The 229,080-nt window shown below is 36.9% G+C and overlaps 12 protein-coding genes and 2 long non-coding RNA genes across 25 annotated transcripts; 7 read left to right on the top strand and 7 right to left on the bottom strand.

The window, feature by feature from the left end:
- The first annotated feature begins 766 nt into the window (after nucleotides 1-766).
- Nucleotides 767-22,549, top strand: mmp11a (matrix metallopeptidase 11a). Its single transcript, XM_058785418.1, has 15 exons — nucleotides 767-1,060; nucleotides 7,813-8,078; nucleotides 12,026-12,169; nucleotides 14,055-14,188; nucleotides 14,778-14,995; nucleotides 15,263-15,467; nucleotides 16,233-16,496; nucleotides 17,756-17,860; nucleotides 19,188-19,339; nucleotides 19,888-19,953; nucleotides 20,050-20,123; nucleotides 20,288-20,381; nucleotides 20,565-20,760; nucleotides 21,516-21,606; nucleotides 21,702-22,549. Exons 1-15 carry the CDS (start codon nucleotides 950-952, stop codon nucleotides 21,844-21,846), a joined length of 2,265 nt encoding a protein of 754 aa, XP_058641401.1. The 5' UTR covers nucleotides 767-949; the 3' UTR covers nucleotides 21,847-22,549.
- A 257-nt stretch (nucleotides 22,550-22,806) lies between these two features.
- smarcb1a (SWI/SNF related, matrix associated, actin dependent regulator of chromatin, subfamily b, member 1a) lies at nucleotides 22,807-27,359 on the bottom strand. Of its 2 annotated transcripts, none has more exons than XM_058783861.1 (9): nucleotides 27,143-27,359; nucleotides 26,740-26,851; nucleotides 26,496-26,604; nucleotides 25,807-25,944; nucleotides 24,626-24,753; nucleotides 24,347-24,513; nucleotides 23,970-24,160; nucleotides 23,377-23,508; nucleotides 22,807-23,174 (listed from the first exon to the last, which is right to left on the bottom strand). In XM_058783861.1, exons 1-9 carry the CDS (start codon nucleotides 27,224-27,226, stop codon nucleotides 23,135-23,137), a joined length of 1,101 nt encoding a protein of 366 aa, XP_058639844.1. In that variant the 5' UTR covers nucleotides 27,227-27,359; the 3' UTR covers nucleotides 22,807-23,134. The 2 variants fall into 2 exon arrangements, with proteins under 2 accessions (XP_058639844.1, XP_058639843.1); XM_058783860.1 differs by having other exon boundaries at nucleotides 22,808-23,174; nucleotides 26,496-26,625.
- si:dkey-31c13.1 (uncharacterized protein LOC100002197 homolog) lies at nucleotides 27,341-38,884 on the top strand. The gene is made up of 5 exons (XM_058783862.1): nucleotides 27,341-27,472; nucleotides 27,582-27,733; nucleotides 28,617-28,733; nucleotides 32,337-32,489; nucleotides 38,107-38,884. Exons 1-5 carry the CDS (start codon nucleotides 27,346-27,348, stop codon nucleotides 38,461-38,463), a joined length of 906 nt encoding a protein of 301 aa, XP_058639845.1. The 5' UTR covers nucleotides 27,341-27,345; the 3' UTR covers nucleotides 38,464-38,884.
- On the top strand, nucleotides 32,496-35,963 carry LOC131545232 (uncharacterized). The gene is made up of 4 exons (XR_009272367.1): nucleotides 32,496-33,148; nucleotides 33,409-33,561; nucleotides 33,730-33,819; nucleotides 34,754-35,963. It is a non-coding gene; the product is annotated as an uncharacterized LOC131545232 (long non-coding RNA).
- A 162-nt stretch (nucleotides 38,885-39,046) lies between the features above and the next one.
- Nucleotides 39,047-65,734, bottom strand: ralgds (ral guanine nucleotide dissociation stimulator). 3 transcript variants are annotated; one of them, XM_058783859.1, is made up of 17 exons: nucleotides 65,591-65,734; nucleotides 50,479-50,783; nucleotides 50,317-50,391; nucleotides 49,906-50,099; nucleotides 49,679-49,803; nucleotides 49,077-49,292; nucleotides 48,321-48,424; nucleotides 47,947-48,031; nucleotides 46,018-46,095; nucleotides 45,767-45,853; nucleotides 45,650-45,682; nucleotides 44,804-44,925; nucleotides 44,412-44,682; nucleotides 42,078-42,152; nucleotides 41,713-41,979; nucleotides 41,501-41,615; nucleotides 39,047-40,826 (listed from the first exon to the last, which is right to left on the bottom strand). In XM_058783859.1, the coding sequence occupies exons 1-17, from the start codon at nucleotides 65,732-65,734 to the stop codon at nucleotides 40,651-40,653; spliced, it is 2,472 nt and encodes an 823-aa protein (XP_058639842.1). In that variant the 3' UTR covers nucleotides 39,047-40,650. The 3 variants fall into 3 exon arrangements, with proteins under 3 accessions (XP_058639842.1, XP_058639839.1, XP_058639840.1); XM_058783856.1 differs by lacking the exon at nucleotides 65,591-65,734 and adding an exon at nucleotides 62,801-63,178; XM_058783857.1 differs by lacking the exon at nucleotides 65,591-65,734 and adding an exon at nucleotides 58,133-58,500.
- Nucleotides 65,735-70,504: 4,770 nt separating this feature from the next.
- On the top strand, nucleotides 70,505-75,225 carry ptgesl (prostaglandin E synthase 2-like). Its single transcript, XM_058784845.1, has 7 exons — nucleotides 70,505-71,410; nucleotides 71,514-71,708; nucleotides 71,797-71,852; nucleotides 73,030-73,182; nucleotides 73,289-73,489; nucleotides 73,576-73,693; nucleotides 74,247-75,225. The coding sequence occupies exons 1-7, from the start codon at nucleotides 71,117-71,119 to the stop codon at nucleotides 74,364-74,366; spliced, it is 1,137 nt and encodes a 378-aa protein (XP_058640828.1). The 5' UTR covers nucleotides 70,505-71,116; the 3' UTR covers nucleotides 74,367-75,225.
- Nucleotides 75,226-75,397: 172 nt separating this feature from the next.
- Nucleotides 75,398-84,578, top strand: odf2b (outer dense fiber of sperm tails 2b). 4 transcript variants are annotated; one of them, XM_058784500.1, is made up of 19 exons: nucleotides 75,400-75,578; nucleotides 75,817-75,944; nucleotides 76,041-76,139; nucleotides 76,253-76,423; nucleotides 76,510-76,697; nucleotides 76,783-76,912; nucleotides 76,995-77,126; nucleotides 77,259-77,333; nucleotides 77,958-78,029; nucleotides 78,209-78,325; nucleotides 78,405-78,590; nucleotides 78,835-78,944; nucleotides 81,327-81,462; nucleotides 81,573-81,683; nucleotides 81,768-82,031; nucleotides 82,126-82,244; nucleotides 83,098-83,260; nucleotides 83,345-83,470; nucleotides 84,407-84,578. In XM_058784500.1, exons 2-19 carry the CDS (start codon nucleotides 75,849-75,851, stop codon nucleotides 84,569-84,571), a joined length of 2,460 nt encoding a protein of 819 aa, XP_058640483.1. In that variant the 5' UTR covers nucleotides 75,400-75,578; nucleotides 75,817-75,848; the 3' UTR covers nucleotides 84,572-84,578. The 4 variants fall into 4 exon arrangements, with proteins under 4 accessions (XP_058640485.1, XP_058640483.1, XP_058640482.1 ...); XM_058784499.1 differs by having other exon boundaries at nucleotides 75,401-75,578; nucleotides 76,038-76,139; XM_058784501.1 differs by having other exon boundaries at nucleotides 75,402-75,578; nucleotides 76,038-76,139; nucleotides 82,126-82,226.
- A 17-nt stretch (nucleotides 84,579-84,595) lies between these two features.
- Nucleotides 84,596-104,027, bottom strand: snrnp200 (small nuclear ribonucleoprotein 200 (U5)). The gene is given in 46 exon segments (XM_058784498.1): nucleotides 84,596-84,959; nucleotides 85,069-85,161; nucleotides 85,747-85,828; nucleotides 85,956-86,116; nucleotides 86,211-86,387; nucleotides 87,473-87,616; nucleotides 87,721-87,842; nucleotides 88,106-88,270; nucleotides 88,466-88,655; nucleotides 88,747-88,855; nucleotides 88,953-89,061; nucleotides 89,392-89,543; nucleotides 89,641-89,819; nucleotides 89,930-90,121; nucleotides 90,229-90,456; nucleotides 90,565-90,725; nucleotides 90,814-90,984; nucleotides 91,149-91,338; nucleotides 91,539-91,693; nucleotides 91,799-91,917; nucleotides 92,013-92,119; nucleotides 92,241-92,324; nucleotides 92,416-92,496; nucleotides 92,591-92,743; nucleotides 92,955-93,152; nucleotides 93,566-93,754; nucleotides 93,843-93,974; nucleotides 94,068-94,178; nucleotides 94,769-94,918; nucleotides 95,028-95,151; nucleotides 95,272-95,465; nucleotides 95,548-95,718; nucleotides 95,870-96,025; nucleotides 96,202-96,339; nucleotides 98,836-99,009; nucleotides 99,100-99,177; nucleotides 99,282-99,418; nucleotides 99,532-99,631; nucleotides 99,718-99,870; nucleotides 100,223-100,318; nucleotides 100,406-100,461; nucleotides 100,544-100,736; nucleotides 102,949-103,120; nucleotides 103,220-103,317; nucleotides 103,319-103,384; nucleotides 103,693-104,027. Coding segments are annotated over 46 exon segments (6,405 nt in total). The 5' UTR covers nucleotides 103,738-104,027; the 3' UTR covers nucleotides 84,596-84,809.
- A 797-nt stretch (nucleotides 104,028-104,824) lies between these two features.
- slc20a1a (solute carrier family 20 member 1a) lies at nucleotides 104,825-112,802 on the bottom strand. The gene is made up of 11 exons (XM_058785884.1): nucleotides 112,634-112,802; nucleotides 110,661-111,303; nucleotides 110,148-110,288; nucleotides 109,661-109,746; nucleotides 109,423-109,519; nucleotides 108,207-108,326; nucleotides 107,531-107,746; nucleotides 106,920-107,415; nucleotides 105,980-106,165; nucleotides 105,539-105,623; nucleotides 104,825-105,456 (listed from the first exon to the last, which is right to left on the bottom strand). The coding sequence occupies exons 2-11, from the start codon at nucleotides 111,007-111,009 to the stop codon at nucleotides 105,292-105,294; spliced, it is 1,941 nt and encodes a 646-aa protein (XP_058641867.1). The 5' UTR covers nucleotides 111,010-111,303; nucleotides 112,634-112,802; the 3' UTR covers nucleotides 104,825-105,291.
- A 12,957-nt stretch (nucleotides 112,803-125,759) lies between these two features.
- Nucleotides 125,760-144,046, bottom strand: vgll4l (vestigial like 4 like). The gene is made up of 6 exons (XM_058785773.1): nucleotides 143,916-144,046; nucleotides 131,023-131,300; nucleotides 128,863-128,986; nucleotides 128,513-128,750; nucleotides 126,988-127,063; nucleotides 125,760-126,873 (listed from the first exon to the last, which is right to left on the bottom strand). Exons 2-6 carry the CDS (start codon nucleotides 131,087-131,089, stop codon nucleotides 126,566-126,568), a joined length of 813 nt encoding a protein of 270 aa, XP_058641756.1. The 5' UTR covers nucleotides 131,090-131,300; nucleotides 143,916-144,046; the 3' UTR covers nucleotides 125,760-126,565.
- Nucleotides 137,922-152,728, top strand: syn1 (synapsin I). Of its 2 annotated transcripts, none has more exons than XM_058785771.1 (14): nucleotides 137,922-138,219; nucleotides 138,317-138,856; nucleotides 139,997-140,054; nucleotides 140,826-140,917; nucleotides 141,180-141,336; nucleotides 142,188-142,277; nucleotides 143,430-143,492; nucleotides 143,671-143,813; nucleotides 143,938-144,012; nucleotides 144,890-144,992; nucleotides 145,086-145,223; nucleotides 146,303-146,375; nucleotides 147,659-148,259; nucleotides 149,942-152,728. In XM_058785771.1, exons 2-14 carry the CDS (start codon nucleotides 138,537-138,539, stop codon nucleotides 150,081-150,083), a joined length of 2,055 nt encoding a protein of 684 aa, XP_058641754.1. In that variant the 5' UTR covers nucleotides 137,922-138,219; nucleotides 138,317-138,536; the 3' UTR covers nucleotides 150,084-152,728. The 2 variants fall into 2 exon arrangements, with proteins under 2 accessions (XP_058641754.1, XP_058641755.1); XM_058785772.1 differs by having other exon boundaries at nucleotides 137,923-138,219; nucleotides 149,980-152,728.
- A 9,324-nt stretch (nucleotides 152,729-162,052) lies between these two features.
- On the bottom strand, nucleotides 162,053-164,841 carry LOC131545896 (beta-1,4-galactosyltransferase galt-1-like). The gene has a single exon (XM_058785114.1). It carries the CDS (start codon nucleotides 163,573-163,575, stop codon nucleotides 162,211-162,213), a length of 1,365 nt encoding a protein of 454 aa, XP_058641097.1. The 5' UTR covers nucleotides 163,576-164,841; the 3' UTR covers nucleotides 162,053-162,210.
- Nucleotides 164,842-174,905: 10,064 nt separating this feature from the next.
- unm_hu7912 (un-named hu7912) lies at nucleotides 174,906-186,971 on the top strand. 5 transcript variants are annotated; one of them, XM_058785110.1, is made up of 3 exons: nucleotides 174,906-175,233; nucleotides 178,722-178,884; nucleotides 182,253-186,971. In XM_058785110.1, exons 2-3 carry the CDS (start codon nucleotides 178,861-178,863, stop codon nucleotides 185,496-185,498), a joined length of 3,270 nt encoding a protein of 1,089 aa, XP_058641093.1. In that variant the 5' UTR covers nucleotides 174,906-175,233; nucleotides 178,722-178,860; the 3' UTR covers nucleotides 185,499-186,971. The 5 variants fall into 5 exon arrangements, with proteins under 5 accessions (XP_058641093.1, XP_058641092.1, XP_058641095.1 ...); XM_058785109.1 differs by having other exon boundaries at nucleotides 178,328-178,884; XM_058785111.1 differs by lacking the exon at nucleotides 174,906-175,233 and adding an exon at nucleotides 177,902-178,455.
- Nucleotides 177,777-207,596, bottom strand: LOC131545897 (uncharacterized). Its single transcript, XR_009272519.1, has 4 exons — nucleotides 207,156-207,596; nucleotides 206,864-207,028; nucleotides 178,846-178,894; nucleotides 177,777-177,911 (listed from the first exon to the last, which is right to left on the bottom strand). It is a non-coding gene; the product is annotated as an uncharacterized LOC131545897 (long non-coding RNA).
- Nucleotides 207,597-229,080: the final 21,484 nt, after the last annotated feature.

Here is a 229,080-nt window from a genome sequence, read left to right as displayed (position 1 = left end):
CTAACAATGTCTTGGAAAATACAGTTAATCTTATAAAATAAAGCATATAAATAACCCCAAATAGGAAATAAGTGAGTTATCGAATAAGCGTGTTCTATTCTGTATCCTAAACTCCTGAAACATTGGTGTGTCATATAGAACAGTCTCTGCAATTTATGAAAGAAATCAATTAAATATGTGGGAGTGTGAATTTTTATTAAAAAATGGAATTCCCTTTTGTAATCGTTAACATTTTCATAGGTAACTGTAATTTAATTACACATTTTTTTTCCTCATCTGATTACAGGTACAGGTGCATTTAATTGTAATTAAATTACGTAATGCCGTTACATGTAACAATGTAACAGCAACGTAACAATGAATGTCATGGTGCTGTGTAGGCTATTTGAATGGGCCTGGAACTGTTCAGCACTCTTGCTTGTTAGGCTATATTTATTAGGATTTTCTGAATATTTTTAACACTAACATTAAACAATGTAATTCATTTATAAATCTAAATTTAAATCTTAGTATGGGCTATAAATCAATCTACATTTATATATTCGGCCTTATCCAACATGCAAATTTCTGAATTAATAAGACCAGGTGGAAATTAAATTTGGAAGTTGTCCAAATCTCACAAAATTGGGTCGTTTTCTACACTCTAGACTAGGCTGTATTTTATAATGAGTGTCCCATAGAGCTCAGTTGATTCGCTCTTTACAGAAGCAAAAGAGTTAAAAGTCACGTGGAGAGACCGGGCAATATTGTCACTCCGGCCCATAAGAAGAAGAAAAAAAAAAAAAAAAACACGGTGTATTTGAGGAAAGAGAACAAAGAAATCATTGCATATAAAGAAGTGCATGCAGTCTCCGCAGCAGCAGTCGTCCACAGGCATCGCGCGAGCTTGCACCGCAACGTTCTCAGGCACTTCACTTCCAGCAGCGGAGCTCCAGGATACAGGAGGAGGATGCGAGTCTCCGGGCTTCTGTCAGGCGCTTTTGCTCTGCATGTGCTCCTGACCGCGAGATGCATGCCTTTGCATGAGGGACGAGGACTCATGAAGCACAAAGAGCCTCCGGTGAGTTTATTAATGCACACATTTGATGCATTGTTTGATTCTAGCTCTTGAAAACCGGTGGGCTGCTGTTTAGTAAGTGGTTATTTTACATTTAGCTGCTCTAAAGCTGTAACTTGCCACAAAAATGTAAAGTTTGAGTTTTACTTTAAAATGTTTAATAAAATGCCTTTTATTTTACTTTCATACTACATGGCAAATACAAATAGATCAGCATGAACAAAGAAAAATTTGTTGAGTTTTGTCTTGCTTCGATTATTGGCACCATACTCCGGGTCATCATCATCATCATTAATCAAAAATTGTAAAACAGCGTCTGAAGCTTCTACAATTACGAGCCAGAACCTGTCAGTTTCATAAGGGTTTGTTCACTTTTTATGATTCAAGTTTAATGATGCTTACCAGAGCAACTTTATCTCATTTAACTGTTTAACTGCCACTAAATGCTGTTGATAAATGTATTTTTTCAATACAAAATATACATACAGGCTTACTGTTTTCTTTATGGTTTTCTGTTTATTCCCTATATTTGAAGTGTTTGTTTGCTTATTAAAATGACCCAACCAACCTGTCATCACATTCTTAAAACTGAAGAATGTATTTTAGTGTTGTGTTTATGATGACTCAGGTGTAAAACTTATATATAATGTTGTCAGTTTGTTCTCTCGGCGATGACAAAAGAGCGAGGGATTGTGCAGGCATGGGCAAGTTTGTCTTTTCTGTGCCATCTGGAGGGACACACACTCCCTCACTCCCTCTCACACACAGATGCATACTGTAGAGAGAATTTAGGGAATGTGATAGTCTGCTTACAGAAACCGCACTGTCCTTTTCCTGTTACGATTATTTTGGCCCCTTGTTCCCAGGCACGTCCACTGCAAAAAGTGAATAGATTATAGTTTGTCAACCGTGACAATGCTTGTTTATTTTTATTATTTTCACATACCCGTCTCATTTTCACATTTGACCTGGTAACCGGGAGCGGAAAACATTGGCAAAGGAGGAGGCTCTAGGACACTCAGTTCATTCATACCATTGAGGTTAATATATGCAGCTTAATATTTACACCAAATGAGTCATGTCATTTTCAATTAACTTTAGTTAAGGTTGAATGCCTGAATATGGGAAGCATAAAAAATGCATAAAAGTTGTCAATACAATGGTTAAGCATTATTTTCTAGTTTATTGTATTAGTGGAGCCACAAGAAAACATCAAAATGATTGTGAAAAATTTTGAAAACAAAAAAAGATTATGGTCAATACACTCCTATGCTGTATAAGAGCAGTTTTATTGGATCTGTAGGTGCTTATGTAACATTGTTTAATTTTTTTTTGCAAAAATACAGTTGTCAGCTGTAATTTGGTTTATAATATTGAGTTTAATAAAAGTTCTTAAAAAAAATACAAGTAGGCTAAATATGATCAAATTCAGCGTGCTTAAGATACTGTGTATAACAGAAACAGAACAGATGCTTGTCTGTTTAGTAGGCTAATCATGAGATTGTCTCTTTGAAGCCATTGCACGTATCGTACCTTATCTTAAGACTTCACAAGAAATTGTATACTTTCGCCGTTTTTCCTTAGCTTATGTGTTCACATCATGCCCATAAATAAAGAAAAGGTTTGTCTGGTCTGGCTTATATGCTTTTATTCTCTTTTCTTTTTCTTTTCGATATATACTTACTTATATATAGAGACATATATTAGATGTCGTTAATGACTTTTGCTAGGTACACAGGTACACACAATAGCATAGCGGAAGCCAAACTCACATAATTACACTAAAAAAATGCTAGAGGTTTCATATTGTAGCTTTAAAATGGGAAGTTTCTGTATGACAATCTGAAGTATGAGTGAATTCACCTGCAACACAAACAGCGTTTCCATCACAAACAACATTGTGTTTTAGAGTCTAGCAGTTCAAGGTTATTGGGTCAGGTGATTCACTCACCTTAACTGGTTGGGAAATGCCCCTGCTAAGACTTTGACAGGGTCATTCAAGGAAAGCATGATCAGTTTCATGACTTCCTGGATGTGTCAGAGCAGGAATATATGTGTGTGGGAGAGGGAAAAAATGGGTTTATGTGAATAAGCCAAGTGCCAAAGTCCTTCAAGCATTGATCCAAACTTGAAACATTTACTATTGCTGGTAGACAGAGGACTTGAGCTGCTGGGGATAAAGTTTAACATGAGCACTGGTGCATACACTGTATCTGGGAGCTTATCACTGAAAGCTTATACATGAAAGTCTCCTTTAGTCCTGCACAGGACCACTCATCACTCCCAAGTCAGCTGCAGATTCTAGGGGATTTACCTGTGAATATTTGTTCAAATGGTAATCCTTTAAATCTTCATTTATCTTGTCATGAAGAGTTGTGATATGTTGGTGTAAGGATTAGCTTTTCTTTTTTCTCTCCCTGTCTGATGTCTGTAAACCAGATTGGACAGTGACCCAGATCTTTGATCCTGCACTCTACCCTTCCAATGTTTTTTTGCATTTTGTGACTATACTGTTAAAACAGTAGCTGCATCCGAATATGCATACTTCCTTACTATATAGTATATAAAAACAGAATGTGATAAAAGTACAGCGAGAATGTGATTTTGGATGCAGCCAGTGAGTATTTTGATGTTTTATGTATTGGCCTCATTCACATCCAGTGTAAGTGCTTCACTGTAACCCATATTTTAGCTTTTTTTTTTTTTTTTTTTTTTATAGAAAATTAGGGAAATGTAGAAATTAATTTTTATTGTAATCAACATTATGCCACAATTGCTGCCAATTGAGCATAACTCATACTGAGCTCAGAATATTCCTTGATGTAATAATAAAAATGTTTGGATAGCTTACATGTTTTGAAAAATCAACCTGCAAATTGGTTTGTTGGTTGTTACACATCTGTACTGGCGTATGGGATAGGTGAAAGTATTCTACAGAGTTAAGCCTTAAATCACTGTTTTGTTACTGAAAATGGCTTGCACTCTCAGTTGAGTTTGTTGAAAGCGAGGATAAAAATCCTAACAATTCATCCGTTATGCAACACGAGTACCTGACATTTTTTGCAACATAATGGTCCCGTATTCAACAATATCACTCTTTCTTGTCAATCTTGCCAAACAAAGGCGACTGTTTCTCAACAGTTCAGGTAGCCTGAACTCAGTGAATCTGATCTCTGCTGGTGTTTTTACTGTTGGACAGAGTTCTGGAGAACAGCACATAGGGGCAAACACAGCTCTCAGATGCACCATGCCAGGACCTCTTATCAGGATTTCCTCTGTGGAAGCTGAAAGCATGTGTTAACACGAGAGAGAGGCAGGGGGACGTGGGAGCTCTAGGCTGGGACAGGCAGTGTTGTATGAGATTGAGGCTCAAGTACAGACCCAACTGGCGAATTTAACCACACATGAAAGGAGACAGCAGCATTTAGAACTTGACTTTGTCTGGGGGGCTTATCTGAAATATAAATTATGTCAAACTACAGGCAAAACGCTGACGCAGAATATTTCCAGCATTAAAAAATGAATCAGAAAGCATTGTTGGCTAGCTTTCAAACTCACTGAGACCATTTTTTCTCTCCCTGTCTGATGTCTGTGAACCTATTAAGCACTGACCCAGAATTTTGATCCCACTCTAAAAAGGTATTTTCAGTAGCTTTAGGGTCAGACGGTTCATTTAAACAGCACTGATAAAAGTGGACAGCTACATTCTCACACTTATTTCAAAATTCACTCTGATCTTGCGTCCAGTATCAGCAGAAAAAACCCATAGCATTCCTTTCCACATCATGCCACTACCTCTAGGCTTTTTATCAGTGCATACTGCAGCCTTGATTTCCATTTTGTGTATTGCAATTTTGTTGCTTTAATCTCCTCAGACGTTTAATGAAATAAACTGCTTAAATTTTGGGGGGATTGAGTTTTGGCAGAACATCAAGACACCTTGGGCAATGCTTTCTCTATAGATTATTACACACACATGTGAGAAATAGCAACCTATTGTGTTGACTTCATTCCCCCCTGCATAGTATAGCAAAATGTGTCCTAACTTGCCCTCCATTTTTTAGAAGTGGGTCAAATATACGCTTTGAACTGGAGTTCTTGAAACTTGCATTGATGAACAATGCAGAAAGCACCTCATCTTTGTGTGTAATGTGTGTGTTATTCCAGGGTATGGCAGATCTCGCCCACTCATAGGTCAGGAGTCACGATGCAGTTGGATGTTATGATGATATAAACAACTCAGAAAAGAAATGTAATCAAGCAACTGGTTTGAATTTCATCAACATTTTATATCCAAATTGGTTAATGAGATTAGATTTAGTTGTACAGTGTAAGTGCTTATATTGACGTTTCATGAGCTGTACGAGGAGCATGATTTTAATTTCTGCATTAAAATAGTTTTCATGGCATAAAATAAAATATCAGGTTGACACAACTGTCCTGATATTGTAATGAAGAAAAACTAAATCTTAGTTGCAGTTTGGCAAAATCTTTTATTTTTAATTATAAATAATTTAATATTTTATTAATGTTTTAAGAACCTACTTTGACTGTGTCATTGCTTATTAATATTTAAAACACTAAATCAAAATAATGTGGTGCACCAACAAGCAGAAACATGATGTGGAGGAAAAAAACATGATGTTGCAAGAAATTATGCCTTCCAGGTCAATATGTCTCTTAAAGGGATAGTTCGCCCAAAAATGATTTCGTCATTAATTACTCACCCTCTTGTTGTTCCAAAATGTAAGCCCTTTGATCATCTTCGGAACACGAATTGAGATATTTTTGATGAAATCTGAGAACTTTCTGACCCTGCGCACAAATAGTATTTGCGTAGCTTCATAAAATTAAGGTTGAACCGCTGATGTCACATAGACTGTTTTAACAATGTCCTTGCTACCTTTCTGGGCTTTGAACGTGTCAGTTGCGTTGCTTTCTATGCAGGGTCAGAAAGCTCTCGGATTTCATCAAAAATATATTTTAATTTGTATATTAATATTAAATTAATTATTTATTTATTTATATTAATTTGTGTTTCAAAGATGAACAAAGGTCTTACGGGTTTGAAATGACATGAAGGTGAGTAATTAATGGCAGAATTTTAATTTTTGGGTGAACTATCCCTTTAAAATTTTAGATAATTTTGAGCAACTCCCCAAAAAACATAATAATTTGTAAATTAATTATTTATCATTTTGTAAAAAAAAAAAAAAAAAAACAGTTTTGAAAAAATAATTAAAACTTAATGCATTGATAATGATTAAGGTGTATTCACTGATATTCAAAATGTTATCAAAATGTTTTTTGCTTTACGGTATATATGAACATAATATACTGTAACTGTAAACATAAATTTTGTTGAAAAAGCTATAAATGTTTTGCAAAACCATATGACACCAACATAAATACAATGAGTACATTTCTAATAACTTGGTTTATGCGTTTTGAACTAAATGTTTTCTTTTGTTTATCTATATATATATATATATATATATATAATGAACTTGAACTGTCTAAGTGCACATGTTGGAAATCAGCAATGCATGCTGGTAGAAAGTCTCACTCAGAGACCAGGGCACATTCCACAGTTCCTGCTGGGCATTGTCTCCAATATAGCAGCTCTGCCTCACGCATGAGGAGTCACCGCTGTGCCGCCGTCCCTGGGAGAGAGACACGGGGTCACTGAGGGGAAAATGTTCAGCCTATTTGCTGTTTCTTTGCAAAAGTCCTAAACATTTTCTAATATGTTGTAAACCAGTCAAGAAAAAACAAACAAACAAGGGCACCTTGTCAGAACTATGTTTTTCCTCTTAGTCCAAAGGAAGACATTAAGATAACTTTCAAATATGCATATCACAATATAACAGCTCATTGTAAATTCTTCAAATATTAACATATTTAGCTTTTTGAACTAAATGTTGATTTCATGGAAATTAAGTATTTAGAATTTTTTCTGTAAGTGGGTAAAAGGTGAAACTGTACTGTAAATGAAAGATGAAACATTCTGAAGTTTAAAGCATCTATAAATGCTCATAATTCTGCCTGAAAGCGCCACAACGTTGCCCACAGCATTTTTCTCTGTCTTTAACGCCCATGTTAATGAACAGCCATTTCCTCCAAAGAATGTTTAGGGACACTAAGCAGTCCATCCGCAATCATATCCCACAGTAAGTAAACAGCATCAACTAGGGAAGAACATGATTTTGCTTTTTGTATCAGATTAGGGCAGTTTGGCTTGTTTGTTTTTATTTAATGTTCATTAACGTGCAAGATGTTTATTATCATAAACTGTGGCCTTTCCAAACGGATACAGTATGTTTTTTTAATCTAATGTCAGTTTATGATGTTTGAGACAAATAGACTTTCATTAAATAAATGTCATTAACAATTTCTGGCAATTTATTAATTTACTCTTTACCGTTCAAAATTTTTGGGGTCATTTAGGATTGTTTTTGAAAGCTGTCTCTCATGCTCACCAAGGCTGCATTTATTTGATTAAAAAAAATACAGTAAAAACAATAACATTTTGAAATATTATTACAATTTAAAACAACTGTTTTCTATTTTAAAGTATTTTAAAGTGTGATTTATTCCTGTGATGTCAAATCTGAATTTTCATCAGTCATAATGGTGTAGTTATGCTAACTTAGCATGAGTACTAGCTAACCAATATTAACATGAGTATTTCTTTAGCAAATTAGTGTCGATTGTTGCAATTCAGTTCATGCATGTCTTCCGTCTTTCCATTGCAGGGTTTGTCACAGATTCCTCATTCCCTCTCTGAAAAGTGGAGAGACAGGGTCCCCCATCCTCAGGACACATTCAAACCTCAAGCACTGTCAAAAGATGAGCCACAGCTCAGCACCCAACTCAGGAACAGCTCCGGGGGTGCAGGTCCACTGCGCTGTGGCGTCCCAGACTACCCCGACCAGAGAGAGGTGCATCTCAGCAGGCACCCCCGACAGAAACGCTTTGTGATTTTTGGAGGACGCTGGCCAAAAACTGACCTCACTTACAAGTAAGGTGTACTAGGAAAACAAGATCATTCATTTTAATTCTAAGTAATATATCCACCATTTTCCTAACGAGCCTACTGCATTTTAAATTATGGGAGGCACTTCCAGTTTGGAGAGGTTCCGTTCAAAAAGACTAAAAGAAATGATTTCAAATCATTAAATTGTGCTACAAATAATCTGTATTTGTCAGTCTGACTGAATGAGTTCAGACATTTCCCCCATATTCTATTTTTGTCACGTGTGTCTTGTTCCCCATGCCCATATTTGGTCCTTCCTGTTCCTGTCTTTATTAGTTCATTAGTCTCCGTCTGTGTTTGATTTTCTCCTCACCTGTTTCTGTTCTCCTTGATTAATTTCCAGTGTTCTTAAGCCTGGTGTTTCCCTGTGTCTGAGGTATTGTTTGTCTTTCCCCCGTGCTCCATGTTTCCCTGTGTTTGTGCTTCATTAAAAGAAGGTTTGATTGTGCTCCTCGACTCCTGCGTTCTCTTTGCTCCAGCGTAGATGTGACAGAATACCGGACCCAAAACAAAAAAGTGAGCGGCACTCTTTCTCCCCGTGTTTTTGTTTCGTTTTTGAAAATTTAGTTTTCCCTGTTTTTTCTCCCCGCGGCATGGAAACCGCCGCACAATTCGCCGCCCTAGCCTATCGAGATCTCCCCTTCTATGAGTACGCTGGGGAATTCTGCAAGCTCACGGCGACTGTAGATGACGCCACCCTCAATCTTCTGTTCTGGCTCGGGGCCAATTACCATCGCCCCGTGGACCTCCCAGACACCACTGGACTGAGTTGGAGAGAAGGGATCTTCTGGTGTCTGGGAAGCGTCTGGGCCCAAGCCAGAACCAGCCCGCCGTCCAGCCCGTCAGCCGCCGTACACTCAAGCCCGCCGCCGTCTGTGGTCCAGTCAAGCCCGCCATTCGCGGCCAACGCAAACCTGCCGTCCGCGGCTCTCCCAAGCCCGACGTCTGCGGGGAGATAAACACCGCCGTTCGTGGCCAAGGCAAGCCCACCGGCAGTCCCTATGGCAAGCCCGCCGGCGGTTCATGTGGCAAGCCTGCCAGTCGTGGCTCCCCCCAGGCCAGTGCCAGCCCCTCGTAAGCACTATGCTGTGCCTGCGCCTCCCGTCCAGCATAATATATTTCTAAAGGTGCCGTTGACTTGAAATTTTCACCAGATGTCGGTAACAACCCAAGTAATCCATACATACAAAGAAAACAAAACAAACAAGTTCAGAAATTACGTTATGTGTAATAAAATGGAATGACACAGGGAAAAAGTTTTGAAAACACGAAGAAAAGGCAGGTGCAAAAAGGCATGGAAAGCCAAGAAATCTATCAGTAATTAGAAAGCAATCCTGCCCCTAGTCAGTGGAAATTAATATTAGCTGGTTCAGTCCCAACACCTACAGTATCAGGATTATGAAGATGAAACAAGGTTGACATTTCAGCAAGACAATGATCTCAAACACAGCCAAGGAAACTCTCAATTGGTTTCAGAGAAAGAAAATAAAGCTGCTAGAATGGCCAGCCAATCACCCGACTTGAATCCAATAGAAAATAAGAACTAAAGATCAGAGTTCATAGAAGAGGCCCACAGAACCTTCAGGATTTGAAGACTCTGTGGAAGAATGGGCCAAAATCAATGGGAAAAATGCTGTTAAAGAACTTATTTGTTAACCAACTCAGTATAATAGCTGTGATTATAATAATCAATATACAGCGGGTAAAATACATATTGAACACGTCACAAAGTGCGTATGCTATTCTCTGTCATCAGTAACGTATTGTACGTTTATTTACGCTTTGATTTGAACGGAAACAGCGTATTCATGCGTTACTGATGACAGAGAAGAGCGTACACACTTTGCGTCCATCGGATGCTCTCCAAAATGGCGCTACGCTGACACAGAAAGACAGAGAGGAGAGGAATTGTTGAATAAATGTCATTATTTTTATTTTCTTTGTGCACAAAAAGTATTCTCGTCGCTTCATAAAATTCAGATTGAGCCATTGATGGCAGATGGACTATTTTGGCAATGTTTTTTATACTTTTCTGTGCCTTGACGGTGTAATTTACTTGGCAGTCAATGGGACAGTCACAAGCCTCCCGGTTTTCATCCAAAATATCTTAAATTGTGTTCCGAGGACAAACTAAGCTTTTGCGGGTTTGGAACGACATGGGGGTAAGTGATTAATGACAAAATTTTCATTTTGGTGTGGAGTATCCCTTTAATTGTTTTGTTTTATTTGTATGTATGGATTACTTAGGATGTTACCATTATCATTATATATAGATCAGTGGTTGTTACCGACATCTGGTGAAAATTTCAAGTCAACAGCACCTTTAGAAATATATTTACTGAGAAAATGGTGACGTGTTCAATACTTATTTTACCCGCTGTAGATTGATTATTATAATCACGGCTATTATACTGAGTTGGCTAACAAATAAGTTCTTTAACAGCATTTTTCATTTGCTGTCTTTTTTTTTTTTTACTTAAAAAAAGCTCAAGATCTTTTCATTGGCACAGAGCCTGTCTGTTTTCATCGTAACAAAAGGGTCATTTTTGTCCTTATTCAATATCTGAATAGGCGATAATGTTTGTGTGCTGATAGCACTTTCTATCTCTGTTCTGATCGTGCTTACAGCAGGCAGTTTATGTGGAGGAATGCAGGGGCTTTATAGTCAGACCTATGAGAGAGAAAAGGGCCATCTCTGAGAGAGAAGTAATCAGCCACATTTGTACAGGAATCTATTCACAGGCAGCACAGTGTGGATGCATCCGGTTGAAGATGCAGGATACACACTTTCTTTCTGTGGTCTTGTTGCTCTCGATTGTTCTTTGTTTAACATGATCTTGTCTGAATAGTACAAAGGCATGCATTGTAGATTAGAATGGGGAATTCTAAGATAAGCAAGATGCTTACGTTTTTTGCCAGAAAGTTTGTGTGCGTGTATATACAGTATGTATATACGTATACATATATATAAATCATGTACTTAACATTGTACTTTGTGTTATATTACCTTGGCTTTCATTTACAGAAAAGTGTACGCTGATGTGATGGTGTTTCTACACAACGACTGAGGGATTTACAGCAAATCTGACATCTTTCTCTCTTCTCAGCCTCATAATCAATCTCGCTATTTTCGTTTCTCTTTTGGAATTGAAACACTATTGTGTTTTCCCCAAAGCAATTAAAGCAAATGGGAAAGCAAAAAGTATATTTATTGTAGTTTCCATTCACCAAGTGTAGTCAACTATGACGAGTTCTGAGTTTGACTTCGGAGAACCTCGGAAATGTGAAAAGGATCCATTTCACAAGCATTAGAAATGGTATCAAAAATCTTAAGCTTTAGGGGCTGAATCAAGACACATTCCTTAACACAGACAGGTGTGTGGGCCCTCTGATAAAGCTTGGCTTCCTTTATTAAAATGTGCATTTCTAAATCATTTCTGATACAAGTAGAAACAGCTTAAGTTCCTCTTAACTTGAGCTATGTGGATTATTACTGCTGTTCAACATAAGTATTTGAAGAATGCTTAATTAAGTGCTCGCTTTTGTGCAAATGAATATAATAAAAGGTTAATCGTGCCCAAATTGTAAGTGAAGATCCCGAACAGTCTTATACTTGTCTGAGGTTACATGATCCCTGCGGGGTGAGTTCTGCTCCTGTCAGAGAACTGGGTCATGAAGCTACACACTTATAATACCACCGAAACCACAGTTTCGTTATGCTCATAAAACAACCATTCAGAGCACATTATGTGATCATGTGACTTGCGCACCAGACAGATGCCTATGGTGATGAATAATAAAGATGAATCACTGGTGGTCTCTGATGTGGGTTTGTCTCGGTTGGTGGTCTGTAACACAATGTGCGTATGCAAACGTGATCATGAGTGTTTTGTTGATAAACTTTGAGTATGACTGTGGCCATGTGTGTTCAGAATCCAGCGCTTCCCGTGGCAGATGAATGAGGATAAAGTGAGGCGGGTTTTACGGGAAGCTCTCAAGATTTGGCGTGACGTCACGCCCCTCACCTTTACTGAGGTCATCGACCAAGAGGCCGACATAGTCATTGACTTCGCAAGGTAACAAAAAAAATCATGTTTCAATATGCCTAGGTGTAGCAGAGTAAAGCAGTTTAAAAGTGCATTAATTTTTGCTTTTGGTCAACTGATATGACAGTAGTCTGGTGAATTTCGTAATGACGCCTGAGTGCCATGCAAAATCATATTCTCAGTAACAGTTGTTTCTGAAATACCCTCTTCACAGGTTTATTTGTCATCCTTGATTAATTTATCCTGCAAACAACTGTCCAATAATACAAGCTTTACAAGATAAAGTGAGTACTAGTATAGTATTCAGTATAGTATGATAGTATAGTACAGCACAGTATAGTAAAGTACAATGCAACATAGTAAATAATGGTACAATATAGTATAATACAGTAGAGTGCAATACAATATAGTATTATAATGTACAATATTTACTACGGTATGTTGGTAAGATTTTTTTTGTTTTTGAAAGAAGGCTCTTATGCTCACCAAGGCTGCTTTTATTTGAAATACAAATACAGTAATATTTGAAATATTATTAGTAACTGTTTTGTATTTGAATATTAACTTTATTTAAATGTTAATTGCTAACTATTTCACCGTCTAAATACCGTAAAGCTGATATAAAGCCACCCAGCTTTATATCAAGCTGATGTAAAGCTGCTTTGACACAATTTGCATTGTTAAAAGCACTATACAAATAATAGTGACTTGACTTGACTATTAAAATGTAATTTATTCCTGTAATGGCAAAGCTGAAATTTTATCAGTCATTATAACAGTCTTCAGTGTCACATGATCCTTCAGAAATCATTCTAATATGCTGATTTGGTGCTCAAGATACATTTGTGACCCTGGACCACAAAACCAGTCAGTCAGTTTTTTTAAATTGAGGGTAATACATAATCTGAAAGCTGAATAACTAAGCTTTCCATTGATGTATGGTTTGTTAGGATCGGACAATATTTGGCCGAGATGCAACTGTTTGAAAATCTGGAATCTGAGGGTGCAAAAAAGTTATCCAAATTAAGTCCTTAGCAATGCATATTACTGATCAAAAAAAAAGTTTTGATATATTTATGGTAGGAAATTTACAAAACGTCTTAATGGAACATGATCTTTACTTAATATCCTCATGATTTTTGGCATAAAAAAAATTCGATAATTTTGACCCATACAATGTATTGTTGGCTATTGCTACAAATATACCTGTGCTACTTATGACTTTTTTTTTTTTTTGGTCCAGGGTCACATTTCTTATATTATAAATGTTGAAAACAGTTGAGCTGCTTAATATTTTTGTGGAAACTCTGATACATTTTTTTTAGGATTCTTTGTGAATAGAAAGAACAGCATTTATTTGAAATAGAAACCTTTTGTAAAATTACAAATAGTATCAGTTTTGATCAGTGCATCCTTGTTTAATAAAAGTATTAATTTAAAAAAATCTTACAGACTCTAAACTTTTGAGTGGTAGTCCAGTACAGTAAAGTTCTATATAGCAGCCACCATGAGAGATGACCACCCTTATCTAGAAAAAAATAGATTGGAAATAGATATAAAAATTGTCTGTATCTCACATGAGTCTACGTAATTTAACACAGAAATATATTTATATTAATTTCATATTTTCATATTTATGTCTTTAGGTAAAAGACTAAAAAAAATCACAAGTTAATTTAAAACTTTAAAATATATCACATAGCAAATCATATCACATCACATCCAATAGTCTGTTTTCTGCTATATTAATACTGGCAGAAAATAATTAACACTGTATATTTAGCTCCAGTCATACATATAAATGGGGAATCTAGTGCTTTAACATAATTGTTTATTTTTATGCAATAGTCCTACTGTAATTCAAAGATCCCAGATAGCACACATACAGTATATATGTCTGTGTTTCCCATATTAGGTACTGGCATGGTGATAATTTGCCCTTCGATGGCCCTGGTGGGATCCTGGCTCATGCTTTTTTCCCAAGGACACACCGGGAGGGAGACATTCATTTTGATTATGATGAGTCCTGGACGGTGGGCAATGAACTTGGTAAGTTGTAAAGATACAACTTACTGCTTCACTGCCTGCCGCTCACTTGGAAAGCTGTAAATCTCTGGTACAGATATCATGCATTGCTGAGAACGAATCAGTGAATGTGTTATAAATTCTGTTTTCAAAAAATGATCTGGAAGATTTGGATACGGAATTTTTTTTTTTTTTTTCTCAATCTCAAACCCAGTTCACATCCATATAAGATTTAACAGATTAAACTGATTAGAGCGAATCATATCTGTTTTATCAAATAAATGCATGACATCATATAAAGTGTGTGTTATTTTGTACGGTTGCTTAATGCACCTTTTGAGTTCACGGTGAGATGTCATCAAAGACACGAGCAGAGGCAAGATGTCTGGTTTTCCGTCTTCTCATTCCACAGTGACAGCTACTCAGCTGCTGAATGAGAAAGTGTCCTGGCATTACGCTGACGCTTACATCATTACTACAGTAACCGATGTAGATGCACCAGATGTTGACCCCGTCTGAGCAAACAGATCAGAACAAACCAACTGACTGGCATTCCTTAAGATCAGACATAAAAGTCAACTCAAAAAGCCTAATTTTAAATGTCATCCTACAGGAACTGATCTTCTTCAGGTGGCAGCACATGAGTTCGGTCATGTCCTGGGTCTACAGCATTCTCTGGAGCCTGGAGCCATAATGTCCCCATTTTACAGCTTCTCTTATCCTCTCCAGCTCAGTGAGGATGACAAGAAAGGGATTCAATACCTCTACGGCCCCCGGTCGCAAGCCCCGCTCCAAATCCCTACAGAAACCAATGAGATTATCACCACTGCAGTGAGTCCCTGAACATTTAACACACAATGTTGATTACCACAAAAAAAAATAATAATAATATCTAAAACCAGAGGCAATTCATAATTATTTTTTTGTGGTAATCATTATTAATGTTACAATTATATTACAATTGTATTGTGTTATAGCTGTTATTGTATTAAACCCAAAATATTCCTAAAACATCACATATTTTAAATTAGTTTATCTATGTATTCCCTTCATTCTCACTCTTGTTATCCCATCTTCTCTCGCTGTCACTGTTTGTAGCCTGACGCTTGTTACACAGACTTCGATGCTGTGTCTGTAATCCGTGGGGAATTGTTCTTCTTCAAGGCCAGCTATGCCTGGCGCATCAGGGAGGGCCGTCTGCAGGCGGGATACCCTGCCCTGGCCTCTCGACACTGGAGGGGCATTCCAGAGAAAATAGGCGCTGCCTATGAAGACAAAAAGGGCAATATCTGGTTCTTTGAAGGTGGGTGAGTTCAGCACCGGTGGCTGACTGTGGTGATTTGTGGTTGCAGGACAGGATCAGACAGGCCTGGTTATATACATATCTATGGTGATGGGTGGTGCGGTACTTCCCCTTGACCCAAATCTAAAGCATCCTTCTTTGTGCCTCTAATGCAGGGCATGATTAAACATGAGCACGCAGAACACACGCTACTAACAACAGATAAATACATGTGTTATGTTGTGCTGTGCAGTACCTAAACTACTGTACACTTATATGTGGATATTGTAGCTATGATGGTACTTGTGAATTTTACAGAATGAAATGTATAATTTCAAGATTGAAAATTTGGGTTAAACTTTACCCTGTGCATTTAGAACAGAACAGCATCGGTTCAGTGAGTCAAAAATGTGGTATGTTGATTTAAATGTACTTTATCTTTTTACCACTAGAGGGAGCACATGCAGTGATAATCACTCAAGATAATTTTATAGACAAAAGGTGTTTGTGGATCCTTAAAAAGCATTACAACAGCTTAAATTCACTTTTCCATCATTTAAGGCCATAAATAGTCTAAACATTGTGATCTGTATACCAATTAGGATTATTTACTGTCTTTCAGTGCTCTTTATATTGATTTATATGCTAACTGCTGTTTAAAAAAATCCTTTTTCTATTTCATTTCTAATTTCTATTTCATGCTGACTTTGAACATGCATATAGACTAATACATATCAGAAATTAATACATGAATTAATGTACTTTTTCCTTTATGTCCTCTGTTAGGTTCCAATTACTGGGTGTTTGATGCAGAACACAAGATAAAAGGACCGGACCCGCTGCAGACTATAGGTCTTCCTGTCATGGACCTTCAGGCTGCGCTGCACTTAAAGGAGCACCACGGCCATCATACATACTTCTTCAAATCAGGAAACTACTGGCGTTTGGACTCTCAAGAGAACAGAGTGGACACGGCCTTCCCACGCAGCATCCAGCAGGACTGGTGGGGCATCCCTGATGAGATTGATGCTGCCTTCCAGGATGCGCACGGTACTTCCAGCTCAGCCTTTTTAATAGATATTAGTGAATGTTAACATTGAATGTGACTAACATTAAGAGACTTAAATTGTTTTCCATTATAAGGTTATTTTTTCAAACCTTATTAGATGCATCACCTTTCATCAACAAATTCAATCAGAAGAATAAGACAAATCAGTGGTTATGTATCAAATGAAATCAGTATCAACAAAATCCAAAATCCAGGGGTGGCACTAATATAAGAGACTTGTCTCCACCTACTGGCCGTTTTAGTTAATATTTAATATTTAAAGTAAACTTTCAATAAAATGTTATTTTAAATAATTAATCTTATTATAATTATTGGTGCAGATGCAATTGCAGTGTAAATGCATTTTTGAGCTGCATTAAGCATTCTGTGTAAATACATCTAAATGCTCCTTCAGATGCAAATATTGTGCCACCCCTGCAGTGCAATGATGGATTTTATTGATACTGATTTCATTTGATTCATAAACACCGGTTTGTGTCTTATTTTTCTTATTGAATTTATTGATGGAATATAAAAATTTGACATGAAAAAAATAACCTTATAAAGGAAAACAGTTGAAATCAATTTAATGTGGCAAATATCCATTTAATGGAAAAGTCACTGCTGTGAACTAACCACCACACAGAATATAAAGAATAAGAAAAGCTTTGCTAGTCGACAGGCCTAAACCAGCCACGATACCAGCACACAATACACTTGCCTTAATGATCATTATTGACAAAATCCCCCCCAAATATTATTTTTGTCAGTATGTACATCTCAGAACAGTGTGTTTTTGGAATGAAGATCTATTTCCGTCTGAAGCTGAACATGAACATGTCACTCTGACCCAGAAAACACCATTGTAGGCCTAAATAGCTGAGACTTTTTTTTAGTGGATAAACACAAAATGTGTTTATGGGTCAAAGTGACTGAAAAAGATTAGGTGGAGTAGGTCATGTTCACAAAGTCACTCAAGAATAGCATCCTAATAGCTTCCTTGAAAAAAGGCTATCATCTGATCTGTCACTGCTCTGCCAATTTTAATTGGTGAGTGTGACAGACCTCTGACAGAAGAGGGCGATATTTCAGCAGCAAATAGTCAGTGACATTTGTTTTGTGTCAAGTGTGAGTTGTTTTGTTACGCTCATTTTTCTTATTTAGAATGACTAAGTATGTAGTTGTGCAATATTCTGCAATATTAATACATTGGTTTATTAATGCAAATTCATTTTCTCTTGAACTGTTGTATACTTCACAGGCTTTGTCGTCTTCATCAGTCGCCGACAGTACTGGAAGTTTGACCCAGTTCAGCGTAAGGTTTTGGAAGGTTACCCACGCTACGTTGGTGCAGACTTCTTTGGATGTAGCATGCCATAAACCCTCAGGAAACTTTTCTGTCTCATACAACAACTTCTCACACTCTGGTCTAAAGCACACAGTGTAAATTTCCCTACTTTTTCATGACGAGGAACTGTACTATGTAACCTAAATTCTTGTTCCCCAGGCATTTCTCTCCCTTTCACCTCAAAAATGTCTGATTAATCTAATTTCTTCTCAGGAAATCTTGCACATCTGAGCTTTATGAACCACGAGCAGCTATGTCTGTATTTGTTGTATTATCAAGCAACCACTGTGTAAGGAGACACAAATACCCTGTTGTTAAGGTGCTAAACAAGGTGCTAAAACATTTGTCAGGGATCTTTGCACCAGTTGCAATGTCCGCAACTCTCGAAGTTTTTATGATTCGCTGCAAGTTGTGCTGTAACTGTGCAGTTTGTATTGATTAATAACACAAGAAAAACTTATTTAGAGATTAGGTCTCTCATTTAAAATGTTTTTTTTTTCTTTTTCTTTTGCATAGGGGAAGGATGTTTTTTAAGATTACACAAACTCTTGACACATGAGCATTTGTTTATGATATTGAGACTGTGTGAACAGACAAACTGGCACTCTTCAGTGCAGGACACTGACAATGTTTTAAATCTTTTTTGTTTTGTTTTGTTTTGAATATAGCTACTACAATAGATCAGCTTGGCATATTTTTTCTATATTTTCTCTAGTTTTTGTAGTTCTTATACTATTTTCTTTGGCTTTTCATATTTACTATGTAAATACTTTTTTTAAATGTGTGTTGTATTTTGGTACAATTAAAATATTCCCTAAATTCCTACATTTTCTGTGATCCACTCATTTATTCGTTCATTTGCAGTAAGCACTGCATTAAAGAGAAAGAAAGCTATGAGAGAAAAGTCATGGCCAACGGTTTTTATACTATCTAATAATTCTTCTAATATATTCTATCAGATAATAGAAGATTAAAGAATAGAAAACGAATTCAAAATTGAAAACACAATTTAAATATGTATCATTTATACTATTTATAAAACAAATTACATCAGTTACTTTTACGCCAATGTGACTTGCATGACGTCAGTGGAACCGTGCGATCTCATTGGTCCACGGAACAACAAGAGAATTTTGCTTATATCCACGTGGAGGTGCTGAAGCGACACACTCCGCCCCCATTAAAACTCTTATATCCAAACGCAAACATTATGAACCATTAAAAATAAACAGTCTGAAGCTAACACTGAACTTGGACATGGATCTACTGAGGCATAAAGCCCATCCACAGTGAACCGATCGATCGTTGGTCAGCGTCAATGTACTGAAATGTGTTGTGGGATAAGTGACCATACGGATACATAGTGAAAGTGTGCAGAAGAGTTTATTAATACGCCGGAGAAAAATCATGGCAAACAGCGTCACTCAAGAGTACATGCAGATCCCAGCCGTCACGCGAGCATATACTACTGCGTGCGTCCTGACAACCGCAGCTGTGGTGAGTAAACCGGGCTACAGACAGTATACCTGATACTGGACTTACATGGCAAGATAAATATAGAATCGTCCCATACTGAACACTGTAAGTCAATATGTCTTCACAATTGTTATTGTCTTCCCCACATTCGGCATTCAGTGTCAGAGTAAATGCTTAAAGAACCAACATAATTATGAGAAAATAATTTTTGTTTGCGTGTAAGGTATATTTCAAATTGTAGAATTGATTTTAGTATATAATGTAAATAAATATTTATATTTTGTTTATATTTTATATATTTATCTCTTTTTTTCTTTTTTTTGTGCTGTATCTTTTACTGCAGTGTGCCATACATTTTTAAAACTGCAAATATTATAACTTCTCAGTTAATGAGGTCATTAAATGTTTTACAAAATATTTGTATATGAAGGATTGCCACATTCAAATACCCAATAATCACACTTATGAAGAGTAATGAAACGCACAGGAACAGTCTAAAATAGGTTCAATTTTCATGGTCATCAGAAGACCTTCTTGTGACCTGCTTGATTTTTGTTTGTTTATTACAGCAATTGGAGTTTATCACACCGTTTCAACTCTATTTTAATCCTGATTTGATATTAAAGAAATACCAGGTTAGTACCCTATTATCATTGAAACGTTGTATTTATCACAACCATTCATTCTTTTATTTTGATAAACATTTATGTTTCCTCTCTTCCCCTTTGCAGGTATGGCGACTGATCACAAACTTCTTGTTTTTTGGACCTCTTGGATTCAGCTTCTTGTTCAATATGATTTTTCTGTATCCTTTTCTCACTGTTGGCCGTCTGTGAAATGTGTCTGAGGAAGTGTGCACACAAAAACACATTCACAGAGTTTCACAGTGTGTTTGCTTTGCATAACAGCCATTTGGCTCGTATGCAGCTGTGCTGTAGGTCATCTGAGTTTATGCCCTTGACTGAGCAGATATCGTTACTGTCGAATGCTGGAGGAAGGCTCTTTCCGCGGTCGAACGGCAGATTTTGTCTATATGTTCCTGTTCGGTGGTGTTCTTATGACTGTATCCTTCAGCATGCATCACATTAACAACAACCAAGAATGCATCTCTTCACCAAGCCATGTATCATAGTTTGAAGTGTCAATGTTTCATCCTTTCATGTTGTTTATTTATAGTGATAAATTCAGTTTTTAGTTCTATTTCAGTCTTTTGTCTTTTTAAATTCTTTGACTCTAATGTCTATAGCTCTTTGGTCTATTTGCCAACCTGTTCTTTTTAGGACAGGCTTTTACTATAATGCTGGTTTATGTCTGGAGTAGAAGGAACCCTTATGTCCGCATGAACTTCTTTGGCCTGCTCAACTTCCAGGCCCCATTCCTTCCCTGGGTGCTCATGGGATTCTCACTGTTACTGGGCAACTCCATTGTTATTGATCTCCTGGGTATGTTAACTTTTGTCCTGAAATGTTGTGAACTGACTTTTGATATGATTTTGCATAAACATTACATAACACAGTATTTGACAGATTGTGAAATGTTATTACAGTTTAAAATAACTATTCTCTGGTTTCACTTTATTTTGATGGTCCCTTTAACACATTCTACTGACTATAAGTAATGTTGCACCTACATTTCTACTAAATCTCATTAGAGTGTTAGTAGTGTATTAGTTGACTGGTAGGGTTAGGGTTTGATTAAGTTGACACGTTCTTGCAAAGTTACTTATAGTCAGTAGAATATCTGTTGGGAGACCAACACAATAAGGAGTTAGTAGATATTAAGCAGACAGTCTTCTAATACTCTTATGAGAGTTTGTTGACATGTAGTTGCAACATTACTTAGTGTCAACAGAATGTTCAAAAGGGACCATCAAAATAAAGTGTTACGTATTCTCTTTGGATATATTTTAAAATGTAATTTATTTCTGTGTCGCAAAGCTAAATTTTTAGCAACCATTGCTCCAGTCTTTTAGTGTCACATGATACTTAAATTATTTGAATATGTTGATTTGGTGATCAAGAGACATTTCTTATTATGATCAGAGTAGAAAAGTTCATCTGCTTAATATTTTTGTGGAAAGTATGATATATTTTTTCAGAATTTTTCAATGATTAAAAAAAAGTGTCCTTGCTGAATAAAATTTTTTTCTTAAAAAAAAAAAAAGTAATTAGTGTATGCACTGTATGTGTATGTATAGGGATCGGTGTAGGACACATCTATTACTTCCTAGAAGATGTATTTCCTAACCAGCCTGGAGGCAGAAAGCTTCTTGCCACTCCTGGAATTTTGTGAGTATGACTATAAATATTTGAAATATTTTTCTTTTTATCATTTGCCTTCAACACGGAAAACTAAATCAGAAATATTTATTAATGACTTGCAGTCGAGTTTTGTTCGACACACCTCAAGAAGATCCGAATTACACCCCTCTTCCGGAAGATCAGAGTGGGATATCCTGGAATGGACAAGGTGTAGAAGATGCCGACCAAGGTCAAAATGATGAGGATCTTCAAGGAGAAGAAAACTGAAGGTTTCAACACCACAAAGACAGCAATAAATCTTGTCATGCTTTTAAAGTCCTCCTTGTTTTAGTTGGGGAAGTTTATGTCTGCATGTCAAGTTCTGACTGTGTAATGGAAGATACTCCTTGATAAAGGAGTCCACTGTGGATCTAGGAAAGTTGGAGACTATGGCCACCTTAGTGCCTTTGTGTACAAAATAAATAGATCCAAATTTTGCATTCAGTGCCATGCACATCACAAACAGTTTTCCTTTGTTATTTTGTTCTGAAGGAACAATGCTTTTCTGTTTTACTTCACACCACATGGTTTGAAACAATTGCTCTTTTCTCAACAACTTCTATTTAATGAATATTACAAAGCAGTGGTGGCTGGCAGGATTGGAGTTGAAAGAGAAGCCATTCAATCTCTCATAATATAATCCATCATTTTAGAGGGGGTGTGAACTCCACAGGAGGGTATTTTCTTGGGTACAATACTGTGGCATATTTCTTTTCCCACAACACAGTCAGCGGCGAGGCAGGTGGACACATTCACAAATGTGCCGACTATCTGAAATGCCAAATTGAACTGCAGACTCCGCATTTTCAGGCCGTTGGCCTTTTGTTAGCACCATTGCAAAAAAACAAAAAGCTTTTATGTAGCGAAACTGAAAGATGGATTGTCTGGAAGAATTTGTGCTCCACAAAAAGATAAAATTTCCTAAAAACCACATGGGCGCTTGTGTTTTTCTTTAAATATGAATACAAATACATTTGTTTGTCTGAAGGCTGATGAATTAAGTTTTCTTTTCTATTGTATTTGCCACTGGATCGTTTGTTGTATATTTCTGCTTTGCAAATAAAGATATGGCTCATATTTTTATACCCCCATCTATAACACTCGAGTGACTAGTTTGCTAGTTCAGAACACAATATTTCACACTTGGCCCATTGGGACTGTGTTTTTGGAACAAAAAGCATTCTAACAGATTTTCTTAATCTTAATTTTATTTAAAAGCACATTATGTTTACAAAATGGCATCTATACACAAACACAAAACAAGACAAATAAAGATACCATAAAATATTCTCAACATTTCAAGACCGAGACTGTCTGTCTCCAAGATGACAGATACTGGGTACGGGGGCAGGTCACGACAGGCTTTGACTAGGCCAGACTGGAACAGATGCTGCTTTTTTGGATCTGGACTGGCCAGTGGAATGTCTCTATGTTTTTATGTCAGTAACGCTGGGTTGTAGCTCTATTGGTATTTGCCTCTTCAGATTTACATGGTTGTGGGAGGGAGCTGATATTTTCACCATGCTGGGGCCGTGTTTGCAAGTCGTCTCATTCGCCTGAAACAGAAAAAGTTTGATATGAGGATTGAAATAGTCACAACACCTCCAAAATCTCCAAATTAAAATCTGTACAAAGTATTAATATTATTGGTCTGAGAGAAGTAATAGTTTGTCATTGACATATGGCTTGTCTCTCTAGTTGGTACACATCTGCCATGGGGCAAAATGGTATCTTAAGTAAGGCAGTTAATTCTCTTACCTTGTGTTTCTGTCCTGGTCCCTGATCTTCTTCTCCATCTCAGCATCTGTCAGCGTCTCCAGTAGTGGACACCACTGGTCAGCATCACCTGTGTTCCGGATGGCAATCTCCACCGTGGGAAGAGGGTTCTCGCTACAAAGACAAATTGTTTATTTGAGCCAGATCTTTTCTAATAGTTTAAAAAAACTCAGCTAATTTTACATCTTCCTCCCAGAGGAAGGCCTTGACCTTTTTGATGAGTTTTGTAATGTTCCAGGCATCAGACACAGTCTGAAGAGATGTCCAGCTTAGAGAAAGTTCACATTTGTTTGCAAGTTCAAGTTGTGAACACTTTTCTATGATCTTTAGCATATAAATGGAAAAACATTTAAATGAGTCAAACTCTAAAAATTTATTTGTAACCATATGGAGACTATCAACACACAGCAATTGAATAATACTTCTTTAACTAATACTTCACTTTTTACCACATTTTATCTCTGAAAAAGCTTTAAAAGGATTTATATTCAGCCTGGACTGTGATAAAGTGTTCTTTAATAAAGGATTTGAGTGTGTGTGTGTGTGTGTGTGTGTGTGTGCACACAAGTCTGAACCTGAAGGCGTAGGTCCTCTGATGCCAGCTGAGCTGGCCGCGTATGCTGTATGCGATAGTGGTGACAAACTCTCCTCCCAAGCCCAGTTCAGAGCACAGCTTCAGAGCAAACTTCTCAGGAGAGTTCTCCTTCTCAGACATGTCCCATTCAAACTGGTCTACCAGAGATATGTTCCCAACATGGATGTTTAACTACAGAGATAAAAACAAGAGCAATCAAAAATCACGATAATCTATTTTTATTCAGTTGAAAAATAACAACAAAATAATGATACTACTATTTTCATGCATACCACCAGATGGTCAAATTAACTGAATAATAAGCTCTGATGTTTAAAGATAGGATTATTGAAATCAAGGACAGAATGACGCATGTACCTTGATGATGACTCTCTGGTCCATCTGCTCATCCAGTATGCTGTCTGTGGGGTAGGACTCTATCTGCTGTCTGATGGCCGAGGCAATGGCTGGAACAAAGGTCAGTGGGCTCAAATCCAGATCGTCACAAAGGATTTCAGCAAACATCTCCGGAGTCATTAGCTTCTCTATTGGGTCAAGCAAAATAATGAGAGCTCAGGCTATTGTGTAATGCGGAATAAAAAACATATAAAAATAACTTCAATGGATGCTGCTCAGGAAGTGTGTAGGGGAGTCTACCATTCATGTTCCATGTGAAAGCATCACGCAGCTTCTGCCCATCAATCTCCATGTCCAGTCGGATGGGCACCAGGATCTCAGGCTGAGTGGCGTTCTCATGGATGACCGCAGGGTCATGATCATCAAAGCTGTAATAGCACACATCCAGGGTGTTTAAAAACAAACAAAACAAAAAACAGTTAAATTATATACAGGGGTGGGACAAAACAATGTGATACATAACTTGTGTAGACTACAGTAAAAAAAAAATTGGATTTATCTTTTTTTATATCTTTTTGTTGTCTATATTCTGTAGGTTTAATATCAGTGTAGTATAAGTTCTTTTCAGCAGTGTTTAGTTCAAGTGCATAAGGGAAAATCATGCAAGCCCATTTAGCAGGAATGTCTTTAACCTTTATGTCCCAACTGTTTAACGTCTTAAAAACAATAGTCTTTACAATTATGACTGTGCACACAAAGCATGGCAAGACTTCAGCAGTGAAAAAGAATAGTGGACAAAAAATGAAAGTAAATGATAGGGACCGTCAAACACCAAGAAGAAGGATTGTGTACAAACAACACAGAACTATTGCAGTAAAAGTGACAGCAAACCTCAACATTCACCCTAAAGACCCTGTTTGAACATAAAACTGAACACAAAGAGCTTCAAAAAGTCAACATCCATGAAAGAGCTACAATTGCTACAACTTTAATCACAGACAAACCAATGCAAAAAATATGGTGTCATGATGATCATGAAACCTGGACTGTTGGAGCACCAAGATAAACATCTGCTCTTGCCAGACAACTCACTGCGTGCAGTTTTTGGAGAGAAAAGTGAGAAGCAGATTCCCTCCTCCAAAATCTCTCAAGCAAATGGCAGATGTTTTGATAGGCAACATTCAACTGGAGACTATTCAAAAGTTGTATGAATCTATTCAAAGAAAGTTGGAAGCTGTATTAAAGAAATATTGCCTATTTCCCAGCTCCAACACTGTATGCGTGTGTGTGTGTGCGCGTATGGGTGGACTGTCCCTTTAAGCAGACATTAAAACAAAATCATTACAGGAGTGAGTCTTTACATGTTTTCACATATGCTGTCAAAAACTGATGAATTTCACTCAATTTATGAACTGTGATGCTCAGCTCATCGTGAAATTGAAAGATTATTTAAAAAAAATAAAGAGAGAGAAAAATTTCACCAGAGCGGGAAGGTCCTTTTTTTGTCACGTCCCATTCGATTGCGGTTAATGGTGGTGGAGCAAGGCACAGCGTCCAAGTGATGGGAACTGTTGGGAAGAGTGGGCACCCACTGACTGTTTCTCTTGGCTTTCTGCTCCCTGTTAAAAAAAAAACTTGTGTTAAATAAGCAGATGTGCTGTCACGCAACAACTACAGCTGCACAAAAAATGACCTAATAATAAACAGAAGGTTATCATTAGTGTGGATGCTAATGTAGTTATGGTTATCGTTCTCGGTGTGAACGGGCCTTACGTCTACTAAGTAGTGCATCATAAATTCTTCACTAGTGTCATCACTCAAAAATATTCACACGTCTTCGTGTGGCATCTTGGCAAGTGAAAAACATATGTAGATGAATATTGATGTTTATGTATTGATAAACGTGTCCATAAAAATGATTAACTATGATTCTTTATTTTGAATTTATTTCTTGCAAAAACAGAGGAAAGGAGAACCCCAATGAAAGAAGTTTATTTTCCCTAAATGTATTATTTAAATGACCTATATAATGCAACAAGACTATAATATTAATCAATTATGAGAAATGTAATTGGCTGTCATTTTTATTATGAATAAGAATCCTTTTAAATGACCATGTTCAAACAAAGTGTGAGTGCATTTTCTTTATCAAAGGTGAGAAATGGTTTACCTGAGATAGGCTGGAGGTTCAGTGCTGATGGACACGGCCTTGTACTTCTCATCATGTCCTTCAAATATCTCCTCTACTTCTGAGGCCTTCAGCAGCGTCACACTGGTGGCTAAAGTGGTGTAACCGTGATCTAACACAAAACATTGCTTATACTATAAGATAGAAAGTGCCACTTCCAGCTTACTTTAACCCTTTTAGGTCCTTAGACCTCGTATCAAATGTTTACAGTGAATCCCACGCTTACCGTGAGATGATGCTACTATCTTCTTTCTCTCTTCTACTGTCGCTAGTCTTCTTGAGAGTGATGGGTAGCGCTTATATAAGGACCCTCTGAACATACGCAAGTAATTCCCCACCTAAAAACAGACATATAATGGAAAATGATATACGACTGACCAAATAATTAGCCGTAGTTCTGTCAGTGGCTGCACTCTTTATCTCTGGTAAACTCACACACCGCAGAGGACAGCTCTATACTTGATGTGTGAAACACCAGGACTGATTCTTTTCAGTGAATCATCAATCAGTTAGAGATCTTATCCCAAATGACAACAATCTTAGCTAGCTAGCTAATGTATTAGCACTCAATGCAAAACAATATGCGGCTTATACAAACATAAATCCTCGTAAAAAAGATTAGTGCACACCTCTGATCCAATCATGTAAAATTCTCCATCCTCCTCCAGTTGGAATTTAATAGGTTTCTGTCCGTATGTTTTGCTTAACGCCATGTTGAACGTGAGCGCGACCCGTTCCGTTGAACATGCGTATTAGAGAAGCGCCGGAAGTGGCTAGAAGGGATACCGCTACGGGCGGAAGTGACGCAAGTCTTGCAAAATCTCGCGGCGAAATGCCGAACGGTTGTTGTCAACGATTCCCCTCAAAGGGGTGTTTTGATCGTAAATTTAGGGGGTTCGAGGAGGACACAATGACAAAGTTCGTCGTTTGGACGAAAGACAAGGCTTTTGGTGTGGACGGTGAGTTTTTGTACGTTAGCTCTGAAATGACAAGATTTAAATCAGGTTTTATTTGGTGTATTTCCCAAAGCTGAGAAAACTTATTTACTTAGTTAACTTACGTTTACAGACCCCAAACCCATATCCAAAAAAATTAAGTGGAAACTCCAATATGTTCCTTTTGACGGGATACCCTTCATGGTGGTGGGGAGGAGGGTCTACTCCTGTCACCAAGGGGTGGACAAGCACAAACATGAAAAACTGACAAGACAACTACAACTGGTATGTCAATGAACAGTTACCCTGCCTGCACTTTGCCTCACACATATGTGATCCTGGACCACAAAACCAGTCATAAGGGTAATTTTTGAAATTGTGATTTATACATCTGAATAAATAAGCTTTCCATTGATGTATGGTTTGTTAGGATAGGACAATATTTGGCCGAGAAAATAGCCTTTAAAGTTGTCCAAATTAAGTCCTTAGCAATGCATATTACTAATCAAAAATTACGTTTTGATATATTTACGGTCAGGGATGGGCAGTATTTCAAATACATGTATTTGAAAAAAACAAAATACTATTTTGTTTTTAAATAACTTTTTGCGTTTAAATACATTTAATCTTAGTATTTTTGTATTTCCAAAATACAAAAGGTACTTTGCCAATCAAACTCTTTATTAGACTGCTGATTTCCTGCAGGGATGGGCAGTACTATTTTGTATTTAAATACCTTTGGAAAAAGTCAAATGTATTTTGTATTTAAATACATTTAATCTTAGTATTTTTGTATTTTGAAAATACAAGAATACTAAGCTTAAATATATTTAAAATACAAAATAGTATTAATAGTCAAATACATGTATTTGAAATACTGCCCATCCCTGTTTACTGTAGGTAATTTACAAAATCTCTTCATGGAACATGATCTTTACTTAATATCCTAATGATTTTTTGGCATAAAAGAAAAATCGATAATTTTGACCCATACAATGTATTGTTGGCTATTGGTACAAATATACCTGTGCTACTTAAGACTGGTTTTGTGGTCCAGGGTCACGTATCTCATATTATGTGGAGAGTCAGAAGTAGCTTATTGAAAGTAGCTTATAGCTCACCCTGATATATCAACACAGATGAACTGTATATTGTGTATTGTCTTTAGCTTGATGACCACTCAGACCATTGTTATGAAGAGAGGCGACGTCTTCAAGACTCGAAGAAACTGGACTGCCCAGCCAGAATATATGTGGTTCATCTAATCAGATTCCCTGATTACAAGGTGTATATATTTATATTTATTCAGTGACTGAGCTAAATATTTGACTATAAATGTTGATACTCTGTAACATAATTAAGGGAACCAACAACAAAATTTAAGTTTTAAAGCAAAATGTAACTTTATAGTGTGTGTCAGTAATGTCAGTATAGTATGTAATGCAGTGTGTGTGTTGCGTGTGTAATGAATATATCAGTATGTTATGTACGTGAAGAAAACAAAAGTCACAGACTGACGAAGAAAGAAAGCAATGTGTCAGTGTAAAGGGGAAATCAAAATAAGTTCAAGTTCAAGTTCAAGTTGAGCTTTATTGTCATTCTGCTACATGTGTGGACATATAGTGGAACGAAATGTCGTGTCTCGCAGGACCACGGTGCTACATACTAGTTAGACATGAGATACACATACAGCAATGCAAATATAGGAAATAAACAAAAAAACAAAAAACACAATAGGGCTATACAACAGTTTAACCATCTGACTATACATATACTATAACTACTATACCTAGTTGACTACACGTACACAAACTGAGACTGTACAAGAACTTTACATAAATACTGTACATGAAATAGTGCTAAAGAGATATTTGTACATGAAATTGTGCAAGAAATATATATTTTTTACATTAAATTGTTCAGAAGAGAGATTTTGTGGGAAGCAGCGCATAGTGCAAAAGAGTTAGTAGTGCAATGCTCCAGTAAACATATATTATCTTATTGAGTCTTTGTTGCAGGGAGTGTTTATAGAAAGTGTCTAGTGTGCATATAGTGGGACGAGTGCGTTACTACAGGTGGTTTGTATAGCCCACTCACCTGTGTGTAGCACACCCAGAATTGCACTTAGCAGAAATTTGTCAATAGTTATTTATAGTTGGGGGGCTGAGGTGTTCATGGTTTCAGAGCGGGGACAGGGAGATTGGAGTTAAGAGCTCTCACAGCCTGGGGAAAGAAGCTGTTGAGCAATCTGACAGAACGAGCTTTGATACTCCGGTACCTTTTTCCTGATGGCAGGAGCTGGAAGAGGTTGTGGGAGGGGTGGGTGGGGTCCTTCACGATGCTGGAGGCCTTGCTGGAGCATCGTGCAAGGAAAATGTCCAGGATGGAGGGAAGAGGGGCACCGATGATCTTTGCGGCAGTGTTCACTGTCCGTTGTAGGGTCTTGCGGTCAGCAGCACTGCAGTTCCCATACCAGACAGTGATGCAGCTGGTCAGCACACTCTCAATGGTGCCCCTGTAAAAGGTGGTGAGGATGGGTGGAGGGAGACTTGCCCTTTTCAGCTGATGGAGAAAGTAGAGGCGCTGTTGTCCCTTCTTGTTGAGTGACGTGACGTTGGTGGTCCAGGTGAGATCCTTTGTGATGTGCACCCCAGGAATTTAGTGCTACCGACTCTCCACGGTTGAGCCGTCGATGGTCAGTGGGGGGTGGTCAACAGAGTTTCTCCTGAAGTCCATCACAACCTCTTTTGTCTTACCCACATTGAGGGACAGGTTGTTAGCACCACACCATTCGGCCAGCTGTGCCACTTCCTCTCTGTAGTGCGTTTCATCGTTGTTGCTGATGAGGCCTACCACTGTTGTGTCATCAGCAAACTTGATGATGTGGTTGGAGCTGGACTTGGCAGTGCAGTCGGGTCAGCAGCGTGAAGAGCAGCGGGCTGAGCACACAGCCTTGTGGGGCCCCTGTGCTCAGTGTGGTAGTGCTCGAGGTGTTGCGGCCGATACGGACTGACTGAGGTCTTGCAGTTAAAAAGTCCAGGATCCAATTACAGAGGGAGGTGTTAATGCCCAGCAGGTTTAGTTTGTGGATGAGCTGTTGTGGGATTATTGTATTGAATGCTGAGCTGAAGTCGATGAACAGCATTCTTACATAGGAGTCTTTCTGTTCCAGGTGAGTAAGAGCTAGGTGGAGAGTGGTGGATATTGCATCGTCCGTGGAACGGTTTGAACGATATTCAAACTGGAGTGGGTCCAGCGTGCTTGGGAGACTGGACTTGATGTGATGCATGACTAACCTCTCAAAGCACTTCATCATGATTGGGGTCAGTGCTATGGGACGATAGTCATTCAGACAGGACACATGTGACTTCTTTGGTACTGGGATTATGGAGGTGGATTTGAGACACGTGGGGACGACTGCCTGGCTCAGCGAGATGTTGAAGATGTCTGTTAAGACATTCGTCAGCTGTGCAGCACAGTCTCTCAGTACACGTCCAGGTATGTTGTCAGGGCCCGCAGCCTTTCGTGGGTTAATCCTGGATAGGGTCTTCCTTACATCGGCTGGGGAGAGACAGAGTACCTGGTCGTTTGGAGATGTGGGTAGTTTCTGTGCAGGTGTGTCGTTCTGTATCTCAAATCGTGAGTAGAAGTGGTTGAGTGCCTCTGGTAGGGATGTGTCATCGTCACTGGCCTGTGGTGGGGCCTTGTAGTCAGTGATGGTCTGAATGGCTTGCCACAGGGTCCGAGTGTCTTTACTGTCGCTGAAGTTGTTGTTGATTTTTTTAGCATACTGATGTTTTGCCTTCTTGATGCCACGAGACAGATTGGCTCTTGCTGTTTGGAGGGCTGCTTTATCTCCTGATCTGAATGCTTCATCTCTGGTCTTTAGCAGCCCACGAACCTCTGCTGTCATCCATGGCTTCTGGTTGGCACGTGTGGTGATGGTCTTGGTGACTGTCACATCATCTATGCACTTTTTGATGTAAGCAGTCACAGTTTCAGTGTACTCCTGTAGGTCTGTGTGGTTGTTGTAGGTGGCCGCCTCTTTAAACATGTTCCAGTCTGTGTCCTGGAAGCAGTCCTGCAGTGCTGAGGTAGCATTTTCTGGCCATACCGTGATTTGCTTTTGAACCGGTTTGGTGAGTTTCAGAAGTGGTCTGTATGCTGGGATTAGCATAACAGAGATGTGGTCCGAGTACCCGAGGTGGGGGCGGGGTTCAGCTTTGTATGCATTTTTTGTATGCAGCGGAATCTCTGTCCGCTCGGTAGCAGGTTAGCCCGTGCAGCTGAATGGCGGAGTCCGGGATGTTGTTCTTTAGCCATGTTTCAGTGAAAACAAACACACAACAATCCCTTGCCTCATGCTGTGTAGACCGACTGAGTTGAATTAAGTCCAGTTTGTTTTCCAGAGAGCGAACGTTTGAGAGCATGAGTGTTGGAAGAGCCGGTCTTGAGGGGTTAGCCCTTAGCCTGGCTCGTATACCTCCGCGCTTACCGCGCTTCCGTCCTCTCTCACACCGCTTGCGACGCCGCCTTGTACGGGTAGCGTCAGTAGGCGAGGCCGCGGTCTCGAGGTCCGACTCCAGCAGTAAACAAAGGCCTCGTAGCTTCTCAGTAGCCGCCGGCGAGAGTTTGTGTTTGTATGTGTTGTCGATATCCAAAAGGCTTTGGCGATCATAGATGTATCCCGGAGTGATCTCCCGATGAATTAGCGGTAAATTGACATTGTTTGGAGACGAACAGACGACATTAAAAGACATAAAAGCACCGTCTTTGGGACCCGGAGAAGCCGCTGCGTCTGAGCGCGCCGCCATCTTGGATAAGAAAAAGTATCCAAGTATAGGTGCCTACAAGTAAGAAAATGAATTGGTATTATATGTTTTTTCAGATACCTGATGACATTCATAAACAGAGGAAGGAGAGCGCTGGGCGTCTGAGATGTGCCTTAACAAAAAACCCATCAGCAGTGACGCTTGAGGAGCAATATGTTGCCTGCTTCCCAAGGATCGAGGAGCACAAAAACCATCCTGTGGTAGGAGAGGTCAGCAATCATTTATTTTCAGGAGATCTGTTTACATGATGAATTACATTGTCAAAGAGTAGGGATGTAACGATTCACGATTTTGATTTCACGATTCAATTTTCTCACAATTTTTTTTAACAAAATGAGATTGAAGACTTTATACAGTAAATGAAAAGATGTAGTGTTTCCTGGGTTACCGCTGTAAACAAAGCAGAGCTGCCTAATGAACTCTACTTTAATATGCATTGTTCAGAGGCAAGATGAAAAGAAAATACCATGTAAACTTTTTTAAAGTTAGTCAGTTCCCCTCAGAGATACATTCATATAAACTCTCAGTCCAATTGACCGTTTGCAAAGAGCTTGATTGACAGGCGATCTGACCAATCAGAACACGGATATTGCTATCCGCCATCTTGCCCGACAAACAAAACACAACAGGCACAGTAAACTAACGTCGGTTGTTAACATGAAAAATGGTGAAAAGGTGCTCGTATGGGACTTGCAACGCAGACAACAGCAGGCTGGGCAATATACAGTTTCACCTGTTCCCTAAACCTCACAGAAATCCGGAGAAGTGTATGAAATGGATACGTTTGTGTGGACGACTTCACCAGCAACTGAGTGTGGACAAGCTGAGAAATCATTCCACAGGCAAACACATCTATGCGTGTTCAAAGGTAACACAATTATACATACTGCACCTTTTTAACTGTGTAGCACAATCCTTGTTTTATTTTGTACGTTTTACAAATTTTTTATAACCGGAGAAATGTATTGTTAAAAGCCTTGGATATCTAACATTAGCAAACCTAAAGCAGTTTTCCTGACATTTCTGCCATCTGGCCTGTACTGTGCTGTATGAATTTCCTTTTAAGATACTTAAGACGTAATTTAGGATGACTAACGTTAAGTCCATTCCTCTGTCATTAAACTACAGCACTTCGTTGACGGCCGGCCAACACCCGCTCACCCTGATCCTCTGCCAGCATTGACATATGACCGTAGTAACGTTACACCTGCGAAATGTCTGCCAAAGCATCTTTGGCAGACGACGAGTTGACAGCAAGCCAGACAATGCTGAAAACATCAGGTGTTTCTCTTATATAAAGAAAAAGCAAATAATAAAAACAAAGCAATATTTTTTGTTCTATACATGACATTACAAATTACAGTTACATTACTTAGCATATAACGTGCTAAGCATATTATTTTGTTAATATTGAATGTATATATCATATTTACACGTGTGATCTACAAGACGTTTCCGTGGATATTACAGGAGAGATGGCAACAGAATCATTAATGGAGGATACCACTACAGAGGAGAGCACTATGGTTACTGAAATGGGTATGTGTTTTGTTTTTTGTTACAGTGATCTCTCTAATTGCACAGGGCTGGTAGGAAATACTCAAAAAAGAACCAGTCTAGTTTAGTTTTCATTTTTCATTTCTGCATCAAAGTGAATGCATTCCAGATGGTAATCATTGTCACACTTAACAAAAAATAAAAATAAAAAATCACACCATGGCATCCCAGTTATCCCCATCTGTCCTATACCTTGGTAATAGTACTCATGATCACGTTTAAGACTGTAGCTGTCATTACTGTGCTTCTGGAGGTATTGACAACCTGTGTAGCTGTATTGGTCTGGGCACTTTACTTCTAAAAGTCCATAGCTTTTGTCGTAGCTGCACTGAAGGACTTTCCTGTCAGGAGATGTACCTAAGTGGGCGGCGCTGGGATTGATGACAAAGCCACACATGTAGACTTGGTTTCCTGTGACTTCTGTGTATTGGGCTGCAGCAACTGGCTCAAGTTCCAGGCCTCTCTTCATTGCTTTGGTTTGCAGTGTCTTCTTCCTCAGCATGCTGATGGCAAGCTGCTCGTAGTCTGCTTTCCTGGAGTATACTCTCTTGAAAGAGGATGCAGCAAGACGAGGAGAGCGGACACAGTGCCAGATGTTGTTGGTGCTCTCTTGTCTGGTTTCTTTCTCCAGTGCCTCCGATTCAGACTTTGAGACCATCATGGCATTGTAGAATTCCATCTGTTCTTTTGTTAGGACTGTAAAGAAAGTGCTTGGTTGTGGTGGCAAAGGGAAAACTGGAAAATCATCAGTAGTGTTTGATAGGGAGGATCTTGGCCAAGTGTTGTTCAATAATGGGAGCTACACACACGCAAGAAAAGAAAAAAAATATTGCAATGTTTGTAAGTTATTTACATTGTGTTTATGTCCTGTGTTAATAAAACACTAGCTTTAATCATTTCATTCTTATGTTTACAGAGTGCACAGATGACCAACTCCAGATAAAAGAAACACAAGAGGAACTGGAAAGACAATGATTTGCTAAGGGACAAAATACAAACTCATCAGGCTCGTTACCCACTAACACCAGAGACTATAAATAACAGCAGTGTCCCTAACTACTTCAAATACTGCACTGGGTTCACTTACGATGAATTTAATAATCTGTGCAGATTTTTCAGACTACCAGATAATGAAACAGTCCCGCTAAAACACATCCTCTTGAAATATGATCAATTGAACAGGCACATCCACCATATGCCTTTACGTCAACAATTTCTACTTGTACTTATGAAACTAAGACAAAACTTCAACCTGAAGAGCTAGCTTTCAAATTTCAAATTGATGTGCAAAGTGTTAATACTTTATTCGGTTATTGGATTGACTTCATGTATGGCATGCTAGGTAATCTGTCTGTTTGGCCACACAGGGACATCATCACAGAAAACATGCCTGCAGAGTTTCCAACAACTTTTGCAATTCTTGATTGCACAGAGATAAAGCTAGAGAAACCCAGCTCACTGTTAGACTTATTCTAACTACAAGTCTACTAACACACTTAAGTCTTTAATAGCCTGTGATCCTCGTGGCTCCATTATGTTTGCATCTACACTTTACACAGGATCAATTTCTGACCAGGAGCTATTTAGACAGTGCAAAATCAAAGATTTACTGAAAGGTCTGCTTCAGTGTGGCTATCTTAAGAGAGATGATGGGCTCATGGTGGATAAGGGATTTCTCATTGAGAAAGATGTGAAGGAGCTTGGCCTTAAACTAAACATTCCTCCGTTTACAAAGTCAAATCTTCAAATGCTAGTCCCAGATGTTCAGATAACAAAAAAAAATTGCCGAACACAGAGAGCATGTAGAAAGAGCAATAGCCAAAGTCAGAAAATTTAAGATAGTATCTGGTAGGATCCCTAATTCCACGTTAGGAAATATAAATCAGATATGGTTTCTGGTGTGTATGTTGTCTCATTTCCAGCGACACATCATTCCAAATTAAGGGACAGCAACGTGCTCCAGTTAATTTGTGGCCATGTTTTCTCTCTCCCTGTCACACAAGTTATTATAATGAATTTGCATTTTGTATCCAATTTGTAACCTTTCAATTGTTATATTGTGAATGTTTTATTTTGTAATAAACTGTGGCTGGCAGCAAATTATAATAAATAAATCTTAATCTGTATCAAGTTTTAATATGTATCACTGCTTTACCTGGTAGCTCAAACTACTTCCATGAGGGTACTTTTCCAGACCCACTGCTACATCTTTTGGTGGCCTGTTTGCTATTTAGCTCAATAGGTGTCCCTGTCAATCCTCTCAATAACTCAAAATCCTCATTTGTCACTTCAGACAAAATTCACGTCTGCTTGTCATAAAAATCCAGATTACTGGTACTCCAACGATACAGTAAATTACGTGGTTTATCATATTTGGTATTTCTATCCTTCTTTATAAAACATGACAGAAAAAACCTCACCTGCCAATGCTGTAGTGACAGAAGGTGGGATTCCGTTTCCAGTTTGTCTTCGCCTTCGCCACCACAACAGCTGTTACGGGTAGCGGTTTTATTTTTCTGCTTCTTGGCTTATGCCACTGTTGTGGCAGGCTTGTGGGGGACTGGGCTGAGATCCTGTTAATATTTTGGGCTTGTGGAACTAACCAGACATTAGGGGTGCATATATGTTTTTTAGCCTGGTTCTCATAAGAGAACCTGGAGATTTGGTTTGGTCCTCACACTGTGTGACCCATTAAATATAACTATAAAAATAAATTAAGAATAGCGATAATATTATTGCACTTTATTTATTTATTTTTAAATAAAATAAACAAAACAATAAAGTGTAATAATACTATTACATTTTTAAATAAAAAGGGAGTATTAGATACAATTAATTTATAGTAAACTTAAAAATAAAATGCTAATATTTACTTTTTTATATACATATGAATTTTCATCATTTTCAAAACTAAAATCAGCAAGCTTTTATTTTGGCGGGCAAGTAAGTATATGCGCTGCCGTGCCGATTGAAGAGTGTCAGTGTTCAGTTTGATTAGAAAGCTTACACAGTATTATAGTTTGTCTAAAACGGTGATTGTGCATTAACAGCTGTCAACCATGTTATGTTTATATAATATATAAATTATATGAATATACATACAGTCATGGCCAAAAATATCGGCACCCTTGGTAAATATGATCAAAGAAGGCTGTGAAAATTAATCTGCATTGTTAATCCTTTTGACCTTTTATTAAAAAAAAATCACAAAAATCTAACTGAAACTGCCTGGAAGAGGACGTGTGTCTGTATTGTCCTAATGCACGGTGAGGAGAGTTTGAGTGGCTAAAGACTCTCCAAGGACCACAGCTGGAGAAGTGCAGAAAATAGTTGAGTCTGGGGGTCAGATAACCTTTAAAAAATTGTCAAACCGCACCTACATCACCACATGTTGTTTGGGAGGGTTTCAAGAAAAATTCTCCTAGCTTATCCAAAAACAAACTCCAGCATATTCAGTTATCAGACACGACTGGAACTTCAAATGGGACTGGCTTCTATGGTCAGATGAAACTAAAAAAATGAGCTTTTTAGCAGCAAACACTCAAGATGGATAAAAAGTACCCCATGTGTACAATGAAATATACTATATGTCTGTAATATAATATACAATGTGTATTAGAGAAAAACATTTATTTCATAATGATATTTCCCCCCATTTTAAATTCTTATTATCCAATGAAAGGTTAGACTTTGTGAATTTTTTCTTAAATAAAAGATCAAAAGGATTAACAATGCAGATTAATTTTCACAGCCTTCTTTGTTCATAATTACCAAGGGTGCCGATATTTTTGGCCATGACTATATATGCATGTAAATACATGTGAATATTTAAAATATATATACATGCATGTGTGTGTGTTTATATATACATAATAATTATACACAGTACGCACACATATATTATGTAAACAAAAACTTTTATTTGACAGCACTATTTTATTTCATTTCGAGTCACATTCACATCCTAAATATATCCCTCGAATGCATATTGCAGACCTTTCTGTCTGCATCTGTCTGATATCAACATGTCATTTTTTCCAGAAGTTATTCATTATTTCCCCAGGGAGTGCACGAATTGACAGTGGTGTCGAAAGCTTGTCGGACGTAGCAACAGTAACTAAGGGTATCGCAATTTGTTTGGGATCTCAACCGATTTGAATTGTCACATATTTGAATAGATTTTCAACCGGCTCGCAGTTAAGCGTTACATCCCTATCAAAGAGTTACAACCATTCTCTAAAGGACATATGATATTATTGATCACTTTAGGTTCGTGAGCCAGTGGACACTAGCAGCACCCCTCCCAGTGACAGCATCATTCCTCACAAAGACACCAGCAAGACAAAGAAAAGGCGAAGGTGTGAGAGCTTACTGCGTGAAATTTCAGATCTCACTTACCATCTACAGGATGAGCCATTTCTGGAGTCCTTGACTGTTCGCCTGAATGACCTTTTGGAGGATGTGAGGCGTCATACCCCTCACGATGACGACACCCGTCCACTGTCTGACACACCTCCATCCAAAAAAATGAGATACCTTGAAACCCTCAGCATAATTCCCAAAAAACATCCATCTGGAAAGTTTGGCCATTGTGCTGAAGCAATGAAAGCAAGCTTCAAGCCTTAAACGCAGATGTAATGTAGTTTTTTTGCTTGTTGCATTGGGTTGCATAAATATTTGCATGACATTCTTTAGTGTTTGTTATTGTTCCTTGCATTGTTCCTATTAATGACCACAAAATAATCATTAAAAACATGTTTTTCTGATAATGGACGCTGATTGCCTGAGACCTTGTTCTCCTCAGTTCTCCTCCTAATTTTAAAGCTTTAATTCTACAATATCTAAAAACAGCTTTATGTTTGAAAAATAAGAAGGGTGTAAATTTGTTGTGATTTATCTTTATATATTGTTTGTTTATGCACATTTTGCTTATCCTAATGTTTACCCTGGCTGTATTTGTAATTTTAGTAAAATAAATAAGAATGAAAGAAATGGATTTATAAACCTTTACCACTTTAACAGTTAATTTAATTTAAATGAATTAATACCCATGTTATTTATAAATAATTACCTGTTTTAATATTTATTAGTGATGCCATATTTGGTTATCTGACATTTTCTATAGTTCTAAATTTCATAGGAAAAGTGTTTACAGCAACATTGTTTGCCATGTGGCTTGTGTAGGAGAAATCAAAAAAACACATAAGCGTCACATTCTGGGGTCTCAGCGCCCTCCACATTTATTTGTAAGTTCTTAAAAAATGTAGTGCTTGTCTGTACATACAAAGGTGCATTTATTAATCATCTTCACAACAATAAAATTATAAATAAAACAATTACAAACTTATAAATAAATAAAAATGGGGCAATGACACAAACTGGAATTAAACATTCAAACTTTGACATTAACATTCAGTTAGATTCAGACATACAAAAGGGGACGAAAACAAATACAAAATGAAGTCTGGATATGGCACATATGTTGAATGACAAGCTGAAGGCAGGAGAATTTCACTTCGTGGTTGTAGTTTCCTGACAGCATGTTTGTCAAGAAGACATTTTTAACAGTGAAATCACCATTGGCATATATTTTCTCCATGCATTTTGATCTTTTCAGAAATCATAAATTGCGCACAATCTATATTTTGTTCCAGTTCAGCTATATAGTTAGCGTAGCAGAAAACCACCAACACTTGGTGTATTTCTTTCATTGTGTTACAATACAAATTCCTCTATATCATTTATCTCAAATGAAAACGCATTCACCTCTGGCTGAGTAAACACATCTGAAATCTCTCCTGATAGGAACAGCATCCCCTCAAATTTTCTTCTCATCATATTAGATCACATGGTAAGAAAGCACTCAAGGATTTAATTCACAATGCAAAAAGGCTTAGCAGGGTGAAGCCACTCACAGTGTTTGGTACAAAAAAGCCTTTCTGTAGAGTTACAGCGTTATAATGTGAATCACAGAGAGAGGCCAGCTGCAAATAAAAGAGAACGGCTTTGGCATTGATATATTTCTAAGACTTAGATAGCAACATTTGCATTTTATATACAATAATAAGCACAAGTAATATTATTTACGGTTATTTAATAACCATAAATAACAGTGTAAATCCTGCAGCCCAGACCCGTCATCTCCTCATGCTCAAATGTGACTTTAACCAAGTCACTTAGCAATCAAAAGAGAATCTTTCAGTCTTTAGTGATCCAATTATTGCCTGAAAGGTTAGTTTCAGTTTGTAATCAGTTACAGGAAAACAGGCAAGTTAAACTGGCAGCAGCAAGTCAAAACAGCCACGTAAAAGAACAAAAAGCAACAGAAGAATATACAATTTACATGGTTTTACTGTACATGTAATACTGTAGCTATACCGTGAGACTGTGATAGCAAATTTTGCTATTGAGTCCGAAGGGAGAGTCTGTTTGAGGATGAGTCAATAGAAAATCCACTTTGAATTTGAAAAGGACCAAGGACTACTCTCACTACTCTCCTGCTTTCAGGACCTTTCTAAAGTGCTTGAAATGTCTTTGTTTAGTGTGCTCATGCGTGAACGACTGCATCTGGTAAATGCTTCTCACACACAGTGTGCCTCTAATGTGCAGTCTTAAGGCAAACCTTGTAAGGACCACAGTGGTCCTCCTGTGCCTGTCGCGTAGTCCGTAGGGACAGGAAACACAGGGAAACGAGCAGCTCGATAATGGAATAAATCCATTGGATAAAAGATCCAGGTAACACTGTCGGGGTTAATAAAGTGACTCTTGGTAATGTCCAACAGCTTCAGGCTTGCCGGACTCGGCAGGGTGCTTTCAGAAGAAGCCCTTGGGTATTTTGAACCCTTTCTGCTTCACGCGTGGTAGAGTCAGGCTCGGCGAGCTCTTCGAGCGGCAGGTTTTGGGGACGCCACGCTTTCGCAGCAAGAAGTCGTAGTTGGCAGATGAGTTCATGGCGTAGAAAACGTTTCCATTATCTGGGATTTTAAGTTCTGTGGAGGAAAAAAATTAAGATTAGAAATATCAACAAGCCCAACCTTGGAATCGAAAATACTGTAAAACTTAGAACTGGAGTTTTGCAGCTTTTAGTTCACGTGTGTTAGATTTCAGACTATTTAAATTGTAATTAAAATGATCTGATATATGTATACATTTGAAATAACAGCCAATATTTTTCCTGGAAATTGGACAAAAATGGATATCTAAAACTTTTTTTTATCTGATAAATACCACCAATAAATAAACAACAACAATAAATACTGATAAAGGCTATTTTAGTGATTTAAAAAAAAAAGCAAAAAAAAAAAAAGGTGGGGATGCACTGATAATACAATTTCGGCCAATAATTATTTTCATTTATGGCCGATAACTGATAAATATCGGATACTAAAATGTCAAACTAATTAGCCTAAACAAATTTGTAAAAAAGTCAATAACTTTAAATCCTACAAGTGAATTTACAGCATCACAACATTGTATAGTGTTATTAAATAATTGGTTGAACATTAAATAAAGAGAGTGTTATATGATGGTAATTTAAATTAAACAATAGTGGAAATAAACATTAAATATCCAAAAAAAATCTCCAGTGACTGATAATGTACCAATATATTCCTAAAAAGAACAAACTCTTTTCCAGCCCCAACTTCCTGTTTCAGGTTTTTACCTTTATGCTTGGAGACCCTCTGTAACAGCTCATAGTCTTCTGACTTGTCATTGTCCAGGTTGTGCTTGGCCATGGCTTTCCTAATGACACCCGGGGTTTTGTCCTGACTAGTGACCTGCAAAACAGAATCATCAAGATTAATTTTCCTACTACCTCACCATCTTTTCTTTATTATATATCTCTGTCTATCTCCCATAACATCTCTCACTCACCAGGATGCTCTTGTACATGTTGCCGTTTTCCGTGTCAAGGCTGACTCTGATGATGCAGCAGTCATTCACCTGCTGGTTGTACAGTGGCAGGGAGAGAGACGAGTAGTCAGAGACACCCGAGACCGACCGTTTGTGAAAATGGAAGGTCTGGCCTGTGGAGGTGGAGACTGAAGATGAAGAAGAGGAGGTGGAGCTGCTGCAGCCAGACTCCAAACCCAAGCCTGATCCAGGGGCCTCCAAAGATGAAGGAGTGGACAACTCCCAAAGCTGGAAAATACATAAATTAATGAATATGTTTAAAGCTCATAAAAGCAAGTATTATATTTCAATTTAAATGACAAACATGCTCAAGAAAATGCCAATACCTTGGAAGAGGAATCAGAAGCAAGCTCCCCTGTATCAGAGGTTGATGTAGAACGTTTCACAGTTGGTGTGGATGTCTGGAGAAAGATTCAGTAGTCAGGTTAATACCGAGTCACTATGTATATTAGGACATTTTTTATATATATATATATATATATATATATATATATATAAAGTCATGGCCAAAAATATCGGCACCCTTGGTAAATATGATCAAAGAAGGCTGTGAAAATTAATCTGCATTGTTAATCCTTTTGATCTTTTATTTAAAAAAAAAAATCACAAAAATCTAACCTTTCATTGGATAATAAGAATTTAAAATGGGGGGAAATATCATTATGAAATAAATGTTTTTCTCTAATACATATTGGCCGCAATTAACGGCACCCTTTTATTCAATACTATTTGAAACCTCCATTTGCCAGTTTAACAGCTCTAAATGTTCTCCTATAATGCCTGATGAGGTTAGAGAACACCTGACAAGAGATCAGAGACCATTACTTCATCCAGAATCACTCCAGACACTTTAGATTCCCAGCTCCATGTTCTTCTTCTCTTCAGTTCATCCCACTCATTTTCTACAGGGTTCAGGTCAGAGGACTGGAATGGCCAGCAGAAGCTTGGTTTTGTGAGTCAGGCACTTGTTGATTTTTTATCTGTTGGTATTTGATAGAATCCATGATGCCATGTGTCTAAACAAGATGTCCAGGACCTCCAGCAGAAATATAGGCCCACAACATCAAAAATACAGCAGTATATTTCATTGTACACATGGGGTACTTTTTATCCCTGTGTTCACCAAACCCATCTCGAGTGTTTGCTGCTAAAAAGCTCATTTTTTTAGTTTCATCTGACCATAGAAGCCAGTCCCATTTGAAGTTCCAGTCGTGTCTGATAACTGAATATGCTGGAGTTTGTTTTTGGATGAGCTCTGAGAATTTTTCTTGAAACTCTCCCAAACAACATGTGGTGATGTAGGTGCTGTTTGACAATTTTTTTTTTTAAGGTTTTCTGACCCCCAGACTCAACTATTTTCTGCAATTCACCAGCTGTCGTCCTTGGAGAGTCTTTAGCCACTCAAACTCTCCTTCTCACCGTGCATTAGGACGATATAGACACACGTCCTCTTCCAGGCAGTTTTGTAGCATTTTATGTTGATTGGAAATTCTTAATTATTGCCCTGATGGTGGAAATGGGAATGTTCACTGCTCTAGCTCTTTTCTTAAAGCCACTTCACTAATTTGTGAAGCTCAATTATCTTTTGCTGCACATCAGAAATATATTCTTTGGTTTTTCTCATTGTGATGGATGATTAAGGGAATTTGGCCTTTGTTTTCCCTCCTATTTATATTTCTGTGAAACAGGAAGCCATGGCTGGATAATTTCATGTTCCTAATCACCCTGGAGTGCTCAAAATTGTGAATATGAATGGGAATATACTTCAGAGATAGTTTACTCATAAGAATTTCTAGGGGTGCCAATAATTGTGTCCAACGTGTATTTGAGAAAAACATTTATTTCATAATGATATTTCCCCCCATTTTAAATTCTTATTATTCAATGAAAGGCTATTTTTTTTTTTTTTTTAATAAAAGATCAAAAGGATTAACAATGCAGATTAATTTTCACAGCCTTCTTTGATTACATTTACCAAGGGTGCCGATATTTTTGGCCATGACTATATATATATGGTTGTTAGAAAACTATTATATGTGACCCGGACCACAAAACCAGTCATAAGGGTTATTTATACCGAGATATAACTATTTGAAAATCTGGAATCTGAGGGTGCAAAAAAATCTAAAAATTTAGAAAATCACCTTTAAAGTTGTCCAAATGAAGTTCTTAGCAATGCATATTACTAATCAAAAATTAAGTTTTGATATTTTTACAGTAAGAAATGTACAAAATATCTTCACGGAACATGATCTTTACTTAATATCCTAATGATTTTTGGCATAAAAAAAAATCAATCATTTTGACCCACACAATGTATTTTTGGCTATTGCTACAAATATACCTGTGCTACTTATGACTGGTTTTGTGGTCCAGGTTCACATATTTTGTCTAAATAAATTAAAAATAATACACTGATAATACACTAAAGTGATACCAGTACTTTTAAATGCTGAATTTAGATGAGTTTACGCATAGTGAGCATTAGACGATATCTCATCATCAGTCGATATTTTCAAATTAATTTTTTTTTAATATTGACCAATAACAGGTATGGTACTGGTATATATTGTATCACTGCCAGCAATCGCAGAATTTTAAAACTAAACAATGTTTGCTAAGCATACTATTAGGTCTGTAAATAAACAACATGGCCTTACTCTTTGACTTCCTGTTTCTGGGGAGTTGAGCAGACTGAGACTTGTCTCCTCTGCGTCTGAGGCGCTGGATCCCGCTGAGGTGAGGCTGAGGGAATCTGCTCTGTCTTTGAAGCTGTCTTTGAACTGGCTTAAGCGCGGCTGCTCAAAGGACTTGGAGTGTGACGTCCCTGCGCTGCTGTAACCCGACTCCTCGCTCATGCGTTTGATGATGCCCCCGTTCTTTTTGCACACTAACTCAGATGGCGGCTCGATATCACAGGACATAGAGTAGCTGAAATAGAAAAGACACCGTAGATATTAAATTCATAAAATATCTTACATTATTATCTCCAGCATATCTCTCTCAAATCATTTATTTTCATATCCTCTGTATTTAATTTAGTCTTTCTCACCTCTCAGTCTCTGTAAGTCTCTCCACCCTCTTGAACCATTCAATGAAGCGCTGGTTTTTGGTGAAGTTGTAATAATTGCATGTCAGTTGCAGCAACTTGATCTGAGCAATCACTTCAAATTCCTAAACAAATAAACAAAAACAATGCACTTCATTTATTTACTTTTATTCATTTTGTTTACTTATGTATATTTTTTTTTTTTTAAATTTTATTAAGGCCAAGAATGATAATAAGTATATGTGACCCTGGACCACAAAACCAGTCATAAGGTTACATTTTTTTAAATTAAGATTTATACATCACCATTTCCACTGATGTATGGTTTGTTAGGATCGGACAATATTTGGCTGAGATATAACTATTTGAAAATCTGGAATCTGAGGGTGCAAAAAAATCTAAAAATTGAGAAAATCACCTTTAAAGTTGTCCAAATGAAGTTCTTAGCAATGCATTTTACTAATCAAAATTAAGTTTTGATATTTTTACAGTAAGAAATGTACAAAATATCTTCACGGAACATGATCTTTACTTAATATCCTAATGATTTTTGGCATAAAAGAAAAATCGATAATTTTGACCCATACAATGTATTGTTGGCTACTGCTACAAATATACCTGTGCTACTTATGACTGGTTTTGTGGTCCAGAGTCACATATTTGCACCCACACCAACAGGCAATAACATTCTGTTTATTACAAGTGAGCGCAGTTATGTCATGTGCTGCGTTAAATCTGTGAGATCATTAAACTCGGGTGGATTCTGATTGGCTGTCAATGTTTTATTGTTTATTAACTGGAATGTTTAAAAAAAAAAATACATTCCAATATTGTTTCTCTGTGACTCACCTTCCTTCTCTTCTCAAAGTTGATCAGCCCAACCTGTAAATATATACATATTTTGTGAGAACTAAAAGAACATTTCATAATTACTAAAAATATTACATAGCTCCACTGAACTCTCACCTCAAGATGGTCTTTCATAGCAGTATCCAACATGACTAGATCAGTCAGAAAAGTGCCAAGGTATGGAATAGTTCCTTGTACAACACCCTAAACAGCAGAAAGAAGAAGAAATACACTAAATAAACAAATAAATAAACATACAGTTTACAATTCCATTCAGGACAGTTTCTTGCGAACCTGCAGATGGAATATCTGACCCGTTTTGACCATAAGAGGGCACTGTTGTTCGATAAATATCAAGTTCAACATACCATGTCTCTTTGCTGCTGCTGTCTTCTCTGTGCTCCTTTGTGGTTAATCTCGACGATGGCAGATTTGGAGGTGCCCTCCTGTGGAGACATCAGTTTCAAATCATCATTTTGGCTTTCAAAAGGGAAAGCATTTACATTGATGCAGTATGAGCAGCGGTATAACCTGAAGGCAGATAAGCCTGTCAAAGTGGAATCTTAAGACAGCAGTCATGATATACCATGACGCAGAATGAACGTGGAGTTTGACTGTATGGTGTTTAGTGATAGAGCCAGCCAACACCCTGGGGAAGCCCTTCGGTATTTAAGGAGGGGCGTTTATCTGGTCATACATAAGGCCTATGACCTCATCTAAGGAATTCATAATGAACTGCAGCTAATGCTAGGTTCACGGCCCCAGCACACATTCCAAGGATGCTTTCCGATGTTCTGCTCTAGTTTGCTCTCTAATGTTGAATGTACGTAAAGGAAAGCTTTCGTCATGCTTTGTTTCCCTCTGTTTTCAAGGCAAGTTTCGGAAGTCACTTCTGCGGTGAAGATTTTTAGATAACATCAATACAATTGAGCCTATTTTTAATTCTCAAACTTTGTGAGTCACATTTGTGTGTCACGGAACCTCAGGTTGCCACAACATGGTCTATCTGAGTCAATTTCACTAAAACAAAATTGACTTAATTATAAGTGAAGTTGTGCAAGACTGATTTTCAGAGAATCTTCACTACTGTTCAAACGTTTAGGGTTTGTAAGATTTTGAAGTCTCTTGCTGACCAAGGTTGCATTTATCCGATCAAAAATACAGTAAAAACAGAAATATTGAGAATTGTTATTACAATTTAAAAGAATAATTTCTATTTTATTATATTTTAATTTATTCCTGTGATGGCAAAAACTGAATTTTCAGCAGTCAGTGTCACGTGATCCTTCAGAAATCGTTTTAATGTGCTGAAACATTTGTTATTATTTTCATTGCTAAAAATGCTTAATATTTTTTTGAAACCTTGATACTTTTTTCAGGATTTTTTGAGGGAAACATTTTGTTACATTCTGTATCTTTACTGAATAAAAGCATTACTTGTTCAGTTGCGTAAACAATGGTAATATGGTATAAAATAAAGTATACGGTGTATATATTCTCTGAAAACGAGTCTTATCTTACACAACATGTATGACTAACCGCAGAGCTGAGGACAAAATTACTGCGCAAAATTCACTCTGTTCAAAGTTGCATAATGCTTTTAACACTAATGGATTCTTTTCAAGACGTCTATCAAATGCAGAAGCATGCCAACTAGTGAAAAGTGCAACAAAGGCATTTGACTCTGTCCTCAACAAAACTCAGCAGGCCATAGAAAGCAAGACGTTGAGCCAGCAGGCTGCAGATACTATGCAACTGAATACGGCTTTTCTGTTTACCCTGTGGTTGCTATAGAAACATGGTTTTACAGGCGATGAAAAGACTGGTAAGTCACTAAGCTTTCCTGTGGATGACAGTCTGACATAACCACATCCTGTCTTCCCCCAACAACATACAGCGAACGTTGGTGGTTTATAGTGCACTTTTAGAAATTTGAAAAACGCTGGGTGTTTGAACATGTGACTTACAACGTGACTAGATTTTTGAAATAGAAACATTTCCTAGTTCAGTCGTCAAGATATCACTGAATGTGATACGATACGAACAATATGATTTTTTTACGTTCCATATACTATTAATAATTATAATGATGCAAAATAGTAAATAGTAGCCAGTACAAATAGTAAACAGATCAAAACAGTATTATATTGTAAGTGTGACTGTTTAGTTTATTGTTGTTATTATTCTGATCCATTCATTTCAGGGTGTAATTTCACCTAATTGGAACTTTTGGGAACATTTTGGGAACAATTGTGAGCAAAACACATGCAGACCCCTTCAACATCCATTTTACTCACCTTAATGAGAAGCTCTCTGCTGAGGGAATAATTATTGTCATCTGAGAAAATTTCAGACAGCTCCTGGAAAGTTCGATAGCTTTCCCTGTAAGCAGAAGAAAATTGTTCGATTCACAAACTGCTGCATCTACGTGAAATCCAAACACTGTAATTAACCAGCATTAAAACTTTTCCGCTCCCCTATCACCAAATGCCCCACTATAAAACAAGAGTTTCATAAAGACTGTTGAGTTTTAACTAAAGGTTTGTATGATTGAACATATAAGCAGGTAGCACAAAGAATGCTAGTATTAATCAGTGGCTAATGCTAACACTAAAGTACTATCCTTGACTCTGGCTAATCAGTACTGACAAAAATCCATTCAAACTCTTACCGGGACACATCATCCCAGGTCCTCCTCAGTCTGTGGATGGCATTACTCTGCAAGGCGGACAGGATGGCTTTCAGAGAAGAGAAGCTCTTCAGGATACGGCATTTCTGATGTCAAGACAAACAAAAAGATGTTCATGAACATTTATGGACTGCTTGAGAATAAAATTATGCCTTATATATACAAAGACATGTGTTCCTATAATAAAGCAAAACTACTGGCCCATACCCATGCAAAACTTGCTGCCATAATTCTAAGTTGCCTTGAGTGTTTTTAGAGAATTTATATGTGGTAGCTAGGTGCTTTCAGAGTGTTGTAATGTGGTCATTAGGGCATTCCTAGGTTTAGCAATTACAATTGTGGTTCACCATTTGAGTTTCTTCTTCAATATGATTTTGCCATCCCTTTTTGAGATGCACCCCTATGCAGTGCATACCCCATTTTTGTAACCCAAGCTCACTGAAAAAACATGCCTATGGCAACTATGTCAGAAAAGGCATCTAGGTGGCTATGTGACAAAAATGTTGAAATGTATAAGTTTACAAATTATGTACTATGGTAAAAGAGTAACATAACATAATAATGTGCAACAGAACTGAGTGAAAATAAGTCTATGAAGCTAGTGAAATGTGAAATGTATGATTTTGGAGTTTTGCAAGAATGTAGGTAGAGGTTTTTCCAAACCTGTTGCATTTTGTGCCTCTGACTATATTCCATGACAAAAAAAAAAAAAAAAAAAACCTTGAAATGGTGCCTCACCCTGGCCACTTCTATCCAGTGTTCAATGCGCTTCGCTCTTTGAAAGGGTCTGAGAGACCTGTTATCCAGGCAGGTGGCAATCACACAGTTGGTCACACTGTTGAACTGAGCAACAGTGGCGCGAATGGTGGGTGCTAGGTGCTCTTTGCCCTTCTTATCTCGTTGGGACCATATGCCACCCAAACAATGGTATGGAACAACCCTCTTAAACAGCTCCTGTAAAAAACAATGAGTTCAATTGCATTCACCTGTTTAATTTGATTTGAGCCTTGAGAATGTTTTGCAGGACAACTTTATTTACATTTATGGCATGTAATGACTTAAGTTCTGAAATTACTGAAATTCTTTCAGCTGACCTTAATCTTTAAATGCTTCAAATCTACCAAAACTTGCTGACTAGCATATACTTTGTGCATAAATAGGCCCCATAAAGCAACATGGGATTAAACAGCTTGTATAAAGATTATGGGGCTGGAGTGTCCTTATGCTCTCTCCAGTTTGCCTTCTATTTTGCAACCCACTTTAACCGGCTCAGATCCTCAACCAGTAGATTGCTTAAACTTTCTCCATTAGGAAAGACCGACAATTTCTTGATCTCTTACCGCATCCATGACTGTTAACTGCTCAGCGACTAGGGCAGGACTGAAGGACATGAAGTGTGAGGGAGAGAATTCATCATCCAAGCTGCTCTCCTCTGGTGTGGCAAAGGGGCAGGTGCACAGATCACCTGCAAAGAAGAGGCAAGTTGTCAAACAATCACTTTGGAAGACTACTTTTCAGTTGTTTAGCCTTTAATATGAGATTCACTGGGTTACTTCATCATTAGTACCTTCAAGCTCAACCTCGGTGTGTTGCCGATGCTGGAAGTGTTCCAGCAGGTTATGGGCTCGTCTCTCGAGGTCTGATCCAGAGAAGTTAATTTGCAAGTAGGATATGAGGCTCTGCAGGCATTCGTGGTCAGGAGGGCTCCAGAAATCCTCAGAGTACTGATCCAGCCATGCACCAAGGATAGATGAGACAGTACTGCCATGCACATGAAAATAAGAATGCATCAATATTAAAATTCTGTGCGATATGCGATTTAAGTCATGATTAGGTGGTATAGTATATACCAATATACAGTATAACCAATATTATTGTCTGCTATGGTAACTATAATATGGTAATTATACAAATTCACAAACTCTCTTTTAACAGCAGCTAAATTAATTGGGTTCGGTTGAACAAAGTAAATATTTACTTTTTAAGCTCTGTGAGGTCCTCTGAGGAGACTTTTGGTTTGCCTGAGACTGGCTGATCATGCAGTTTGGCATACCTTAGATAGATAAGAATTAATTTTAAGTAACATTATAGTGAATGAATTCATATTTCCAAAAGTACTTGGGGTTAATGGCCTGTTTACCTGTTAAGCAGCAGGTCCAGCACTTGTTTGGTGGTGGCAAAAGCTCGGTAGGTGCAGAGGAAAATAGTGACGTATGTATAGTCCTTTCCTCTGAAAGCCAAAACCATGTACTCCACTAGTTTCTCCAGTGTGCCAGCCTTAATGGTCCGACCCTTGCATGTCTCGTACAAACTGAGGGCAGAGTCTGTCTCTACGCCCAGCCATCGCTGACCCTTACTAGCCGTCTGGTGGAGCTGCACCTTTCGAAGTGTGATGGTATAGATGGCTCCGTCCTCTACCTCCTCTCCGATCTCCTGAACTGAGCTCTACAGATAAAGAAAAGGGTTGAGTATTCTTGGCGTTATATTCATTGCATAAAATTGTTAAATCTACAATTTTGTGGTCATTATGCAAAAATACTTCACTGACGAATGTGACTAACCAATCAGAATCAAGCATTCCAGAGCGTCATGTAATAATAAGTCAATACAGAAGTACATTCTACCATTCAGTCTCACACAGAGCATCTTATGATAACTAATGGCAGCAAAGATGACTGATTATATTTCAAGTGCTATTCTTCTCACTGCATTTATTTGGTGAATTTTCAAGGTCATACAGTTCTAGCGCAGCAGGGGCTTTAAGGGTGAGTTGGGGATTACTGCTCATTTCCTTAATCCAAACACAGCCTTAACACCAAGCGCACAAGACCAAAATTGTGGCTCTTTATCAGCCACTGTCACATGGCTAACCCAGCCCTTTAACTCCACATCTTAAATATGCATTTAGCAGCTTTCGCTGGCCAATACAACAGTGGTTTCAGACACCTATTGAAATGGATGAAACATAATGCAAACATATGCGTCACCTGTGTGACTGATTTATTCTGCAAACAAATGGTCTAACATTTTTATTCGAGTCTAAATTCACTCTCTGACCAACAATGTTTGACATAAATGATTATGAAAACTAAAAATATATCTGTACGCTATAATCCAGTAGGGATCTCATATATAATGCTAAGTTGAGAAATTTTGCAGTCAGTAATTTGCAACTAACTCAAGTACTGTACCTGACGTCATTATGGAAAGTAAGAGATCTCCCATGGGAACTGTGGGAAGTGACCGTAAGCTTTGCCTTAGGCAGTGAGCCAATCGTGTGAGGGTGTATCCTGTGTAAGTGTGGGTGTGAGTCATTAGAACAGCCTTCTCTACAGGAGATGACTGCTTAAACAGATAACCCAACCCCAGGGCTCTGTCCAGGAGTAGCTATGGCAACAAACACATAAACACGCATGCCACATAACAGTTCTGTCAAATATCGTTGCTGTGGTATTGTGGAAGTCCATCATTGGGCAAAAAAAGGAACAACGCTCCTTTTGGTTTCAGATACGTTACACAAACCTGTAAAACACACAAGATGTAGATGCGAGACAATTTGCCTCTGATGATTACAAACAACGACGGCTATCTCAGAGTATTTCGGCAATTTATATTATATTCAAAGATGAAGTAAATGAAGAAATAAATAAAAGTGGATATAGATATATTACCAATCCATCCAAGGATGTATATACATTTTAACACCCTGGATGGGTGGCCATTATATTATATTATATTACATTATATTTAAAGATGGACTTGGTGTAAATGAAGTTATGAAGTAAATGAAGACATGAATAAAAGGGGACGTAAACCACCTCACATCTATATTATATTATATTACAACATTATATTATGAGATTGTCTTGGTGAAAGTAAATACAGAAAAGGGGAAATAGACCACCTCAGCAAAACAATAAAGCAAAACAAAAAGTGAATTCACACACACTTTGGAAAGCACCTCTGACTCATGTTAAAACTTCTGGGCAATAGAAAAAAAAGGGGGGCCTGACACAACACCAGAGCACTGTAAAGGTTTCAAAACAGAAACAGAACCTACACTCAGCTGTACTTTCTAAGGGAAAATCCACCTCACAACTACAGACAGACAGAGAAAGCCTAAGAAATGTTTATATGGTGAAAGAATATTGTTTACCACTAATCGCAGGTTTGCATTTTACCTAAATACATTTGCTTAAAATGCTATTGTATGAGGTGATCACAGTCACAAAAAAAGCCTGACAGAATGCATTTACTCTGCTCTGTGAACCCCTCGATTGCCTCTGATCCACTAAAGCCACAGGGTTTCCTGTGAAAAGACAAAGAATGCTGAAAAGTTACTGCATAACAGCTTCCTAGACAGCTGCATCCTTCACAAACAACGTTAAGAAAACACAAAAACAATGCAGAATTCCTTTTGTCAAAATCAGGGAGGAGTTCAAAGATGTTAGAGGACAAGCCCTATTACGTGTCCTCTTTAACTTATTCACATCAAGAAAAACAAGATTATATTAAAAATAGATATCAACAGGCTGTGTTTTTGACAGCTTGGTTTATCATGACATGGCATAACTATTCACACAAAAGCTCCAAAAGTATCAAAAAATTTATTTAAAAAACTTTCACATAGTGTGTGACGTTTCACACACTATGTGAAAGTTTTTTAAATACATTTTTGATACTTTTGGAGCTTTGGTGTTGCCGACTTTACATTTGAAATATTTTTTATACTTGTTTTTTAGTCGAGAACCCATTTGAAATTGATGTGCGTGCTGCTTGCTCTTTTTTTAATAACTATTCACACAAGACATTTTATTTCGTTTTAGTTTAGTTTAGTTCAAGTTAAAACTAGTTCAATTTTAAAAATGCATCATTTTGAACGCAAAACTAGCTAGGAAAGTGTTGTGTGAATGTGCTACTCATGGCGTGAAATGCTGAAAAACAGCGAAACCGCTGGCAAAGGTGACCGCCTGGTGTAAAACTGAAAAAAGTGCATAATGCACGAACATGTCCTGCACGAACTGCTTTGCTGTTGTAAAAATATAAAGTGAGAAAGTAAACAGATGAGGTCAGAAGAAAGGAATTTGAAGCAGCAGTGATCACTCTGCTTGTCCTCCTGCTGATCATTAATAAGCCTGGCTTCAAAAGGTTAACATTCATTCATATTTTTATTATGTGTCATAACATTGTCTAAATACCTCAGCATATGTTTGCTTTTATTGCCTTGGCTGGGTAGGACACATAGCTGTGACAAATATTGTCTCTGGGAATGATTTTATCCTGTGATACAATACTTATAAATGCCTTGAACAGATAACAGCTTAAGCCACTGTAAGCTCCGACCAAATCTCTTTTCTGTTAGTAATGGTCAGGAGCAAAATAATGCTTATTTGTGCCATGAGGGTTATGGATTCGGATTACGTTTCATATGTCCTCTCAAGATTCACAGTCCTGTACGAGTTATTAACCTAGAGAGAGACTGGATACGCAGAGCGAAGCTGCAGTCTGTGTATTTTGGCACTGCTCAGTAGGTTTTTCAGCACACTCGGTTACAGCACATTAAACCTCAGCACAGAGTGATGGCCAGATTCACTGCTGCAAACATCTACAGTGGAAAAAACAGTGGATTTCTCTTCTTATCCGCCTTATTCTCTAAGTTTCCAACCTTTTCTTTTTTATCACCTGCTTGCTGACGACTTCTGACTTCGAACCATGGCTTATTGTGCTCAAAGTATGAGACTGAAACAAATAACGTGACAGTTTGGAATATTAAAACTCCATAAAACTCCAAATCACTAAGATTTTTTAAAAAGAAATGAATGTTTCTTGCATTACATTTACTGTCAAGAGACTGTAAAGATTATTACATTGTTACAAAAAAAAGTGTATTTCAAATTAATGTTGTTCTTTTTACCAAAGAATCCTGAAAAAAATGTGTCATGATTTTCACAATAGAATGATTTCTGAAGGATCATGAATAATGGCTGGAATAATGGCTGCTGAAAATTCAACTTTGCTGAACATTACTTGATATTGTAAATTGTTAATTTAAAAAGTATTTTTCAATATCAACTTTCACCAAAACAATGGGAAAAAACATCACTGAGCTAATTATAATCATTAACCGCTTTTATTTATTGATCGCATACTGTTACTATTTTTCATTTAATAAATGGCATTATCCGTTTTTTTGTTTTTTTTCCTGGCTTGGATTTTGTTAATAATAACTGGATGCTGGTGTTTTGGTTGTGCCAAGGTTTTTGTGAAATCTGTTCCAGCACTTCAGAATGAGATTAACAGAGCTAAGGAAGGAATTCTCCAATACAAGCCTTGGAAAAAGATTTAGAACTGCTGAGTGCGGTCGCTGTCTGGCTCCAGTATATCGCAGATGAAGATATAAGGAATGGATGGTATTATTCTGAGAGCAGATCATTTCTGCACATTGCAGAAATGTATTTGTCTACATTCTCTATGAAAAACAACATACAGTATGTAAACAAAATGTAAATTTTTGGTTCTGTTTTTTGTTTGGAACACAAAAGGTGATTTGATTAAAAAGTCCTGGCACTTTTTTTCATATAACGAATAAAAGATGAAAAATTTTTCATTTTTGGTGAACCAAAATTTGGCAGACCATTTATTTAAAGTGATTTACAGTGCATTCAAGCTACACAATTTATCAGTATGTGTGTTCCCCGGGAACTGAACTTATGACCTTGGCATCAGTAGTACTATGCTCTACTAGTTGAGCTGCTTTTCTAAATTTAACCTAACAAACCTGATTTAACCGTGGCGTATTAAGTATTTATATTTTACGCCTTGTACAATTGTTTAATTACATCAATGCGCACCTACGTATTCCTGCTACTTTCCCCTTTCCTGCCTCTCACATCCTTGTTTTCTCTTCATTGCCATCCCACTATTCCTCCTTCTCATCCCTCTCTTTCCATTCAAGAGATCTTTCTCGACAAAAGCATCTCTGTATGTGTCAATGTAACCCCTGTCTGTTCTCCTCATTATACAAAGCTCGGCTCTGCTGGCCCCATTATGACGTTCCGAATTCAATCTATCACAAAGGCCTCTTTAAGAAAAATGCAGAATTTGTAAACACTTTTAACAAACACAGGAGAACAATGACAAAATGTATTAAAGTGAAAACCCAGTGACAAAGGTGCCAGTCAATTCTATGACCACTGTTCACTGGTAAACAATCAAAGAACCTTTGCAATAGTGAGGATTGGGTCAATAAGTTTTTGGGGGGGTTTTTTTGAAAGAAATGTACTTTTTTTCAGCAAGAATGGAATAATTGATCAAAAGTGACAGTAAAGACATTTATAATGTTGAAAAAGATTTCTATTGCAAATAAATACTGTTCTTTAGAAACTTATATTCATTAAATGGTTTCTACAAAAAGCAGCACAACTGTTTTCAAATTTGATAATAATAATAAGAAGAATAATAAGTGGTTCTTGAGTAGCAAATCAACATATTAGAATGATTTCTGAAGGATAATGAGACACTGAACTGGAGTAAACAGGAGATGCTGAAAAATTCGAAAAACATTTTTTAATTGTCAAAATATGTCACAATATTAGTTTTTACTGTATTTTTGATCAAGTAAATGCAGCCTTTCTTTCAAAAACATAAAAAAAATCACACATAAACCACATTTAAAAATTTAAAACACATGACGGATATATGCCTCAGGAGCAATTTTCTATAGATATCGATGTCTATATACCTTTATACAGAAAGTCTAAATTTTTCAACCCGTCAAGATTATAACAAAATATGAAAACAATTAGTTTCCCAGAATTAGCTTTTGTTGCTCAAATCATGCTCCAAATAGCATTCTTCAAGCCAGTTAAGCTAAAATGCAGGCATATTTTACAATAAACAAACTATCAATCACTCTTTCAAGTTGATCGTAACAATTTCTCCCACTTATTTTTCCAACAAGTGGTCCGTTTCTGACAATAACAGCATTACAGTGCTCTTACACAAGATCTTACACTGGATCCTTTATGGCAGCTGTTACGTTAAGAGATTAGCTGATCTATGTACTGAGCTTGTAATGATCCATTATACAAGGGTACTTTTACATCTGGCTGATTTGGTTTAGATCTTCAGGGCTGATGTAACCAATTCTGAGCTCTTGCCAAGCCATCGGCTGCCTTGAATCACTATAAAAGCAGAGATAAGTGCTTGCAGTGCCATTTTTTACAACCCATGCCATAAATGAAAGAGGATGAGAGAGACAGAGATAAGAGAGAAGGATTTACAGCAAAGTTACTCCATCCATCACTCATGGTTACCCCCAGAGCCAACTTTTTGAATGTCTGTAAGTAGATGAGTCAAACATTTTCACATTAAAAGGGATGGAAAAGAAATTTTGATTTCTGTAATGAGGAACAAAAACAAGCAGCACCCACAAAGGAGAAGGGCTCTAGTGGGTGGAATGGGAGATTTAACCATCACTAATTGTGTAATGAGAGCAGATTAGATTTAGTCCAGTGAAGGTTAGCAGCTGGTGACACACTGGAACCTTCTTTTTGCGCGGAGTAAAGCTGCAACGCCGTAAACAAGTTTTGGTGTGAATTGCTGTTTAAGTCACAACAATGTGCTGTTGCCATTGAAATGCAAGATAAAAAGAGGACATGTTGTTCACAAACCACAGTCAGATATCACAGGTTTAGCCTGGCAAAATGTGTGACTGCCATGGTGTTTAAATAATTTCCTTGCGTTCAAAAACAACCAAGAAAAACATCTTGCGCTGGAGAGCTTGAGAAGTCACGAATAGGAAATCAATAATGAATGTCTTTCATCACAACTGACAAGTAAATGCGTTGTCATGTATTATATAAGAGGTTCTCAAATATAATCATTCATTCTCAGCTAACATATCTGCACTGTTGTGTGCAATCTCATAAACAAACTATAGAAATAACAGAACATCAATAACATTGGATTGTATTAACAGGTCAGCAAAATTCCTAGATAATGAATACCATATTTCAGCATTTGTTTCCACGTCCTTAACTAAAGGCTGTTTTCATTTAATACCTGAAGGGGACGTGATTCTCATTTGACTCTTTTATTTCCATGGCCCTTTCTGAGGAGAATTAGAGAAGGGAAAGTTGGAGACGGAGTGAATAAGAGGAAAACAGAGTGTGCCAGTACTCTTGCCAAGATCATGGTGGAGTTTTGATTTACTTCTTGTAGGCCATCGAGAACAAGAGATTTCTGTGCAATGCATTTATCCTGCCTTGTCGTATTTATCTTGGCAGTCTCAAGATCGCATAAGGCATATACAAGACAAAGATTATATAAAACCAGCAGAATTTGTAACTGAGGCGGCAGATGTGCAAACGTATTTGAAATAGTTTATAAACTGCAATTTTCTATAAAAGAGAGAAATACTGGAAAAGTACAACAAAAACACTCATGCCAGCACAACAATCTATAGCTACAAACAATATATGCTGACATGAAATACAGAGGAAGAAACCTAAAATGTATATATATATGTATGTGTGTGTATATATATATATATATATATATATATATATATATAGCAGAAATACACACAAAATGTAATTTCTAACAAAATAAAATAATATTTCTAAATACTACTGTCAGTTTTTTAATGTATTTATAATACTGTAGTATATTGTATTGATATTGTAGGAGTTATCTATCCCCACACACACACACACACACCTTGTCTCTCTTTCTCTCTCTATACATACATACATACAATAAGGGAAATAAGTTAGTTTAAATCTGTGCATTACCTCCAGGACAGGCAGGTCAGGGTCCAAATGTGTAAAACTATTCAAGACCACCGGACATCCATCTCCGGGTGCGATCTCCAGCTTCACCCCATCCCAAATGTTTTTAATTTTCCATGTGCTGGACTCAAACAGCTCGTCCAGGGAAGTGGGTTTGACACCTAGGGCGTCCGACTGCATCCCCATAATGTAGACCATTACTAAAAGACTGTCACCTCTGTTTACGATGTATTATTTTATAACGGACTCCATGTCCTGTCATCCAGACTTCAGCTGTAGCATCGAATGTTTTTCTGTGTGAGTTTGGCTGAAGGGAATACCCTGAGCCGCTAGGCCACACCCCTTGCGCGAATTCAGCCATCCCCCCTGGTGAGCGCGCATGTGGCCCCGCCCCTTCCATGACTAAAATCGTGATGTCAAGTTCCGGGAAACTCTGCTGTGACCTGCTAAAAATATCACTTTTAATCGCTTGATTATAACTTCATATGCCAAAAATAAACGAATGCAATTTAAATGATTATGCTAACCTATTGTATGATGCATTGTTTAGTTTATGGTTTAAACATTAAAGGTATTTGTGAATAAAAAGGATTTGCTCAAATTAGCCTAATTAAAGTGACTCAATAATTTAAAAAAAATTAAAAAATAAAAACAACAACAATAATCAGTGCATTTAACATTTCTATTGTCTACAGATAGTTTTTTTTTTTTAAATAAAGAATACAAAATAAATTCCACATCGGTTAATTTTGGCATTGTGAACCAGGCTTTGTGACACTATGAAGAATATCTAAACGAAACAATAAAGATACTTTTATTTTAAAGAAAATAACTTTTTTAAGCAGTGTTCATTGTCTTTCATAAATGGCTATTCAGCATATTGTAGCCTACAGCTACAGCTGTTTTGTTGTAAATTAATCAATTTAAAATAAAAAATAAAATAAGATTAGACAGATAGATAGATAGATAGATAGATAGATAGATAGATAGATTCATGTAGGCTGGCTCATGTTAATACATTTTCTTCCTGATCCATCCTTTTTTGGGACAGCTACACTGTATATGAACAGCCTAAATTGTAGGTTATTCATGTTTCAACCTCAAAATATTTGTTGAGCTACAAGCCTAGTTACCACAAAAAAAAACAAAAAAAAAAACAGCATGATGCCATGACCCTGGCATTAATGCATACTAACAGCGCCCTCTGTTGGAAAGTACTGGTAACTCTAACTAGTAATTCTTCGAGGATGACTGCAACACTGACGCAAAGCTCCTAAGGAAACTGAAACCCTCCCGAGGAATAGTGTTTTGCGAGAAAGAGCAGCAGCTGTCTGAGGCACCTGCTGGGGATGATGGTGTTTTCCCTGAGGTAACCATTATGATTACATCGTGAAATCTGACAAGACAGCTGTCTAAGTGAAGGAAAATGCTAAGTCTCTGTGCTGGAAGCTGTGAGCCGCACTGAAAACTTAAAGGTGCACTGAAATATTTTATTTATTTATTTATTTTTGCAAATAATAGAAAACACTATATTTTGACAATTTTGAGGGGGATTAAAATGTTTTATATAATCAAGCAAATTATATATGAACAAATCCCTCTGTAAAAACCTTCAGGATATAGACAGGAATAAAAATGTAAAGTTTGGTGTGTGTAAGTGCTACTGAAGTGGAGATTTATGGCTCAGTGTAGGAGAAAAAACTCATTTTGAGAAAACGGCCTTTAAAAATATGTGTTGTAATTGAAATCTATTGACACAAATAGATAAAGTGCTATAAAAGAAACATTTAACCGTGTCTTTTTGATGTTTTCGTTCTACTAGTCTGAAAAAACACTTTATGAAAAACCAAAATCTCAAAATTGACAGGTGCATAAAAAAACAGTGTTTTTGCCTGCAGTGTCTCCCCTTAAAGGGATAGTTCACAGACCCCCCCACCCCCTCCCCCTCCAAAAAAAAGAAACCCAATTCTGTCATTAATTACTCACCCTCATGTCGTTCCAAACCTGTAAGACCTTCGTTCATCTTCAGAATACATGTCAAGATATTTTTTTATGAAATCTGAGAGCTCTCTGACCCTGCATAGACAGCAACACAACTACCATGTTCAAGGCCCAGAAGGGCATCATTAAAATAGTCCATATAACATCAGTGGTTCAATCGTAATTCTATGAAGCTACGAGAATACTTTTTGTGCAACAATAAATCAGAAATAAAGACCTTATTCAACAGTGCCTCGTGGTACTCTCGTGAATGGGTGTTGAAGACTGACACGGAAGAGAAGAAATTTTAGAATAAAGTCTTAATTTTTGTTTTACATTGCATATGCAGGGTCAGAAAGCTGTCTGATTTAATAAAAAATACATTAATTTGTTTTGATGAACGAAGGTCTTATGGGTTTGGAACGACATGAGGTGAGTAATTTATGACTGAATTTTCATTTTTGGGTGAACTATCCCTTAAAGAACCCTGAGAGATCAATCTTCTAGAAAAAGCTATTAATTCTCATGGAGGAAGTCGCCGTTATGTCATGACCATCCATGTCATGCAGTTGTTTACTACTGATTATAGTTGCAACAATAATATGTATAGCCAGTATTTGCGGCACTTTACAAAGCATAAACATTACACCTCAATGAAACAAAGCAAACTATATAACAAACTCAATATCCATAGAGCAACCGGGCCAATTAATAGGGGTCGGTATAAAGTACAAAACTGCCGGTATTATTGGTATGAATAAGAGCCTGCTAAGTGTAAAAATGTTTGCACCTCAAACTCAAATACTCTGCAATTACTTTTAGCTTTATTTAGGATTCACATAAGCTTTAAATGATGTACTGATGTTTCCTGTGACTACTTCTGATAACAGATTTGCAGCCATAATTCAAGGCAGCACAAACTGAACTGGATGTGAATAACCCTGGGATCTCTAGTTGAATTGAAACAGTTGTTAGTTATGCTCGGTTGCCATGCAGAGCGATCACACAGAGTTATTATACTGTAATTTTTCTATGAATCAGAACTCTCGGGTTTGAAACACCAAATAAATGCACATCATATATTTATTCATGCTCTTTGTGAACTCTCAAACTGTGAGAGAACTGGTGTCATATTATATTGCATTTAAGGCATTTAGTACTTTTCTCAGTAAAAATGTCATTAGAATTAACCAATAACTACATAACAGCATTTTCAGTACTATTAATGTACACTACCATTCAAAAGTTTGGGGTGAGTAGTTTTTTTTATTTTGATTCTGCAAAGGTGCTTTAAATTGATCAGAAATGACAGCAAAACATTTAGAAAAAAAAATATTTCTATTCCAAAAAAATGTTGTTCTTTTCAACTTCTAAACATCAAATAATCCTAAAAAATGTGCCATGGTTGCTTAAAAATATTACACAGCACAGCTGTTTTCAATACTGAAAATAAGAAATATTTCTTGAGCAACAAAACAACACATAAAAGTAATTTCTGAAGGATAATGTGAGACTGAAGACTGGGCTGCTGAAAATTCAACTTTGCCATCACAGGACACAAATTACATTTTCAAATATATTGAAATACTAAACATTTATTTTAAATTGTAATATTTCACAAATTACTGTTTTTATCACATATGAACCTAAATGTCCATGCAGTATTTTTCTTTAACTGAAATAATGACCCATGCCACCAAAAGTTTGGGATTGCTGTAACATGTATACTTAGGCTATCTCTGCCGCAGCTGGAACTCAATTGCACAACCACTATTTGCGCTGCTCTCTGCTGAGATTGATAGATAACAGCTTGTTGTTCTCTTACAGCACCAGCATGGTTCATAAATCTTTGGAGAAACTTCATTTGATCTCTTCTGTCATCTTGCCCAGACATATGCAGTCAAAAACCAGGTAATTATAGGATATGGAAGCCCCTTTCCAACGGACACTTAAACAGGGCTAAAGAACTTTTCTATTATCCTTCCAACTATCGGGAATCAAGGCCATCAGAGTTCTCGCATAAGTGTTAGCAAACAATGATCACCCTGAACCCAGTCTCCTCTCCTAACAAGCCTGTGTGATCCTGAGAAAGGACACATGTACTTTGAGAGTACACAACTCCAAATAACAAATGTAATGAGCCTGAACATTTTTTTTTTGCTCATAATTTCAACCAGATACACAATTACACAGTGGTACCTTATCAAGGGAAAGCAATTGATAATGGTTTATTGATTTTGAGGTGCTTACAACTCCATAAATAATATCACATCAGTTCTGAGTGGTTAATTGGAATGTTTTGAAAATTTGAATACTTCATGTTGTTCTTTCTTTCTTTCTTTTCTTTATATGTCAAACTAAAGAATGACCTAAGGTATGCACTTCTCAGGCTGTGGAAAGCACCTGAAAGATACTAACAGAGCCAAGATTGGTTTAAAATGAGCAGGAAGCAACTTGTCACTCATTGGTATCCATTCACATTCACACCCACACACAAACACTACCGCCTTAAGGACATTTCAAACTGTAGTCTGTACCGACTTCAACAGATTTCTCTATAATAATAGCTCACTATCTAAAGAGGAAATTGTAAAACATTCATTTTATCTACATTAATATAACTAGATCTGTTAAAACCAGATCTGGTAAGATGTATTAGACAGACTATTAGAGGAAATAAATGGTTCTTACCTGTTTTCTTTCCTCTTCTAAATCACAGTACAAAGCTTCATTCATGTACACACAACCCAAGCCGCACCAGCGTATCAGTTGAACAAGTTGATCAAACCTGTCTTTCCAACACATCACCTTCTCAATTGAGACTTTTAGCGTCAACTGCAAGAGATCCTCAATCTTGTGACAGATAGGAAGCGCAAAATTCTCCTTCGCCATTCGCTGACCCCAAAACACTGGCTCTGTCCGACACGTGTGGACTCAAACAGCTGTATCAATACGCAGAGAACACGGTAACACAACTCACAGTCTCTCACTGAGCACTACAACGCTTGCTGAAGTTTCTCTTAACACCCTCAAGGTTCCTCTGAAATCATTTGTAATGGCTATGATGCACAGGCTGTTCTGGGAATTCAGTAGAATTCCCACACAAAATGAAATTGCATGTGAAGCTATCTAACAAACCTAAAAACCTGTGTGACAACTTTCTGTTCCAACAAGAAATCAAACCATATGAAAGAGTATTTTCTGGTGTTCACAGGATGTCATTGTAAAAACGTATTTTGTTATCATTTTACCTTTCGGTATCCTTTAATACTAGCTCCACCAAAACATGTTCTTTTACCCAGTTACAAAATACTCCTTAATTTAGTTCTTTAGTTAATCAGTTCTTGGAAATAAAGTTAAACAAAGTCAAGGTACCAGACTGATAAGAAATAGTGAAATAATATGAAATAATCACTGGATTTGACACAGTTTGTCAGGTTAGCGATATCAAATCTTCGAAGGCTATTTAGAGTTTCTGGTTTTTTAGGTATAGCAGGAAAACTAGATTTCCATTTTGTAAATGAAATAGTCTATGTAGATTATTCAGTCATTAATCTCTTATTCAGAGTCTCTTTTCTGTTTGTTTTCTGTACAAATCTTTCACAGACACTGCCATGCCATTAGTTAAATGGACAGTTCTTGGCTAGAATAAGCTGCAGTATGGACTGTCAAAGGTCTAGACGAAACCTGACCCACAAACACAGACTACACACAGGTGGATATTGATGTTCAAGAGGCCAGACCTTGTCAATGCATGTCTATGTGGCTTAAAACAATGATGTTGCTATAACAGGCTCGGGAGTGCAATCCAACCAAAAACAACAGTTTTGAAGTATTGAAAGTCACCGAACTTCTTTTCAAAAATAGGTCAAGAACTTAATTCATTGACCCAACGTAGTATGTAAACCTCAGATTCTTTTTCACACTGAGAGCTCACATACTTTCCTTTCTCGAGTGCCACAGAAACACCATTCTGTGGCTCAATTTATTACCCTGCTGTATTCTCTGGAGCTCCATTACGATTCTGAGGCGCTTTGACACTCAGAACTTGGCATTTAAAAGTGCTTTCTCCTCACCACTGAGGCCAAATAAGAAGCTATATCAAAAGCCCTGTCCAGTCACAAATGAGTAAGACTTGAAGACTGAATCTGATAACACTGTCACCAAACATCCCTGCAGAAAAGATTATGATCATTAATTTAAAAAACAAAAAGTGTTGTGCCATGCTGATGTGAATGAATCTTTAGTTTAGTGAGTTTATTAAGATCTGAAATCAATGGAGATCAATTTAAGGTGTTCACTGAGACACAAATTATGTTAAGAATTGGTCAATGACATACAGTTTAAGAGTGTCCGAAAATGAAAAGGAAACAATCTTTTAAAAATCTAGCTCAAAACTCAAGTGTTAAGTCATGTTAAAAACCTTTTAAAAAGTATACTATTTTATACTGAATTAATTCAATAACAAAAGCAATATTTTCCATACACTTTGAGTGTACACATATAAATTACTATTTCTAAAAGTAATAATTCTAATTTATTTATTTTTTTAATACAAAAGTCATGGCTAATTAATTAATAAATATCATGATAAAATATATTTTAAACATTTTTTTTTCTAAGAGATTATAATAAAAGATGCCAAACTACTTATTAATGATTTATTTTCAAGAATTAAATAGGTATTTACAGTCGTATCACCCTGATATACAGTATGTGTATGTATATATATATATATATATATATATATATATATATGAATGAATGAATTAAACATGCTCATCCTCCATGAAGTCACTGTAGTATGAAGTGCATTTTAACATATTTTAAATGAATTAATACATGTGGACAAACATGAGCATCATGTCATTAACCCAGTTGCTTTTTCTAACACTTCACTGACATTTATTCAAACAAATCCAAAACAAAACAAAACAAAACCCACACGGCCAAGAGTGGATCACATCCATTTCAAGATGACTCATAAAACTCGAAGTAGTTGCAGTGCAGTACTTAAGTGGACCATATAATAAGGGCTCAGTAACCTAGACGCATACTCACACCTGTAGAAGTGCTGACACATAAAAACACCTGCCACTTAGCAAAAGTAACACATCATCCTTGAACATCTCTGGCCGAAATGTGCCACAGAAAAAAAAACAAAAAAAAACAGCCACGGGCAGCATAGCAACAACATCCTGTTCAGCATGCCAAAAGTAGAGCTCACTACTGAGTGCAAGACATTCACAACTAACTCCAGACGCCGTTATCGATTAGACAGCAAGAACTGGCATGCTTTTACCATGAAAACACCACGTCACTTAAAGTACTCACTGGCTCTAATCCAGCATGCATGAAAACAGCAGAATACAGCCAAAGGGTGAGTACATACTTATACTAAATGAAAACACACTCACACTCACGCACACACCAACTCGCACCAGGTGAATCAGAACGAAACGACTGCAGTCTCTCTCTTACCAGATCATCCAGGATGGAGACAGGGAAATCAAACATGCACATCTTCACAGGCTGAGCCAGGGCTTTATGCAGGCTGAACAGAGATTTGGGCTCCATCTTACCCGATGGAGAGAGTGCAGGCTGCTGTCCAGGCGCCTGCTTCATATTAGGGGAATGCTGCTCCCCCTTGTCTGCTCTCTCATTGATACACAACTCCCTCCCTCCCTCTCTCTCTCTCTCCCTTTCAAGAGTGAGTGCACAGGCGCTCTCTCTTTCGCACACAAAAACTACTCGCCTCTCTCTGTGTATTTCTTTTCACTAGTTACACGCAGCACAAACAGGAACTTGCTGCAGCTGTCACTAACACTCAGCTGTCATCTACTTCTCTCGCATCAGGAGACGGTAAGAAATCTGAACGACTCGACCTGCTCCCAGCGCTTCCTTTTGCACATTGTCTCACTGTCTAACAATCTCCTAACCATGTAAACACCCACACCCATACATGCGACGTAGGTATGCAGGTAGATCTTGTTTTAAAATGCAGCGTCTCTGCAGAACAGTGTCTCTCTCCCTCCCTCTTAAGACATCGCAATCAGTCCACGGCTGTCGCTCACACTCCTCATGAAGATATAGACGAGTTTGGCCGGGTGTTTTCTGCGTTCTGCTGTGCTTTTCCCCTGACGTGCCCCTTAGAGACCCTGTGTTTGTGTATCTGAGAGCGCTTCGGCAGTGGAAAAGTGCTTTCTGGCTCATGTGCTCTGTGCATTTTGTTCGAGCAACAAAGTGCACAGAGTGTGTTCTCGCTCGCGTGACCAGTCTGCCCAGTGACCTGTGCAGCTGGGAGTCTGGGTCTGGATCCTACAAAACACACACACACACACACACACACACATAAATGGCCGACATACACTCAGATCCATTAAAGAGTTGAAAAAAATTGCAATGCCCTATCATTAAATCTAGGTCACGAAGCTTTTCGACCACAAACAGCTGCCCTATTCTGAAACAGCCTTAACCATAACAGTATATGAGATATTTGTCTTGTACTCTCTGCGCAAGTTAACAGATGCAGACAAATGCATACATCTGTCATGCAACAGGATAAAAAAGCATAAACTCGGATAGCACACGGTTCGATATCGGAGGGTTGCATGTGATGATTATCTAACGGCAGGCATAGTTGAGGACCATGGGGAGGTGGCACTCTATTATGAAAGCACAGACTGTGGGAACTGTTTTGAAATGCAGAGGATATCCTACGCAGCCATAGAGAGATGTGGTTGCCATGGAGACAGCAAACGCTCAACCTTTGAAAAGAGATGCCTAGAGGAACTGCAATAAAGTCCACAGAGACAACTGTATTTGCACAAGAGCACCATATCTCACCACAAAGACGTGTGCACAAAAGCAGTTTCTATATCAAATCTGTCTCAGATTTGTGCACTGCAGTTGCATTCATTTAGCATTCACTTAGAATATGCACTAACATGTCTTGACTGCATTCATGTCATTCCATTCACGTCCAGACATGTTTAAGTTTTTTTGTGAACACATGGATTGTTGAAACATTACCTCTCAAGTATGATGGCTTTAACGGTTCAAACTTCAAACACAGACCAAGGAGATGTAAAACGTAATACAACACTCAATTTTATAGAGTATTTGAAAGGAACAATATCAGAATTCTATACTATTTTATCTTAATAAAAAATAAAATCAATTGCTTTATGCTACAAGTGAATTTAGGCATCACAACATAATTTACAGTATGAAAAATAGATATTCATTCTGAGATTTGATAAAGATTATACTGTTAATACAGAGTATTTGGATTATTAGCATTAAAATTAACTTTGATGACAGTAAAGGTAATCTAAACGTAAAAAAGAGCATGCATAATCAAATTGTAATAATATTATTCGTTTTATTGTGTTTTTGATCATATAAATGCAGTCTTGGTAAACAGAAGAAGCTTCTTTTAAAAACATTAAAATTTCGTACAGATTCCAAACTTCTGAATGGTAGTGCACATTATGTAGTCAATATGGATAAATTAAAAAATCTCTAATACAAGCCAATAATCACTATGGAGCCAATATATTAATTTATATCATGCACTGTGATGCTTACATTGGAAATAATTTAAAATTTACGTTTTATTGTAGGAGAGACTTTGAAGCATTTAGCTTCAGTTGAAGTGAACCTAATATTGTATTTTTGTTTAATGCATTATTTCATTCTCTCACAAAATGCGATTGAGATCGCAAAACAATTGCTGAACCCCCTGCAGAACAGTTGTGTTCCCCCTATTAAGGAGCCCTGCTTTTATAAACACTCTCTAACTAAGAATTGTGTGTTGTAGAATAAGAGGTAATAGAAAGGCAGAGAAGGAAGCGCAGCTTTTGTCTGAACACACACAGAAATCCAACTGCACACAAAGACAGGACAGGGTGGTGTTGGAGAGGAACTGTTGGAGCCGTTCACTTTAATGTTCCACTTGGCCTCAGGACACTGGCAATGGAATCATGAAGAAACGTTACACGTAGATGGGAAACTTTTCTCTCAAGATAAAATTTTCCAAGGGCTGTACCTCAACAACCACATGTTGAAGCAGACTATTTTAACAGCGTGAAGACAGCTACTGTTAAGAATGATTCTATTAAAATATGTATCCTTTCTAGACATTCAAAATGTTATTAGTCACAAGTTATGCAAGATGAATCTTTTATGTGGCATTAAAGTAATATATGCCATTGGCAATAGCTGTAACTATTAGACCTCTAACTGGAAGACCAATGAGACATGTGGTGACAGATACACATCCTATTGCCAAAGAGGATGCCACAAAAATTCTGCATCCTCTTTATTGTGCAATGACTCGTCGATTATAACATGCTGTAAACAACTGTCTGCACATTCTTAAAAGCTTTTCCTTTGTTTATAACATCAGTTAAACAATGCTGAGTTCCCCTTTTCCTGACACAGTACATTTTCCTTTTGCCATATCAGTCCAGAACACACACACACACACACACACACACACACACAGGGTGTGAAACATAGTGACTGAGAAAAAGAAAGTAATAATAAACAGTGATAAAATGTGACTTATTCTTCTAAATCATAATAATTTGTTGGTAAAATGTATGAAAAGAAATGTTAAAATTGTTACTAGGCCTCCTGCGGGTGACCCACTGTGAAACAGTTTTAGTTCAAAGGGTCAAAGTTTGGCTGGTTAGCTTGGCCCAGTTAGTCCCTGCTGGTAGATGCTGTAACTACATCATCCAGCTTAAAAGAGCATGTATTAATGTTATATAGGGCTGCAACTAACGATTATTTTAATAATCGATTAATCTGTCGATTATTTTTTCGATGAATCGATGAATCTGATTTTTTTTTTTTTTACAAGAAAAGCATTCATTTCCAACCCTTTATTCAAAAACAGAACAAAAATCTTTAGAAAGTGCACAAACATGTTGCTCCTTGAACATCCCTGAGCTGTTATAATAATAATAAATAAAAATAAAAATGGACTAACACAAAAAACATACACATGTATACTTTACATCTGCCAAATATATACACTTTTTTTTTTTAAATAAAGTGCCACCTGAGCTGCCAGAACAATAAATAATTTATAAAAAATAAAGAACAATACAAATCAGAAAATTTTACAGGATTTGTTTGAATGTCAGAACTTGTTCTCTACACTACACTGCAGACGCACACACTCGCAGACGCACACACTTTTGCAGACGCACACACTCACAAACTCTCACACTGACACACACACACTCTCTCTCTCAAGTTCACTTGAAGCTTATTCATTAAATTATTACCATCATTGTAGTTAGTGCAAGGTTCATTTATACACCACATTTGAACACAGCTTAAGATGACCAAGTGCTATAAAAGAACTTTAAAATTAAATTAAAAGTAAATTAAAGTACAACACACAAATATATTTGTCAATAATAACCTATATGGGACAAAGCACAGAATATACACTGCAAAAAATGCTTTTCTGACTTAGTAGTTTTGTCCTGTTTTCAGTCCAAATATCTAAAATTTTTTAAATCAAGATACATTTACTAGACACATGAAATAGCATAAGAAATTGTCTTATTTTCTGAAAAAAACACCTCAAAATTAAGTGATTGTTTGCTTAAAACAAGCAAAATTATCTGCCAATGGGGTAAGAAAAATAATCTTAATGAGATATAATCTCAAACAGAAGTTTTAAGCATCACTTAATTTTCTCATGCCATTTTTTAGATATTTGGACTGGAAACGAGACAAAATTACTAAGTAAGAAAAGCTTTTATTGCAGTGTAGCTATACATGACAACAGATTGAAAATGAATGGTCCAAAAAGGCGAGTGAATAAAACGTGTCTTTAGTCTTGCAATGTAATTGCGTTGCGAAAAGCGGAGATCTGTCTCCAGGCTGTGCGCGGCGTCAGTCTGAATGGAGGCGGGTGAAGTTACGAGGTTTCGCTGAGAGCTTGATGATCCAATGGCGTTACAGTTTTACTGACAAGCTCTTTTAATGCTTATCATTGGTTAACTATTTTTTAAAACCCTCTGATTTAAAATAATAATAACTCAAGTTTGGATAATTTTTCACAGCACCTGACTGGGTTAGGGTATGGCAACTGCCATACGGAAACGCCGCCCCTGCTCCCGTGCCATGCCATGTCGCTTTTGCATATTTTGCAGTTAACACACTTTTTCTGTTTATTTAGTGTGAAATGCTCCCACACCTTGGATGACTTGGGTCGCACGGATTTCTCTGCCTCCGCCATGTATCTTTCCTTTACCTCCGCTCGTTTTTTAAAAATTTTTTGCTCCGCCTGTCTATGAGGCGCCGAACTCTGCTAGCATCCGTGCGCGAGAGAGACCGAGTGTGTTCACTCCGCTCCGCGCTCAACTAAAGTTTTTTTTTTAATAATCAAACGTCTCCGCGTCGCGCGACACAACGAATCGATTATGAAATTCGTTGCCAACTCTTTTAGTAATCGATTTTTATCGATTTAATCGATTCGTTGTTGCAGCCCTAATGTTATATATTGCTAATATTTAATTATATTGTTGTATATGTTGTCTCTGTGTCCGAATCTGGTTAACAGGTTTCTTAAAATCATGAAATGGCTATTTTAACAGTTACAGGATAATTGCTAGTAAATTTAATAATAAATTAATAAAAGGTATTAAAAAATAATAAATTAATTTAAACTTAAGGGGGTTAAACAATATACGTTACATATTTAGACAGATGAAAATGTTTATGGTCAATTAATACTACACAGCGAAATTAGAGTAGGTAAGCATAAGATGCCCAGATGTTGCCTCGAGTTCTTCAGTAGGTTTCTCAGTGCCGTAAAGAAAATCTTTTAATGCGGGATTCGGTTTTTGAGCCCCTCGCGCCCCCTGGAGGGAGTAAACTTTCTCCTAGGAAACCAGAGGACCATCTCTAGGAAACGGCTATTAGCTTGTAGCATTTGTTTCATTGCGCTTGCCGTAGACTTGTGGAAGTTTATGTAAAATCATGATGGCGGCGGCCTGTGCAAGAACGCTCAGTAAGGTCGCCCGGTTAGTTTTAGACACGCCGACATGCCGTGTAACAAACACCGCAGCATTAGTGCCGAGAATCTCCGTGAGATGCCAAGGAAGGGCTTACGGTACCGGCGGAGCGGGATTTAGATCCAGGATGTTGCTCGCTGCGCCGGTGCGTGGCAGTGGGAGAGTCCTGGGATGCGCCTTCTTGCTCGGTGGTGGTTTCGGCTTGTACCAGACCGTCAAACTCACGCTTCAGCGTCATCTTGCAGAGGAAAAATCAAATGTATATATATAGATACAGTTTTGGATGAGAGTGTTGAAATGTGCCCTAGTTTTAGTTTTGGGGTTGTTTGTTCACCATGGTTTTATTAACTTGTTTTGAACAGGCACCTGAGCTGGGGACAGATCTGAAGTTGACTCTGTATCAGTATAAGACCTGTCCGTTTTGCAGCAAGGTGCGAGCCTTCCTGGATTATCATGGTCTGCCATATGAAATTGTGGAGGTCAATCCCGTTATGCGACAGGAGATCAAGTGGTCCACTTACAGAAAAGTTCCCATCCTGATGGTGAACGGGATAGTGGTATGTAGCTATTCGCTTCTTTCTGCTGATGATCGATATCATCTTTCTGATATAGCTCAAGTCCCTCTCTTTGTTTATATCTCAACAGCAACTCAATGATTCTTCTGTAATAATTAGTATTTTGAAGACATACCTGGTCAGCAGGTGAGTATCTACTGCTTGATGATCTTTTTATATGAATGTTCATGTTAAAATTTATTTAAGTGGTTTTAATGACTTTATTTGTAGTGTAAACATTTGGTATGTTTGTGTATTAGTAATTTAGAAATTATTTTGTTAACACTTTAGTATAGAGACAAATTCTCACTATTAACTAGTTGCATATTAGCATAACATATTGGCTGTTTATTAGTACTTATAAAGCACATATTCTGCATGACCATAATCTACATCCCTAATCCTACCCAATACCTAATTTTAACAACAACCTTATAAACTAATAAGCGGCAAATAAGGAGTTTGAGGCAAAAGTCGTAAGTTTGTTTATAGCGAGAATTGGACCTTAAAATAAGGCAGCATATTTTCTTAGCGATAGATACTATTTTTTACACTAAGTGAAAATAGCAGTATTTTTTAAGGATATGCTATTTACACTAAGTGCAAATAGCTATAGATTCTATTTACACTGTTAAAATAGCAAGATTTTCTGCTATTTATATACTACTTATTGCAAATAGTGGCAATGATCTGCACCTCCGTAGTGTAGTACATTATAAAACAGTATGAAATAATAATGTATTGAGTGTAAATTATAGTTTTAATTCAAATTATTAAATGGATGCCACCGCCACCTCCCTACACCTACCCTAACCCTACCCAATACTTTAATTTCAACTTTTTGATTATTGATTAAAAAAAGTTCGGCAAAAGGGGGGTTCGAACTCGGGTCGATTGCAGCAAAAAGTATTCACCTTACCATCTATGCCACTGAAACTGATGAAAAACAAGCGTCTTTTTTCAATGTTGACTATCCCAATCACATGTTGGTGGGCGGAGTTAGTGTAAATAGTCTTTGCCAACAAGGCAGGCTATTTGCACTTAGTGTAAATAGACACTGCGAATAAGGCGTGATCAAGATTTTTTATTTTTTTATGGACCCCCCATAGTATGATTATTCTTCAGAAAGCAGAATGAAAAGTGACAATAAATATGATGTTTTGTTCACAGTATTGATTGGAAATTGACATGTTTTCCTGAAGTTGGAGGGGGATTGATGGAGAGTGAACTTTTGAGCGCTGTGTTCAGTTTTGTAATAGTTGTTTTGCTTTAGGCAAATAAATGTAAATGCAAATTTTGATTGTTTGTTCACTGCTTCCTTTAGGGAAAAAACAGTATCTGAGATTCTCAATTGTTATCCTGAGATGAAGGCAAAAAATGACAGTGGAAAAGACGTGATAGAGTTTGGCAATAAGTACTGGGTCATGGTGCGAGAGACAGAAGCTGATCATCTATATCCTGGAAAAGACACCAGAAAGTAAAGCAAATCAGTTATGTCTGAAAGTGATTGCTTTATTATCCTTTTTTTTTTCATTGAATTTACATAGTCAAACATAATTATTGTATTAACAATTTTTGCCCAGAGAGGAGATTAAATGGCGGAAATGGGCAGATGAGTGGCTGGTGCACCTAATTTCCCCAAATGTTTACCGCACGCCGACTGAAGCCCTTGCATCCTTTGACTACATAGTGCGAGAAGGCAAATTTGGCACATTTGAGGGATTCTTTGCTAAGTATTTTGGAGCTGCTGCCATGTGGATCATTTCAAAGAGATTGAAAAATAAGTATGTTTTTAAGCATTTTAAATAATACATAATAAAGATATTTGTCAAAATAATATAATAAAGTTTAACCTCATCATACTACACAGACACCATCTGCAAGATGATGTGAGACAGGACCTCTACAAGGCTGTCAATGATTGGGTGGCAGCCATTGGGAAAAACAAGAAATTTATGGGAGGCGATCAACCCAACCTTGCAGATCTGGTATGTGCTACTCTCTCTGTCTAAAATTATACATAAATACACTACTGTTGTGAAGTTTTGGGTCTGTAAGATTTTTTTTTTTTTTTTATGTTGATGAAAGAAGTCTTTTTGGTCACAAAAGATTAATTTATTTGATCTAAAATACAGTAAAAACAGTAATATTATTAAATATTATTACAATTAATTTTTATTTTTAAATTTTAATATATTTTAAAAAGTAATTTATACCTTTGATGACACAGCCAGTGTTGAAAAAGTTGTACTGCCTAATATTTTTGACCATCAAATAAAATTTATTTGAAATATAAATATTTTGTGACATTAAAAAGTATTTACTGTCACTTTTGGTCAATTTAATGCACACTTACTAAATAAAAGTAATATTATTATTTTTTTGGACCCCAAACTTTTGAATGTTAGTGTTTATTTTTCTAAGTGTCTCAATTGCTTGAGGGATGTGAATTAGATTATTTCTGCTTCTTCATTACTAGCATGTTTATTTATCTGTGGTATGGTGGAAAATAACTTCTTATACCGTGTGTTTTCAACACAGGCCGTGTTTGGTATTCTGAGGGTTATGGAGGGCCTTCAGGCATTTGATGATATGATGGAACATACCAAGGTGAAGACCTGGTATCGATGTATGCAGAAGGCCACACAACGGGAGTCATAAAATCAAAGCTTCTGTCATCGCTGCACCAACTTGAAGCATTTGATACCACAGCACAACTTCTCAGTGTCTACTGGTAGTCTACTGGTTTTGCGAATCTTAAAAGACTAATTTTTGTCCAGCAAATAAACTGGCTTCCATCCTTCCTTTGCTCGGACTGTAATCACAGAGCTAAGAATTTAATTAGAAGAGATTTAAAAAAAAACATAGAAGGACCCCCCATTTGTTTTGCAACTAAACTGTATTTCTCTCATAGTGTTTCTTTTACTTTAAGCAAAGTGCAACCTGAAGCAAATGCTTTTTAAAGTTAAACAACCACATATAGTCTATAGACATTGTGAATGGGTTTTAGAGGGATTGTTTTGAAATCATCCAATTTTTTCCATCTCTGTGAACTAGTTTGAAGCTTGAAAATAGGTTACCAACAAATGTATAATCTGGTAATTTTTCAGCAAATGACGGTTAATCTTTTTCCACAAGTTGCTCATTCTTGTTTTGCTCATTCTTGTTTTTTTGAATTTCTATTTTGTTCCTTTTGTCATACTTTAGGTTACCTAAGCAGATGAGCTCAGCCCTGAGCGCTGTAGATGCTTATGTCTACCTCAGTTTGCATTACTGTTCTCTGGTTCATAAGTGTCCAATCTGAAGTTGCAGTGACTTTAAAATCTGTGGTTTTGGTTTACTGAATGTTCATATTAATGCTTTTCAACCTTGGGTTCTCAAGGGGTTTAACTTAAAATGTGATCTTACTGAATAATGGTTATGTGAAGGTTGCTTTGGACATTTGGAGTGTCCAGTTAACCAAGAACTTTTGCCTATGCAGCATATTTTGTCAAATGAAATAAAGTAAAAATCTCAAGCAGATGGTTGTCAGCTGGTCATGTTTTTCTCGATATAATAAAGCGAACGCATGTTAGATAAGACTTTATGTACGAGAAAATTTCGCGGACAAAGGCAAGAAAAGGAGGCACATAGCAACGCGTCGTTGGCATAGAAACCTAATCAGCTTCAGTTCATTGGGCGTTAAACACACTTCTCAAATTATTGTCGCTGAAGTTTCGAACCAGCCAATCAGAAACAAAACAGAATGAAGAAGGCGGGATTTAGAGCGTCAGACGCGTCTCCGATTGGCGGCTATTGTTGTCCATACGAAAGTCTACAGGGTACTGAAAACAACATCACACAGGAGACGCAACGTTGCATACTTGTTTTAAGGTTAGTGGTATTTTTATTCATATCACATTAATCGTTTAAAATACATAAGTTTTCATCGATCAGGATTATTTAACTGGTCGTATAAATATGCAGTGTATCAACTGAGAAAAGATTAGTAGCGCTAACAGACTTGACTGAGAACTAATAGTCTTTTTGCAAGTGTGATTAATAACACTTCTGTTTTATTTTTCGTCCAATTTTATGATACACTTCTTGTGAACTTTTTCATATTCTTAAGACAAATAAAGATCGCCCTACTGAATTAAAGGGATGAAAACACGGTCGTCCTCTCCGCCTGTCCATGTTCATGTCCCAGACTCAACATCTGTGCATGTCCACCTAAAGAAGAGTCCACAGAAAAGCCAGGTCAGAATGGATGCTGTTTACCATTACAGTTTAAATCAATCTCGTTTGATTTACTGAGACAGTGAAATCACTCATCACAGCTCTTATGTTCAGCAGGGGAAAGTGAGCAATTTACGATCCACTGCCAGTGTAAAGGTCCGAGCTCCCTGGGTTCCTCCTGGAAAGGGTTCAAGACGAAGAGAATACAAGTGGGAGGTTTGTTTACTCCTATTCTGCCTTACTTGCCAGCACATATCATCTATAATGAGTCATTTTTTTTTTAAATTTTGACTCTGAATGACTGTACTTTAATAAAAAATTTCCATCAGGGGGCTACTCGCTGCTTAGAGATCACCCCGGGACGGGCCACTGACCCTTCTTCACCTCCTCTGCGGCTCACTGACCTGTCCAGTGAAGAGGACGATGCGAGTGGAGTAATCGGCAAATATGAGAGAAAAATTGAAAGTCTAATGTCAGAGGTTGACTGCATAAAAAGTGAGGTATGGGTTGTATATAATCATGACTGTAAGATGGATTCACAATTCGTCGTGCAACATTGTGGATTTGAATGTCTAAATCTTCACAGGTAAAGTTACGGCAGGCAGGGGACCACTTAAAGCACCAGTCACAGCAGTTGAGCGCCTGTCGGCGTTTGATTGATCAGCATGAGGAAAGACTTGAAGAAGCCAGTAAGGACTTGAGGAGGTCAAAGCGCGAGAATGCTGATCTGCGTAGCACTGTAGATGGGACGCAGGCTGAGTCTGGACATATGAGGTATTGAGGTATTCTTTCTGACATATTAGCTTCTTTTTAGGGTTGTTGTGACCAAATGCTTAAAATGTGTGAATTATGTGGATAGATCAGAAACAGGACCTCCACACCAGGAGATAGAAACTTTGCTGAGGAAACTGGTGGAAGCTGAGATAGACGGCCAGGCTGTAGCCAAACAAGTGACAGCGCTGAGGGAAATTGTGGGAAAACTTAAGAAGGTTGGCAAAACTCCAAACTTTTCAGTTACCTCTGAAATCATTTCTCTTGAATAATAATAAAAAAATCACTTTGTGCATTCAGGACAAAAAACAGTCAAAGTCGCACTCTGATCAGTTGGGTCGTCAACATGAGCTACTAGAGCAAAAGTTGGACACGTTTGTGGAGACAAACCGCACTCTCAGACGGCTTTTGAGGGAACAGCATGGACGGGAGGTACAAAAACTTTCTAACTAAATTTGTCTCGTATTTAGGTTGGCTGTTGGTTCTGCATTATTGTGTATATGCACTTTTTGTTTTTTGTTTTTTTAAACAAAAAATGTCTGTTTTGTCTCCTTTTCACCACAGACAGATGCACTGAGGTTGTCTGACGAGAGGGAGATGCTAATGAGAAAACTTGCTGAATCTGAGGCTGAGAAAAGGGTTTGTAATCTAACTCAAACATTTCTTGCTTTCTCCGTATATATATTTATGTATATATAACATGTTACGAGCTTGATGCACATACATTTTATTCAAAAAGTATGCGTTAAATTTATCTAAAGTGTCTGTGAAGTCACAAATGTCTATTTGTAAAAATAAATGCTGAACTTTTTTTAAAACTTTTTATTCATCACAGAATCCTGAAAAAAAATTGTTTCAGGGTTTCTAGAAAAACATTATGCAGCACAACTGTTTTCAACAATGACTGCGTTTACATGCGCACGAATATTGCGATTATTTACAATAATCAGAGTAAGGACTTAATCGCATTATTTAGATCGAAGTATTGCGTTTACATGAGGTAAAGATTAATCGCAATATCGCCAAAATCTCATTATAATCGCATTAAGAGGGTCCATGTAAACGCACTCATTGATAATAATTAAAAATGTTTCTCAGGGACCAAATCAGCATATTAGAATAATTTCTGAAGGATCATGTGACACTGGAGTAATGATGCTGAAGATTCAGCTTTACCATCACAGGAAAAAATAAAGTTTTAGAATACATAAAAAAAATAAAAAATTATTTTAAATGGTTATAATATTTTACGCTCTCTTTTAGAAACTTGAGACTAAACTCAACAACAGGGAAAGAGAGGCCAATCAGATGGCTGAGAATTTGGAAAATGAAAAGGTAATAATGATAACTCACTAATTCCCTTATTTTTTTATTCATCTGCATAAGATTCTTCTATGGCATGATTAATACCTCTTCTGCATTTCTAAATACTTGCATATAGTGAATTTGCATCAGATTTGCTCCTGTGTTGTAGGAAGTGTTTTTAAGAATGTGTTGTGTGATTGTCACCACAGGATCATCTGAGGACTGCAGGAGAGCTGTCAAAGGTTCTTGAATCCACCCGCAGTCGCTTGCAGAATCAGCTGCACAAGAAAGAAGCTGAGAATAACCGGCTGGAGGCTCAGATTCAAGTAAGCTTTTACCTTAGTCATGGTTGATTATTGATACAAAGTAGTACATCATGTCAGCCTGTACTGTACTGTGGCACAGAGGCTGGAAGAGACACTGCAGCATCAGCAGGAGGAGGTGCAAGGCCTGCTGGAGCAGATGAGAGAGCTGAAGCAGCATTGTGAAGGAGACAGAGACGTCCACAAACAGGTCTGGGAAGACCAGAGGAAACAGGCTGAACAAAGTGTGAATACAGCTGCACAGCTCTCTGCACAACTCCTGGACAAGGTACTGGACAGAACTGTACTACAGGATTTCATAAAAGACCTTCATGGTTTAGAAAGTGCTAATTGATTAAATAATTCTCCAAATGACCTTTATTTTAAAATGACACTGCTGGCTCATGTATTCACATGACTGGACACTGTCTCACATTTTACAGTTTGTTTGAAAGACTGATTTTGTATGCAGTTGGCCAGTATGAAGCATGCAGTGCAAACTCTTGACTGATGTATTTGTCTCATCTCCTCAGGAGGCTCAGTTAGCAGAGGCTCTCTCCACTGCTGAGGAGCTTCGGCAGCGTTACTCCAAACAGAATAGAGAGAAAAGCCAGCTGGAGTTGGAGATCACCACCTTAAATAAGTCAGCGACTCTTTCTTCACTTGCTCTAAGTGTTCACTGAAGCTCAGGCTAGTCTTCATGTCTATAATTTATTATTTTTAGTCTGAATTGTGGATTATGTTCTAAGTAATTTATGATGCTTGGGCCTATACACCAGTGAGATCTGAGTTTTTGAAATTCTCTTTCAATTTAATTGTCAATCAATTCCTTTGTAAAAAAAAAGAAAGAAAAAAAAGGTCTGTGCTACTAGGTGAATCTCACAAATCCTGCTAAGAGAATGTCCCAGTCCGATTTCATTTCAAAATCACAGTTTTTTTAGTTTTTTTGCATAAAGTAAATAAAACCTGCATTTCTGACCATTAAAGGGGTCTTATGATGTTGCTAAAAAGAACATTATTTGGTGTATTTGGTGTAATGCAGTGTTTACACGGTTCGAGGTTCAAAAAACACATCATTTTCCACATACTGTACATTATTGTTGCTCCTCTATGCTCCGTCTTTCTGAAACGTGTCGAATTTTTACAAAGCTCATCGTTCTGAGAAGCTAGGCGTGCTCTGATTGGCCAGCTATCCAGTGCGTTGTGATTGGCCAAATACCTCAAGCGTGTGACGGAAATGTTACGCCCCTCACCGTATTGTGATGCCGTGTCCCGGCACGACGACACAAAAACAATAAAGCCCATTATAAACGAGGCATTTGTTGCATTCAGTGAGGACATAATTACTGATTATAATGACTCATATGGTCTTTTTACACGTTGCACCGCGTCGCGTAAACATAACACCATGTCTGCATTTGTGATCATAGAAACGCCAAACAAGCACTACTCTACACTGCTCAAAACTCGCGTTTGAATAGTCAGTAGCAAATTCTTTAAATATTGAAACGTACTTACAGGCTGCGAGTCAGAAGCACCAGACTGTCCTTGGACGTTGGAATTGACCCACTTTATAGTGTTCACGAATCACAGCCATTCTTATAGTGTTCACATTGTAGGCTACTCTTCCAGGTTCAGGAAACAGTCCTCCGTAAAATGCGCTGCACACACTCGAATATTTGGGTTGAACTGTTCTGGAACAGTGTTGTAAATATAACTTAACCACTGATTTCTAGTTGTGTACTCATTTGGAAGGCCAAACAAATTAGTTTTGCTTTCACAACGGCAGCAACAATACTACAGCGAGAATAAAAGTTACGCCCTCTTTCATTGCGTGTACGTTTGGGCGGTGTTATGCAAATCTTCCCACACTGTGACGTAGACATGTGGGGGCGTTTTTGAATGAGCCGTTTTAGGCAAGTAGGGCTCACTGCAGAATACAAGATCCAGGGGGCGTGGTTGGATCCACATCTAGGGGGTGCAGATTGGTAGGTTTAGGGGTGGAGATGGGGTGGGTTTAGGGATCAGGGGGTGGAGATGGGTAGGTTTAGGTATATGTAAGGTGGGAGGAGTTGGATCTGGATCCAACCACGCCCCCTGGATCTTGTGGGCTGCAACGAGAAGCTCCTCGGTTTAGGAGGGCGTGGACGAGTCTTAATTTTTATAAAGAATATCTCCTTGGGTTTGAAACTATCTTTGCATCTTTACAGATCTTATATATGCACAAACAGCTTGTAACACTCCAAAGACAAAGGAAAAACATGAAATCGCATCATATGACCCCTTTAAGATTTGCATTGTTTTGTGGTAAACATTTTTCTACCCAGTTCTCATTACCACCATAAGCATTTCACTTAATCTATATTCACTTTATCTATATCATCTTTATTATCTTTATCTTTACTTCATTAATTTTCTTATTAGTAATTAATAAATTGTACATATGGTATAAAGTAATGTAATTTTTGCCATATTACATTAAAATACATTCAACCAATGATCTTGAAGATGATAAAGTTTATTAGAATTTAAAATAACTGTATAATGTAATTTATTCATGATGGTAAAGCTGAATTTTCAGCATCATTACTCCAGTCTTCAGTGTCACATGATCCTTCTGAAATCAATCTGATATGATGATTTTGTGCTCAAGAAACATTTCTTAATATCAGTGTTAAACTGCTTAATATTTTTGTGTGAATTTTGTGGCAATTACTGTTTTTACTTTTGAATGTTAGTGTATAAATAAAATTTTTAAAAAAATCAGATTTGTTTGATGAGTTCAGAAGAAAAACATTTATGTGAAATAGAAATCTTTTGTAACATTATAAATGCCTTTCTTTATCATCACTTTTGATCAATTTAAAGCATCCTTGCTAAATAAAAGTATTAATTTCTACAATTTCTTTACCAAAAAAAAAAAAATATACTATATATTGAGGCTTTTTTTTTTTTTGGAAGTTCCCAAATGTCTTATTTAGCGGAGCTCATAATGGAAGGTGATTGTAGACTTTTCTCTTTGTAGTCGCCTCATTGAGTTGAGTGAACAGCTGCGCAGTTGTGAGGAGAAGTCCTGCGCAGAGAGAGAGGGGCTTCTCAGCCGTCTGCACTCCCTCACCTCAGAGAACATGGCTACCAAACTGGAAAACCAGAGACTCAAGGCAGGAAATCTAATAAAATCTGTCTAGATCTAGACTTTTCTTATTCATCCAAAACTATTTAAGCTCTGATTTAGATTTTTGTGCATGATCTTGCATGTCTCCTCTTTTAGAGTATTCTGTCAGCCACAGAAGACAGACTGTCTTTGTATCAGACGGAGGTGCAGCAGCTGAAGATTTCTCTCAGAGACTTTGAGAGTCTGGTAGAGGGTTACAAGAGTCAGGTGCTTTTAACATACCACCCTCACAGCTCATTACAATCCATCTTCACTGAGTCCTAGTACACTAACCCTTCGTAATTCTTGCAGTTGCAAAAGACACGTTTGGAGTCAGAGGAGTACACTTTGAGGCTGGAGATGGTAGAGAAGGAAGCACAGAGTGACCGCGAGGAGATGGAAAGAGAGGTGGAGCAGAGCCGCAAGCAGCTCCATGCTCGGCTAAAGGAAATGGAGATGCTGCGTGAAGCTCTGAAGCGCTTGGAGAACGAGCTCAGGGAGGCCAGAGAGAACATGCACGTCCAGGACAGGAGAAACACAGAGCAGAACAGCACTCTGTCTGAGCTCAGAATCAAGGTGATCATGGGTGTTTATTCGTTTACACCACAAATATTACAGTGAAATCAGAAGGGTTTTTAATTTCAGGATGTATTTTGTTGTTTATATGCAGATGGAGCAGCAGAGCTGTAAAATAGAGAATCTCCAGGAGAAGAACTTATTTCTACTTGAAGAAAACATGCAGTTGAAACGCTCCATGGAAGGCACTGAAAGGTCTCCTGCACATCTGCTGTAATAATATAATATAATACAGTATAATATAATATTTAGAAGACATTATAAAATCAAATGATGAATTATTCATATTTTAGTTCCATTCTCTTCTATTAGATATATGAACGATGAAACAAATGAACTCTTCCTGTAATTTTTTTTATATTATGTATTTGAAAAGGAATCAAAATTATAATTTATATTTAAATTTTAATCTTCTCTAATAAATACACCAAAATATATTGATATTGTTATCATTATTAGATTATTATTTTCTGCTCTCCTGTCACTGGCTAGAAAGCATCGCATTTTAATTGTATTTATTTATGTAATATTTATTTAAATTTGATATATAACTTTCCTTCTAAACAGGAAATGTCCACAGAAAATACTAATGAATTAATAACATTTAATTGGGTCTTTAACATAAACACCCATTTGACACAAACTGTGACATATTATACCCAAAAATTCTTCATACAGTGGACTACCAGAAAAATTGATAAAAATTTGGGACTAAAAATTATTCTGACACTTTGACCTGACCATTTTTTGCTTAAGTGTTTTTCTTTAATTTCTATTGCAAACTTTTTACACCACAGACTGAACAAAATTAAGCATTGCTTGGTAATTGGTCGGCCTAAATTGTTATTATCTAATTGTTTGCTTAAATTAACAGCTGAATAATTTTTGGTTGACTGTAATCCATTACATAACTTTCTATCAAAGTAATCTGACATTATCAAGATGAATTTATTCTGACTCAGTTTAATAGAGTTCTCTTCATATTTTATTACCATTTTCAAACTATAGCGAATAAACTGTGATTTACACAGATTTCTGTATCATTCTCTTTTCTTGGTTCACACAGGAAGATGGAGGACGTGAGCACTCAGAACAGGGATCTGCTTCAGGTTGTCGCTAAGCGTGAGGAGACCATCCACAACACGCAGCTGCGTCTGGAGGAGAGGAGCCGAGAGTGTGACTCTCTCTACAGACAGCTGGAGCAGGCCAGGGAGGAGGCGCAGAGACAGGTCACAGTCCACAGCAATTTGTTTTTGATGCTACAGATGTTGCACCTGTGTGAGGTTAGTGTATACATGAGTCTTTGTTCACAGGTGGACCAGAGCCTGGAGCGGGTGCAGTCCAAAGAACGCTCAACTCAGTCTAAAATGCTGGATTTGGAGAGTCAGCTGAGCCTGGCTAAAAATGAGCTGGGTCAGCTGCGCCGCGGCAAAGAGGATGTAAGTGTTCGCTGGCAGACTATGAGCTCTCAAACTTTCCACTGCACAATAATGAAGCTCCACGAAAAACAAAAATCATCAAATGATTGTGCAAATCTTTTTGAGCTGTGGTTCAGTTTGGCTAAAAAAAATCCAACATGACCAAAACGTATGGTGTGCCTAAAGGGACATGGCGATGGGGACAGAAAAAAAAAAAAAGGACGGGAGAAAAAAAATCGTCATTTGTCATTTCAATGCTTTTTGCATTTGCCCTAAGAAACTTTGCATTCACACGCAAGAGTTTTGTGTTCCCCTGAGAAACTTGGTGATGGACATAAAATGAAGTGGGAGGAGGAAAAACCACGTCAGTGCTTTTGCGAGTCGGGGGAATCCGATACTTTTGTAAGAGAATGCAAAAGCATTGAAATTTATTTTCCCTCTCGTCATTTTTTCCATCACCATGTCCCTTTAGAAACGTATTCATAATAGAAGTCTACGACGCAAATTTTTAGAGTTGCTTTTAGACTTTTTTTTTTTTTTTTTTTAATTGTATTTCCCTCTGAAATTTTTGGGAAATCATGGGCAGTTAAAAAAAAAAAAATCTCTAAAATATTTAAGCCACTAGATATCACTCTTTGTAGACTGAAACAAGCAAACACCACTGTGATAACATTGCTTTATTATTGAGAGAAATGTCACCAATAAGTATAATTACAAAAATTTGGTATTTGATATACAGATGGAAATTCAAGCCCAACAATCTACAAAACTCTAAAAATCATTATCCAGGAAACTTGAACCACTTGAAAGGTCACTGAAAGTCAAAAACTGAGCGGAGTCAGTGATTTGTGGGAATCAGTAACATGCTGCTGATGCTTTGCTTGTTTTGATGTCAAATAATTATAGATGCACTTGCATTAAGACCTTTTTAGAAGCAGTTTGGGTTTAATTTTTCAGATGGAGAAGCGATTTCAGTGCAAACTTCAGGACATGAAGAACCAGCTGGAGCAAGTGAACAGTGCAAACCGCAGCCTGCAGAACTATGTCCACTACCTTAAGGCTTCATACAGCAATGTGTTTGGAGACTCTGCTTTAACAAGCTCACTAAATCCCCATATCTAAACACTGACCACGCATGAGCCGTTTCTTTATTTAATGCAGTTATTCTTAGACTTTAAATGACCTCAATGATTTCTTCTGATGATCTTTTAATAAAAGTGCAAAACAAAATCTCCAATGTACATGTTTCTTTATTTAAATCACAATTAATTAAACAGTCACAATATTCCTCAAACATATATATAAAAAAAAAACTGTGTTCATAACGACAGTACAACCGTCCACTAGGACTAATCTGGGATTAGTCACTGTCACTTTCTCCCTCACTGTCTGCTTCCTTAACGTCCATGCTGAACTTGTATTCCTGGTCGCAGCCCATGTAGGCATCGCTCATGAAGTACAGTGTGTAGTTGTGCACACCAACAACAGGTGCCACAAAGTCAAGTTTGACCTGAGGGATGAAAACAGAGCCCATGTCATTAACAGTTCTCACAAGACTCTTTTTTAATACTACACAGGAATTACGCAACTACTGCTTTGGGCATCAAAGCAGGACTGACCTTGGCCTTCTGTTGAAGAGTTAGTCTCTTGATTGAGATGAGACTGTTTGATTTGGGGTCTCCAATAACAACCCACCAGCCTTCTTCACGTTTCTGCACAAAACAAACAAAATGTCATGAAGTAATGCTGCATTTCTATAAAATAAACATCTCTGAAACAGTTGATCTTGTAAGATTGGGGTCATTAAGTTTTTTTTTATACAGAAATTAACTTTAGCAAAGACGGATTAAATTGAGTCATAATAAAGACTGATTATTTTTTAATACTTCTATTTCAAATAAATGCTGTTCTTTTGAACTTTCTATTCATCAAAGAATCCTGACAAAAATGAATCACATTTTCCACAATAATATTAAACAGCACAACTGTTGTACATCAATAAGTGTGTGTTGAGCAGCAAATCAGCATATTAGAATGATTTCTGAAGGATCATGTGACACGAGTAATAGCTGCTGAAAATTCATACGTTTTAAAATATATTTAAACAGAAAATATTTAAAGTTGCTGTAATATTTCATGATAGTTTTTTTTTTTTTTTTTTAAACTGTATTTTAGATCAAATACATGCAGCCTGGGTGAGCATGAGAATTTTTTTATTTATTTAATTTTACAAATCTTTACCGACCCAAAACATTTAAATGTTGTTGTAAATATAGGGTTTGTCAATAGACACTCACCTGAGGGAACAGAGGAGCAATGACAGGACCTGTAACTTCCTCTTCTCGCTCCAACTGCACTTGGACGACAACTGGATTTCCACTGTGAGCACAAAATCATCAATTAATAACTTCAGCAAAGTGATTAATGGTATAAAAAATTACTGTGCACCCACACAAAGTTACACATTTTCAACTGAAGCCTTTTGCATTCTGAGTTCAGTTTGTACCTCTTGATGTTGTCTCTTTCAGCCACTTCGTATGACAACTCGATGTTGGGATAGCGGTTACAGAATCGTGCCACATCCGCCATTTGTACATCTGTAAGCTGCAGAAGACCAGTGCGGTCCTCGTCTTCCATCTCCATGATGTCGAAGATGCTCTCCACACCCTATACATGTCAACACAACAGACATAAGACAGACAGCCAAAAGATGACGTTCAGCATTTAGATGATCCTCAACCCATTCAGACCCAGTTCTCACCTTGTCCGTGCAGCGCTTAATGTGTTCAGAAGTGAAGTGGGGTAGCTGTTTGAGGTACGAGTCTTTGGACCACATGGCTTGTGTGACCATCTGAGCCAGCTCCATAGCAGCCAGCGCCGGACTCAACCAACCGTTACTGGAAAGCACATCCACACACGCCTGGATCAGCCGCACAGCCTGAAAACATAGGCAAGAGAAGAGAAGAAAGATTGAGGAAACATTTCATTTGAAAATTAAGATTATTATTAAAGAAAATGAAAGAAAGATAAGCAAAAGCTGTTATGTAGTCATTTGATTAAATCTTTTCATTTATACACATCAAAAGCGTAAGCTTTTTTTAAAAATGTTTTTTTTAAAGAGTCTCGTGCTCACAAATGTTTTTCAACAACATATAATAATATTTGACAGGTGATGCATGAAATAAATTTAAATATTTTAACTAAAAACTAAAATCTATACATTCAAAAATATAAATACAGTGGTGGCCAAAATTATTAGAACACTTGACATATTTAAGAGGTTTCAGTTGTTTTTGTTGAATTGACCATTACAATACCTATAAAACAAACTGTTGCAGAACTATCTGCGATGGAAGGAATCTGCTAGATCAGTGCTTCCCAAACCTGTCCTGGAGGACCCCTAGCCCTGCACATTTTGTATGTCTCCGTTATCAGACACAATTCATGTCTTGCAGTCTCTACTAATGAGCTAATGATTTGAATCAGGTGTGTTAGATAAGGGAGACATACAAAATGTGCAGGGCTAGGGGTCCTCCAGGACAGGTTTGGGAAGCACTGTGCTAGAATATTGAAAATGATGGACTGGCCCCCTCAAAGTCCAGACCTCAACCCCATCGAGCAAATATGGGGCGAGTTGGAAAATAAACTGGACAGATCTATTGTACATTCAAAGGAAAGCCTTTGGCTTGAGCTGCAGAAGGTATGGGATAACATTAGTGTTGAAGTTCTCAGGAAATATACTGACACTGTACCAGAGAGATGTGCTGCTGTAATTGCTGCAAAAGGTGGACATACTAAATATTAAAGTTAAAAGTGAAAAAAAAAAAAACCCATCATGTTTTGGAGGCAAAAAAGGTCAATATTTTCAGATCTGTCAGGTGTTCTAACAATTTTGGCTACCACTGTACATACAAAAATGACACCTTTAATTCCGAATTAAAATTTATATGCACTGGGGCTACTAAAAATCCTTTTTGTTGAGCTGCAAAAGAGGTTCACTATGTGCTCAGTGTTTTCCCTCACCTTGCTGAGGATCTCCTCAGTATCTGACTGGAGCTCAGCGCTCAGCTGCATGCGGGACAGATGAGCCTGGAGCAGCAGGTTGGTCTTCACGTGCGGGTCGTTGAACTTGGGGTTGTTCAGTTTGTGAGGAACTTTCTGAGCCAGCTGAAAAAGTCCAAGAGTTGTTAAACAGAGAGCTCTGATGCAGTCTGTTTGTTCAAGAGATCATATTATACCAAGTCAAAAAAGGAAAGTGCGCTTTTACTTACCTGCCGCAGCAGGGTGTCTTCATGGTGCCTGATGGGAATGTTTTTATACTCCGCAGCATTGGAGATGATCTCGATGAGGCCACGGACCTTTGTCTTGGCGTTCAGGGACATACTAAACAGCTCTGGAGAGACAACACAGACAACAGTTGCATCAAATGAGACAGATGTGCCAAGACAATCAAGAAGCACGTTTGATGCTTAGTGATTGTGTTTGAAGTTAGTATGAAATGGTAATTTACTAATGGACAGAACTAAGTGTCCACCCTACATCCTTTTTCGATAATCCATTACACTCGGATGTATGTCACAATAAAGGAGAAAAGATCTGTCGCTACTCGTTTCATCGTGACTTCAATAAAGTGTGTTAAACAAAGAGAGTCCTCACCAATGGTGGTGTAGTTTATATAGTAATAGGCTGCAATCATGCCCAGATTCAGAGGTGCCACATCCATCTCATCCTCGATGCTGATGCACTTGGACTGCTCCAGATCTTGCAAGGTGTTTTCCACCACCTCAGACAGATGATCTGACAGGTGGCGATGAGACATACCTGTAAAACAAAGAGATTTTAGTCTCTGATGCATTAAATAAATGCTACAATTGCACGGTTGCTTGACTATTTTCACATGCATTCCTGTTGCAACAAATTGTACATTTTGTAGAATAAAGTCTAGATTTTGAATGTCGAGCCATTTGTCCTGCTGTAGTGAAAATTGTGGGTATTTGAAGGATTGTGGTCCCTCACCCTGCAGATTGTAGTAGTTGGGGTTTTGGGTCATGCGGCGATACAGGAACGTCCATGTCATGTAGTCTACAGCATCCTGTTTGTTCTCCACTGTCTTGGTGACAATCTCAGCATTGAAATGGTCGTGAAGACAGTGGTCCAGGTGAGACTCCACAGGCAGAGGCTCGTAGAGGAACTTCTTGAAGAAGTCCTAAAGAACAAAGATGTTCAAAGTTATGAAGAGGGAACCAACAATGGTGATATTAAGTTAAAGAAAATGTGTAGATTAGAGTAAGGCTTACCTTTTTTGACCCTTGACACATGATGACACAGCGACCCTCGTCGTCCTGAAGAGGACGGTTAGCCTTTCCAACCATCTGGAGGACATCATAGATTGGGTAGTCCACATATCTAATTGGAGAAAGACATTGAGCAATACACACGCAAAGAGTAAATACTGGTGATGACATTAATCATTTGAGCCCACTAAGGATGGCAAAATACTTACGCATGGATTTTTCCATTGTAGTACTGCGTGTCCATGACAATCACCAGGTGGGCAGAAATATTGGTGCCCCAGCAGAGAGAGCGAGATGCCACCATCACCTGAATGGCACCTGGCATGAGAGAGCAGATCGGGGCAACACTTTTTAATATTTTTATAGGTTTAAAGGGGGGCGTGATTTTTATCAACATTCATTATATATTTTTTTCAATATATAATTCATGTCACTATATGAAATTAAGAACACACAATCTGAGAATTACCAGTATTAACTCCACTGATTTAAATTCCTTTAAACTTGTAAATCATGACTGCTCAAAACCAGCCCAAATTTATGAAACCCATATATTCATTTTCTAACAAAACAACATCAGTATTAATCTGGAAGGTTTTCAAACAAATTATACTCATTTTACAAAACATTAGGTTTTATGTGTCTTGCCAGAGGTGAAGAGATGCTCCACAATCCTGCGCTCTGTAGGTGAAAGGCCCTCGTGAAGGTACCCCACCCCATTAGAGAGGGTCTCCTTCAGTGTAACATCAGAGAGATTCTCCATGAATGGAACCAGGTCCTTCTCAGTTGAGTGCAGGAACCTGCAGGAATAAAAATAAGGATAGCGGTCAGATGCCTCATGCCACTCAGTATAAAAAGCTAGTGTCTAATATATGTGATACAGATCTTTCCAAGCACCTTTGTGGGACCACGTCTGCAGCACAGAAGGTGAGGATATCAATAGCAGTGAGACGAGTCTGGCGTCTTGATGGCACAAACACCAGCACTGGCTTGGATGGGGAATGTTTCATTATGGCATGATACACTGGTTTAGCCATGGACAGCAGACGAGTCTGTGTGTGACTCACGTTGAAGCCCTGAGGAGGGGGAAAAGCAGAGAGGAGGATTAAACAAAACGTCACCAAATGTAACAAGGTCAGGATTGTGCCTAAACATGAAATTAAGTTACAGAGAGCTTCAGACCAACCTGGATGTGAAGCTCAAGAGGAACCGGCCTGACATTGGGGTGGAAGTTGAAGGTGGCCGTAGTGCTGCAGCCAAGCCAGTGGGCCACATCTTTAGCATTGGACAGAGAAGAGCTGAGGGCCACGATACGGATGGGCCGCTCGATCTGAGAGGAGATGTACCTCATCCTGGAGCAAATCACCTCCAACACAGGCTACAAGAGACAGAAAATTTGAAATAAACCAAAACAAATGATCTCTGGTGATTTAACAGCTCATTATTATCGTTTAGAAACCGGAATAAAAAAAAAAAAACACTTACTCCATTGTCACCTCCAATGAGATGAATCTCGTCTACAACGAAGAGACTAACGTTCTGCACGTTCTTCCTCTGTTTCCAGCGGCGGGACAGGATGTCCCACTTGTCCGGGGTGCTGACGATGATGTCACCTTTACCCAGCAGCTTGAGGTCAGTGCTCGTCTCACCGGTGAGCAGGACAACCTTCTTATTCAAAGTCTCCTGGAACTTCTGGTGCCAGTCAATAAAGACCTGCACAAAAAAAATGATGTCTCGATCATGACATTTAACTAATTTCACAGAATTTCTTAAAGTTTGCATTAAGACATTTTCAATAAAGGCAGATATTTATGGACATACCTGTTCAGCCAGAGCCTCCATGGGTGTGATGTAGACACAGCGGCCCTCTGAGTTGTGTAAGAGCATCCTAAGAATGGCAAACTCGGCACATATGGTCTTCCCGCTGCCGGTGGGGGCGCCAACAAAGACATTATCATCGCTGTTGTACACTGCATTGAACACTGAGGAAAACAAGAATAGTTTAATTTAAAGTCAAATTAAAGTCTCAGTCCAATATATAGTGTGCTAATGGTCCATAAAGGCAGGTACCTTGGGTCTGGATTGGGTTGAAAAAAGGAAAGTTCTGGTAGAGGCTCTCAAAGGCTGCGTTTCTCAGAGCGGACACGGGCAATGGCTGCAGGTCCAGCAGCTCAGTTGGGGGGGGATATTTCTCAGGCAGGATCAGATGACGGAATGAAACGGGCAGTTGCGTCTCACATGCTTGAAAAAGAGAGAGAAAAAAAATCTTCAGACTTCTCCAATACCTCTAATGCTTCATTATCCTTACAGATTTTGGTCACTACATCAACGCCATATTGAATTAGTATTTTACATATTCAATATGATTTAGTAATACATCCTGCAGTATTAAGTTGTAAACTTACACAGCCAACGGTCTGAAGCTATGCGAATGAAGTACTGTGGTGGCAGCGGCTCAAACACGGGCACAAAGAAAGTCACAAGATGCTCATCCTGAGCATACTTGGCCTTCAGGAGGAAGTACTCATGATGAAGAACGACCTCACTGTCCACATCCTCCACTAAGATCCAGAAGGCCTCAGATGAGCCGTGTATCTAAAAGCAGTAGACATTTAGTTGCTAGTTCAATGTCAAAATTTGTAAGTGAAAAAAATTGCTCGTTTTTTTTAAAAATGTTGTGTAAAATAATCCTAAAATGTTAAATGTTCATATTAATTTATTTGTAATTATTTATTCTTGTAATAATAAAATCATTATTATTATTAGTCATTTACTGATCTTTTTTTAAGACTGACCTTGTCATCCCACTGGAAATCTGGTGTGATGGTGAGCTCCACTTTCAGAGTGGAGCGTGTGATGGGCTGCAGATGAACTGCCAGGTCCAGCTTTGGGAACTGATGGACATACTTATGAATGGTCTTCCCCATTTTTGGCATGCGGATCAACTCACCTGAAAGAGTGATCATGAGACAATTACATAAAATGCCACTTTTATAGACACTGGCACATAAAGACAATACTTGACTAGCTCAATATATTCATATCCACTATTCACCAATTTCATTGTGGTTCAGATCATAGAGGCGCTCGAAGGGAAAGTTCTTCTTCTCAATCTTTTTTATGACCTCCTCTGGAAGCTTGCGGAACTGACGCAAAGGAGACATCGACTGCCACCTTGAAGGAAAAAAGCCAACAGCATGAACATCACATTGGATAATAAATAATACATTGTACAAGTGGCAAAACCCAGCAGCATCATGACAGCTTACATCCTTTTGTCGATCATCTTGCAAAGATTCAAAGTCTTGTCGGTGAGTTGGGCCCAGCCTCTGCTCAGGACAATCTCAAAGATGGCCCTCATCAGTCTGCCAGCGCTCTGTAGAATCAAACAGAAAATGAATATGGAAAATCTATGCATATTCTCTGATTTTGAAGAGATTCAATTGAAGGTTGTTCAATTAGGCCTTTACATAATAAGACAGGATCATGTCACTAACCTGCGTCACATAGACCATGTCAGCCATGAGAGCAAAGCCCTCCAGTTTGAGCTGAGAGATATATGCTTGCAGCAGCACATTAATCTGAGAAACAGATATAACACTCAATTTAAGAGAGACAATCAGTCTAAGACTGCATATCTGTATTTGACATTTTACTCTAAAATTAATTTACCTTTGCACTGGGTTCTTCAATGCTTTCCTTCACTGGAATAGGGACTCTTTCAAGCAGTTTCTGAAGCTCCAGTTTTTCTTCCTGTCAATCAGAACATTACAACTATGTTGATTAGATCCTGACGGTAGAGTTTTGTTCCAATGTTTAAGCTGGTTTAATTAGATAAGGCACATACCTCTCTGACGGTGATGTTTCTGAACTCAGAGGAGAGCGAGAACACCCTGAAGAGCTCGATCTCACTCAGTGTAGGCTTCAGCAGCTGGTTGTAAGTCATTATGGACTCATGGGTGATGTAGAAATGACTGGCAATGCGGCCCAGGTCTGTCACCTACAACAGAACAAATTAAATTTCATTTAAACAACATCTGTTGCTGTCATTTAAAAGTTAATCGATGTGTTCAGGCAGCCGTGCTGAAATCCATTACGCTGGGTTGGGTATCTCATGCTGGAACAGTCTCAGAATTGATTGTGCATATAAATAATCTAGACATTCCCAGAGCTGCTTAGAAAAGTAGGTTAATATGACAAACGGTGTGTACCTGAAAGCTGCCAGATCTCTTGTCATATTTGACCAAGTTGTTCTTCTCCAAGACAGAGGCTGCTGTGTGCACTAGGTCCATCCTGCGTCGCTCCAGCAGGGGGTCAATGCTGCGGTCGTCATGGGAGACGCCATATAGAGTGGGGTTCCGCAACATCCGAACATAAAGGTATGTGTAACCAAGCCAATTTACAGCATCCTGAAAACAGTAACAAACAGAGCTGCTTACAGAGGAATACTAATAATAGGCATGTGCAATACTGCATATTTACAATGTAATAAAAATATTTTTCAATATGCTTAAATGACAATATAAAAGCTACTTTTTCAATTTGTAATACTATATGACGTGTAAAACTATATATTTTTAAATGTATATAAAATACTAATATAAAAGCATTTTGTAATTTTGAAAAAATTCAAATCTTTATAACATTTAATATTAATTTCACAATGTATTAATATATTTTGTATTTTAGAAACATGTCCCTCACATCATTGTGTTTTTTTAACCTAAACTTGCAAAAGTTCATAATGGTTCATCAATAAAAATAAAGCTAAAAATATAAAAAAATAAAAATAGCTGATTAATGAACTACATTTAAACCTCACCTTGGCATTCTGCACATTGCCCAACACTACCTCTGCATTGAGCATGTCGGGCAGTTTGGCCACCATCTGGCTCTCGATGGGCAGCTGCTGATTGAGCAGGGACAGGTAATACTGCAGCTCTCCATGGGAAGTGATCAGAATACCCTCTCCCTTAGAGTCATACTGCGGCCTGCCAGCACGACCCAGCATCTGCGTCACAAAGGTTGAGTGGGAGTCAAGTCGTTACTTGTGGTCCACTTAACTCGCAGTACAAAATATGTGTGGAAATACTACTCACCTGTAGGATATCCAGGGCTCCCAGCTCTGTCCACCTGCCTTTCTCTGGGCTGTACACCTGTGTGCCTTTGATGATGACAGTGTGCGCTGGCAAGTTCACACCCCAGGCCAGAGTAGCTGTTGACACCAATACCTACAAAACACACATTCCCGGTTCAAGGCTCTCCGTTTCAGAAGAAGAAATAATCAAAAAATTTCTTGACATTGCCGATTGTTACAAACTAACCTGAATGTGACGGTCAGCAAACAGATCCTCTACCAGCGTTCTGTCCACTCTGGTCATTCCAGCATGATGAATAGCAAAACCATATGGCAATAGATCCTTCAGTTCCAGGTTCTGTCAACAAAGAAAACAAATGGTCAACAAAATCAGTACACAATAAATGTGTGTCCAGACCATGAAGCTGGGAACTTTTAACAGTAATAATTTCAGAGAAAAAAAATAAAAATAAAAAACAAAATAAAATTGGTGAAATGTTGTACAATCACAGCTCGAACAATGGTGTGAGTTTGGGTTGGGATGTTTTTCAAACAATAGCAGACAAGGGGAATTTTGAAACTGGCTTGAAATTATTTCTGTAATTAATTTATTATTAATTGTTTAATAAAATAATTTATTACTTGTTATTTATTATAAATTATAGTTATTATAATTTATTTTTGCAATCATAAAATCACCACAATTTATACATTTATATTACAAGTTATAAATTATTTATGCAATTATAATTAATTTAGACTATAATAGTTTATTGTCATATTCTGTTTAGTAAGACGACACAAGCCAAAATGTAAAAAAAAAAAAAAATATGTATGCATATTTCTTTGTCGACTGAAATTTTCAGATTCTATGTAGGTCTTGTTTCAAGAGTGCATCAGTTTGAGGTTGTATCTGATGTACAGCACTTTTGTATTAGTTGAGCTAACCTTGCACTGCTCTGCTTCAGTCCTCAGGACCTCAGTGGAGGCTGAACCCTCTCTCAGGAACAACCCCAGCGTGTCCTTCTCCAAACACATATCCCTGATCGCACGTGCCGTCTTTCCGGTCTCTTTTCTCGAGTGCACAAACACCAACACCTAGGAAAAAGGAAAATAAATGATCAAGAAACAGAAGGGTACCTGAACAAATGGTAGGACACATTTGATAACAAAAAGCTATTTAGTTAGTTATTGTGTTCGGCTTCACCTGATTCTTTCCAGCATGTTCCATTATCTTCTCATACACAATCTCATTCATAATCTGGAAGCGCTTGATAGCCTTCTTCTCTGTAATTCCTACATAGGTTTGTTCCAGAGGCACGGGCCGGAAACTAAAAAAAAAGAAAAAAGGAAAACATCCAACATACATATTTTATTATGCCAAAAACTTATTCAGTGTTATCCACATACCGTTGCTGAAGACTATTTCACCACAACAGTCTATTTCTCACCTGTTGTCAAAATAGAAGAGTCCCTTGGATGGATCCACACGAAGGCAGGTTGCCACATCATCATAGTTGGGCAGTGTGGCACTCAGGCCGATGAGCCTCACGTCTTCCTGTGTCAGCTCCACATTGCGGATGGTTCGAGCAATCAGAGACTCCAGAACGGGGCCACGGTCATCATGCAGCAAGTGGATCTCATCCTATATGACAGAACATGTTAAACTGGAAAAACATGAAAGAAAAACTTTTAAAAAGGGAATCCGAGTCTTCTAGATTACTTACAATAATGATAAGGCGCACAAGCTGTGTATATGTGCGGTCTCCTCCTTTCCGGGTGATGATGTCCCATTTCTCTGGGGTGCACACGATAATCTGGGTGGCGTTTATTTCCTCTTTACACAGCTGATGGTCTCCGGTCAGCTCAGAAACAGTGATGCCATAACTAGCCAAGCGCTGCAGACAGAGGAACAAATGTTTTAGAGACAATACTTTCACAATTTTAAACAAGTATAAATATGTAAATATTCAATGTAATTTATAGCTACTTATTTGACGGACACTAAATTTACAGGAAATGATGGGGGAAAGCATAATGCAGTCTTACCTTGCCAAAGCTGCCCACCATCTCCTGTACTAGTGAGCGCATGGGAGCAATGTAGATGATTTTAAAATCGTCAACATTGATGGTGCCATCCATGTTGATATGCTTTCCGATCTCTCTGAGCATTGCCATAAGAGCAACATTGGTTTTGCCAGCACCCTACAGGTCAAAGAAAAAGATGGAAAACAAAAGCCTGAGTCTCCTTTAGGGTAAAAATCTTAACGCTAATTCAAGTTAAGGTCTATGGCGCATCATATTTGTCATATTGTGATTTTAATGGAGATGTTCATTTTAAGCCAGCGCCTGGACAGTTCCGCCTTTAGCGGTAGACTAACCGTCGGAGCGCAAACCAGCAGGTTTTCATCTGTCTCCATTGTGGTTTTGAAGAGTTTACTCTGTATGCGATTCAAGGTTTTGAATCCTTCGAATCCAGCTTGGGCATATTTGGGCAGCTTCTCGATAGGCACCAATGTCTGAGAGAGAAAATGAGGGAATCCTTGTGAGACACTTGTGAAATTACATAGATGCAATAAACCAATAATTCATTATACATTGCTATTTACACTAGTGTTCAAAAGTTTGGGATCAGTGAAAAAAAAAAAAATATTTTGAAAGAAATTAACACTTATGGCGCTTTTCCACTGCGTGATACGATTCGGCACGGCTCAGTTCGGCTCGGTTTGTGTTTCCACTGTAGTGTAGTACCGCTTTAGAGTGGATGGGATTATTCACGTGTCGTTATAGTTGCGCCGCCTCTACTGCTGTGACTCCTGAAAAACGTTTTAATTCCGCTCCATCACGCTCTCTCTGGATCCGCCCCTCGGCTATCAACGAGAGGACAGTCTGTACTTCCTCAACAGACAACGAAACAGCCATTTTTTGGTTGTTAAAAGAAAGGTAAGCACATTCAAAACTAGGGCTGCAACTAACGATTATTTTAATAATCGATTAATCTGTCGATTATTTTTTCGATTAATCGATGAATCGGATTTAAAAAAAAGAAAAAGAAAAGCATTCATTTCCAACCCTTTATTCAAAAACAGAACTAAAATCTTTAGAAAGTGCACAAACATGTTGCTCCTTGAACATCCCTGAGCTGTTATAATAATAATAAAATAAAATAAAAATGGACTAACACAAAAAACATACACATGTATGCTTTACATCTGCCAAATATATAGACTTTTTGGGCGCAAAAATTAAATAATTTAACAACACTGCGTCGTTAGCGTTGGTATTGTATCAGACACCTGCACTTAACATTATATGAAAATCAAGCTCAAATGGAGTTAACAATGTTTTTGACCAGAGAATGACGGAGATGGAGTGTTTTGTTTGTCATTAGAACGGCTGTAACTGTTATCTGAAGCAGCAAGTGTATTATGCTTTCATCAACTTTACAGGTTATATAACTTTGATTGTAGCTATATGGGCGCTTAGTTTTTCTTGTTGTTTAATACACTTGGCCAAAATCTCAAATTAAGCGCTTATGCACATAATGCACAGGATATTTAAAACGTATATAGACAGAAATAACTAATTCTTCTCCACTCTTCAAACACACAAAAACATTATCCTTTACTGACATAGTGTTTGAGTAAAGAAAACGCTGTACTATTCAAACACCAATTATTTATTCACCCTTGCATTGCGAAAAAGCAGAGATCTCATCTTCTCCAGGCTGTGCGCGCGTCAATCTGAACGGAGGCGGGGTGAAGTTACGAGGTCTCGCTGAGAGCTCGATGATCCAATGGCGTTACGAAGTTTTACTGACAAGTTATTTTAATGCTTATCATTGGTTTACTATTTTTAAAACTCTCTGATTTAAAATAATAAAAACGAATTATAAGCGACTCGAGTTTGGATAATTTTTCACAGCACCTGACTGGGCTAGAGTATGGCAACTGCATACTCTGCCATACGCAAACGCCGCCCCTGCTCCCACACCTCGGATGACTTGGGTCGCACGGATTTCTCTGCCTCCGCCATGTATCTTTCCTCTACCTCCGCTCCTTTTTTTATTTATTTATGAGGCGCCAAACTCTGCTAGCATCCGTGCGCGAGAGAGACCGAGTGTGTTCACTCCGCTCCACGCTCAACTAAAGTTATTATTATTTTTTTTAATAATCAAACGTCTCCGCGTCGCGCGACACAACGAATCGATTATGAAATTCGTTGCCAACGCTTTTAGTAATCGATTTTTATCGATTTAATCGATTCGTTGTTGCAGCCCTATTCAAAACAGTCAAGTTCGATCCTTCGCTGGTTGTGCTGATTTAAATCTAGCGGGTCTGTTGTGTATCGTTCCGCAAGCAGTGACGATTTTCTCCAGCCAATCAGTGACCAGCAGAGTTTACACGTCATGTTTTGGTAATGGTACGGTTCGCTTGGAACCTCGGCCGAGATGGTACTAAAAAAAGTATAAGGTACTGTACCCAGTGGAAAACCCCCCAAAAGTGAGCCGTACCTAACCGTACCATGCACTGGAAGAGCGCCATTATTCAGCAAGTATGCATTAAATTGATCAAAAGTGACATATTATATATAAAATATTCAAATAAATGCTGTTCTTTCTATTCAAAGAATCCTGAAAAATGAATTACGGTTTCCACAAAATACTAAACAGTACAACTGTTTTAACATTGATAAGAACTGTTTCTTGAGCAGCAAATCAGCATATTAGAATGATTTCTGAAGGATCATGTGACATTCACAACTGCAGTCATGGCTGTTGAAAATTCAGCTTTGCCATCACAAGAATAAATTACTTAAAAAAAAGAAAATGGTTAACTGTTTTAACTGCAAGCAAGAGATTTCTATCAAAAACACTAAAAAATCTTACCGATCACAAACTTTTGTACAGCTGTGTATTCATGTGTGGTAATTTTATGTAATAACCAAACAGCCAGAAATAAATAAATAATGTATCCCCACTTGAAGAAAATGCATCACAAAATAGAAGAAAATACCTCCTCATCACCAAAGGGTTTGGGTTTGAGAGCGGGCACATGGACCTCCTCGTAACCCTTCCTCTGTTTGCGGAAGGAACCGTCAGGCAGCTGACAACGCTTGTTGGCCATGAAGTGACTGCCCTGAGAGAAGGCCAGGTCTTCCAGATCTAGTAGTTGCCTCGAGGTCACAGCCTAGAGACAAAGAACACAGCAAAAATATAAGACGAAAAAAAAGTGCTTGAAGGAGTGGAGTAGATGTAGCTTTAAAAAAATGTAATTTACCTCTCCATGATCAATGTCCATAGACTCCAGATCATCCACACGAGACTTTCTTACTCTTTCCCTGCGAGATCGCTCCTCCTGCAAAGAAACAAAAGATCATAAAATTACAAATGGTTGACCTTCTTTGAACAGCTCAAACTCTCTCAACTAAAACAACTACATAAGGAGGAGGACGTTCTGACCCTGATGATGTCCTCTTTCTCAGTCTCCTGCAGCTGGTAAAGAACTTTGGAAAGATCCTGATCAGCTTCCATTTTATTCATGATTTTCTCCTTCTCAGCCTCACTTTGGGCACTGGCTAACATGGTGCAGTACAGGACTGGATATGACAAGAAGAAAAGAACAAGGCTTTTTAAAATCTTGTAACCCTTTGTATTGTTCATACTTCCAATATTGGAAACCATCTCAGAAATCACAGTCCTATCTACTTACTCATTCGCCTGTGCTGGCGGAGGACCTTAATGAAGTCAAATGTGTTGAAGCCCAAAAGCAGCACCAACTGGTTCTCACACTCTCGGTCATCACTGGCAGTCTAACCAAAGACAGGAATGAATCAGCCACACAGGAAGACATACACATACAAATCTCTCAGTCTCCAAAAACATGAGAAACCCCTACCTTAAGGATTTCCAAGACCTCATCTGCTTTCTTCTGAGATACGATGGCATCATTGTAGAAGCGGCTGAGCTGACGCTGAAGCCAGAAGGCATCAATGTCTCGGGGGTGAAGATCCTTCTTTTTGGTCATCATTACATCACCTGTGTTTCCCAGCTAAAGAGACAAGAACATGTTAGGCTGGATTTTTGTCAATGGTTCTCTACCATTTTCAACTCCAAATCCCCCCTTTGTTGAAGACAATATTCTAAGACCCTCTTACGTAAGCTAACATGTACCCATTGCACTTCAGCTGTAATAAACTCAAAATATGGTAACAGATTCATGTTGTACATTTTAAGTAAAAGTAAATTAAATTAAATACCAAGTTAAAATAAATTAACTATAAATAATTTAAAAAATAATTGAGGCTACCCTGGAATTTTGGCCCTAATAGGTCCCAGACTCCTGGTTGAGAGCCAGTGCTCTATGACCAGGTGTGCAGAAACATGTGGGACATGTGACTTACATTAGCAGTCAGGGTGCTGCTCTCATCTGCCTCCTCTCCCTCGCTGTCATCAGAGCCTTCATCCCGAACCTCTCCATACTGGTCTTCGTCGCCCTCCTACAGATTATCAAATACATGCTGGTGTCACCTCAAGAACTAAAAAAACACAATCAGAGCACCAACAACCAGCATGCAGAAGCTCACCTCCTCATCAGACTCAAACTGCACATTGACTCCATAGGTTTCATCAATGTTATCATCTGCAAAAGAGAAGAGAGGTGTGACCTAGCTGAACATCACGATGAGAAGAGATTGGACTCAGATTGGACCTAAATTATTTACCCATATTTTGAAGCTCTTTGTCTCCACCATAGTCAGAGATCTTCTTGCCCAGGTTGACCAGGACGTGGTAGCGTGTGTCATCAGTAGGCCCCAGCAACTGCTCCACCTCCCTCCTTCTCTCTTTGTCTCTCATCTTGTCATTCTTCAGCACAGCCAACACCTCGTCTGCAGCTCCACAAAGGATATCCCTTGGCTTAAAGGAGAGAAAAAGAGCTGCAATTTATGATGTGATACTTTAACCTAATTTAATCCACTGTTTACATGCCTATAAACATCACCCCACATTTATCAGACAATGAATTGTTCTTTAAAGGGGTGGTTGATTGCAATTTCACTTTTTTAATGTTAGCGCTGAAAGTTCAATGCAAACGGAGATATGCAAACAGTCTTTTAAAATTCTGGCAGTTTAATGCCTACAAAAACGGCTTGTAGGGACTACCACGAGTTACTTCCCGGGTTCGTTACGTCACAAACCCAGATAAACCCCGCCTCCGGGAACATGCAACGAAGGGGGCGACGCCATGCTGCACTGCTTTAGAGAAGAGGAAGAGAAAACTAGGGGTGCACATAAAAATCTATTCATATATGAATCGCGATTCTGTCTTCAATCGATTCTAATGGATTCACAAGTTTCAAAATCAATGTTCTAAAACAGCCGTTCTTAATACTGTTCCTTGCGTCCCCTGCTCTGCACACACTCTGCATCTCTCTCTCTCTCTCTCGCTCTCATTCAGATCATCAGCAGATCCAACAATGAACTGTTCCACTTATACACTTATTTTCACATAACTATGAGAAGCGTTATACATGGACGCGCGTGCGGTTGCCGTACAGCCGTAGCTTTAATCAGAATAAAACCATATATTAAAAGCTAACAGAAGCAGTAGCATTTATAAATAGCAGCATATCTAAAAATATGAGACAACAACAAACAAAAAACATACCATTAAGAGCCGTGCTTGCACAGTTTCTGCGCGATCCTCTTCACTAAAATATCTTCTGGGTCTCAATCGGGCTCAAATTGATAAGCAATGTAGATGACACCATTGTTTACAATACAACTGGAGCACATGCCACCAAGGTAAGGGGCGGGACATTTACATGTGTACTAGAGACAGTTTAGCCAATCACAACACACTGGGCCAGCTGACCAATCTGAGCCCATCGCATATTTCTGAGGAAGGGGCTTCATAAAAGCAGGAAATGATCAGCGCGTTTATCAGAGAAGGGACAGAGCAGTGTGGAATAAAGGTAAATTATGTGGAAAATAATGCGTTTTTACACCCAGTATTAAGAAAATCGTTAAAAAAAAATACAGTTCAAAAGTTGAGTCTGTAAGATTTTCTAATGTTTTTAAAATAACTTGCGCTCAGCAATGCTCATTTATTTGATCAAAAATACAGTAGTACTGTAAAATATTACAATTTAAAATAACTTTTAAAAAGCAATTTATTCCTGTGATGCAGAGCTGAATTTTAAGCAGCCATTCCTCTAGTCTTCAGAGTCACATAATTCTTGAGAAATCAATCTAATTTGTTTCTTTGGTACTAAAATAAACCTTCCTTATTATTATCAATGTCAAAAACAGCTGTGCTGATGAACATTTTGTGGAAAGTGATAGTTTAATGATTAATTGATGAATAGAAAGTTAAAAAAAAACTGCATTTATTTAAAAATTCTTTTGTAACATTCTAAATAGTTTAACGGTCACATCAATTAATGTGTCAATGAAATTTAAAAAAAAAAAACGTAGTGATATCAAACTTATGAACAACAGTTTAAATAACTATAATTTAGTAACACTTTTAAATATAATCTTAACAAATCTAGCAAAATGTCTCAATATTTCTAATAGAATAACCATTTTTCATATTGTATATTATAATGAGTTATTGTAATGAAAATTTTTGTCCCGCTTTATATTAGGTGGCCTTAACTACTATGTACTTACATTTAAATTAATAATTTGGTACAATGCACTTATTGTGTACATACATGTTTTTACATTGTACTTATATTTTTAAAAATACCTATATGTAATTACATTTATAATTACACTGTTGACCCATCACTTACACCTTAACCCACCCTTAAACCTACCTATACCACCAAACCTGTCCCTAACCTTACCCATATCCCACCTCAATAGCAGCAAAAAAGTGTTTTGCAATACAATATGAACAAAATAAGCACATTGTACTTATTTTTTGATGCAAGTATAGAGTAGTTAAGGCCACCTAATATAAAGTGTGACCATAATTTAAATTTTTGGTGCATCATTTTAATTTATTTCTAGACAAAATAATGTAGACTTTTTATATTGACAGAATATTTTTATTGGTTATCACCCCTATCATGAAAACGGTGATTCTCTAGTAAAGAGTAAACAGGTGCAGTGATCTTACCTGATCTCCAAGGGCTGCCTGAATGAAGCTGAGGAGAATTTCATATGTTTCTCTTGTCTCTTTGGTCTTGGGCTTGTATACGATGCCCACCATCTCATCAATCCCCTCTGACAGCAGTGTGAAGCCCTTCATCTTGTTTATGTCATGTCTGTCTTCGTCTCTCTTTCTTCTCCTGCATCATACAATGAAAAAAAAAATGTTTAAACGATTCAAAGACCATGACACAACGAATGAATGCAAGTAAACAATATGCTTTTCTGATCAGACTCACTTTGCTCTCCTCTCCTCCAGCATCTGAGGTTTGGTTCTCTGACTCCTGTCTCCCATTTTTGTTCCCTCCAGTTTGCCAACCAGAGACAGCACCTCTCCAGGTGGGCTCATCTCTGCGGGTGCGGTCGATCAGAGATCTGTCCGCTTGCAACACCAAGTTGGAGTTCTGTGGAGAAAACACAAACACTCACGGTCGGTTCAACGGCTGTCTCTCAAATCCCAATGAACTGCCTACCTAGACGGCATTTGTAAACATCACAAGGCCGATCGTGCTTTATGCGCTTACATTCTGCTAAAAGACTACTAAAAAAATGCTATCTAGTTAGGCAGCTCGGTAGATTTTTAAAACACAGCCAGTGTGTACAAGCACGCGCACACCAAAACACACCGCTTCAGCGGGCTAAATAAGATTTAGCTTCATAACATAACAAATTCGTTAAATAAAGGATATTACAAATCTTATAAGACACTTACCGCTTTGTATTCATACTGCAAACTACGTGCAGTAACATCCGCCATGACTTCTTATGACTGTAAAGGCGCTCAAAATGAAAATCTTCTTTATCAACCAGCACAGCCGGTGCTAGCGGTGAGACAGACGGCTAAATAAACTACGCAGCACTCATCTATGTTCCTAGTTATGCAAAAACTAGCTTAGTGTGCACGAATTACGTGCACACCACAATAATAACACACTTTGAAAAGTTAACTCTCTTTTCTTTATCTCCGAAAAGCCACCACACGTCTGAAACACGCACGACGGCTTCAAAACGCAGTTTGATGTTATTTCCGCTTCCGGGTTCGCAGGCTCCTCAGTGCAGTGCGTGAAAAAATCTGCCTCCTCTGGATAGGAATAGAATGGCATTTATTTGAGACGCTTAGAATTGTTTGTAACGGATTTTGTTGAAAAGGCAACATTATAAGCCTGTCTGAGGTAATAAAAACGTGAAACATCTTGGAAGGCACATTTCCACAGATCCCCCCACAACTGACCAGAGCATGGAGCAAATTTGTATTAAAGAATGGAAAAAATAAGCATTTTTGTAAATGATCACCGCTACAGAAATTGTTTAATATACTTTATTAAGGGATGTGTTAAGCATAAGATATGTATATATATAAATATCTATGGTGTTAAGTATATTAAAGGGCATGTAGAAGACTGCAAGTTCTCATTCATTGATATAATGGCTTTGTACTTGGACCCTTTCAAAAGTTTTTTCAGCAGTCTCATACAACAGAAGAGGAATACATAAATTACGGTTTGGGTTAATGTTAATCTACTGCCATTATTTGGTTTACGGTAATTTCATATATCCAGTAATTTCTTATTGCAACATTTATCAGGGATAGATAGCAGTGCATGTCCACAGACTGAGTATTGAGTAATAATTTATGTCTCGTCAAATATTATAAATTTTGTTTGATAAATGAACCATTCCCCGATCTCCATTATATGGGATGTTTTTATTTTTCTCAGAATATTTTTCTTAAATACACTTGCTTTAATAAACATGGATTACCCTTTGAATTTCAATACTGTATTGAAAACAGATCTCACACAGTTTTAGATAATAAAAAAAAAAAAGAAAGACAACATAATATATAATGTTTTGTAAAAACTGTGGTTTATTTACAGGTGGAAATAAAAATGCAAATGTCAGCAGAAACATGATTTATTTCAAATGTCATGCAAGTATACATATATTGTTTTATAAAAAAAAATACTGTCTTACAGCTCAGAGTATAAATTTTCATTGCCAAAAGTTAAAACAGAATTTCAGTCTAGTCTAACAATATTTTTCTTTACAAAAATATGTGAGGCCCAAAAACTAAATAAACATTGTTATACTACATATCTCACGCATTTCATGGCAACAAAATTATTTCCTAACACTATTAAGCACCTTAAACATGTACAAAAATCACAGAGTATGAGCGTGATGTGCAAACATACACATTCTTTGATTTGCTATGTACAGTACATATGATGGGACAGGACGAAGGGGCATTCCATAGTTGAGGCCCAAAAGTGTAAGTATTTACAAGGAGTAAATAGTTTAACATAAAACATTAGGTCAGAGGCAATATAACATAATAGAAGAGTGCCATTATAGCAGAACTGATGAGACCAGAAATTGGCACAGTCACAAACCAAGCGATAAAGATATTCCGGAACAGATGCCAATCAACAGCCTTCCTGGAGCGGAGCCAGCCAACTGACACCACTGATCCAACCTGTTCATAAACACACACAAAATAATACATTTGTTATTACAAATTACAACTGTATGGATTAATCTACTAGTAAATAACCCACCTTGCAATGAGTGGTGCTGACTGGGAGTCCGATGTTGGAAGCGACAACCACAGTTATAGCAGAGGCGAGCTCAATGCTAAATCCACTGCGAGACAGACATGATGATTATAATAAGCTCTGTAAGCATCTTTAAACACAGCAAAGGACTGTTTGAATGGAAAAAGTACTGCAGCATTGTCAAAATGTCACAATACTAACAACAAGACAAATCTTCTCTACTGCTGTGGTGCTTGAGGGAATTTCCATGAGACAAGGAATGTTATTAAACTGTTTGTTTACACTGCAAAGTCAACAGAGATAAGAAAGTGGGAACCGGCCTTTAAGCCTCATGAGAACCACGATGATAAAACTGAAATATAAAGCTTGATCCCACAAATAAGCGCTCTTGTAAGTTTCTGCTTAGAGGAGTTACGAAACGTCAGGGTATTAGCAGCTTGTTACCTGGAGGGAGTGATGGGAGTCAGGTCTTTGCCCATGGTTTGTATGACCCGCCGACCCCAAATCCAGAGCCCTGTACAGATACCCACTCCTCCATACAGGAGCAACCAAATTGGTGTGGGAGCAGTGGGTGCAACAGAAGCGCTTTCATAGATCAGCCAGAGTGCAACAAGAGGGCCAATCGCATTACTGTAAGAGAGGAATGATGGGTAATGCTGTCAGTTAGAGATTAGCACTGTCGTCATTATAAAACAATGTGGAAAAAAGGTTAGAAGTGCAAGATAAAGTCGCTTATACTCACCAATGCTATTTATTTGATAAATATACAGTAAAAACAGTGATATTGTGAAATATTATTACAATTTAAAATAAGTGTTTATCTTAATATATTTTAAAATGTAATTTATTTCTGTGATGCAAAGCTGAATTTTTTAGCAGCCATTACTCCAGTCTTCAATGCCACAAATTATTCTGAAAATGCTGATTTGGTGCTCAAGAAAAAAAATTATTTTTATTATTAATTTTGAAAACAGTTCCACTGCCTAATATTTTTGTGGAAACAGCATTACATTTGTACAGGAATTCTTAGATGAAAAGAAAGTTCAAAAGAGCAAAAAATATTTGAAATAGAAATCTTTTGTAACATTATAAATGTCTTTACGGTGACTTCTGATTAATATAATGCATCCTTACTGATTAAAAATATTACATTCTTTAAAAAGTGTATCTGTCCCATATCAGTTATAGGCTGACATTCAATATTTAGTTGTGCTGCTCATTTACTATGTATGCTAAATGTAGTCTTTAGCAAATCTCAAAATTAATATCCATTTTTCATACTCTATATAATAATGCTGCTACATTTAAATTTACTAGTGGTTCATTTTTATTTTAAATTATTTTGGATAAAATATGAAAAAAAGGTTTATTATGTCTCTCATACCTAACGTCATTTCCGCCATGGGCAAACGATCCAAAGCAGGCAGTGAGAATCTGCAGGAACTGGAAGAGCGTGGACACCTCTGGCTTGTCTATCTCAAGCTCATCTATTTCCTCTTCCAGTGAGTCTCCTCTGACGGTCTCGTCCCCCACCTCCACTGCCAGAGCTCCATCTCCTGCAGCAACTTCTCCATCAGCCACCGCAGTACAGTAACTGTTATAGCTGTCGTACCGCGAGCGCCTTTTCTCTCCATCCAGTCCAGTCCGGCTTCCCTCGCCCTCCTTCAACGACCCGTGTATTCCGTAGATGGCCATGGTGTAAGAAGTATAACTGTTGTTGCGGCGGATGGGTTTGTCTCCGGTCTCTCCCATGCATTCACCAACCTTGGCCAGGTGAAGTTTGTGAAGTAGATCCTTGTAGATTCCAGAATCTTTGTGTACGGTGTGAAACTGGCTTCCGTTCAAGTCTGGGACAGCAATTCCAGCACTGCCATTTAAAGCTACAATGGATGACCAAAATTGTAGATTAGAGAATTAGTAATGTAGTCAAAAGAGATTCAGTTCATTAAAACACATACAGTTAATTTAGTGTATTTATCATTTCAAGAGGCTGACCGTGAGTGCAATCCAAATCTTTGGTGTCAAAATCTTTGCTGTCCAGGTCGGTTTCTGCTGAACCTCCGATGTCAAAGGCAACCTTGTTGCTGTCAGCAGGGGGTGTCTGTGGAACAGGAGAGTAGCTTTGAGGTGGGGTAGGATGGGCCATGAGGCCGTTTGAGGATGGGTTCTTCTCAATCAGCTGTGTCCCACTAGTGTCGGCAATATTCTGACCTGAAAAGGTGGAAATAATTAAAGAAATAAGTATATTAACAGGACAGATCCAAATGCATGCAAAGTCAATGTGGTAGTTTATTAGAAACATTTACAAAGATATTTTATTGCATCATTGTGCCATGGGCATGGGCTAATTTGGTGTCCATGAAACATTTCTACTTATCAATGTTGCTTAATATTTTTGTAGAAACCATAGTTTTTTCAGGATACTTTAATAAACAGAAAGTTAAAACGAACATCATTTACTTTAAATAGCAATCTTTTGTAACATATTAAACATCTTTACTGTAATTTCTGATCTATTTAATGCATCTTTACTGAATAGAACTTTTGAATGTTAAAGTATGCACTGATAATGTAAGTTTCAATTACATTGCAAAGAACCACCCAGAATTCCAAGTTTTGGGCATTTTAAAATGAATACTGAAGTAAAAAGGGTATATAATTAAATATTTACGTTTTATCTTCTTCTTTAACTGTGGACAGACAATGAACCAGACCACCGCAGCAGTAAGCAGGGCACAGCCCAGTGAGATCAGCAGAGTACCCCACCATGGTATCCTATCAAATCCCAACACTGTAGAATATAGAGAAGATGAAAGCTTAACATGTTTTAGTGGTAAACAGTGCTATATATTCTACATTTTTCATATAAATTCCTCCTGAAAAGATATTGGGTTTCTCTAAATTAGCAAATTAGCATTAGCGTACTGTAACTTCAAACTTGGTTCAAAAGCAAAACTATGTGAATACTCAACCCTAAATACAAATAATCTTTTTAAAAAGGGGATCAAGCATTTGTTAATGAAAGAAAGTAACTTGTGGACGAGTGTGATAGCATGACAGTGATAGCATGTTTTCCCTCCCGAATTAAGTCTGTTGTAAGGCAATGTGTTGACAAAACACTGCAGTGAGATAAGCAAACGGTTATAAAATGTTCTGTTTAAAATTAGGGTGAAATGGGAGGCTATACAGTGAAAGTTTCTTTTTTATCATTGTAACTTATGGCTAAGTTAATTTTCAGTTCATTTGAAAGAACAGAACCGCAAAGGGTATCGAACATGGTCATGTGCATGGCTCAATAGATAACCAGGAAGAGGGCGGTCCTGTGGTCCACTGATTAGTACACAAATTCTAAGTCAACTGTTGGTTCACAGTGTCTTTTTTTTTTATCTTCAGTACATCATGATCCCACTGAAGTCTGCTTATGGGTACAGATTGTTGGACTTGGGCCAAAATTATATTTCATAATTTTATTATTACATCAACAAACTGTACTGACAGTTACACATTTTCAAATAGCTATGATCATTTGCAATATTGAGTACTGTGTTTAACCCACCAGCCTTTGTATGTGTTTGTGAATGTGAAAGTAAATTAACAGTGTGTTAATTAATGATAAATGAGGGATGGGTCCTGTATGCATACATGTGATCATGACATGTGATCATGACTGATCATAATTTGGGAACAAAATGTTCCTCAAAAGGCTAAATCTGACATAACCTCCTTTTAGTTATATTTAGAGACATATGAAAATCAATTAATAAATATTCATATATGAAGAAAATACTGATCTAAATATTTTAAAGGATACATTTCTTTGAATTCAAATTCAAATTCAATATAAAAAATTTAATTACATAAATTACTTAGAGAAGAAAAAAGCTTACTTGGTGCTCCAGTAAACATGATGGAGAACAGATTGATTCCCATAGTAACAGCATAGAAAACTGGTAATGCTCTTAAACCATTGGGCACTGGATCCTCCTGGAGCACATGGAAATATTGCCATTTAGCACATGGTAAAAAGTATAGGTTCTTTCTTTATTGACAACAACAAGAGATTAAAAAGTACCAAAACAGACACTGGTACATTATGTTACAGGTGAGCTCAGATTAGCTTTTTACCTTATTCAAGATAAACTTGCGGACAAAGCAGAAGAGAATAGCAGACATGCTGCCGGAGAGAAGAGGTGAAAGAAACCAAGAGGCAACTGGAACACATGTATCAACAGGTTACACAAATAAGCATATTGTAACATCTAAACAGTAATGTTCTTCTCTCTTATCTTACAACTGTATGGCCCAGAATTTCTCAGGGCTGCACGTCGAGTATCAACAAATATCCAACAAGTCACCAGGGGAAAGCATGTAACTATGTTTCCTGTCTGTATAGTCCAAAATGTTCTGTACTATAAATAGATCTCGTGTGAAAAAATAATAAAACTAAGAAATCTGCATTAAACCACACTAGTGGTCTTTCCGCTTACTATTTCTGGGGTCACATGGGAAAATATTCTCTTTCCATTAATTGACTCATTCATCAGGAAAAAATAATATAATCTGACTAAGCACGCTTATATGCAAAATCTCAAAAACACTCAGTTTCACATACCAATGCGAAGCAATTCCAGCCATTTGACCCCCTGATGTCCTCTAGCAACCATGGAAAAGCCGATTGTGGCGCCCACAATGCAGTGTGTTCCAGAGATGGGAAGTTTCAAGAACGAAGCTACGAGCTGCCAAACAGCAGATCCTGTAACAGGACAAAAACAAACATACTGTAAGCTTTTGACGTGACCAACACAAGTCACGATAACGTGATAAAGTTCCACCTAGGTGACATGCTCGCAATTTACTGGATTCAGCTGAATCGCAATCTCCTGTGTGACTATGATTGGACTATGAATATGGACATTTTGGATGTGTTAAAATATGTATTGGCTTTGAGTGAAAGGAGGATTTGAAGGAGAAAGAGAGTAATGGAAGTCATTGGGATCTAAAACAACCCCATTGGTTGAAAAAATATCTTCTTTTATATTCCACAGAAGAAATAAATTCATACTGGTTTGGAACAACAAGAGGAAAATTATTTTTGGGGATCACTTTAAATCAAGTATGTACTCACCAAACATGGCGCTGATGGAGCCAGCCATCAGCACAGCCTCTGAGCCATTGTACATGTGAACATCGATGATACCCGAACGGATGGTCTCACTGACTTTGGCCCCCAAAAGAATGGCACCCACTGTCTCAAAGATGGAGGCCAGGATGCAGGCCTGGCGCAGAGTCACTACCCCAGAACCCACTGCTGTACCGAAGGAATTGGCAACATCGTTGGCACCCACAGAGAACGCCAGGATAAAAGCAATGACGAAGCCCAGCACCAGCAGCCAGAGAACACCAGACATGTCTGTCTGTGAGGCCGCTGTTAGCATTGTAACAGTTGCTAGGGATGCTAGTGTGGTGGATTCCATTGCTGGAGAGTAACTGCACTTCTGGACTATTGTGAATCAAACTGGGTTGGATTATTGAGGTATTTCTTCTTAATAAATAAATAAATAAATATCCAATGTAATTAGAAGACAAGTTAAAAATCAAAGTATACACCCTGTCTATCTCTACAAACAAAAATGACAGTAGAAGGAAGTAAAAATCAACTGTTAGCTACATATACTAATAAGGGTAAGGTCTTTGCATTGGCTTTGGGTGGCTACACAGACAGAGACATCCATTGTTGACTAGATCTTAGTAGTGATCGACGGTACATTCTGGAAAAGAAAGAGACATTTGGATGAATTAGAGACTTAAAGATCTGACTATAAAAAAGCACAAAACAGAAACACACAATTAAAGTAAACCACACTGCTTTTATATGCCTTGATTTAGATATTTTTTTTGGGGGGAGGGATTTGTGGGTGCAAAATAGCCTAACCTAGTAAACAGAAATGGAAGTCAATGGGAACCAAAACTGTTTGGCTACCAACATTCTTCAAAAATCTTATTTTTTTCACCAAAGAAAAAAATGCAAACAGTTTTAGAACAACATTATAGTAAATTATGTAAATGTAAATGATAGCAGAATTTTCATTTTTAAGACTGAAACTATAGACTGTAATAATTCTGTTTTAAACTTATGCAAAACACAATACAATATGATAATTATAACATTTACATTTGCAGCAACATCTTACTATTATGTAGTAGTTCTACCTCAACCACGTGGCTAATGTGGTTAACCAACAAAGACAGTGTGGTGCTAAAGAAAGTGCTGATGGTTTTAATGTATTCAATTACTATATTTTTTTTATTTATTTATTTATTTTCAATCTGGTAGCACAGCATATTATTTATCTACCATAAAAATAATGTTGGTTTTCCAAAAAACTTATGAAGAGACATTAAGCTCTACTGTGTGCCAGTGTAAGCAGTCAAGTAAGGAATTTCCAAAACAAAGTGCCATATTCATTTGGAAAAAAGAGGCTTAATAATGCTTCATTAAGCATGCTATTTGATTATGTGCCAGGAAATACTTTTGATATTTTGATGGCAACTTTGTAACACAGACTATTACATAAGTGTCTTCAGACATCAGAGGATCAAGGGAGACTCAGAATATAAAAACATACAAACTTCAGCTTTGTATGAACACTTGAGCACATTCTTCTTAGAGAAGTAGATGAATGACTTGCTGAATTACTTATTATTCTACGAAAACAGTTGTTTGTTTTGACTTTGCACATAAGACCTGTTTTATGATTTTCCCTTGCCACATTTACATGCACAAGAATCCTCTATATAATTAGAATTGGTTCATTTTCCAATTATTTAAGTGTCAGGTGATGATTACATATTGTGTGATATTACACACAGACAGTTGATGGCCTGCATTTCTAAGTAAAGTCTCAAGACCAACATTATACAGTTCATCAGGCTCTTGCAAGCTGACATGAATGAAAATTAATGATTTATTAAATTGCAAACATCCTATCAACTTTGCACTGAAGTTAAAATACACCATTGAATAAATAGTGCTGGACCCTATTGCAACCCAACACAAACTGTCAGATAAAACCTAAAAGAAACTAACAGAGTACTCACCAAATGCGTTGAAAGACTTCTGCTTGATCGGTTGTGTCATCAATAAAATGACTGATAACCGAACACTCAGTTCCTGTGTAAAACACACAAGGTAAATATGAGCCTGAAAGCTTTCTTAGCCTTTAACTTCACAACTCTACTAACTGTAGCTCAGTCCTGTCTGTTATATATAATTACTAGAGAAGGAGGGGAGAGTGAAGAGAACCACACCTCCAGAGGATCACGAGACTTCTGTGAAAGGCAGACGTTTAATGGATAGCCAGAAGTTTGCACCAAATAACCAGTTGTAGGCCTACTAAATATTTCGTCATGTGTGCCCTCATGTAGACACATGTGCCTCTGTGTTAGTTTTCTTTATGAAACTTGACCATATACTTATGTATAATATTACAGCAATGGGCTGTGAAATAAATATTACGTAACTTTGTGTTTTACAAGAGCTCATTCACAGACGCCTCTTAATATAGCAGGTCTGGAGAATAAATGTACAATTAAAAAAAGATCACAATAATTATGTAATAGTAGTCTCATTGCTGTATATATTACACCTAATTGTTCTTATTAACATGCTCTCATTCATTATGACAAATAGCTTAGATAGTGGAAAACCATTTTAAACTCAGAACAGGATGAATCTTTACACAATTACCAATCTCTAATCAGTTATTAGTTCACAGCACTTCTTTTTCCATTATCAGTCACTAATGAACATCCGTTTTTTTTTTTCCATGACACATATCTACCGTCAGCAACATTGCCAGGCCCGAAATGCTATGATGGGCAATGGACTGCTGACATCTTTCTTCGTGTAATTATTTACCGTTTTAAAGTGATGGATGGTATGTTTGATATGGAAAATGCCTTCTCAGCTCGAATAGGGAGAGAGCCAGATACTTTTGGATCAAACTTGAACCCCATTTGGGTAGATTGTGGGGGCCTGGACTAAGGGGCTGTCAACACATAATGTCATTAAGATTATTTCCAAATCAGTGACCCACAATCTACATGTCACTTTTGGCTGTGCTTCTTAAAGAGGTAATTATCCATATTGCAGTACTTAATATTGGTTATTATTATGGTCTCTTTTGAAACAGAATTTAAATGTGACAAACCAGGGGAAAGTATAACAGGGTGAAGCATATTAATTAAATTATGGCTAGTAATAGTGCTGGGCAGATTACTTACAAATTGTAGTCTGTTACTGATTCCGAATTACATGACGAAAATTTTAGATACTAATATAATCCATTACATTACACATTTCAGGTAATCAGACTTTTTGATTACTTTTAGATTACTTGTGGCCTAACTCATTTATCACATTGATTTACATGGGATAATCTTGTACCATATTTATATAAAAATACGAAGAGAAAGAAAATATATTCAATTTGTTGTTAGTAACAATATGAAGTGCATTAAACATCATTTATATCAAAGTTTCCCAAACTGGGGTCTGTGAAGGAACTGCAGGGGTTTTAGAGTTTAATGAAAAGCTAATCATTTATTTAATTATTTTAAATATATATATATATATATATATATATATATATATATATATATATATATATATGTTTGTTTATTATGTGCATATAGGAAAATTAATCCTGGAACTTGTGAATATTGCAGGTTATTTGATGACTGAATATAAACTTATTTGACAAAAGCTAGTAATATATTAAATCATAAATCTTTTTAAAATGACAACAATAAAAAAAAAAAAAAATTATACCTGGGTTACACTTTATTTTAAGGTGTCCTTGTTACAGTGTAATTATACATTTAAGAGTAATATTAATTAACTGTACTTACTATGTGGTTAGGGTTAGGATTAGAGTTACTTGCATGTAATTATGCATAATTAATTGTTATTATAATAGTAAGTACATGTAACGTGTAACAAGATACCTTAAAATAAAGTGTTACCTACACCTGTTTACCTGCATGTCATGTGACCATAATAATAATAATATGTAATCATGTAATCAATTAAAAAAAAAGTAATTGTCTGATTAGGGATATTTTAAAATGTAATATAATCTAATTACAAGTACTTAATTTGTGTAATCTGATTACATAATTCAGATTACATGTAATCTGTTACTACCCAGCACTAGCTGGCTATTACAGCAGATCTGTCACAGATATCTGAGTGCAGATATATGATGATGCTGACCCCGAGGACATCATTTCTGCTACTAAAAATGTTTATGATGACTAAAGGTATTTTATTTTTTTGTTTAAATTTAAGTAGTGCTTATTGGACTAAAATGTTTAAAACTTTGAAAGATGCCTTCTCCATAGATCTTGATACAAATCCACTTTTGGCCATTTTTGGGTTGGCAGTAGATGTTAACCTTTCAATAACGGCCCAAAAGGCTTTAGCCTTTACTACTTTACTAGCAAGACGTCTCACTGTTTAAAGTGGAAGCACGTCTCACCCCCTTCTTTTGATACATGGCTAAAAGAAGTGTTTACCTGCATTAAATTGAAAAGAATTAGACTGTCACTCACTGGTTCTTTACAGACCTTTTTAGATTATCTCCCAGCTAACTCTCTGAGCATTAATAAATATATGATTTTTATTCATGCTTTTTTAATTTATTGATTTATTTTATTTTTACCTCTGTCTTTCTTTTTCTTCTTTTTCCCCTCATGGGAAGTTATTGTTGAGGGAGGGAAGTGTTTATTGGGTTAGTATTAGTAATAACATGGAATGATAATTTTATAAAAATTAATGTTGTAATTTATTGAGTTGATGTTCCATGCAGAAAATCGAAATAAAATTTAAGTAGTGCTGTCAAACGATTAATTGCATCCAAAATAAAAGTTTTTGTTTACATAATATGTGTGTATGTGCTGTGTATATTTATTATGTATATATAAATACAAACACGTGCATGTATATATTTAAGAAAAACATGTTATGTTTATATATTAAATATATTTATATATAATATAAAATATATAAATGCATTTGCATGTAAATATTTCCAAAATATATGCTGTATGTGAGTGTATGTATACATAATAAATATACACAGTATACATACATATATTATGTAAACAAAAACTTTTATTTTGGATGTGATTAATCACGATTAATTGTTTGACATCACTAAATTTAAGTTATCTGTCTAGCAATATAACAGTGTTCAGTCTACCATAAACACAAAACTACAACTCAAAATGTTTAATATGTTAATTTGCTACTCAAAAAAAGTGTCTTATTATTAATGTTGAAATATTCACATACATAATATTTCTTTCCAGTATTTTTTGATGAATAGAATGTTAAAAAAACAGCATTTGTTATAAACATATATTCTTTTTTTGTAACAAACCCCAAACATTTGAACAATGTATAAAAATGTACAGTGCCTTGCGAAAGTATTCATATCCCTTCAGTTTTTTCACATTTTATGTTACTGCCTTATGTTAAACTGCTTTAAATTACTTTTTTTCCCACATCAATTTACACTCCATACACTATAATGATAAAGTAAAAAAACAGGTTTTTAGCATCTTTGCAAATTTATTAAAAATAAAAAAATGTATTCCATTGCGTAAGTATTCATACCGGGACATATGAAATTTAGCTCAGGAGCACTCATATTGTTTGTAGATGTTACTGCACTTTGAGTGAAGTTAACCTGTGGCAAATTCAATTGAATGGGTATGATTTGGAAAGGCACACACGTCTTAATAAAAGGTTTAACAGCTGATAATGCATATCAGAGCAAAAATCAAGCCCTGAGGTCAAAAGAACTACATCAGAAACTGTACTGTCAAGCCACACATATGGGGAAGAGTTCAGAAAAAGATTCTGCTTCATTGAAAGGTCACAGAAGCATGTTGTCTCTGTTACCCTTAATGGAAGATGTTTGAAACAACCAGGACTCTTCTTAAGAGCTGGCTTCCTGGCCAAACTGAGCAATTTATGGAAAAGAGCCTTGTCTAGACTGGTGACCAAGAACCTGATGGTCACTCTATTTGAGCTCCAGGATCATATGTGAAGGTAGGAGAAATCTACAGAAGGACAAACATCACTGCAACACTCCACCAATCCAGTCTTTATAGTGGTGTGGCCAAACTCAATCCTCTCCTCAGTGATGACACATGAAAACACACTTTGAATTTTCAAAAAAGCACCTAAAGGACATTCAGACTGTGGGAAACAATATTCTCTGGTCTGATGAACCTCAATTCCAAAGCATCATGTTTGAAGGAAACCAGCTCTGCTCATCAGCTGCAGAGTACCATCCCAAAAGTAAAGTGTGCTGGCAGCAGCCTCATGCTGTGGGGCTGTTTTTCAGCAGCAGGGACTGGGCGACTGGTCAGAGTAGAAGTAGAGCTCAGTGCTCCAAAATATAGAGATAGCAACCTTCCAACAGGACAATGACTCTAAGCACACAGCAAGAGTGGCTTATAAACAACTTTGTGAATGTCCTTGAGTGACACAGCCAGAGCCTGAGCTCGAACCCAATCAAATATTTCTGGAGAAACTTGAAAATGTGCATCTGACCCCATCCAACCTGACAGAGCTTGAGAGGTGAAGAAGTGAAGAGAAGAATGGCAAATAATTGCCAAATGCTGATGAGCAAAGCTTGTCGCATCAAACAAAAAAGACTTGAGGCTGTAAAGGCGCTTCAGCTAAATATTTAGTTAAGGGTATGAAAACTTATGCAATGTACTTATTTCAGTTTTTTATTTTTAATAAATTTAAGAGGTTATGACAATTCTGTTTTTGCTTTGTCAATATGGTGTGTGCAGTGTAGATTGATGTGGGAAAAAGAGTAATTTAAAGCAGTTTAACATAAGGCAGCAACATAACAAAACGTGAAAAAAATTAAGGGGTATGAATACTTTTGCAAGGCACTGTACATATAAGCATCATGTTGTCTTTGCATTTCATGTTGGTTCAATCACAGGAGAGTGAGGAATTTTCCCTACAGGACTTTTTTGTTTCCATACAAACCCTGACCTCAGTCGAGACCACAGGCAGCTCCATGTGAAATACAGAAGGTTCTGGATCAAGGCCAGACCAAAATGCAATGAGCCTGTTGTTGTATTTGTCTGAAATTACAGGTTTGTCACTCTTCAGAGACTGGCAGATGCTGCTTAACATTTAACCTGGCGGTTAGTCTTGTGAAATCAGCCTTGACATTTTGAACTTACTCCTACGAAGCAGTTTTCAAACAAAATATTTGCCTCTGGTTTTACAGAACAGATAACCTGCTCATTTTAACTCTCTCTGGGAACATGCAGTAAAATGAAAAGTGATTTTCATCCTCTCAGGCACACAGTGGCAGCTCTGTTTTTCCCCAAACCGCACGCTTAAACCTGTATTTAAACTCGACGCGTAGGAAAACAGGAAAGGAATCTTCAGACTAAATAGTTTGGTTTTTTTGCGCGTCTCACCCACATGTGTCTGCAGGCTGCTCAGCCGCTCCACTAATAGGTTAGCAGTCTGACGCAGAGCAGGAAGACGCTAAAATAAGCTGTTTTCTTCCTGCTCTGTTGAATGCTGCTGAACTGGGTGACATAGATCTCTGAAGCCCAGTCTGCTCTGCACCAATCCCAAAACAGGTTGTTGTTTTTTTTTTCCCCTCACACATAAAATAGATATATAGGTCATTGGTTAAAATGCAAAAGAATGTGCCACTATATGTAAACCACTGTGCTTTAGAAATACATGTGTAGCTCAGTGAACCATAGAATGTTGTATGTAAAAAGTAAAAGGATATAAAAATTGTATGTAAATATAAATTCTATATAAATAACATAAACAAACATTGAATGGGAGGCACTACACAATGCATGATGGGAGGATGAAAATTTGAGAACATCCGAGAGAAAACCTGTTTAGAATTTGATACATGATAGCAGGTAATAATCCAAGCATAATAACAGATGTCCTAAAGAAATAAATGCACTAATGATAATGTACTGTAAACTGTTTACAATATTTTTTTAAACCAATGATTACAATTTTTACAGGTGGTGTTTTAGAGAACCTCTATGTAAATACCATGATACGAGTTTGCAGTGTCAAATCACAGACTGAAAGTTCAAGCATTTACCGAAATATGTCTGGTAAAAGGTATGGTCTTTGAAAAAGTTTTAATATGTTTCATTTTTTATTTAATGTAATAAAACATGAAGTATAATATATATATATATATATATATATATATATATATATATATATATATATATATATATATATATTAGAAATAAGTATTTTAAAATATAATAATAAAAATATTATAAAAACTTGAAATATATATTTAAAAAATACTCATAATCAACAATATTTCAACAGTGGCTTTTACCAATCTTTTAAAAACAGCAATAATCATTAGAACATTTTTCTGCCTGCTGGGGACAAATTGCTTAAATTGCTTGTTTCATTTCCAATATTATGCCCATTTATATTTTTTATTGTGTATCAAGGAAATACAGATGCAAAGTGATAAAGCTATTGCACAGGAGGTTTGAATGTGACTCAGAAAGCCTGATTATTGACACAACGCAATTGCCCAAAACGACATTGACACACTGACTGAACAAATCACCACACCCAAAATAACCACCAATTACATGCAATTTTACAAAGCCCGTTACTGTAATTATACAGATAATGTGAACAATGAGTAGCTAAAAACGAATGAGAAATGTTAAATATCACGTGAAAGGGTAAATAAAAGATTATTTTGAAATACTTTCCGCCTCTACTGAAAACATCACTTATGAAATAACAGATAATAACATGTGAAGAGCTGTGGGAGGCCTGAACTGTAAACACAAAGACAAGAACACATTGGCGTCTATCTAAATCAATCTTTGCATTATAGGGTACAATGACAGGTTACCTAAGTGGGAGATTTCATTTATTTATGTGCTTGGTGCTGTTTAGTATAATTGTTTAGGCTTTTTCATTTCACTGTGACAACTAAATAGATAGTGCTAGTTGTTTTTCATGTTCTTTTACGTTGTGATCTTGTTAACATGAATCTGCAGACGCTCAATTATAAAAGACCGAAACAGCCAGTATTGCTTAGACTTCGTTTCATTAAAATATGACAATGACAGTGAAAAGAACAGTAGGGCAGAATCTTTCCTGCACATAAACAAGTCTATTTTAACAATAGTTTACACTGGTTTTCAATCATAAGCCGGGAACATGTTAGTGCTTGCTTTAGGCAAAGCAAACCCATTCCCTAGAGTCTCTGCTGCCAACATCTCCCATCAACAAATCTATTCAGAAACCTTTTCAAACATGACCCCTGAAAGCAGTGAAGCCATTTCTGTTGGTAATATTTTCACAGCAGGAGGACTGGAATTATATATAAAAAAACCCCCCAAAAAACATGAAAATATTGACTTAAAATACCAGTAGGCCCAGTTTGTTACCAATGCACTAAAGCATTCTTGCAACAGGATATTGGATGTTGACCACCATTAGCTGTTTAAAGTAAGGCTTTACTCTTGGTTCTGCAAAAAGCAAGTGACAGTTTGTTAACTAAACGAAGAGTCACAATAGGCTTATATCAATTTACTGATGACAGACAATTACTCATTGCTTATAATTACTAATTATTATTAGCTGACTTTCTTTCTTTTTTTTTTGCAGCCATTGCATTGCCACTGTGGTGATGGTTTATAGATTAATATTTGTGGGGATTGAACCTCTAACCTTTCGGTTACCATACCAGATCTTTAACCACAATGCCACTCGCTTGAAATTCCCAACTGTTTATCTCTGACCAGTATATGACACTTTGGTTTTAGGCGATTACACAGAAAAGCTCCGCAATACAAATTCCTTGCCACTAGATGCCAGTAAAACACAAATTCATTACTAATTCTTTTACCTCTGCTTCTTTGAATCTACTACCTGTGCTATTTTTAAAATAAAGGTGAAACAGTAAAATAAGGCCAATAAACCTACGTTGAGGGGATCAGCAGTCCCTGTGAGGAAAATGCTTTAATAAAATCTTGAAAATCTAAATATTCAAAAAGGCTTGTGTGAGGGTTAGGGTATGGGTAAGTGATAGAAATATGATTAGTTCAGTATAAAAACAAAAATAAATTTTAATGGAAAGTCCCCAACATGATAGAATAAGAAACCTGTGCTTGTTCATGTTTTACTTTCGATTTAGATCACACTCTTTCATCATCAAACGATTCATTGTGCTTTTTTTTATTTTATTTCTAATGTTCTTTTTTTAATAATATGACATCTTACTGCTGGTTTTAATATTCAGTCTTACATAATTAATAAATAATAACAAAGGAGAAAAAAAGAAAGAATAGAGGAAAAAATTGACTTTTATTTTCCACCTTCATATAATTCCTATGCAATTACCTTTACTGATATTTGCATAAATGCAATAATGTAGTCGTAGGATAAAATATAAGACCTATAGCTAATTTGTGTTCAAAGTTTATATCCTGATTTCTCTTTCAGGTTTTATATGCTCTCTGAACTTTATTCCATGTCTTTATCTACTTCAAATTCCTTTTCCTAATTAATAAACACTTATTCATACGAAAATAGGTCTATACTTTACAAATTATAGCAAAATGTTGCCATAGCCTAATTCACAAGCAAAAGGTGAACCCATGTATATGCATTTCCACAGTCGCCCCCTCAAAATAACTAACGGCATATAGAGATTTATTTCCATGGTAAACCCAAACTGAACCATAACAGTTAAAAAACCTGATTCAACATGCAAATAAACCCCTTAAAAGTAGTTCACAAGGAACATGCTGTCTATCAGTACATCTCTCCTCATTTTTCCTCCATCTGTCGCTCCTTCATCCACCCCTTCCCTCCCTCCATTCCCTTGCCAAACAGGATCGGTAGGATCACTCAAAGCAATTTTCTCAGAAGCGAGGAATGTCTGCGTGTGTATTTGTGCATATGTTGTGTGTGTGACCTAAAAGACTTGCTGTGGCCTGTATGGTACGCTTTCAAACCCCCCCAAAAAATCCCTGACTACAGCCTCGGCTTGTGCCGCCCCAACTTAAGTGCCTTTAGGGAAGAAAAGGTGAAGAGTGATATGAAAAAAGAAAACAGCAAAATGACTAGTCCACAAACATTTTCCTAAAGTGAATTAATCACACATATGTTGCCTGGCCTCCCTGGTAACGCAGCCAAGCCTGAGGAGCAGGGAGAAGAGAAGAGGTGCAGACAGTTGATGTGTCACAGACTGTGCTGGTGCTGACTTACCTGTCTGTCAGACCTGTGAAGGTGGGAATGTCAAGGTTTGGTTGAATGTCTTTTTGAACTGTAATCCTACGGAAGTGACTCAGAAGCATGAACACTTAATTACTGGAATAATGCAGGGAGTGCTGCACAACACATAAAGGTCGAGTCTGCATCAATCAGAAGGCTTTGACTATCAACTTTCTCTCCAAAGTCCAAACAATAAATAAAAATAACCAAGGACTTGCTTTTCTCGCTAAGTGAATTTGGACACGCAAGTTTAAATATCACTTGTATGTTTTGGTGTGATTATTAAATATATCTAAGTGTCTACATGATTGAAATAAGAATATCAGTATCACACGAGCAAAAGTGTAATTGTCGAGTCTGTATGTAAACATAGGATTGATCGCGTGCGAGTGTGATATTGTTTTATACAGCAGTTCAATAAAGTTAATATTGTGTAACTTACATTTTAGACACACTGACAATTCGCCATATAAAACTGCTTCAATCGAAGCCATAACAGAATTGTTGAGCGTCTCCGAGCAACACAACACATCTACTGGTGCTCCTGTGAGTGAATCGGTGTGCTTGAATGATTCAATGACTCGGTCATAGCGAGAGTCACTTGTAGCCGGCTGATGTATCCAGGTAACCTGCAGAAAGATTCTTTGAAAAATACCAATACTAATCCACAGAATAAGTAAGTAAATAAAGAAAGAAAGAAAGAAATTCAAGTTCCAGGATACGACTTTAAAAATATCAAATATTTTGTAGAGCTAACAAACTTTAAAACATTTTTTTATTCAAATAATCTCTAAAACTGTCCATGTAAAGCATTCATGCTTCTAATATAATGGCTGGGATAGATTCAACATTTGACACAACCATATTCTCTCAATATTTCCTCTTTTGGAAAATTTCGGTTACACTTTATTTCGATAGTCCACTTTAGACATTTTATTAACTATTATAAGTAACTTTGTAACTACATGCCAACTACGTCAACTAATTCTCATTCATTTGCAACTACATGTCTACTACACTGTAAAAAAAGAAAAGAAAAGTTGAGCCAACTTAAAATTTTAAGGCAACCAGCTTCAGCAGATTTTTGAGTTTTCTCAACTTGTCGTTTTAAGTTTATACAACAAAAATTTGAGAATCTCCCACAAAAATAAGTTGAGCAAACTCATAAATCTGCTGAAGCTGGTTGCCTTAAAATTTTAAGTTGGCTCAACTATTTTTTTTTTACGGTGTAACTCTCAGTAGGGTAGGTTTAGGGTTAGTAGAGTAAGTTGACATATACCTGCAAAGTTTCTCATAGTCAGTATGTTGTATGTTGTGGACCCATCAAAATAAAGTGTTAGAAGGTATTAAGCAGACAGTCTACTAATGACTGCTAATTGACATAGTTGCAAAGCTACTTACTGTTAGTAGAATGTCTAAAGTGGACTATCGAAATAAAGTGTTACCTAAATGTCTTTTTTCTTTTGCAATTGGAGCAAATTGGAACCTCGGAAATGTGAAAAAGGTCCATCAGATGTACAATTGTGTACAATTATTTTTTACATTGCACTGGAAAATGTGAGTTATTTTTTTTCTATTTTAGTACACTTCTTTAGGGTACCACCCTAGTCCTGAAATGAATATAAAATGTAAGGCAATGACTGATGTCAGAAGGGATCTGTTTCAAGACGTGCTTTGACATGGATAGGAGGGTGCGGCCTTTTAAAAACCTGCTTCTCCTCTGAAAACCTCATGAAAACTTTTGATCCATTTTAAATGCTGATTCAAACCATGATTATTGTTGAAGGATGATATTCAGAATTCAGAGCGGCCCACGCAGACCCCCCTCCCTCCTCCCTTTGACTTGAAGAATTATAAGAACACCCCACGACAAGCCACAGTATGTGTAGCCTGAGGGACGGGGCTCAATTACAGCAGAGCTGACATGCTCGAGAACAGAGCAAAAATGACAGCATAAATGCATGTTTAGACCTTCAGCTGCAGAAAGGGCATAATGATGCTACCCACAGAGACAAATAAGAACTTCTACACTTATTTTATAATTAAGAGATGAATCTTCCATTGGAGTCGATGAGTTATGCACAATAAGAGTGAATGGTTCATCATGGGGCACAAAACAGAGGATTAATTCTCATTCAAAACTAATTTATACCATGACTCATGGCACACTTCATATAATAAATGTCCAATAGGAAAGGAGAATGTTTCCTCAAAACTGCAATGAGATTAAATGGAGGTTTTTCCTGAATTTTCTCCAGAGAAAAGTCTAGTAATCTGACACGTGTCTCCTCTAGAGTTTTAGTAGACATCTCAACAATATCTCACATTGTGCTCAGAAGTCTGCAATCAAAACTCAAAGATTTCAAAATGAACTCAAACAGTTTTCATCAACCTGTCCAAGACCAAATTTTTCTGAAATATCTGCATTTATTCTAATAATGTTCAGTATCATCTTACTGTCTGTCAACAGGTTTTTCAGGTTTCTATTTTTATTTCTCCTGATGGATTGTAGAAGAGACACCTGAGACAACGTGGATGCTAAAAGGAAACCTAAACATTAACATTTACTGATACATTTTTAAAATAAAAAGTTGTATGTTAATATTATTTAATGAACCTGTGGTAATATGATTTAACAATGAACAGTTACTGACTAATGTTTAATAAATACTGTATCATATGTACTGCTCCTTGTTAGGTGCAGTTAGGTACATGCATGTTAATGGGACCTTATTGTAATTTTTTACACATACTCTAAATGTAACAGCTGTTATGTGCACATAGATAGCATAAACGTATGCAAATACAATAAAAACATAATGTTAATAGTTTTGTTAATCTTGCTAGTTATATTTTGTATGGATCTGCTCTGCTAGTCAATGATGTCATCTATACTAACCTTTCATGTGACTTAAAGCTGCCTTGAGGTGTCCACATTCCACAAGGACATCATGTTACTGCAACACCTTGAGATCTAAGCCTCTGAACATGAGTCACATTTTGTTCTCTGAGAAACACTAGACTCTCCCCTGTATGAGGCCAGTCAAGCCTGCAACAGAGTATAGAAGGCAGGGCTTTTGGCAACAACAAGACTTCTTTGAACTCCGTTCAATGGCTTTTACTGTGCTTTTGTGCCAGCAAATCTTCATTCAAACCTGTTTCTCAGCTTCTTAAACTTGATCTTGTGATTGACAAGTTTTGCATCTGATCTAACTGGCAGTTGATAATTTTTTTTTTAGCAGGCATGGAAGTTGTTTTCCAACTGTTTCCTATTTATCATAAACAATCAAAGAAGGTCAAATCTATTTGTGATTTTGCTGCTGGCAAGGTAAGCTTACAAATAAGTGCTCGAACCTGGCCTCTGAAACGATGACACGGGTGTTCTGACTAATTTTACCCTCCCATAACGATCATTTACATAAACATACAACATCTCGTCTATTGAAGAAAAAAATCAACTACTGTATGACCCTTACAAGTCTAACGCCATTTAGCCTGAAAGGTGATGTTAGCTCTGTGCTTAAAGTGATGTTGATTATTCAGAAAATAGGTTGACCCATAAAGTTGTTCGCTTGCTGACAGAATTCAATTGGAAGGACATAACTGTGTATTTTTTGTTTGCTTTTAACATATCTGAAGAGTTCAAATGATTTTCTGTGGGGTAATGAAACAGCAGTTTAACCATCATGAATTCATTTGATTATTAAAAGTGGCAGAGCAAGTTATTACAACAAGTTTGATGAGAGATTAGAAAGACAAATATATATATAACGTACGTTGGCTTACTGTTAAAATTTATGCTACTGTTAATGTTTTTGAAAGAAGACTGCATTTATTTGATCAAAAATACAGTAAAGACAGTAATACTGTGAATTATCATAATAATAAAAAAATATTTTAAAATACTTTGAAAAAGAAATGTATTCCTGTGACACAAAGGTGAATTTTCAACAGCCATTACTCCACTCTTCAGTGCTGCACGATCCTTCAGAAATCATTCTAATATACTGATTTGGTGCTAAATGGTGTAAATAATTTAACAAATATATTTATATTTTTACAAGCGTTCATTTAAAAAAAAAAAATACAACTTATTCATTTAAAAAAAAAAAAATGTGTTTATTACAAATATGTACAATAGTATTAAAGCTTGAAATTTACAGAGGGATTGAAATGAACAGCAGTAGCCCATTCAGAGAAGCCAAACAGTTACCCACCTCTTTTTTTCAAGCATTTGTTTTCAATTAAAACATGAAACTTTCCGACCTAGAAATTTTTGGTCTGTTTTGCTCAGTGCTCCTTTTAGGTTACAAGATCCTGGTACACTGCCTAATATAAATATGCACGTATTATCAGAAGAAAGCTTACAACAGACGATGAAATGTTACTAGTAATAATCAGTGCAATCACAGTCAACATATAAAAACCAGTGGCACCCACAAAACCAATGACAAAAGCCACCTCCAACAATGCTTAGCTACCATGAAATGATCTGAAAAAGGTCAGACTTTGAAAATCTCCCTTTTAAAGACGATTTAACAATTCCTCATCTGCTCATGACAACTTTTACAACACATCAATTGATCGCACAGTCTCCCTTTGGCTTTTTACAGCAGAAACGCATGGGTCTACACATGCATCTTGAGTCCATTTGGTCATATCTACATTTAATTCCGCTCTCTTCTTCATTTATCAGACCATAGGTTTGGTGTGGTCGTGGAAGGACTGACTGAATCTATGCGAGCTCTTTTGGGACTCTGGCTGTAGCCAGGCGAGTGGATGAAGGTCGGGCTGCTGGGTGGAGATGAAGAAGACGAGGAAGAGGATGAATGGCAGGAGGAGGATGAAGCTTTGAGCTGGAGCCATTTATCTCCCAGCGCTTTGGCAAAGTGGTCATCTACAGACACGCTGATGGAGGTGGCTCTGTGGTAGTTCATCCCGAGGCTCCTCTGGAAATGCTCTTCAACGTGGTCATAACTGTGCTGGGTAACAACTGTAGTGAGACAGAATCAGATGATGATGTTCAAAAACTATTCGTTCTGATGAAAAGATCTGCACGGACATGTTAAAGGAGGAGCGTCAAGCTCTTTTGCAGCTTTTTACTTACTGGAGGAGGGATTGCAGCAGTCTTTTTTCGTTGACCTTGTTGCAGAGGAAACACAGGTGATGACAGATGGCCGTATCTGAAAAAGACAACAAAGGTCAGCAAATCTTTGTCGCAATCCTTTTTTCCCCCATCCATCCATCCATCCATCCATCTATAACGCAGCTTTTGGAATGGCTAATAATATATATATAATATAATAAAACTGATGGAAAATGGGAAACTAAACGGACAAGATGGACAGTTTTGTTTGCGGTTAGTGGTTCTAGACTATTTCTCCCTCAGCCCTGATGCCACTAGCAGGTCAACAACAGCACTGGTGTGTTGAGACTTGTTGACAACATTCCTCCACCCATTGCTCACATTTTCTCCCCGAATCCGGCTGGATTGCATATCTGAGACAGGCAGAGGCCTGTCTGCACTCTGAAGAGCCACTCTCTCAGGAACACAAAAGTGCCTTCCTGCATTCTGTTGTGTCTCATAGATAGTGAGTGAGGATGAACAGACTGCAGTGGCCTCAGGATAGACTCTAAGAAGAGGATGGTATAATACACCGAACGTGTTCAGTCAGCACGTATTGCTGAGGATGGAACAGCCACAAATTGGTCTTTTAATTATGGATTATCACCCAGCTTTGAACAGTGCAGCAAGAACACTGTTTGGCTAATGTCTGGAAATATTTACAGACTTTGGTAAAATATTATTCCATGGATAATGTATATATCTCATATATAACATTTTTTACATTTTAAAACCATGTTATATTTATTATATATAATATTTTGTCAATTGTATATATTTTAGTGAATATTACAGGGATTTATTACTGTTATTTTTAATCAATCATGTTAATCAATAGATGGATTCAATTGGTACAATATTATTCCAAACATGTTGATGCCATATTAAGATACCGCATATAATATAATTTTACATATAATATTTATTTATTATATATAATAGTTGCTTATTATTTATATACATTTAATGAATATTAACAATTTGTATTCCTATTATTTTTAATCAATTATGTTTATTAATAAGTGATTGATTCTTTTTTTTTAAACTGATATACAGTATTTACACATAATAATGAAATTATATGCAATATATATTTAAAATGTTTTAAAAATATTATATTTAATATTATATATGGTTATTTGTATATGTTAATGAATTAGCAAATCTTATTAATATTTTTAATTAGTTGTGTTTATTTTATTATATTATTTCACATATAATGCTTATTAATGCTGATTAAGATATTGATTTATACATATAGTTATTATATAATTAAATATTAGTTAAATATTGATGTTATTTAAAAACATCTAAAAATCAGATATTACATTTATATCATTTTTTACATGATTCCTGTGTTTTTCAATCATTCATGTTACTTAATTTTTATTTAAATGGTTTAATTACACAAAACAACAACAACTGCTATTAAATATTGTTAATAAACATTGTATTTTAATTTAAAGGATGCCATAAGCTCAGCTGATTTAACAGTAGTAGTAATCACCTGTATTTTTCTGACTGTTGTGGTTTTGTTTTGGCTCTCTGTTTTCTCTGGTTCTGGGCGCGGTTTCTTGATTAGGGCCAGAGGCTCGTCCATGACTGGTGTGGAGTACACTGGGCTGGGGATCAGGTGAGTGGGGCTGGCCGTTGGGCTCCATGTGGATGTGGGGCTTTCAGGAATACTGAACCCAGATGATCTGCGGGCACTGTTGGCCATGCTCTTGCTGAGGGCCCTCTCTCTTCTGAAACAGAAAGTTAAATAAATAAATAAATAAATGAGCAAACTAAATTCTCCTCTGTCCGTATTATTCTACTGGGTATTGGTTCCATGTCGGATGGTACTCGGTCCATTACCTCTCTTCAAGTGTTCGTCCTCTCTCTGAACTGTGTTTGCGCTTCATGGGATGTGCAGGGTGCATCCGCACCCTGTCGCTGGTCATATGGCGAAATCTGTCTTCACTCCTCAGATTGGGCTGTCCTGTGAAAAGATGAACACATGCCCATGTGACTTCAGATATGATAAACGACATTGCTGCAGGGTGCTCACACGGTCATTGCCAGTCACCGATTCCCTTACTTGTGAAAAGGTGTGGCAAACAAGTAAACAACTGACTCTTAATCCCTGGAATTGCATCACCGCGTGTGTATCTTAATTGTGGGAAAAAACGTTGTTGGGCCACCGTTAAATGTAAACTCCGTTAAGTGGCAGAGCAAGATCAACCGGCTCTGTGAGTATTACTGTAGAACTACCCAGCTGATTCACCGCTAACGGTAAATGTCATTCAAATTTGGAAAACATGCGAGCCAAAAAAACGACATCAGTGAACAAATGAGGATATCACTTGTTGTTCATACTGCTTTGAGGGGCAAAACAGGCTTTGTAGGTTAAGGCATGTGGTTCACAGCATGTTTACCCAACATAATGATAGTAACAGACTAATCCAAACTGAAATACACATCGCCATTCACATGCTAATATCACAAACAGTGTCATGCAAAGGTCTCACAGTTCACAATCTGCTACATGCTACAACTGATAATGGTTTTAAAGCTCATTAGTAGCTCACTGAGCTCACTATTAATTTTTAGTCTCAAAATGATCAGTTATGCTGGATTTGAACTTTTTGTAAAATGATAAACAGTGAATAATAAAAAAGACAAAGAATGCAACATAACTACAGAAATATAATAAAAAAGCCTTCCACCCATAATATATATATATATATATACAGTATACACATGCAGGCCTATGTACAATCCTGAATCCTCCAGACAAAAAAAATTAGTTAAATAAATATCCATATTAAAAATATCCCTCTCTTTTTTTCTTTTTTCTTTTTTTTACATTTGACACATTTTTAATTTACATGGTTTTGGACCAGAATTAGTTTACATGTCCATTGCATTGTGTGAAAAACTAACATTGCCTTAAAAACTACCCTTGGCCCCTAATATTGACTGTTATGAAATTTCACAACATCCTTTTGATTCACTCTTGAAAAAGGTTAGAGATTTGCAACTGATAGTGACTTACAGTAACTTTACAGTAAGTCACCTCTAATGAGTCATCTACCACAATCAATGTAAGATTTTATACTTGAACATCTGCTACACCAATTATTTGACTCTTTTAGAGAGTACTTTTAGAAAGTAGTAAAAACAAGATCATGGGCTGTGGATATCAAATCAACAGCATATTAGACCAGCCAGGACCCGTGTTGATTTGATCAGTGATTAACATCTGAGGTATTTTACCACTGCATGAATGAAGTGTAGCGTTAGGTGCTATCAGACTTCAAGCAGATAACGTTTACTAAATGCTCAAATGGCTTGGGTGATGAGGGGGCATTGTTGGCAGAAGCCTCTTTCACTTACACACACTCACAGATCTCCTAAGCAGTGGACTGTGACAAGGCAGGTTGACTCTGCATGACAGAGGATGGGGGATTGTGGGGAAAACCACACCTTAAACCTTGATTGATGACTGATTTTTAGTGCCTCAGGGAGGGATATTTTTCAAGGGGAGATTAAAGACATAAAAACAGACCCACATCCTTTTTCTTATCTCTTTCATTTGCAGTCTAAAACACACATCAAGCACATCTTCATCTAAACTCTACTCAACTAATCTTCAAAATAAGAGCATCGTAATTTTGCCAGTAGTTCAAGGGGTTTCTCAGCCTCTTTTCATATTTTAAATCCTTTCAAATATTTATAGATCAATTTTTGAATTGTTTACACTTATATATTTAAATAAAAATAAGCAACATGAATAAATAAACATGTATAACATCACCAAAAAAGTAGAAATTCCAGTTGTATGGTTCATTTTCATGTTACATTGTGCATTCATTCTAATACTAATGATTATTGTTTTAAAATACGCAATGCAGATAACATACATAATGTAATTCTTAATTTAAACTGGAATTAAAATAAACAATGCAGATAACATGCACACATAATGTCATTCTTAGTTTAAACTGGTATTAAGATATAAAACGTAATAATTACCTTCTAAGATGTACACTTTGAAGCCACTGCTCATCCGGGTAATGTAGTGTAAATTAGTGACCGCCATTCCTAATCAGGGCTTTCTAAGCAGTGAAATGCTCCTAAACAAGTTGAGTTGTGAGCGGCAGAATCGATCCTCACTCAGCTTTGAATTGTCACTGAGCTCAAGTGCTCTGCGCTTTCCATGATCATGCCTCTCTGGCTTCTCATTGGCTGTTTGAAGGCCAGCCCCTTCCCTCTGCTTTTGTCTGCATGAGGCAACCTACCACCACAGGTGCCTGATGGGAGGAGACAAACGAGAAGCTGTGAATTGCCTGCTGTCTATCACCCCCCACCCCACCCCACCATAACATCCCCAACATGGGCTGAAAGTGACAGTGAAAATCAAACTGAAAATAAAATAAGCAAAATAAAAAAGGTATATTATATTAGTTTAAAAATGATAATGAAACAGATCATCACATATATAAATCCAATCATGTATGAGATGTTCAAATTTAGAAAATTTACTGTACATGCGGTCTAACTGAATTACTTCGGGAGACGGACAGCTCAAAATAAAACAATCAGGTGGTAATGTGGATCTACCCTCCTCTCCAAGTACCAACATGCCAGGGCAGCCGGGCAGAGACATGAATGGTTTCCTTGTTATATTGTCACTGTTCTTGAGAAACACATTTCCTGGCATTACAAACTTGAAATTTCAAACTGCTACTTCTTTATTAGACTACATTTACAAACATACTATATTTACTATATTTTATATTTACAAATGACTATAAGAACAACCGTACACAAATATTAAATTATTAAATACATACGTTTTGAAAAATATAATATAAAATAATATAGGATGCAATTAAATCTTATTAAAAACTCAATCATTTAATACATATGCTACTGTTCAAAGGATTGGGGTTGTTTTTTTATTGTGTAATATATTTTGTATAAAATACTAAATTTTGTATAATTGTATTTTTATTTTTTAATGTTTTTGAATAAAGTCTCTATAATGCTCATCAAGGCTGCATTTATTTGATAAAAAATACAGTAAAATCAGTACATTTTTTATTAAAATGTAAAATAAATACTTTCTACTTTAAAATGTAATTTATTCCTGTGATGGCAAAGCTTTTTTTTTTTTTTTTTAGCAGCCATTACTCCAATCTTCAGTGTCACATAATCCTTCAGAAATCAGTCTAATATGCTGATTTTCTGCACAAGAAATATTTCTTCTTATTATCAATGTTTAAAACATTTTTCAGGATTCTGAAGGATCCTTTCCTTGAATGATACTGCATATTTTGATATGGGATTCTAATCTGGAATTTAAAACTAAACAGAACATTTTAGTATTTTGAAAATATTTTAAATGGTGCAATTCAAGAGAAATCAAAATATTTAAGATTAACTAATGAATTCAAAATGAAATCAAATTTGTGACATTGATCTGGTGAACTTTTTTCTCACTGGAGTTCAAGATGGTCTGTAGATCATCTTAAATCATACTGGAGAACAGCTTCTGTCATTAAAGCAAAAACAAACCAAATACTAAGATACTTTGAAATATTATTCATATTATTTCTTTTTCAATTACACTTTTTACTCAAACTATTATTCTGGTAATATGATTTGTAATGAAGAATAAAAAAAGGTATTATAAAAACACCGAATACTAGATTTAAAGCCAATAGAACTGTAAATCCTTTTCAAACTATCCCACTTTTCCTTCCCTGGATCCTTTTAGAATCCACAAACAAGTCTTGCTCTGTCTTTTGTTTCCTCTCTAGGAGTCAGCACCTGTCGACAGCTCCTCCCCTTGCCCTAATCTAAAATCTCACCCGACTGCATTTTTCAGAGTGTTTAGCCCACCTGAGCTGCAGTCATTCCACCATCTTGCCCATACATGCAGTTATGTTGTCAGTTCCCAACCTTTATGCATTGGGCCCTTTCTTTCCACAGATCTGTTTCTCCTATTTCTTTTTTGGCAGAAAGACAAAGACATCAGAGTGCTGAAGAGAGCTTTGTACAGCGTGATCCTGCCTGAGCATGCTAAAGCCACAAATGCTTACATACATGACTGAAACACACTCCCTCTGGACACACAGTTAACCCCATTTGCAGTACAGGGAAGCCATGGTAGTGTTACAAGTGAGTGCTACTGCTCTACATACGGATAACCTTTATATATAACCGTTTCTATAATAGAAGAGGTAAGACAGGTACACTTAATACAGGTAATTTACTTCTCGAAAGAAGACGGTTTAAACAGTGCAAGCATTTTCTCAAAACTGTTACTCATGCGCCGTTTATTTTGTAACATTCTCTGTGACTGTCCTGTGATTGATTGCCTCTCACTGTACCTGCGAATTAACACTGTAATCAACTACTGTAAATATTTACTGTACTTACTCCCTATCATTATTGGATTGTCATCTATTTTATAACCACTTTCCCAGGATGCCACACACAGTGCAGATGTGTCTCTATAAACCAGTGAGAAAGGTTTCTCACAATCATTCAAGACATCGTTGAGCTGCTTATGGAAGGTTATGTATATATTTGAGCATATCGTGACAGGCCAAAATGAGACGTTTGGCTATATTTGTGTTGAGTGAGTGAAGTGCAGAGCTTTGCACACAGAAAAGCAATTTCGCGGTTGTTTGGAGGCGCGTCACGTGGGAAGCGAAAGAGCGACCTCTTGCGGTAGACATCAGGAATGGCAATAATTCCTGCAGTACACAACCTTGTGAATTCATCCCGTCTAATACAGAAATACACATAATAATATTTCAGTTTTGGAGATACTAAAGAGTGTGTTTAGCGCAGGAAAGAAGAAATGCCAACAGAACAGGTACTTTTTTGTTTTTTTTTGGCTTGAGGTTGTTGTCGTTTCAGGGCTGAGTGAAAAACTGTGGCCTGAAGCAAGTACGTTTTAAGTGAAGCCACAATACAATGTTTGATCTTACCAGCTGCAAAGATACAACATTTCATTCAACAATGTTTATTTGACTACACTAAAAATCTATAGCATATCCACAACTATGCCACAATATCATTTATTTTAGGATGTATTTATTTGCCTGGCTCTGATCCCTGCTAAAAAAAAAACAATAGAACCCTGCCCAAAACACAATAGAACATGGTTTTAATGGTTATAATGGGAATTGTATTGGTTTTAATGGAAACTATAATGGTGTCTACTGGTATGTGATGGATTCTATTGGTGGGATGTTAAATAAATGCCCAAAACACACTACAAAAGGAATTTTGTAATGGTTTTACTGGAAAAAGCTAATGGTTTATAATGGTATTTTAATGGAAACCACTGGAATTTCTGTGATGGTTTCTATTGGGCTTCTATTGTTTGTTTTTTTTAGCAGGGATAATGACCATCATTTTCAGTTTATAAAAAATGTAGCATGATTTCTCACTTCCTTCATGTATTTTAGGAATAGTAGTAAAATTACTATTATTAGCATTTATTTATTTATTTTTAAAGATAATGTCTTTTTTCTAGTGCTGGGCAATGATTAATCGCAATTAAATCACATCCAAAATAAAAGTTTTGTGTACATAATAATATGTGTGTGTACTGTGTATATTTATTATACACACACACACACACACACACACACACACGCATTTATATATTTAAGAAAAATATGTTATGAATATAAATATATACATGTAAATACATATAAATATTTTCTAAATATATACATAATATATAGTATGTGTGTGTCTTTATATATACATAACAAATATACACAGCACACACATATATTATATAAACAAAAACATATATTTTGGATGCGATTAATCATTGCCCAGCACTAAATTATGAAGAAAATTCTTTAATTGGATATTTATTTGTTTACTAGTTCATTTCATCTATAGCTAATTTTTTCCATGATTTTATTTATATATTTACATAAACTCAGACAGCCTTTGCAGAATGACCAGTATTTTAACAAACAGGCAAATATTTGTATGTATGTATGTTAGGTGTATAGGTGTAAATAGTGTCTGTTGTTTTGAATGGCAGCGACTGTCTGAACCATTCACATGTTTGTTTATGAATACTTTTGCTCATTCACTAATGGAACAGCTTTGTGAAGGAGGGTATTAGCTCCCTTTGTTAATGTAATGGCTCAGAATTAGGGTCAACACCAGAAGTGGCAATTCACTTCAGTTCATGTCACACATACTGTGCACTGTATGGAGAGACTTGAGCAACTGGTTCCTGCTGGAGAATAACAACTGTTTTCTCAAGGGAAAGGGACCCCTGTAAAACAACTCCCTGAGAATCCACAAACAAGGGAAGAAGGATGTGGTGCAGAATAATTGAGTTTTATATCACTGCAGAGTGTGAGCTCATTTTTGTGTGTGTTTCAGTGCTACTGTAATAAAACCTAGAAACTAGCCTGAGAAAAGCAACAATAAAAAATCTGTACACCATGTACATAGCAAATACAACCAGCATAACAAGCTGCAACAACATTAAAATGGTAACCGTGTTTGATGTACACTACCATTCAAAAGTTTGGGGTCTGTACGATTTTTATTTTTAAAAGAAATGAACACTTTTATTCAGAATGGATGCATTAAATTGATCAAAAGATTTCTATTTCAAATAAATGTTGTTCTTTTAAACTTTCTGTTCATCAAAGAATCCTGAAAAAAATGTATCACAGTTTCCACAAAAACATTCAGCAACACAGCTGTTTTCAATATTGATAATAAGAATTTTTCTTTCTAAAAGTTATTTTAAAAACAGTTATTTTAAATTTTAATAATATTTCAAACTTTACTGTTTTACAGTATTTTGATTAAAATAAATGTAGCATAAGCATAATAGAATTCCTTCAAAAACATGAAAAAAATTTACCAACCCCAAACCTTTGAATGGTGGTATATGTGAGACACACACGTCTTGTGGGGACTTTCCATAGACGTAATGCTTTTTCTACTGTACAGACCGTATATTCTATCACCCTACTACACCAACCCTACACCTACACCTAAACCTACCCCTTACAGGAAACTTTCTGCATTTTTAGATTTTCAAAAAAACTTAATTCTGTGTGATTTATTAGCTTGTTTACCCGTGGGGACCTCAATTTAGGTCCCCACTGTGACACAAGTCCCCATGAGTCTGTGTGTATTCAGGTTTAAGTCCCCACCTGAATAGAAAAACAGGTACACACACACACACAGAAGGGAAGGGGGAAAGACCTAGGAATTATAGACTACAGTCCCACTGTAAAGCTCTGATGTAAAATAGCTCTCTTAAAGTCACATCTCAGATTGCATTGTGTGCCTGAAGGTGTCTGCTGCTGCCCACGCCTCCATTTTGTGCTAATGTGGGTGTAACTGATTCACCACTAAAGAAAAGCATGCGAGTAATGCTTTGTTTATTGATTGGGCCTTTCTGTCTATGTGAGGTCCAATTTCATTATCAAACAGAAATGGCCATAGCAAATATGCTTAAGAGCCTGTACAAGTGACAAAAGCAATGAATATGAAATAGTTGAAAATTAAAATGTATATATGTCTTAGAGTCATACAAACAAAGGCTGTGAATGTGTTGTTAGTGTATTGTGTTGCATTGGGTGGAGCCTGTAAACATTATGTTCCACCATTTGAATATCAGTCCATTTCCTGATAAATTACTTCACTGGGGAGACAGGGCTACTTGTCACACAGACTTATTTCAGTACCATTCGAGTCAAATGGCCAGTTATTTACACAAATAAATGTTTTCACTAGAAGTGTTTTTGCTTATTGATTTGATTGGGTTTAAGCAGACTGTCATTTCACCATGGGAGATTAAGTTTATGTTATGACATTTATGCTATGACATGACATTATAAATTTTTTTTAGTAAGATCTATAATATGCATTTTATAAAAGGGTGAATTTTCATTTCATGCAGACTTTAAGGTATGTGACTATACAGAAAAGGGGTATATGTCAAGTGTCACCTGACCAAACTGGAAAACAGGTCCCATCGCATCTGCTTGTCAGAGAAAGTGTTAATTAAATTTTAATATCCGATTGTTAGTGAGAAACACAAAAATAAAAAACTTTTAGATATAAATCTGCATATGTAATGGACATCATTTATGATCATCTTTAGGTATCTCCTTTGAGTAAAAAAAGCTCCATATTTAACAAAGCCCATACAAAAGACCTGAACTGGAAGTTTGGTGTGCATAACCCCTATTGATTTTCAAAGAGACAAGTGTGACGACCAGTGATGGCCCTCCTATTAACAGCAACATCAAGAACATATAGATTCCCTGTCCAGGGTGCTGAAAACACAGACAGGAAGGAGTATTTCCACAGTCACTGTCCAGAGTACTGAAAACCCATCCTCACTTTTCACAGATGATGTATTTCAATACATTACATTCTATTACCAAGTGTCCCTTAAAATAAATTTCAAGGTGCAAAAGTGCCTGTTCATTATTAAATAACCATTCATTTCTAACACTGCTCCAGCATTACTTTGGCTATTGACTAAATTATTTTGCATAAGTTATTATTTCCAATATAATACACTCCTATAATTAATTGTCAGCATCCCTATAATGAACAAAGATAGTCCCGAAGGAACAACCTGGGTTTAGGTGTGTTGCTCAAGGGCACCATGGTGACAGTTCACCACCTGCAGAGTCTGAACCAACAACCTTTTAGTTACAAGCTCTTTAATGGCAGCACAAGGCAGCACCACCCACTGTCAGTGAAGTTCAATCGGTGTCTCTCGCTTCCTTAAAATGAACACAAGCACATGTCAAATTCGTCTCTCCTCTCCATTCATCATTTTACGCATCTAAACAACACATCCCGGACCTGTCCCGTGCGTAAAGAACGTGCGCAACGGGAAAACTGATGATGGGTCAGAAAAAATGACGGGGGAAAACACTGGGCGGATTACTAGGATTGGATGGTACGAATGATGCAATCCCTGCATCCTCCGAAGCCCCAACTGGATCGCGGAGAATCTGGCCGGAGATTTTGCCTCACCGAGTTTCATTTATGACAATTACTACCTTTACCGAGCGAGCACATTTTTAACAAGTGCCTCTTCGTTACGAGTGTTTTTCTCCACGCCCGTGGAATAGGACCTAACCATCTTCAACATCACTGGAAGGAGCATGAAATCTTAATGCCTATTGTTGAACGAGTGATGTAAGTCAATCAATCACGCTATTTACGAGCATTTATTTATGCATATTTAATAGTGATTTTATTAAAGCGTTGATTTGGTTTCTTTGATTTGTTGCAGTGCAGCTTTGCATGTTGTGAAGCACGACCTTTGCTTCGAGGTGCACCCTGGAGAATTGCGTATCGACTCATTTTCGCGTCTCGTTTTAAACTGAAACGCTCGGTTGCATCCTAGATATCAGATACTTGATCGGTTTTCCATTAGTCTTGGATTTTTTTTTTTTTGCCGTGCAGAACCTACAGGGAAATAATTTACCGTCGCGTCCCTTTTCATCTTCACTATGAATTACCTGCGACGTCGACTGTCGGACAGTAATTTCATGTCCAACTTGCCCAATGGCTACATGAGCGATTTACAGCGGCCCGAACCGCCGCAGCAGCAGCAGCAGCAGAGCCCAGCCCCGGTGCTCTCGCCGGGCTCTCAAGAGAGGCGTCAACCCCCCAGCCAGTCTACCGGCGCCGGCTTCTTTTCCTCCCTTTCCAACGCCGTCAAACAGACCACCGCCGCCGCCGCTGCTACCTTTAACGAGGCCACCGAGAGAGGAATCGGCTCGAGCAACGCCAAGATCCTCCTGGTCATTGATGACCAGCAGACAGACTGGTAAGACGCATGATCCTATATTGATTTTGAATGTATGACTTGGACTTTACGAACAGATTATTTGAGTGAGTGTTTCACGTTTCAGGCTCGCACCTGAGGTGTAGCTCGTGCTAATACAGGCCAAAAAGAGTCACTATCCAAATGTCGTGACTCATTAGTCTATGGGCCTTTCTGGCACGCGCGCCCGTGTAGTTGTGGGTGTGCCCGCGCGTGTGTTTGTGCGCATTTCACAATTCAGTCTGTGCCAGTTAATGGAGAAGACCCTACGGCAAAGTATATTACATTAGCTTTTCAGTTCAGATTAAAGGATTCTGCGTTGATGGATTTAAGAGTAAACCGGTTAACACAAAGTCTTTGAAAATGACAATGTAATTGAGGCACTTTTGGAGTTTTCACAGGTGAAACTCTCTGGAGAACCGCTTTCTGGATGGCTCAGATGTCCTATTGTATAATGTATACTCAAGTATTAGAATTATATGTTGTTGTTTTTTTGAGAAATATATTTCAGGAGCAAGCCTTTCCTTTATAATGGGGTTAATGGACTGGCAGTGTAGAGTACTTATGGGTTCCTCAGAGGACTGTCCTTTTTGCAAGGATGTCTGGAGGTTCTCCAGTGGTTTCCTCTGGTACAGTGATCTGAGGAACCCCACATGGTGCCTCAAGTATCTTTACAATTTTAAAGTGTGTGATGTTGGTCTCACTGTTTCCCATGAGGGCTTGTGACACATTTAATGGAACATTTAAACCAAAACAACACCAACGATGTTAATTTCATATGCATTTTATAAAATTTTCAGTGGAGGCAACATTCCATCCATCCATCTAGTTATTTTATTTAGTGACTGAAAACATGACATTGCATTCTGAGATGAAAAGTCTTGGTGTAAAAACAATGGATTTACACTTAAGTGTAATAGTAGCATATAAATATTTAAATTTTATCACATAGTTACAGACACTGAAACAAAACCCCTCAGCGTCCCTTACACAAACAATTCATGCTTGATGAATACTTGAAATACATGATTTTCACACCATTTCACTGTTGCATAATCTAGTTTGGACACAGTTTAAGTGTTTTTGTTAACTATGACTCGCAAGTGCAAAAATGTTCTTTCTCTTTCGTCTTTATTTCTTCAGGGCAAAGGTGCTCAAAGGCAAGAAGGTTCATGGTGAATTTGACATCAAAGTAGAACAGGTGAGGCTTTTTTTTAAATTCTTCCAAACTAACAGAGCAGTACAACTCAACAATGTGCCAGTGTAATGAATTAGATGTTAGACTTACCAAAACACATCAACTGGCAAGAGATTATTGTTATCACTCTGAGTTACAATTGCAATATTGAGCCTGTCATTTCTTCAGTGGCATTTGTTTGTGTTTGTGAAAAGGGATGGGGCAATATATCAAAGCAGTCCCAAGTAATGAAATTCAAGATCTAATCTATTATTGACAGGGATAAAAGAAAATTAATCTGTTGTGTCAATACGAACAAAATGAACAATATCCTTTAAAATAATTAGTCATGGACGAGACAGGTTTGGTAGCAGCTTTTCAATAAGCCAAAAGTAATTTCGACCAGAAGAAACATTTTGCTTTTGAACAACTGCTTGATTTTTTGTTTGGTTAGAGTTTTATATGTAATACTGGTAATTAGTACACAATAATCTAGGGATTCATGTAAGACTTTGGCAACATTCTGGAATACCAAACACAAGGATTTAATACGCATTTTGACAATTTCCCTTTTGTGTTTTGAACGTTTTAATGACATTATCACTCAAAAACCGTGTCTTAAAAGGAAATATGGATGGTATGCTTTAAAAAGCAGTTTTTATAGTTTTAACATAACCACACTGGCAACCCATCACAGGCCTCAGGTGCTGTTTTAGTATAAATGCTTTGACAACGCCACTTTACTGAACACATCGATCCTTTCATTCCATCTGGTGATTTTCATTGATTTTCAAGGCTGATTTCTCTGAGGTTAATCTGGTGGCTCATGCAACGGGAAGCTACAGCGTGGACATTGAGGCCATCCGCAATGGCAACAAAGTCACAAAGTAGGTTTCACATCTGTTTTAGACGTCTTCAAGAATGTTTTTCTTTTGCACAGAGAAAACATACTTCAGTGGGTTTACTTTGCTGATTCAGCAAACAATTAATGTATGTTAGGAATATTTAGAGCAGCAATCAAGATGATTTATTTGAAGAACATATATGCACTGTATACACTTCTGTGTATCTATACTGTATAAATATAGATTTGCTTCCATTAATCACAGTATAATTAAAATGATTACTAACATTTCTGTGCTCATTTAGGTGTTTCAAGCCAGATTTTGTGCTGGTGCGACAGCATGCTTTTAGTATGGCCAAGAATGGCGACCACAGAAACATTGTGATTGGACTTCAGTATGCTGGTCTGCCCAGTGTCAATTCCCTTCACTCGGTCTACAACTTCTGTGACAAACCATGGGTGGTGAGCACTGCATACATCAATCCATACAAATCAGCTAATTAGGGATGCACTTATTGCATCCAATTGTATTTAATAATGTATTTTAAATGTGTTTCCATTCAATAAAAAAATCCCACATTTCTGTATTCCCACAGTAAAGGAAAGTAGTGTTTTCCAAATCATGGAAATGAATCAAATTGGTAACACTTTACTTAAAGCATTATAAAGGTATTCATTATATATGCTGTAATTAAATATTTCATAAATAATTGTAACCAAAGTTAAAATGCATTATAATATTTGAAGGTTTGTTTGTCTTTGTTTTAATGCATTATATTTTCTAAAAGGGTAACAATGAATAGATAAGTATTATGATGTATTATAACTGTGGTTACAATTTTTCATGAGATCATACAATTATAAATACATCATAAGGTGCATTACAAGGCATAATTAATGCATTAAAGCTATTAAAGGATTTAAGTGTTACCATAAAATCTTATAAAATGTCTGTATTTCTATATTCAATTTACAAGCTCTAGTCTAAAAAAAGGTTAAAGCTTTATGTTGCTTGTATAGTGAGAAATATAAACATTTTTAGTCGATTCTTTTCAATGAATTAGGTCAAGCTGCTTCACAAATCAGACAAAATCATTAATTTGTTAAACATCAAAATAATTTTTTAAAATCAATCAAAGTGTTTTAACAACTGAAAAGAAAGTGTAGGAACCCTGTTTCCGGTTAGAAAGAGATATCAAATGGGCTTTTGTACAATTTTACCATTAAATGTCTGTAACTATTGCTGCATAAAATATGTCTCTATGTTTATGTATATATGTATGTCTGTCTGTGGGTCGCCACGAATCTATCAGTTCGCTCAGTTGTCCAGATTGTACAAGCAGTTGGGTCCAGAGGAGTTCCCACTGATCGACCAGGTTTATTACCCCAACCACAAGGAGATGGTGAGTGTTTAACCATCTGTCCCTGTCCCTCTCCTGGCCCTCCTCACCAGTAAACCCTGAGCTATAGGGCTCTAGACGGTCCCACTGGACCCCACACAAAGCTCCCATCTGTGGCAGGGACAGCGGTGCCTGGATGCAGTAAACACTAAAACATAAAAGACTCATGCATATTCAGTGCCCCAGTTCAGCACTGCTCCACTCAACTTAGCATAGTTATGGCCCCGTCTAGACTGGAAATTTCATAAAAACCAGACTAGTATAATTGTGTGGTACATTACAGTTCTTATAGACATAGTTCAGGTTTTAATAGGAGAGGGGAGGGCTTGCTGCAGTGCCACCACCTCCTCCTATTCCTCCACTGCAGGCATCTTCACACATAATGATCCCAGACACACTCTTTGCCAGAACGTTTTCCTCTCTCACTGGCCTTTTTCTAAGATAAAGCACAGCAGACTCAGGCATAATTCTGTGGGCTTATTTTGTCCCTGAGCAGAAAGATTTTGCTCTCGCATTTCAATTACTGCAGCAATATAAAGAAGATGCCTATCAAGCACCACTGAGACTGCAAATACAACGTTCTCCTATTAATAACCAATTCAAAGTAAAGCAACTTGTTGTTGGTGTCATTTTATATTAAATAATTCAGTCAGATAAGAAAAATATCATGCCAATATTGTGTATTAACATCTGCAATAAAAACGTGGTTGAGTAATGGCATGTATAGAATTCTATATTTATATGTATACACACACACAATACCGTTCAGACGTTTGGGTTTGGTTTGAAGGAATTCATTTATTTGATTAAAGATGCAGTAAAAATAGTAAAATTTTATTACAATTTAAAATAACTCTTTTCTATTTTAATATATTTTAAAATGTAATTTATTCTTGTGACACAAAGAAAATTTTTCAGCAGCCATTGCTCTAGTCTTTAGTGTCACATGATCCTTCAGAAATCATTTTAATATGCTGATAAACATTTCTTAATATTATGAAAACAGTTTATTATTTTTGTGAAAACTGAAACTTTCAGGATTCTTTGATGAATAGGACATTCAAAAGAACAGCATTTATTTGAAATAGAAATGTAACGTTATAAGTGCTATATTATTTTCTTTAAAAAATCTTAATATATCTCTTTTGTCATTAGATCACCACACCTGGCTTTCCTGTGGTAGTGAAGATGGGTCATGCTCACTCTGGCATGGGAAAGGTATGAGTGAAACCCTTTATTAGACATGCCTGTCAATTGCTATTTTTAAAATATATGATAAAATGTCATTCATTAAACTAAATAAAAAGCCCAAACTGGCCTATATATATTATTGTATGAATTGTTTGGACTTTTTGTGATTACATCTATATCAGTGCAATTCAAATTCTCTGTACAGGTCAAAGTGGACAATCAATATGATTTCCAAGACATTGCTAGTGTTGTAGCTTTGACAAAGACGTATGCCACATCTGAGCCTTTTATTGATGCCAAGTATGACATCCGAATCCAGAAAATCGGTGACAATTACAAGGCCTACATGTAAGAGACTAAAATCATAGCATTGTTTTCATGTCAGTATAATATGATGGAATCTATTCCTTTAACAATATCACTGGAACCTATTGTAAAACACTGTCATACCTGCTGTTGTATTATTGGACAGGAGGACATCTATATCAGGCAACTGGAAGACCAACACAGGATCAGCCATGTTAGAGCAGGTGGCCATGTCTGACAGGTACACACATCTTACAGGATGTTCCTTCTTCCACGACACATGGCGTATTATACAGTTCCTATAACATGGCAGCAGATAACCTTATTAGATGTTTGCTCATCTAAAAATGACATATTTTGCATAATTTAACCTGTTATGTATTATGCATATTATATGCTAATAACTCTTTTCCAAACCCTCGTGAGCTGCCTTAGTAGACAGCACTATAGGACATTACATGCCACTCTTACTTGTAAAATACCTCATTTAACATCGCTTTTTTTATTCAAGATGTTGGATGAAGTGAGAGAAATGTTGAATATAATAATAATATACTTTTATTTATTAATGCTTGTGCTGAAAATTGCATTGTATTTACTGAAATAAATTGTATGTTGAGGTTTCACACGATATGCTGCCTATGTAAAGCATGTCAGATTAGCCATTTAAAATGTTAAAGTTTAGTTAGGATGCAGAAAAAATTAAAAAAGCTCCTTGCTACATAATTTGGCAAAAACATTTGTGATTTTAAATATTAAATATGACTTAATTACATATATTTAATTAATTAAGCCATAATCACAATTTTGGTTTTATTTCAATAAATTGTGCAGCCCTAATTATCCTAATAATGTAAAAGTCATTTACAGATAAAAAAATATATTATTGATGATGGAATTGTTGGAAAAGCCTACATTGAACAATTACCACATATTTTTCTTTAAAAAACAGAGTTTAGTTTGCTAGAGGACTTTCAATCAAAGCAGTCGATGATACTAAGCCAAATATTAAGTCTTGCTCTACAGTAATCCTGATTCCCTTGTTTACTCTGTGCAACAGTGTGGGTGGATGCTTTTAGTGGAATGCACAAGGTCATCATTTGCGATTTTCCCTGCAGGTATCGTATGTGGGTGGACGTATGCTCTGAGGTTTTCGGAGGTCTTGATATATGTGCTGTAGAGGCATTGCATGGTAAAGATGGTCAAGATTACATCATAGAGGTAACAACATCTGCAAAAACAATCAGTTTTTAAAATAGCTGTATGAAATATCCTTAATGCCCTTGGCAAACACTCTGTGTGTGTGTCTATTAGGTCGTGGGCTGCTCAATGCCTCTCATCGGAGACCAGCAGGATGAGGACCGGGCTTTAATAGCTGATCTTGTTGTGGCTAAAATGAACCAGACTGTGCCAGACACTTCAGCTCCCACTCCCACTCCAGTCCGTCCTCAGGTTAACACACTTGCTTCAAAGCATCGTCATATACAGTATTCTCAACCTAGGCTCGATGTAAAACATGCATGTGGTGACATTTCTGCAAAATGATATTGCGTTGCTTCTTGTACGCTTTGTTTCAGAGTGAAATGTGAGTCCAGTATTATCTGCAACAGATGAACGTGAATCAGACAACATTTTGTTACAATGTTGTTGTACGTAATACAGCATTTTAGAAACAAAATGTCAGATAACAAAATAACTAAACAAAATTTGTATTTCAAAATCAAAATTTGTATTTATGAATCAATAATCTGCCCCTGTAATCATCATTTGTGTGAAAAGGAATAAAAGTTGTATATTCTCATGCGAGATGTTAAAAAAGCTTTGCTCCATGCAAAATCAAAGATCAAATTTTAATGAGCAGTTCGGTTGGCCACTCAAAATATCGATACTGTTTGATAGCATATCTGACCTACTGTAAAAGCATGCATATAAAGTTTGTCATTTCTGCTTACGCAACATTAAGCAGTGCAATGCTGCTGAATAATACAGTAAAATGATGTAGTTTCCTCCCACCAGTCAGTATTTGTTGTCGATTTGTTCAGCAGAAATATGCAAAACTTGTAGTCACAGCATGAGTCTGAGATCCTTTTTGATTGCAGTGCCGAGACTGCTATTCTCCATTATTCCCAAAGCTGTGATTGTAATGATTCATAGCCACACAGATGGGAGAGAATGAGCGTGAGAAATGCCTTTAATGCATAAGCTAAAGACTCAGACATCTCTCATCACCTCTGCATCAAATCGCTCGGTTTAATTCCCTCCACATTTGTGCTAAACTGATTGCCTGAAGATTAATGACTGCACTTTTGTTGGCATCAGCCATTTATTTATGTTTCTATAGTGATGCTCAGCACTTTTTGAGGTTACAGCTGTTTGGAAGTTTTTTTCTAATGAAAAGTGACAAAAAAAAAGTCACTAGTGTTTCTAAAAATAATAAAACTTGCACTTAAATTTGTATGTGCCAGCATTCTGTTTCTGTGTGGTTTGGTTTCTGATATACTCTGCCCTCCTATGTTTGTTATGTATTTTAGGGCCCAGCTGTTTCACCCCAACCCATCTCTCAGCCTAGAGTCCCCCAGGCACAACAGCGCCCTCCTCCACAGGGTAAGGGATTACACTGCAATAATGAGGCAACCTTTTAGGCATAGTTCAATAATGCAAATTCATCATTAACTCACCTTCACATTTTGTATGACTTTCTTGCTTGTGTTGAACACATAATGACATATTCTGAAGAATGCTTAAGCTGTGATTTTACATACTATGAAAGTAAACAAGTGATTTTTACTGCCAAACTCCTAAATGGTCATTTTGTACCACAAAAGGGTACCATGAAGATAGTACATAACTTGTAACAACTTATTAGAAACCTTATGAAACCATACAATAGTTTTATAGGGAATAAGCTACATAAATAAACATCATTATAACTCAAAATCTTTCTCTACCCCATAGCTTTCAAATATGCCATATGAAGATGTCAGGTTTGACATAATTGATGCCAGACATTATTGGTTGCTAATCTGAGAGGGAAACATTTTTAGTGAATAACATGTTAAGTTTTGGTGTGTTTATCACACAAGCCTTGAACAGTATCTTGAAATATAGCTTCTGGGTGGCTTAAAGTACTTTTTAAAATGATTTAGGGCCTGTTCAACTAATATCAAAGAAGGAATGGCATTCCAGAATTTTTAGATTTTGACTAAAGATTATGAAAACAAAACAAACACAGGTTAATTGCTCATCACAAGACTAGTAATGTGCTCTAACAAAGTAAATATTTTCTTTGTTCATTCAGACTTTAGTCAATCCTATTTTTGTATTACATGCTGACACCAAAATACTTCAGCTGCTCGATATCCATCTTCACTGCCGATTCCAGATTCTTCCTCTGTTATTCATGGTAGCTTAGCAACATACTCTGTTTGTGAGCACCACAAAGTCATTTTACAGCAACATCTCTAGGCGTGACCAATAGCGCAAATCTTACTCTTTGACCAATTTTCTTTGTGGTGCGATGGAAAAAGAGAGTTGAATAAAATATTTAAAATAGTAATAAAATTTTTAAAAATTCTCATGACGGCACACAAGTGTTTGTGTTGCTCTGAACTGATGTGTTAACAGCTGTTGATTCAAATTAAAATGTTTTCTCGCACCAAATTTTCGTGACAAGCTTCCTTCTTGATGTGAATGGGCTTTTATGGTAAAAATCACATATTACTTTTACTGTATGCAAAAAAGAGACTTTAGACATTCAGGTTTGGACAGATATTTCTAAAAACCAATAGATCTCTGGATAACTGGATAAAAAGGTTAATAGTTTTTGTTTAATAGTTTGTGCTTACATTACAGTTTGTTTACACAGTAAAAATGAGCTCTGTTTTTAGGAGGTCCACAACAAGCAGCTGCTAGCACTACTGCTGCCCGTCAAGGAGCCCCACCACAACAGCGTCCCTCTCCCCAGGGCCAGCCCCCTGTCCAAACCCAGTCTGTGACCAGTCCTAATGCCCAGAACCCCCCTGCCCAACAAACCCGGCCCAATCAACCCCCACAGCGACAAGCCAGTCAAGGGGCCGCAGGTCAGCAGAGGCCCCCCATAGCACAGGGTCCCGCCCAGCGTGGCCCGGGTGGCTCTCCTCAGTCACCGAGGCCCCAGCAAGGTGGTCCGCAACAACAGCCACAGAGGCCTCAAACTGGCAGCCAGGGTCCCAAACCAGCTGGCCAGCCACAGCAGAGGCCTCAACAGCCAAGACAAGGCCAGCCAACCAGGCAGCCAACCCAGGGTGGGTCACAGCCGACCCAGGATGCCCCTCAACCAGCCCCGCAACAGCAGGGCAGTCCCCGCCCTCCTACCACTCAGCAACCACGGTCTACCTCACAGGGCCAGGGAGGTCCAGGAGGTGCACGACCTCCCCTGCAGCAGAAACCCACACCTCCACAGAAACCAAGTCCTGATCACCCGGCTCTGAGTGGATCGCCGCAGCTTAAGTAAGATGTTTTTTGTCCTCTGTCATATTTGTACATTCAACTGACTGAATGTGAAGGTTTTTAGGATTCATAAGCATCTGGACATGTTTTTCCATTTATTGATGATTTTTCATCACCCACGCAAATGACTACATCAGATAGATGGTGGCCATTCTCCTCTGCTACATTGTCAAATTCTAAAATCGCACGACAAGTTGATGGTACTGATTGACTGTGTGAATTAGGGTAAACCTATTGGGGTAAATGTTTTTGAACCGATTTGATTTTGATTCACAAGCTCTGAATTTGATTCTCTTCTATACTCAAATAATGTGGGTATAATTTGTGTGGGTCTATTTTCTTACACTGCTGTTGAAAAGATTGGGGTCCGTTTTTAACAAGGATTTTGTAATGTTTTTTTGGGAAAATGTATTTTAAAATGTTAATTTTGAAAATGAACAGCCCAAACTATGAAGTTAAATGTGTTTGTTAGAACACAGTGACAACTGTAGGATGGGAAGCACTGTACGAGTAGATTTCAGCGTGGTATTGGGATAGTTCAAATGAAGAGTGTGATTAATCAGAAAACATGTGTTTTACACAGTGATGTCATGGTAATGCTATTTTTAAATAAGAGACTGGATGGTGACTAGCTAATTACTGGTCTGATTGGTCATTTCTTGACTTGCCAGCCAATTACAATGCCGTTATACCCCGTGTTGTTCATACTAATTCACACAGCCAACACAATATCTTCCTATTTCAAAATAGGAATTGTGCAAGCTCAAACAATTGGATAAAGCCTAATGGAAAATTGCCTGAAATCATATATATTTAACTTTATTTGGCTAAAATAAAGTTAAATATAACCCCCCCAAATATAACTTCCAAGTATGCAACCGATGAGCATGAAATTTATAATGGATAAACACGTCCAAAAGCTCCTGAACAGATTCTGCAAAGCATACTATGATGACTTCAATGATTTGAAATATTCATAAACAAATTTTGATAATGGTGATGATAATGATGACATTTGACAGTAATGGTGATAATGATAAATGTGGCTTATACATATAGGCAGACGCCTAATTAAAACAAAGGAGATACAGAAGTATGCACACTAGATGATCTGGTATTTTGCATGCCAAAGATGGCTTCCTTCAGTCTTACACCCAAACCATTCATGCACTTGATTGTGGAAATTGCATTTTTCTGAACGGAAATGTGCATCTGATCTATTTTCACTGTCAAGCGATTGTCAGTAAGTATGAATGTGATCATCTTATTCCCACTATTCCTCAATTAAGGTGACTAATACAATATAAAACTGATTCTTAAAAAAACAAAAAAAAAACCAAGAAAAGATACCTTTTATTTATGTTCCAGAGATGTGCCTTTGCACTTGGTTCTTTATTTAGGAATAGTGGCCCAGAATAAACAATGACGCAGAGTAAAGTGCATGTCTCTACATCCAGAGATGCCATTTCTCATAAGTCCTAAGGCTGATGTAAACATTGCACTTGAGTCATGATTGCTTGAATGAATGACACAAAAGGAAGCATTTGAACTTCATTCTCTCTTTCTCTCACAGCTTATTTATTTTTTTCTCTGCCATACCTTTATAAAGCCATCTCCATGGGTTTGCTGCATGACTTTAATAGCCTCTTCCTCTCCTTTATTGCCACTTCTTCTCTTTGTAGCAAATCCCAGTCTCTTACCAATACATTCAACATTCCAGAAACGCCGGCCGCCCAGCACCAAAGTCCTAGTCAGGACGAAGCCAAGGCTGAGACCATCCGCAACCTTCGGAAATCCTTTGCAAGCCTCTTCTCCGTGGAATAAACACACACACACAAACACACACACACACACACACACACACACACACACACACACACAGACACACAAACAGAGAGGTTATGGAGTCTTTCTAAAAAAAAACATGCAAACACAGACACTCGTCAGTTATACACAGAAAGGACCAATTATATCAAACATTGCAGTGCACATCAGATCTGTGCATGTCAATTTGCAATTAATAACATTAATAAAACACTGCCTGCACTGATAAAGACTGCAATATGAAGTGAGAAATCACAGCATTACTGCAGTTCAATCTTTTAACACAACTGAATTCTTTAGACACATTCCCAGTTTTTTGAGTCCAACTGATGGAGGGAGGTGTGAAAATAAAATACCACACACAGAAACACTCGCACGCACCCTTTTACACTACCTACACAGTGACTGGACCCGCATACACTTAGCACACATGCTAACTCTTGCCAATTCATTCCAGTCTCCTATTATTAACTTATAATCCTAGATTCTTTTTGAAAATGAAAAGTTTTGGTGGACAATTTCTTGTAAAACCATCCACCGCCACGCTCTCTCAGATATATGATATCTGAATTATGTCTGCTAATTGTCTGAAGCATGTTCTGTTACAGTAAGGGGCACCATCTAATGATTTTAACCGTGCGCCACATTGTACTGTAACCGAATGGTTTATCGTTCCGTATTTTAACATGCTTGAGCAGGATTTTTGATTTTGCAATGATGACCCATTGTGACGTTATTAAAATTTTGCACAAGCTTCCATCGTCGAAACTAATCCCCGCGGCTGTTAGCGCTAGCCACTTGCGATACTTGCATGTCACTTAAGGAGAACATAGTCGCACAATGTGGGTGGTCTTGCTTTGTGTCGTGTCGTTGCACCTAGATAAGGTAGTTGTAGTGAAAACGTTGTTTCATTTTTGTGAGCAAGCTGTTGCTGCTTCCCTGACATCCCTTTTCCTGACAAAACACACACAATGGTACACCCTACGACGTGTTGAATATGCCTTAGCCAGACAGGCATACAAAAAGAGATTGGTTTTGTGCGATCACATATGTCTCAGGGATGTCCTGAAGAGAAAGACGCAATGACCTAGCGTCATTGATCAGGTCTTCCAACCCATTACTGTAGAGAGTTACTGATTGCGAAGGCCAGTAAAGGGAGGAATCCGTCGAATGTATTCGATTGCTACATAAACATGTTTGCACACTAATACTGTAACACTTGAGAACATATAAGATGAGTGAAAGCTCAGGAAGGTTTGTTGCATCAAGAGAAGGTATGTTTTGCATGGCTGGACAAGCATGTAGGTGTTTGGAGCTGCTTGTTCATTACACTTGGGCCCTATGAAAACGCAAAGCCAAAATACAAAGCCAAGGATGCCATCAGCAGCAAACATCTTTAGAGGAGATGCTCGTCACATGTTGGGTTTTAGACTAAACCGCATTTAGTATGTCCTAGTGTGATCCCAGTTACACAATGTGGATCCTTAAACCAACTACTCCTGAAACTTCTCGCCATACCCAAGGAGTTTAGAGCTGAACCGGCAGTGTCTTCCACATGTGAGGATTAAACATCCCAATAATGGTGTGTTTTAGGCAATATATTTAGTCAAGGAGTCCTGACCCAATCCCGAAACCTCCCCTGCTTTCCCGCTCACCAGCCTGTTGTGTATTCACAGTGATCCTTTTGTGACAAATGGTGCGTTAATGTGTATATATATGTATAATGTAATGTTGTACCGTAAACTGTCTAAACCAAATAGAAGTGTTGTACAGATCTTTACTCAACAAACGATGCAAACGTCCTGTATTTGATTTGATCCTCAAAAGGTGATCGTTGTGGGTCTTGTGTAAGACAGGATTTTACTTCAATCAGATGTGATATAGGTTGTGCAATATCTCCACTGTAAACTAAACCTAACAGGTCTGTGTTCTTTATTTGACCCGTTTTGTGACAAATGCAGTTGTTAAAACTCATCTTCAGTGTGTCCATTGATATGATTGTAAGTGGCTTGACTGGTTCACATATGTAATTATCTAGATGGTCCTCCATGATATTGTTGTGGCTCAGGCAAACTTTCAGTGCTCTTCTATGTGGTTCATGTTTTTAACAGTTAGTATAGATATGTATGTTAAAAGATGGCTTTAATGAATGTCTAATGAATAACTGTATCACTGATGCAATCAAGTTTTGGAAGCAAACAAAATTTCAGTAATTTATTTGAATGTTGCAGTACTTATGGAACCCATGCCTGAGGTTTGTACTTCATGATTTGGTTTAAGTTTTTTGACATATTTACATTTGTGTACTTTTTTTGTTATATAGCCTATTCAGAGGAATTATCTCCTTTTAAAGAAAATGTATTCGAATGGGTCATAATTTCTAAATAGGTTTGACTGTTTGATTCTCAGTGAATTTTATTGTCTGTTCATGCCTGCCAATTGTATAAAGAAAGGAAGATATAAAATTTAATCATAAATATATAGAATTATAGTCTTAAATTCTATTAAAATGAGAAATATTGTTAAACATTGTGTAGTATTACACAAACAGATGCAACTTTGATGTGATCTTCAATGTAGCTTAATAATGGTGTCAAATTACTATGCTAAAATGTGCACATAATCAATAAAGTCTATAATATAAATATGCATCTCTTTTCTCTTATGTTAACAGCCTCTGTGTGGAATATTAATCATAAAGCAAGTCAATGGCGGCAGTGCATTACAGTGAACTGAGACTTATTGTAAGAGTCCCACTACATCAGGCATCCTCAAATCTGGCCCACTCCTGCAGAGTTTAGCTCTAAACCTAATCAAACACACCTGAGCATGCTAATCAGAGTCTTCAAGATCATTAGAAAATCACAGGTAGGTGAGTTTGATCAGGGTTGGAGCTAAACTCTGCAGCAGATTGGCCCTCCAGGGAAAGATTTGAGAAACCCTGCATTACAGCAATATAAAAAAAAGACTCCAATGAGCAGCCCTATCTGATAATATTAATTACAATATCAACTTAAAAAAATCACAAATAATTACGCCAATCAATACCGATCTTGAGATGCACAGAAAAAATCTGAGAATAGGCCAAAATGCATTTGTTACCATTTTCAGTGTATATTATTGTCTAATAGCCTAATGCCTATTGAAGTAAGCTAAAGATGTTTCAAGAGTTCGCATGCCCATCCAGCACCTCATATTGACTTGAAATTAATTCAGTGAGTTGATTCAGTAGCTTGTCTGAATTATTAGGCGAGTTGAAAACCTGCGTTTTTTTGTTTTGTTTTGTTTTCATATTTCTGACACGGCATGAACACACCACAATTCTCACACTTTGCAACAACATCATTTCCCCTCGTATCCCTTGTGAACAGCTACATTTGGCTAGTCTACCTATAAGCTGTTTATTATGGTTGTCAAGCTACGTAAATACATATGGCACAACTAATAGTTCACCCACAAATTAAAATTATGTCAACATTTACTCACCCTCATTGTTTCTTTCATGACTTTCTGATTTGTAAATACAATTGTTAGAATTTCCTGGTCGCTCTTTTCCATGTAATGAAAGACCAAAAGGAACACCGAAAATGATACTATGCCTTCAAAACACTTTAGTGCACGAGCTACATGCCCTTCTTCTAATCTATATAATATGGCATTAGACGCTTTCCAGTTGATATCAATTTTGCCGCGTTCATAACTGATTCAGAAGAAGCAGGGTCAGTGTTAAGGTTTTATATAAAATATGCTGTTTGTCACACGTTTTTATCGGCGTTTTGTGACAACTTCGAACGTGACTCACGATTATTTACAAATCCAAAGATTTTAGGTTAAAGCTGTCGAAGTCATTGAACTTTTTATCGGCTCCAAAACTCCAGTTCCATTTTGATACATGTAGATTTAAGTTATAATCGCACTGCAATGTGCAAAATGCAAGAGAAGCTGTGACTCAGTATGTCCACGGTGTGGCGCAAGTCGGCAATATTTTTGAGCACCGTTTATGATCCGTTTTAGGGCAATGATATCTGCTGTGTAATAGACTACATTACTGCATGACTTGGCTCATGCTGTATTAATAAACAACAGATGATTAATTTGCATTCTTAACTTCATATTTTAACATGAATGTAAGCCAACAGAATTAATTCACAGGCTGTTTTAGTGAAGAACATGCGATTCTTGTGCTTGAAGGGGGTTCAGTTCAGTTTGGTAGTTCTTGGCTATTTATATAATTTATTGTGTCATAAACGTCAGACTCCACAAAGAAGGGGGCTCTGCTTTTGTTGGTGAATACAGTACAACAGAGTAGCTGTTAGTACATCACTGCTGTCAAAGGCATGATATAGCTACATTTATTAAAAAGCATTATTGCTTTCAAAGCCATTTTCATCATCCCCCACACACACATTTTTTAACAAAGCTTCTACTCACAGCTGCAAATCATTTGTTTACTTTTATATAATCTACTCATAATCAAAGCATTGATTGGGATGTGGCATATAATTATTTTTAGTGGTCTGTGACATTTGTTCATTGATATTGAACTCAAGCTGTCTCTTTTTTGCTGAAAGGTTCTTTATATGTCTAAGCACAAATCATGTAATGCAATCAAGCAGAGACATCTCTTCCATTCAGTGTCTGGACTACTCTGCTACCGAGTGCCATTATGCACACAACTGTCATACTGTTCATGCAATCAGAATAAGCCTCTGGCAAGGGAGATACTATGATGTTATGTGTAACTTTGAGTGGTAAAAAGAAGCTAAGAGTGTATGACACTGTGTTTTACATCAGCATGCAAGGCTTTATTAGACCCTGATGTGAAAACAATGCTGGTAGCACATAGGCCCCATCTGTGCTGTTGTTTCACAGGCGCTGTCTCCTTTGAAATTAGGAAACTGAGCACCATAAGAAGACTGTCACTCACTGCAGTGAGCTGTGAGCTCATAATTACATTGCTCCAAGGTCACAACCTTTGTTGACTGCTGTAAACATCACAAAACCATTTGAGGGTCTTTGGTTTCTCATCAGTGGTATATTTCTCATGTATTTCTCTTAAACAAATGACCATCTCCCAATTTCCAATTAAAAGAAATCGTTGTTTTAACCTCATAACAGCAAGTCTGAAAGCAGCCCAGCAATTATTGCAAATTCCAAACAGCCAATAGTCTTGCTCAATTCTGAGCCTCATAAATGACAAGAAAACTAACTGCGTGCTCCAGGAAGTGGGAGGTGGATGAGGTCGATTTTAATTAGAAGGCAGATCAATTTTTGTTTCTGTTTACCCTTTCCATTCATCTGGACTATGAATTAAACCTTTTAAAAGTCGTATTGCAGAATTGGTCTTTAAACCCAACCTCCTTTAAAGCCATGTTAATGTAGATCTGCAGATCTACAGATCTCCAGATCCTGCAGATCCTCCGCTTAACATGTAGAGATAAGGCCATTGCATGTAGAGCAGTTGTCCTCGACCTTATTGACTCGAAAGCTAACCATTGTTCAACACAATTTTCAAAGACCCCACCTTTTATGGTCGCCGTGATTTTGCCAAGTAAGACATGTTCCTGGATCAACATCTTTTGTTGATCCTGGATCAACATTATTGTCCAAAAATATAGACTTAACCCAATCTCTACCCCTAAACCTAACCCTACCCATAATTTATTCCTAAAATAAGTGAGAAATGATAGCTGATTAACAAGGGTGTCGAAGCACCTAACCCTGATCATAAGCCTAAAACTTATATTTCCTGAAAAGTTATCCCTCAATTCTGATTGGTTGATTGGAATGACGTTCCAGGATCAACAAGGATGTTGATCCAGGAACATGTTGTACTTGGTGAAATCACGCTCACCACCTTTTATAGCTACTTGCTTTAATTTTTTTAATAAACAGAAACTGGGAAACAAACAAAAACGATAGTTATTAAAGGGGAAAAATAACTTTAATTTGATGTATTTTTAGCATTTTAAGTTTATTTTAATTTCTAGGGTCGGCAGGCCATTTTGATGGTATAATTTTGTGGGAAGAAATCAGGGGTGTAGCAACCATTGGTGAGCGTGATTTCACCAAGTACAACATGTTCCTGGATCAACATCCTTGTTGATCCTGGAACAAGATTCCAATCAACCAATCAGAATTGAGGGATAACTTTTCAGGAAATATATCTGTTTTAGGCTTACGATCAGGGTTAGGTGCTTCTACACCTTGTTAATCAGCTATCATTTCCCACTGATTTTAGGAATAAATTATGGGTAGGGTTAGATTAAGGGGTAGGGATTGGGTTAAGTCTATATTTTTGGACAGTAATGTTGATCCAGGATCAACAAAATCACGCCGACCCCTTTAGGTTTACAAACATTTTAGTAAACAATAAAACACAACTAAATGCAATGCATCATTCTAAATAGTAATGTCCATTGGGATCTATTTTTACAGACTTTTCTTAGATGTAGGTGCAGTGCATTGATAAATATTTATATGTGAATAAATGCCTAAATGAAATCTGTTTATCATTAAAAAAATTTTTTCAGAAGACTTGGATTAAATTGCTCGACTCATATAGATTACATTTGAAGATACATTTTTGAACTTTTTGAAGCATCAGAGTTTGGGTGGAATAGACAGAAATCTCTCAGGTTTCATTAAAACCAATTTAAGAAGATATGACTTCTTAAAAAAGGGGGTTTGGGCTGTATAGTGACAATTAGGGGTAAGCCGTGTCATGTCACATTGATTCACTGGGCAATTCCCCAGTGAACATTTTAAATGCAAATATGAACACATACGCCTGACACTTTTTGATACGCTGTTTGAAAACACACACTTTTAAACGTCAGTGGAGGAATTCTGCTACAGGCATAACTAAAGGTCATTTTGGACTCAAGACTTCTCTAATGTGGCATTAGTACAACCGGTCAAATTAAATTTACTTTGGTATGTTCTTCAAGTCATGGTTATTTAGCACCATTACAGTGCAGTATTTATCATGATGGAGAGTGTGACCCATGGTAATAAGGTGAATATGACTGAATAGCTGAATTTTACTCTTTAATAAAGCAGTCCATTTCTGCTTCAACACTGCAATTTAGAGTTGGGTGATATTATCACTGACGTACATGGAAGCAACGGTCCTATTTAATGACAGGAGTAGTGTTGTCACGGTACCAAAATTTCAGTATTCGGTACTAAAACAAATAAAAAATGTTCTTGGCTCTAAAAGTGGTTCTTGGCTCGTAATCATAGGGGAACCACTTTTAGTGCTATATAGCACCATATCTTTAAAGGTGCTATACAGCACCTTTGTCAAATTTTGCTGTGTAGAACCATAAGAGGTGCCATATTGCATTGTATTTCTTCAACAAAAATGGTGCTAAACAGCACCAACAGTGGCTCGTAAAGAACCTTTAAAGGGGCTTAACAGGTTCTTTGTACGGCAGTGGTGCTATATAGCACCTTAATCACCCCAAAGAACCACTGAAGAACCATATAGGAGCTTAACAGGTTTTGTATATGGTAGCCATGCTATATAGCCTCTCAGTCATACTGAAGAACCACTGAAGCACCAAGATTTAGTGCTATACAGCACCAAAAGTGGTTCCCCTATGATTACGAGACAAAGAACCACTTTTAGTGCTATATAGCACCATATTTTTTTTCAAGTGACCAGTGAAAATTCACGGTTCTCGGTACCAAAGCAAAACACAAAAACATGCTATTTAAAAAGCAAATTATTTTTATTAATAAAGTTAAACAAAAATAAACTGTACAAAAATCAATGCCATTCTTTATGCTTATTTATCATGTTTTCCCACTAGTAATAAAAGTATGAAAAAAGTAAGCATGTTTCACCCAAAAGTCTTTGTCATATCTGCTGCCGCTGAAAAACAACTACACTGTTGTCTGTTTTAGGGTTTGCTGGGGTGTCATGATATTCCTCAGCCTGCAGCTGTAAAAGGAAAATATAATATACTTAAGCAATGGGCTGAGTCTGACCAAATGCAACATTAGATCATTGACTCCAGCTAACATATAACTTTTCGGTAAATAACAAACCTCAGCTTTTATAATAAATTTAGATAAGATTACATAACTGTAGTATTAAAAACACTTTACAATAAGATTCCATTTGTTAGATAACATGACCTATCAATAAACAATAGCTATATAGCAATTCTTCTTCTTAGGGTTCATTTCAAAATTTACAAATACATAAAATCAAAAGTTCAATCTGTTAAAATTATTTAATGCACAATGAACAAACATGAATGAGCAAGTGTTTGTATTAAATAACATTCAAAAACATAAATTAATGATTATTGTTCACTCACTATAAGTTGATGTTAGATAATAACATGAAGTAATGTTAATGAATGGTATCTTATTGAAAAGTCTATATACAGGAGATAAAATTTGACTGTACTTTCATTTAATCCAAACTGTGTACATATTTAATTTAAAAGGGCTTTTAAGCTAGTTATCCAGTCAAGAATAACAACTAACTAGCTAAAAAAAAAAAAAAAAGAAATAAAAAGGTCCAGAACGGCTTTTCTGACGGACTGATATGACAAACTGATAGCACACGTACATCTTGGAGACGTCTATTTGATGTCTGCATTTACATCTGCAAGACGTATTTTTTATGGTGTTTGCTCATCTTCAATACGTCTATAGAACATTTCCTTTTAGATGTCAAATAGACGTCTATTAGATGTCTTTAAGATGTTTATGATTTAGAATGTATGTAAAACTGACATCTGAAAGACGTCTGTCAGATGTTTGTAGACAGCAGATGCTTTCCAGATCAAGAGATCTTTAACAGACATCTTGCAGACGTACGTGTGCTATCTGTGTAGCTACATTCTCTAACAGGCATATTTTAGATTCACGGTTCATTTAAAAGCCTCTGGTGTGTAAAAATAGTAAATACCATCATGTCCTCCTGTTTTTTATTTTATTTTACCCTGATAAAAGTTATAGGAGCATTAAATAAACTTCATTCTAATACTCATTATGTTAGCTTTAGCCGCGCTTATGGTAACGTAATGATTAACTCCGCTATAACGGCAATGTTTATTTCAATCCGACATTCAAATTAAAATATGGAATAATATTCATAACAGAAGATCTAAATATTAAATTTATATTCATAGGTCTTTGCATATAGCTTTGTATAATGCACCATTATGCTTGAACTTCTCTTCCTACAGAAACTAAATTCATGCTTTGCAAGGAATGGGAAATGATGGTAAACAGAGAAGGAGAGAGAGAGAGCTACTGCAACCATTTCATTAAGCCCTCTCAAACTGCAAAGGATATGTCAATTAGCATCCACAGCATGGTCACCAAATGAGGAAGTGAGTGTGCAAATGTGTATTTTGCCTGCAGGGCCACCACTTTTGCAGTCCTTTTAAGGATGATTTGTACATTTATCAGCAGATGTGCACATGAAGCCTTTTTATCTGAAATGTGGGGGACATATGATAAACATCAGTTTCGCCCCTGAATATTAATTACACAATATAGCATTTGCTCAGTAGTTATGAATAACAAGTAAGTAAGGCTATAAGGATTATTTATAAGGGTAAAAGGGTACATTTGAACAAATACCAATGCAACTGATGTCCAAAGACTTCTGATTTGTCTTAAATCTGTATTTGCATTTACATTTAATCATTTAGCAGATGCTTTTATCCAAAGTGACTTACAAATGATGGCAATACAAGCAGTCAAAACAAAAAAAGAGCATATATATATATATATGAGAATATATAAATAAGTGTTGTGATGAGTCCCGTTTAGTCTTACGCAGTATGTAGCTAGGTTAAATAATAAATAAAAAGAATAAAAATTAGATAGAAAAGACATATAAATATAGCTAGTGTTAGAGGGTCACGTTATTATTATTTTTATAATAATTAAAAAGAAAACAAGTAGATAGAATAGAAAAAGAATAGAGAACGCTAGTGTTAGAGGGTTGTGTTTTGTTTAATAAATAAAAAGAAAACAAGTAGATACAATAAAAAAAAAATTGAGAGTTGTTGTGACACTTTAGACATTTCTCAAAGATGGCTAAAGACTCAGCTGCTCGGATCGAGTTGGGCAGGTCATTCCACCAGCAGGGAACAGTTAAGGTAAAAGTGTTTTTGTGCCTCTTTGGGATGGCACTACAAAGCGCTGTTCACTTGTAGAACAAAAGCTTATTGATTTTAGGTAAAGCGGTGCAGAGCCAGAGGTTGTTTTGTAGGCAAACATCAATTCCTTGAATTTTATGCAAGCAGCTATTGGTAGCCAGTGCAAGTTGATGAACAGAGGTGTGACTTGCGGTCTTTTTGGCTTGTTAAAGACTACTCTTGCTGCCGCATTCTGGATTAATAGAACTGGCTGGAAGATCTGCCAAGAGAGCATTGCAATGGTCCAGCCTGGACAGAACAAGAGCTTGAACAAGGAGTTGTGTAGCATGTTTCGAAAGAAATCTTCTTGATGTTGTATAAGGCAAATCTTCAGGACCGAGCAGTTTTAGCAATGTGGTCTGTGAAATTCAGCTGATTGTCAATCACAAATCCAAGGTTCCTGGCTGTCCTGGAAAGAGTTATGGTTGATGCGCCTAGCTGGATGGAGAAATTGTGATGAAGTGATGGGTTTGCTGAAACCACAAGCAGGTCTTGGCAAGGTTGAGTTGAAGGTTCTTCATCCAGCAAGAAATGACTGTTAGACATGCTGAGATGCGAGTAGCTATCATTGGATCATCAGGATGGAATGAGAGGTATAGAGTTGAGTGTCATCAGCATAGCAGTGATATGAAAAGCCATATTTCTGAATGTCAGAACCTAGTGATGCCATGTATATAAAGAAGAGAAGTGGTCCAAGAGCCATGTAGATAGAGAAGAAAGGTGGTCCAAGAACTGAGCCCTGAGGCACCCCAGTAGCTAGATGTTGTGACTTGGACTTCTCACCCCTTCAGGATACCTTGAAAGACCTATCTGAGAGGTTAGACTTCAACTATAAAATGTTAGATAGATAGATAGATAGATAGATAGATAGATAGATACGCCGTGATTTTGCCAAGTAAGTCATGTCCTAGGATCAACTTCTTTTGTTCCGATCCGATCCAAAAGTGCTAAACTAAGACCAAAACAAAAATACAGCGGAAGTGAAATTGCATTTTATCCTGTCAAGACGCTAAGTTATTGAAATGCCTGAAAAAAAGACAGTCGTGGCTTTTGTAAAACAGGGCATAAGAAACGTTAATGCCAAGGCTTAACACGTGTGATGTGATTACTTGAGATTTGGATTATTAGGGTCTGATTTATAGTTGTGCTGCTTTGGTAGTTCAGAACCGGATTACATCTGCACTATAGTGAAATATTCCATATTAAGAGACAGTTGGTGTGTTCACAGATCATCTAAGCACTGTGCAATAGCCACTTGTGACTGCTTTTATGTAACATGCAATATGTGACTGTCATTTATTCAGACTAGACTAATGGTGCAGATTTAGACCTGCCAAGAAGAGGATGATGACGAGGAGGAAAAGAGAGTGGGATCTGTTTATTTAGCAGATGCTCCTTCAAATCTACATGTTAACAATATTGAATTCTTAAAACCTACAGAGTCACATATCTATTGTGAACATCATTATGTAAACTTTATGCCTGTTACACTGTATATGCACAGTTTAGTGTAAATTTTTTCTGATGTAGAGTAATTTGGTGAAGTTTGTATTGTGTGATTTTTAAACTCAACATATATGAATAAAATAAGAACCCTTTTAAACACGTGGTCAACCTACAACCATTTCTTTAATGTAAATACTGCTCATATTAAATGTAATGAAAAAACTGTAATGAAAAAAATAATGAATAAAGTATTAAAACAATTTTATAATTAACAAAAATAATATTAAAATACAAAATAATTCATTATAAATGTAACTTTCCTGAGAACAAATCCAAAAAGAAAGGCTGAGTTAAAACTGGAAGTTAATGTGCTGAGTACCTTTTTAACTTTACCTTGGTCTAAATCAGTTTTGCAACCATTTTGGCTAAGATTATATTTCTCAAAAGGCATCCTTTATTTTTCAGATGTCAGATTTCTCAATCTGCATAATTATAATAAAATCATGTCATCAGTGAGGCCTTAACAAACCTGAAAGCTTCAAAGTCCGGTCAACATTCGGTATCAGTTTTTGCTCAAAGTCCCACATTCTTTTGTCCACAAACAGTTGCTCTTTGGTAAGATTCACCTGCACTGGTTCTCTCACATGCGCCATCCTAGACACATTAAATGCTACACGGTGAATATATCCATAGTTTTTCAATGAGGAGTGTACTGAAGTTTGCTGCACCTTCCTTGGGTTGACAATCATCTTTGTGGGATTGTAAATGTTCTTTCGATTAGGTTCTCTGTGAATGTGCTCCATGATATTAACACCTGGAATATTATTCCATTCAGCTCGTTTGAACTTCCGACTCTCCTCAAACTGTGTTGTGGGAAAAACGTGGCTCTCAAAAAGGAATACACTTACTCTGGGATAAGCATACTGAAGGTACTTCATGAGAGATGGTAAATTGGCGTGTTTGTAAGGCATGATGATTTCATCAATGTCATTCAGGAGAACGTACTTGGACTGGTACATGTGCCTGTAAATGCACTCGTTGAGTGTTACTAACTGACCATAATAATGGACGTCACCTTTGTGCTCCTGGAAGTTCCAGCCTGAAGAAGGGTTCAGAAACTGGTTGATAGGCCATGGAACGATCTCCAGTATCCCCTCTGTTTCATAATGTTTTAAGAGCTTTTCCAAGTCTGGTCCACAACCAGTTTTATAGATGACCACATGCTGTACACCCAGAAGCTTGTACATCTCCATCGTTTGAGCAAACTGCAGTACATTGTTGTAGTCGCCAAAAAGGTTTGAGATGCAAACGGTAAAGTTATACTTAAAAGTGCTCATTCTCACTTGATTTTGTATTGGCAGATACTCTGTTGCATTGTTATCTAAATCTTTAGTTGATATACGGACATGAGTTGCATTTTGCATGTGTTTACCTTTACAAATCACATCTGAGACGTGAAACGGGAAGCCAAAATGGTCGTTGTGTATCTGGACATCTGTGTGAACAGTTTTGCAGACTTGTTCAGCGCTGCAGTAAACACAGTAAAGGGGCTGAAGACTGTTTCTTTTGATTATGGCGATGACTCGAATGACCCCACCCAGTCTGTGGTCGATAAACGCAGACACCATGAAATGCTCCGAGTCTTTGATGGGTGTTATTGAATTTAAAGGGTCTGTGATTTTACATGTATTATAGAAGGCATGCTCTGAGTCTTTGATGGGCATTGTCGAATTTAAAGCGTCTGGTATTTTTTGTGTATTATAGGAAGCAGTCACATATTGGTAAAGAGGATAACTCTTGTATGCCAAAATCAGTGTTGAAGTAATAGAGAGACATGTTAGAGCAAGAAATATTTTAAATGTGCTGTTATCCATCTGCCCTTTAGTGCCTGTAGAGTAAAGCAAAGATGAATGTCAGAAATTTGTAAAATTCTGTCTGTCCATAAGGCCTATTAACTTTCAAATTGATGCTTTTCAACTTTATGACCTTTTTCTAATACATCCTAAGGTTGTCTTCATAGTTTTCCTTTACTAGTGAAGATTACAGTTATTTGAAATTCAGTTCATTTTAATTAGACATCACATTTAAATTGAAATTGAAATTCTGCATATTTTCCACTCCCTCAAGTTCAGATTCTGCGACTGATACAGAATTTACAAAGGCTTTTAAATTCAGTTCTAAATGCTGCACAACACATATGCTGTTAATGCATCTTAAGATGAATTGAAATGACAGCATTCCTTTAACCCGTTCACTGACATCATCTTGGTCTTTATATATTTTATACGTTTAAATGTAAACAATACATTTACACCCAAGAATACAGTTAGGTGTGCTGCTCTAACGAAGCATTTGTTAGCGATTTAAGTATTTAGCAATAGTGACATATGGCATATGAAACTGTTGTCTATCATAATTTAAATGTGATCTCTGTTAGAGCCAGCGCCACCACAATAGAAAAAATACACTTGTGAAATCAGCATACCAAACTCCTGATGATTTAGCAAATGTTAAAGAAACCCTGCACTTGTCACAAAACAGCACATTCAACAAAGAGCTAAAAATAGTTGCTTTGACCATTCCCGCCAAATAGAAAATATTAAAATAAGATGAAAAATAGACACAGTCCCTTTTGTCACAATATAGCATAATTGCCTAACAGAACAGGTATAAATTTAAGGAGGAAACAGATTGAAAACAGTACCTGCGTTACCAATATAACAGCTCCGTATTCAACTCCGCATATCACTTAGTTGAAGGATAGCTGTCATAAATGTCTTTGCCTTGGAACAGCCCACTTCATTTGATTATCAGCAAACGGTGTACAATATTTTGTGATTATGTGATACTGAGCATCGTGTAACCGAGTCATTTTTAGAGACTGATTCCAATGCAAAATCAGATGTTGAGCACTTTTTGTTTGATATAAGTGTGTATGTATTAATAATTCTTGTTTTAAGCAAGTTGTGTGGTTGTCAGTGCAAAGGTGGTACCATCACAATTAGAGACTTTGATCTCAAAGATAACACACTCATTATCTTCTGTTTCACTGAGCAAGTATTGTAAATGGGAGCACTAAACAAAGGGACAGCACAAACTTGAACCTGTTTTTAATTACCTGTTATTTAACCTATTTTATGATTCCTATCACATACAATTAATCCGTGCATGATAATAACAAAAAAGTTTTGATTTGTTGTATTGAAAGATAAATAAATAATAAAAAAACCTGTTTCATATCTTGACTGTTTTCATTTCTGTCTTAATGTTTTTCATAATTGTTGAATATTGTGTTACTCAGAAATATGAATATTATAGAGGATATTATAATTTGAAATGACTTGAAATGACTTTTTTCATGTTGCCAGTATATTATTGTGTTGTAACAAAATCAGGAAGATTTTGGAAGCAATTAGAAATCATGATCATATCTATAGAACCGTTCCTGAAGTGTACTGTAGTAAAATGTAAATTATTAACAGAGAAAAGAAAAATCAACACTTCACTTCTAATATGCTAAAAAAAAAAAAAACACGTTTATCATAATAAATTCATGTACAAAATTTAAACGATTCAAAATTCCGATTCAATGTTCACAGAAGCCTCTGCATGGCATTTTTCATGTTTTAATATGTTTTAGTTACAATATATGTATTTCTGTTCATTCTCATCTTTCAGGGAACATTCTGCTTGCAAGGTTCTCTTTAAATTATGAACAAATGTTATCTGGGGCAAGTTGCATGAGCTTAGCCTCTATTTTAAGACTGTGTCTTAAGAACTAGTCTGACCAACTAGCAGTCAAGGGGTAATGAGTCTTATTTTTCAGATTCAATTTACATTTTGATGTAACTGACTTTTAAAAATTAAGACCTAAAAATACAACAACAAATAAATCGTTGACTGGTAAGACTAGTCTAACCATTGTATGCAATGGGCACTGGTCTTTAATAACATTATCAAAACATTAGCCAAAAAAATAACAATTATATATATATATATATATATATATATATATATATATATATATATATATATATAATTTATTGAATTTTCTTGAAGTCCCTAGTATAATGTTTTATAAATGTTACTATTTACTTCTTGTTTCAGATGGCTCAGAGATCATTCAGTAACACTTTAGTAGGGACCAGTTCTCACTATTAACCCATTCTTACTATTAAGTAGTTGCTTATTAGCATGCCTGTTATTAACATATAACATATTCCATATTCTACATCCCTAATGCTACCCAATACCCTAAACTTAACAACTACCTTAAGAACTACCTTAATGTTCTCTCTAATGTTCACAAAACCAATACATTTTTTTTTGAATGTTCTGAAAACATTCGGAAATAACATTTACATTCTTAGAACATATTTTTGTTAACAGGATTATTATGTATTGTTGCAATGGTGCATATGAAAATTATAATATATGCATTGAAAATATTGCTTATTTTTAGGTATTTTACTTACATTCAACTTTTTAACATGTGTCTAATATATTGTCAGAAGACTGAGAATTAATGCAGTATAATGTTTAACTAAATCGCCCAGTCTGGGTCAGCGGATGGTTTACAGTGCAGAGGCTCACAGCAATTTATGCAACTCTCTATTACTTGCGGCATCATTACTTTAGTTCATAAATCCAGTTACTGCCAGCCAGCCTCATTGGCCCTTCATGATGTAAAGTGTGGGTGAGAGTGTGAGTGGAGGAAATAAATGGAGATTCTTCTCTCTCTGACAGGCAGAGGGGTCTGACAGCATTTCTGGATTTAAATGAACACAGAACTCTCTGTACTGTCAAGCTATCACCACCTTCCATTCATCTTAAGTCCATAACGTCGGTTTACTTGGTCTCCATGGAGAGCTGCCCTCAGCATGCCATTTCTCAGCCTTGGAAAAAACACTATCTACATTGCAATTTTTGGCTTTTGCGTAGTTGAGGTAACCATGGATACTGCAGACATTCTTCATCAAGAGGTAGGAGATTGGTGTTTGATTGTGCATTGTCTGGATTACAATCAATTGAATGTTTTGACCCTTAAAGATCATTTAGACATGGCTGAAGAAAAAGCTTTATAGATTTTTAGCACCAGGATTTCTCGTCACCATCTGCAGTTCAGTTGATATTACTTGAGTAAGAGCAAGATGCCAAAACACATAGCCAAACTCTGGGTGAACAAGAAAAGGACTTTCACCATCACTGACTTTTGGGCAAAAGGATAAGGGATAGGAAACACAATCCCATCCTCTGTCCATGTGCCAAGTCACCCTGGCAAGATATTTCACCAGACATCACCAAGCATCACCACAGACAGAGGTCGCTTTCATTAAGGGCTGCAGATTCTAACTTTCAGGCTTCTATAAGCCTTTATGCTTTCAGCAAAGACTCACTGGTGAACCAAATTTCCTGAAAACCACAAATATGAGAGTGATGGATCTAGCTAGCTAGCTATATAGATAGACATAGAGTTCCTACATAATTATGATTAATTTCTGTGAGTCAGTTCAAATCGTCTATTGCAATGAAATAATTTACAACTCTCATTTTTGTGCATTATATACCACTCAAAAATCCCACAGGCATTTTACTGCCTTTTTTCTGAAATCCACTTATACTGTTATCAAGATATTTACATCAAAAACAGCATCATTTAGAAGTAATAGGCTATTTTCCGTCCTGTTTTGAGCCCCCTCATTGGAACACTCTGTTGGCAGATTGTAGACTCGGATGTAAATGCCTACTGGTAAACGCATAAATACTCAGTACATATCTAACTATTTGTAATAACAGACAAAGCAATAGTGACCACATTAAAAAAAAAAACAGTTACTTTGTTTATTATGATATTACTGTTGTATCCAATATAGTTGGCACAGCATCGTCTTTTAGTTTCATTCTTTCTGAAAATCCTGCATCGAATTGTGCCTTGTTTGTAAACGAATCCACAGTAAAATGAGTTGAACAAAGGACCAAGATCTTAATGATGTAGTCTGGAACTCCACTAAGAGTAAAGTTCATCAATTATAGTTTATCGATTGGTTTCTGCATAGACCTGCGTTATTTACACGCGCGAATCGGTGGGCGGGGCTAAACAGGCAGTGATGTAGAAGCAGGCGTTGATCTTCTTCTGCGGAGGCGGTGTTTAGCCACACTATTACATCATAAAGTGGCATATTCCACAAGCTGTCGTTTTTGCAGATCGGCTTCAATATAAGCTGTTTTTAGACAAATGAGAAAGTTTCATCCTTACAGGATGTTTTAATAGTACAATGACCTCTTATATGTGACCCTGAACCACAAAACCAGTCTTAAGTGTCAATTTTCGAAATTGAGATTTATACATCATCTAAAAGCTGAATAAATACGCTTTACATTGATGTATGGTTTGTTAGGATCTGACAATATTTGGCAAAGATACTTTGAAAAAAGATACTTTTGATACTTTGAAAATCTGGAATCTGAGGGTGCAAAAAAATCAAAATATTGAGAAATTCATCTTTAAAGTTGTCCAAATGAATACTTAGCAATGCATATTACTAATCAAAAATGACGTTTTGATATATTTACAGTAGTAAATTAAAAAAATATCTTCATGGAATATGATCTTTACTTGATTTTTGACATAATTTTTGGCATAAAAGAAAAATCTATAATTTTGCCCCATACAGTGTATTTTTGGCTATTGCTACAAATATACCTCAGCGACTTAAGACTGGTTTTGTGGTCCAGGGTCACATATGTCAAAAGATCAAGATAATTTTGATTTCTAAGTTCATGACCCCTTTAATGTATGGTTTTAGTAAAAAAAGAGTAAATTTCAGTAAATATTGCTGTTTATTATTGTGTACTGTTATAAATGGAAGTGATTAAATATGATTCTTCATTGTGTTCATTTAATGGTAAACTAAATGAGAATGTTTCTTCTTCGTGTTCAAACAGTGAAAAAAAACATGCCTTGATCATTTTTAAATTAAATTTTACAGTATTTTACTTGCTGTGCAAAGGTTGCCTAGAAGAAAGGAGTGTAAAAGACATGCTAATGAAATGCTGCACAACAAAGTCCCCAGTGAGTCCCTTCATTTTAGCGCAGTACCTAACCTTTACTCAAACACATTCTGCTTTCTGTTGTCCCACACTAATGCTCTTTCCCTGTTTCTTCTCTTCCATAATGGTGTTGCAGATGTGGAAGGAAAAAGCATCAAATTTAAATAAAACATGTCATATACAGCATGCTGTTCTCATTTAGCACAGATAGTCAATTAGGTTATTATGTACAGATTTCTAACATCATATGGTGTATAATATAATCTCATATTAGACATCATGCAGAAAACCATCAGCTGAGAAAAGGAAGAAACTTGTCAGCTCTATTCTTTTTTTACTACCGTCATGCACCTTGCTTTTACACAAGGTAGTCATTAGCAAATGCCCTTGTGATGTCTGCACCCAGCAAGAGCTCCTCTTAAAGAAACAGCTTGTCTTTTACCAAAGTTGCAGCTAGGAATATACTGCATTATAATATATTATAGAGCACAGAAAGCAGAGAATCAAAAGCAGATACATTTTTAAAGTGTATAATGTGCCCATTAAAATAATGCATGTGAAATTTTGATGTCACTTGAAAATGTTATTGGAACAGGTTAGTGACCTCAACAGGTGGGAATGTGATTAAAAAGCGTTCTTCATAATCAGAGATAAACAGATCAACAGGCTTGAACATAATGACTCAGCATGAGGAGGATGAAAAATCAATATATGCAAAACCCCTCAAGGCATCACTGGCTGCTCTTCACTAGCATTACATTATAATTTCAGATCATCTGGATCTTTCTAGCTGTGATTTTGCTTATACAGCTGTTAGGTGATTAAGCGACTGCTTTTGAAAGTAGTAAATGGCAGTAATTACTGTTCTTGTCAGAAGGACGGCGCTGCAGTCTGATTATTAGATCAAACTGTATGTGGACCCTGTATTCTTTGTTAATAAATCATGTTAAGGTTGTTCAAACGTGGGAGTAAATATGATTGAACACTACTTGACTTCCATACATATTTATTGTTATATAAAACAGCATAGCAATAGCATAGCAAAATAAAATAAAATAAACAAACAAACAATGTAGTGTATAGATTTACTGTTTATGTCTTTAGGATTATTTTGAAAAACGTTAAGGCAAATAATAACAATTCATGATTTTTTTTTTTTTTTTTTACATTTTTATATTTAAAAATATCATTAAATGTTAATTAATAAATATCATTAGGTTGCATTTTACGACATTAACTCACCTTGCGTTGTTGTAAAAAGATCAAATGATCAGATTTTTTAAGAAATTTATTGACTTGTGTTATAATTTTCTTGTATTATGTTTTTTTCCCCTGCATATTTCTGCATATTGGTTACACTGCATGATTCTGATTTGGCAGACATGTGTTTCAAATATTAATAAGCTGTTAAATGTATTTATTTATTATATTCCTTAAGGCATTTCTCTTCAAGAATTGAATTCCTTTTTTCATTATGATATCATAAAAATAGCAAAATAAAAAAAACAAATAGCCAAATACATTTTAAAGCAGAACTGTATGACTCTTCCTAGAAGAGGTTGAAATCACTGAAGGCATGATTTGCATTTAAAAAAAAAATAATAATAATCACATTATTGACCTAACTATTATATTGGTTTGCCTCAATTGCTGTTCTGAAATTAATCATTCTACCATTAGATATCTTGTTTACTCATAAGGATTATGTATCAGTCAGTTAGAAGCTGTTCAAACAGCCGTCGACTTTGTTTCAAACACTCTAATGGTGTAAACCTGATTGATCCTCTGTAGTACAGGCCCCTTATCAACAAGAGCAGGATTTGCAGCCAGGACATTGATCTTCCTCTTCCTCCTAAGAGTCTCTGGAGCAGCTGAGACACCTGCTAGCATGCGGCTGATGGACGGCCTCTAATGCCTGCGTGCTCCTTGGAAGGAGTTGCATCATTCATGCCTTGAAAGATCAAAGCCTGTAGCTGAGCTTCTCTTCATGGCTCTGTGGCAGGGCCCTGGGTCCTCGCACCTTGTACATTATGGGAATGGCTCCTGTCATGCTGCATCATTTCAAACCCATATGGGAGCAGACAGATGGTGGCCAGGCTAAACCAACGGGAAGCTGGGTTGCCATGCCAATAACAGCGTTGAGTTCTCACTATAACAGAGAAGGACAGAGGCATAGTAGCCTACAGTATGAACAGTGTATTTTATTACTGCATGTGAAATGTATTGCGTTAGAGTTCAACAGTCACTGCCCACTTCCTCAGCAACCTTGCTTCCATAAATATTTTTTTTCTATTCATTTTCTCCATAGGGATTTAAAATACTCAGCAGGAGCCTTGAACCAAACCAACCAGCTCTAAAATGAATCATGCAACCTTTTAAAGCAAAACAAAGTATTTGAAAAAGGACTATGGAGTACTCAAGCCATAATCATTTAATCAAAATATTATAATATAAACTAGTGATGCGTATTAATTTTTATAAGCATAAAACAATATACCACTTTTCATTACATGCATTTCGTTCCTGAATGAATCAGTGTGTTTGAATCGGTTGAATGATTGAAAGACGCTAAAGGGCTGCTCTTCACTTCACTCCTCGATTTTGACCAAGAGTCTACTGCATATGCACACTTCGGGATAGTCCATATAGACTGCCACCACAGGTTTCATTTAATTTACCCCCACCCCAAACAACTCTATGATATATGAATATGATTTTTTTTTTTTTTTTTACCTATATACATATAGAATGCTGCATCAATTCGTAAGCAGAAAAACTCAACTTCATTGAGTTGGAGCCCTAAAACTCCATTGTGGATTCCAAGTGATTCATCGGTGGTTCAACCATAATGTTATGAAGCTACGAGAATACATTTTGGGAGCAAAGAAAACAAAAAATAACAACTTTATTGAACAATTTATTCTCTTCCATGTCAGTCTTTGACGCAAATTCACGACAGTACCACAACGCATGAATGTGCATTCCTCTGCTTGTAAACAAGGCACAGCGCATACGGGTTCTATGTCAGAATGCCGGCTCCTGTGTCAATCATGAATGTACGTCAAAGACTGACATGGAAGAGAAGAAATTGTTGAATACAGTCATTTTTTTGTTCTCTTTGCGCACAAAAGGTGGGTGAACTATCCCTTTAACACTATAAAGTGTATTTATGATAAGAAATTAAAACAATATGACAACAAATACCTGTTTGCAAAATAAAGCAGTATAATAGGCTGTTTTTGTATAGCTAAAATAACTGGAAGTGAATGACAACGGAAGCCTCGCACAATCAAGTTACAAATGGCCGCTGTGCTCGCTAACCTGGATTCTGCTTAGCACTGTGCTTAAGAACACCACTTACCAATAAGCCTGTAAAACACTGGCTTGTTGCTTAAATCAAGTTTATATCCTGATAAACTCATCATAGTCACCTTCAGACTACTAAAAGCCTTTATATCCTCCATGCCCTTTCCAAACATCTTTCCGGCTATAAGATATGATGAACATGGCAGCCCTTAGCTCAGCAGTCTTGTCTCTGCCAATTCATTTCTTCTGTGCTTTCCAAAAGGTACCTCTTCCACAGACACTGTCATGTGATCTTACTGGCGACACTGTAATGAGTTTGCTATCAGTATAGGACAGAACCATAAATTCAGCTCGGACAGAAAGAGAAGGCACAGAGAAAGAGCGAGAGAGAGAGAGAGAGAGAGAGGCTCAGGTGTAGTCGTGGCCTCGATTAGCCTCAGAACAGCTGAGGGGTCATAAGAGCTAAGAGAGTTATTATTCAGATGACTGAAGCATTGATATTATGAGTTATATATCTCACTCAGTGAGCCCTTACAGTACAAGACATGAACATGCTGAAAAACTGAAAAACACAAGGGCAAGCTTTTCAATGCGCTGCAGGACATGGAAAACAAGCACTGATACTAGGTCATATCTGTGTAATATCTAAGTGCCTCAAACAAAACTCTGAATATCTTTCAAAGATGTGATGCCACTAATCTTGTAAATTCTGGAAATCTAGGGATTAGCTCATTGTATGACTTGTAAACATGGCTTTGTTTCCTGGCAGGACTGATAAGCAGAACCTGTGTGATCTTACTCCCAGACAAATCAATATTTACAGGCTGCAGGTTTGTTGTCAGCTCAAATATAGTTTTTAATTGCATCATCCTTCAAAAACATCCTTTTTATAAAAGTCTCAATTACACTGTGGCAGATACAAATCAATTTGTAATGTGTTTCCGCACACAAACAAAAACACACTAAAATAATGCAATTAACACTTAATAACATAAAAACGTCCACAAGTTGTTTTCGTTATTCAAAACTTAATAACACAAAAAAAACAACAACATAAAACATTTCAATTCAGTTAAGGTTCACACAGGGAATTTTGGGAATGACCTGTCTTCATAAATTATATAAAAACAAAATTAAAAGTAAATGTATTACCTTGTTAAATCTATACAAATTCCTTATAAATGTTAAAATCAATTTTAATGTTTACCTCTGAAAAACATGTTCTACAATATTTTACAGTAAAATTACATACATCATCTTGAACAATATAATATTGTTTTAATATTGTATAAAGGTAGCATAAAATTAACCAATTGTCAGACTTTTATGTAACATTTTTATATACCATTTTTAATGTACAAAATGACAGTGTATTTAATATAATTCTTATGTTACTACATAGTGCTCTCTCTGTTTCTCCTCTTATCTATATATATAAAATATAATAGAATAATGATGAGGCTGTCTTTTCATAGTACGTCAAAAGGTAAAAAAGTAGAAGAAAGAAGCCTTGAGACAAAGAACAGAAGCTGAGTCACACCTCGGCACACAAATGCAATAGAGACCAGGGGGAAAATAGATAATAAGACACAAAACAATAACATGTCAGCTGTCAGCAGTGTTTTGCACTGTAATGGCAATGACAGTCTGGGAAAATAGTGCTTATCAAATACATTTTTCACTGCATTAGGAAGGAATCCAATTGCTCCAGTAGAACAGTTCACCATATTACAAGTCTGTCAGTTATTTTAAAGTTGTAGGATGTACACAAGCAAAATAGAAAGCAATTAAAGTTTCACTCTGCGGGAGTCGGACAGCTGGATTTACGGCTACAATAATGCTATTTAATTGACCAACAAGCCTGGTCTTGTATGGCTTGCTCCCATGGCTCACAGAAAATGTGCATGTTACTCAGGAGTCTAGTACGCTGGTGTCCTCATTCAGTGTGCTATGGTTCAGTATGTGTTTTTTAGCTTTTTTTGTTATAATTGATTAAACAGCACACAAAATCAGCCATTGATTAAACTAATGCGGACATCAATGCCATCTATGTCTCACTTGATCCCTTAAGCTGTATAGGCCTACTTTGCTATTGTGCGCTTCTGTTTTAATCCATTTGAATAAACAGGCAGGTTGACAGTGCAAGTAAAGTTCTATTCTTAGAAAGGAAGGAAATGCTGAGGTTAGTTTGCCCAATAAAATCATTATTATGATTGGGTCATTCTCAAAAAAAAAAAAAAAAAAGAAAAGAAAAAGTGAATTCCGACTTACAGTTTTCTGTTCAGTTTTTTTCCTTAAACATTATTTAATATTTTAAATTATTAAAAAATGTTTAATATTATTTATTAGCATTTTTAGCACATTGTTATTTTATTTTATGAAGCAAGACTTACAACATCAATGACAAATTCTCAATAAACAAATTTCACATCAATAGCATACTATATATATATATATATATATATATATATATATATATATATAGTGTGCTACTGAATGTTCAATGTTTATATATATATATATATGTACATATAAACATAGAACAGTGCACAGTGCAACACCAACAACAGCAGGAAAATCAGGTGGAGGTACTTCATTAATACAAAATAGTTTTATTTATTTATTTATTTAAATAGAGGGTCATACAATAGAGACAAACATTTTTATTTTAAATATTCACATTAATAATTGTTTTGTTTTTTAATCTCAACATGAGGGAAATGAATGAATGAATGAATGAATGAATGAATGTAATAAAAATCATCTTCTTGAAATGAATAACTACTGGAGCCTGTATACCAGCAAGCCATGACACCTTCATAATTAAAATCACATCTCAAAGCTGTGCCATCGCATATGCCTATCCAGCATGAGATTCGTATTCATCACAAACACGCGCGCGAGCGCGCAGGCAGGCAGGGTTCAAGCGCGCACCCAAAGTCGCACGCATGCGCTGTCACTGCGCATCTCACGCAAGGAACGCAACGCGTGAGGGATGCGGTCACACCCCCCTCGTCTTGTCTCAGTACGCCCCCGAGACCCGTGGGCGAACAACAATACTTAAGGAGTTTGATGCAGCCCACCTTACAGCATCTAATATGATATGGAGACCACATAATCTCTAAAGGAACAGTCAGGTGATAGCATCTTGAGGATCTTAACTATGGATGAAGACGGTAAGATAAATGCGCACACTCCTAAAAGCTTGGAAAAACAAAACTTTTGTCTTAGTAAGAATTAGTAAGACTGTAATTGTCTTAGTAAGACCGATACGGTCGCGGTAGCTTTGAGTCTAAATGATGTGTTTTGCGCCGAAAGACATTAGGTCATTTTACGAGAGATGCTCGGTAGTGCGGGGCTCGTGCCGCAGCAATAAATGAGAACAAAGTGTGCTTTTTGTGTTACATTTTGATGCGATAGGCAGAGGTTTTATTTTCTGCTGCATTTTCGCAGTAAAACCACGACATGTTCATCAAGGTTTGTCAGATTCATTAACGACCTTATCAGAGATCGAGGAGGATGTTGATACTACGCGTTACGCATTGTGGCGACCTTGTAAATCAGGTTGCTTTGTAAGTCAGTAGGTTGTGCATAGTTGGATTTGTGGTTTTGCTAGGTATCCAGGCGACAGAGCATGTGGTATGTGTGCTTGTCCGGAGAAGGTTTAGGGAGGAGTAAGTTTACTACGCATGTAGCTATACATTTAACAGTAGGACTTACTTTTGGGAAGTTGACAAATCCTGTGCTTTAGCATGTTATATTTAATCTAAAACTGTTGTTAATGTTATAATTATTAGATCAGATATCGTTTTTATAGTGCCGTATTAATTGAGAGCCTATATGGAATACTTTTTGTGCTATTAAAATGAATTTTTATGCCATAACACCATTTAAAGTGAGCAGTGAAGGCAGAAAGGTCAAAACATACATAACCGTTTAACCTAAAATCTTAAAAACAGGATTATGAGCATATTCTGCATCAACCCAGTAGCACAGATGTTTCAGTGGATTATCAAACAAATCGGGACATTAAATTATACTCTACTTGGAATCAAAGACATGCTTATAAACAGAGATAAATGCGTAAGTTGTTTCTATTTCTGTTTATTTTAAAAGACCATAAATGCTGAAACCAACACAAGAGTCACTTTATACACTGCAGCAATAGGGTTGCACCTGTTGTTCTAAATGTAATGGCTTGGAGAAGAGAGAGGAAAAACAAGAGAAAATGCTTGCATTATATTACTGTACCACTTAGATCACTTTTCCGCAATCCAAACTGGAAACTGAAGTTAAAAATATGTTTTTCCATTATGTTTTAGATTGTATAATTGCTGACAACAGATGTGCATGAGTGCCTTAATATTGAAATGTTAAGGACAATCACCCCCTCAAGGGCTGTGTGGATTGTGCTGTTGTTCTTATTGATTTAACTTAATAAGAAGTGTAATTGTTAGCAATGTGTTTCCAGAGTGTTTTTTTAATCCATTATCTTTAGTACATTAACAAATGTAAAACGGTCTCCTATGACCTAAAACAGTGGATATAAAATGATGGAGTGCCCCCAGGTGGTACACATCATGACTCTGGAAATTTACAATGCTAAAAATATTAAAAACATACACTTAAATGGTCTGTATTTGGTGTTTTAACTATAATTTCATCTCATGTGCATCTGAATTAGCCAGTGGCAAAAATGATTGTAATGGCAGAAATCTGGTTTAATTGTGCAGTCTTAGAGGACAATACATGTGCTGAATATAGACATTATGTTTGCAGTTGAAAAGAGAACTGGAGAAAAACATTTAGTTTCCACTTAGTTTGTCTCATGACCTTATAAACTAGAGACTTTAAGATAGATATGATTTATAGGTCGGTATAATTGCTTGGACTTTCAGTTCCTCTAAAAATCCTTTGAGCTTTCTTGTTGGAAAAGAAAAGAAATTTCACCTCCAAATCTCCAAACTCTACAGAAGCATCCAGCTGGGCTGCTTTCACTGAGATACTCAGATGCATCTTTCTCGTTATCCATTGTGTCCAAATATAGCCTCTTTGCCTCATATCCGGCCAGAAAAAAACCCCACTCTGCAAGCTTGTTTGAGGAATGGGTTGTGTATTTAAGGAGATAGGCATCATGTGAGATTAACTACTGCTGCTAACACTTTCTGCTGTCTTGGAGTCAGAATGTAGCTTGAAGGAATTTTTCTCTGTAACTGACCCATCATACCCAGTGAACCCAAATGATTCACTTCAGATGCGATTCTGTATTATTTTACAGTTCCAGGAAAAACACAAGAAGAGTTGTCCGGAGTTTTACGTCATCAATTCTTCAAAACTAGCAAGTAGTGGTTTGTTGTTGTTGCACTATTTGCTTCATTAGGTTCTGTTCTCCTTGTGACTCTTGATTTGATGGTCGCTGTAAGAGAAGCCACACTGCAGAAAAATGACTCAAAACATCTGACAAGTGGCTGTTAAAATCGATCGCAGTGGTCATTAATTGATTGTCTGCAAACATCTCAAACTAGCTACAGATTTTGGCCTAGGATCAAAGGAATCTTATAGGATTCGCAAATGGTGCCAAAATTGAAGATCAGATCATATTTTATGACCAGTTTATTCAGAAATCCCAGTGAATTCACATACCTTCTCTTGCAAATGTATGTGCATACTTCGTACTTCCTATAAGTAGTTGTTTTGGAGATTGAATGCTGGTTAAGAAGTGAGAGGAAGCTAGTCTTGGCAGACTGTGATGGAAGTGTCAGACAGGTGGTGATTGACTGTGCTAGAGCAGTCAGGTCTCAGTCACAGGTACTGGCTCTGCTGTTAGCTGTGAAAACGCCTGCTGATAAGCCACCTTGCATAAAGGAAGAAGGGAAGTATTAACATCCACCTTGCCCAAGATGGACATATTTTCCTTTGTAATGTTTTAATCTAAAGGAAAAATGACATTGCCCTCAAAACTCTCTCTCATGCTCTATTTTCTGTCCTCATTATATTTCTATTTGTGGAACTTTCCTTTTAAATAATTGTGCCCTTCTAAATTATTGCTAAATGCTGGTTAGATGGGCAAAAAGCATTTGCTGATCGAAGGAAAATTTCTTTTTATTCTCTGTGATTCAGTGTAATCTAATACTGTCCAGAGAGGTGGGTCAAATAGGGGTGATACAGTAATATTTTATTTCATTATATGTGATATGTTGACCTAATTTGCATAAACACCAAGCTTATCAGCACCAACTTTTATGTTACTTCTCCTTTTGTGACCTACAGTGTTAAGAGCGAGGGAGACGGACTGTGAGAGATGGTGGGCAGATATTAGCTCACCATGAGGACACCTTATACCCTTAGTCAGCTAGAAACAGAACCAGTGAAAATGGCAGCCCAAAGGAACCTGATTCGTAAGCATTTGCCATGAGTGACAGTGTTTTATAAATAGATTTTAAAATGTGCGATTCAGCTCTCTTTAACAATTGGTAAATGGAGCAGTCCTAATGGCATTTAAGATTTTGAGACACAAAGTAGTTATGGTTTATCAGCCAAACACATGGGGCTGTTCACCTCTGGCTGCAGAGACACTGGAAAAAATGCTTCTAAAAGTAGATGAAGTGCTTAGTGCAATTTAAAGTGCAATTTTTGTTTGTGCCCTGAAAATTGTTCCCAGCAGACATGTAATACAGTAGTCGTGGAAGTCATCTAGTCCCAGCTGCATCAATCACAGAGCCACAACAGATCTGATCTGAGCTCCACTGGAGTTTTATTACCCTTTATGTCCAAGTGGTAATGCCTACCTGAGATCTTCTGAGATGAGGAGTTACCAATGTCTACAGGTATTGTGACCTTAGGATGCACAGAAATACTCATGTTAGTTTATGTTAATATTAGTGCTGTCAAATGATTAATCACGATTAATTGCGTCCAAAATAAAGGTTTTTGTTTACATAATATATGTATGTACACTGTAAAAAAAGTTGAGCGAACTTAAAAAAATTGGTTTTACCAGCTTCAGCAGATTTTTGAGTTTGCTCAACTTATTTTTGTGGGAGATTCTCAAATTTTTGTTGTATAAACTTAAAACGACAAGTTGAGAAAACTCAAAAATCTGCTGAAGCTGGTTGCCTTAAAATTTTTAGTTGGCTCAACTTTTTTTTTTTTTACAGTGTATACTGTCTATATTTGCATATATTTAAGAAAAATATGTTGTTTATATATTAAATATATTTATATATAATATAAAATATAAGAATATGAATATATAAATGTATAAACGTAAATATTTTCAAAATATATACTGTATATTTGTGTATTTATATATACATAATAAATATACACAGTGCACACGCATATAAATGTAAACTAAACTTTTATTTTGGATGCAATTAATTGTTTGACAGCACTAGTTAATATTTATTTTTGGATACAGTCAAGAAATTATTTGATGAAGGTTCAACATCAGAAATTAGGCCTAGGTTATAGTATGTCACTTATAGGATTGCACATTAATGGTTAAACTGATAATCACAATTATTCTGCACAAAATTAATAACAATTATTGACATTTCTTTTGACATTTCATCAGAATTATTAACCACAAATCAAAATTTTTTTTTACCTCATCTAGTTTCCTGATGTATTTATCATATAAATTAACTCTACCTTATGTTCCTCTACCGTACAACAAGAAACTTCTCTCAAAAGCTAAACCTGTGAAATTCCTAATATTAAATTCAGCAATTCCAAATTATGTTAACATTTTTCTTTAAAACAGCAACAAAAATGTATTGAGCAGCCACAATCGCAAATAATATAGATGAGATTCATGTTTAGATTTATTACAGTCCATCCTTGAGGTTTGCATGCAGATTTAATTTGCCAGGGTTGGGAACAGGCAGAAAATATATCTATTTAAGGAAAAAACTCTGATTGGGGATTTAGACTTAAAATTTGGCAACCGCAAGCATGAAAGCTTGAAGAGTCTTTTTACCAATGCAAATGTCAAATGAAAATGAAACCCTTTCATGATAAATAACCAGTGGGCAAATATCACAAGACAATTACGTTTAATTAAGCAAGAGAAGCTGAAATCATGAACACGATTGAAATACGATTTATTGTGCGACCTCTGGCACTTGCACGTTTTTACTGTGCTTTTACTTTACCCTGCAATGAATGACATATTTGGTTCAAATTGTTAGTGCAAAAAAACATTCACAGTGCAATAATATGTTCAAAAGGTAAGAATCTAGTTCTATTCTAAATGAATCCAGAAAAAAAGAGTGAAGGTGTGAGTGTGTGTATGTGTTCAGACTGCTCGACGGTCCTCTCTCAGCAGGATGAACAGATGGTTTTCAGGGTTGGCTGAAAGGAGGTAGCCAATAAGTGGGGCTCCGTAGCTCCTACTGTCATTTAAAAAATCCCTGAAAAGCCAAACATTTTAAAATAACCTCAAAATTAGCTCCTAACCCTTTGCAAATGTTGCACAGCTGTTCTACTGTATCTCAGGGTAAATAAGCAACTGAATTCAATGGCATTTATATTATGTAAACACAATTTAATTTGTATAGCCATGATACAAAGCTTTGAGCCTGATACAGTCCACAGATAGACGTGTGCTGACATTTTGCTGTCTGTTGGATAAATAAGTTATATAATTTGACCACTGGTAAACATTCAGTGAAAAAAACTGTGTAATTGAATAGTGTCACCCACAGAAGCAGGGTTTAGACAAACACAATCAGAATGATTCTTTGTTCTGAAATGCAAATATTTAATAGGACAAAGGAAGCTAGGCTCAAGAGAGCAAAGTACTGAGGAACAGTGAAAATCAGAGCAAGCATAAATATAGAATGTGCACAGATGCATTACTTGCACGGCTCTTATGTGTTTCTAAGCAATCTTAGGCACAGCTGAATTCTGAATTCTGGGATCAGAACAGATTTTCTTCATTCTAAATGAGCAATGTGCAATGAATCTACTGTCTATGGTAAAACTACAATCTGATATTGACTAGTTTATATGCTCCCCTTTTTTAACCTTATTTCCAGTCTATTCATTTTATTTCCCCATAGACCAGAGTGGCACTATTATTAATGGGCAGGAGTAAGGCTGTTGCAGCAGGATGCGGTAAAACTGTATGTGTGTTTTTTTTGTCGCAAGAAAGAATCTGCATTGATAGAAATAAATGATTACATTTGTAAGACATTTTTTTTTTTTAATTCTTGAATAATTTTTATTTCTTAAATCATATAGTATTTTTTATTATTACATTTTAAAAATAGATTATTATGTGCAAAAACAGAGAGATCCCAAATATATAAAATGGCATTAGCCTATATCATGTGTTTGAGAACTTTAATAACATTAGTAAAATTCTAATTGGTATGTGAATCTGAAATCTTTTTTTTTTTTAATTATTATTATTTTCAGAGCTCAAACAGAGAGAAAGAGGGGAAAATTAAATTTATGTTCTGTCCTTCACTGAGAAAGGAGTTTTCTTATACACTAATTTATTCTTCTGAGATCCTGCAAGGCCTCCATCTTCATAATTAATTCAGATTTTTCCATTCAGTGTTGTTTTATTTGTTTAGCATGCTGCAATTTCTCTGCACAGATTGGTGTTTATGCATGATATGACATTTAAATAAGGATAACATTTCCATTGATTCTGATTGTGAGGATATTCTAATATTTTTCACTGAACTTTAGAAATGATCATATTACACAAAGTAAGTTCTATTGTAGCTATATAAATATACATTTTTAGACATATATGGTACATGCAGGTTTAAGTTTCTGCTGTACTTACTGGGTATATAAATGATGAATTGATAGAATATTTAGATAATACAGATACAGATATCCTTCAAACTTTGCCATGTTCTTCATCTACTTTCTCCAACATGTCTTAGTGCTATGGCATTATTCTTTTCCACTTGGGAAGATATGTAAATGATGCCTATATTTTATTACATAATAGGGGCCCAATTAATGCCTTTTAAAGCAAGATCATTTGTGAAGCATCTTGATTGAAGTTGTAAAATTCCATTTCATCTTCTCTTTAATATATTATGACCTTTTCTAAGCACAAGTCTCTCATTTTCTGACTTTAAATAGGATCCTTTACCCTTAATATTCACCTATATAAATACTTTTATTAAAGAAAATGTGTAACTAATAATGCCTTTTTCATTCTTTCTAGGAGACACCAACTGAGGGTGGAAATAACAGGGGTCCATTTAAGATGACACGGACGGATCCCCCTGACATATTAACATCAACTTTGTATCAAGACATAAAAATTGGCCCTAATTGTGGGCTCTCAAAGTATTCTGGATCTTCTAAGCAATGTGATTCCCAAATGGTTGGCCCACTGGATCAAAACTTTGAAACCATTAACAAAAGACATTGCCGTAGCTTTGACTTCATTGAGTCACTGGATGACCCAAAGGACTTTTCCTTGTCCATGGAGTATCCTTACAGGTCTGATCAGCAAACAGTAAGTAAGGATGCAGTCTGGAATGGACAGCAGGGACACTTACGTTTTTCCTCACCCGATCTGTTCAACTCAAGACTCTCCCGTCAACAAATCAGCACAGAGAAGAGCAACGAGGCAGCAAGGACTAGTGTTCATGGCAAGCCTCGCTCAAAAAGTGCTCCAAGGGTTCGAGCCACCCTGACCCCTGTACCCATCTCAGTCTCTCCAACTGCAACCATGAGGCGTCGATCTCCAGTGGACCCCCAGAAGAGATCTGAAAGTCTGCCAAATCGAGAAGCTTCCCATTCAACCAGGGCTTTAGTTAATGAGGTTCATCCAATCAAGTTACAACCCCACACACCCCTCTATGTTTCTGATTGTTTTGAGGAGAGCAGACAGGAGAAACAAGCCAACACTCCCCACGTCAGGTGCCGTGTTGATATTAAGCCAGATGCCTCAGTTCTTCAGCACACTGCACGGAAGATGCCTACTCTCAGAAGTAATGTTCCCTGGCAGCTTTCCTCGACATCAGGGATGAGGAACGTCTCATTTCCAAGTCAAATATCCACCTCTAGAACGCCTACTCCCAGTGAGTGTTACAACATGGACTACAGGCAAGCATATCAATATCCCAACAGCTTGTCCGGTAGTTACATTCAATCTGGAGAGATCCCTTTTGGAAGGACTTCTCCTAGAGACCCAAGGGAGTACAGAACCTTGTCTAATCCCAACATCCCAACCAAGTTCTTCTACACGGATGATCCCTGCAGGTATCCAGCTCATCCACCCAGTAGGACATATTATCAGGATGACCAGTACAGTATTAACAGCAGCAACAGCCAAAATCCATCCATTAGTAGTCAGTATGTACTCGACCCAAGGACTCGCTGGGTTCATACCTTGCCTGTGCGTTCATACTATGCAGATTCCCACCGTGAACCCTTGGATCCGTACTACAGTAGACCATATTCAGTGAGTGAGCCAGGACCATACTTCATATCCACCCCTCAGAGTGAAACATACTTTCAGGAGGATCCAAGAGCTTATGCTTTTCCCTCTGAGCCCTCAAAGATGTTTTATACACGGCCTTGCCAGTACCCAGCAGACTTACACATTCCTATGCGAGGATATCATACGGAGGGACGGCGGCGGCCACGTATGTCCCAGGTCTTTTCAGATGACTGGAACCGGTCAAGCATTGCTACATATTCCAGTCAGTACGCATCCTCACAGGCCACTCCTCAGCGAGTGCCATCTATAAGCCCGTGGTATCCCAATGACTTTACCGAGCCAAGTCGTTTAGGAGCAGATGTCCGGAACTACTCAAAATCCTGGGACAATATTATTATCCCTCATATGGACAGAGAACATGGCGTTTCACGAGGCAGGAGTTACGAGAACCTTCTCAATCACGGAAGGCCAGGAGTTCCTTCGAATAACAATCAACAACCGGTTATTGTGAACCTTTCTAGTTCACCAAGACGGTACGCTGCCTTGTCCCTCTCTGAAAACTGTCTAGAAAAGTGTGCTGGTGACAGACAAAACAGTGCAAAGGGGCAATGGTTTGTAACCCCGGAGATTACAATTACTGACAATGACATTCGTGCAGCAAATAGCAACAAGAGAGATGGGGGAAGTAGCAGCTGGAATACGCAAAATACAGGGAGATGTCAAACTGCAAACTTGCACAACTTGCAGAGACCAGCAAACCCACCAGAATCCACAGAGAGAAAGAACACTAATTACTCCCTGCAGCAAAGCCTCGAACAGCTTGATGAGCTGCTAGCCGACCTAGTCATTGATTACAAGCCTCAAAATAGCAGGAGACCAAGTACGGATCTGATAGACCAGCTCAAACAATTGATTCAAGATGACGAGACCAAAGAAGGGAAGCGGGACGTAGATCAAGAGGATTCAGGACTCCTGAACACACAAACAGACTCTTCAAAGACCAGCCCAGACACATTTAAAGACCCAGACAGTGGTTGTGAAGGTTTTCAGAGGAGTGTTGAGGATGTCTCTTCGAACCATATTGCAGATGAGGATGACACTATGGTGTGCTCCAACAGGAAATGCTTACGCAAAGACACTACATTCAATGCTTGCTTGTACTTCAAGTCCTGCCATAGCTGTTACACCTACTACTGCTCCAGAAACTGCAGGCGAGAAGACTGGGACACGCATAAAGAGACCTGTCTTTATGGCCGCATTAGTAGTGTTTGCAGGCACATTCTGAAACATTGTCGTGAGAACTCTGACATTCATAAAGCTTTTTCACGCACTGCTAGGGTAGGGTATCTGTCCCGTGGGAGAGGAGTTCTGTTCTTGGGTTTTCCAAACCCTGGATGTGCAGATAACTTCATTCAGGTTGGTCTTGACAGCCTTACCATCTCTCCAACATATCTGTCCCTTCGAGAGTTAGACAGTTTCAAAGACAACCTTGGGCAATACGGCAAAGAGTTGCAGAATGCAGGCAAGGAATATGACCCCACTGAATGTTTCCTCCTGAATGTATCCATTGCTGTTGGAGACCTAGTGCCTAAAATTCCTTCACCCAAATTACAAATGCCAACAGTTCGCAAGTATGCCAAGGTCTCATTGGCCTCCTCAAGCCCAGATAAGAAAATCTTTAAGAAAGAATGTGAAATGGAGACTTTGATTCTCACCCCACCCCCTGGTACCTCTGACATTGACAAGGAGGGCCAAGAGGGCAGGAAAGCAAGAGAGATTTGCTTCATTAATATTCAAAGAGAGCTCCGTACCCGGGGTGTATTCCTTCGCCATGAGTTTCCACAAATATACAACCAGCTTTGTGAGTTTGTTGAGAGCAACAAAAGATTCACCCCCACCACCATCTATCCCATTGACAAGAGAACCGGAAAGCAGTTCATGTGTATGATCATGGCAGCGTCTGAACCAAGGATGCTTGATTGGGTTGGTGCACCACACCTTCTAGATGACATTATATAATCCTATGCATCCAGTATTATCAAGCTTTTGCTATACAAAATAAAACTTAAATGACTAATGTTTTTAGATAAGTATTTTAATAGTGAGACTATATTTATTGTTTTTTCGTCTGGCACTAAAAACTAAAATTAATACAAGTTGCGTATGGAATAAAAAGCTATGTACAGTACTTATTAGAATATATGAGCACATATGCTTTGTCTTAAAATTTGTTTCCTCAGAATCAGAAGCTTTTTTTATATTTGGGACACAATCTTTCTGCAGTATGGATTTAAATACGGTAAAATGTGTTAAATGGAGCTGAGAGTAATGCACTCTTATAGGCATAGCTCAAAATAATCAAAGTATTTAATAAACACAGGGAGTGGAGGATGTGTAAAACTTTGTGAATGACAGATGTTCCAATTCTGTGGAAGTTGCTGAACTTTCTGTGAATTATGTGTGGGCCTGCTTATAACTATATTTCTTGTGCTAGTGTGTTGCAGTGAGGATATAACAACTAGGAACCATTTGGAGAACCTCTGGAGAAAGTCTCATTTTCTCTTGCAACACAATATTGTCTAAAAGCTATTGTCTTTAGCCCCTTGAGAGGATAAAAATGCACTTGCATGGAGAATGCATGCTGGCAAGGAATATGCAAATTCACTTTAAATTTTGCAATGGTTTGTCAGTTCTTTACAATAAATTAGTGTCACAGATGATGATCAGTATGGCAGACAAAAGCATATGTCAGGTACATTTTTATAGACAAAGTCAAATAAACTGCTTGGAAGATTTCACTGTATTGTACATGGCAACTGCTTTCTGTATTGTATTCATGGAGTACTATATCTATTCACATGGTTGAACCGGCTGAAAATGTAACTTCTAACTTTACATGACAAGAAAACATTTGATTTGAGTTATGCACATTTTCATTACATACAAATAAGATTACTTACTAATTTATTCATCTGACATGAAAGATTATCTGTATTATTTGAGTGTTTTTATTTTTTTCATGGTATTGTAAAGTTCTGATGATTTCATGGTATTTCAATTGAAACCGTTGAAATATTGTGTTAAAAATTATAAACATGTATATAAATTAAGCTATTCTTATTTTAATCATTTATGACAGACAAAACTTGGATGCCTATATTTGAAATGTAATATTTCAATAGAAAAATATAAAATTTGAAAAAGATTTAAGCAATGGTGTATAATCTTGCATTGTTTGCAAGACTGTGTTAGATATAGCACTTTAATAAATTGCTGAGGGGAAACAGATTCATAAACAGACCATTTAGATAATGTAATCAACAGCATGCACACAACAAACCTTACAGCGATTAAAAGATAGTCAGTGTTACTGTGTTTATTTCTGTTGTCACTTTTTATGCCATTATTTATTTATTTACACTGTTCATTACCTGTTGTGTTCTGTTGCTTTATTTCTGTACTATGGTCAATAAATGAAACACCCAAAAGTTCTTAATGGCTTATGCATTTTACTGATAATTCTATATAACAATAATAATAACAACAACAGAAAAGTCGAGCTTTGTCACTGCATCTTACATGAGGTAAATACGTTTTTTAAATACAGAGAGACTAAGAACTGTTCTTTTTTATGGCTGCAGATTTACCAAGTATAAAGAGTATGTCAAGGTAAACTACAAGCATGCTAAAGATAATTACAGTCCCCACCCCCACCCCCACAAGGTGAATGAAAACATAGCTTATACAAGACCATAACTATGGCTCCTCGGATCCTACATTTTTAAAAAAATTAATTATTGTGTGCCCCCTGGACCTCTGGGCCTGCAGAATCTTCCAACCCATGAGATCACTAAACTATCTTCAAAGGCCTATAATGTCGCCTTTTAAAGATCTTTAAGTGAAACGGATGTGTCTAAACGATTTATCTACAGTGCAACACCAAAACATTCAAACCTATTAAGACCTAACAGCTGGACAAGTGGCGTGGAATATATGTCTCTAATAAAATTCTTTACCGGCGTGAAAATTATAGCCTAACAAATATTACTGCAGCGACATCTGCTGGTTAATATAACTAAACACATGAGATTAAGGCGTTCATGACCATTAGCCGTCATTTTTCAGTAGCCCCGCACTGCAGAACACAAGATCCAGGGGGCGTGGTTTGATCCACATCTAGGGGGTGGAGATGGGTGGGTTTAGGGATCAGGGGGTGGAGACAGGTATATGTAATGTGGGAGGAGTTGGATCTGGATCCAACCACGCCCCTTGGATCTTCTGTTGTACAGTGAGGACCATCTCTCATTTTTAGTTATTGACGCATGTTTTTTTTAATATATTAATGCTCAAAAATCAAGGATAGAATATATAGAATAAAACAACCATCAACATAAAACTGCTAAACAATAATAACAAAAAATTAAGTAGAAACATAAAAAATTATTGACATGTCATATTGCTGTCAGGTTTCCAGTCACGTGATCGCTGAAAAACAACGTTTGCACAACCAGCATACGTTTTTATTACTGAACAATATACATATGTGCAGATATTTATTGATCGGCAGAAATGTACCAACATTTAAGCTGGCAAAAGCCACATATTGCACCTATAGCCTATTTCCATTTAGCAAAATTTTTTATTGTATTCCTATGAAAGCAAGCAAAAACGTTTCTTTCAGCCTATGGGATATTCTGAAGTTGAACCCTTTCTAGACTTTGTTGGCCTATCACAAATATGCATTAAAAGTGTTCTCGCACATATTATGCAGCGCATCAAATATTCACCCTTATGCATTTTGCATTGGTAGGACAGGATTGCTGAGGGATTTTTATTGTTATATTTTTTTTCTCAGTTCTCTCCATAGTTTTGGATTGTTCAATTGTCCGTTTGTCTCTTTTACATAGTGCTTGATGTGTGGATCAATGTCTTAAACTACTGACATGATTCATTAAAAGTCCTGATAGTAAGACAAGTAGCAATGCAATTACATTTTGGTAATAAAATTGTTTTGTAAAACTAAAAAGGATACATTTTTTAAATGAGTAAAAACATGCATATCAACATATTTTATTATGCAACATGTCCTGTGTTGGAGAAGAAGAAGAAAAAAATTCCTGGAGGCAGAAAGGTGGAGGCTCAGAACTGAGATGGCTGTTGCCGGGAAACAGGAAGCTGAGCGAACATCCAGGCACTTCAGACTGTGGGCAGGGTGATAAATGGGGGCTGCTGGGAAAGCATGTGGATGGCGAACTGATACGCCAGCCTTCAGGAAGAACTCCAAATAAACGGGAAGGCTTCTGTACAGTAACCTTCCAGTGAAATTATTCGGCACAGCTGAAACTCCTAATGTCCTTGAAAACCTGCTCATATGAAAACCACTTTCATGCATAATTCAAATGCATACATATAAATCATGTCCCAGTTTTTTGTTGCGCATGACAGGTTTTTCACTAGATGGCACCACATTCCCATTCTTCATGCAGTGAATAGACAATGCATTCACCTGGCAAGATAATCCTGTATTTTACGTTTATGATAGAGAGGCTGAGAGATAACAGCATCACATGCTGATGATAAGAGACAAAAACACTTTCAAATATTTGCTGCTTTTGTTATCAACCCATATGCTGCTTCTCTCTACCCCCAGTAGAGGGTGGTAGACAGACACTCTCCATATGAGTCAGAATGAGTCATAAATGATTCATCTGCTGTAAGGGGGAGATGAGCTGCTGTTGTCTTTGTAAGCACCACATGCCCAAACACATCCCAGCCCACATGATCACCAGGTGCTGTAAGCATGGCTAAAGCACAAGTCATCCCACAACTTTGGTGACAAAAGAGTCATATCAGTGCTACAGTGTTCATTTATGATGTTCTAGTTTTTACACTGTTGTATAAAATCTTTTACTTCCAATGCAAGATTTTATCTTCAAGTGAGGGAAAAATATAATGCAAATCATGCAGATGCAGTGCAAAATCTTTAACTGAAAAAAATCATGCAAGCACATTTGTTGTTAGGCCTATAATGTATAATAATAATTTTGTTTAAAAAAAAAAATTATTTGAAGGAAGAAAATAATTTAAATGGATTTAAGGTAATCATTTGAGGGAATAAATAATTAGAATTTGTTGTAAAGTAATGCATTTGTACTATTTGCAAATCTATTTTCAATTCCAGACAGCAAAATCTGACAAAAGCTTAACTGAAAAATGCTTTTGACTTTTTCTTGTGAAAGTGCAATAAAAAGTTTTCTTTTTTTTTTAATAAAAGGCACACTTTGTGCATCTCAAATTGTCATTTCACAAGGCCAATATCATTTCCAGCAATTCACATGCTTCCTCTTAACGTCTAAGTCGATAACTTCCCTTCTCTCTGTACCACAGACAACTTACATAAATTGTTGAAAATGCTGGGCAGTGCTGCTATAAAGCAGCTCCTCTGGGACAGCTTGTGGGAAGGCTGGGCTGATGTAGGCCAGTAATGCACAAATACACCAGTAGAATAGTTTAAATATGCTTCTAAATATATATACAAATGTATTTCCTCTGTGAGAGTCCCATGCTATGACATTTAATACTTTAAGTACAAAAGGCATTCAGTGGGGGTTTGTGGGAGGTTTGAAACTCCTGTCACTGGGACTGTGCACTTTCAAAAGACCAATATGCGCACTTTAGGTGCCGATATGTAAATTTAGGGTACTAAAATCCATCCTTAGATGTACCTTTTAAAAGGGCACCATCCCAGGGACAGCATTTGTAACTTTTTTTCTGCGAGTTTATACTTAAACTTGCATCTTTATGGAATTTGATTAGCAACGTTTCAGTCAAACGACTTTGCTCAGTAGTGTGTGAGTAGTGTGTGGGATTTATAATAATTCTTTTGAGTTTACATTGGACTTTTATCTGACAAATGATTTGTGTGCGCGAAGCAGTAAATAGTTTTATTTGGTCTTACTGCATTAAGTAAAATTACTCAATGTACATCAATAATTATTTTAATGCTTTTTAATGCAAGCATAATACATTCTGCAAACATGACATTAACATGGTTCTTTACACATTAGATGCTTCAAATGCAACACTAAATTTAACACAATATTTAATGTGAGGCCCTGTTCCGTCTCTATATCCGATCAGGATTCACCTGCTCCACATCCATCACACTTAACACTGGTGTACCACAGGGCTGTGTGCTAAGCCCGTTTCTCTACTCCCTCTTCACCTCCGACTGCAAGCCTGTGTATGGATCTAATTCCATCGTCAAGTTTGCAGACGACACCACGGTGATTGGCCTCATCAGTAACAACGATGAGACTGCCTATAGGGAGGAGATCCAGCACCTGGCCACATGGTGCACTGAAAATAACCTGCTCCTCAACACCACCAAAACGAAGGAGCTCATCGTGGACTTCAGGAAGGAGTCAAGAGGCACACGACACCATCCACATCAATGGAATGGCTGTTGAGCGTGTCTCCAGTTTCAAGTTCCTGGGGATCCACATCTCGGCGGACATGTTGTGGAAAACCAACACCTCCAGCCTGGTCAAGAAGGCTCACCAGCGCCTCTTCTTTCTGAGGACACTGAGGAAGAATCAGCTCTCCTCTGCTATACTGGTGAACTTCTATCGCTGCGCAATAGAAAGCATCCTGACCAACTGTGTCACAGTATGGTATGGGAGCTGCTCTGTTGCGGAGCGCAAGGCACTACAGCGGGTGGTGAAAACTGCCCAGCGCATCACAGGGACTCCACTACCTGCCATCGAACACATCCAGAGGAAACGCTGTCTGCATCGAGCTCGCAGCATCCTTAAGGACTCCTCTCACCCAGCCCACAGACTGTTTTCTCTCCTGCCCTCCGGCAGGCGTTTCAGGTGCCTCCGGACCAGGACCAGCAGACTAAAGAACAGTTTCTTCCCCAGAGCTGTCTCTTTACTGAACTCTACCCCCCGTTGATCCACTTCCTCATATATTATTAACTCTTCTCTCCTACCTCACATCTGCCTTATTTGCACTACTGAATGTAAATTTTTATCACAGTAACAACTGTTTACTTTTGTATCTTGCACTACCATACCTAAATTGGACTATGCTCATTTGCACTGCCGACTGTTGTTACATTATCAATGCTTACATTAATATTTTGCACCGTATGTCTAATTGTAACACGCAATCACTTCCACTGCACTTTTACACCTTGTTTATAGTAACAGTCATCTGTATATATATTATATTGATAGTACATATCACCTGTAAATTCTGCCTATAGTAATAGCCATCTGTATATTTATTCACTATACATATTCACCTGTAAATTCTGTATATTTATTCACTATACATATTCACCTGTAAATTCTGTATATTTATTCACTATACATATTCACCTGTAAATTCTGTATATTTATTCACTATACATATTCACTTGTAATTTCTGTATATTTATTCACTATACATATTCACCTGTAAATTCTGTTTATATTAATAACCATCTTTCTATATATATTTATACATATACTCAGTACATATCCTTGTCCTGCACTTATTCAACCATTGTATATACTGCACTTGCTACTATTGCACTTCTGGTTAGACCTAAACTGCATTTCGTTGCCCTGTACCTGTACTTGTGTAATGACAATAAAGTTGAATCTAATCTAATCTAATCTAATATCCACCAAGGGCCTAAAAAAGCCCCCCACTTTATATAGATTTAGTTCTGCATGAGTAAATCAAAAGATGTCAACATGATCCCTGCTTGGTCAACAGGTTATAGACATTTGAATCCCCTAAGATGGGTACTTTCCCCACCCTCTATCCTGTGTAGGAGCAAGGATGACTCAGAGTCAACAACCACGCTGTCCTTTGTTTACTAAATTCTGTTTAGGAAAAAACAGCAGTGTCTCTACAGATATCTTATATCTTATAACCATAGCAATGCATATAAACAAATTGTGATGCATATGACAACTGCATGTTGCAACATTTTTGCTTCTATAAAACATTCAAATAGTCTGCTGACTGTCTGTTGAGTCATCATGAAAGGGACAAAAAGAGTGCAGTGTGACTTTGCTCTCCAAAAAACATTGGTTACTTAATGCACATGGTCATTTGAGAATGAGTTCATCTGAGGATCCCTTGTGCCAGTGTTGGGTTTTGTCACTATGGAGCCGTATTGTATTGTCTATAAGGAAACCCCATGATCTGAGTCAGTGGTAAACTTCACTACATTAGCATCAGTAATCCCTTATATTTACCACAGATAATGATGCAATGTATGACCTAAAGTAAGTATAATGTCATTTTTGACCATAACAGTCCAGTTCTGTACATGCAAACAACCTACAAAACACATATAGAATAAAAGCAGAAAGTAAAAGCACATCATGTCCTTTCCGTTGTGCAGATACACCTAATTTCAATAAAGCGTAAAAATAAAAATAGCACGCTTTGTTTCTGAGAGAAGCATTGAAGGACAAATCTTCTGAAAGCACATAAAGAACATCATCTTTTTAATGATCATAATTATTGTCTACTTACCACCATTTTCATCGATTTTGTGAGAAAAGTGTCTGCCTTTTGTTGCTCGTTCCCATTTAGCTTGGACTATAAATTTGAACAGTGATAAAAATAGATTTTGCTAATAACCAAAAGACATTTTAAGCCTCTTTTATGATATTTTTATGACTGTTCCCATATTCGGATCATGTGAATACATTTATTTGTATTCTGCAAATTAAAAAATATCAAGTGATAATGACTGCATTAATCTTGCTCTTGTATTAGGATCTCAAAACATGGCCTACAGCCGTTTACAGTTTCAAGCAAATGGGATGATAATGTCTGTACTTCTCCATTCCCTAATAGATATTGATCGCTGCATGGTTTCCCAGGCTGTAGTGGATTCATTTCTCAGCTGAGGGCCATTTCTGATCACAGTGAGAAACGAGAATTTAACAGGTTTGCATTTTCCTGGAAAATATGCTAGAGAAATCTGCTCGTTTACACACAGGAAACCATGATGCTAAGGGGAACCCTGTCATCGAAAAGACCCCTTCCTTCCTCAACATGCACACGCTCACACCTCTCATTAACATACAGGTTTCTCTGAGTCATTCTGTCATGTTCTTCAGAACCAAAGCGCATTTTCAAGGAAACTCTTGAGTTTTTCTAAAGCAGTCAAAACAATCTTCTTCTTTCTCCAAATATGTCTTCAGGCCTTTTTTTAAGACATCTACATCTACAAGGTCAGGTCAAATAACCCCTCTGGCTAAGGGCTAATAGATGCATTAGCTCTTTATGGCATGAAGTGTTCAAGGGGCAGATTGACCAAATCCTTAGATCAACCCTAAACTTAACCTCAACCTACTCATTAACCCTCCACTGCCTTTGACCACTGATCTGTCAGCTCTCAGGGCAGGTCAAGCCAGCCAACATGTGCCATGTCATGAAGGGCCTATTAGCTGCTCTGTGAAAACGTCCATTGAGTTACTCAAAAGTACAGGTCAATAACTGGATGATCAGTTATATGTGCAACAAACAACTGATTATTTCACAGGTTTTCTGTGAAACAATTACTGTGTGTGTGTCTAGTACCTCTAGTGGACAGCACTAGTGTTTTGTGGTTAGGTCACTCAAACCATATTTGTGGTTGTCAAAAACATTACGTAATGAAAGCCTACAATCTATCAATCAACCACTGCAATAAAACATGGGATTTGTGCAGATTTAACAGAAAGTGAACAATAGATTAGAATAGATAGATAGTTCAATAACAGTCTGAAAAGTTATTGCAAAGTTCATTAGTTATGAAGCAAAATCAGTTCAACTATAAAGCAGTGACAATAGTGTCATTATTCAGATCAAGTTATTTCAGTGTTGATTCAGTTTAGTTCAATAATAGCTTAAGCAGCTATAAAGAAGGCAAAGTGTTGTTATTCAGCTCAAGTCACTTCAGTGTTTGATTGAGTTCAGTTGAGCAACAGTGTCAATGTTACAGAGTTAATCAACTATGAACAAATTCGATTCAGCTATAAAGCAGCTCTAAAGAAGACAAATGACAAGTTATGTCATGATACTCTAGATGGCGCAGGCCAGTGATGGGTCCTTAACGCAAACTGATGATATTCACAGCATTCAACTACTTGGCACAAGCTGATTGGTTCATGTTGCACATATGCAGCTTGCTGCTTTACATTTAAATGGCTGGTTAGCATTCAGAGCAGTTCGCAGAGTGCTTTCATAGTTCCTCCTTCCCCAGCTCCACCTGTATAGATCTGCTACGGGTTATTATATATGCTGTTTGTGCAGCAGCAGTATGTCTTAAATACTCACAGCACCATATCAGTGTATGTATTGGCAGTAGCAAGTTACTGTACTTGCTCTGCAGCAGCAGCAATGATCTACAACTACAGCAATAACCAACAGCAGCAGCAATTTAGCAGCATAGCAGATCTATTCTGCCAAGACCAAATACATTAACATTGTCATATTCATTGCCATGCTAAAATCTTCCGAGAGTTGTCATGATAGAACTGTAATTATGCAGTTTAATTTAGTTCAGGTTTTGTTCTCATCCAATACCGTCAGTGCAGTCAAACCGATAATTTTACTGAATATGAAGTGACTTTTAAACCCCATACGTAGTCATATGTATTAAATTCACAACGAAAGAAAGGGCTGAAGTGAATATAAAGTATATCTTCTAATTGAATCACAAGTCTTCTGATCTGACAAACTGAATCTCTTTGCTCACTACTTGATCAGTCCAGCTATGATACAGCACTCTACCTTTACAATTGATGCACTGAAATTACTTAGAGCAAGGTAATACGATCAGGCCTTGTGCTGCTCTTATACTGCTAACACATTTCACTCTGATGAGTCATTATAAAGTCCCGAAAGTACATCTCTCCCAGGTGCCGGCAACTGATCTGCTCTTGCTTTTGTAAATGTCAGAGGGTATTATGCACTATCAGTGATGCACAATAGTATTTAAAGGATATCCAGCATTCTCAATACAGCAGCTTGTGCAATTGATACAAATAGATGCACTGCGATGCACTTTGCAACAATACACCTAAACATCCCTCCAACTTCCACCAGTTCAGCGTTGTTTTATCAAATCCCATATAGCACAAAGAAAGAGTGTCTGCATGCTTGAAGACTTGACTGTCATACTGTACACGATCGTGGCTGGCGGTGCGGGTGGCCAACATCACCCGTTAAAATCGCACATACTGTCATGGCCGATGACTCACTGATGTGTAAAGGTTTTGGTTAGACCGCACAGACTTGTGGTCTAAGTATAGAAAACAAATTTGTAGTGACATTTACTGACTCATGACCTTATAAATTTATTACATTAAATTTATATGCACACATCTACTAAAATAATGCATCTATATAGCGTAGAATAAAATAGAATAAAAATCAAAGCAATTGCAAAATCGGTTATCATATTGATAAGTGCATGAGAAGTTCGTTTTTGGGGATTTTCTTTGTACTTGGAGCAAGATCAAAACACAAAGATGATAAGATGAGTCAGTTGTGCAACAATAATGCATAAGTAACTTTACAACATCTTGACTTATACTTCAAAAAGCAAAAGTACAACATGCTCATTTTCTTTAAATTACCATTGGAAATAATAATACATTCGAATAACCTCTGAATAAAAGAAGTTTAAGTTAAGAGAATTGGCCTTTCAAAGAAATGTGATGACCTAACTCTTAATGTAAGAGATATATGCCTGTTGTGAGAGGAGTAATCCCTATGAATAATACATTTCTGCAAGTGAATACTGCAGCGATGTTATGTCCTAGATCTCACTGCAGTGTGCACCCAATGACCCAATATCTTAATGCATATCCATGTTGCTAATATTCCCTGTAATTTTACATGATAAGGTAACGAGTTACACCACCATTCAAAAGAGTGTGTTTGGTGAGATCTTTTAATGTTTATGAAAGAAGTCTCTTACAGACCTTATGCTATAAAGAAACAAGCAAACAAAACTAGAATTTTATCTTTGAACTTCTGTTTTTGCGGTAACTCTGTATATTTTTATAGCATTGGTGCTGGAGACTAATTACTAATTAATTAGTCCAATCTTCAATGTAAAATTATCCTTCAGAAATCATACTAATATGCTGCTTTGGTGCTTAGTAAACATTTCTTGTTATTATCAGTGTACTTTAAGAGTGGTGAAATGTAGTGTTGAGATAAAGTTCAGCAAACTCTCTTGAAATGTTTTCCCTGTATGTTGATGTCTGAATGATCACCACGCTCGATTACATTTGATGTTTTGCATGCAAGGCAGCTAAATGTCACCTTATAGTGTGTGTTTACTCACATTCCTGTAATGGGGGTTATCTGAAGTCATTTGCAGACCTTTACTGAAATCTGGAAGGATACAGCAGCAAAAATTAGTGCTTTATTTTTGTAGGTGCATTCCAGCAGGTTTTTTTTCCTTTCAAGAAGTGTAAAAACACAGCTAACATTTTAGATTAAGGAACACATATTCACTATTAACTAAGAATCTTCCCTCAGTAAACTCCTAATTTGCTGTTTATTGATAGTAAGGCAGTTGTTGTAGTGGTTATGTTTAGGGTTAAGGGATCTATAATATGGTCAGGCAGAATAAGGCATTAATATGTGCTTTGTGAATAGAACATAGAAGTATGTGCATGCAAAAAAAATCAAGTGCCCTTTATTGACCCAGTGGAATGGGGACATATGACCTATCTGCAATGCTGCGGGCACAGACATCTGTTGGTCACAGCAGAACTTTTCAAAGGAGCTTGTTGATCACACTGCCATCTAGGCATCTGCTGCACTTAATGAAATTAAATCTTTGTTAATAAGAGCAAAGGCCTTCCTTTTTACTAAGCAGGAGCCGGTCTGAGCCATAAGGTCCTTGGAGTTTGACAACAAGGCCAGTCAATCCTCTCCTAATTTCACCCTACCCAACCCCCTTCAATAGTGAAAATGATTAAAAGAATTGTTCACTAAAAATGAAAATTATGTCCTTAATTACTCACCCTCATGTCGTTCCAAACCCGCAAGACCTTCGTTCATCTTCGGAACACAAATTAGGATATTTTTTATGAAATCTGAGAGCTTTCTGACCCTGCATAGACAGCAATGTAACTACCACATTCAAGGCTCAGAAAGGTATAAGGACATGGATAAAATAGTCCATGGGACATCAGTGGTTCAACTTTAATTTTATGAAGCTACGAGAATACTTTTTGTGCGCAAAGAAAAGAAAAATAACAACTTTATTCAACAATTTCTTCTCTTCCATATCAGTCATGACCTTACTACCTTTCTGGACCTTGAATGTGTCAGTTGCTTGCTGTCTATGCAGGGTCAGAAAGCTCTCGCATTTCATCAAAAATATCTTAATTTGCATTTGGAAGATGAACAAAGGTCTAACGGGTTTGGACCAACATGAGGGTGAGTGATTAATGACAGAATTTTCATTTTTGGGTGAATTATCACTTTAATCTGGTTCCTGTGATCTTAAATCTGCTAATTAAGATTTATCATAAATTACAGCAACATTGTAGAAAAACATATATGTGACCCTGGACCACAAAACCAGTCATAAGTAGCATGGATATATTTGTAGCAATAGCCAACAATACATTGTATGGGTCAAAATTATTGATTTTTCTTTTATGCCAAAAATCATTAGGATATTAAGTAAAGATCATGTTCCATGAAGATATTTGGTTACACTTTAGAATGGGGAACACTTATTCACTATTAACTACAATTTTCCCTCAATATATTCCTAATTTGCTGCTTATTAATAGTTAGTGCGGTAGTTGTTAAGTTTAGGTATTGGGTAGGATTAGGGATGTAAAATAAGGTCATGTAGAATAAGGCATTAATATGTGCTTAATTAGTACTAATAAATGGCTAATATTCTAGAAATATGCATGCTAATGAGCAACTAGTTATTAAGAGACCCTAAAATAAAGTGTTAACAGATATTTTGTAAATTTCCTACCATAAATATATCACAACTTTTGATTAGTAATATGCATGGCTATGATGATGTACAAATCTCAATTTCAAAAAAATTGACCCTCATGACTGGTTTTGTGGTCCAGGTTCACATATAGTAATAATATTAGTTGGATACAACTTATTGTCATAGAAGTATACTCTCAGAAAAAGAGATGTAAAACTATTACTGAGGCGGTACCCTTTTAAAAGGTACTAATATGTGCAATTTAGGAGTAAATAAGGTACAAAAATATATATTTTAGCTTTTGAACCTTATAGGGTACTGCCTTGGTGACAGTAAGATGAATTAAACTAAAATGTTAAATTAGCAACAGTTTACCTTTAATTGAATCTGCGACAACATTTATAAGTTAGCATTTAGCATGCACTTTAATCCCAAGTAATTGACACTAGCATGGACAGCCTTCCTGGAGTAATTTCAGGATAAATGTGGGATTTAACCTGCAACTTTTGTATTAGCAACCTAGATCCTTCACTGTTATGCTTCCCTGTCCTCAACCTGACCTCAAATCATGCATGGCCTTCAGAGCTATGGCTATCTTTTTATCTGTTATCTGCACTGTTTGGTACTTTATTGCTGAGTATGATGTAGTTATTCAAATCCAGAGCTCCTTCTTGATATCTATCAGAGTTTGTGAGGTTTGTAGATATTGCTCATGTATTGAAAAAGTAGTTCAGCTGACATTTAATGTCAGCATCAAAAGTGCGATATGACAGGTTCAGCTGTGGCTGCAATTAGTAGGACGGGCTTCCCCTTCAAACTCATCCTAACCACAGCACCACCTCCAGCAGAGCTCAACTGTTTTCTATAGATTATGCAGAGCTTCCTCTCAGATCAGCAAAACGCAGCTAGAGCTGCAAAACTCACAGAGAATGGGAATGTTTGTAAAATACCAAATCTTTTGTTGTTGTGATGTGTATTATCACAGGTTTATTTTAAAAATTGCTTGCATCAGACAAACAAAATAAAATATGAAGATGATACAAAAATACTTTGCTCTTCACAGGAAGTCTGCAGAAAAAAATGCAAGCTGCTTCAAAAGACGGTTTCCCTCAGGGCAGCTTATGAACACTGACCATATGGTTGTTTCTCGCTTTGATGCTAAAATAAACACCCTAGTGTGTACACTTGGGACATGAACAAATATTTCGGGCTGGAATGTTCCTGCATTTGGAAACTGAATGACCTAAAGATAGAAATCACAAGCCAATGATTTACTAAAAATAGCCCGGTCTGTCCCTTAAACAGATATACGGTTCCTAAAAATAGCCCTTTATCTCATTACACTAAACCGGTCTGTAACCTGCATTTGAAAAAATAGTGATCAGAGCACTAGGAAACTCCCATAATCCTCATCAGCGTTCACCAGTCCATTCCAGAATTCTACTGACCACATGACAGGACAAAAACACAGTGTATTTTAAGAAATGCGGCATCCCAGTGACACTTACTTTGTGATTATAGGTCAAGTAGACAGTAAATGCATTTAATAATATTATGCCCTACTGCTTTAAATATGTTTACATGCACTTTAAAAGTCAATGTAAATTTCAGTCAATGACATGATGCTGATTTCTGTACTATTTATCTATTTGTTTGAAATAAAAATGATTATCAATTTGTTGTATGCGCAAACCTATGGCATGTTCTGTAATGACCAAGAGTTTTTGTGCAAAAAGTTATTTTGATACTTTTGGAGGGGCATAAAGTAAAAAATGACAGCCTGATAAAACTGTCCCGATATCACAATAAAAAAAAAAAAAAAAAAAAACTTAAAGAAAATATTAAGAAGTAGTTTGAGATGAGATGATCTTTTATTAATATTTCTTATTTTAATAAAATCAAGCTGCTTCACTGCTTGTTAACATTTGAAAAACCTTCGTCTGCCAGTTTTAAGTCATTTGGTCATTTGGTCCAACCAGCCTGCTAAGACATAAAACAGGAACTGATACCACAGAAAGGAACCCCAGCAGACACTCAGGATAAATGTCAATAAGAAAATTTGCCCTTTTTATGCCAAGGTTAGTTCAGGTTGTAAAATGTCATGTGGTGCAACTCTCCAAAAACGTAATTATATTTATGAATTACAAAACTCTCGATTTACATTAAAAAAAATGTAAAAAAAAAGTGTTTTACCTTGCAAAATATATATAAAAAATAAATAAATAAAAGGTTTTTAAGAAAAAAAAAAAAAAAGAGTTTAAGGTACAATAAGAACCAAAGTTGGACTAACAGATCTAGATAATGCAATTGTAGCTTGACTTCATTAAACATATCTCACAACAATTGGTGTAGACCAAATTATTATGTAATGGCCTTTAAAATGAAAAACTAATTTATTATCTTTAAAGGGTTCATCACGTCAGATAAATAGCTGCAGTACAAGCTTGCATGACATCATGGTCTTGCAGCTCATCCAGTGATGAATTATAACAAATGTTTTGTTTCTAAATCTTTGGGCCAATGAAAAAGTCACTGAGATTGACTCAAGGCCCCAGAATAAAACCACTAAATATTTCAACCATTCCTGGAATGCCTTGCGTGCTGCAGGCTGCAGCTGCACAGCTGTGACGAGGACAGAATGCCTCTCACAAATGTCTTCCACTGGTTTATCAGGAGTAGACAGAGACAGCTGTGCCCATTAAAGAGTCATCTTTAAAATAATGCCCCAGAATTCCCCGTAGTCCCCTTTGTGTGAGTAAGTGTGCCTTTTGAGCACTTTAATCCTTTGAAATAGTAGACGTTTGATTTCATCTCCCTGACAGCCAGTAGGAGTGTGTTTCTGTGGTCCAGGCAGTTGCTTCAATGAGGCTGAGATGAGGCCTACACCTGTTCCCTCAGATCCTACCGAGGACATTAGCCAGCACTACTGAAACAAATCTACAGCTCTATTCAATAGATGCCTAGCAACTGCAAGAACGCAATTTGAAAACGAGGGTTCTTGTTTTGGCATCTACTCATCAAGGTCATGGAATAGCTTTTTCATGCACTAACCAGAGAAACCCTTCAATGGAAAATATTTCTATTTAAACTGGTGTGATAAAATAGGTCACTTTTCTCCTCAGGGACCAATATTTTAGCTCTTTTGTTCTGGTAAACTTGCGAAAATAGGCAAATTAATTTCATGCACATGCATGAAAACATCTAGTTTCAGATAGCCATTAAAATAGTCATTTAATTACTTGCATGGTACTAAAAATTAAATCACGGTCATCATTTTATGCAACTGTACAAAAAAATCTATCTAGGTCATCTCACTCATTTCCTTTATCCATTTTCAGTGTAGTATTTTCAGCTGACTTTGGTGTTTTTTTTTTTTTTTTATTTGTATATCTAGATTCAGATAGCAACACTCTGGACAGAGTTCCAGTGTTCCTTTATTCAGATTTTCCTTGATAACTAACACTGGTTACAGTTGTACACAGGCTTACACAATAATGGATACAGTAATATTTAAACACTAAAATTTAGTTGTTCCAGCCGTCATTGTATATTACGCAATGTCTGTTCATTGTAATTCAGTCCTGACGCACATCAAACCACCTGCTCTGTGTGCAATTTATGTTGCACAATAAGATACAACATGTAAGAATCATCATCTGGAGGTAATCCCGGTAAAGAATTTACAAATGAGATCTGTTATTTAATGCAGACAGGAACGAGAGAAATAGAAGAGTAAATGGAGACTTTTGTCTAATGTCTATCTGAACATAACTTTAAGAGTCATTTATTCCTTTGATGGCAAAGCTGAATTTTCACATGATCCTTCAGAAATCATTCTAATATACTGCTTTTAGGGCCTTGTCTTTGTAAAGACAAATTGCAATTAGTGTCAAGTCATCAAAAAGAGTTACAAAAGATGCTACGCGTGAGGTTTATACTTAAAAATGTGTATACAAGCAATCTTGCAGCACATTTAACTGTGTCGCCTTTAAAATCTTTGTGAATGTGAATTGAAAGCTGATGTGGATGTGAATGAAACACGTTTCCCATTTCCCGTTTCCATTCTTTTCTCATAACCTAGTCTTCTTAACATGTGACTAGCATGCTCTAGTGTCACTAAAAGTGGGCCACTTCTTACACAGCGTATTGTTGAAAGAGGTCATTGGTACCGGGTTATGCACTGCAACAGCTATGTATTGACCTACTTACATATAACCTATTCTATCTTTTCTATCTGTTCTTTTGTCATCTCAGGGGACATGACAAAAATGATTGCATCCTCTGATCAATGTGGGCCGGTCAGTTTTTCTTTCAGCCCTAGTTTGCTGTGTACAGCCCCAGTCTCAACAACACAATCTCTAACCTAAATTGTGAAATCCAGGTGCCTAAGGTTACTTCAAGATATTTTTGTGCTGTTTTGAGCCCTATTGAGTATAGTTGGCACAGTTAGCAGAGTTAGTGCATGGATTTATGTTTGTTAAAAGAAATAAATCATAGAATTTCTGTATGTGTTGTGGATGCACTGAGATTACAATTCTGCATGGATGGTAAGATAATATTTACTTATGGCATCTAATAGTGTTTTATATTAACGCTAAATGAGAGTTACACTACTGTTCAAAACGTTTGGGGTCAGCAGGTCTTTAAAACAGTAAAATATAGAAATATTGACATATTTTTACAATTAAAAACATTTTAAAATGTAAAAAATATTCTAATGTGATTTTCTGCCGAAGAAACATTTAATGTTAATATAATATGCTTAATATTTTTGTGAAAACCACAGTATTTCAGTATTCTTTCATGAATAGAAATTAAAGAACAGCATTTGTTTGAAACTTTTGATTAATTGAATACATTTTTTCTGAATAAAAGTATTAATTTCTTAAAATAATCACAGAGTGGTGTATATTACAGAGAAGGTAATCTAAATGTAAAAATAGTGGAAAGGTACAATTCAATTTCAATGAAACAGTGTTGCAGAGTGCAAGTAACCGCTGTAGCTTTGCAATGTAAAAAAAAAAAAAAAAAAAAAAAAATCAATTCTGTCTTCTTTGCAAAATCTTGTGGTCTGGTGACATTGATTGGTTTTTCATGCTTGCTGTCTGCATGTGTTTGCAAAGGGAAGTCTTCACTATGTGAGAGTACTTTGGAAAGAACCATTTGACCTGACTCCACTCTACACTTGTCTGCTGTGATTGCTGCAGCAAGACTAAAGCAAGGACAGCTGAACTGTCTATGATATGGCCTTTGTGGTTTCTGACTCTGAAATCAAACTGACAAAAAGAGCATAAAAAAGTCTGTATGTAAATGATTATCCAGAGCAATAGGTTGCAACACAAGCTATTCTGAACACTTTTAAAAAGGGAACCTGATGTGAAAATCCATGTTCAGCTGCTTCCAGTAACTCTAAAGCAGAGTTTAATCTCATCTGTGCATGTTGAAACACAGCCATGAACTTTCCTAATCCACTTACAACAAACTTTTACCCATTTCCATCATGCATGTACAAAACTGCACAATGTGCAACAGTTACACACTGACAGAGTATAACCTATTTCTTAAGTTCTGATTATTTGCATCCAATATGAACAATCACTAAGAGCCAAATGCAAGCAAAACTGGCTATAAGGAGAATTAAATACTGTCATTTATAGAGACATTATAAGGGGAGACAGGCCAATCCTTTAAATTTAGTTGTATACTGCATGAATAATATCACTAAATAAAGTAACTGTAGTCCCACTTTACAGTTAAAAGAGCCAATTGCTTTTTTGCTCAGCAGTGAAATGCACAATTTGGTGGATGTTCAAGTCCAGCCTAACACCTGTTTAAAAATGCTTTTAAAAACACTGCTCTTTTGGGTTGATGTGAGATAAACAGTATTATTTTGTGTTTCTTTATGTCAAAGTTTATTCCTGATTTGAAATATATTATGTTTCAACAATGTTAATGAACAGTTGTGGATATTTTTGTTTGTTCTGCATTCATACAGAGAGGAGCTGTGCAAGAGTGGAAATAACTCCTCAAGTGTGTTACCAAGATGAACGCCAAGTGGACTGACCAGCCTTCATAGGGACTTTGGTTATTTGCCAGTTAGCTGGTGACTTTAAGCTCCAACATAATACTAAGAATGATAGTCTGACCCTCACACAAGAGACTCAAATCCAACTGTCTACTAAAGAAAACTGACTTTAAACAACTTTTACCTCCAAAGTAGTATAAAAAGGTTAGCTAAGATAAACTTATAAAGTTTATAAAGTGACTAATTTCTGAAATATTGCCCACAAATAAGCCACCAAGAAAAAGTATGAAGAACATCACTTTTGTTGCAAAGGTGCCACAGTCTAAAATACAGTTTTATGGCTGTATGAAATATTTCTAGCTGGTGCAGTTTCTCAATTTGCAAAAAGAAAAAAGTAAGACCCTACTGATTACATTAAAACCAAAAGAAATCAGTGCTTCAGGAAAAATATTGCTTTGTTTTGAATGCGGTGCAAGAACAATGTGTTCCACAGCAGAACATTTCCAGCATTTATCAAACATTAAAATTAAATTCACACCTAACGTTGTTTGAGCAGATTGAACTCTAAATCTGGAAACTTCCCTTTTAAGGCAACATGGACTTCATGTGGATTTGCTACAAATGCTTGTGTTTCTGAACAATATGTGTGACTGTGTCAACGGCATGTGATTGTTGCTCAGATGGCTTTGTCTAAAAATAAAGCAGAGCTGGCTAAAATATCCCCTCGGTATAAATACTCAGTCACCTACATTTGGCCTGCTTTGGATAATTCAGCTTACGTGACAAATTCCCCTTCGTCACTGTGAGTGTGCAGAGAGAAGCGTAGACACTCTGTGCTAAAATCCTTGCAAGCACAAAAGTAGATCACAGATTTCTTTCTCTTTTCATTCTGTCTGCATCAAACACATCTCTAATTTAATCTAATGAATGTGTCTCATTTGTGTCTATACGCCTGGGGCTCTTTTACTTTGAATTACTATTTATATGTGCATGGCAATAGCCTGCAAAACAACTTGTCTGAACCGAAATTAAAAAAGAAAATTCGCAGAAAATTAGATTCTTGATCTGCTTGCAGTTCTGGCATGCATTGATTGTTCCACTTTAATTGCTTAATTCAGAACAAATATATTAGATTAGAGTTTGATGAATCTGCAACGTGACCCACCCATTATTTATTTAAATCCAATATGGCTGACTTATAACTTGAGTTTAAAACATTACATGAGTTTTTACTGAAGAACCAACATTTGCAAAAAGCGGAGTTCTTGTTAGAAGCCAATTAAGAGCCATTAACACATTTGCATAATCCTTTTCCAGCTTTGTCTAGGTGAGACTTGTTTACCAAGGTTTCCTGGATTTGCAGCTCTAAATGTACTCTAAATGACAATAAGTAAATGTTAGGGCTCGTTAATTAACCCAGAAACTATGTAAGGATGTTGCAGGAAAAGTATTGTAGATATTATGCTAGTCCAAAAAAAGGCAAGCAAGAAACCAAAGAGGAACAACCAGAGTCCATTATTTTTTACAATCAAAAAGACCTGTAGGCTGCAGAAAAACCTAGGAGGGATTGTCTATCACATAAAGGAGGAAAGCATTTCTGTCGCTCCCTTCCATCATCTGTGGGTCAAGTTTCTATGGCGGCGTCCTCCCTGTCTTCTGTGGCTAGTCGAAACTTTAAAGAAATATTGCTCTTTGGTCTATGCATCAACCACATCAAACAGACCAGGTGATACACACTGTCTGTGTTCTGTCCTTAGAGCTAAACACATTAAACTCTCTCCCCCCTCACATCTGCCCTTTCACATCTCCTCCCACTCTGTCTCCCATATGCTTCTGAATGGCCTCAGGGCTCTGTGCACTGCTTACACAGCAAACACAACGTAGACAACGGAGATACACCATACAGAAGAGATCTTGCCTGGAAATACCAGGGTGTGAGACGGTGAAGGTAGCCAGACAGCTGTGGCACCAGAATGAGAGAAAGAGAGAGTACAGTGTACAAACAAAGCTCACAGCAACTGTTTTTACAATCCGTACATTACAACTGAAAGCATAAAAATTGTTTAGAACTTTGTTATATGAACATTTTTATTTGAACTGTCTTAATCAAACGAGAATGCGTAGCTCATATTTTGTATTTTGCAGAGGCAACTTTAAGTAGGCCGTTCATTTATGTCACGACGTAATCATTTCATTACATGGTCCCAAAAATCTTGTTGTGGCATATTACATGCTAAAAATTTAAAAGCACATTGATTTTTATAATAATATTATAATAATTTAAATTATTATCATATTTTTCATTATGCATATTGATAAACCTGCCATACAAACAAGTCATAAACATATTTCTAATACATTTTCTATTTAGAAACTTACTTTTTGCCTCTTTGGTAAAATCCTTGTTTCATTCCAAATCTGGTTACCATCAATCAGCTCATGCTTTGGTGCTTGGTTTTTTAGAGTAGGGCCCCTTCTCGGTTGAATAGAATCGGTGAGTTGTTGAAAAGGTCGGATCGATTCAGTTTTGTGAACCGGTTCAACCTACTCAAAAGAACGATTCAGTTAGATGCCTTAACTAAATCATTATGACACAAATGCACGTTTCTCAATTCATTAACAGCATGTATTCTTGCGAACTACAAATATTAACAGCATAAAATATACTTACCGTCTGCAGAAAGAATATTTTGACTTTTACGGCTCAGCTTGTTACAAAATAATTTGAATCAGCTTCTCATGAAGCAAAGATGCTAGTGGAATGCTAACAGAACAGATTGCTCTCTCCAGGTAGGCTACTCCTCTTCCTGTTGTTTATTTACCTCTGTGTTTCGAGTTTTTTTCCTAATCCCCCCCAGCTCATTATGAATGGTGTATTTCTGTAATCGCGTCGAGTGCTCCTCGTTTTCTGTCGGTTGTTTAGAATCTGAACAAGCAATGTCCGACATGATTCATTCGAGTCGGTTGTGTTAAATCAATCGGTCATACTCACTGATAGGGTCATATCGAGGGGTGTGAACCAGAAAGGCGAAAGTGACATTTCACCAACTTTACAGGAGAGCCAAAAACTAAAATTTCTCACCCCTCGATATAGAAAAACAGTCTATATAGGTTCGCGATTCAGTCTGAATAATTTACAGCATGCACAAACTGAATCATCTTGCTTATCCATTAACCTGTACTGTACAGTCTATTGAAAACTAACCTGGAATGCATCCTATCGTTTGCTAGCTATGATCAACACCTGCATGTACGACTCAGGGAAAAACTTTTTATAACAAAATAATATGATCGTGATAGGCCTACCTTTAAAAAAAACGTACATATCTTGGAACCACCTTGAAATAGCATGGTAACTAACTTTAATTATATATTATGTCACATTAGGCTATTTATTTTGAGAAATATTTTTTTTACACTGTATGTATCTATCTGCTTAGTTGTGTATTAAATATTAACACTTTGATTAGACCTTGACGTTTTTGCTATCAGTAAATTCTGTTTTGTCAGAATGTGACATTTGGATTCAATATAGGTCAGTGTGTCACACTGGAGACCTCCAGAGTAGCCTTCTGTTTAATGCATTAGAGATCACCTTATCTATAGAACAGGTGAAAGCACAGCTGCTCCCGCTATTTATCCCAGTGTGCAAGTGTGTTCTGTAATCACTCTTCCTGTTGAGTGCGTAAAGAGAGCAGTGCCTTCATAGTTCATTATAAAGAGACTGTACATTTTGGAGGAAGCATACTATATTGTCAAGATTAGGAAACATAGCTTTATCTGTTTTTGATTTGTTGTAAGCTGTTAATCTTTTCACAGTTGTTTTCATTGAAAAGGATTAACTGCAATTTTAAAACCTCTGTTTCATTTGTTAACTTGTGTTGTGTTGGGGTCCACCTGATATGCAAATCCCTCGTAAAGATGCAGGCTTTGTGTTGGGCCAACGCCCTTGTTTAATACAAGGAGTAGGTGAAGAGAGAAAGATAAAACCCCTGTGTTAACAGTTTCTAGTCCATCCTATCATCCCCAATACACATTAATAGTAAAACTAGATCCTGAAAGCCTGAACTAGTTCAATGTGATCTGATCTTTAAATGACACAGCAGACAGCATTAATAAGCAGCATGCTTTATTTGTTCCATCACTGATGTCCAGCATTCTGACAGCTCCATGCCGGAATGCAAGTGGGTCGGCAGCCCCCAGCTCAGGATCGGAAAGCATTCCTCTCATGCTTCTGAACTGAGCAGTGCTGACGCTGGTACTGAACAGGCCAGGGGAATACCCTGTGGGCTTTACCCATCTCTCTGAAAGCACAAATATTAATGTTGGCCGCGTTGGTCATATAAAACATTGTTGACATATTGAAACTAATGTTCAAAATTGGATCAAAGGCAAAAAAACACAATGAATCTCTGTTTTTCTTCACAGCTGTTCAGATTCAATGCTATTTAATATAAATTCGCCTTCCTTATTTATACATATTAGTATATTTTTGATCGTTGCATGGTGTAATTTGTAATAGTAGTCATTTAAGGCGCATAAACGACTTTATATACAGGCTACGTCATTTGTTTACCTCAAGGGATTTATGCTCTCTTGTTTTGTCCACAGGCTGAAAAACATATTCTAAGCAGCCTGTGCCACAGCATCGACGGAGCTCTTTTATTCTTGATCATGAACTTTCAATCCTAAGGATTGAGGCTTTTAGTGTGTGTGACATTCATTTGAACTAGCGAGCACTCACTAAAAGGATGGCCCGGGCTAGCTTATGGAACTCTGTAGACTACAACTGTGTGTGTGTGTGTGTGTGTATAAAACATAATAAAATAGAAAATTTTATAATAGAAAACACCTTTTTCAAATTGTAAAAATATTTCACAATATTACAGATTTTAGTATTTTTGATTAAATAAATGCAGCCTTGCCCTCTTGTTTCAAAAACAAATTTCAAAATAAAATAAAATAAAATAACCCCAAATTTTGGATCATTTATACAGTATGTTGGTATACTGTAAATAATAAAAATAAAATTAAGAATTTTTTTCTAGTGGGGTCAGTGGAAATGATACGGACGGTTTCATGTCTCAAACTTTGTTAGATGTTGCTAGATCATTTTAGGTTTCATAAAAACCCTCTGTGTGCTTCTTCAGTTTTGATTAACTGGTGTTACAACAAACCTGATCTGTGTCTAATGAGAGCAATCAAACATCACAGCAGACCAAACACTGTTTCCCTGAGGGTCTAGATCTTTCACATTGAATACACATCAACCGTTTACATATTATGTTATGAATAAATAATTCATGTTTTCATTCACCAACAGATGCGATGTCGGAAACACATAATCAGAGGCTAAATTAACAGTCCAGTTATAAAATTACAGTAACCAGGGGGATCCAAACACAGGACAAAGCCAAACACAACATCCTTTCAAATGGTTTGTTACTTGCTAACACAGATTTTTGTCAATCTTTTTATCTAGAAAATGTGTTAAAGAGAGTGTAGAAAATGTAATCCATAACAAAAAGGCCATAGTAATATCATTATTATAATGTTAGTTTGTGTATTTATGCATTGTTTATTGTAAGAAGATTTGTATATTGTTGTTTACTTGATTTCAGGCCATGTTAATTGTCTCCTGGTTTTACTGGGTTTGATGGAGGGGGGAAGGACTTTTGTCTTTTCTTTGTTTTGTGTTCATTAACCTCTCTAGATTGTAAATCATAATCCAGATGACAGATTAGCAGCTGTTTATGCAGTGGTCTGTGTATTAATCTCCACAGCTGGGTGCTACTATCATCTACCTGGATGAGGCAAGGGCCAAGCCGGTCAGAAAGAGAGAGAGAATCAAAACAGGCAAGTCCTACTTATGTTATTTAATTTCTGGCAGCTTGTGATCACCAGCTTTATGGATGGCTGTCACTATAGGAGGAGAGCTCAGGATTATGACAGATTCTCCTTGGCAACAACATAATGGGCATGCATCATGCAAATAATCCTCATGGAATCCTTGAGGAAGATGATGGAGGCCTCGGGAATAACATCCTGGGTCTTCCTGTTTTGTTTATGAGTGCAGAGGATCATCACAGGATCTGTTTGTGAGATTAATGTATAAAAGTGCACTATATCTGTTATTGTATATTTGCATATCAGTGCATTTCAAACAATCTGGAACATATTTCGGACATGTGTATAATTCAGTGGTTTGGCTTTAGACCCAGATTTTAAAGCGGACATAACGTGTGCAACCCAAACACTGTACAAAAGTTTGTAAAAAAGAAATGACAAAACATGACAATTTAGTAAAATATCAGAAGTGCAATTTAGTAGGTCAGTTACTGACCTGGTTTTAAGTGAGAGGTGAATTGGCAATCAAATAAATATAATAATGCAGTACAATACAAGTTGTGTATTGCTCTTTCATCATAATTTAAACTTTTTCATCAGGAAAAACCTGCATCCAGACCAACCACTTAAGAACTATTGAACTAGTTTTCTAGGTGCTCGTGTGTGTTGGGGAACAAATATAAATTGGCTTAATAAACATACAAAAATATGTATTCATAAAAATCTTAAAGGGTTTTATTTTGGATTATAGATATAAAATATCATTAGTTCAGTATTAAAACAATAAGAGTTAATAGAAAGTCTCAACAATGGTAGGAAGACAAACTTGAGTGTATCCCTTCGAGGTAGTAGTGGAAGTAGTGTCATCAGGAAAATAGAATGCAAAAAGCAAGTCATCATGCTTCTGCAAATAAAAGTCAATAACATGAATTATCCAAGCTAGATAGTCACACAGCTAAAGGGTTCCCCTATCTGCATGAGTGTGTATCCGTGTGTGGGCACATCTCCGTCATTGTTGGCTCTTTTGCGTACATGAGAATAAGGTTATCCGAAATGCCTCTCATCTCCACACATAACAACATTGCACCCCCTGAATGCGTCTACAGAAGAATACCCAGTGGAGATGAAAAGGTCCACTCATTGCCCACTCTGCTTCATAAATACTGGCTTTTTTTACGTCAAGAGAGCCTGCAGCACAAACAGTGAAGACGCTATTTGGGCTTCTCAATGAATGAGGCATGAGGCTGAAACAGAGGAATATTTGTTTCATGGCCCTGTAGCAGATTCTTCTCTCTGACAAATGAGTGTTTGATTAAGCTTTCTTGCTCTCGCTAATACAGACACTGCAGAAAATCATTTTCGTAATAATTTTTTGTGCTGTTTTTCCGGTCTAAATATCTTAACTTTCGTATAACTAAATTAATTTACTTAAGAAGCAAAATGGTGCAAGATATAATGTGTTAAGCCATGTATTGAGGTTATCTTGAATTGAGTTTATTTTTCTGTCCTTGTTGGCAAATTATGCCTGTAAGTATAAAATAAACTTGTTACATATATGCTTAAAAGATGAAAAAGGCCAGTGTGGTAAGAAAAATAAACTCAATTCAAGATACATCCAAATAATAATTATTTTTGCATGGTAATGGATATGATGACTGAATTGCTGCTGCTGTTGGTTATTGCTGTTGTTGTAGATTATTGCTGCTGCAAAGGATCTTGCTACTGCCAATACAAACGCTGATACAGCGCTGTGAGTATTTAAGATATACTACTTCTGCACAAATAGCATATAAAATAACCCGTAGCAGATCTATACAGGTGGAGCTGGGGAAGGTGGAGGGTTTCAGAGGAACTCTGAAAGCACGCTGCAAAATGCTCTAGTGAATGCCAACCATTTAACCTTTTCAGTGGTGAGTTTAAAATATTCCAGCGGTCCCCCCAGAGTGAGTTTTTTTTAGCGACCATTATTTTAGAACGTTTCCCCTTAATATTTCCATGGCGACGCGTGATGATTGTCACGTGACACACCGCGGCCACAATAACACTGTATGACAGATGGATCGCTTTTATTTCCTTTTTCCTTTTTTATTCAAAATATTCATAAACTTGCTTACCATATAATCAACTATCTGATATTCCGATTCACAAATATGTGCAAATGAGTGTGTTTTATCATTTAAAAACAGTTCTAAATGATTTTGATCGTGATCTGTAATGTGAGATGGGCGCCGCCATGTTTGTTCTCGCTGCAGTTCAGAGAGTCCTGTCAGACGGATTTACATCACGTAAATTCATCAATTTCTTGCGAAATACATGCAAGTAAGTAGCGGGTGAAATGGGAGAAGAATAGAGTTAACTTTATAGTTACTTACACTATGTGTATTTGATATTAATAAAACACGTCTGAAAATTACATTTGAATGGATTGTTATTGCTGCTTCCATAAAGTGTACAGTATTTTACGAACTCTAAATGTATTGTTTTACTAGTACTTATGTGTATTTAAATGTCTAAAGCATAAAATAAACATTATGTGGTTAAAAACACTGCATAGATGCGATTATATGTCAAGTGCAGCGGCATTGAATTTGGCAGTTATGTGACGTCACCGAACGTTCTAAATCCCATATGTGGGACCGTACCGCTCAAAAGGTTAACTGTAAAGCAGTAAGCTCATTGGTTACGTATGCGACATGAACCAATCAGCTTTAGTAGCAACCAAGTAGTTTAACGCTGTGAATGTCATGCTTCCCAAGTAAATTTATCTGGTTTTAGAATCATAACACAGAGTCCCTAAAGTGAAATTTGCTGTAGAAATTCTGATACTTTTGCTTGCTCATGAGAAATCTCTATGTGCTCAAGAACGATACACTTTTTATGTGTGCACTGTAAAACATTTGCCTCTAAACCTCTAGTGAACAAACTGAATTGAATGCATCTTCCCCTGCGCTTTTCTGGGATTATAGAATCATATGTAGTAAAGTATTTGAACATGTTCTCTATTGTTGAGCTAAATGTTCTCAAACTCTGTGTAACTGTGAGCGATAATCTAAAAGTAGATGCAATATTTACCACCATTATAAAGATGTGTGACTTTTTTCCCGTTCAAAGTGCTTGCTGATAGAACATTAAATCATAATTTGAGAAGTAAATTGGATATTTACATAGAATTATGAACACTCATTTTCCTTCCTAAAAATAAAGACCACAATGTTCCCTACTTACTGTCATCTTTCTTTTTCCTATCAACAGGTTACAAAGAATAATGAGGACTCACATCCAAGGTAATATATTTATTGAAATCTTGAAATAGTTTGCTTCCCACATCTCTAATTCAAACATAACCAGATCAAGGCCAAGGAGCTTGTTGAGCAGATATAAATAGCTTCATGCATTCAAACATGCTGCATCAAACTACCAAAAAAATCATAAATGGAGGAGTTTGGTCTACACAGGAAGCATGCAAAATCATAACTGATGACGCGAGGTTATGCAGGCTGTTAGAGATATAGAGTGAGATATTTGTGTGGGATTGTTTACTCCAGTTGATAATTGAGATAAATACGTCTTGTTATCCATGACTAAGGCACTCAGCTGTCCGATATAGGAAGAGCAAGAATTGTGTGGAAACCATGCAAGCCCAAATTATGTAAAAAATAACAGTAGTAATAAATCTGAAACTGACAACATGAGCTTATGTAAAACGTGCTCTTATATATTTATGCGTTAAACTCTGAGCTCAGCTGATTATGGAGGATTCATTATTAGGTGGTATTAATTACACCTTCCTTTACCGTCATTCGCCTTTTAACGTTCTCAAGTGTAAACAACATGTGCTAGATCGTATTTCCGGCTCGTTGGAGCAGCAGAGGACACGTTCAGGCACTGCTGCCTGTGCCACTTTTGTAACTCTGCTTATACAACATGACTTCAGACGGCCGTCAGGTGGGAGAGCACAGAGGTCATGACATAAACAACGCTGAGGGGGTGGAAAGCAAACAGACTTTCAAATAAATCTCTATTCAATAAGGGTGTATTAAATTGATCAAAAGTGACAGACATTCATGATGTTGCATAATTATACCATGGTTTCAATGAAAATATTAAGCTGCATAACTGTTTTCAACATTTATAAGAAGAAATGTTTCTTGAGCACCAAATCAGCATATTAGAATGATTTCTGAAGAAAATGCTGAACATTCTGCTGACAATTCAGCTGTCATCACTGGAATAAGTTACATTTGAAAGTATATTAAAAAGAAAACAGTTATTTTACATTGTAAATATTGTAAATTTGACATATTTCACAATATTACTGTATTTTTGATCAAATAAATGCAGCCTTTGGGAGAAAAAGAGACTTTCAAAAACCTTTGAAAGCTATATATTTTGTCATTACTCAAAACATATTGTAAGTTATGTGGAAGTATTGTAGACATAAGCAACGTACCATATCGGCTACATCTCGGTTTATGTGTGGAGTCCGTTGTTTGGCTTTACAGTATGTAACAACCGTCCTTTATACCATTATCTCCAGTCCTTTGGCTGGACTGGTTGTATTGTTTAGTTGGCATGAATAAACCACTGTATATAAATTCCTCAAAACATCCCAAGTATCTGATTAGATTTTTAAGCATTTGATAAGATGGCTGTCTTTACCTGCAACAAACCCAACCCAAGTCAAGTTTGAGAAGAGAAAAAGCTCTTTTTAAAGAATAAAACAGTCTCTGTGTTTTGTTTACTGTTGCATTTCTTAACTTTGATTTGAACTGATAGAAAAGCATTTCTGTTTTACAGGAAAACATTTTACTCGACAGTCACTGTTCTGTCCTGCAGCCTTGGTGCTTGGCATTTTAATTGTCTTTCATAAATACCCAGAACAGGGCCCAAGTGTGGAGTCCAGCACGTTCATCATAAACTGCGATAAACCCACATGAAACTGGAGCACTTTTACAGCAGCTGTCGCGTGCAGCTGGTAACAGGAGAGCCGACTCCAGACCCAAACATGTGGCGCTACCTGTCCATTTCAAATTTCATGCACACAAGGCAGCTGCCAGGGCTCTTAAAGCAAAAAATACAGGCAAGGGCAGGCTGTAAGAAACGGTCATCAGCCCCACTAACCGTCCTCTGGGATGGTTAACATATGTCTAATCACATCAAGCTGGCTGAGGATGGACAGTGGCACTGACACTTACAGTGGGTCAAGGGTCAGATAACTTGCTACAGCGTTTATGCAGAGATGGGACAGATTTTTAATCATAGATCAAACATTTTTGGACATTTATGTTTCTGAAGGCTTATGATTAAATCAGTGTTTCCTAACCATGTTCCTGGAGACACACCAACAAAATACATTTTGGATGTCTCCCTCATCTGAGCCATCCCTTTCAAGTCTTGGAGTCTCTAAGGAGCTGATGAGTTGATCCAGGTGTGTATGATTAAGAAGAGTTTGAAAAAATGGCATGTTGCCTCCAGGAACAGGATTGGAAAATGCTGGCTTAAATGATTGAAATTAGTTTTCTAGACAAATAGGCCTATAATTTGAGCCTATATGAATTTTTTTTATATACCGTAAGTGTAAATTGTAACAGTAAATTTTAAGGCAATTCATAGCTTTTGCTATTTGTACTGAAGTATTTAATAAATTATTTATATTACAGAAAATTACTTGATATATTGTGCTGTATATAGTAAAGTAACAGCTAACCAGTTAACGGTAATCAATTTTTTCACCGTAGTTTTTCCATAAAAATTAAATTTTTTACAATGCACATATAATATGTATATAATATTACATAATAGCCTGTATATGTGTGCATCTTCATATGAGTCAAGACTACTGTGTATTGAGTCATATTCTACAGTCACTATGATATCAAAAAGAGACTTGTTGCATTTGAAACTGACACTCGTGCGCTCTAGTGATTGAAACGTCCTTCTTTCAGCCACAAGAGCTTTTAAACAAAGCTTTACCATTGACAATAATTACATTAGATCAGTGATTCAAGCACCTCAATCATCTCCTCACAAAGAAAAAGTTCTTCAAAAGTGTGATCAAAGAGACTTGGGATCTTAAGTTGTCTTTTATTCTCCAAAGACTTCAAAGAGCGATGTCTTACAACAGTTATGTCTCAAAATAAAGGACTATATAGACATTGAACGCTGTGGACAAACACTAGAAAGACAGACTCATTCATGCTAGTTTCTGCTCTTTTTATGTTTCTGCCTACCATCTTTCTTTCTTTCTCTTTTCTTTCTTTCGCTTTACCTCGCTCACTCTCTCTCTTTGTGTAATGCAATGACAGCATGGTGAGTCAGCTCCCTTTAAGAGCGCTGGACTTTCCTAGCACTGTTGTGATACACGAGCGCTGTGCAGAAACAGGCAGCACTTCCCGTCAAGCAGCGATCTCTCATTAACCCTCACCTTCAGCTTACTGCTCACACACAGGGGCAAATTTTCCCTGTCCCTGCCTCGCTGTGCTTCACGCCTCTCTCTGAATTCACCTCGTGCCATGCTGTGCAGTCCAAACAGTGCACGCAGAGGTGCGTGTGTTATCAGTCCACTGAGAGATTATGCCACACCCGAGTCTCACTGTCTTTCACATGTTCTTGTGAGCGGGGAGATGTGGAAAAAAGGTTGACCTGCACTTTTAGAGCTAAATATTCAGGAATGACACAATCCGAGGGTTCATGCTGACGGAAAAGGTGATGAGTCTCTCTGCATGGACTAATAACTGTACGAGAAAAGTAGATATTGTTTGAAAAATTGATTGCAAGTCATTGCCATGGGACACTGATGAAAGATAGTAAACAGTACAGGTTACATGAGCTTACTGGTCATTGACTCTTTTAATGTTTGGATTACTAAATTTGCCCCTCTTAAAGGGACATTTCACTCTAAACTCAAATGATGTCATCATTTACTAACCTTTTTTTTTTTTTTAACTCTTGGGATTTTTATCTTCTGTGGACACAATTGCAGATATTAATAGTTCCAGGTTGTCAAGCTGAAAACAAAAAGGACCACCAATTTTTAAGTTAATTATAAGAAATTTTTATCTTTTACCAGTTTATAACATAATTTGTCCACTTTTATGATTTCTTTATATATGTCTGTTTATTTTGACAATGCAAGCACCATTATTATCAGATGTAAAGGTTTATTAAGTTAATGGTAAATGGTAAAAAATATATTGAATTGTAAAGTGGAAATCAAAGTGATCAAAGTCACTGTTATATTTTTAAAAGCTCTAAATTTGTATTTTTTTATTGTGAATTATTATTAATTTTAAGTACAATAAACTGCTTTTAATAATTTAGCAAATGGGTAGTAATACACACACATAGAGTGCCTTGCGAAAGTATTCATACCCCTTCGTTTTCTCCCCCCCCCCCCCCCATTTTGTTATGTTGCTGCCTTTATATGAAACTGCTTTAAATTACATTTTTCCCACATCAGTCTACACTCCATAAACCATAATGACAAAGCAAAAACAGAATTGTCTCAACTTCAAAATAAAAATATTAAAAATAAAAAAAAACTGAGTACATTGCATAAATATTCATACCCTTAACTCAGTATTTAGCTGAAGCACCTGTACAGCCTCGAGTCTTTTTGGGTATGATGTGACAAGCTTTGCTCATCAGCATTTGGCAATTAACTGCCATTCTTCTCCTCACCTCTTCACCTCTCAAGCTCTGTCAGGTTGGATGGGGGCAGACACACATTTTCAGGTTTCTCCAGAAATATTTGATTGGGTTCAATCCCAGGCTCTGGCTTGGCCACTCAAGGACATTATCTATAAGCCACCCTTGCTGTGTGTTTAGGGTCGTTGTCCTGTTGGAAGGTGAACCTTCTGCCCAGTCTGAGGTTCTGAATGCTCTGGATTGGGTTTTTATTAAGGCTATCAATATTTTGGTGCAATGAGCTTTTCTTCTACTCTGACCAGTCGCCCAGTCCCTGCTGCTGAAAAACAGCCCCACAGCATGAGGCTGCTGCCAGCACACTTTACTTTTGGGATGGTATTCTGCAGCTGATGAGCAGAGCTGGTTTCCTTCAAACATGATGCTTAGAATTGAGGTTCATCAGACCAGAGAATCTTGTCTCTCACAGTCTGAGGGTCATTTAGCTGCTTTTTGCAAATTCCAAATGTGTTTTCATGCGTCTTTACTGAGGAGAGGATTGAGTCTCGCTACAGCGCCTTAAAGCCCAGATCGGTGGAGTGTTGCAGTGATATTTTTCCTTATAGTGATATTTTTCAACTAGAGTGACCATCAGGTTCTTGGTCACCAGTCTAACCAAGGCCCTTCTCCATCAATTGGTCAGTTTGGCCAGGAGGCCAGCTCTAAGAAGAGTCCTGGTTGTTTCAGACTTATTCGGGTAACAGAGACTACATGCTTCTGTGAACCTTCTGTGAAGCTGATTTTTTTTCTGAACTCTTCCCCAGATATGCGGCTTGATGCAATCCTGTTTCTGAGCTCTACAGGCAGTTGACCTCAGGGCTTGGTTTTTGCTTTGATATGCATTTTCAGCTGTTAGACCTTTTATTAAGACGTGTGTGCCTTTCCAAATCATACCCATTCAATTGAATTTGCCACAGGTTAACTTCACTCGAATTGTAGAAATATCTACAAATAATATGAATGCTCCAGAGCTAAATTTCAACTGTCCCAGATAATGATATGAATACCTCTGCAGTGTAATCATTTTTTTTTGCTTTGTCATTGTTGTGTTTGGAGTGTAGATTAATGTGGAAAAAAGTATTTTAAAGTAGTTTAACGTAAGGCAGCAACATAAAACGTGGAAAAAATAAAGGGGTATGAATACTTTTGCAAGGCACTATCTATATATATCCATAAGGGTCCATATATCTATAAAACCATAAGGGTTATACATCTTCTGAATAAATAAGCTTTCCATTGATGTATGGTTTGTTAGGATAGGACAATATTTGGCTGAGATACAACTATTTGAATATCTGGAATCTGAGGGTGCAAAAAAATCAAAATATTGAGAAAATCACCTTTAAAATTGTCCAAATGAAGTTCTTAGCAATGCATATTACTAATCAAAAATTAAGTTTTGACATATTTACGGTATGAAATTTACAAAATATCTGCATGGAACATGGTCTTTATCTTTATATCCTAATGATTTTTGGCATAAAAGAAAAATCGATCATTTTGACCCACACAATGTATCGTTAGCTATTGCTAAAAAATATACCTGTGCTACTTATGACTGGTTTTGTGGTTCAGGATCACATATATAAATGTATATAAAATATTATATTTAATATTATTATATTTATTTGTTGTATTTATTTAAACAAATATAAATGTAAAATTGAAAACAGTGGAGATTAATGGAAATCACTGTTTAAAATACTTTAATGATTTTTTTCTGTTTATTACATTTCTTTTCAAATGTGTGTTCCTGATTGCCATCTCAAACACAAATTGGGTGAGATTGGACATTTTTAACGCAGTCACTGCATGTTTTTTTCAGTGTATATGTACACACACACACACACACACACACACACAGGACAATTGTGCTTTCACTGCAGTAAATGAAAGCGGTAGCCATCCAGACTTCATCAGATACTAGAGGCAGGTAGATACTCGCTCTGATCTCAATCACAGAGCACTGTGCTGTTATGGTTGTAAACAGAGCAGACAATAAACAGTCACTCAGTTTAACAAATTGTCTTTGTTTGGGATGTCAAAAGTGTGCCCTTTGTCTCCTGTTAATGCATCTGTCATGGAGCGCTGATAATCATCTGCAGCATGTGTCACAGGTAAACAGCAGGTTGCTGTACATGGACCTTTGTGTTTTTGTGACAGGTCACAGTCCAGCTGTAGTTATTTCCGTCTGACAGATGTTAGAGGACAAACTGTCCTGATTTAGAATTAACAGTGCTAAGTGCAAGTTTGTGCTTTTTTGAACATACCAGCATAACACAAAACCAGTACAATAACACCATGCTGTGCTTGGATGCTGGTGTTATTATAACCAGACTTTCTAACTAGTTTAACCAACACAACCTTCTTGTTCAACCAGCTTTAGCAGATGTGCTTTTCCAGTTAACCTTTTTGCTGGAAAAAGTACTGCTATGCTGGTCCACCTGCATGAGCCAGCATGGAAAGTCATGCTGGTATAATCCGGTCTAAGTCTTTTGGGTGAGTTACCTTGTTTCCAACATAATGTTAATGCAGTAATCATCATCATCATCGTCGTCATCATCTTCGTCATCATTATCATCATTCTCATCATCCTACTTTGTTATTAATATTATTATTTTACTTACAATATATTGTATTTTGTATTTTATTACAATAATCATTATACTAATAACGTAAATGCAATTTATTGCAATATAATCACAGTAATATTATTATTTTTACTACTACTACTACTACTGCTGCTGCTGCTTCAGTAAACTTATTTCAATAAAAATTATAATCATATATTGTTATTATCATTTTAATATTATGTTTTATATATTATTATAAATAATATATTATAATTATGCATTACTTGCAATAAAATAATAATCATACATGTTATTTGAATAATGTTAATGCAATTTATTGCAATGTAATAATAGTAATACATTATTATTATTATTAATTTAATAACATTTTATAAATTATAAAGATTATTTTATAATTATACATTTCTTGCAATAAAATAATCATGCATTGGTTGTTGCTATTTTAATAACATAAATGTATTGCAATAATAATAATAATGAAATTATTATAAATATAATTATTATACATTTCTTACAAAAATAGTCGTACATGTTATTTTAATAATGTATATGCAATTTATTGAAGTATAATAATATTAATATACATTATTATTATTTTAATAATATTTTAATAATAAAAGTACTGATAATAAATAATAATAATATTTAAATGAACTTATTTCAATAAAAATAGTAACAGTATTATAATTATTTTAATATTTTAAGAAAAAAGTAAACACTTGACTAATTGTCTTTTTTGCACATATTTTTGCATAATTTTAATTTGTCAGTCACTTTTGCTAGAAGCATCTGGTAAATTAATATTTGTAAAAGTAATTTTCTTTTCATACTAAATTGCAAATTAATTAAATGAACAATCCTGAATGATAAGAAACATAAGTGAGGGATCCCTCAGTATTACTATCTGTATCCCATCCCAGCTTGATTATCTAGGGTCGGCTGAAGACCTTTAGCCACATTCCAGCTCTAGAGTAAAGGAAGACACAAAAGATGATGTAATCATTTACACTCAGCCACTCACTGATGAGCAAAAACAAGACCTGCTTATCTCTGATTTGATAGCAGAAAATTCCCAGTGATAGTATTTACCAAACAACCCCTGTTTGTCACTGCTGCAGCCTGCAGAATTTTTTGAAGATCTCAGCGTTTACGACACAGTTCAGAGGTGTTTCCACAGGTGTAGCGAACGCATGACTGTTTCTGTTGAAACTTGGCAGTGAAGTCCCTCTCACAGCGAGTAACCGCAGGCTGCATGAGCTCTGTACAGCCCCATGCAGGTGCTGGGTGTAAATGTAAACAGGTTTTCTCTGAACGCCGAGGAAGGAAATTACCACTTATGTTTCTTGAGGGAGCTTCAAACTTTGGATTAACTGTAACATCAAACGCTAGAATATTTCCTATAAGCTTAACTTCTCTAATTCGTGCTTTGATATCCTTCTTGATGAACTTGAGAGAGTTCCCCTTATTAACAGAAATGAGGTTATGTCAACACAGAAACTGAACTTATTGGCTTTTGGGTGTATGATTCATTTTTCATAGCATTTACCAAGCTTACTATACAAATGTATAAATGATATGATATGAAATGTATAATATACAGTCACCCAGACATATTTAGTAATAATAACCAACTGACCGTGCATAATGATACAAATAATACCAAATAAATAAATGAATGTATGTGAACTATCAATAAATCAATCAAACAAATATAAATATATCACTATGCGCCATGCAGAGAAACAAGCACACAACCACCTGTAGAAATTTGTCTTTGAAATATATGATTTCATTATTATTTACATTTTATTAATATAATAAATATGAATTAGTGTCATTAAAACCAATTTATTAGTGGTCATATAATATATTTTTATTAATTTTGACTGTTTGAATGAATGGCACTATTGACCAATCAGAATCAAGTATGCCAGAGAGCTGTGCAATAAAGCTGACATTAAAATGATTATCTAAGCCCCATTTCCTCCTCTTTTCCTGACTGAATATTGTAAAAAATATTTTCAGGAGTCCAGAATCAACCGACATTTGAGTTATTGGAGCGTCTAACTGTGGCAGTGAGTCATTAATTGTAAATGTGGCAGACTGACAGATTGTGTCACTGTGGGTTAGGCAGTGATCTCATCATGACTAGACTTACACCAACATTGTGCCCTCAGAGCAAAAGGACATGGTGCCATTCAGAGCAAAGAAAAGCCTGAACAACTAAGTTATATTTTATCTACAAGTTAATGGCATAAGATACAGTTAACAATAACTCTAAATAAAATTGCACAAAACTACCACAATCAAAATGAACCAATGCATAAATTTCAGTTTCAAATACTCTGCTTTATAATTGTCTAATCACACTTGGCCATGCACGCTTTACTCATAAGGACGTTACAATAATGCGCCTGGTGAAAACGGACACACTTTGTAACAAAAGAGCGTATAATAGGCAACATTTTGCAAGACGTGTTCGTTGAGTGTTGAGTGTTAATTTTCATCCAAATGAATCTTTTGTTGGGATGACGGCTGACCCAGAAGCCCACACAACGGCCCCGTCATTCTGGGTCATGCAAAACCATCTGCCCCAGCACACGCCCCCACAGAGGGTGTGATTGTAATTTAATCACTGCACAGTCTGACAATGTAAACTCCTCTAATTACTACACAAAGCAGAAAGCGACTGAGCGGTCGCAGTCAAGCACTGCATGTGGCAGTTATTGCAGATTTCATTTTAATAGTCAAATCAAATTAAGCCATTATTGTCACTTGACTGTAGAGCTAGCCAGTATATTAACCCCAATATACGATGCAGAGATTCATACATAATGCCACAAAGTTTACATTTATATTTATTAATTTAGCAGGTTGAAATAACTCTTTGATAATGCTATTTGTTCTATGGCTCTCTAGCAATACTTGATTGTGATTGGTCAATTTTTTTGACCACTTAACAATATAGAGTATTTAATCATTGCTCCTGAAAACCAATTAAGCAAAGTAGCTGTTCAAGTTTCAAGTTTCTGTCACAATGTCTGCATGTCACATATTCTCACGATATTTTAATTGATTTAATTATAGTTTATAAAATACTTGAATATTAATTTTGTCTGTATATGCCATGCAAAATATACTTAAATGATATCTAAATATATATAAATGCAGCAATATAATAATTTATTATTTATTTTTAATATACTGTATACGTATATATATATATATATATATATATATATATATGGTGGATTAATTTTGCAATATTAACAAGCAGACTGTATGTATCCCTTATCTAACATTTTTTCTTTACTTTAATGCATCAGGAATGATTTGTATTTGCCTTATGGTAAACCAGCACAATGGTATAAGTCACATCAATATGTCAAATGCAGACCCCTTAACTGAGCCTCTTTTGTGTAGAGTCAATGGAGATGGATGTCACATGATTTTTTCCCCCTCTTTGAATGGTGAAAGTGTCTCATTCTGTGCTCCAGCTCCTTCTATTCATTTGCAAAGCAGCTATCTGAGCCAAAGTGTGCCCTTTCTTCTCGGTGAAGACCCACGCACACTTCTCTCCCCCTCCCAAACCACTGTATCACTCCTGTTCCTCCAGCCAGCCATGTGTCAGTGAAAGAAAGCAGAGTCAGATTTCCTGTGCAGGAGCAGCAGCTGCCACTGTGCCACACACCAGAGCTTTCAGCACACGGCTTGATCTGGACGCATCAGCCCTGACTGCTGCCGCTTCACCTCCTTTTGTCCTTCCCGTTATGTATCTCTGGCCGGAGCGTTTCTCTGGATGAGTACGGGAGCCCGGCTGGCTGTCTTTGTTGCTCTGCTGGGTAACAAGCCAGGAAGAGAAAGAGAAAGAGCCAGAGAGGTGGTGGGGGGGGGGTCTATGCATTGTCTCTGGAGCCATTGGACATGTGCTAACATCTCTCTAATCTTTCTGAGCCAAAGCCACCAAGGCTTGAGGCAAGGGCAGCTGTCGAGGAAAAGGAGAGGAGGAGGGAATCAGAGAGAGAGAGAGAGAGACTGAGAGAGCACAGCTGTCAGTTCCCTCAATCTGCCACTCATTAGGAACAACAGAGCTGGAGGGTCAAGAGGCCCCTCACTGGACCCAAATTCACCTTAATGTCCACTTTTTCAGCAACAGTTTGCAACACACATTGCAGCGATACTTGACACCTGGAAAAGCATCCATCAAGCAGCCCACTGATAGACCTAGCTACACATACTGTTATATGCTGCTGGGTTAAAGAGTGCTGTGGGGCATGTGGTTGGGAAATTGGTGTATCCATGTACTTTATCCATGTAATGATGCTATTGTATGGCACTAGATTGTCCCTTCTGCACAGGATCACCTTGCTAATGATGGGCAATGTGGCTAATGTACATTATCTGTAACGTGACAACATAGTTTCTTTGTGAAAATGTTTTTAAATCGGATTTAATTGTTTTACACGTTCTGCCTATTTCTGCCCTCTAGCTGGATATTATTCTCTGTACATAAAAAACAAAGAACCTAAAAAAAACCTTGTATATAGTGGAAGATGTCTGACTGCAGTTAAAAAATAAATTGTACAATTTTCACTCAGAAATTGCAAGTAAAATTCACAATTAATTACAACAAAATGGCAAGTATCATATTTAAATAAATTTGACATTTTGAAGTAGAAAGACTGAAATAGTATATTCTTCTAAAGTGTACAACTTCAAAAAATATTTTTTTACAATGTGGATGGATTTTATCAGCTTTGTGTGTGGACTAAACTATATAGTTTAGGTACAAAACTGTCTTAAAATGAATTAGAAATCTGGAAAAATCTTCCTATTGAGACATGCTTATTTGCAAAAATAAAGTAATTAATAAAGAAATTAATAAATACATTTCTATTAAAACAATAGAAGGGTACATTATATCCTTGTTTAGTCTGCACTGTAACCAAAAAAAATCTGAATCTAAATGAGTATTTCTGCCTTCTCTAGTTTAAATATAAGAATGCAAAAACTGCATAAGATATTAAGTAGACAGTAAGATTTATTTTCAATATACAATGTATGAAATGTCTTAACATCTTATGCAGTACTTCTCTGAAGTGTATTTATCAGTTTGTTTTGCAATGTAAATCATGTGTATTGAGGTATAAAATCAGTCAGTGTGCATGCCCTTGATGCACCTAACAGCCAAAACGCATCAAATTCAGCAAGCTTTCAAGTGTGTGTGTGTGTGTGTGTGTATTTAGCTTTAAAACAGGTGAAATGTAAGTGTGTAGAGATATGTTTTGCTTTTGATGTGCCTTTTGAAGAGCCTTTCTAAGTGGAGACTGTCTGTGTGGGTCTGAATGGGGATTCTCTCCCTCGGGCTCCAGACTAACGTTAGTGGAACCGTATTCCCATCTGCTTCTCCTGGGGACCCCAAATGTCATGAAGGGAGGAAGGGAGGGAGGGATGAAGGTGAATGAGTGCAAAGGGAGGAGGGTCTGAGATGGAAGATATAGGTGCACATATCAAATGAATATAATAAAAGAAGAAAAAATGAAGAAAATGAGAGCATATGATTGAATATTATAACAGTTGAGAAGAATGCCATTATGCAATGTTGTGGGAAGTCAGTTAAAAATCCTGAGGTTTCAAATAGTAGGAGTAATGAAGAGATAACAGTAACAAAACACACTCTTGTTTTTGTTCATTTTTAGCTGATAGAGCCTCTGCACAAAATGAGAGAGACTATGTTTTACAGGCACGTCCACAACATTAATACAGTCCGAGGATTCCTCTCAGCCCACCCCTCCATCACAGAGGCACTAGAGACTCTTTAATTTGGAGGACATTACAGCCCACTGCAGACCCTCAGGCACAGGCAAAGCCTTTGTGCTCCTTCCATTAGCTCTGGAGGAAGGAGTAGGGGAAGCCTAACCCACCCATCTCTGCTTCAAGAGTGTATCCCCCCACTATAAGCTGTGTGCTGATGAAACAGTTTCACTTCTGCCCAGCAACCAGGATGGCTATCACTTTACCACAGTGCAGCTCGTTCACCTTTCCATTTCCTCTCATACATATCTCTTGTATTTTGTCTGTATTTACTCTCCTTCGTCTCTTTTAGTTGCATAGTGTTGCAGTTCTACCAGCTGCATCCTGTGTGTCTGAAAGCTGGGTGCTGGTCGTTGTTTACACAAGCAGCATGTGTGGCCGCACATCTCCGTTCACACACATGGCAGCACCTGCGTCTGCACAACTTCATGCACTGCAGAGCAGCAGTAGGGTTGTTTATAACGCTGTTGTGCAATTTTGACAGATATTGAGGGAGCATTCTAGTTTTTGCAGCTTCTTTGGTGTTGTTGTTGTTGGCGTTATAGTTATTATGACAGCCTGTAGTTTACTCAGTGTCAAGTACATTATCTAAGTGTAAGTGTAAGGAAAGTTATAAAATTACTTCCCACTTGTGGACTCTAGACTGTGAGTCACATGGCACTTTTCCTGTAAGCCTTTCATAATGCCATTTTGTAAACATGCTTCACAGCTGAAATTAATATAGCTGATGCAAAAAAAATAAAAAGTTTAAATTGTTCTAAATAAAAAAAAAATTAAAAAAATGCATATAGATATATTGTACTGCAAATAATATTTAATTGTTTTATATCATTACTATATATTTAATATATTTTATATTTAAGTTTATATAATTTTATATTTATTTCATTTATATGTTATAAAATGTATGCGTGTGTGTATATATATATATATATATATATATATATATATATGTGTGTGTGTGTGTGTGTGTGTGTATGGTTTTGATTGTCCTCATTTGTAAGTCGTTTTTGATAAAACCGTTTGTTAATGAATAAATGTAAATGTATGAATCATACTGATTATATATATTAAATAAATATGAATTCTACATCTATTAAATATAATAAGTTGCATATAATGTTTTATATATTAAAAAAAATAAACATTCAAATACTGTTCTAATGTAAAAAGAAACCTCTAAAAACTGTTCCAATTGTTATAAACTAGAAATATGCAAAATTATAGTAATAATATACAGACATTCAAATAATATTGATTTTACAGTGTGTGTATATATATATATATATATATATATATATATATAAACAAATTCAAATATGATTCTAATAAAATAATTAACATTTTTTGTAATATATCAGAGATAAAGAATATGCACTATACATGTTATTGACTAGTAAATTAGTAAACTACAGTTTCCTCTACTTATCCCTGTGATTGTTTGTTTTCTTTTTCCTCATAACACTGATAAATATGTTTACTACTGTACTGCAGGATCTGCTCTCTGAGGGGTACAATAAAAGTTGCAACAGTCCTGCTCTGATTGGCTAACAGCTTAGCCTGTCTCCAAAGCAACAGCGAATCTGAGGACAAAGACATCCCATTCAAGCATCTTCAGTGTGCTTTGTCTCAGAGAAAACAAGATTAAGTTTATGCATTAAATGCCCTTGAACTTTGGCAGCTAGAGAAACTATATTGAACCCTAACATGACTGTTGTCATTTGTACGTTTTTGTGCCCTAAAGATACACAAAGTTACGCATTAACCTAAGTTAAATGTTTTTAAAGTGACCGTTTTAGAGACACCTTTGAAGACTGAGAATGAGAGAAATATCCAAAATCAATACCGCAATTTGACCTGTGGCACACGACCCTGTTTATTCAGGATATCAAAGGCGATTCGTCTGACGTGGGACCTGATCACAAGAATGCAAAAGGTAAATGATAAACACAAATGACATCACAGGGGTGGTAAACTCTGCTCACCCCTTTTGAGCCAAATAAAAACAAGCTTAATCAAAACACCTCTTTGATCCAAAACAATAATAACTCTGTTCAAAACTCCTTCTCTTTGACACAGTTGAGCAATCTTTCAACAACCAATCAGAGCTCTGTTACCACCAGCAACAACCCATGCACCAGCAAGGCAATGGATCCAGGTTTCTGATTGGTCAAAACTCCTCGAGCACTCAGCTGGCAGCCCCTCCCTCGACTCTCTCTCATCCACACAGATTAAGCAACATCATCAAAACAAGGAGAGCTTAGCTTTGTTTTCCTGCAGTAGCAAGGCTCCACTCAACAACAGTGGGCTATGTTTTGCTATTTGGTGGTAAGAGAGTCTTGTGAAGGCAAGAGGAAAGTAATAGGGCGAATCCTTGTTGCCAGGGTTACAGCGTTCTTTGAGGAAGCAGGAATGATGAGATCGGGTGAAATATAATATGTGCTACTGAAAGCAGGGTGTTGCATCAGATACATTATGATTCAACCGTACTGGAAAAAAGTATCTGACTAGTAGTGCATATTAAAGTTGTGTAAAACGTGTGAATATTCCACCAAATTTCATCCTGTGCACGTGATGCAGCAATATCAAATGAATATACTTAATGCTTTATGCTTATTGTTTACTTTGTTCATGTAAGTAGAACATAGTATTGTGTAT

Source organism: Onychostoma macrolepis, chromosome 08 (genome assembly GCF_012432095.1).
Source record: "Onychostoma macrolepis isolate SWU-2019 chromosome 08, ASM1243209v1, whole genome shotgun sequence".
Taxonomy (NCBI): Eukaryota; Metazoa; Chordata; class Actinopteri; order Cypriniformes; family Cyprinidae; genus Onychostoma; species Onychostoma macrolepis.
The sequence above is the reverse complement of the archived record's forward strand: the minus strand, read 5'-3'. Positions and strand labels throughout refer to the sequence as shown.

Excerpts from the sequence above, each read along its gene's own strand:
- smarcb1a (XM_058783860.1), bottom strand. The coding sequence starts at position 27,226 with ATGGCGTTAAGCAAAACATACGGACAGAAACCTATTAAATTCCAACTG. Across the intron at positions 24,754-25,806 it reads AAAAGGACCTTCCCGCTCTG|CTTTGATGATCATGACCCTG; the intron begins GTGAAATTTTTC and ends GTGCTATTACAG. Across the intron at positions 23,175-23,376 it reads GACCAGGACAGAAACACAAG|GCGAATGAGACGACTTGCAA; the intron begins GTAAGAGAATTA and ends TTTCTGTTTCAG.
- vgll4l (XM_058785773.1), bottom strand. The coding sequence starts at position 131,089 with ATGGCGGTCACTAATTTACACTACATTACCCGGATGAGCAGTGGCTTC. Across the intron at positions 127,064-128,512 it reads CAACAGTCAGAAAAATACAG|ATACGGCCATCTGTCATCAC; the intron begins GTGATTACTACT and ends TGTCTTTTTCAG. Across the intron at positions 126,874-126,987 it reads CTGCTGCAATCCCTCCTCCA|TTGTTACCCAGCACAGTTAT; the intron begins GTAAGTAAAAAG and ends GTCTCACTACAG.
- odf2b (XM_058784499.1), top strand. The coding sequence starts at position 75,849 with ATGAAAACACGGTCGTCCTCTCCGCCTGTCCATGTTCATGTCCCAGAC. Across the intron at positions 76,140-76,252 it reads GAAGAGAATACAAGTGGGAG|GGGGCTACTCGCTGCTTAGA; the intron begins GTTTGTTTACTC and ends AATTTCCATCAG. Across the intron at positions 77,127-77,258 it reads GGGAACAGCATGGACGGGAG|ACAGATGCACTGAGGTTGTC; the intron begins GTACAAAAACTT and ends TTTTCACCACAG.
- LOC131545896 (XM_058785114.1), bottom strand. The coding sequence starts at position 163,575 with ATGGATAACAGCACATTTAAAATATTTCTTGCTCTAACATGTCTCTCT.
- ptgesl (XM_058784845.1), top strand. The coding sequence starts at position 71,117 with ATGATGGCGGCGGCCTGTGCAAGAACGCTCAGTAAGGTCGCCCGGTTA. Across the intron at positions 73,490-73,575 it reads TCAAAGAGATTGAAAAATAA|ACACCATCTGCAAGATGATG; the intron begins GTATGTTTTTAA and ends CATACTACACAG. Across the intron at positions 73,694-74,246 it reads AACCCAACCTTGCAGATCTG|GCCGTGTTTGGTATTCTGAG; the intron begins GTATGTGCTACT and ends TTTTCAACACAG.
- slc20a1a (XM_058785884.1), bottom strand. The coding sequence starts at position 111,009 with ATGGAATCCACCACACTAGCATCCCTAGCAACTGTTACAATGCTAACA. Across the intron at positions 110,289-110,660 it reads CTCCATCAGCGCCATGTTTG|GATCTGCTGTTTGGCAGCTC; the intron begins GTGAGTACATAC and ends GTCCTGTTACAG. Across the intron at positions 108,327-109,422 it reads CATGTTTACTGGAGCACCAA|TGTTGGGATTTGATAGGATA; the intron begins GTAAGCTTTTTT and ends TATATTCTACAG.
- mmp11a (XM_058785418.1), top strand. The coding sequence starts at position 950 with ATGCGAGTCTCCGGGCTTCTGTCAGGCGCTTTTGCTCTGCATGTGCTC. Across the intron at positions 1,061-7,812 it reads TGAAGCACAAAGAGCCTCCG|GGTTTGTCACAGATTCCTCA; the intron begins GTGAGTTTATTA and ends TTTCCATTGCAG. Across the intron at positions 19,954-20,049 it reads TGATATTAAAGAAATACCAG|GTATGGCGACTGATCACAAA; the intron begins GTTAGTACCCTA and ends TCCCCTTTGCAG.
- si:dkey-31c13.1 (XM_058783862.1), top strand. The coding sequence starts at position 27,346 with ATGCCGAACGGTTGTTGTCAACGATTCCCCTCAAAGGGGTGTTTTGAT. Across the intron at positions 28,734-32,336 it reads TCAGATTCCCTGATTACAAG|ATACCTGATGACATTCATAA; the intron begins GTGTATATATTT and ends ATGTTTTTTCAG. Across the intron at positions 32,490-38,106 it reads ACCATCCTGTGGTAGGAGAG|GTTCGTGAGCCAGTGGACAC; the intron begins GTCAGCAATCAT and ends TGATCACTTTAG.
- syn1 (XM_058785771.1), top strand. The coding sequence starts at position 138,537 with ATGAATTACCTGCGACGTCGACTGTCGGACAGTAATTTCATGTCCAAC. Across the intron at positions 140,055-140,825 it reads TTGACATCAAAGTAGAACAG|GCTGATTTCTCTGAGGTTAA; the intron begins GTGAGGCTTTTT and ends TTGATTTTCAAG. Across the intron at positions 141,337-142,187 it reads TCTGTGACAAACCATGGGTG|TTCGCTCAGTTGTCCAGATT; the intron begins GTGAGCACTGCA and ends CGAATCTATCAG.
- ralgds (XM_058783856.1), bottom strand. The coding sequence starts at position 63,001 with ATGGCGAAGGAGAATTTTGCGCTTCCTATCTGTCACAAGATTGAGGAT. Across the intron at positions 46,096-47,946 it reads GCAGAGAGCTTCTCATTAAG|GAGGGCACCTCCAAATCTGC; the intron begins GTGAGTAAAATG and ends ATGTCTCCACAG. Across the intron at positions 41,980-42,077 it reads CTTCTGATTCCTCTTCCAAG|CTTTGGGAGTTGTCCACTCC; the intron begins GTATTGGCATTT and ends TGTATTTTCCAG.
- unm_hu7912 (XM_058785110.1), top strand. The coding sequence starts at position 178,861 with ATGAGGAGTTACCAATGTCTACAG. Across the intron at positions 178,885-182,252 it reads GGAGTTACCAATGTCTACAG|GAGACACCAACTGAGGGTGG; the intron begins GTATTGTGACCT and ends CATTCTTTCTAG.